The sequence below is a fragment of the Chiloscyllium plagiosum genome, unplaced genomic scaffold (genome assembly GCF_037043375.1).
Source record: "Chiloscyllium plagiosum isolate Xiang-an unplaced genomic scaffold, Cpla_swu_hap1 HiC_scaffold_32, whole genome shotgun sequence".
In the NCBI taxonomy this organism is placed as follows: domain Eukaryota; kingdom Metazoa; phylum Chordata; class Chondrichthyes; order Orectolobiformes; family Hemiscylliidae; genus Chiloscyllium; species Chiloscyllium plagiosum.
The window spans coordinates 14,909,362-15,126,046 of NW_028270170.1; the positions used below are offsets into that span (position 1 = coordinate 14,909,362).

The 216,685-nt window shown below is 44.2% G+C and overlaps 4 protein-coding genes across 14 annotated transcripts; 3 read left to right on the forward strand and 1 right to left on the reverse strand.

Annotated features, from left to right (window-relative positions):
- Nucleotides 1-3,686: 3,686 nt before the first annotated feature.
- Nucleotides 3,687-61,424, forward strand: LOC122539839 (NGFI-A-binding protein 1-like). 4 transcript variants are annotated; one of them, XM_043674940.2, is made up of 8 exons: nucleotides 3,687-4,130; nucleotides 13,687-14,492; nucleotides 34,871-35,004; nucleotides 44,388-44,508; nucleotides 47,546-47,665; nucleotides 48,397-48,574; nucleotides 57,784-57,999; nucleotides 61,017-61,424. In XM_043674940.2, exons 2-8 carry the CDS (start codon nucleotides 13,713-13,715, stop codon nucleotides 61,070-61,072), a joined length of 1,605 nt encoding a protein of 534 aa, XP_043530875.1. In that variant the 5' UTR covers nucleotides 3,687-4,130; nucleotides 13,687-13,712; the 3' UTR covers nucleotides 61,073-61,424. The 4 variants fall into 4 exon arrangements, with proteins under 4 accessions (XP_043530875.1, XP_043530877.1, XP_087833934.1 ...); XM_043674942.2 differs by lacking the exon at nucleotides 3,687-4,130 and adding an exon at nucleotides 7,138-7,432; XM_087977808.1 differs by lacking the exon at nucleotides 3,687-4,130 and adding an exon at nucleotides 9,649-9,670.
- A 9,340-nt stretch (nucleotides 61,425-70,764) lies between these two features.
- Nucleotides 70,765-101,139, forward strand: cnp (2',3'-cyclic-nucleotide 3'-phosphodiesterase). 6 transcript variants are annotated; one of them, XM_043674948.2, is made up of 4 exons: nucleotides 70,765-70,887; nucleotides 89,638-90,268; nucleotides 93,606-93,739; nucleotides 100,111-101,139. In XM_043674948.2, exons 1-4 carry the CDS (start codon nucleotides 70,864-70,866, stop codon nucleotides 100,543-100,545), a joined length of 1,224 nt encoding a protein of 407 aa, XP_043530883.2. In that variant the 5' UTR covers nucleotides 70,765-70,863; the 3' UTR covers nucleotides 100,546-101,139. The 6 variants fall into 6 exon arrangements, with proteins under 6 accessions (XP_043530883.2, XP_043530881.2, XP_043530885.2 ...); XM_043674946.2 differs by lacking the exon at nucleotides 70,765-70,887 and adding an exon at nucleotides 77,617-77,726; XM_043674950.2 differs by lacking the exon at nucleotides 70,765-70,887 and adding an exon at nucleotides 78,698-78,729.
- A 5,620-nt stretch (nucleotides 101,140-106,759) lies between these two features.
- On the reverse strand, nucleotides 106,760-168,001 carry dnajc7 (DnaJ (Hsp40) homolog, subfamily C, member 7). 2 transcript variants are annotated; one of them, XM_043674943.2, is made up of 14 exons: nucleotides 167,884-168,001; nucleotides 151,630-151,718; nucleotides 149,595-149,719; nucleotides 147,944-148,057; nucleotides 146,041-146,115; nucleotides 144,475-144,593; nucleotides 143,164-143,317; nucleotides 139,448-139,612; nucleotides 138,854-138,945; nucleotides 135,747-135,820; nucleotides 134,444-134,590; nucleotides 108,670-108,822; nucleotides 107,834-107,896; nucleotides 106,760-107,046 (listed from the first exon to the last, which is right to left on the reverse strand). In XM_043674943.2, exons 1-14 carry the CDS (start codon nucleotides 167,952-167,954, stop codon nucleotides 107,009-107,011), a joined length of 1,479 nt encoding a protein of 492 aa, XP_043530878.2. In that variant the 5' UTR covers nucleotides 167,955-168,001; the 3' UTR covers nucleotides 106,760-107,008. The 2 variants fall into 2 exon arrangements, with proteins under 2 accessions (XP_043530878.2, XP_043530880.1); XM_043674945.2 differs by lacking the exon at nucleotides 167,884-168,001 and adding an exon at nucleotides 159,728-159,746.
- A 4,779-nt stretch (nucleotides 168,002-172,780) lies between these two features.
- On the forward strand, nucleotides 172,781-178,696 carry nkiras2 (NFKB inhibitor interacting Ras-like 2). Of its 2 annotated transcripts, XM_087977811.1 has the most exons (5): nucleotides 172,781-172,953; nucleotides 173,988-174,061; nucleotides 175,254-175,387; nucleotides 176,957-177,198; nucleotides 178,308-178,696. In XM_087977811.1, exons 3-5 carry the CDS (start codon nucleotides 175,294-175,296, stop codon nucleotides 178,542-178,544), a joined length of 573 nt encoding a protein of 190 aa, XP_087833937.1. In that variant the 5' UTR covers nucleotides 172,781-172,953; nucleotides 173,988-174,061; nucleotides 175,254-175,293; the 3' UTR covers nucleotides 178,545-178,696. The 2 variants fall into 2 exon arrangements, with proteins under 2 accessions (XP_087833937.1, XP_043530595.1); XM_043674660.2 differs by lacking the exon at nucleotides 173,988-174,061 and having other exon boundaries at nucleotides 172,782-172,953.
- The last annotated feature ends 37,989 nt before the right edge of the window (nucleotides 178,697-216,685 follow it).

Consider the following 216,685-nt stretch of genomic DNA (forward strand, 5'->3'; position numbering starts at 1 on the left):
CAGAGGAAGTGGTGGAGACTAGTACAATTGCAACATTTAAAAGGCATCTGGATGGGTATATGAATAGGAAGGGTATGGAGGGATATGGGCCAGGAGCTGGCAGGTGGGACTAGATTGGGTCGGTATGAAGGGGTTGGATCAGAGGATCTGTTTCCGTGTTGCACATCTCTGACTCTATAATAGGGTGGTAAGAAGGCTGATGGCCTTTATTAGTTGAAGCATTGAATACAAGAACAAAGAGGTTATGATGGAGCTGTGTATAATGTTAGTTAGGTCAGAGCTGCAGCACTGTGTGCAGTTCTGGTCGCCATACTATAGGAAGGATGTGATTGCATTACAGGAGGAGCAGAGAATAATTCACCAGGATGGATAGGGTGAACAGCTGAGGTCTTTATCTGGATGGGTACATGAATAGGAAGGGTTTAGAAGGATATGTGTTCAAATGCTGGCAAATGGGATTAGACCAGTTTAGTTCTGGTTTATTTTAGAAGTTTAATTCAGTTCTGATTTGGCATGGATGAGTTGGACTGAAGGGTCTGTTTCCATGCTGTATAACTCTATGACTTTATGTTGCCTGGGTTGGATTGATTCAGCTATGAACAGCCACTCAATAGGCTGGGGTTGTTTTCCTTAGAGCAGAGAAGGCTGACGACAAACCTGGCTGAGGTTTATAAAATCATGAGAGGCATAGATAGAATAAATAGGAAGAAATTTTTCCCGCTAGTAGACTGGTCAGTAAGGAAGAGACATAGATTTAGGATAAAGGGCAGAAAACTTAGAGGGGATTTAACAAAGGATTATTTCACTAGAGGGTATTGGGAACTCGCTGTCTGAAAGAGAAGTAAGCGCAGGAACCATCACAACATTTAGGAAATATTTAGATGATCACTTAAATTGCCTTACTGTGAGACACTGAGCCAAATGCTGAAAAATGGAACTACAGTAGGTAGGTGCTTGACGACCAGGACAGCTGGAGTGTCTCTTGCCATGTTGGTAAACTCTGTGACTCCGTTTCCCTTGTTGGTTTAATTGCTATTCTCAGTCAAGTATCTCCTTAGAAGGGAAGCTAGCCTTACAGTGACATCAATGCAATTTCTGACACAGAACAATGTCCCAGTACTGATGGAACCGATAAGTGTGGCGCTGGAAAAGCACAGCAGGTCAGGCAGCATCCGAGGAGTAAGACAGTCGACATTTTGGGCATAAGCCCATTCCTGATGTAGGGTTTAGGTCTGAAATGTCGACTGTCTTACCCCTCGGATGCTGCCTGACCTGCTGTGCTTTGCCAGTGCCACATTTTTCGACTCTGAGTCTCCAGTATCCTCACTTTCTCCCAGTATTGATTGAATCCAGGGGATTGTCTGTTCCCACCTACTAATCAAAAAGTTGGGAGAAAGTATTAGACTGTGTGTAGATGGGTGAGAGGAGGGGGAGGAAATATGGAACAAAAAAAATCTAAAAAGAACCAATTAATTAAAATTTACAAGTTTGTTGTGTTTGATAAAATCAAAATTTTGGAACATATACCTATTTCCAATTAGTTCAATACAAAAGCTGCAAATTGTCTCCTTTATTTCTTTCCAGGATTTATTATTTTCCTTCTTCTATCTCCATCTGTTTGTCTTCACTTTGTTTCACGTGGTACATTAATCCAAGCAGCATTTGACAGCGATTTACGAAAAGACTCAAGTCCTAAATCTTGCTTCTTTACATTTTGTTTTTAATGGTCTGTTTTCCTTATTACTTGTTTCCCCATTCTCTATGAATCTCAATGCTCTCTCCTCCTCCTCCACACCCCCACTCCAGTCTGTGTTGTCAGCAGTGAATTCAAACACTGCTGTTGATTCATATGCCTGACCAATGTGCCTACCAAACACACAGACACACACACTCATTCCTGTTCCCGTCTCTCAGTCAGTCTAAATCTGCTGGAAACTTTAAATTCTTTCTGTGTATGCTTGGCTCTCTGTGTCATTTTTCCTCTCTTTCCCACTCTCTCTGTGCCTACACTCTCTCAGCTTTTCAACCCCCTTGGCTCAGACATTCTTTCATTGTCTCTGCCGGATTGTCTCTCTCTGGGTCTGTGCTCACTCTGTTCCTCCCCCCCCAGCCTCAGGGAAACGCGTCACTATCTCTCAGTCTATGCAAAACCACTCAGGGGGTGGGGAAAAAGCCTCTTAAGGAGGTCCATGAAACTTGAAGGCAACATCTTTATTGGCATCAAATTTCTTTATGAAGTTAAAATTACACTCTGATTACAGCATTTTGGAAGCATCCAGGTTTCGTTGTCCACTATAGGCAAAACAATTCAAGTCTGTATTTGCTAGACAAGGGCATGAATACTTTACGACATATTTGCAAATCGATTTTAATTAAGATCACTTGGTTTTAACTTGGACACGGTGAAGGCCGTTCCCTTAAAAACTGAAGTCACTTTGCAGTTTGTTTTACTTTTTTTCAAAAGGAAGACGCTGCGTGATGAGAACTGTCCAAGTAAAGTTCTGTGCTATTATTCCAAACAAAATATTGCTAAACTTCTGAACAAAAAAAATGCCAAAAATACTCCTCTAATTGAAAGGTCACAGACCTGAAATTTCTTTCTGCCTGTCCTGTCGAGCATCTTTCTAGCCTTGTTTGGTTTTACTAAAATGTATGAGAGTGTTGCATCAAAATTGCTACAACTTCCCATGTGCAAAATACATGGGAGTAAGAGAACAAATAGTCCCTGACCCTGGGCATTTGATTTTTTTAAAAAAATCACAGTCTGTTCAAAGCCAGTCTCCACACTGGCCTATACACATCTATTCGAGCATGTGAACTATTTTGGGGTTGTTCAGTTTTGTTTTTAAAATCTGAGGCAGCAAGACTAATTTCTGCAGCCATACGAGACTGCCCATTGTCCGGTACATGGGTCAAACACAGAGGGACACTGCTATATTATCCCAAAACCCGATACCCTGGTGCTGGCTGATTTAAAAATATTCCTGCTTCCACGTCCCTCGTCCTACTCTGTCTGTGCTTCACCCTATAGCCCTTCAATCCAATTCCAACCCAACTGTAATCGTTCCAATTAAGTTCAGGTAAGAGCACCCAAAATCATCAATCTCTCTAGCTCTTTGAAACCTGTATGTGCGTCCTTATGTCCCTCAGGCAAATGTTCTTCGACAACATTCATTTGAAGCTGCTAAACACGTTTTACGATATGAAAGGCGCTACGCAAATGAAAGTTGTTTGCTGTGTAGTTTTAACTAGTGCCAGCCACTGTCAAGAAAGTAAAAGCAAACAACTGAGGATCAAAAACGAAAATTTGCACGACAGTGAAAAATATCAGGCGGCCAAGTGCCCAAGTGAGGGAAAAACAAGTGTCACCAGAGAGAGGGTTGGTAAACTATGCCCTGAGTACCAGCTAGACCCACTGAAGATCAAAAAGCTGACCAAGTGATGCCACCAATGGTTAAAATCTGCAATCCACCCCCCCAACCCAAAACATGTAAAGGCACTTGTACAGATCTTGAGGACTCGAAGGTGTGAGAAATGTTGCAACATCAGACAGCTGAGTGAAATTGCAACAAATGTTACTAGGGAGAAAGATACTTGCACCAATTCATCTCCCCCAGGATTTATCTTTATAAGGGGGTGGGTGGGTAATTATTAATGCTGAGGTGGGGTAGGGTTTTTTTTTTGCAATTTGCTTTTTGCATTTTTCCTTGCATGGACCACCTTAAACGCCTGCAGTGTGACTCAGCTCCCCACCCTCAGAGGGAGCCAGCACCAGGGTGGGGAAGCGCTTTGCAGACATTGAGTGTGCACTGTCGCCATTGCTCGCTGCTGCTGCAGTTTGTAGTAATTTGCTTTTTGGGGAGGTGGGGGTGGTGGTAAGGGGTGGTGGAGCCAGGCAGTTGTGTTGGGGGTTTTTTTTTATAAGGGGAGGGGGGTGTTTAATTTGTCCTGGAACCCCCTCCCCCCACAGCAGTTCACCCATAAAGAGCGAATCCCCCACCCACACCGCCTTGTCCTGTACTCCGTGCCCCAGGCTCGGGAACACTGCAGCCGGCCCCGGAGTCCCCACTCTGAAGCCGAGAGTCGCAAAGCAGCGCCTTGGTCTGTCCGTCCACCAGCTCCTAATCCAGGTAAGCAGCAATCCCCGAGTGTAACCTTTAACCACCAGGCTTTGGCGATTAAAAAAAAAGCCCAACTCTTCAAACCCTGGGCGAGATCTGTAAGGAGGGGAGAGATCTGATCCCTTGTTCTGACCCATTTCTCTTTCTCTCTCTCTCTCTCCCTTTCTTTCTTCTTTTTTCATAGACATGCGTGCACCCAATTTAAAGCAGCAACGTCCCCTCTTCCCATCTCTATTTAACTTGGTGGACCCCACCAGAAGTTGGTGGAGTCCAACTGTTCTGTATTTTAGTTGTGGGGGCCTTTTGTCTCTCGGCACCATTTTGCCAGTGATCTCTGTTTTTAGGGGACACAGGGATGAGGTACATTTTCTCACTTTGGAAGCACCCCACCTCCCTCACTATGAACTCTTATTGCAGAGGGTCTTGTCAGAGAGTGTCTTTTGGAATGAGATGTTAAACTCTGCCTGCCTGCTGTAGGTTGTTTTGAAGGAGAGCAGGGGAGTTATCCCCAGTGTTTTTTGATGATATGAGTCCTTCAACCAACATCACGGTTCAATACTTGGTGATTGTCACATGTTTTGAGAGTGTGGTGCTGGAAAAGCACAGCAGGTCAGGCAACATCCGAGGAGCAGGAGAATCGACATTTTGAGCATAGGTCCTTCATTGTCACATATTTTCCCAGGAGATTCCTGTGCATAAATTGACTTTGTGATTCCTACATTATGACAGTGACTACATTTCAAATATATTGTAAAGCACATTGAGATTTTCTTTGGTGGTGAAAGCTGTAAAGAAAGACAAACCTTTCTTTTAACAAGTACCAGATGACGTGTTTTGGAGTGAGCAGTATCTAATTTCTTCATATTGAGAAATATGAGCTCTTTAATAATGTGCAGAATTGGTCTTGGGAAATGGTGATTGAGTAAAACAGTACCAATGTCACTGGTACCATTGCTGCCTTTTCTTCACTGGATGTGGATGACTTTCACCAAGCCACTTCACCCATTGATTGAGAAAATGGTCGTAGCCTCTGTCTGGACAATTATAGAACTCGCCCTCATTCAGACGGTGTTGCAGAGTCATCCTGGTAATATTGAATATTGCACGACATTTATATATTGTGATAGGGTCTACATATCAATATAGAGACTACTTCATCAATTGTTAAGCCTCAAAACCTATAGGTTCATCATCTGCTTTTGGCTGTGCTGTCCTGGATAGTGTCACACTTCTTGAGTGTTGTTGGAGCTGTACCCATCCACGCAAGTGGGGAATATTCCATCACACTCCTGATTTGTGCCTTGTTGATGGTGGACAGACTTTGGGGAGGCAGGAGCAATGTTCCTGCTGATTATTTTTCCCTGCTGTGCAGGCCTTCCAGAACTGTTGGCAGGATCCCAGAGTATATGTGGCTGCAGAGCTCAGAAGGAATATTGGTGAGGAGGTGAGTTACTCCCCTCCGGCTGCCCTGGTCTCTGACCTTCCCCTTCCAGCGGCAGCGTTGACATAGCTGATCTAGTTAAGCTTCAGGTTGGTCGTGGCTCGAGCAAGTTGTCAATGGAGGTTTCAGCAATGGCTGCTGAATGTCAAGAGGAGATGGTTAGATTCCAGTCTTGTTGGGGATGGTCATAGTCTGGCACTTGTAGGACACAGCCGATCCTTGCTGGATCTATGGCAGTAGTGTCAACAGCCTTGGGGTTAGAAAGATGGATAATTAATCATTCCAGGGCGTTACCCCAATGAACCATCAGCAGGACCAGGGAGTGGATAGGACCAGGCCTGGATGACATTGTGCATTCTGTCTGTCCAACCTCACTGTCAAGATGAACATGCTACAGATCCCCGCAGAAAGACAAACTTGAGCCTATGGAATCACACTGCAACTTAATTTGTCCCACCCGTTCCTCCTAGTTAGAATGGAATGAAGCCTAACCCCACTTCCCCCAATTTGACCATGCACTCTAAAAGAATTTTATTATCGCAGTCATGAAGTTGAATTCATGCAAGATGCCCTCATTTTTGATTTAAAAAAAAAATGAAACCCAGCAGTGTATCTCTCGCTTTTATGTTTAATGAGATTTGCAATTCACCCGTTGGTCATAAATCTCACACCTTGTCTGTTTTCTTCCCACTTCTGCGCTGTGTTCAAGTCTCGAGTATGGATGTCAGCTGGCAGTTTGGCCAAGGCAGGAATTGCAGCTGAGTCCTGCCTGACCTGGTGTGACAGGAGATTAAACCTCTCTCTCAATGGTTCAAATGGTCGCTGGATTAAATGGGGAGAGATCACTGCCTAAGGCCCTCCTGCCATAATACAGAGAGGGCCTGGGAAATTCTTTGGCCTGAATTCACCAGAAAATATTTGACATGAAATATAGATGTCCATTATAATGATAATCTTTTTTGAGTCACTTCATGTACTGAATCAAAAGAAATTGATCTACATTTTGGAATGTCAAGTTTGAACTGTTTCATAATATATCTCTCTACAAATTTGAATGAAGTATTGTTTTGAAATGCTGAGTTATAAAGGTGATTCACTTCTAACTTTATTAGTTAACCCATGCCCTGTCTGAGAATTGGTGTTTTTCAAATAGTTTGCATGTTAAGTGCAAAATGACTTGTAAATATATGGTTAATGTGGAGTTAGCCAGTTAGTTAGTCTGTGTGATTTATTTTGGATTATTGTTGATCATGTGAGGAGTTCAGAGACACGTTTTCTAGAGATTTCTTTCTGTTGTCTTTTGCCTCCACCCTAGATTTTATGCCTGAGGAAAGATGGCAGTAGGGGTTAGATGGTGGAGGTTGAGAGAAAAACTATTTAGTCATAACGTGGAGGAGGGCACGTTCTATTTGAAACTGCCCATCCATCTCGAAAGTTAGCATGTGTCTAACAATCTAAAGACCAATGTTTACTCATGTTAATGAGCTAGTGAAGTCACTGTGTTGTGTGGGAACAGAGCCAAAGGCCTATAGATTAGGTAGAGTTGGAATTTTGAGCTCTGAAGCAGCAAGGCCTGCAGGAAAAGGCTTCAGTGTAACTCCTTCGACTCTTTCTGATCCTTGACTTTTCTTGCTGTGCTTAATGCATATGTGGAGCAACTCATTAAACAAAATTAATTACCAGCCACATCGTGAAATTCCAGTGAAATATCTGCCACTACCCCGCCAAGTCCAAGAGAAAGGAAAAGTGATTGAGAAGTAAAACTCAGTGTTGGGCTCTTGTGAAGGGAGATTCAGTGAAGCGCATTTGATTTTCTTTAAAAGAGTTCCTTCAGAAAACAATGGGCCCGAACATCTCACAGCAGAGTGCTGTAAGGAGAATTTTTAAAAACCGAAAGAATTGTGGATGCTGGAAATCAGAAACAAAAACAGAAATTGCTGGAAAACCTCAGCAGGTCTGGCAGCACCTGTGAAAAGAAATCAGACAACGTTTCGGGTCGAGTGACCCTTCCTCAGAACCCAGAAGAGTTTATACCTCATTCTAAGTGATTCGCCCTCAATTGTGATTTCTCCGTGTTCGTGAGATTGTGCTGTGCTGTGTAATCTGGCTTGCGCTGGTTGTCAGGTTTCACAGAACCTGTTGCTGTATGACTGCTTCGCTGCTTTGTGACAGCTAGGCCCGTGTGAGGTTAGGGGCAACGTCACTCAATCCCTGCAGCTCCTGAGTCTAGTGTGGCAACCATGATTCAGACAAAAGGGAGCTTTTAATTATCCATGTTCCCATTATGGATTTGAACAGTAGGGGAGGTGAGCCCTGAGTTAGGCAGCGGGGGAAGGAAGAAAGGCAGCTGCCCCATGCTTTAACTTGCACTGAATTCCATTCCACCAGCATCCCCCCCCAGTGCTTGTAGATTTACATTGGCTCCCAGTCAAGCAACGTCTTGATTTTATAAATTCTCATATTTGTTTTAAGATCCCTCCACGGCTCAGCCCTCAGAATTTCTGAAATCGGTTCCTGTACCACAATCCTCCGAGCTATCTGCACTCCTCAGCCTGGCCTCTTGTGCCCCTCACTGCTTTTAATTGCTGCACTATTGGCGGCTGTGGTTCATGTGACTAGGCCCCAAGTGTTGGAATTCCCCACCAAACCTCCCTCTAGCTCACTCTTCTTGAAAAGATGTTTTAAAAACCCATCTCTTTGATTCAAGCTCTTGGCCTTCTGCCCAAACGTCTCCTTACGTGGCTTAGGGTCATGTTTTGTTTTAAAACAGTCGAGGTCAGGACGTTTCATTACATTTAAGATGTGATACGACTCTGTGTTGTTGAGTCGTATTATTCTGTAATCTTGTGGTACTTTAAAAGTCTCCTAGCCTGAGAGGATGAGGGAAATGAAGGGTTGTATGTCCTTACATTCTCCTCAGGGGGTTAGAGATCATAGGCCCATAAATTGGATTTGGTGATGCCTCCTACTTTAAGCCACCATGGAGGTTCAGTACGAGGGTCTTCGTACCCCCATCTTCCTTCCCCCAGATTGAACTTCTCTCCGCTGCCTTACTCAGGGCTCACCTCCCCTACAACTTTCTGTTCAAATCTGTAATAGAAACAGGGAGCTGAACAAATGTTCCCTCATTCTTGAAGTTCCTGCTGCAAAAGGACACTTGAACAGTCAATTCTTGTGTGCTCTGTGAGAAATTTAAGTGACTGGCCATTTGCATTGAAGTGCTCCTCTCACAGCAATGGATAGCTGTAGATTACTGTTAGCAGTGTCAGTGAAATGAATACTTAGCATTTCCTTATTCCTTGCTCTCTGATTCTGACAGAGAATGTGGCTCTGGCTTTGTCTGTGTTGCGGTCCATAATGGATGGTACTGTTTGGATCACTGCTCTGAAGATGGTCACTGCACAGAGACCCTCGAGGGTGCCTGGCACCAAGGCTGTGCTGTTCACAGAGGGGCTTGTTGTATTTCAGAATGAGAAAACGTACTGTTGCACGAAGTGCAGCCAGTTTATTTACCATTCTCTCCACCGCACCCCAGCTTCTCCGTGAACCCCTTTCCCCTCACAAGCTCATTTCGGCTTTGGCCAACAAATCAGTCTCAATTCACCCCAGGGTTCCTTCTCGGACATGCACAACACCTTGCGGTTGTGTAGTACCTTGAAGTTTGCAAGTCACCTTCACAAGAGTGATTATCAAACAAAATTGGAACTCAGCCTACTTGGGAAGAGAGACTAGATTGTTTTCCTTAGAGCAGAGAAAGACTGGGTTGGTGTGGGTGGATCTGACTGAGACGTACGGAATTCTGAGCATAGACTAGTTCAGGAGAGGTTTGTAGAAGGGGTCAGTACCCAGGTGAAAGAGTTTTAAGGAAAGAATGTTTTGGAGTGGATTTGAGGAAAAAGAATCATCCAGAGGGTTGAAATATCTGGAATCCATGTTGCCAGGGGTCCTGGATTACAGGTCCACTGTCGTTACTGCGCCATATTGACTGGAATTTCTTTTTCCACTGTGTCCAAATTGCATCCAATGCCCAAAATGTTGCCAGCAGACCTCTCCAACCGCTTCTGGCAACATCTGTGTAGAGAGAAGCAGAGTTAACCTTTCAAGTCAGGTATGACTGTCTTTCAGAATGAAACGTTAACTCAGAATGAAGAAGGGTCATATTGGACTCAAAACTCTAACTCTATTTCTCGCTTGACAAAAGCTGCCAGACCTGCTGAGTTTCTCCAACACTTTCAGTGTTTATTTCACATTATCAGCATCCACAGAATTTTTATTTTATTCCCTCTTGTTGCATCTTACAGCCAATGACTTATGGTTGAAATGACGAAGCTGTTGTCAAGTATGAAGTGTGGAAGCCCATTTGTACACAGCAAGCTCCCATGAACAGTGCTGTGATAATAACCGGATTGTCTATTTGAATGTAGGATTAGCGTTAGACAGGCTGATGGGGATAACTAGTCTTCCTCAAAGTAAGTGCCGGAGGAAGTTTTTGTATCTACTTGAGATGGTTGTAGGAACGAGAAACGTTTGTTATGGGGATGGATTGGATTGGAGACTGTTCCCCTTGAAGGCTGAGTGGAGGTTTGATCAAGGTTTTCAAAATTATGAGCGAGCTGGATAGAGTAGGTAGGAAGAAGCTGTTTGTGCTTGTGAAAGGAATAAAAACTTGACGGCTTAGATTTAAAGTGATTAAGTGTGAGCAAAAACCTTTTCACATGTCGAGTAGTTAGAGGCTGGGATGCATTACCTGGAAATGTGGTAGAGGCAGGTTCAATTTGGGCACTGGATGGCTATTTGAATAGAACTGATGTGGAAGGATATGGGGAAAAGACAGGAGATTGGCACCAAGGGATAGAACCAATGCGGCTACGATGGGCCAAATAGCCTCCTTCTGTACTGTAACACGTCGGATCTGGAAGTTCTGGCCTCAGTGTAATTCTCTGGCAGTGTAGCTGTCCTTCAGTATTGCAATAGAGTGTTAGCGTCAGGCTTTGGACTTGGGTCCTGCGGTGCTCTGGTCTGACCTTGCAGCGGGTCCTGTTCCTCTGTCACCCTGATGGTCACTGACTTGCATTAGCTCCCATTCAAGCAGCATCTGAACTTTCACATTCTCGCCTTTGTTTTCAACTCCATCCACGTCCTCTTCCGCCTTGCAATCTCCTCCAGCCCCACAATTGTCCGACAAATCTTCGTTCCTCCCATTCTGTCTCCTTGTGCGTTGCTCTACCATCAATAGCAGTTGGTAAGCTTTGGAATATCTTCGCTACACCTCTCCTCCCTCTCTCTTTCCTGCTTTAAGACACTCCCTGAAACCCACTTCTTTGTCCATTATCTCCTTATCTGGCTTTACGTTAGGCGTTTCTGTGAAGTGGTTTGGGGCATTTAATGGGGTTGATTAAAGGTGCTCTCCAAATATGTGTTAGTATTCTTGATGGGGACTTGAATCCCCTGACCCAGAGGCGAGAGTTCTGCCAACTGCTAAAACAAATGCTAAAACAAATGAGTGAACAAGACTTTGAGTTGATTGCTGGCGTATTTATATGTTGTACCTCAGTGGATTGGCTGAAGATTTGTGGCTCTGAGCAGCAGTTCCGGCCTCACTCAGATTACCAATAGGAAGTGTTAGAGACATTTCCAATAACAGAGGCGTGTTTTTAAAAAAAGCAACCGTTCAAAACACTTCAAAAGTTACTCATTGGCTGTGAAGTGCTTTGGGGAATATCTAAGAGTGTGCAAGATGCAATATCACAGCAAATCTGGCTTCTTAATTTCCCTTTCTGTGGCTCTCTACTTCTTACAAGATCACACTCTAGACTGTAATTAGAACTTAATGTTTCCTTATCGAATGTATTTTTGTTTTTGTCTGTAACACGTAGTTCTTCCATAAGGTGATGGTTGTGTTCTTGCGCAAGCCAGCGTTATAGAAATGTTGTGCTTTAGAAACAACGCTTAAAGTGTTGGCGATGTAATCGTGTTACAGACAACACACGTTTTAGAAGTTTGCGCTTTAGAGACAGTATCCCCAATTCATCAATCCCGTTACGGTGAATTCGTGTCAATGAAACGCGAATTACAGCAGCACGACCTTTTTTTTAAAAAATGCCGTAAGATCCTCTACATTCACCCCCCCCTCCTTCCAATGGGAGAATCAGTGGGACTTGGGTTCAACACCTTCTTTGAAAGATGATGCCTCAAATGGGTGTGTTATTGTTTGGTATGGTGGGCAAATTTATTTCCAATGTCTCTGAAATGGGTCTTGAACCCCTGAACTTCTGACTCAAAAGTGAGAGAAAGCCATCCCTGATCGGAGGGCAACACTTTGTGTGCTGAAAGTCAATGGATCTTCTCCCCCTTTGCGTTTCTCCAATTAAAGATCATAGAATGGAATCCTAACGGTGTGGAAACAGGCCCAACAAGCCCACACCAACCCTCTGAAGAGTATCCCATCCAAACCCATTCCCCTACCCCCTTGTTTTACATTTACTCCTGACTAATGCACCTAACCTGCACACCTCTGAAAACTATGGGCAATTTAGCATGGCCAATCTTTGGATTGTGGGAGGAAACTGGAGGAAACCCGCAGAGACATGGGGAGAATGTGCAAACTCCACAGAGACAGTTGCCCAAGGCTGGAATCCAACCCGGGTACCTGGTGCTATGAGGCAGCAGTGCTAACCACTGAGTCACCATGGAATTCTGGTCAGTTAATCATCTCCAACCAAAGTCACTCCAGTATTGGCAGCTCTACCTCAAGCTGGCCAGGCCCCAGACTCCAGAGTTCCCTTCCCGCTCTCCTTTGTCCCCATTCAATTTTCCTTCCTCCTTCAATACCTTTTGCAAGAGGAACCTCTTTGAATATGCCCACCTCACCCCAGAGGACTCTGAGCGGCTGGGAGAGTGGGTGAAGAAGTGGCAGCAGTGCAATACAATGTGGGAAAGTGTGAAGTGATGCATTTTGGAAGAATCAAGGCGTAGACTAATTCGAAGTGAGGAAAGGCATCAAACATCTAAAGCTCAAGAGAATACTAGTTCAGGATTAACTTGAGGTTAACGTGCAGATTCACTTGGCAGTTAGGAAGTTAAGCATTCATTTCAAGAGGGTTCGAACATGAGAGCAGAGGTGTATGCTGGGATTGTATAAGAATCTGGTTAGACTGCATTTGGAATATTGTGAGCAATTTTGAGCCCCGTTACTGAGGCAGGATGTGCTGGCATTGGAGAGGGTCCAAAGGAGGGTCCAAATTAATAAGAATGATCCTGGTAATGAATGGCTTGTCATAAAGATTGAGGACTCTGTGTCTGCACTCGATGGGATTTAGAAGGCTGAAGGGCGGGATCTGATTGAAACTAACAGAATATTGAGAGGCCTGGATATAACGCATGTGGCTAAGATGTTTCCACTGGTAGGAGAGACTATGACCCAAGGGCCCAGCCTCAGAGTGAAGGAACGATCCTTTAGAACTGAGAGGAGGAAGAATTTATTCAGCCAGTGGGTGGTTAATCTATGGAACTCATTGCCACAGAAGGCTGTGGAGACTAAACCATTGAGTATCTTTAAGACAGAGTTAGAGAGGTTCTCGATTAATAAAGGATGTCCAAGGTTACGAGGAGAAGGCAGGAGTTGGGGTTGAGGAACACATCAGCCATGATTGGATAATAGTACAGACCTGAGGGGCTGAATGACCTAATTCTGCTCCTGTACCTTATGGCCTGTGGTCTTATGGAATCTGCTGCCAATAGGTGGGGTCAAGGCCACAGTCCAAGGATATGTATCTTTATCGCCTATTATCAAGAATCAGAGAAATGACTTCAGCCAGAGAGAGGGGAGCCTGTGGAATTCTCTACTACAGGAAGCACCTGAGGCCAACACATTGAATGTTTTCAAGAAGAAGTGAGATCTAGTTCTTAGAGCTAAAAAGATCGATGGGTAAAGGGAGAAAGTGGGAACAGGGAGTAGGATGACCAGCCATGATGGTATCGAATAGTGGTGCAGGCTTGACAGGCTGAATGGCCTCCTCCTGTTCCTGGGTAGACCTTGAGCCCTGTGCCCTAGAAATTGAGCTTTTTCTTTCTCCTCCGAGAGGCCTGACCGTTGAATCTGTTTTGTTTTGTTTTGTTTCTCAGGGTCTTTGAGGTCAAGGAAGCGGGCTATGACGACCTCTCAGCCCTCCACCCTGGGCGAGCTGCAGCTCTACCGGGTCCTCCAGCGAGCGAACCTTCTCATCTACTACGACGCCTTCATCCAGCAGGGCGGAGACGACGTCCAGCAGCTTTGCGACGCCGCGGAGGAGGAGTTTCTGGAGATCATGGCGCTGGTGGGCATGTCAAGTAAGCCCCTTCACGTCCGCCGCCTACAGAAGGCCCTGCAGGAGTGGATCACCAACCCCACCGCCTTCAATCAGCCCCTCACCAAGCTCCCGGCCAGCAGCATTCCCATCGCCAAGATCTCAGAACTCAACACCAGCAGCCCCAACTCAGCCGGCGCTGCCCAGGGCCTGGTCTCCGGGCAGGAGGTGGCCAACAATCATGCCGTGTCACGGGAGACGTCGTCTCAGACATCATCTCAGGCGGAGGCGGTGGCAGCTGGGGGCGGGCACCCACTGCCCAGCATTTCCCACGTGATGACGATGCCTAAAGAGGAGCCCCACTCCCCCCCTAAGGATGGTGGCCCCTCGCTGCCCCTGACTCCAGACGTGGTGCAGATCATCGCGGCGTGCGCGGAGCGGCTCATCCACACCGTGCCCAGGATGGAGCCCAAGGAGCTGGAGTGCGTCTTCATCAGCAACAAAAAGATGGCCAAGTCGCTGGGCCACATCTTTGAGATGAGCGAGCAGGATCCCCAGAGGGAGGAAGAGATCCGCAAATTCAGTGCCATATATGGGCGGTTCGACTCCAAACGCAAAGATGGGAAGAATCTGACATTGCACGAGGTATGGGCGTTGAGTTGTGATTAGAAAATAGAATCGTTTACAGTATGGTAGGATAGGAGGTGATCTCATTGAATGTCGGGGAGCATGCTCATGGGGCTGAATGGCCTACTCCTTAGAACATAGAACATTACAGCGCAGTACAGGCTCTTCGACCCTTGAAGTTGCACAGACCTGTGAAACCAATCAGAAGCCCACCTAACGTATGCTATTCGATTCTCATCCTTCACCCTGTTCAGACTGGGGACACTCTCCTCTGCCCTGCAGCCAATACAGTGTGGCAGTTGTACAATTCTTACCAAGAGCAAAGGTGTATTTCTAGCTTTGTTCATGGTGATGTGAGTGTTACTAGCTCGGCCAGCACATATCGCCCAGCGGGCAGTTAGGAATCATCCACGTCGCTCTGGGTGCAGTGTCACATGTAGGCCAGATCAGGTAAGGGTGGCAGTTTCTTTCCCAAAGGGACGGTCGTGAACTAGATGAGGTTTTCTGGCAATTGACGACGGTTCCCACTCTTAATTCAAGTTCCACCATCTGCAGTCTTATAGCACGGAAACAGACCCTTTGGTCCAACCAGTCCATGCTGACCATAATCCCAAACTAACCTAGTCCCACCTGCCTGCTCCTGGCCCATATCCCTCCAAACATTTCTCATTCATCACTTATCCAAATGTCTTTTAAACATTGTAACTGTACCCACGTCCACCACTTCTTTTGGAAGTACATTCCATGCACTGTCTGCATAAAAAATGTAGCCCCTCATGTCCTTTTTTAAATCTTTCTCCTCTCACCTTAAAAATATGTCCCCTAGTCTTGAAATCCCTCACTCAAGGTGAAAGACACCTACCATTCACCCTATCCATATCCCTCATGATTTTATAAACCTCCTGTGCTCCCAGAAAACAGTCGCAGCCTGTCTTGGTAGGATTTGAGTCTGGGTCCCCATCATATTGCCTAGCTCTCCAGATTAATACTTTCATGAGAATACCATTGCCCTCCAATTATCCGAATCCCACTTTGAAATCCCTGATTGTATTAGCTTCTGCCATTGCCTCAGGTTGTACATTCCAATCCTATCAATGTGCTGTGGTATGCTGTCTCTAGGCAAGGCTGTGGAAGCCTAGCCAATAAATATATTTAAGTAAGAAATCAATAGATTCTTTGAAGTGAAAGGTGTTAAAAGGTGAGAGTGGGAATGGCGTTGAGATAAAGAGTCAGCCATGATTATGTTGAATGGTGGAATGGGTTCAGTGGACCAAATGGCTTACCCCTGCTCCTGTTTTCCATGTACTTCTGCGATTGTGTTAAAATCAGTGTCTTCTGTTTCTCCGTCATTGGAAACAGTTTCTCCCTCTCTGCTGTGCTCAGACTCCTCGTGATTTTGTTTATCACGTTTCTCCTCAGTCTTCTCCTCGCCATGGAGACTAGTCCTAGCTTCTCCCCGTGACTGACTGACTTTGGCCTTTCTCCTTCAGATATTTCCAAACCAACCTGTTCAGAGATATTTCCAAACCAACCTGTTCAGAGATGTTACCATCCACTCCTCCAGAACGGGTGGGGACTTAAACCTGGACCTTCTGGCTGAGAGATTGGGGCACTACCACTGCTCACAAGAGCACAAAAAAGATTGTGGCCTTTCTTCTTTAAATTGCACGCTCTTTTCAATTTGCGGTGTGTGGAATGGCTTCCAGGGAAAACCAGTTTGTTCCCAAAAGAAACAAGCCTCAATGAGTTTGGATCTGACATTCCAGTAAACTCAGTGAAGATATTTTCTAATTTACCTATTCAGAAATGTTATTCCACTCCTCTGGAGCAGGTGGGACTTGAATCCAGGTCTCCTGGCTCAGAGATAGCGACACTACCACTGCACCATGAGAGGTTAAACTCAGCCATGTGACATCTAGGGATGGCGTACCCATGTGTCGTAATCATCAAGTTGAGGGTTAAAGCTGCATTGGCTTACAGGAAGCATTGAGGCAGCAGCATTTTCTTAATTTACTTCAAAGGACGGTTTTTAAGTGGTGGTTTTCTTTCCCTCACTTCACCTCACTGGGGATCCCAAACGCACTATACAGAAAGATGCAGCCTTGAGTGTGAGACTGGTATCTGACTCTTGCTGCTTCTAAGCTGTTGCGAGGAAGGAGATGTAAAGACAGTGGCCAGCTTTCACACTCCAGAACGACACATTCGGCCGTTTTGAAATCCAGTCTTCAAATGGGAGGGACAGTGAATAAAATCAGACTGATTGATTGAAATCCATCAACAAATCACGCAGAGTCTCAACGCAGCCTGCAGCCAAATGCATTGAGTAATGGCTCCATTTGTGCCTATCTTTGGTCAATATTCACTGCCCAAGTTTGTAACAACCTCTTCCGTTTGCTTTTTAAAACTTTTACTCCACCCCTCCCTGCAGCAAGTAATGCTGTCCCTCTTCCAGATTTTGGTCCTCTGCCTGTGGGGCTGTTTCTTGTTTGTGGGATTAAGCAGTGGATATTTGCCGACTATTCACCCAGGGAAGCCAGCGCAGACAGAGCTGAGCTTGCTGTCAGCTGAGGTCATCAGGGATTGCTGGAGATAGATACAGAAAGTAGCCCTTCTGTTTCCTAGAAGTACATGGGAAGTGATTTGAATGGCATAAAGACAACACAAATTATCTCATGTACCCTATACATGCTACATGTATATGCTGAGATAGCAGGGATAATCATAGAATCTCTACAGTGTGGAAGCAGGGCATTCAGCCCATCAAATCCACACCTGCCGAGACTCCTAATCTATCCCTGTAACCATACATTTCCCATTAATCCACCTAGCATGCACATCCCAGCACACTGTGGGCAATTTACCATGATTCCTGATGAAGGGCTTTTGCCCAAAACATCGATTCTCCTGCTCCTCAGATGCTACCTGACCTGCCGTGCTTTTCCAGCACCACACTCTCGACTCTAATCTCCAGTTCTCACTTTCACCTAGTTTGCCTCGGCCAGTCCACCTAACCTGAGCATTGTTGGACTGTGGGAGGAAACACAATCACCCGGAGGAAACCCACGCAGACAGGGGGGAGAATGTGCAAACTTCACACAGACAATGCCCGAGGACAGATTCAAACCCAGGTCCCCAGCGCTGTGAGGCAGCAGTGCTAACCACTGAGCCACCGTGCTGCCCCATGGGGCTCCTCCCACTAGCAATGTCTGTTTTCTTTGTGCCTCTGATAAGTCTTAACGATTGCAGCATGATTTTATTGAAAGGTGAAACAGACTGGACAGTAGGCCTATTCCTGCTCCATTTTCATTTACATCAGCCACTGCAATCTCTCTGAGTCTCATTTCACTTGATAGCCCATCTTGCAATCTTTTTTTTTTAAAATAATAACTCACTTTTTTGAGAAAAGATTGACCTAACCAAACTTTGGAGTGCCAAATAAATATTCCTTTTTTCTGGTTATTTTACAAAAGGCCTTCCTTAGGAAGTTAAAAATCACACAACACCAGGTCATAGTTCAACAGCGTTATTTGAAAGCACTAGCTTTCGGAGTGCTGCTCCTTCATCAGGTAGCTAGTGGGGCAGGATCATAAGACACAGAATTTATAACAAAAGATCACAGTGTCATGCAATTAAAACGATATATTGAACAAATCTGAATGGCTGTTAAGTCTTTTATCCTTTAGAATGGGTTGCAGGTTTTGGTTCAGTAATATGTAAATCCCAGAACTTCTTTTATGTCACATTCTCATGATAACTTAAGGTTTTATCAAAGAAGGTGGCATCTCAGCTCAGACAATGTATTAAAGATGTGAGGTTAGATTCTGTCTGTATCCCAAACACAGACAAACTCTAACCTCCCACTTCCCCATATCTCTTCATTCTCTCTTTGTCGGGATAGAGAAGGGTGATAACAGTCAGACATCGTACATGAATTCGAAGGAAACGTACTTTTCCAGTTTATGAAGAGGGGAATGAGAAGAGTCCCAATGTTGGTGTCACCCTGAGCTAATTGGGCATCTCTGCTCCAACATGTAAGTGTCCACATAAGATAAAGGATATGATTCTAAAGGGGGTGCAGGAACAGAGAGATCTGTGTGTATATGTAGTAGGTCATCGTTAAGGATATTATTAAATTGGAGGGGGTACAGAAGAGATTTATCAAGATATTGCTGGGTTTGGGGGGTTTGAATTATAACGAGGGGCTGGATAGACTGGGACTTTTTTGACTGGAAGGTAAAAAGTTGAGCGGTGACCATATAGAGGTTTATAAAATCACAAAGGGTCTAGATAAAGTGAGTGGCCAAAGTCTTTTCCCTAGGGTGAGGGATTTCAAGACTAGAGGACACATTTTTGAGGTGACAGGAGAAAGATTTTAAAAAGGCACAAGAGGGGCAATTTTATTTTTACACCCTGAGTGGTTTGTGTGCGGAATGACGTCCTGAGGAAGTGGTGGATGCAGGTATAGTTATGTTTAAAGGACATATGGAAAAGTACATGAATATAAGTGTTTGGAGGGAAATGGGCCAAGCGTAGGCAGGTGGGACTAGGTTAGTTTGGGATTCTGGTCAACATGGACTGGTTTCTGTGTTGTACCTATGACAGTCAGAAAGAGCTGTTAATAAAGGGCACTGCATTCTAGGCTTCTTTATTAGAATATAAGAGCAGAGAGGTTATCTGAAACTAATGCAGAACACTATTTAGACCTTAGCTGGAGTGTTCTGTTCAGTTCTGAGTGCCTATGCAAAGGCTTTGAATATATTTGAGAGAGTGCAGAAGAGGTGTACAAGAATAGTTCCAGGGATGAGAAACTTCAGTTCTGAGGAAATATTGAAGTTGGGATTGTCACCCTTGGAGAGGAGATTTGCTCGAAGTTTTCACTATCCTGAGGGATTGGACAGTGTGGATAAAGAGCAATTGTTCCCATCCATAAATGGATGGAGAATGAGTGGGCGGAGTGTGGAAGAGTTTTGCAAATGGTTTATAGAATGGAAACAATATGCAGGATTACAGGAGAGCAGCAGGGGAGTTGTTAAGTTGATATATTCAGAGAGCCATTGCAGACACTGTGGGGCTGAATGGCCTTTTGCTGTCCTCTAACAATTCTATGATTATGTTACAATCTGAGGCACGCAGCCTCAGGAACATTTTGAAATTACTCAACCCAGACCGACCCCCAACTTCCTGTTGAACTGGACACTGACGTGTTTGTGGTGAGTTTGGGGTCACAGTTCAGATTTTCCAAAATGTAAATCGTCCACCTCCACCCCCACCCTGGGGTGGGTGAGGGGGAGTTGGTGCTAAGATGTAAAATTCTACCTACCTACCTACCTCCCTCACTCCCACTAATTTTATGGTGAAAAGCAAGAACCCTTTCCTAAAGTTTTCATCAAATGGGAGTCAATGTGAAACACATGGGGAGATGGTCGTGTAGTGGTAATGTCACTGGCCTGGTAAACCAGATGTCCTTTGAGTTAGCACCAGGTTCAAATCCCACCTGAGCAGCTGGTTGGAATTAAAATAGCTATTAGACCCACAAGATTCACCAGCTATTCACACAGTCGATGAGCTGAGAACTGTTGCACAGGAGAAACTGACACATAGAGATTCAGAAAAATAGAAGCAGGAGTAGGCCCATCAGCCCCTTGAGCTTGTTGCACCATTTAATATGATCCTGGCTGATCATCCAACTCAGTACCTGTTCCTACTTTTTCCCTGGACCCTTTGATCCCTTTACCACAGAAAGCGGTTGAGGCCAAAACATTGAATGTTTTCATGAAGATGTTAGATATAGTTCATGGTGAACACGAGGCGTCACGGTGGCTCAGTGGTTAGCAATGCCACCTCACAGTGCCAGGGAGCCGGGTTCGATCCCAGCCTTGGGTGAGTGTCTGAGTGGAGTTTGCACATTCTCCCTGTGTCTGCATTGGTTTCCTCCAGGGGCTCTGGTTTCCTCCCACAATCCAAAGATGTGCAGGTTAGGTGAATTGGCCATGCTAAGTTGCCCATAGTGTTCAGCGATGTGTAGGCTAGGTGCATTAGTTAGGGGTTAATATAGGGTTGGGGAATGGGTCTTGGTGGGTTACTCTTCAGAGGATTAGTGTGGACTTGTTGGGCTGAAGGGCCTGTTACCACACTGTAGGAATTCTTAAAAAAAAAACTCCACAGACTCCTCGCTGTCTGGGTGAAGGCATTTCTCTTCATCTCTGTCCTAAATGGTCCACCCTGTATCCTTAGACTGTGACCCCCAGATTCTGGATCCGGTGGGAAGGATTTTTTAAATATTCGTTCATGGGATGTGGGTTTTGCTGGCTGTAGGGCAGTTAAGAGTGAACCACATTGCTGTGCATTTGGAGTCACATGTAGGCCGGACCAGGTAAGGGTGGGAGATTGAAAACCGGAAGATTAACTTCCCTAAAGGACATTGCCTTACAATAAATAACTGTAGTTTAATGGCCGCTATTAGACCAGCTTTTTAACTTTGAATTGATATTTTAATGACCTGTTCCGCATCATTAACTAATTTGCAGATCCCTATAAGTTACCTCTCACCTTCTATCCAGGTTGAGATGTCCATTTCTAGTCATGCTTTTTTTTGTAAATATATTTATTAGCACTTTTTATAACTTTACAAACATATAAAATTATTGAAAAACAATCAATCACAAATATCAGTATAATAAAAAGAAAAAAAACACAAATTACAATACAACTACTGTCTACTAACTATAATTCTACTCGTTTTAAAATAGTGATGGAAAAGGATACACCAGATCTAAAAGTTGAAGTTCTAAATTGGAGAAAGGCCAATTTTGACGGTATTAGGCAAGAACTTTCAAAAGCTGATTGGAGGCAGATGTTCGCAGGTAAAGGGCCGGCTGGAAAATGGGAAGCCTTCAGAAATGAGATAACAAGAATCCAGAGAAAGTATATTCCTGTCAGGGTGAAAGGGAAGGCTGGTAGGTATAGGGAATGCTGAATGACTAAAGAAATTGAGGGTTTGGTTAAGTAAAAGAAGGAAGCATATGTCAGGTATAGACAGGATAGATCGAGTGAATCCTTAGAGTATAAAGGAAGTAGGAGTATACTTAAGAGGGAAATCAGAAAAAAGGGGACATGAGATAGCGTTGGCAAATAGAATTAAGGAGAATCCAAAGGGTTTTTACAAATATATTAAGAACAAAAGGGTAACTAGGGAGAGAATAGGGCTCCTCAAAGATCAGCAAGGCAGCCTTTGTGTGGAGCCACAGAAAATGGGGGAGATACTAAATTAATATTTTGCATCAGTATTTACTGTTGAAAAGGAAATGGAAGATATAGACTGTAGGGAAATAGATGGTGACATCTTGCAAAATGTCCATATTACAGAGGAGGAAGTGCTGGATGCCTTGAAATGGTTAAAGGTGGATAAATCCCCAGGACCTGATCAGGTGTACCCGAGAACTCTGTGGGAAGCTAGAGAAGTGATTGCTGGGCCTCTTGCTGAGATATTTGTATCATCGATAGTCACAGGTGAGGTGCAGGAAGACTGGAGGTTGGCAAACGTGGTGCCACTGTTTAAGAAGAGTGGTAAGAACAAGCCAGGGAACTATAGACCAATGAGCCTGACGACAGTGGTGGGCAAGTTGTTGGAGGGAATCCTGAGGGACAGGATGTACATGTATTTGGAAAGGCAAGGACTGATTCGGGATAGTCAACATGACTTTGTGCATGGGAAATCATGTCTCACAAACTTGATTGAGTTTTTTGAAGAAGTAACAAAGAAGATTGAGGGCAGAGCAGTAGATGTGATCTATATGGACTTCAGTAAGGCGTTCGACAAGGTTCCCCATGGGAGACTGATTAGCAAGGTTAGATCCCATGGAATAAAGGGAGAACTAGCCATTTGGATACAGAACTGGCTCAAAGGTAGAAGACAGAGGGTGGTGGTGGAGGGTTGTTTTTCAGACTGGAGGCCTGTGACCAGTGGAGTGCCACAAGGATCGGTGCTGGGTCCTCTACTTTTTGTCATTTACATAAATGTTTTGGATGCGAGCATAAGAGGTACAGTTAGTAAGTTTGCAAATGACATCAAAATTGGAGGTGTAGTGGACAGCGAAGAGGGTTACCTCAGATTACAACAGGATCTTGACCAGATGGGCCAAGGGGCTGAGAAGTGGCAGATGGAGTTTAATTCAGATAAATGTGAGGTGCTGCATTTTGGGAAAGCAAATCTTAGCAGGACTTCTACACTTAGTGGTAAGGTCCTAGGGAGTGTTGCTGAACAAAGAGACCTTGGAGTGCAGGTTCATAGCTCCTTGAAAGTGGAGTCGCAGGTTGGTAGGATAGTGAAGAAGGCGTTTGGTATGCTTTCCTTTATTGGTCAGAGTATTGAGTACAGGAGTTGGGAGGTCATGTTGCGGCTGTACAGGACATTGGTTAGGCCACTGTTGGAATATTGCGTGCAATTCTGGTCTCATTCCTATCGGAAAGATGTTGTGAAACTTGAAAGGGTTCAGAAAAGATTTACAAGGGTGTTGCCAGGGTTGGAGGATTTGAACTATAGAGAGAGGCTCTACAGGCTGGGGCTGTTTTCTCAGGAATGTCGGAGGCTGAGAGGTGACCTTATAGAGGTTTACAAAATTATGAGGGGCATTGATAGTATAAATAGACAAAGTCTTTTCCCTGGGGTCGGGAAGTCCAGAACTAGAGGGCATAGGTTTAGGGTGAGAGGGGCAAGATATAAAAGAGACCTAAGGGGCAACGTTTTCACACAGACAGTGGCATGTGTATGGAATGAGAGAATGTGGTGGAGGCTGGTACAATTGCAACATTTAAGAGGCATTTGGATGGGTATATGAATAGGAAGGGTTTGGAGGGATATGGGCCGGGTGCTGGCAGGTGGGACTAGATTGGGTTGGGATATCTGGTCGGCATGGACGGGTTGGACCGAAGGATCTATTTCCATGCTGTACATCTCTATGACTCTAACTACTAACCTACTGTATAATACAAAGCAAACCCTTACACTGTGCAAAGCAACACCAAAAAAAGAAAGAAAAGCAAAAAGAAAACGCACAAAATGCAAAACAGCTGTGCTCGGCGCAAGGCTCCCAAACAAAGGAAAGGGAACATTGTATACATACCCGTATTAACTCGGGAGACCCCCGCCAGGGCCCAGGGCATGACAAATCTAATAATCCTGGTTAAACAAACGTCCTAGTTAAGATAACTGATAAATCTATGTCCAAATAACTCAAGTAGGGCTGCAATTCTTATAAAAATTGTCTGTTGTGTGGTGCACCATGTTTGTGAAAAAGTCCAAGGGAATGTGCTCCATAATTAATTTCTGCCATCCCAGCAAGCCCAGCGGGTTCTCAGACACCCAATTTATCAGAATATTCTTTCGTGCACAGTATGCAAGAATATTAAATAGTTTCTTCTCATGCCCGTCTAAAGATGGTAAATTCGGTAGACCTAAGAGGAGAGCTATCGGGCCTACTTTGACTTCAGTCTCTAGTCATGCTTTTGACTGAATTCAGAGTCTGACAGAAAAGTCTGGTCCTTTGCCATTTTCCATAGTAATCCTGATTTTTGTATCTCGCTGTGCCCCAAATCAGTATCAGTTCCTCAGAGCCCATATGAAGCTATTTTTGGCAGCTCACTCACAGCCTAAGTATCTGTTCCTTAAAGTCTGGTTAAAGCAGCTTACTGGTTAACATTGGTACGCCTGGCAACACCTTGATTTCAGGTTTTTCAAATCCCTACTCTGCCTCGCTTCTCCCTATCTCTGTCATCTCCTCCGGGTCAGCTTCCCAGAATCACAGAGTTGTTACAGTGCTGAGGGAAGCCATTCGGCTGTCTGTGCCTGTACTGCCTCTTCAAACGAGCATCATTACCCAGTGCCAATCTCCTGTCTTCCCCTTGCATGCCACTAACCAAGCAGTGCCTCTTTGAATGCCTCTTCTGCAATCCTGATTTAAATTGATTCATTATTGATGACCAGGCCTTCAGCCTCCAAAACTCCAACCTGTGGAATTTCCTCCCTAAACCTCTACAACCGTCGAGGGTCCCCTTTCACTCTTAAGACGCTCATGAAAAAGTATGCATTTGTCTTCATACCTTACTGTGATGTTTGGTGTTCAGATTTATTTGGTGCTCCTGTAAAACTCGTTCAGCCATTTTTACTGTCTTAGAGGTGCTTTAGTTGCTTTTGGTAGTTTTAATGTAAGATCGCCTGGAGTGTTGGAGGCTGAGGAGTGACCTTATAGAGGTTTATAAAATCATGGATAGACAAAGTCTTTTTCCTGGGGTATAAGAGTCCAGAACTAGAGGACATAAGTTTAGGGAGAGTGGGGAAAGATTTAAAAGGAACCTAAGGGACAACTTTTTCACATAGAGAGTGGTACGTTTATGAAATGAGCTGCCAGAGGAATTGGTGGAGGCTGGTACAATCACAACATTTAAGAGGCATCTGGATGGGTATATGAATAGGAAGGGTTTAGAGGGATATGGGCCAAGTGCTGGCAAATAGGATTGGATTAGGTTAAGATATCTGGTCAGCAAGAGTGAGTTGGACTGAAGGGTCTGTTTTCGTGCTGTACATCTCTATAACTCCATTTAGAGAAGTTGGTGCAGAGTTGATGGATCAAAGGGCCGTTTCTGCACTGAATGATTCTGTGCACCTACGACTCTTTTGGCTTTGTTAAGGATTTGAAGGCAGCTCACAGGCTTATTCCAATAGTTGGTGGTGTAGTGGTAATGTCACTGGATTAGTAATCCAAAGGTTCATTCTGTGGGTTCAAATCCCAATATGTTAACTGGTGGAATTTAAATTCCATTCATAAATCTGGAATGTAATGGTGACTATTCTTTACTGTTGTTGTAAAACCCATTTGATTTACTCCTGTCCCTTTAGCAAAGGGAGGAGAAAGTGAGGTCTGCAGATGCTGGAGATCAAAGTTGAAACTTTATTGCTGGAACAGCACAGCAGGTCAGGCAGCATCCAGGGAACAGGAGATTCGACGTTTCGGGCACAGGCCCTTCTTCAGGAATGCTCCCTTTAGCAAAGGGAGCCTCAGCAATGAGATTGAGAGAATAGATACAGCAACTGATGTGACCTTTTGTTTCTGTCAGTCTTTTTACTTGCTTTTTGTCACTTAAAGCCTGATTTTCACATGTTAGTCTATAGGGATATCTATGGCGTCATTAAGACCATTTTGACTTTTGCCCTACTTTGAAATTCAACACCTCAAAAGCTGTTATTCCTGGCCCTGCGATCGCCACCACATGATATATAATTGCTCCGTCATAATTTATACATTTCTGAATCCCGCGTGCAGAAATTGCACACTCCAGCTCTTTTTATTGCGCAGTATCATGTGCACTATATTTTACCACAGCTACCTGTTGTTTCTGTATGCCACTGCACACGCATTGTAGGTCAGCTCACAAGCTGCCAGCTTTCATCTTTCACAGAAGCAGACTTGCAGAAACACCCGTGTCAGCTGTGGCTCAGTGGGTAGCAACCTCACCCTCACAGTCACCAGGTTCTGAGTCTGAGTTCCCCTCCCAGAGCTTGAACACAAACCTCTACACTGACGCTCCAGTGCAGGGCTGAAGCTGTGCTGCACTCTTTGAAGTGCACATTTTCAGATGATATGTTAAAACTGAGGCTCACCTCCCTGCTCGGCCAGCTCCTAGAGGCACTATTTTGAAGGAAACATCAGAGCAGTACTCTGAACTAAAATTTATCCCTCAATCAGCATCACCAGAAATGGATTACCTGCTCATTACCGCATTTCTGTTTGTGGGAGTTTGTTGCGCAAATTGGATGCTTTGTTTCCAACCCCACAGAAGTGCAAATGCACTAGACTGAATACCACCCAGAAATTTCATATGTTACCCTTTTATTCTCGGAGAATTGTAACTGGAGAGTTTGAGGTATAGGGAGAGGCTGAATAGGCTGGGGCTTTTTTCCCTGAAGTGTCGGAGGCTGAGGGGTGACTTTACAGAGGTATATAAAATCATGAGGGGCATGGATAGGGTGAGTAGTCAAGGTCTTTTTCCCAGGGAAGGGGAGTCCAAAACTAGAAGGCATAGGTTTAAGGTGAGAAGGAAAAGATTTAAAAGGGATCTGACTGGTAACTTTTTCACACAGAGGCTGGTGTGTGTATGGAATGAGCTGCCAGAGGAAGTGGTGGAAACTGGTACAATTACATTTAAAAGGCACCTGGTTGGGTAAATGAATAGGAAGGGATATGGGCCCAAGAGCTGGCAAATGGGACTTGGTCAGATTGGGGTATCTGGCCAGCACGGACAAATTGGACTGAAGGGTTGTTTCAATGTGCATGACCCAATGACATTAAGTGACGCTGTCTTGCAAGTACTTTCTTGGCTGATTATTATGGAATGCGCCATATAAATGCAAGCTTTTCTTTCTTGCTTCAAACCGTAACCTAATGGAAAAAAGGAATATAACTTATTTAGTCACCTTGAAGCAGGAACCTGAGAGAAATTAAAGCTATTTTTCCAATGGCCAATGCTCTTTGTATTGCCAGGTTTATTTTTAGTGTGCATCAATTTCTTTATCCAGCAGCTTTTCTTGAAATAACCGATTGATGTTAGGTAGATTTCTGTAAAATTGCTACCTCAGCTATTATCACAGAGTTGTAATAGCACGTGCTGTGTTAAAATAGCAGAGAGAGAAAGCCCCTTGGGATCCTAAAACATGTGACGGTTTTTCCTTTAATTCCACTCGCTCCTCCTCCTCCTCCTACTCCCCTTGAATTTCTGCCATTAATTCCCCCTGAACCCAGCCCCTGGCTCTCACAGTTTCTCATTGTTTCTGTTCTTTTGTCTCTGTGCCTGTTGCTCTCTGTTCTTCTTTGAGTTAAAGGTCTCTAAATAAAGGCAGCAGTCCATCTGCCAAGCTGCCCCGTTACTGAAATCAAGTTCTATAACTTCAAAGGGGACTCAAAAGAAAACAGGCTGCTTTTAAACAAGAGGGGCGATTCAGCGTTCCCAGAGAGACAGAGAAAGGGAGAGAGAGAGAGAGAGAGAGATCAGCCTGGGAAATTGTGTAGAATGTGGCCGGTGATTGGTGTGCATAGCTGCAGGATCTACTGTCTTAATCCAGGCTGGGGAAAGTACTGACAAAGAAGTGTTAAGGATGGTGTTACGTGAAACCTTGTGAGTCTGCGACTCCTACTTTGTGAACATTGATTCACATAATGAGCTGTTGGAAAGAATGCTACCAATCCCGACCCACAAATACATGTGCTGCTCCTGTCCTCCACAGACTCTTAGGTTCGATTTGAATTAGCTTTACTCTCAGTTGAACTCAAATGAGTCAAATATTCTACTTCCATCAAGTTCCAAAGCTGGAATAAAAGCCAAATTCTGCAGATGAGGGAGATCTGAATTTTTTTTTAAAATGCTAGAATAAAATAAAGAACTGGAAATCCGAAACCAAAACAGAAATTGCTGAGGGATTAGCACTGCAGCCTCACAGCACCAGGGAGCCGGGTTCGATTCCAGCCTTGGGCGACTGTCTGTGTGGAGTTTGCATGTTCTCCCCGTGTCTGCATGGGTTTCCTTCCACAGGCCAAAGATGTGCAGGCCAGGTGAATTGGCCATGCTAAATTGTCCGTTGTGTTAGGCACATTAATCAGAAGGAATTGGGTCTGGGTTGGTTACTCTTCGGAGGGTCGGTGTGGACCTGTTGGGCCAACTGGCCTGTTTCCACGCTGTCGGAAATCTAATCTAAACCCAGCAGGTCTGGCAGAATCTGTGGAGACAGAACAGAGTGAACCTTTTGGGTTCAGTTCAGCAGAAGGGTCATTGGACCTGAAAAGCAAATGTCATCTTTGCCTGGCCTGGCCTACTCTGTACTCCAGAGGCACTGCAATGTGGTTGACTTGGGTGGTTAAAAAGGCATTTAGCACGCTTGCCTTCATTGGTCAGTCCTTTGAGTATAGAAGTTGGGAAGTCATGTTGGGGTTATACAGGACTTTGCTGAGGCCTCTTCTGGAATACTGTGTCCAGTTCTGGTCGGCCTGTTATAGGAAGCATATTATTAAGCTAGAGACCATTAAAAAGAGACTTACCAGGATGTTGCCAGATACAGAATGATTGAGTTATAAGGAAGGGCTGGTTAGGCATACTTTTTTGTCACTGAGCATAGGAAGTTGAGAGATGACCTTATAGAGGTTTATAAAATCGCAAGGGGTACAGACAGGGTTAATGTAGTTGTCTTTTCCGTAGGATGGAGGAATTTTAAGACTAGGGGGTATCTTTTAAGGTGAGAGGAGAAAAATTAAAAAAAGACATGGGAGCAAATCTTTTTACACAAAGCATGGTTCACGTGTGAAATGAACTTCCTGAGGAAATGGTGGGTAAAGGTACAGTTACAGTGTTTAAAAGTTACTTAGATAAGTGCATGAATAGGAAAAGTTTGTAGGGATATGAACCAGGAGCAGGCAAGTGGGAATAGTTTAGTTTGGGATTGTGTTTGGCATGGCCTGGTTGGACTGAAGGGTCTGTTTCCATGCTGTATGACTTTATGACTCCTAACTGCCCTCTGGGCATTTAGTGATGGACGATAAATGTGGCCCAGCCACTAACCCTTGCATTCCGTGAACAAATAAATAATCCAAAACAGAGAGTGCTGGAGAAACTCAGCGAGTCTGGCAACATCTGTGGAGAGAGAAACAGGGTTAACGTTTCAACATGACTTCCTCAGGAAGGATTCTGAAGAAGAGTCATTTTTGACTCCAAATGTTAACTGTTGTTTGTCTCTCCACAGATTCTTCAAAAAGTGGACGGTGTATAATCTGGTATGTGCAGGAGTGAATATGTCTTTAATTTAAATTAGCATTAACTGACCCTGTATGGGTGTAAAATATATTAACAGTCAACCTTGTTCCTTTAACAAAGCCAAACTAAATCATTTCCTCGGTCAGATGAACTCTGTTCTTTTGAGGAGATAAATTATAAATCTCAGACTCTTGTGAAAATGTTTCTCATGTCCAAACATTCCCAGCCCAGCTCATTGCTAGCTTGACCTTCATGGTCTATAATCTCAACAGTAATGAACCTTTTCATTCAAGTAAATGTTTGAGTGCCTGCGTTGATGTTTTCTGGAAATGCTTCTTTTGGTTCAGAAAGTGTGAGCCTGGAAAGTGAACATTTGGGGCTGTCTGAATGCTTCTGTGTCGGATGTCTGATCACAATCACATCGTTCTCCCTCAGATTTCAGCCAAACACAAGCCATAGGTCTGCCAATCTTAACACTGCACTTCGATTATGTCTGTATCAGGTTTCTTTCTCATTTTTTTGGCTGTGTATTTAAAGTTTCCAACTATTTAACAGAGTCAGAGAGTCCTACAGCACGAAAACAGACCTCTCAGTCCAACCAGTCCATGACGAACATTAAACCCAATCTAAACCAGTCCCACCAACCTGCTCCAGGTCCATATTCCTCCAAACCTTTCCTATTCATGTAGTTATCCAAATGTTTTTTAAAAGTTGTAATTAACGTGGGGGATTAAAGAATAGTTACATCACAGAAGGAGGCTATTCATCTCATTGTGTCCATACTGGTTCTTCTGCACATTAGGGATAGCTTCCATTGTATTGTTTGGCACTACCAGTGTGTTAAATGGGATGGAGTATCAAACAGAAGCAATTTAAAACTGGGAGTTCCACAAAGTGCAGAGGGGCATCATTGGTAGCGGAATTTAACCACAATCTTTAACCCCATGGCCCCCAGCACATACTCCACTCTGCCATCATCATCACATTGGGAGCTGCTTCAGTGAAGAGTGCATGTAGATGGGTGGCATGGTGGTTAAGTGGTTAGCACTGCTGCCTCACAGCGCCAGGGACCCAGGTTCAGATTAGAGTGGTGCTGGAAAAGCACAGCAGGTCAGGCAGCATCCGAGGAGCAGGGAAATCAACGTTTCGGGCAGGAGCCCTTCATCAGGTTGGGCGACTGTGTGGAGTTTGCACGTTCTCCCCGTGTCTGCATGGGTTTCCTTTGGGTGCTCTGGTTTTCTCCCATAGTTGTGTAGTTAGATGGATTGGCCGTGGGAAATGCTGAATGGAAATGCAGAATTGTAGGGATAGGTAAGGGTGTGAGTCTGTATGGGATGTCCTTTGAAGGGTTGGTGTGGACTTAATGGGCTGAATGGCCTTGCTTTCACATAATAGGGATCTGTGTTAAGATTTGTGAGAAACAGGCCCAGGCATATCTATAAATGAGGTTCTAAACTGGTGAATCCGCAAACCAGGACCACTTGTGTGCCAGACAGAGTAAGTAGCACGCGATAGGTAGGACTAGTGAACCCACATTCCAATGGATCAGATATAAGTTCTGCCCTCCTGCCATACGCAATTGTGAATGGTGGTGGACAACTAAATAACTCACTGGAGGAGGAGATAGCTCCACAAATATCTCCGTCCTCAATGATGGGGAATCTTACACATCAGGGCAGAAGCATTCACGTCCACCTTCAGTTAGAAGTGTCAAGTGTTTGATCCACCTAGGCCTCCTCCAGAGGCCCCAGCACCACAGGTGCCAATCTGCAGCCAATTCATGTGATATCAAGAAATGGCAGCAATGCAGGATATCACAAAACCTATGGGCCCTGACAACATTCTTCTATTACTACTATAAACTTGAGCTCCAGAACTAAATGCGCCCCAGTCAGGGTGTTAAAAATATCGATATAAGTACCTGACAATGAGGACAATCGTCCAGTTATTTCCATGCACAAAAATCAGACCAAAGTAATTACCGCCCCATCAGTATACTCTCAATCATCAGCAAAATAATGGAAGGAGCCATCCATTGTACTGTCAAGTGGCACTAAAGTCATAAAGATATACAGCACGGAAACAGACCCTTAGGTTCAACCAGTCCATGCCAACAAACATGAAGGATCATACAGTTGAAGAGTCAGGAAATGGTTACAACATGTAAAGGAGCCCATTCAGCCGGTCACATCCCTCCTGGCCCTTCTGATGGAGTAATTCTTTGAGCCTCACCGTCCTATGGCCTTGGAAATTGTTCCCCTTCAGACGATGCTCCTGTCTGAATTACTGGGGAACTTTGGCTCCTTGTGCGTCTTTTCTGTGAGCGTGCAGTTGTGGTTCAGACGTGTAACGTGACAATGTTAGTGAGGCTCATGACAACACTCTGTGCCAATGGAATAGGTCTACAGCAGGGAGGGCTGATCAGGACTCTGGGTGATGGTGGAGAGTGGGTCAAGCAACCGGTTTTGTACCCCTCTCCGTTTCATTTCCACACGAGTCAGTGTCTGTACAGGTGGTACGTCCCTGTTTTATGCCAGGGCTTGGAGAGCTGATCTCTCCCAGTATTGACAGGGAGGAGTGGGAATTGTTGTTTTTATTCATTTATGAACTGTGGGCACAGCATCTACTGTGCAGAAGGCAGTTAAAGGTCAGCCACATTGCAGTTGCACTGGAGTGGTGAGTGGGCTCGACTAGGTAAGATAAGAACGTAGGAATAGGCCATTCAGCCCCTCATGTCTGCGCCTGAAATTCAACAAGGTCATGGCTGAAAAGCTGGAGGCCTCAACTCCTGTTTGGAGCCACCTTCTCGTAGCCCTTAACTTCCTGATTGGTTCAAAAATCGACCTATCACTTCCTTAAGTACTTTCATTGATATAGCCTCCACAACTCTTTGGGGTAGCAAATGCATCAGGTATTCACTACTCTCTGGAAGAAGACTTTCCTGTGTTTTAAATGAGTGTCCCCTATGTAGCCTAGTTCAAGATTTCCCCAATTTGTCTAAAAGTGAAACATCTTCTGTACGTCTACCCTGTCATGGCCACTCAGAATCTTGTATGTTTCAAGAACCCCCCCCCCCCCCCCCCGCACTCTTTTAAAATCTAATGAATAAAGGCCTACCCTGTTTAATTGTTCTTAATAAGTTAACATCTTCACCCCTAGTATCAGCCTAGTGAATATCTTTTGGACTGCCTCCAATGCTAGTACATCCTTGCTTAAATACAGGGACCAAAAATGTACACAGTACTTCATGCACAGCTTGCTCAATGTCTTGTAACAAAATTTCACCAGAAATTGCTGGAGAAACTCAACAGGTCTGGCAGCATCTGAGGAGAGAGATAAACAGTGTTAACATTTTGGGTCCACTGACCCTTCTTCAGAATTTCACGCGTCCCTACATTAAACTCCACCTTCCAAGTTTTTGCCCCCTCACTCAACCTATCTATAATCCCCTTGCAGATTCTTTATGGCCTCATCACAACATCCCCTCCCACCCCTTTTTGAATCTGCAGCAAATACAGATACAATATGTTCTGGCCCTTTCTCCAAGTCACTAATACAGATAATAAGTGAGTGAGGCCCTAGAACTGATCCTTGTGGCACGCCACTTGCTACATTTTTCCAACCTGAAAGAAGATTAATTAATCCTGTCTCTCTGTGTGTTAACCAATCCTCAATCCAAGCTAACGCATGAGCCCATACCATGAGTTTCTAACTTGTACAATAACATTTTATGTGGCACCTTTTTGAATACCATCTGGAAATCCACATGCACAATGTCTACTGCTCCCCTGTATCAACTCTGCATGTTATTTCCTCAAAGAGCTCTGGAAAATTGTCAAACATGTTTCCTTTCACTAAATTTTGTTGACTCTTTTTAATAGCATTAAGCTTTTCTAAATGTCCTGCTATACCTTCCTTAATAATGGGCTATAGCTTTATCCCCAATGACTGATGTTAGTCTAACTGGCCTATACTTTCCTGCGTTCTGTCTCCTCCCTTCTTGAAGAGGGGTATCACATCAGTGGTTTTCTGATCCACTGGAACCTTCCCAGAATCCAGTGAGTTCTTGATTATTTCATGCAATCCCACCACGATATATGCAGCCACTTTCTTGAACACCCTTGGATGCAGGCCTCCAGATCCTGGTGCCTTGTCTGCCTTTAGACCCACGACTATGTCAAATTCTTTGTCCCTCATGACAGCTTGTTACAAGATCTTTTCTATCATTAATACCTTGCTTGCCTGATGTCTTTAGGTTGCGTGCAGTGTCCTCCACTGTGAAGACCAATTCAAACATTGGTTTAAATGATCTGCCATTTCCCTGTTTTATTTAAGTTGGGGACACTAGTTTGAAACTTGATTTGCTCTCCTTCAAACTGAATTTGAAGTTCGACTGTTTTGTGATGTTGCGACACCAGAGGATCATTAGTTACGAGGTTACTTGTTAATCCTACATCGTTACACATTACTCGATCTAAAATAGCCTGCACCCAGGTAGATTCTGTAAACTACCGCTCTAACAAACAATTTGCTGAAGCACTCTTCAAATCTGTACTCCATATTACTCTTGCCCATCTGATTTGCTTGGTTACTATGCAGATTAATATCACTATGGCAATCTTACATGCTTCCATTATTTCCTGATTTATACTTTTTCCGACGGTGAGGCAATTCCTTGAGGGCCTATAGACTCCATGAATCCAGAGACTCCGGTAATGTTCTGTCTCTGACTTGAACCCTGCCATGTCAGGTGGTGGGATTTGAATTCGGGAAATATCTGGAATTAAGAGTCTAATGTTGACTCCAGATCCATTGTCAATTGTCAGAAAAATCCATCTGGTTCACTAATGTCTTTTAGGGAAGGAAATTGCCATCCTTATCTTGTCTGGCCTACATGTGACTCCAGGCCCAAGCAATGTGGTTGACTCTTAACTGCCATCTGGGGGTAATTAGGGATGGGTAATAAATGCTGGCCTAGCAGTGATACCCTCACCTTGTGAATGAAAAAAATGCCAACTCACAGCCATGACATCTTTCACTTGCTAGTCCTAATTTCAGCTCAAACTGATTTTACATTATGATCTATTGCACCTACATCACGTCTCACCACCACACTGATACCATCCTTGCCCCCACCTCCTTTTCCTTTTTTGCCTATTCTTCTGGAACACGAGAAACCCTTGAACATTGACTTCCCATTGACTGCATTGGTCACTCTGCAGTCATGTCTCCGTAATTTTGATAAGACTGGCTGATTTCTTTCCCTGAAGGACATTAGTGAATCGGATGTTATTTTTAGTAATCATAATCGATGATGGTTGCCATTAGGTCAGCTCTTTATTCCAAATTTTTATTGAATTCACATTTCGCTCTAAGCCATAGCGGGATTTGAGCACTCATGCCCAGAATAGGCACTCCCGTTGAGAAGCAGCAGCTCTCTGCATTGAGTGTGAGTCAGATTGGGGAATCTGTGCACTGATTGGTGTCTGAGTTCCTCAAGTGTGGAATGATGCGTCGATATGCTATTGAGTCCCACATTTACTCTGAGCCGAAGCAGTGAGCCCGGCTTTAACTGGTTTGATTTGTCTTTCTCTTTCTGGCAGGTGATGGTCAATGAAGCGGCTGCCCAGCTCTGCCTGATCGACACCACCCTGCTTGCCAGGCGCGACGAACTTTTCCCCCTCGCCCGACAAGTGGTCCGAGACTCCGGGTACAAATACAGTCACAGGTATTCCAGGTAGGGAAGGTGGTTTAACCCAGTCAGGGCCCCCCCCCCACCTCTCCCAGGTACAACCCACAGAACCTGACACCACCAGGGCGAACCATTGAAAGCTTGCAGCTTGTGGTTAACCCTGAAAGGACCAGACACTATCACCGAATCTGTGATTGTGGCGACCTTTCTAATGCCTTGCCACCACAGGGACGTGGCGAGGAATAGTTTTCTGGTGAACAGACTGGAGAAACAAAGCCGAATCAATGTGGATACATCACAATGTGAGCAAAACAAAAAGATTGAATCTGTATTATCTACAGAATGTATATGCATGGTTACAAGGTAAAGCGATTGAACATGATGCTTTTCCAGTTAATTCTGGGGATGTGAGGAATGCTTGGTCAGAACATTTGTTGCTCATCCCTAATTGCCCCTGAGAAGATGGTGTTGTCTAATCTTCTGAAGCCGCTGCAGTGAAGGAGCAGTCAGCTGGGAAGTTTTAAGATTTTGACCTGACAGCCATGAAGGAAGATTAGGGCAATGGGTCCCAAGTTGGAACATTGCAGGAACATTGCCTGGTTCTGGCCTTGGCAGAATTGGGCACCATGCTTTACGGCATGGAGGGAAGACGTATGGGCCTTTGAGTCCGTGCTGCTGTCTTTCTGGGGTAAGGAAGGATGAATAACATGGGGTAAGATTCCCACTGCTGCTGCATTGCCGATGTCACAGCGTAATAATCTCAAGGAACCTCCAGGCACAAAGGATAGGTTTTCTCACTCCCCGCTGAGCTCCACCCCAGGGGAATGCTGCCTGGAGTGTTGCCTGTGTGCATTGCCCACTCCCATGAGGTTTAGTCTACGAAAATTAGCAGGGTCAAAAGTCACAGGCTTCCCACTTGTCCTCCTGTTGGGTGTGGAAGCAGATCACTGTGAGCAAGTCCCTTAACCTTGGTGTTCACAGTCACCTAGTTGAGGGCCTGAATGGCCACTGTGTGAAAGGTTGTCCTATCCAGTAATGCTCAATCTAGGGCTGGAGAGGAGAGTAGATGTAAGGTTATTGGGGACATGCAGAAATGTAGTGTTGTGGTTAAAATAAGATCAGTCACAGAGTCATACAGTGTGGAAACAGACCCTTAGTCCAACTGGTCCATACCAACCATAATCCCAAACTAAACTAGTTCCATTTGCCAATGTTTGCCCTATATCCCTTCAAATACTTACCTAAGGTCATGTTGCGGCTGTACAGGACATTGGTTAGGCCACTGTTGGAATATTGCGTGCAATTCTGGTCTCATTCCTATCAGAAAGATGTTGTGAAACTTGAAAGGGTTCAGAAAAGATTTACAAGGATGTTGCCAGGGTTGGAGGATTTGAGCTATAGGGAGAGACTGAACAGGCTGGGGCTGTTTTCCCTGGAGTGTCGGAGGTTGAGGGGTGACTTTATAGAGGTTTACAAAATTATGAGGGGCATGGATAGGGTAAATAGGCAAAGTCTTTTCCCTGGGATCGGGGAGTCCAGAACTAGAGGGCATAGGTTTAGGATGAGAGGGAAAAGATATAAAAGAGACCTAAGGGGCAACATTTTCACACAGAGAGTGGTACGTGTATGGAATGAGGAAGTGGTGGAGGCTGGTACAATTGCAACATTTAAGAGGCATTTGGATGGGTATATGAATAGGAAGGGTTTGGAGGGATATGGGCTGGGTGCTGGCAAGTGGGACTAGATTGGGTTGGGATATCTGGTCGGCATGGACGGGTTGGACCGAAGGGTCTGTTTCCATGCTGTACATCTCTATGACTCTATGACTCTAAATGTCTTTTGAACATTGTAACTGTACCTGCATCCATCACTTCCTCTGAAAGTTAATTGCTCACACAAACCACTCTCTGTGTAAAATGGTTGCTCTCATATCCTTTCTAAATATTTCTCCTCTCACCTTAAAAATATGCCTCCTCGTTTTGAAATCCCCCACCCCGGGGGGAAAAAAAATCTGCCATTCATCTTTTCATAGAATCCCTACTGTATAGAAACAGGCCCTTTGGCCCAGCAAGTCCACACTGACCCTCCAAGGAGCAAACCACGCAGCCCATGTATCCCTAACCTACAGATCCCTGAACACTATGGGCAATTTAGCTTGGCTAGTTCACCTAACCTGCACATCTTTGAACTGTGGGAGGAAACCGGAGCACCCTGAGGAAACCCACACAGGGAGAATGTGCAAACTCCACAGACAGTTGCCTGAGGCTGGAATCAAACCTGGTGCTGTGAGGCAGCAGTGCTAACCATTGAGCCACCATTCCGCCCAACTGTCCCCATCATGATTTTACTAACCTCTGTAAGGTCACGTTCAATCTCCTACCCTCCGGTGAAAAAAGTCCCAGCCTCCTTATAACTGAAACCCTCTTCCATTCCCAGCAACATCCTGGTAAATCTTTTCTGAACCCTCTGCAGCTTAATGATACCCTTCGTATAACATGGCGACCAGTACTGGACACAGTATTTCAGAAGAAGCCTCACCAAAGTCCTGTATAACCTCAACATGACGTCCCAGTTCCAATGCTCCAAGGTCTGAGGCAGTGAAGGCTTGCGTGCTAAATGCCTGCTTCACCATGCTGTCCAAATATGATGCACATTTCAAAGAGTCATGTACCTGAACCCCTAGCTCCCTCTGGTCTCTACTACCCAAGGCTCTACTGAACGATAGAACAGGCTGGAGGGACTGAGCGGCCTATTCTTATTCCACGTTCATGTGAGAGCAATAGGTAGATTATTCCAAATGAAACAGAGTAACTTTGAATCTGTTTCTTTTCTGTTTAGAAGTTGCAGTTCTCTCCTCTCTCTCAATGTGCTGACTGGTGAGGGAGAAGGAAGGACTTCAGGAAGCAACTCTGTGACACAGATGGGTGTCCTCGGAGTCTAAGCAAGATGGAGTCAATGTTCTTTTCTGAAGAAGAGTCATAGAGGTGTATAGCATGGACACAGACCCTTTGGTCCAACTCGTCCATGTCGACCAGCTTTCCTAACTTAATCTAGTCCCATTTGTCAGAACTTGGCCTATATCCCTCTAAACATTTCAAATTCATATACCCATCGAGGTGCCTTTTAAATGTTGTAGTTGTACTAGCCTCCCCCACTTTCTCTGGCAGCTCATTCCATACATGCACCACCCTTTGCATGAAAAGGTTCCCCCTTATATCCCTTTTAGATCTTTCCCCTCTCACCCTAAACCCATGCCCTCTAGTTCTGGACTCCCCCACCCCAGGGAAAAGACCTTTCCTATTTATCCTGTCCATGCCTCTCATGATTTTATAAACTTCTATGAGGTCACCCCTCAGCCTCTGACGCTCCAGGGAAAACAGCCCCAGCCTATTCAACCTCTCCCTATAGCTCAAATCCTCCAACCCTGGCAACATCTTTGTAAATCTTTTCTGAACCCTTTCAGGTTTCACAACATCCTTGCAATAGGAATGAGACCAAAATTGCACACAGTATTCCAAGGATGGCCTAACCAATGTCCCGTACAGCCACAATGTTTTAGTGATCCCACTTGTGTTCGATAACAGCCAAAGTGCACAAAAGAAATGTTTTTGCATTTATCTGGCTCTTTTCATATCTTCAGAGCAGTGAATTACTGCTGAAGCATTGCCGCTGTTGTTATGGAGACCAATATCGTGACTAGTTTGCACACAGCAAGGCTACACAGAGGTCACTTTTGTATCCACCAGACCAAGGGAGGCATGGCTTGGATGTAGTGGCACCTTGGAATGTCTCATTGATGCCCACTGTCTGATCTTGCCCACGGAGAGGAGGGAGTTGAGTGAGGCATCAAAGAGCTGATGTCTACAGCACAGGGGCTTCAGAAGAGATGGGCAAAATGAGGCCGGCGTAAACCATCTGACTTTCTGGGTAATGGCCCTCTATGTCAGTCTTGGCACAGTAACAGCGCACGTGCACGCCTTCACTCCAGCTGTGCCCTTGAGATGGCGGTTTTGAAAGTGGCAAGGCCACTTCACTACTCAGGGTGGTGTCATACGGCAGATCGCACCTCAACTGTATTTGAGTTCAGAGCGTCCATCATTGACTTCTTGTCCAGTCACCAATTTAGGCCCTTGAGCGGCCAACTAACGACAACGGAAAGGCCTGTGGGATTCCGATTTCCTCCAGCTGCAGGTGGGACTGCTCAATCTGCAGGCAATTCATCAGCTAGAGTCAGGTGATCAAAGGCAGAGTGGAGTCTGCCCAGCGCCGTCCCCTCCCTTTGCTTCTGTAACCCTTGGTCCCTCTCCCTGTGTTCACTCCCCTGCCCCTCTGCCCAGTGAAACACTTGCCTTAAACCCCTGCCTCATGCTTTCCTCGATCTTGGCTCTCCTCCCACCAATGGACATGACCTGCTTGTTCAGTGCCAAATCTTTGATTGGCGATAGCACTACCTTGACAGGACTGTGGCCTCACGAGTGCCCGATTGGTGCCCGGGTTTTGTCAGTCTTTGCTTGAAAGTGTCTGCAGCGGCTTTTTGCTGCTGATGATGGAAGCCCCCACTCCCCCCCCCCCCCCCCCCCGCCACCACCACCAATCTTCCTATCCTCCACTTCAATCCCAGCTTCCACTCCCCCACACCAATGATTGCCTCCTCGACAAGATTCAACCCCAGAAAATCTGAGCATAGAATCCAGGCTGACCTGACTGGGAGGTTCCTGTGCTGCCTGAGATGTCTCCTTTAGGATGAGCTGTTAGACTGAGCCCTCAGTCTGTTCTCTTGGGTGGGCGTCAAAATGTTACCATTCGGAGAGGTTCTGGGACATGTTGTCCGAGAGCAGACCCATAAAAAGCTCTTTTGATCTGCCCACTCCCCTCCGCCCAAAGATCAGGAGCGTGGGGCCGAATTGTGACCAAAAACGCAACAAAAGATTTTTTCAATTAACTAAAAAGGCAAGAAGATTTATTTAAAGTAGGTTCTTGATTACATGATTGAATTAACTTTATTAGTGCTCCATTATCCTATAGATAGGGTAAATATAGGATAATAGGGTAAGGGAGTGGGTCTGGTTGGGGTTACTCTTCGGAGAGTCAGTGTGGACTTGTTAGGCCTCAGGGCCTGTTTCCACACTGTAGGGAATCTATGAGCCACAATATACCCTCATTGCAGTGATAATGATTCAACTGTCTTCCTGCAAAATCTCTTTTCATTCTGAGATTCTAGGACATCCTTAGCTTCATAGAGAGGCACGGTGGCTCAATGGTTAGCACTGCTGCCTCACAGTGCTAGGAACCCAGGACCCTTGTTCAATTCCAGCCTTGGGCGTTTGTCTGTGTGGAGTCTATACATGCACCCTGTGTCTGTGCGGGTTTCCTCCCACAATCCAAAGATGTGCAGGTTTGGTGAATTGGCCATGGTAAAATTGCCCATAGTGTTCAGGGATGTGTAGGGTAGGGGAATGGGGTCTGGGTGAGTTTTTCTTTGGAAGGTCGGTGTGGACTTGTAGGGTCGAATGGCCTGTTTCCACACTGAAGGGATTCTACGATTTTTATTTATCCCTTGCTCAACATCACCAGTGAAGCAGATTAACTGATCATTGTCCCTTTGCTGTGTGTGGGATCTTGCTGTGCTTCTCACATTACTACAACAACTGCACTTTAAATTTAAAAAAGTACAGCAGACTTTGTATTAACTGGCCCCAATGGGACCAGGAGTGTGCCACGCAATCAAATATTCCTGTTGATCGAGAGGTCCACATAATCACTAAGTAATAGAAACGTAATACAGTGGGTACACATATCACTATTATACTTCATTTACAGCATAAGTCACTTAATAATAATGCAACTTTCCCTTAAATTTACCAGCAGAGAGCTTCTCACTTGCACTTTCACTGACTGCTTGGAGGTCACGATAATAACAGTATATTTGGCAGTTTTGCAGGTGTATCATTTTTACCGGTTTATCGAGAGTGCCAGTTCATAGGGTGCCAGTTGAAACAAGGTTTGCTGTATTTCATTGGTTTTAAAATCCTATAGGACATGCTGCAGTTGTGAAAGATGTCAGTTAAATGTATATTCTTTCTTCCAAAAGGCTGAATAATGCGGGTACTGGGGTCTTAAATAAGAGGAGAAAATGCCGTTCAAGCAATTGGAGAGGTGGTCACAGGATGATTTAGTTGGAGGTCACGGGTAATGCTCAGGGAATATGTGTTCACAGTGGTTGGGACAGCTTAAATACAGTTAACAAACCTGGAATTGAAAGTTTGTCTCAGTGATGGTGGAGTGATTGTCGCTTGTCGTCTGGTTCACTAGCGTCCTTTGGGGGAGGAAATCTGCTGCCCTTACCTAGCAGAGATATTTGTATAAGTTACAGCCACTGATGAGGTGCCGGAGGACTGGAGGGTGGCTAATGTGTCTATATTTAAGAAAGGGTGTAAAGAGCAGCCTGAGAACGATAGATAAGTGAGTTTGACTTCGATGGTAGGTAAATTGTTGGAAGTGATTCTGAAAGAAAGGACCCCCATGCATTTGGAGACACAAGGACTGATTGGGGATATTCAGCATGGTTTCATGCATGGCAAATCATGTCTTATTAACTTGAGTTTTTTGAGGCGAGGGTGTCGTGCTGGAAAAGCACAGCAGGTCAGGCAGGATCCAGGGAGGAGAAGAATTGATGTTTCGGACATAGCCTGAGTTCTTTGAGGACATAACCTAAACGATTGAGGGCAGAGCAGTAGACACTGTCTACATGGAGTTTAGTAAAGGGTCTGAGTGGGTTACTCTTGGAGGGTCGGTGCGGACTTGTTGGGCCGAAGGGCCTGTTTCCATACTGTAGGAATTCTAATTCTAAAGCCTTTGACAATGTTTCAGATCACGTGGTATTCAGGGAGAGCTTGCTATTTGGATAATTGGCTTGGCAGTAGGCGACAGAGGGTGGTGATGAAGGATTGTTTTACAGACCGCCGTCTTGTGACCAGAGGTGTCCCATAGTCCCACAGGACTGTGGGGTTGGTGCTGGGTCCACTTTTGTTTGTCATTAACATAAATGATTTGGATGAGAATTTAGGCATGGTTAGCATGTTTGCAAATGACACTAAAATTGGTGGTATGGTGGATAGTGAAGAAGGGGAGAAAGTGAGGTCTGCAGACGCTGGAGATCAAAGCTGAAACTTTATTGCTGGACCAGCACAGCAGGTGAGGCAGCATCTAGGGAACAGAAGATTCGACGTTTCGGGCACATGCCCTTCTTCAGTGAAGAAGGTTATCTTATTGCAATGGGATCTTGATCAATTAAGCCAATAGGAGTGGCATCTGGAGTTTAATTTGGATAAATGCGAGGTATTGCATTTGGTAAAACAAATAAGGGCAGGACTTATACAGTCAATGGTAGGGCCCTCGGTAGTGTTGTAGAACAAAGAGACTAAGGGATTCAGGGACATATTTCTTTGAAATTTCTGGCACATGTAGACAGGGTGGTTAAGAAGGTGTTTAGTACTCTTGGCCTCATTGCTCAGATCATTGAGTACAGCAGGTGGGACACCATGATCAGGTTGTACAGGACATTGGTGAGGCCTTTGCTGGAGTACTGTGTCCAGTTCTGGTTGCCCTATATCTTTATAGGAAGGATATTATTCAACTGGAGAGGGTTCAGAAAAGATCTACCAAGATATTGCCGGGAATGGAGGATTGGAGTTGTTAAAATAGGTTGGATAGGTTGTGACTTTTTTCCTGGAGGGTCAGAGGTTAGTTAATAAAATGGTTTAAAAAATCATGAGGAGCATAATAAGGTGAATAGCAAAAGTCTTTTCCCTGGGGTGATATCTAGAGGGAGTTTTGAGGTGAGAGGCAAAAGCTTTTAAATGGGGTTTCAGGGTAATTTTTTTCACACAGGGTGATTCGTGTGTGGAATGAACTGCCAGAGCAAGTGGTAGATGCAGGTACAGTTATAACATTTAAAAGACATTTAGACAGGTACATGATTAGGAAAGTTTTAGAGGGATATGGGCCAAGCGCAGGCAAATGGGACTAGGTTAGTTTGGGAAACTTGGTTGGCATGGATGAGTTGACCAAAGGGTCTATTTCTGTGATGTATGGCTCTACCCGAACTCTGTGTGACCCCAGTGATGTGGACGACTCTTAACTGTCCTCTCACATGATCCAGCGGTCACATGATTCAGGAGGCAATTAGAGACGGGCAACAAATGCTGACCTCAACAGCAACACTCACCAAATTAATAAATTTTGAAGTAACCTGCAATGAAGAGGGGAAGAGTTAATGTTTCAGCTCAGTAGCCTCTCATCAGAATCTCTCCCCCCACAGATGCTGTTGATCTGCTGAGTACTTCCAGCACTGTCTGGTTTTTATTTCACATTCTTTGTTTATTTTTCTTTGCTGTAACATTTTGTCAAAGGGACAGCAGCTCTGGCAAAGCAGCACTCCCTCGACACTGCACTGAATGGCCAAGTCTTTGAGTAGGAGAGGGAGACGGACCCAAGGTATTCTGACTCGGGGGAGATGACCATACTGAGCCAGGCCAGTCACTGTCTGTGTTCACAAAGGGATGTCCCATTTCTGGCAAATGTCAATCATCAAGAGGGCACCGGCTCGGTGAAACCACTTCCTATAAATTACTCTATCTTAGCTTACTAGAAATGATTAACTGCTATCAGTAAACTAATTATGTGACCGGAATACTTGATGAGATGGATTCTGGGATTGCCAAACGTGACGTTTCCATGAAGTAAGGTTGACCGCATGGAACAACGCGGGAGAAAAGTCCTCAAAGTTGAGCAGAATTTGTCCTTTCTTTATTGAACTATTTTATTTGTTGTTGTTTTTAAAATTATTGGAGCTTAGAAATCACAGCCGTTTGGCTGACAGTCCAGTGCCATCCACTTGCTAATACACTGAAGTTTCCTTTCACTTTCTGATTGGCTGGGAATGTGCGGTTGGCGGACCAGGACTGTGGGGGAGGGATGTATTTGGAGGAGGCGGGAGGTCCTGAGGTGAAAACTCCTGGAAAATATTCTTACACAGTGTTGGCAATCCTGGTGGATCCTGAGCAGGAAACTGTCGAAACCGTCACCCAGCTGGTCCAGAACATGGACGCTGAAAGGAAAGGGATATTGTCAAAGCTTTCCCTCTTTCGCTGATCAGGACAAACGCAAGAATGCCAAATCTCAAGCAATCACAACAATTTAGAGTTGCAGGAGCAAATAGTTCTGAATCAAGAAAAGTCAAATTTACTGAGAATCAGAACCCCGATGATGCTGTGGTATAAATTGTTGTGATTATTTGTGAAATTTGCCATTCCCTCAAGTGTGAGGTGAAAAGCTTCGTCGACATGTCTCTTTCTTTTCAGTGAAAAAGGTGAGTTTTGTTCAGCTGTTTCCATGGTGATTAGGATAATTTCCAATATTTTGTTTAGATCCAAGTTTGCAGATGCACCAATACCAAAAAGGCCAAGGCTGGATCCCAACGGACAATACCTGCGTGACGAGGTTCACACGCGCACTGTGCAAGCGGAACTGATGAAACTGAAGAGACAGGTGAGGCTCACTGGCTGTTGTGTTCCCAGCAAGTCGCTGGAGTGAGAGGGGACTATTCATCCTGCAGCAACTGCCCAGTGGTCCCTACTGGAGCATGTTGGGTAGAGGGAGGGTCAGCCTTGACTTTAGTGCCCTCTTGTGCCAGACTGCCATGCACTCAGTTTGTGTAGCTGCATTGCATTTGTGCCTTTAAAACAGTCACAACCCACCAACTGGGGAAAGAAAGCTGCAATGGCGTATATTCTGTGGCTGTATTCTCATGATACATATCAGTGGATCAAAGGTCATGAGGGTGGCTGCTTAGGGCAGAGGGAATGAATTCTTAACAGCTGGGGATATCCCAGCTCAAAGGCTGGAGCTCAATTCTTAGTTCACACCCCCTACTCCACCCTAGTATGTACAAACCTTCCAACGCGTGTAACTTCCATTTATATTCACAGTTTGATATTTTCCTAGTCAATCTGTTCAGAGATGTCATTACACACCTCTGGAGCAGGTGGGACTTGAAGGAGGAGAAAGTGAGGACTGCAGATGCTGGAGTACCAGAGTTGAAAAATGTGGTGCTGGCAAAACACAGCAGGCCAGACAGCATCCGAGGAGCAGGAGAATCGACGTTTTGGGCATAAGCCCTTCTTCAGGAATTCCTGAAGAACGGCTTATGTCCGAAACGTCAATTCTCCTGCTTCCAGGTGGGACTAGAACCCAGGTCTCCTGGCTCAGAGGTAGGAACATTACCGCTTTGCCACATGGCCCCTAGTTTTCTTCACAGCTAGTGATCTGCCTCTGAAACACAACAGCTGTTTCACAGTCAAATCTGGTGGCTGATTTGCCAATGAGCAGGATTCCGTAAACAACTAACTAACCAGTACATCTTGCTTCAATGGTGTTTGGTTAGCGATGGTTCATATGAATAGTACACTGTGAGGTATACATCTTCCATGTACAGTCTCATTTCCCTTAAATCCACAGGGTCCTTGCTGTCATCTTAGTGCTGGCTCATCAGACAATGCAGTACTCCCCAAATCCTTCGGTTCTTATGTAGCAACAAGTTTAAATTTTTGCCCTTGGGTGAGCACTTTGCCAACCTGTGGAAATAATCTTGCCCAGTTTGCCTCAAAATTTTAAACATCACCTTTCAATCTCCAGTTAACTTTCCCAGTCATAATGACCTCTCTTTCTAATTCATGCCTCTCATTTCTGCTGTCATCTGAATAATCTCTCCCGTACCCTCTAAGTGGCCTTCATACACCATCCACATCAGGTCCAATGCAGTCCAATCTAGGTTCAGCTTTATATCTTTATATTTTGTGCTCTAGGATCTTAATAATTCTGTTACGGCTACATAACTTGCTCTCTCATATTTAAAAAAAAAACACTTTGTGCTGATTTCCTCTTTCTCTTAACCTGAATTACCGTTCAGCAAGATTTTGCCAATTTAGACAATTCACGGGTCTTGGGCTAAAGTTCTCTGGGCACAGTCCTTTTGCACCTCACGTGAAACATCAAGGCAGCTAAAGGCAACAGTGCCACGATGTCGCAGCCTCACGCTGTCACCTTACCAGGGAATGTCACTAATTGATGATCAGGAGCAGGGAGCTTGATGACCTCTTCCCCTCCATATCGATCAGTGATGGGGGAGCCATTGTCAAGCCCCTGTCCTGGCTCTGATTGGCTTATGTAGACCTAGGATAGTCTCTGGTATCTCAATGCCTGCTCAGATCTACAGAGGAATAAGAGTAAACCATTCAGCCCCTTGAGCCTGTTTGTCATTTGACACTTCTGTGGTTTATTTGTGACCCAACACCATGTTCCTACCAACTTCATCTCATCCAGGGACAACCCCCCTATTGTTCCCCCAACCCCATTCAGGCCAATTTTTTTTTGCCTTCTCCCCAATATCCACAAACAGGACAATCTTAGGATTAGGGGTAGCTAGCTTAAAACAGTGTTGAGAAAGTACTTCTCCCAAAGAGTTGTGAATCTGTGGAATTCGCTACCTCAAAGTGTGGTGGATGCTGGGACAGTGAGCAAATTTAAGGAGAAGTTAGACAGATTTTTAATTGGGAATGGGATGAAGGGGTATGGGGAGAAGGCAGGAAAATGGGAGTGAGGAACACATCAGCCATGATCGAATGGCAGAGCAGACTTGATGGGCCGAATGGCCTAATGCTGCTCCTATATCTTATGAACTCATGACAGACCCATTGTTTCTGCCTGTTCCTGTCCCACAGAACTTTAAAAAGAAAACAGCATCCACAGTTATTTTGTATTGCTGTGTACCTGCCTTCGCTCCATATCCCTTTAAGGGGACATTGATCTTCTAACTTCAGGAGGAAATCGTTTACCCTGGAGGCAGTTCAGAGAAGATTAACTCAGCTGACTCTGGGGAGAAAAGGGTTTGAATTATGAGGAAAGGTTGAGCAGGTTGGGCTTTGCCTATTGAAGTTTAGAGGAATGAGGGGTGGTCTTATTGAGAAATATAAAATTTTGAGGGTGCTCAGCTATTTGGAAATGGACTGGATGTTTCCCTTAAAGGAGTGATCTATAACCAGAAGACGTTGTTTTAGAATAAGGCGTCTCCCATTTAAGATGGAGATGAAGAGGAATCTCTTCACTCGGAGGCTCATCAGTGTTTAGAATTCCCCACGGAGCGCTGGAGGCAGGGTCCTCGCATATACTTGAGGTTGAGTTAGACAGGTTATTGATTGACCGTGGAGTCAAGGATTACAGGGTTGAGCCATGATCTTATCGATTGGCAGAACAGGCTCAAGGGATTGAGGGCTGTTCCTAACGATCTTATGGATATTGAACCAGTTTCTTTGGGACTTTTTCCAAATGGAATTGGTTGTTTGAGAGGAAGTCTATTGGTGAGGATGCTGATTAATATCTGAGAAAGTTGTTCATGTTATGACATGCCTTCCTTTGTTAACTCGTACCGGGACAGCCACAGCACCGACTGATAGATTGGCAATATTCTGACAGAGTTCGGCCTATATCCTGCCAAGGGGAGTTCATGTGTTTTGTTTCTCTCTCATAGGAACGATTGCTGGAGATTCAGGCCATACTGGCTGGTATTTACCAGAAACAGGAAACCCTAAAATCCAGGATTATCCAGGAGGAGCTTAGTCACAATGTGGCTGAGGTCCATGAATTACAGGTGACCTTTCATTCAGCGATCTTGCAATGTCAAATACTTAGCTTGTGCCACAGAACCTTATTGGGACCAGCCTTACATGTACTTTCTTGCGGTGGTTAAAGGACAGGTCTGCTGTTAGATGTGATTCTGTAATTGGGCAGCACTTCTGAGTGCACTAATAGTCACACTGGCAGCCAGTTTAAGATAATCGATTGCACTCATAACATGGCTCATTTACCGACGTTACAAACGGCATATATGCAGGGACCCATTCTCTGCAAAAAAAGCAAATATGTTTAAAACTTGCACCATTTTTTGGAAATACCTAGGGACTTGGGGAGCCTGTTGCTTTTTCTCTTAGCGAACAATAGGAGTTGACTTGCCAACCAATCAATGCTGTTTTCTCTGGTAGTATAACTTGTTATGATCATTTGAAGTTTGGTATTTTTCCCACTGTCCAGAGAAGTGCAAGCTGAAACATTTCAACCAAATATCCCTCTTTTCAGAATTATAGGCATGCTGGAAGATTGGCTCCAGTTGTACCCTTAATCGACTGGCCTTGTGGAGAGTAGGTGACAGCAACAAGCCGTTTGTACCTATAATAATTCCTCATGACGATGCTGCGCCTATGCTCTGCAATTCAGTCTCACTTCTGTATGTTTATTTCCTCTGGCCTTTAGCCTGATTAGTTTTGTTTTTCCTCACCCCTGTGTGTGTCTCTCTCTCTCTCTCTCTCCTTTGGAACCTCGCAGCTAGAACTGGAGAAGGTCACCACAGAACAGCTCTCGCTGATGCAGGAGCAAAACGACCTCATCAAGAAGCAGAAACGTAGCGATAAATATTTCTCGGCCAAGGCTCGTAGCCTGTCCCTGCTCGGGATGCAGCCCGTGGAAGAGGAGGATGGCGGGATGTCAGAAGGAAGTGGCGATGGTAAGTTTTCCTTCCTCAATACTGCCCTGCGGACTCTGCAGCAGAATATTCCTGATGAAGCCGCCTTTGAGCTGGGAGGGCTCTGCCACAGTTTAACAAGAAACAGGTTCATGGCCTGCATTGTGTCACACAGAGCCAGCTATTTGACTGCAGACGCTTTTCAGATAAGGTGGCACCCTCGCTTATGTGAAGCCTTTCAAAGTCTGCAGAGTATATCCAGTGGTGTAATCCGCCACCAAATTCTGCAAAGCAAGATCCCAGAGGCAGCAATTATCTGAGTGACTTGATAACCTGATCTTTAATTATCGAGGAGAAAGTGAGGTCTGCAGATGCTGGAGATCAAAGTTGAAACTTTATTGCTGGAACAGCACAGCAGGTCAGGCAGCATCCAGGGAACAGGAGATTCGACGTTTCGGGCACAGGCCCTTCTTCAGGAATGAGCAGAGAGTGTTCAGCAGGAGAAGATAAAAGGTAGGGAGGAGGGACTTGGAGGAGGGGCGTTGGAAATGTGATAGGTGGAAAGAGGTCAAGGTGAGGGTGATAGGTCGGAGTAGGATGGAGGCGGAGAGGTCAAGAAGAAGACTGCAGGTCAGGAAGGCGGTGCCGGGCTGGAGGGATCCGGCTGAGACAAGGTGGGGGGAGGGGGGATGAAGAAACTGGTGAAGTCCAAGTTCATCCCCTGCGGTTGGAGGGTTCCCAGTCGGAAGATAAGACGCTCCTCCTCCGACCGTCGGGTTGTTGTGGTTTGGCGGTGGATGAGTCCAATGACCTGCATATCCTCGGTGGAGTGGGAGGGGGAGTTGAAATGCTGTGCTACAGGTTGGTTGGGTTGGTTCGTCCGGGTGGCCCAGAGGTGCTCTCTGAATCGCTCCGCAAGTAGGCGGCCTGTCTCCCCAATATAGAGGAGGCCACACCGGCTGCAGCGGATGCAGTAGATGATGTGGGTGGAGGTGCAGGTGAATCTGTGGCGGATATGGAAGTTTCCTTTGGGGCCTTGGAGAGAGGTGAGGGGGGAGGTGTGGGCGCAAGTGTTGCACCTCCTGCGGTTGCAAGGGAAGGTGCCGGGAGTGTTGAAAGACCAGCTTTGGCCAGAAGAACTCTCTGGTTTCTCTTTGAAAAATGCAGTGGAATAATTTATTGGAATCATAGCAAAATGACGTATGTGAGTTATAACTTTGGTTTAGACCATAAGATATCAGAGCAGATTAGGTCATTTGGCCCATTGAGTCTGCTCCGCCATTCGATCATAGCCGATATGTTTCTCAACCCAATTCTCCTACCTTCTCCCTGCAACCCGTTATCTCCTTACTAATCAAGAACCTACCTATCTCTCGTTCTTAAAGACACGCAATGACTTGGCCTCAATAACTGACTGTGGCCATGAGTTTCACAGATTCCCCACCCTCTGGCTGAAGAAATTCCTCCTCCTCTCAGTTCTAAAGGGTTATCCTTTCACACTGAGGCTGGACCCTCGGGTCCTAGTCTCTCCTACCAGTGGAAACATCTTCTCCACAGCCATTCTATCCAGGTCTCAGTGTTCTGTAAGTTTCAATCAGATCCCACTCATCCTTCTAAACTTCGTCAGGTACACACCAAGAGTCCTCAACCGCTCCTTATATGACAAGCCCTTCATTCTTGTAAACCTCCTTTGGACCCCCCTCCAGTGTCAGCACATCCTTCCATAGATACAAGAACTGCTCACAACATTCTGAAGGCGGTCTAACCGCAGCATTATACAGCCCCAGCAGTAAATCACTGCTATTGCATTCTAGCCCTCGTGAAATGAATGCTAACATTGAATTTGCCTTCCTAACTGCCAAGTGAACCTGCATGTTAACCTTAAGAGAATCCTGAACTAGAACTCCCAAATACCTCAGTGCTTCAGATTCCTGAAGCTCTTCCCCATTTCAAAAATATCTACACCTGTATTCTTCCTACCTCACAATTTCCCACTTTCCCACATTGTATTACATCTGCCACTTCTTTGCACACTCTCCTAGCCTGTCCAAGTCCTTCTGCAGCCTCCTCACCTCCTCAACACTACCTGTCCATCCACCTATCTTTATGTCATCTGCAATTTTAGCAATAATTCCCTCAGTTCCTTCGTCCAGACTATTAACGTATAAATGAATAGTTGTGGTCCCAACATGGACCCTTGCAGTCTCCAGCTGAAAAAGACCCCTTTAACCCAACTCGCTGCCTTCTGCCAATCCCCAATCCATGCCAGTATCCTGCCCATAACACCATGGGACTTATCTTGTGTAGCAGCCTCCTGTGCGGCATTGTTAAAGGACTTCTAGAAATCCAAAATGATCACATCCACTCCTGTCCTTTGTCTTATTTGCTCATTGCCTTCTCAAAGAGTTCTAACACATTTGTCAGGCATGACCACCCCTTGATGAAGCTGTTCTGACTCAGCCCTATTTTACCATGCACTTCCAAGTACTCCGTAATCTCATCCTTCATAATGGACTTTAAAGTCTTACCAATGACTGAGATCAGGCTAATAGGGCTATAACTTCCCACCTTCTTCCTCCCTTTCTTAAATAGGGATGTTATATTAGCCATTTTCCAGTCCTCTGGTACCCACCCTGATTCCAGTGATTCCTGAAACATAACCACTAATGTGTGTACAATCTCCTCAGCTTTCTCCTCCAGAAATCTAAGGTTTGGCTGATTTTCCATCTTCAAACCTTCCAGCTTCTCTCGCACCTTCTCCTCTGTGACAGCCACTGCACTCATCTCTGCCCCCTGACTCTCTTGAAGTTTTGCAGCCCTGAGTTTATTGTCAGCACTGAGAGGCAGCAGCTTTGATGTTGCAGCCTTCCTTCAGTACTGCATTGCTACAGTAGACTATGCGTTTGAAATGAAGCTTGAATTAAACATTAATGAGGAGAAAGTGAGGACTGCAGATACTTGAGATCAGAGTTGAGAGTGTGGTGCTGGAAAAGCAAAGCTGGTCAGGCAGCATCCGAGGAGCAGGAGAATCGATGTTTTGGGCATAAGCCCCTCATCAGGAATGAGCTGCCTGACCAGCTATGCTTTTCCAGCACTACTCTTAAACATTAATGAGTCAGTTCCTAGACCGGGGGAGGTGGTATTGAGGTAAGCTCTGCACGTTACTCTGGTGTGGAGTGAGGGTGTTGCTGTGAAAGCTAAATGACAATGGAACCTTGTGATAGTGGCAGCTGATAGTTTAATAAAACAGTGAGGAAAATAGAATCTTTGTTATGTAAAGATTGGTTTTGTTTTTGGTTTACTCGGATCAAAAAGCATGTGTATTGTCTTAGTTGGAATGGGGGAGCACCGAGATTGGATTAATCCAATTGTCAATGTTTCAGAAATGAAGTCACATGGACCCCATGCTTCAGACAGTGAGGAGGGAAGTGAGAAAACTGAGGACTGCACCCTTGCACCTGGCATTCTGCCACCTGGTGGTGAGGAGGTCCTGCATCCTCCCAATTCTACCAACACTGATTGCTAGTGTTTACATTGACAGGCAAAGTTCTCAAACGTCCTGCCTTCCAGCTGCTCAATAATTGGGCCCACTGCTCGCTCTCTCTGTGTCTCTGTCCCTGTCTCTCTCTCTCTCTTTCTATCCCTCTCCCCCTCTCTGTCTGCAGCTGGGTGCTGTATGTCGTGGCTTCCCCCTCACACCTTCATGATTTGATTGACAGGAGGTGTACAACAATAACTTGCACCTATGTAATGCCTTTGACAGAGTAAAATGCTGCAAGGTGCCTCACAGGTATGTTAGCAAAGCAAACCTGCCAACTTGGCATGATCCTGCTAGTTTTTAATCTTTCCCAGAAGTTCACCCTCAGTCAATTGATATTTGTGATGATGGATGTCCACTCTAATAATTAGTGTTTAGGAAGGGGTGTTAACTTTGGGCCCCTGCCCCTTTTGTATCCTGTTTTCAAGTAGCACAGTTTTGAAAGTCTGATGGAGTTTGGCTAATCCAAAGATGCCTTTGCAGTTGACTAACCAATGAGTAATCAATCCAAGTGTTTTATTTTACCATTCCTGATGCCCTTTGGCATGGAATAATCCAGGTTAGTTCCCCAGATTCTTAATGGGCATAAAATTGCCACAGAGGCAGCCTCCAGGTGCTCAATGGTTGGCGAATCTGTGCCTGGGAGTGTGCATTCATTCATGTTATAGGAAGGATATTATTAAAGTGGAGAAAATATTGACCAGGATGTTGATTGGAATAGAGGATTTGAGTTATACCTGGATAGACTGGGACTTTTCACTGGAGCATAGGAGGTTGAGGGATGACCTTGTAGAGGTTTATAAAATCATGAGCAGCACAGATAAGGTGGATAGCAAAGGTATTTTGCGTAGGATGAGTGAGTTCAAAACTAGGGGCACATTTTTAAGGTGAGAGGAGAAAGATTTAAAAGGGACCCAAGGGGACAACTTTTTCACCTGGAGGGTGGTTCGTGTGTGGAATGAACTTCCAGAGGAAGTGGTGGGTGCAGATACAGTTACAACATTTAAAAGTAATTTGGATAAGTTCATGAATAGGAAAGGTTTAGAGAGAAAGGGTCAAAAGCCGGAAAATGGGACTCGTTTAGTTTGGGAAACTTGGTCGGCATGGATGAGTTGGACCGAAGGGTCTGTTTCCACACTGTGTGACTCCATCAGATTAACCCTCGTGAGTGTTGGAGCTCAGCATTTGGACAAAACTCTGCTAGGCCAACCAAGTCTCCCAAACGAAACTAGTTCCACTTTCCTGCGTTTGGCCCATATCTCTCTAAACCTTTCCTATCTGAGTTCACACACTTGCAACCTCATCTCCTTTTAGGAAAATCAATGTGCTTGGATGAACGAGTGTTGCTGGAGTTTACAATGAACAGTGTTTGGGGCTCTCTGCACTTGTGCACTCAATAACACACGATGTTAGTTTTCACGTGAATGGCTGGAAATTAGGGAGCTCACTCACAGGCCAGGGTCGGTCCCACTATTGACCTCAGTGGCCTTTGCCCCTCCTTCGTCTCTACCTGATCCCCATGACTTGCTACTTGTTAGTCAAGGTCAGGTTGTGTGTGATTAAAAGTTTAATAAGTGCTGAGCAACCTGTCAATCCCTTCCACCTAGGTGGCTGCTGATTGGATGATCATTAGTGGAGGTGATTGAGGGTTACTTTTTTGGAGAAGGTTAATCATACAGGCAGCCAAGTAACCAACAATGGGTATTCTCTGCGATGGAGGACCGTGGGGGTTGAAATTGCAGCCCCCGAGAGCTCCCAGCAGTCAGGAGCTGAAAACCATACTGCTAATGGGCTCTGTATCTGTCCACCCAGTATCCAGACTGGACCGAGAGTCACTGCTGGATCCCAGGCCTGAGCTGAGTGATGATGTCAGGTTAGAGGTGTTCCTGAGTTGGAGTCTCAGAAACAAGAGCATGGGTTGCCTCTCAGTGACACACCCTTCTCAATACTGCATTGCCATGATCTAGCAGTAAGTGCCTTTGAACAAACAGCCCCCTCCCCAGGGTCAAAATTCTGGAACTTGCTCTCTTGCAGCACTGTGGGTCTAAATACACCTAACAGACTGCAGCAGTTCAGGAAGGGAACACATCACCACCTTCTCAAAGGCAGCTAGGGACTGGCAGTGAATGCTGACCCAGCCAATAACACCCTCATCCTTGTTTTTATTCACTCATTTATTGTTCACCCCTAGCTGCCCTTTGAAAAGGTTGTGGTGATCTGCCCAGTTCTTGAACTATTACAGTCCATGTGCTAAGGGTTGACCCACAATATCCTTAGGGAGGAAATTCCAGGAATTTGACCTAGCAACAGTGAAGGAATGGTGATACATTTCCAGGTTAGGATGGTGAGTGGCTTGGAGGGGAGCTTGAAGGTGTGGTGTTTCCATGTATCTGCTGCCTTTGTACTTCTAGATGGAAGTGGTCATGGGTTTGGAAGGTGCTGTCTGAGAATCTTTTGGTGAATTTATGGAGTGTATCTTGGAGATGGTACACAGTGCTGCTACTGAGTGTCAGCAGTGGTGGAGGGAGTGGATGTTTGTGGATGTAGTGCCAGTCAAGTAGGCTGCTTTGTCTTGTGTCAAGCTTCTTGAATGTTGTTGGAGTTGCACCCATCCAGGCAAGTAGGGAGTGTTTCATCACGCTCTTGACTTGTCCTCTGGACAAATAAAAGAAAAGGAACCCACCAGCTATCCTTCATGGGTGTGCTTGTTGTGCTCACAGTGTGGCTGTCCGCCCACTGGGTTACACCAGTGAGATGATGTGGGCCACTAGATTTGATCAGGCAGAGATGTGAAGGTGGTGAGGTGCCCACCCACCACCTCTCTCAGTAAATACCCCACCCACCCCAAAACTCTCTACAGAGGAAGGGCCTTAAATTCCTCCCACTGTGCTCTTGTCTCACCTACTGGTTTTGCTGAGAACTGATGAATCCTGTCTGGCTGAATGAGGGCAAAAGGTCAGTGAGGGACAGATTGAACCTCATTTAGCTGTCCTTCTCGTTCTTCTGCCAATTACAGTTAAATCAGCTGACAATCTTCTGGTCCCCTCTGGCAGGACCTTATACTTTGACATGACTTGGAGTTGCCGGTGTTGGACTGGAGTGTACAAAGTTAACAATCACACAACCAGGTTATAGTTCATCAACCACCTGATGAAGGAGCTGCGCTCCAAAAGCTAGTGCTTCCAAATAAACCTGGTGTTCTGTGATTTTTAACCTTATACTTAGAGCCTGGGATACTTTTGCCTCCAGTAGAATTGCGGGATTTTGTAGAGAGTGTGAGAAATCCAGGGGGAATGCAGGGTCCGGTTGTTTTAAGGCCAAGATATGGTATCAGAAGGACAAGGAGCCGCAGGGATATGAGATCTTAAATGTCTGTTAAATAAGAATCTTGCCTGAATTGATGTCTTCTTGTGGGAAAATAAATGGTTCCCCTCAAAGGGCTACATACTAATAATTATATATTACAGAAGAGGCCTTTTCACCCACCGAGTCTACACTATCAAAAGTTATTAAATCTACAATAGTCCCATCTTCCAGCACAAGGCCTATAGTCGTGAATGTCAGGATACTTCAAGTGATCTCCAAGTTCTTTTTAAAGGTTGTGAGGTTTCCTGCCTCGACCACCCTCCCAGCCGCTGCTTTCCAGACCCTGGCACCGAAAGGGTGATCAATGTTCCTCTTCAATCCCCTGTAAACCTTCTGCCTTTCACCTTAAAATCATGCCCCCTTGTTATTCACCTTTTCACGAAGGGGAACTACTGTTCTCTGTTCCCCCTGTCCATGCCCCTCTTAATCTTAACCACCTCAGTCTGGTCTCCCCTCAACCTTCTCTGCTCCAAAGAAAGCAACTAGAGCTTATCCAGACTCTCTTTGTATCTAAGATGCTCCATCCCAGACAACAACCTGGTGAATACTCTCTGCACCCGCTCCAGTGCAATCCCATCCTTCCTATAAGGTGGTAAACAGAACTGCACACACTACTCCAGCTATCGCTGAAACCAGAGGTCTGCAGAGCTCGATCTTCAATGATTTCTGTGTAATTCAGAGTAAAAACGACAGTGTGGATTCGATCCCCATTCTGGCTGAGGTAGATTTGTTACTTGCCTCATCACCCTGCCCCTGACGTTGGAAGAGAACAGCAAACCAGCATTGACAACAATTACTGAGAGACACAATTTGAAATGAAGTATCGTGTTTGCCTTCATTGCTCAATCCTTTGAGTATAGGAGTTGGGAAGTCATGTTGAGATTGTCTAGGACATCAGTGAGGTCTCATCTGGAATACCGTGTCCAACTCTGGTTGTCCAATTATAGAAAGGATATTATTAAACTGGAGAGGGTTCAGGAGAGATTTACCAGGATGTTGCCAGGTATGGAATGTTTGAGTTATAAAGAAAGGCTTGGACTTTTTTCACTGGAGCGTAAGGTGTTGAGTGGTGACCTGATACAAGTTTATAAAATAATGAATGGTATAGATAGAGTAAATGGCAGTTATCTTTTTCCTAGAATGGGGCATTTCAAGACTAGGGGTCACATTTTTTTTAGGTGAGAGGAAAGAGATTTAACAAAGACGTGAGGGGCAAATCATTTACACAGAGGGTGGTTCGTGTGTGGAATGAACTTCCTGAGGAGGTTGTGGGTGTGAGTACAATTACAACATTTAAAAGACATTTGGATAATTACATTAATAGGAAAGGTTTGGAGAGATATAAGCCAGGAGCAGGCAGTGGAACTAGTTTAGTTTCAGATTATGTTCGGCATGGACTGGTTGGACCGAAGGGTCTGTTTCCGTGCTGTATGACTCTATCAGCAGACAATGGGGCAAATCCCTGCCTATGAACATAGCACACATGGCGTATCTGTGTGTACAGAGGAGCCTCGATTATCCGAACGAGATGGGCGGCCACTAACTCGCTCAGATAATTGACTATCTGGTTAATTGATGCACTGCCTCTCCTCTGAGGCTCGGAGTTTTCTGAAGTTTCCTTTTTCCGCTCCCTGCCTGCCTCACTCCCTCTCTTTGTCTCAGGGTTTGTTTCTGAGCAGACACACATACTTGTGTGTAAGAGACCTGCAGCATTGCTGAAGCCTGCCTCCCACCCATCAGTTCAGTGGGATTGAACTGCTGCTGCCTTCGGGGGTGTGAGTCTCCAGGTAGTGCGTGCACACACACGCAACTTTTTATTGCAACTTTTTCACAAGTTCCACCTTTGCTCTGTACAGGACAATGTTAGAGAGATTATCTGGGGGAGGGGGGGGGGTGTTCAAGGTACGCCTTGTAGAATTCCAGGGAAAGTGTGGGGAGAGAGAGCGGGAGGGCGGGAGGTCAGTCATTTGGAGATGGTGCCTGGGCTCCCATTGATGTCCAGGACTGTTCTCAGCAGCATTTCAGTAAGCCGAGTTCGTTTTTAATTACTAAGGTAAAGATGCAATCGGTGTTGGAAACACCCTCTGATGTAATGTTTCTATCGGGACCTTGAGATCTCCTTCCGATAATCTGAAATTCGGATAATTGATATTTGGATAATCGAGGTTCCTCTGTATATACAGCCCTCCAACTCTCATTCATTGCTATGTGTGTCATGTGAGCGGCAAACCATTATTAAGAGAAAAGTTGGTGTTGTAGGAAAGCCACATGGTGTCTGTTTCAGACATTGAATATGAATGCATAATCCTGCTGTTGTCATTTTCCTAAAGTTGTCCTTCTGATACAGATGCGTCTGAGGATATGACTTCAAACTCCAGTCTCGCGCCATCTCCGTGCCCCTCCGACATTCCCAGTACGTTCAGACCCTGCCAGAGCAAAACGAAGCAGATGATTCAGTTGGCACTGATTGATGAGGGGCTCCGAGTGGCACAGCAACATGCCTCACCCAGTACTGAGGAGGGAGAGAGGATCAGCCCCAGAATCAAACAGGAGGCTTTTTCTGGTAAATATCCTATACATCACAGAGGTTTGTATACTGTAAATCTTACAGAGATGAGGAGGAATCTCTTCTCCCAAAAGATAGTGAATTCTTCACCCCAGAGACCTGCTGAGGCTTGGTCATCAAGTACATTCAAGACGGAAGTGGACAGATTTTTAATCAGTAAAGGAATCAAGGTTTATGGGCAAAAGGCAGGAGAGTGGTGTTGAGGATTAACAGATCAGCCATGATCTCACTGAATGCTGCAGCAGAATTGACAGGCTGAATGGCCTACTTATGCTGAAAAGAGACAAGCTGCTGAAGCCTCGTATCTTTCTCTCATCAGAGGAGCTGCAAGAATGCCAGATTTCAAAGGGAGTAACAGTTTATACCGCTCGAGAGAAAGATGCTGATTGTTTGGTGAACAGACACTGACTCGTCAAGGCCTTTTACTGGACCAGTAGTTTCCTGGTGCATTTCCTGTGGAATGCTTTGACCAATCGATTGCCAATCAGTCAGCATCCGTTTCTCATGTAGTATAAAGTATTGTTGCCTTTGAAATTCGGTATGCGTTCATCTCGAGTAGGACAATAAACTTCAACAACATATCTCTGTTTTCGGCAGGAGTGTATGTCTGTATCAGTTCCTCATTCTGAGCTAATGGACTAGAATGAGGTGTCAGAAGTATTGGATGAATAATATTTAAGATAATGATGTTTCCTCTTGGGAGCCAGATATTTCTTTGTCAAAGTTAAAATGTGTTCCTCTCCTGAGGCTGTCCTTCGTTCCTGGGATGTGATTCTGTTTACTAGCAGCCCTGCAGTATGTCAGCTAAACACTTGGGAATCTGTGGTAAAGCATTGGTTGTTCACCAAGCCCACTTCCCCCCCCAACATTTATCCATGGGCTATTTCCAATGGAAATCATTGGGTAGAGATTGACAGTGAGAATCCTGAGAGCTTCCCCCAACTCCCTCCATCGCCCCCATCTACCCCTATTTACAATTTCAGTCCAGGTGATGAGAGCCCAGAACCCAATTAAATTGAGCATATCTATAGGGAGAGGCTGAATAGCTGGGGTGATTTTTGCCTGGAGTGTCAGAGGCTGAGGGGTCACCGTACAGAGGTTTATAAAATCATGAGGAGCTTGGATAGGGTGAATTGCCAATGTCCTTTTCACAGGGTTGAGATGTCCAAAATTAAGGGACCTAAGGGTAACTTTTTCACACAGAGGGTGGTGTTTGTATGGGATGAGCTGCGAGAAGAAGGGGTAGAGGCTGGTACAACTACAGCATTTAAAAGGTATCTGTCACAATCACCTGATGAAGGAGTGTCGCTCCGAAAGCTAGTGTGCTTCCAATTAAACCTGTTGGACTATAACCTGCTGTTGTGTGATTTTTAACTTTGTACACCCCAGTCCAACACCAGCATCTCCGAATCATGGGACTATATTAGGTTAGGATATCTGGTCTGCATGGATGGGTTGGACTGAAGGGTCTGTTTCTGTGCTGTACACCTCTATGACCTCCCAGTCAGTATTCCAAATCAGATTGTGCCTTTACCCAACTGGAGAGTTGCGGAAAAATGCATTAATTTTCTTGTGATGAGGTGCATCATATCCAGATCAGTCATGTGACCTCATAACCGGAATGAGTAAAGATTCACTCTGTTTTTGATCACAGGAGAGCTGAGGATTAGGAGTAAAGCCCTATTAAAATGCTGTGTATGGAAAGTTAGAAGGACTAATACTGACTAACAGCCCAGAAAAGCTCAGCTCAAAGCCCAAAAGAACAATCCTTTGCACAGATATCCTATTTAAACTGTGGCTTGGGTTTAACTTTCAACCATGGCATTGGGTAAGCCATTTAGGATTGCATTTAAGAGAAATTGCCTCACCCGTGGGCTAAAGGAATCAACGGGTATGGGAAGAATATGGGAACGGGGTTCTGAGTTGGATGATCAGTCTGTTGGATGATGGAGAAGGCTCGAAGGGCTGAATGGCCTACACATGTTCCTATTTGCCATGTTTCTAAAGCTACAAGTTTGAGTCTGAGTGCCACCTTTGAGCTAAGCCAGGCTGGTACTGAAGAAATTTTGTTTTCAGCTCAAAAAGCCAGAGATTATTCCTGATGGTTCCGATTGGTGCCAAGATCCTCTTGTGGCAGCCCAGTTAAATCGGTTGGTGGGTGGTGGCTGCCCTAAGTTCTGTCTCTGTGACCTGCTTCCTCGAGAATGTGCCACCACTTGACCATCTTCATCTACCCAGTGACTCCACAAAGGAAGCGAGAGTGATGGAGAAACTTACTGCTGTCCATTACGTGTTCCCATCGGATTGGAACATTTGTCCCAGTCAGCCATGACTGAGATCAGGAATTTGGGTAGATGAGCGTCAGTACTCCAAAGTGAACCTTTCATGTGGATTATGAGTTAAAATCCACCATTCCATCATGGCTGATCTGTTTCTCAACCCCAATCTCCTGCCTTCTCCCTAACTTGCATTCCTCTGGCAACTTAAACACAATGAAATAAAATCTGGGGAGCAGGATTCCACGGGCAAAGATATAAATGAAGGTTCGATGTGTCCTTTTGAGATGAGAAGGACTAGGAGAGGTTTAGGAAGAAAATACCACAGTCCAAGGCCAGACACTCCTTAACTAATATAACCAATGAACCATGGAACAGTGTCAGAAGACAGGGTGTTGGATGCTGTGGTGTAGAGGGAGAGGATGGGGCAGTGGGTAAAGGTATAGATTGAGGTAATCCTACGTTTTAAAGGACATCACAAAGCTGTACAGAGTGGTAATATCATGTAATGTAGAAAAACAGAGAGATGAATAAATGAATGAATTAACTTTATTGTCATGGAGAGGTGGGGAGGATGAATATTCTGATGTTTTTGCTTTGTGGATCAGAGTGTATTTATTACAGAACTTTCAAGTCTGTGATGTGGTAGCGTTTATGTGATCAGGGAAATGATGAACTTCAGGGTCCATACCTTTTTTTTGAAATGCCTTGATTATGTTTCTTTCTGTCTTGCTGCAGAAGATGAAGAGAATTACAAGGAAGATTCTGATGTTACATCAAATCGCAACTCATGAACTTTCATTTAGTGACTAGACATTTTTAAAGGCGTAATGGATTAGGTTTCTTTTTTAATTCATTCAGGTACAAAAGTATTTATTCATTTTTTTTCTAATTAATAAACGTCTTTTTTTATTGTGTAACTTTGAGTGTCTTTTTGGAGTATTTTGAAATTATTTCTGTATATACGTTTGCTAAATCAGCAACCAAATAGTTAGAAACAGTTCCTTTTTTTTAATTACAGATTCAGGAATTACAGTATTGTTTTTGCGTTTTTTTTTAGTTTCTGTCACTGTAAGTCTATGTCATTCTGCAATTGTCTGGTTTCAGACAGCAATAACACAATAAATATTTACTGCTTTGTGAAAATTTGCTGCTTGTTATCATTCTCTGCGGTCCTTCCTGGAGCCAACCTCTGTCAACTTACTCATTGAAGATGGGCAGTTTCGACTCCTGTGAGTTTCCCTCCAGATTTCCACTCTGCCTTGTTTGGAAGCATGTATCAGTTCATCCAGATAATAGTAACACACATGTGAATTTTGGTCGTTACAGACAACCCTTTTCCAGTCTGCATCTGGCATCTACACAAATGCACTTTTAGAGAGGATTCAGGAACAAGAGTCCTGCATCAGTCTATGATCAGGTGAGGGTGAACTGAGTGCCTCCTCTCACTTATCTCTCCACGCTTCAGGCTCTCTGCCTGTATTCCTGATGAAGGGCTTTTGCCCGAAACGTCAATTTTACTGCTCCTCGGATGCTGCCTGAACTGCTGTGCTCTTCCAGCACCACTAATCCAGAATCTTTCTGTTTGAGCTCACTTGAACCCAGAGTTGAGAATGTGGTCCACCCTTTATCCTACATACCAAGAAGAAGACTGAACAATTACACGAATTGGCTTTATCGTGACATGTACTCACAAGTTTACAAGTCCCCACTTACAGTACCATCTTAGGTACAAATTCTTGAGTACAAATTCTTAGGGGGATAAAAATTAGAAAAATAGGGAAATAAGAGTTCAGCATAATTGTCCTTCTAAACCAGACCACATTGGGTTTCAGCTTGAGGCTGGGAGTCGAGTTCACGATGAAACCATACCACTTGAAAAGTAAGGAGGAGTCAAGAGTATGGTGCTGAAAAAGGACAGCAGGTCAGGCAGCATCCGAGAAGCAAGAGAATCGATGTTTCAGGCATAAGCCCTTCATCACTTGATACTCTGATTTAAATAGAGACTTTGTTTAAAGCCTAGACAACTAGTGAGTTTGTGTCGTGCTGTAAAAGATCCCAATTCTGTCTCAGTCCGCCACCCTCTGATTTTATGTCAGGAGATGGGGAGTTCACAACTAGCTCTCTCTTTTAAGGTGAGTTAGCAGCTCATATAAGTGGATGTGAGTGCCTTGAGTTTACCCAGCATTTCTGGCTAGCCATTGTTTCCAGGTCTTGAGGAAACCTACCAGTAAGGGGATGCAGGACCTGCTTAAAGCAGGAGATGTCTGTTGACACTAGCTGGATTAGGGTGCACCTGCCACACCTAACCTTTTTGTCATTTGGAAATGAATATTTCTGGAAGCACAAATGTTTGTGGAATGTACTGCCCGGAAGTGTAGAGGAGGAAGGCTCAATTGAGGCATTTAAGACATCGTAAGTTGACGATTTGGTTAAAACAGATGTGCAAGGGTATGGTGAAGAAGCAGAAAATTGACACTTGGTAATGATGCTCACTTAATGAGCTGGTGCACACATCGTGGGCTGAATGGCCTCCTGCATTGGAACATTTTGTGATTCGTTAACTGCTGCACTGGAAAGAGCAATGGCACCATTCTGAGGGATTTTTGAATTAATGTCTGGGGTTATTTTTCTTTACTAGATATTTTAATATTGTTTTCTTTAATATACTCTTGCCCTGTATCTATTCAACTTAATGTTAAAAGGACCTGAGAAATAAAAGTACATGTAAGAATAACGAACAAAAACGACTTGGACACATCTGTGCAGTGTTCAGCTTTGCTGTGCAGCCTCTATGGAAAATAAAGAACATGAAAGCATGGGAAGGGTTAAAGCAGGAAGACCACGGAATCTGTGTTCTGTGGAAGTTAGGGTGGGATAACCATAGTGGAACATTCTTACACCAATTAGCAGAGTAAGGTTAAGGCTGAAAGGTCACTATGGCGAGATGAGATAATACAAATAATGAAGCAAGTTTTTCTGTTAAGTGTTATTATGACAGGATTGGGACAATAAATATTTGGGACATGACATTAAAATATCTAATTAATAGTAGAGTCAACTTGAGACAGGGGACTATTGTAATAGATGGAATAGCTAAATATCTATGATGACAGGTTAGTCTGGAATTGAAGATCACTGTAGCACAGTTAGCAATAAATATCTAACCGTGACATTAGAATAACATTAAGTAGAATGTACAACTAAAAAGATAATGGGAACTAACATCACTGGTTTATTGTGTAGCTAGAGTGAGGTACTTTGATTAATATAGTTGGACATGATAAGCCAACAGAAACATGATTAAAAAAAATATAAAAATCCATGGACCCTGAGGTTCGGGGGCATTAGAGAATCTGCTTTCTCAGTGTCACGGTTTTTTGTTTGCAAATAAAAGACCTACTTCTTGAAGAACTCTCTGCGTCTCCTGGTGATTCTTTATATTTTCTCCACAACACCCCTGGTTGCGTATTCACTGTTTCAATGTACTGTTACATTTTTATATTGGTAATGCTAATCAACACATCTTTAAATATTTCAGAATGAGATTGTGAAATCTGTTTAGCTTTGAGAATTTGTTGAAACAAAAATCGTAATTGTTCCAATTTTATTCCTTGCCTGTTTGTCTCCATGGACACTTTCTATGGATAAGACCATTGGACACTGGAGCAGAAGTGGACCACTCAGTCCATTCAATGAGATCAAGACTGGTTTGATAATCCTTAACTCCACTTTCCTGTCATTTCTGTATGGTCCTTGATTCTCTTCATGATTACAACTCTGTCTGTCTCAACCTTGAATATACTTAACGACCCAACCTCAATAACCCTCTGTGGTAAAGCATTCCACAGATTCACGATCATCTGAGGGAGAAATCTGTCCTCATTGGGGTCTTAAATGTGCAACTGTTATTCTAAGATCAGCACTGTGTCCTGGGCTCCCCTACATGGGGAAATGACATTACTGCATCCACTCCATCAAGTCCCCTAAGAATCTTGTATGTTTCAATAACATTGTCACTCATTCTTCCAAATCCAATGAGTATAAAGATGTGCAGGGTAGGGTGCATTGGCCATGCTAAATTACCCGTAGTGTTTAGGGATGTGCAGGCTAATTGGATTAACCATGGGAAATGTGGTGTTATACGGTAGGGGGATGGGTCTGGGTGGGAGGCTCTTCAGAGGTTTGGTGTAGACTCGATGGGCAGAATGGCCTGCTTCCACACTGTGGGGATTCTATGATTCAAAAGGCCTTGCCAGTAACTGTTTGACATCTTGTTCAAGTGATGTAGGAGCAGGACTGAGAAGCAAGAGTAGGCCATTTGGCCCTTTAAGCCAGCCCCACCATTTGTTAAGATTATGGCTGGTCTGTTTGTAGTCTCAGTTCCAATTTCCAGTGTGCTCCCCAGTAACCCTCTACTCGAAATCCAGTGTTCGAACCCTGGTCAGCGAATTTCCACAAGCTGTTTGGGCATTGAAGGCTTATCCCAGAAATGCATCTTCTGGAACAGATCCACAGAGAGGAGCTAGCTGCTGAAACTTCTTTCCCCAGACAACAGACAAAGAAGCCAATTATTGGGCCTTCAGCTCCATCCCCACTTCCTTCCATTAAACCTGTTGTAGTCTGAACACTGTGTGATTTCCTACCCTCTGCACAGCCATCAAGGAACAATTCAAGTGACTATCTAAAATATCACGTTGTGAAGGTTCCTACTCGAATGCATCATAGAGTCCAGGAACAGTTACACAATAGAGGAGGGCAGTCAGCCTGGGTATCTCCAGGCTGATAAAGTGTGCCACTGGAAAAAGCACAGCGGGTCAGGCAGCATATGAGGAGCGAGAGAATTGACGTTTCAGGCAGGATCCTTTTTCAGGACTGGGGAGGGGGGAAGGGTGACTGAGACCTGCTGTGCTTTTCCCAGCACCATGCTTTACCAACTCTGACTCTCCAGTATCTGCAGTTCTCACTGTCTCCTAGTCCCTGCGTAACTCCAAGACCAACTCAACTCGTCCTACTAGCCAGTCTTCCTCGCAGCCCTGCAATTTTTATCTGTTCAGATAACTATCCAACTTCTACTTGAAAACAAATATGGAACCTGATTCCACTACACTCTCAGGCAGTATATTTCAGACCCCTGCCACTCGCTGTGTTCATCTTAGTTCATTGTTACCTTTGGATTAATTTGCCATTAAATAAAACGGGTGTCCTCTGGTCCACGAATGGGAACAGTTTCTCCCTATTTATCCTGCCAGGCATCTCATGATTTTGAAAACTTCTATTAAATCTCCTCTCAAACCTCTCCATTCCATCCTAAGACTGAAGCTCCTCATCCTCAGAATGATTCTCGTCAATAGTTCTTGCAGTCTCTGTAATACTTTCTTAACCTTGTTAAAGCGCGATCCTCAGAATCGCACACAATGTGCCAGTTGAGTCTCAATCAGTGTTCACAGAAATTCCAAGTTTTCAAGGTTACAAGAACAAATTGTACATTTTAATAGAGGCTGTGGTTAGGCTGTAAGGCGATGGGATTTCAAAGTTGACACATTAGGAACCAAAGAAGACTTATGAGGTCTGGGTAAATGAGCAAGATTCAGTATGGGTAAGGATTGAGGCAGTGGGGGTTTCAGACAGGCTGTGTTGTCAGAGATTTTGAGATTCACATGGAGAATGTTAGATTCCTACTTGGGATGTGGGCCTCACTGTGAAAAGTGCACTGTTACTCATCTCTAGATGCCCCTGAACTGAATGGGTCACTGGACAGTTCAGAGACCAGCTAAAAGTTAACCTCATTGCAGTGTCTGGAAGTTGTGTCTACCAAATGAGGTAAGGATGATAGATCTTCTTCTCTAAGAGACAGTAATGAATGAGGTGGGTTTTTATACAATGATCCAATAGTTTCACAGTCACCATACTGAGACTAGCTTCAATTCCAGTGTTTTATCAATTTATCATCAGCTGTTGTGGGATTTGAACCCATGGCCCAACATCATTAGTTAATGCCTATTCAGCACTAGCGCAGTGACATTAAAAATACATCACTATCACCTCCAAAGGCTTTAGCATCAACCTCTGGCAGAAAGGCTGGAATTGTTACCCTGTAGAGGGCTGTTGTAGCTGGGTTAGGAAGTATATCTCAGGCTGAGATAGAATTTCGTTGAAGAATGTGATGCTGGAAAAGCACAGTCAGTCAGACAGCATCTGAGGAGCAGGAGATTCGATGTTTTGGGCTCAAGTCCTTCATCAGGAATGTTAGACTTTTCCTCAGAAAGGGAATCAGGGATTATGGTGAAATGTAGGAAAGTGGAGTTGAGGATTTCCAGATCACCCGTGATCTCATTGAGTGGCAGAACAGACTCAATGGGCCGAATGGCAGACTTCAATTCCTACGACTAGGTGTGGTGATAACGTGGAAAACGTTGCTGAGGACGTGTTAAAATGGTTTCGTAGGCGTGAACTTTGAAACCTAACCTCAGGATCAAATAGGATAACAACACTGTGCACATTCCAAATGATTGAGAAACGGAAAGTGCTGGAAATCCTCAGCAGATTTGGCAGCAACTCTAAGAGAAACAGAGTTAACCTTACAGGTCAAGGGCCTTTTGTTAGAGACGTCAGCAATCTATAACTCCACAGAAACTGCTGTATTTCAGATTTACACAGTCTACAGCATTCTGTTCTTTGTGTCAGTTTGAATGAACTTGCCATGGGTGGTGCCAGGATGTAAAATACGGAGATGAGAATGGGGGTCACGTTGGGTTGCTCTTGTGCTTGTGTTGAAATAAATTCTTGTTTATCAGTGTGGTGGTGGTTGTAGAGAATGTGGGAAGTATATGTAGATTGGCAGCTGGTGGTAAATTCCCTGTTCCTGCCCTCAGGAAGAGAACAGGTTCTATCACTAGTTTACTTTGGAATGTAATAAGCCACACAAATGTAAATAGTAAAAAGTACTTAAGCATGAAAGATGCAAACGTTGCTGCAGAATTAGGAATGCCAGTAGTGTATTGAAAGATCACATCACAGATCATAAATGGACACCAAATAACAATTAGGGAGGAATTAAATGATGTCACCAAACACAAAGGCTGAATTCTCTGAAGGTGCAAGAGGTACCAAGAATCTAGAAAGAGAATTCCTGGTCATTGGAATATGATCCCACCATATGCTGTTGAGCAATGGGAGGGACATATTGTCATCCAGAATTAGAAAGGGCCAATTGGAAAACTGGGGATGGAAGAGGATACTGATCTGGGATGGAATGGATGGGATGGGGGTGTTGTAACGGTGAGTTATGTAAATGAGGATTGAAAGCCAGTTGGGTTCGTTGAACTTTGGATGAGTCAACAGTTGGGAGCTAGAGATCTTGGTGAGTAAAGTGTTGGAGGAGTTGAGCTGAGAGGCACAAAAGCTTTAGGAGCAGTTGCTGTGAGGTAGGGACAGAAGTGGAAATAGATAATGCAGATGGTCGGCAAGCTTTGGAACTCAGTGCAAGGCAAGCTCCCTCTCTAATTGTCCCTACTGGGTGATACTCAAAACAACATGACTGCATTCTCAGATGCCTACTGAAAAGGGGGGGTGGGGGCTTGGAGGAGGGAGGGTGGGTTCGCACAGTATCACAAATGTACACTGGTATTTTCTTGCCTGGTGGAAACATACCTGAACTTGTACAATTCGGATCTGCATTACCATTCCTGCTGTTTGGGTGCACACCCAAAATGTTGTCTGCTTAATACAGTGCTGATGAGAATTCTATTTCCCGAAGAAGACATTTGGAACTCTCTTTCTCAAAAGGCGATGGAAACTGAGTCTTTGAATATTTGAATGGAAAAAATGGATGGCTTTTTGATAAACACGAAGGTGAAAAATTGTCAGGGGTAAGGGGTCTGTGGAATAATCAGATCAGCCATGTTTAATTGAATGGTGGTGCAGGCTCAAGGGGCCAAATGGCCTACTACTCATCCTAATTCTTATATTTCTATTTTTGTGTATCTTGTTATCTCCCATTTCTGTTTCTGAGTCTTTATGGACTGACACCTTGCAGAAATTACTGCAAAGCTCTCTTAGGATGAGGTCCATTGTGGATGGACCTTGAAAGATGAGAGAACATTGCACAGACTGACCTCAGCGTTAGAAGTTCGTTCCAAGTTGTTTCTCTCACCAATGCTCCCAAAAGGGTGGGACCCGGAAGAGCTGGAAACAAGGCTGAAACATTGCAGGAAAAGGTAGAGTGAAGGTTGTCCACTTGCAGTCATATCTACAAGTGTGGGACCCTTCCCTTCCCTTGAGGGTTTGCACATATCCTCACACTGGGGCTCCTTTGTTCTGTGTTGTCTGAGAGTGACCAGCCCTTTGCTGTCTAGTAGACCTCACTTAGTGCAGGCAGAAGTCTCCCACTGAGTGTGGGAGGAAGTAGACTGTCTTTAGATGGGATTCTGGATCAGTGGTGCTGGAAGAGCACAGCAGTTCAGGCAGCATCCAAGGAGCTTCAAAATCGACATTTCGGGCAAAAGCCCTTCATCAGGAATAAAGGCAGTGAGCCTGAAGCGTGGAGAGATAAGCTAGAGGAGGGTGGGGGTGGGGAGAAAGTAGCATAGATCCCCACCCCCACCCTCCTCTAGCTTATCTCTCCACGCTTCAGGCTCACTGCCTTCATTCCTGATGAAGGGCTTTTGCCCGAAATGTCGATTTCAAAGCTCCTTGGATGCTGCCTGAACTGCTGTGCTTTTCCAGCACCACACTCCTGATTGTCAAATTGAATCAGGTCAGACACATATGCAAGCCATTTGTCTTGATTGGCTACATTGAATAAGTGTTCATGAGACAATGTTGGAAGGTTTTGGATCAAACAATAGTTCAGACTTCTGTTCATACTGTTTTTGAGACAGTCAGGCTTCGAGGGTCAGCTTAATCTTGTAGGGAATTTACAATCTCCAACATTGCCTTTTGTAACAGCTTTTCCTGGGACAGAAACTCATTCGTATGGAGTCACTGAATAATGCTAACTACATGGCTCTATCAAACTGATGCAACTAAGTCGGCACATTGGTTACCATGCTGACTTAGTAAATGAGGGAGGGACATCCTGAGGGAGGGACAGTGAGGGAGGGACATCCTGAGGGAGGTTCACTCGAGGAAGGGTCACCCTGAGGGAGAGGACAGTGAGGGAGGTTCACTCGAGGGAGGGACACCCTGATTTAGGGGACAGTCACCCTGAGGTAGGGGACAGTGAGGGAGAGTCTCTGAGGGAGGGACACCCTGAGGGAGGGGACAGTGAGGGAGGGTCACCCTGAGGGAGGGGACAGTGAGGGAGGGTCACCCTGAGGGAGGGGACAGTGACGGAGGGTCTCTCTGAGGGAGGGGACAGTGAGGGAGGGGACAGTGAGGGAGGGAACAGTGAGGGAGGGTCACCCTGAGGGAGGGACACCCTGAGGGAGGGGACAGTGAGGGAGAGTCACCCTGAGGTAGGGGACAGGGAGGTAGGGGACAGTGAGGGAGGGACACCCTGAGGGAGGGGACAGTGAGGGAGAGTCACCCTGAGGTAGGGGACAGTGAGGTAGGGGACAGTGAGGGAGGGACACCCTGAGGGAGGGGACAGTGAGGGAGAGTCACCCTGAGGTAGGGGACAGTGAGGGAGGGTCACCCTGAGGGAGGGACAGTGAGGGAGGGTCACCCTGAGGGAGGGTCACCCTGAGGGAGGGTCACCCTGAGGGAGGGGACAGTGAGGGAGGGTCACCCTGAGGGAGGGGACAGTGAGGGAGGGAACAGTGACGGAGGGTCACCCTGAGGGAGGGGACAGTGAGGGAGGGTCACCCTGAGGGAGGGGACAGTGACGGAGGGTCACCCTGAGGGAGGGGACAGTGAGGGAGGGAACAGGGTACGGAGGGTCACCCTGAGGGAGGGGACAGTGAGGGAGGGAACAGTGAGGGAGGGACACCCTGAGGGAGGGGACAGTGAGGGAGAGTCACCCTGAGGTAGGGGACAGTGAGGTAGGGGACAGTGAGGGAGGGACACCCTGAGGGAGGGGACAGTGACGGAGGGTCACCCTGAGGGAGGGGACAGTGACGGAGGGTCACCCTGAGGGAGGGTCACCCTGAGGGAGGGGACAGTGACGGAGGGTCACCCTGAGGGAGGGTCACCCTGAGGGAGGGGACAGTGAGGGAGAGTCACCCTGAGGGAGGGGACAGTGAGGGAGGGTCACCCTGAGGGAGGGGACAGTGACGGAGGGTCTCCCTGAGGGAGGGACACCCTGAGGGAGGGTCACCCTGAGGGAGGGGACAGTGAGGGAGAGTCACCCTGAGGGAGGGGACAGTGAGGGAGGGTCACCCTGAGGGAGGGGACAGTGACGGAGGGTCTCCCTGAGGGAGGGACACCCTGAGGGAGGGTCACCCTGAGGGAGAGTCTCTCTCGGTCTGTGGCTCGGGTACGCGCACGTTCCTTTGTCTCGGAGCCGCGCGCCGTGCCCGTGTGTGGGAGAGGCAGACTCTGGGCTGTCGGGGACGCGCAGGTTAGTTTCGGTTTCGGTGTGGAGTCTTGCTGTGCCCAGCGCCTTGGCTGTTGATGTGGAGCTGGGCTCGGGTCCGAGCGGGGGATGCGGACGGGATTCGTGCGACTGGTGAGTGCGGAGTGCAATCCGCTAACGCCCAGGAAAATGCTGCGCTATCCTAGCGCCAGCACATCGGTGTTGGGGTAAAACCCACAAGCCCACCGCGGGGAGCTCTCCTCCTTCTCTCATTTACTGTTAGTGTTTTTAAACAAAACATAGTTGGTGCAGCTTATCAAGCTGAACAGCTCCCCACTGAATCCAAAATTGTATTTGTGGCCAATGCAAAATCCCCAAAAGTCTTCACCGAAAACAACTGGAAAGAGACTGCAGGTCCGGCAGTATCTGTGGAGAGAGAAACACGCATTATCATCTCATGTTTATGATCTTCCAGGTGCATTTGGATAGCGCCTTCTACAACCTCATTTTGATTTGAGCTGTTATTGTCACATGTACCGAGAGACGATTAAAAGTCAAACGTATTGGTTTGAGTGCGAACCAGTCAAACCGTGCCTTACATAAGTATCATCAGGGGTAATAGAGCAGAATGCTCCTTCTCTCTAGCTGTAATACCATATGCAGAATATAGCGTTACACCTACAGAGAAGATGGAGATAACTCTAATATAGGAGAGGTCCGAACATCAGTCTGAAAACAGCAGGGGAAGAAGATGTTCTTAAATTTGTTGGTTCACGTTTTTGAACTGCTGTATCTTCTGCCTGAGGGAAGAGGGTGGAAGAGTGTATGACTGGGGTTGGAAGGGTCTTTGATCATGTTGGGGTGAAAGTGAGGTCTGCAGATGCTGGAGATCAGAGCCGAAAATGTGTTGCTGGAAAAGCGCAGCCGGTCAGGCAGCATCCAGGGAACAGGAGAATCGACGTTTCAGGCATAAGCCCTTCTTCAGGGTTTATGCCCGAAACGTCGATTCTCCTGTTCCCTGGATGCTGCCTGACCGGCTGCGCTTTTCCAGCAACACATTTTCATCTTTGATCATGTTGCCTGATTTCCTGAGGCAGCAGGAAGTGTAGGTGGAGTTAGTGGATGGAAGGCTGGTTTTTGTGATGGACTGAGCTGTGTTCCCACAACTCTCTGTAATTTCTTGCGGTCTCAGGCAGGACAGTTGCAGTACCAAGCTGTGGTGCATCCGGATAGGACGCTTTCTGTGGTGCATCTACGAAAATTGGTAAGAGCCATCGTGGACATGCCGAATTTCCTTAGCCTTCTGAGGAAGTAGAGACATCAGTGTGCTTTCTTGACTGTAGTGTCGATGTGGATGGACCAGCAAGGTGGTTGATGATACTTACTCCAGGGAACTTGAAACTCTCAGACCATCTCCACCTCAGCACCATTGGTACAGTCAGGGGTGTGTCCTCCACGCTGCTTTGACCAGCTCCTTCATTTTGGTGACAGAGTTGGAGAGATTGTTGTTTTTACACCAGGTCACTTGCCTCTCTATCTCTTTCCTGTACTCCATCTCATCGTTGTTTGAGATCTGACTCACTGCAGTGGTGTCATCAACAAATTTATAAATGGAGTTAAAACAGAAATTGGTCATACAGACGTGAGAGTACAAGGAGTTTGCTAGGGGGCTTAGTACGCAGCCCTGTGAGGCACCAGCGTTGAGGATTACGGTCAAGGAGGTATTGTTCCACATCCTCACTGATTACAGTCTATGGGTCAGGATGACAAGAATCCAGGTACAGAGTTGGGAGCAGAGACCTAGGTCTTGGAGATGAATATGGTTGGAATTATGATGTTGAAGACAGAACTAAAGTCAATAAGTCTGACATTGGTGTCCTTGTTATCTAGATGTTCTGGGGATGAGAGCAGAACCAGGGAGATGGTGTCCTATTGTGATGGTAAGGGAATACTAGTGGATCAAGGCAGTCTGGGAGGCCGGAGTTGATGTGTGCCATTACTAACCTCTCGAAGTACTTCATAATGATGGATGCAAGAGCTACCAGGTGGTCATCATTAGAGCACACAGCCTGATCTTTCTTTGGCACCAGGGTGATAATGGTCTTCTTAAAGGTGATGAGAACTTCAAATTGGAGTAAGGAGAGGTTTGAGATGTCTGGGAGTACGCCCTCGAGCTGGTCAATGCAGGATCTGAGTGTATGGCTGGAGGCTCCATCCAGCCCAGTCCCTTTCTATGGGTTCACTCTCAGGGAGGCTGAGGCTGGTAGGGTGTGCATCTATCACTGACCTTCTGTTTAGGACCTTCCCAACAGCCAATCCCATTGTAATGTCAGAAACATGGTTACACGCAGTAAGATGCCACAAATAGCAATGAGTTAGTAGACAGTTATTGGGCCAGTTCCATTGCTGGGTGTGCACCATTGATCAACATAGACTCTTACCAGCTGTGTTGGTGGTTGATGAGCAAAAGCACAATCCACACTTCCCCTTTTTCTCAAAAACCAAACTTGCTGAATTCAGGCATGTTTGAAAGGTCTGAACCTTTCAGTGAGTGGATGAGTAAATAAGTGAGTGAGTGAGTAAGTAAATAGGTGGATGAGTGAGTGAGTGAGTGATGGGAGTGGGTGGGTGAGTGAGTGATGGGAGTGGGTGGGTGAGTGAGTCAGTCAGTGATGGGAGTGGGTGAGTGAATGATGGGAGTGGGTGTGTGAGTAAGTAAATGGGTGTGAGTGAATGATGGGAGTGGGGGTGGGAGTAAGTAAATGGGTGTGAGTGAATGATGGGAGTGGGGGTGGGAGTAAGTAAATGGGTGTGAGTGAATGATGGGAGTGGGGGTGCGAGTGAGTAAATGGGTGTGAGTGAATGATGGGAGTGGGGGTGCGAGTGAGTAAATGGGTGTGAGTGAATGATGGGAGTGGGGGTGCGAGTGAGTAAATGGGTGTGACTGAATGATGGGAGTGGGGGTGCGAGTGAGTAAATGGGTGTGAGTGAATGATGGGAGTGGGGGTGCGAGTGAGTAAATGGGTGTGACTGAATGATGGGAGTGGGGGTGCGAGTGAGTAAATGGGTGTGACTGAATGATGGGAGTGGGGGTGCGAGTGAGTAAATGGGTGTGACTGAATGATGGGAGTGGGGGTGTGGGTGAGTAAACAGGGTGTGACTGAATGATGGGAGTGGGGGTGCGAGTGAGTAAATGGGTGTGACTGAATGATGGGAGTGGGGGTGCGAGTGAGTAAATGGGTGTGACTGAATGATGGGAGTGGGGGTGCGAGTGAGTAAATGGGTGCGACTGAATGATGGGAGTGGGGGTGCGAGTGAGTAAATGGGTGCGACTGAATGATGGGAGTGGGGGTGCGAGTGAGTAAATGGGTGCGACTGAATGATGGGAGTGGGGGTGCGAGTGAGTAAATGGGTGCGACTGAATGATGGGAGTGGGTGTGCGAGTGAGTAAATGGGTGCGACTGAATGATGGGAGTGGGGGTGCGAGTGAGTAAATGGGTGCGACTGAATGATGGGAGTGGGGGTGCGAGTGAGTAAATGGGTGTGACTGAATGATGGGAGTGGGGGTGCGAGTGAGTAAATGGGTGCGACTGAATGATGGGAGTGGGGGTGCGAGTGAGTAAATGGGTGCGACTGAATGATGGGAGTGGGGGTGCGAGTGAGTAAATGGGTGCGACTGAATGATGGGAGTGGGGGTGCGAGTGAGTAAATGGGTGCGACTGAATGATGGGAGTGGGGGTGCGAGTGAGTAAATGGGTGCGACTGAATGATGGGAGTGGGGGTGCGAGTGTGTAAATGGGTGTGACTGAATGATGGGAGTGGGGGTGCGAGTGAGTAAATGGGTGTGAGTGAATGATGGGAGTGGGGGTGCGAGTGAGTAAATGGGTGTGAGTGAATGATGGGAGTGGGGGTGCGAGTGAGTAAATGGGTGTGACTGAATGATGGGAGTGGGGGTGCAAGTGAGTAAATGGGTGTGAGTGAATGATGGGAGTGGGGGTGCGAGTGAGTGAATGATGGGAGTGGGGGTGCGAGTGAGTAAATGGGTGTGAGTGAATGATGGGAGTGGGGGTGCGAGTGAGTAAATGGGTGCGACTGAATGATGGGAGTGGGTTGTCAGGTCCAATCCGATCGAGGAGGTGGGTGTCAGGTTAAATTCTGTTGGGAGAAGAGCAGTGGATGAGGAGTGTGTGGTTCATTGAGTTAATGTGGTCCCTCCTGGTCAGGGAGGTACTCACAATGGGGGAGGGGAGAATTGTTGGTGATAGTTGTGTTGGAGGGTTACTCTAATTGGAGGCACAGTTGGGAACTGGGTGATCTTGGTAGGGGGAGGGGGTCAGGTCAGGGGTGTGGCTGTTGGATTGAAGGGGTAATTGGCTGGGGAAGTGTTTGGCTCACAGAGATTAGGTTGAGTTAGCCAGGTCAGTCTGGAGTCAGGGGACATAATACGGTCAGGAGATAGTCAGGGTTGGGGCGAGTCAGGTTAGCATGGGGGAAGTAGTTGGGGGGACTCAGTGGGGATGGAGTAGTTGGGTTGAGGAATTGGTGTGTTAGGTCATGGTGTGTAGGAATAGTTGGGAGTCAGTCAGGGTGGGGGAGGAGTATTGGGGAAGTCAGGGTGGGGGGAACAATACTTGAGGGGAGTCAGAGTTGGAAGAGTGTAGTAGGGGGAGGAGTTGAGGGTGCCTTGGTGCGAGGGAGGAGTTGGGGGCAGTCAGATCCAGGGGTTAGGATGGGGTATGGGCAGATGTAGTTGGATTAGACTATGTAATTGGAGGGGTTGGGTGGGGTGGTGAGAGTTGGGGTGATTGACACCATTAACCTGTGTGTTACACCTGAGATGAAACTGATGAACAATTTTCCAATAATAGATGGGGTGGCACAGTGGTTAGCACTGCTGCCTCACAGCTCCAGAGACCCAGGTTCAATTCCTGCTTCAGTCTTTGTGGAGTTTGCATATTCTCCCCATGTCTGCGTGGGTTTCCTCCGCGTGCTCCAGTTTCCTCCCACATTCCAAAGATGTGCAGGTTAGGTGCTAAATTGCCCGGAGTGTGAGGTGAAGGGGTAAATGTAGGGGAATGGATCTGGGTGGGTTGCTCTTGGGAGGGTCGGTGTGGACTTGTTGGGCCGAAGGGCCTGTTTCCACACTGTAAATAATCTAATCTAAATAGCACCAAGTCTCTGACACTGAAATCAGTTTAAGAGACATTTGCACAGTGTCTCAGACATCTGAACCCTCCTGGAAATACGCAACAGGTGTTGGCACCTGAAATGCAACAGCAATTTGAGTTCAGTCCATCGCCGTTCCCCATACCACAGGATCTGGCCTGATCTGTCGGATTCATTGATAGAATTTTGCCAGGACAGGTTGATGGTATGGGGTGAGGAGCCCCCTCCCCCCCCCCGATGGATTAATGCCAATGAGTGTTTAATGTGGAACTGAGGGAGCAGGGAGGCTTTAGTTGACATTACTAAGCATTTTAATGCTGCTGCTGTGAACCTCTATAATAAGTTTGTTACCAGCTGGAATGAGAAAGGACTTAGAATCATAACATCATACAGCACAGAAACAGACTCTTCGGTCCAACCAGTCTATGCTGACCATAATCCCAAATTAAAATAGTCCCATCTGTCTGCCCTTGGCTGCTGTCTTTCCAAACCTTCCCTGTTCATGTACTTATACAAATGCCTGTTAAATGTTGTAACTGTACCTGTATCTATCATTTCCTCTGGTAGTTCATTTCTCACACAAACTAGTCTCTGTGTAAAGGCGTTGCCCTCATGTCCTTTTTAAATCTTTCTCCTCTCACCTTAAAAATATACCCCCCAGTTTTGAACTCTCCCACCCTAGGGGAAAGACCCTTAGCTATTTACTTTATTGATGGCACTCATGATTTTAGAAACCTCAATAAAGTCAACCTCCTACACTCCAGTGAAAAAAAGTCCCAGTCTATTTTTAGATCTCAAAGCCTTTGTTTTCCCAAGTTGAGGGTATAAACCCAAATAATGAAACAATAGGCCTTACTCTGACCTAGCGTGGGTTCCTCAACTGAGACTCTGTACCCAGCTAGGGGGTCTGTGAGAAAGCTAAAAGCAGATCACCAAAACATATTGTCAGAAATACGTCAAAACGTTCACCCGAATGAACACGTTTTGAGCAAATGCCTCTTTTAGATTAGATTCCCTCCAGTGTGAAAACAGGCCCTTTGGCCCACACCGACTCTCCAAAGAGCAACCCACCCAGACCCATTCCTCTATATTTACCCCGAACTAATGCACCTAACACTACGGGCAATTTAGCACAGCCAATTCACCCAATCTACACATCTCTGTGACAGTGGGAGGAAACTGGAGCAAACCCACACAGACACGGGGAGAATGTGCAAACTCCATACAGACAGTTGCCCGAGATGGGAATTGAACCCGGGTCCCTGGCACTGTGAGGCAACAGTGCTAGCCACTGAGCCACCGTGCCAATTTTAGATTTTATTGTCACGTACTCAAGTACAGGAATACAGTGAAAGGTGTATAATGTCGTCACACATGGCACCATCTTAGGTACAAAGGTACCTAGATACAAAAATAAAGATACAAGGCCATAAAAGAGACAGAATTAAAGAAGTTAAGCATTATCTTCATAGAATAAGTAGAAAAATAAAGAAATAAGGTAATAGTTAACATAAACACATAAATTCTGTAAACCTGGCCTTCCAGTGTTGACGATTGAGGTGCTCCTTTGGAGGTCATAGGTCAGAGGAGATTTCCCATTGAGGGGATTTTGTAGAAGTGGATTAGCCAGAAAACCTGATTAATTGGGGACGACGGATTGAAGGAACAGTGTTTAACCAGGGATCTCGAGGAATAACAGAAAAAGACCCTGAGCAAAAATGGAGAGTAAACTCGAAACAATTCAACAGAATTTAAATTTTATTGACAAGAAGCTTTCAGAATTGAAGAAGGAGATGGAGCTAAGAAACAGGCTGCTATTTATGGAGGTGAGAGATTGTGTGTAATTCAAGGGAATTAAGGATGGACAGTAAATGCTGTCCTTGACAACGAAGGTCCATTGGCAAATGAATTTTTTAAAATGTTGTGAATCAGTCCAGTGGAATTTTACAATTGCAAACTAACTGTAAAATGTCTGGAAAAAGAATATAGCATTTACTGAATAATTCACAGCTGGTTTAAAGCAGTGGTTTTGCCTGTTTCTGGTGCTTGCTGATTATCATTGAATCAACAAACGTCACCAAATGCCAACAACTGCAACAACAACTTGCTTTCAAATAGCAGCTCTGAACTTAAGTAAAAAAAAATCCCAAAGGCACTTTTCAGAAGCATTATCAAACAAAACATTTCATACTGTGTCACATAGGGAAATATTTGAAGGAGTAACCAGATCTTAGGCACTGTCTGAGGGCTAAAGGGATCAAAGGGTGTGGGGAGAGAGCAGGAACAGGGGACTGAGTTGGATGGTCAGCCATGATCATATCAAATTGCAGAACAGGCTTCAAGGGCTGAATGGCCAACTGCTTCTCCTATTCTCTATGTTTCTGTCATTAGTCTGTGGAATTCGATTGCCCAGAGCACAGTGGAGTCAGGGTCAATGAATAGTTTTAAGGCTGAGTTAGATAGATTCTTGATAGACAAGGGAATCAAAGGGTGTTAGGGGTAGGTGGGTGAGTACAGGTGGGAGCAGATTTGAGGGGTAGAATGGCCTGTTTTGGCTCCTAATTCATCCATATGTTCTTATTTGTTGCAGAGATAGGTATTAAAGGAGTTGAGAAAGGTAGAGAAGTGGGGGAGATATTTGGATCTGACAGACAAAGCCGGTGACATCAAAGGTAGAGTGTTAAAAACTCAGAACGCATGGGTGGCCAGAATTGGAGGAGGGTAGAAATCTCGGAGGATTATAGGGGCTGGAGGAGGTTCTTGATACAGGAAGGAGGTGTGGTGACAGAGTAATTCGGAAAGATAGACCGGCAACAACGTTCGCATTAAGTGAGTAAAATGTTCATAAGTATAAATCTGTTTAATTGTGCAACTAATTTTTACGCCAAAGAAACTTTATTTGTACCACAGGGAATTCATGAAAGTTTTGTAAAACCAAAGGTGGCGTCTTGGAACTAAAGCATTTGAGAAGTTCTGTACAAATCGCAAGGGGCTCACAAAGTTGAAGCTTAATCCAGTATTAATTTTGAGGTTTTACTGTTGCAACTGTACTTTGTCCAGCTGCTAAAGATGTACCATCTCGTTGGGTAGACTTGTTGTCTTGTAGCAGCTGCCAATGGACGTAAGGTACTCTGTAAGTTATGGTTCACAGCCTGCCTCTACCCTTGAGTAATCCTGCAAACTGTCAGTCGCGCACGGTTTGCCAACAGACCTGCAGCAATGGAAGGTTACACTGTGGTTAGATACTTTCTCCAGCAAACATTCCAGGTAAAGACAAGAAATATGGAGCTTTGACAGAGACCTGGTGCTCTTAAAGATGGCTTTGAAGGTATGCATTTCTACATTGCATGATTTACTGAGAATAACAGGCATCATAATGAATACTGCCCTGACCCCTTTGTGAAGAACAACTGGGGAGATATAGAACATGGAATGTTCCAGTGCAGTACAGACCCATTCGGCCCTCGATGTTGCACCGACCTGTGAAACCAATCTGAAGCCCACCTAACCTACACTATTAAATTTTCATCCATATGTTTATCCAATGACCATTTAAATGCCCTTAAAGTTGGCTAGTCTACTAATGTTGCAGGCAGGACATTCCATGCCCTTACTACTCTCTCTCTGAGTAAAGAAACTACCTCTGACATCTGTCCTTTATCTATCACCCCTCAATTTAAAGCTATGTTCCCTGGTGCTAGCCATCTCTCAGGTCCAAGGCAGTTATTTGTCCCTCAATCAACATTTTAAAAGCAGATTATCTGACCGATATTACATTGCTGATATGGTAGCTTGCTATAAATTCTTTGGCTGCTATGTTTCTTATATTACTACCCTCCAACATTGTGGCTGAGCTGGTGGAATTCTTCCCTCTGAGTCACAGGGACCTGCTTCCAAGTTCCAAAAAGGGGAAATGCAGTTACCATGAGTCACCCACTCACCCATAATTAGATTAGATTACTTTTTTAGATTAGATTAGATTACTTACAGTGTGGAAACAGGCCCTTCGGCCCAACAAGTCCACACCGACCCGCCGAAGCGTAACCCACCCATTCCCGTACATTTACCCCTTTTACCTAACACTACGGGCAATTTAGCATGGCCAATTCACCTGACGTGCACATCTTTGGACTGTGGGAGGAAACCGGAGCACCCGGAGGAAACCCACGCAGACACAGGGAGAATGTGCAAACTCCACACAGTCAGTCGCCTGAGTCGGGAATTGAACCCAGGTCTCTGGCGCTGTGAGGCAGCAGTACTAACCACTGTGCCACCGTGCCGCCCAAATGGGGAGAGAGAAAGAGAGAGAGAGAGACAGAGAGACAACTAGTGGTGAGTTTAACCTAAAGCACCACGCCTCAGTTGACGGGGGTGATTGAGAAGGACGGACCTTTCATGGTAACCTCGTAGGAGTCAAACTCACCTTGTTGATACAACTCTGCATCACAAGGCCAGGCGACTGAGCTAACCAATCCCCTACTGAAGGAGTTATACCCAACAGACACTGACGATAAACTACGTTCCTGGTCCTCTGTTTGGGTCGATGAGTGAGATCTCAGGGCTCTGTTTGAAGGTGGAACAGCAGTGTTCTTCCTGGAGGCCTGACAATGCTTATCCCTCAGTGAATGGTACCATAACAGATTTACTTGAACTGAACTCTCCTGATCTTCTGCAGGTCAAGGGACAGTGAGAGTCCCTAGTCCATGGTAGGTATCCCAATCCTCAAGGTTCCCCCATAAAGGAATTTGCCGGATCTGCTTCGGCTGGCCCTGGCCTCTTTTCGCTTTTGATGATGCCCATTTAACTGGCACTGTGTTGGATGTACATCAAGGGAGGGCATTCGTCTCCTGCCTGTCTCAGGTTGTCCCCCTATGACAGTGTCCTCTGAGAGCTCTGTGTCGCCCTCCTTCATTGGTGATGTTGTCCCTCTAAGTGGTTCCCAGGATCTCATGTTGGCAATGCTGATGGAAGACATTGAACTAAAACGGCCAGGACAGATCATGGGGTCATTATCACGTTAATGTTGTGGGAGCGGATTGTGTGCAAGTGGGCTGTCACATTTCCTACACCAGAACATTGACTATACTTTGAAAGGTTCTGTAGGGCTGCTCCGAAGAAGCTTGAGGTTGTGAAAGCACCAAGGAACTGCACAACCTTCTTTTTCAAACTTGCGTTAAATTTCAGGCGTTGATTGTAACTTGAATTAAGAGACCCGTGTAAGTTTTAGTCGTTATTCTGTGTATTGAATGTATGGAAGTGAGAAATCTGTTTAGAAGTGTTAAGAGGAAGGCTGCAAGCTTGGAAGGTTTTATCTGATAATGATACTGGATTTAGAAAGTGGTGCCAAGTGGAAAACCCCTACTAGATCTTGACCATCTGTGGGCTGGTCTTAATTTAACAGCAAAGTGTTTTTAGAGCAGATTCTTTCTTTATTGGAGTGAAGTAAATCAGGAACCAATGACCTTGTTAGAACTTACAGGTTATAATTACCAGAAGGGTCAGGCCAGAGAATAAAGACACTTGTACCTCCCTGTCGAAATATGTTCTGAAAAAAACAAGGGTGGCACTCTGGCTCAGTGATTAGCACTACTGCCTCACAGGGCTATGGATCCAGGTTCGATTCCAGCCTTGGGCGGTTGTCTATGTGGAGTTTGCACATTTCCCCGAGTTCGTGTGGGTTTACTCCGGGTGCTCTGATTTCCTCCCACAATCACAGATGTGCAGGTTCGGTGAATTGGCCATGCTAAATTGCCCATGGTGTTCAGGGATGTGTAGTTGAGGTGCATTAGTCAGGGGTAAATGTAAAGTAATAGGTTAGGGAAATGGTTCTGGGTGGGAAGCTCTTCGGAGGGTCATTGTGGACTTGTTGGGCTGAAGTGCCTGTTTCCACACAGTAGGGATTCTATATCTGCCAGGCGTCCAGAGGTGAGTGTCTATTATAAATAGTTCATTGTCAGTAAAACACATTCCTAGTCTTTTGCTTGCTGTATCAGGAAACCCTCTGGTATTTAATGTCCTCATGACCACCAACCCTATCCCAAAGAACATCCTTTGTGCTTTCTTCCCCCTCCCCCACTTCCACCGGCTTAAAAACTCTTCCATCCCGATTTCACTTCAGTTCTTGTTGAAAGCTCCATCCACCTGAAACTTTCAGTCTCTTTCTCTCTCCTCAGATCTGCCTCAGCCATTTGCTGTTCTTATTTCAGATTTCCAGTCTGCAGTACTTTTGTGTTATAGTTACAAGGATGTTGCCAAATGATTTGTTTTGCATTTTTGTTCTTTTAAGAACAAAGAAACAGCAGGTACTCCCAGTGACATTTGTGTTCTGCATAACCTTTGACCTGTAATTGCTTCAAGCCAGAATCTGGGGACTTAGAAACTAGGCACAGGAATAGGCCATTCAGCCCTTTGAGTCTGTTCTCCAATCAGTGGGTCATCATGGATGATCCTCGATCCAATGCCATATTCCCACTTTCTCCCCATACCCCTTTAAAATCTCAACAATCATCTCTCTCCTTTTTAAAAATGTATTCATTAATTTGGCCTCTGCAGCCTTCTGTGGTCGAGAATTCCACAGGTTCTCATCGTCGAGTGAAGGCATTTTCCTCATCTCAGTCCAAAATGGTCTACCCTGTATCCTGAGACCGTGTCCCTGGTTCTGGACTTCCCCAACTGGGGAACCATCCTTCCTGCATTCCAGTCTGTCTTAGCCCTGTTAGAATTCTATATGTTTCAATCAGATCCTCTCTCTCGTTCTTCTAAACTCTAGTGAACAGAGTCGCAACAGTCAAAGTGATCCCTCTTCAAAAAAATAGCCCAGCCATTCCCTCTCCGAAGGCTTGGGTTGCTGCATAAAAGCCAAATGAAAACACAAAGTGCTGGAGAAATTCAGCCACTGTGGAGAAAACATGAGAATGAAAGTTTCAGGTCAGAAATATCTCTTCCTCAGAATTTTTCCTTTTGTTTGCGGACTGAATTAAATTGAATTGAATTGAATTGAAATGAATTTATTGTCACGTGTACCAAGGCACAGTGAAAAGCTTTGTCTAGTGAGGAATACAGGCGGATCACAGGGTTAAGTAGCATAGATAAGTAAATAATAGGTAAACAGCAGCGAAAGCAATAACACAGGTACAGGCGAATCTTAAGAGTTTGTGAGTCCATTCAGTATTCTAACAACAGTAGGGTAGAAACTGTTTAGAATCCGGCTGGTGCGTGTGTTCAGGCTTCTGTACCTTCCCCCCGATGGTAGAGGTTGTAGAAAAACATTGCCAGGGTGAGACGGATCTTTGAGAATGCTGGCAGCCTTTCCTGACAGTGGGCCTGGTAGATGGATTCTTTAGATGGGAGGTTGGCCTTTGTGATTGTCCAAGCCAAGTTCACCACTCTCATGGTTTCCACCATCCAGTGCCCAAAATCTGCTCCATTTCATTGGCTGGAGACATGTCATTATTAACAGCTCCACCCAATTACAAATCTCTCCTCAAACTTGTAGAGTTCTAGCACTGAGCAAGTTTATGAATTGCTGAAGAAGAGTCCTATTGGACATTAACTCTGTCTCTTTGTCGACAGACGCTGCCAGATCTGCTGAGTTTCTCCATCACCCTCTGTGTTTGTTTCAGATTTCCAGCACCTGCAGTATTTTGCTTTGCTTTCTCCTGTTTACGATCCTGCCTGTTAAATCAGTGGCTGTTTTCTTATGAACGTTGTTCTGTAACCGGACATCCCTCGCTATATTTGCATATGGCGGAGCTCTACCTCCTCAGAAAGGTGCAGATGTTAAAGCTGGCAGTGTGTTTAACATTGAACCGTTAACCACACACAGGAAGTCTCTGTGTTCAGCCTTCACACAAACAGCTTGTGACACCTGCTTCTGTACTGCTGTGCGCACTCAGTTATTCCAGAGCAGTTGGCGATTTGTGTACATGTTAGAAAACTCCCTACACCTCTCTTGCCTCTCCAGCTCACTTTCGTCCTTTGACACCTTCCCTAAAACCTTCCTCTTTGGCTGAGCATTCGCTAGTCTGACCTCGTACCTTCTCATGCTCTGTTTTATTATACTCCACTGAAGCATCCTGAGACACTGAAGGCTCTGAGTAAGTTTCTATTTTACTTTCTTGTATTCACTCGTGGGACATGGGCACCTCTGCCTGGATCAGGGTTTATTTCTGTCCGCAGTTGCCTCTTCAGAAGGTGGTGGTGAGCTGCCTTCTCAAACTGTTACAATCCATGTGCTTTAAGTAGATCCTCAATGCCCTTCGGGCGGAAATTCCAGGAATTTGACCCAGTGACAGTGAAGGAATGCCGATATATTTCCACGTCAGGATGGTGTGTGGCTTGGAGGGGAACTTGAAGGTGGTGGTGTTCCCATGGATCTGCTGCTCTAGTCCTTTTAGGTAGAAGTGGTCATGGATTTGGAAGATGCTGTTTATGGATCTTTGGTTACACACTGCTGCTAATGAGCCTCAGTGGTGGAGAGAGTGAACGTTTGCGGATGTGGTGACAATCGATTGGCCTGCTTTGTCCTGGATGGTATCAAGCGTCTTGAGTGTTGCTGGAACTGCACCCATCCAGTCAAATGGGGAGTATTCCATCACACCCCTGACTTGTGTGCCTTTTAGGTAGTGGACAGGCTTGGGGGAGTCAGGAGGTGAGTTACTCCCCGCGGTATCTCTAGCCTGTGACCTGCTCTTGTAGCCACGGTATTTATATTGCTAGTCTAGTTCAGTTTCAGGTCAGAGGTAACCCCCCAGGTTTTTGATAGTGGGGGATTCAGGTGATAGTAATGTCGCTGATGGTTAGATTGTCTCTTGTTGGAGTTGGTCATAGCCTGGCAATTAAGTGGCACAAATGTGAGTTGTCACTTCAGCGCCTGGATATTGTCCAGATTTTGTTGCATTTGAACGTGGCCTGCTTCAAAGTCTGAGGAATCATGAATAATGCTCAACTTTGTGCAAACATCAGTGAACTCCCCACTTTTGACCTCCTGACGGAGGGAGGGAGATTGATGAAGCAGTTGAAGATAGTTGGGCCTAGGATGCTATCCTGAGCAACTCCTGAAAAGATGTCCTGGAGCTGAGATGACTGACCTCCGACAACCACCATCATCTTCTTACGTGTCAGGTATAATTCCAATCAACAGAGAGTCTCCCCCCCCCCCCCCCCCCTCCCCCCACCGATTCCCACTACTCCAGTTTTTATTAGGGCTCTGTGATGTCACACGTGGTCAAATGTGGCCTTGACATGAAGGCCAGTCCCTGTTACCTCCCCTCTGGAATTCAGCTGTTTTGTCCAAGTTTGAATCAAGGCTGTAAAGAGGTCAGGAGCTGGCTGAACCCAAACTGGGCGTCACTGAGTAGGTGCTGCTTGGTAGCACTATTGATAACACCTTCCATCACTTTACTGAGGGTCAAGAGTAGATGGGGCGGTAATTGGCAAAGTTGGATTTGTCTTGCTTTTCATATACAGGACACACCTGGGCAATTTTCCACATTGTTGGGTAGATGCCAGTGTTGTAACTGTACTGGAACAGCTTGGCGAGTGGAGTGGCAGGTTCTGGAGCACAAGCCTTCAATAGCATTGCTGGAATGTTGTCAGGGCCCATAGTCATCGCAGTATCCAACTGTTTCTTGATATCACATAGAGCAAATCAAATGGGATGAAGACTGCTTCTGTAATGCTGGGGACCACTGCAGGAGGCTGAGATGGATTAGTTGGCACTTCTGGCTGAAGATTACTGCAAAACATTCAGCCTTACCTTTTGGACTGAGGTGCTGGGCTCTTCCGACATTAAGGCTGGGGATATTTGTAGAGCCTCCTCCTCCAGTGAGTTGTTTAATTGTCCACCATCATTTACAACTGGATGTGGCAGGATTGCAGAGCTTAGATCTGATCTGATTCTTAGAGCTGAATTGCTTAGCTCTGCCTATCACTTGCTGCTTATGCTGTTGGGTATGAAGTAGTCCTGTTTAGTAGCTCTGCCAGGTTGACACCTCATCTTCAGGTGTGCCTGGTGCTGCTCCTGGCATGCCCTCCTGCCCTCTCCATTGAACCAGGGTTGATCCCCTGGCTTGATGGTAATGGTTGAGTGGGGGATATGCTGGGCCATGAGGTTACAGATTGTGCTGGAGAACAATTCTCCTGCTATTGATGGCCCACAGTGCCTCATGGATGCCCAGTCTTGAGTTGCTAGATCTATTCGAATTCTGCCCCACTTGCCACAGTGATAGTGCCACACAACACGATAGAGGATATTCTCAAGGTGAAGGCGGGATTTTGTCTCCACAAGGACTGTGCGGTGATCACTCTTATCAATACTGTCATGGACAGATACATCTGCAGTTGGCAGATTGGTAAGGTTGAGGTCAAGTATGTTTTTTCCTCTTGTTGATTCCCTCACCACTTTCTGCATTCCCAGTCTAGCAGCGATGTCCTTTAGGAATCAACCATCTTGATCAATAGTCCTGCTGCTGAGCCACCCTTGGTGGTGGGCATTGAAATCCCCCACCCAGAGGATATTTTGTGCCCATGCCAGCCGCAGTGCTTCCTCCAAGTGTTGTTCAACTTGGCGGAGTGCCCATACATCTGCCAAGAGAGGATGGTAAGTGGTAACCAGCAGGAAATTTCCTTGCTCGTGTTTAATCTGATGTCAAAACACTTTGTGGGGTCCATAGTCAATGTTGGGTCCTCCGAGAGCAACTCCCTGCTGACTGTATCCCACTGTGCCACCACTTCTGCTGGGTTTGTCCTGCCAGTGGGATGGGATATATTCAGGGATAGCAATGCTGGTGTCTGGGACGTTGTTTGTATGGTAAGTGTGACTCTACCAGGGTGTTGCTTGACTAGTCTGTGACAGACAGCTCTCGTAACTTTGGTACACGCCCACAGACATAAGGAGGACTTTGCAGAGTCAACAGGACTGGTTTTGCCTTTTTGTTCTGGTGCCTAGTTCAATGCCAGGTGGTCTGTCCATATTCCTTCCTGCTTTGAGACTTTCTAGTGATTGATACAACTTGGCCACTTCAGAGGGCATTTGCAAATTGTCCACATTGCTGTGAGTCTGGAGTCGCGTAGAGACCAGACCAGGTAGTTGTCTTCTCGAATCGATATTAGTGTACCAGATGGACTTTTTCTGACATTTGACGATGGTCATCTTGAGACTCTTAATTCCAGAATATTTTTTATTGCGTTCAGATTCCACCATCTGCCATGGCAGAACATTACCTGGATGTCTCAATTAATAGTCTAATGAGAATAGTACCAGGCCATTGGCTCCCCATCATTGTTGTTTCTTGGAATAAATCATGTTCCAATGTATGTTTTGTTCTGATTCAGTAGGTTAGGGAAGATGTTGAGATGTGATATTAAACCAGGGCTCTATCTGCTTCTCGGGATGTCAAACATCCCACTGCACTATTTCATGGAAGTATGGGGGAGTTACCCCTTTATCTGCATTACAAAAGCAGTCATGTTACTCTCTGTTGGAACTCACTGTGTACAAGTGGGCTGCAGTGTTTGCTACATCCCGACACTGGCTGTACTTTATTGGCTGAAAAGCATTTTGTGGCATCCAGTGGTCATGTAAAGTGCTGTATAAATTCAAATCTTGAATGGCATTGAATAAAGGCATAGAAAGTCATAACTAAATTTGCTGATGACACAAAATTAGATTAGATTAGATTCCCTACAGTGTGGAACAGGCCCTTCGTGTGGCATTGTAGACATTGTTGACGATAGGACAAAATTACAAAGGGATATTGGTAAACCAAGTGAATGGGCAAACTGTGGCAAATGGATTTCAATATAATTGTGAAGTTATCCATTTTAATCTGAAAAGGCACAGGTCAGAGGCTTTTCTAGATGGTGTCAAGTTAAATACAGTGGCTGTCCAAAGAGACGTGGACTTCAGATCTTTAAAATTTCATGAACAGGTGCAGAAAATAATCAAGGAGGCTAATCCTTATGATTAGATTAGATTCTCTACAGTGTGGAAGCAGTCTGGGGCCAACAAGTCCACACCGCCCTCTGAAGAGAAACCCATTCCCCTACATTTACTTCTGACTATGCACCTAACACTGTGGGCAATTTAGCATGGCCAATTCACCTAACCTGCACATCTTTGGATTGTGGAAGGAAACCAGAACAAACCCACGCAGACACAGGGAGAATGGATAAACTCCACACAGACAGGCGGGAATCGAACCCAGGACCCTGACGCTGTGAGGCAGCAGTGCTAACCACTGAGCCACCGTGCCGCCCATCTAGAGGGCTGGAGTAGAAGGTTGTAGAAGTTGTGCTGCAACCATACAAAGCCCTGAGTAGGCCCAACTCAGGGTACTGTGAGTGGATCAGGCCACCACACCTTAGGAAGGAGGTATTGGCCTTGGGGGAGTACAGCATAGGTTTACAAGGAAGATATCTCGATTTCAGGGATTGAGTTCTTAGAAAAGATTATACAAATAAGGCCTGTTTTCTCAAGAATTTAGAATGTTAAGGAGTGACCTGATCCGAAGATATGAAAATAAAAAGACAGGGTAGATAAAGAAAACTATTTCCAATATTTGAGGATTCTAGAACTAGGAGCCTAGTCAGAGAATTAGGGCCAGACTGTTCAGGAGAGATGTGTGGAAGCACTAATATACACAAAGCTTGGGAGAGATTTGGAACTCTCTTCCACAAATGACAGATGACGCTGGATCAGTTGTTAATTTTCAATCTGAGATAGATGCATTTTTGCGATACAGAAGGGGATATGGGTTAAGGACAGGTATATGGAGTGAGACCACAAATCAGCTGTGGTCTCACTGAATGGTGGAACAGGCTTGAGAGGGGCTGAATGGCCTACTCCTGCTTCCAGTTAGATTAAAGATTCAACATCTGGCACATTTACATGAGAGGTCACTGCTGTAATTCTGAAACAAACTCTGACAATGCTGGAGAAACTTAACAGGTCTGGCAACATCTGTGTAGGGAGAGAAACAGAGTTAAGTCCAGTACGACTCATCTACAGAACAGTTCTTGAGAACAGTCTTCTTGGATTTGAAATGTTAATTCTTTATCTTTCTGACGTGGAGGTGCCGGTGTTGGACTGGGGTGGACAAGGTCATGAGTCACACGATGCCAGGTTATAGTCCAACAGGTTTACTGAAATCTGCCCGAAACATCGATTCTCCTGCTCCTCGGATGCTGCCTGACCTGCTGTGCTTTTCCAGCACCACATTCTCCACTATAGTCCAACAGGTTTATTTGAAATCACACAGGACCCAGGGGCTGCACTCCGAAAGCTTGTGTGATTTCAGTAAACCTGTTGGATTATAGTGGAGAGTGTGGTGCTGGAAAAGCACAGCAGGTCAGGCAGCATCCGAGGAGCAGGAGAATCGACGTTTCGGGCATAAGCACCTCATCAGGAAATCCTGATGAAGGGCTTTTGTCCGAAATATTGACTCTGCAGATGCTGCCTGACCTGCTGTGCTTTTCCAGCACCACACTCTTGACTTTGATCTCCTGCATCTGCAGTCCTCACTTTCTCACTGTTGCACTGTAACCTGGTGTCATGAGACTTCTGACTTTATATTCTGCAATGCGGCGGATGAATTTCTCTGGCTGTCTCTGTGTTTGTTTCAGAATTCCCAGCATCCACGGTATTGGATGTGCATCGCTTGAAGTTCTGTTGCCTTCCTGGAAGTTCTTTTTTGCCATTCTGACTTGGTTTTTGTTTTTTTATAATTTGTTTTGTAGATTAGAAACCTGACAACAATGGGCTCAAAACCGTCAAAGGTCAAAAGTAACTTCCCGTTCCTTCGTGACGATGGCACGGTCAAGACAATTAAAGAAGCCCACACCGTCTTCATTCTGCGTGGTCTGCCTGGCAGTGGCAAGTCGACCCTCGGCAAAGTAATCACCGATTTTTACCACGGGTCCTCGGCCTGCACTTTCCCTGAGCCTTTGAAGTTTCCTCCCAGGGTGGACGAGGACGAGGCTGACCCTGAGCGGTACGCCCAGGTGGATGAGGAACTCGAAAGGGGCTTTAAGGAGAATAAAAACGTCATAGTAGTCGATGACAACCACCTCTCTGCCAAACGGCTGGACCGCCTCACCAGCCTGGCCAGAGACAACGACTACATTGCCCTCATCGTCAGCCCGAAGACACTGTGGAGGAACGACTGCGAGAAGCTTGCGAAACAAAACCAGTGGAAACTAAGCGTGGAACAGTTGAGCAGCATGAAGCAAAGCTTTCGGGCCTACATCATACCGTATTTCTTTGGCTGGTTCTTGCTGAGGAGGAGTGCCCGGGAGATGCGCGAGAAAGCGGAAGATTTTCTGAATCAGCTGAGCAACTCGGAGGTGTTTTTGAAAGAGTTTGTCAGCTGTATGTGATCCTGTCTGTTTTGATCCTGCCTGATTTTGCAAGAGTTTGTCATCTGTATGTGATCCTGTCTGTTTTTGCAAGGATCAGTGCCATACAAATCTGCACCAACTTGGCAATTCCAGTTTTCCTGCTGAAGACGGCAGGTTAGGCCTGAGAGGCTCTGGCACTTGGTAAAAGCACCTGTGCTTCGTGAGGCAGTGAGCTATTTGACTGTGGAAACCATTGCAGCAGTATATAGTTCAGTCACCATCTGACCATCCACACAGCAGAGTACAGGATTCCACTCCTGCGAGACAGAGTTGGAGTTCAAAGAAAACAAAGTCAAAATTATAAGATAGAGCCCCTTAAATCTAATAAGGAATTTGGAAGGTGCATCTTTACCTGGTGAGAGGCTAGAGTGTGGGGGAGTCGAGGAGTGTGGGGGAGTCGAGGAGTGTGGGGGAGTCGAGGAGTGTGGGGGAGTCGGGGAGTGTGGGGGAGTCGAGGAGTGTGGGGGAGTCGAGGAGTGTGGGTGAGTCGAGGAGTGTGGGTGAGTCGAGGAGTGTGGGTGAGTCGAGGAGTGTGGGTGAGTCGAGGAGTGTGGGTGAGTCGAGGAGTGTGGGTGAGTCGAGGAGTGTGGGGGAGTTGAGAAAAGTGAAGGAGTGGGAGTGTGGGGGAGTCAAGTGTGGGTTCAAGTGTCACCTGCTCCAGTGGTTTGTCGAGTCATAGTCATAGAGATAGCATGTATTCCATGAGATCTAACCTTGCTAACCAGTCTCCCATTGGGAACCTTGTCGAATGCCTTACTGAAGTCCATATAGATCACGTCCACTGCTCTGCCCTCATGAATCTACTTTGTTACTTCTTCAAAAAACTCAATCAAGTTTGTGAGACGTGATTTCCCACACACAAAGCCATTTTAACTATCCCTAATCAGTCGCTGCCTTTCCAAATACATGCACATCATGTCCCTCAAGATTCTCTCCAACAACTTGCCCACCACCGATATCAGGCTCACCGGTCTATAGTTCCCTGGCTTTTCCTTACCACCTTTCTTAAATACTGGCACCACTTTAGCCAACCTCCAGTCTTCAAGCACCTCACCTTTCAGGAGAGTTAGTGAGTTTGCAGATGACACCAAAATTGGAGGTGTAGTGGACAGCGAGGAAGGTTACCTCAGATTACAATGGGATCTTGATCAGATGGGCCAAATATCTCAGCAAGGGGCCCAGCTATCACTTCCCTAGTTTCCCATAGAGTTCTAGAGTACATCTCATCAGGTCCTGGGGATTTATCCACCTTTGTGTTTTAGGATATCCAGCACTTCCTCCTCTGTCATAAAGACATTTTTCAAGATGTCACCATCTATTTCCCCACATTCTATATCTTCCATGTCCTTCTCCACAGTAAACACTGATGCAAAATACTCGTTTAGTATCGCCCTCATCTCCTTTGTTTCCTCACATAGGCTGCCTTGACATATGTGCCTTTCAGAAAACAAAGTGTGACTTTCTGAGTTTCTTGTTAACATTTCCTTAATACACTTGTTACTCTCTTAGACAGCCCCTCTTGGTCGATGGTGACTTGGTTCCAAATTAAAACAGGAGTTCTCAGGTGACCGAAGAGTCCACCGCACGACCTACAGTCTCTGCCCCAGGAGGGGCTGGTGGTGGTCAGGGGAATGGGAGGGTGGGAATAGGAGTGGGAGGGCTCTCCATATCAAAGATTGCTGTCGGTGAGGAGCTTCGAGATGGACAGGTCCTTCTTCAGCTGCTTTCCCTTCACCTTGGGCAGACTTGGGTGAGACTTTCCCAGGTCTCCATGGGTATTTTTCTAAGGAGGGTTCGAGGTTCCTTTTCCTGTGTCCTCCTGGGGCTCACTTGCAGTGTTGAAGGATTGTAATTTTTTTATTCACTTGCTGGCTGCACCCAGCATTTATTGCTTGTCCCTAGTTGCCCCTTGAGAATGAGGGGGTAGGCTGCCTTCTTGAACCGCAGCAGTCTATTTGCTGTGGGTAGTGTCTTCCATTGTGCCAGGTATGACTCCAACCAGGAGAGCATTTCCCCTCTGACTCCCCATTGAGTCCAGTTTTGCTCGGGCTACTTGAAACCACACATGATCGGATGTGATCATGTCAAGGGCTGTTACTTTCACTTCCCTTCTGGAGTCTGTGTTTGAACCAAGGCTGTAATGAGGTGAGGAGCTGAGTGGCTCTGGCAGGACCCAGACTAGCTGTCAGTCAGCGGGTAATTGCTGAGCAACTGCTGCTTGTTAGTGCTGTTGATGACATATGCCGTATTTAGACAATGAAAATCAAGCAAGTTAAACAGGCAGTGCAAATCCAGCATTTCTTGCACAAGTTTGAGTAGAGTGTGCAGTTATATTCTCTATTGGTTCCCTCAGTCCCAATGTTCTCAACTGCAAAGAGCAATTTGAACTGAAACTCGATCCTATCCTTACCCACAGTGAGCACATACACACAAGTTGTATCGTTCCCAACAGGGCACTGTGTTCAGGAGCAAGCATCACATCCCCACTGTTCACCATTCTCAGTCAGGACCAGAGTTGAATTGTAGCAAGTTCCATTCCAGAAGTTAGGGTCATACAGCATGGAAACAGTCACTTTGGTCCAACTGGTCTGTGCTGACCCATTTGGTCAGCGTTTGGCCCATATCTCTCTCAACCCTTCCTATTCATATTTCCATCCAGATGCCTTTTAGATCACAAAGTCTTATGCTAACTCCCCTGCTGAGGGAGCGCTGCACGGTCAATGGTGCCATCACTTGGATGAGACATTACTCGAGGGGCCAGTCGATCTGTTAGAATGGATGTAAAAGATCCCAGGGCACTACTTCAAAGTAGGGGAGGATCCCTCGAGCTCTGGCTGATAATGATCGATGTCACAAGGCTAGAAGATTGGGTCACATTGCCGTCTGCGAGGTCTTGATGGGAAGAATGTGTCACAGTATTTCCTACATTTCAACAGGGTCAAAAGTACTGAACTGGGTGTAATGTGGGTTGAACCAGCCAGGCAATGTGAGAGGTGCTACATAAATGCAAGGTTTTCTTTTGAATGACCACTGCACCTCCACTGTAGAATAGACCAGCAGAACTTCTCAATCCGCGCAATACCTACAAAGTATGTAGTTTGGGTAATGTCCTGATCTTATCAGAACCACACCCCTTTTAAGATATGTTCCCTCCGAGAGGACCAGTGGAAAATATAACCTCTGCCTGTCCTCAAAACTGCCGGACTTGCGCTGTCTGTTTAACTTGTGTCTTTCTGTTTGTCAAACTATGGAAAGTGACATCAGATTAAAACTGAGTTGTGCAGTAAATGTAACTTTGTTCATGCCAGATGTGGAATGTCAATCCAAAGAGAAATTTGATCTCCAGGAATACTTCCAGAAGAGGCCGAGAGTACTGCACTGTACAACAAAATTCTGTAATTACGGAAAAGATCCTGGCTGTGAAGCCTACGCTGAGAGTGAGGTTAGTAGTCGGCTGGCAGATGGTCTTTCATCCCTCACGGTTGGGAAAATACTCAACCAGAAGTTCAAGTGAAACTTGTCAATTTTCAACATTGGCAGGTGGCACGGTAACTCAGTGGTTAGCACTGCTGCCTCACAGCGCCAGGGACCAAGGTTCAATTCCAGTCTCGGGCAACTGTCACTGTCTATGTGGGTTCCCTCTGTGTGCTCCAGTTTCCTCCCACAGTCCAAAGATGTGCAGATTAGTTAAATTGGCCATGCTAAATTGCCCATAGTGTTCAGGGATGTGTAGGTTAGGTGCATTAGTCATGGGTAAATGTAAGTATAGTGTAGGGGATTGGGTGTGGGATACTCTTCAGAGAGTCAGTGTGGACTTGTTGGGCCTAGTGGCCTGTTTTCACACTGTAGGAAATCTACTTCAGTTTCAGATTTAACTGCAGGATGAAGCCTCTCTCTGTCAGGGAGACCAATTAGTATCTCCATTACCAGACTGATTCCTGGGATGGCATAACGTGATGTATGGAGAGAGACTGGATTGGTTCAAACAAGATTCACTGGAGTTTAGAAAAATGAGGGAGGATCTGACAGGATATTATAAAATTCGAACAGAACCAGACAGATTAAATGCAGGAAAGATGTTCTTGATGAACAGGGAGTCCAGAACCAGTGGTCACAGTCGAAAGATACATTTAGAACTGGGATGGGGAGACATTTCTTCAGCCAGAGAGTAGGGAGCCTGTGGAATTCTCTACCACAGAAAGCAGTTGAGGCCAAAACATTAAGAAGGGGTTAAACCTCGTTCTAAGGATTAACAGGATCAAAGGAAATGGGGAGAAAGCAGGAGCAGGTACTGAGTGAGATGATCAATTGTAATCATATTGAATAGCCTGCACCTCCTATTTTCTATGTTTCTACTCCAAACCTGGCCGGGGAAATCCGTACAAACGTGTTAGTCATTGGCATCAATAATTTCAAGACCGATATATTTTTTCAGGCCTTTCTTTATACTTCCCAGGTTTACATTCCCAAGTCGGATTATCAACGACACTGCTGCCAATTTGAATTAAACAAAAGGCAGCATATTGTCCATTGGACTCAGGTTTCTTAACAAACACCCACAGGGCTCTGGGGAAGGAGCAGGAGGCGTGGGATTAATGAAATAGCTTTACCACAGAGAGCGGGCACATCCACTATGGGCCGAATGGCCTCTATCATTTTACAATTTGCAAAATCCTGCAACAGCTGGTCTTTAGAGAAATGAAATAAGCATTGTTCGATGACTGGAAAATCGCAGCAGGTCAGGCAGCATTCGAGGAGCAGGAGAATCAACGTTTCAGGCATGAGCCCTTCATCAGGAACATTCCGGATGAAGGACATATGCCTGAAACATCGATTCTCTTGCTCCTTGGATGCTGCCTGACCTGCTGTGTTTTTCTAGCACCATTCTCTCAACTCTGATCTCCAGCATCTGCAGTCCCCACTTTCTCCTCCATTGTTCAGTGACTGATTGGTTGATGGTCCACTTAATTGGCTGAACTAACCAGCAAATACGCATTGGGCGATTGTAACTGAGATGGATGGCCAGTCAGCCTTTCGTGTTTTTGTGGTGTATTGTTTGAGGGATGAATGCTAGCCGAGTCAACAGGAAAAATCCTTACTCCACAAACGATGCAGGGGGTAAATGTTTGAAATGCTAAATGGCAATTAGTTCAGCACTGCCACCAGTTGGTGAATATTGGGACTGCAAGCACTTGCTTAGACATGAGAATACATCTGCTTTTCTCCTGCATCACTTCTGTTGCATTTTCGAGGAAGTGAAAACAATAGTGAGGGAGGAAAGGAACAGATGGTTAAGTTCATGAAGAGGAGTGTGAGGCGATTTGTGTGGAGTGTAATCATCCAGGTTGGGCAGCACGGTGGCATAGTGGTTAGCACTGCTGCCTCACAGCACCAGAGACCCCGGTTGAATTCCCGCCTCAGGCAACTGTCTGTGTGAAGTTTGCAAATTCTCCCAGTGTCTGCGTGGGTTTCCTCCGGGTGCTCCGGTTTCCTCCCATAGTCCAAAAATATGCAGGTTAGGTGAATTGGCCATGCTAAATTGCCCGTAGTGTTAGGTGAAGGGGTAAATGTAGGAGAATGGGTCTGGGTGGGTTGCTCTTCGGAGGGTCGGTGTGGACTTGTTGGGCCGAAGGGCTTGTTTCCACACTGTGAGTAATCTAATATCTGAAATTTAGAGCCATAGAGATGTACGGCACGGAAACAGACCCTTCAATCCAACTTGTTCATGCTGACCAGATATTCTAAGCTAATCTTGTCGCATTTCTCTCTAAACCCTTCCTGTTCATATACCTATTCAGATGCATTTTAAATATTGTAATTGTACCAGCCTTCACCACATCCTCTGGCAGCTCATTCCATACCTCTGCGTGAAAAAGTTGCCCCTTAAATCCTTTTTAATTTTTTCCCCTCTCACCCTAAACCTCTGCCCTCTAGTTCTGGAATCCCCCACCCCAAGGAAAAGTCTTTTGTCTATTTATCCTATCCATGCCCCTCATGATTTTATAAACCTCTATAAGGTCACCCCTCAGCCACCAACACTCCAGGGAAAACAGTCCCAGCCTATTCAGCCTAACTCTCTACCTCAAATCCTCCAACCCTGGCAACATCCTCATAAATCTTTTCTGAACCCTTTTTAGTTTCAAAACATCTGTCCGATAGGAAGGAGACCAGAATTGCACGCAATATTTCAAAAGTGGACTAATCAATGTCCTGTACAGCCACAACATGACCTCCCAACTCCTGTACTCAATACTCTTACCAATAAAGGAAAGCATACTAAATGACTTCTTCACTATCCTATCCACCTGCAACTCCAATTTCAAAGAACTATGAACTTGCATGCCAAGGTCTCGATTTAACAAGACTCCTCAGGACCTTACCATTAAGTGTATATCCTGTCCTGTTTTGCCTTTCCAAAATGCAGCACTTCACATTTATCTAAATTAAACTCCATCTGCCACTCCTTGGCCCATTGGCCCACCTGATCAAGATCCTGTTGTCCTCTGGTAACCTTCGCTATCCACTACATCTCCAATTTTGGTGTTACCTGTAAACCTAATAGCTCTACCTTCTATGTTCACATCCAAATCATTTATATAAATGACAAAATGCAATGGACCCAGCACTGATCCTTGTGGTGCACCAATAGTCACAGGCCTCCAGTCTTAAAGGCACCTCCACCACTACTCTCTGTTTTCTATCTTCAAGTCAGTTCTATATCCAAATGGCTAGTTCTCCCTATATTCCATGTGATCTAACCTTGCTAATCAGTCTACCATGAGGAACCTTGTCGTATGCCTTACTGAAGTCCATATCGATCACGTCCACCACTCTGCCCTCATCAGTTCTCTTTGTTACTTCTTCAAGAAACTCAATCAAGCTTGTGAGACATGATTTTCCGTGCACAAAGCCATTTTGACTAATCCTAATCAGTCCTTGCCTTTCCAAATACATGTAAATCCTGTCCCTCAGAATTCCCTCCAACAACTTGCCCACCACCAATGTCAAGTACACTGGTCTATAGTTCCCTGGCTTGTCCTTACCACCCTCCTTAAACAGTGACATCAAATTAGCCAACCTCCAATCTTCCGGCACCTCACCTGTGACTATCGATGATTCAAACATCTCAGCAAGAAGCCCAGGAATCACTTCCCTGGCTTCCCACAGAATTCTAGGGCACACCTGATCAGGTCCTGAGGAGTTATCCACTTTTATGCATTTTCAGATATCCAGCACCACCACCTCTGTAATAAGGACATTTTTCATGATGTCACCATCTATTTCCCCACTTTCAATACCTTCCATGTCCTTCTCCACAGTAAACACTGATGCAAAATACTCAGATAGTATCTCTCCCATCTCCTGCGGCTCCACACATTGGCTGCCTTGCTGATCTTTGAGGGGCCCTATTCTCTCCCTAGTTACCCCTTTGTCCTTAATGTGTTTATAAAAAAAACTTTTGATTCTCCTTGACTATATTTGCCAAAGCTATCTCATTTTCCTTTTTGCCCTCTTGATTTCCTTCTTAAGTATAGTCCTACTGCCTTTATACTCATCTATGGATTCACTTGATATTTCCTGTCTGTAGCTGACATATGCTTCCTTCTTTTTCTGAACCAAAACCTCAATTTCCCTGTCATCCAGCATTCCTTACACCTACCAGCCTTTCCTTTTACCCTAAAAGCAATATACTGTTTCTCAACTCTTGTTATCTCATTTTTGAAGGCTTCGCATTTTCCATCCGTCCCTTTACCTGTGAACATCTCCTCCCAGTCAACCTTTGCAAGTTCTTGCCTAATACTGTCAAAATTGACCTTCCTCTAATTTAGAACTTCAACTTTTAGATCCAGTCTATCCTTCTCCATCACTATTTTAAAACTAATAGAATTATGGTCGCTGGCCCCAAAGTGCTCCTCCACTAACACCTCAGTCACCTGCCCTGCCTTATTTCCCAAGAGTAGATAAAGTTTTGCACTTTCTCTAGTAGGTACATCCACATACTGAATCAGAAAATTTTCTGGTACACACTTAACAAAAATTCCTCTCCATCTAAACCCTTAACACTATGGCAGTCCCAGTCTGTATTTTGGAAAGTTAAAATCCCCTACCAGAACCACCCTATTATTCTTACAGAGAACTGAGATCTCCTTACAAATTTGTTTCTCAATTTTCCCTTTCTTATTTCTCAGTTCCACCCAACTAACTTCCCTGGATGTATTCCCAGGAATATCCTCCCATTTGTATCCTGGAACATTAAGCCACGTCTCTGTAATTGCTATGATATTACAGTTCCTAACTATGCCCTGAGTTCATCTGCCTTCCCTGTTATCTTTGTAATCACTGTATCTATTTATAGTGATACAGTACAAGATCTGGCCACTGAATTGATGTGACTGGGGACCAGTAAGTTTTATTCTTACCATTGGCAAAATAAGACAATAAAGCTTAAAAGTTCCACAATTTTGAACAAACAGCATTACAATCTCCCACTGTGAATAGTTCCGTTCTGGAGTCCATTGGATTTGTACACAAGTTAGAACATGATGTAAAATAATATAAATAAAATAGCTGTTCATAAGTACAAGAAATATTTGTATGCCAAATGTTTAAAATTGCACCCCCATACAAGATCACATTTATAATTACAAGCGTTTATAAATTTGGGACCCTGTAAACTTTACTGAACAATGTTTATATAAGTAATACAAGACCATGGCAGTGATGCATTTGCTGTTCTTGGAAGTAGCACCTGGTGATCCTTTGCGGCCACCCGAGCAAGCAGCACGTGTCTTACTTTATCACATGTGAGGGACAGCACTTGCAACAGTGCAGAACTCCCTCTGTGCAGCTGATCTGGCAGCTCAGTGGTTAGCACTGCTGTCTCACAGCACCAGGGACCCGAGTTTGATTCCACCCTTGGGTAACTGTGTGGAGTTTGCACATCCTCCCTGTGTCCCCTCCCCATGGGTTTCCTCCAGGCATTCCTGTTTCCTGCCACAGTCCAAGGACATGTAGTTTGAGTGGATTGGCCATTATAAATTGACTGTAGTGTCCAGGGATGTGTGGGCTAGGTGGGTTAACTTTAGGAAATACAGGGTTATAGGAGTTGGGTGGGATTCTGTTTGGTGGGTCAGTGTGGACTTGATGGGTCCACTGAGAAAAGATACAAGAGAATTATTTTTGCTAGTCTGTCATTTTTTAAATTACAATTGTGCCTTGTCATTTACAGATTTCCAGACTGTAGGGATTCTATTCTATATAATCATATATAGGAGTATCAGCCTTGACACTTGTGCTTTAGTCTTGCATGTGGAGGTACTGGGGTGGACAAAGTTAAAAATCACACAACATACAAGCTTTCAGAGGACTCCGAATAAACCATTTGGATTATAAGCTGGTGTTGCGTGATTTTTCACTTCAGTCTTGGAGTGGTTCTTGAAACTGAGAAGCAAGAGTGCTACCAACAGAGCCAACAACTGAAGCTTAGAACAAAAGCCAAACACTGCAGTTGCTTGAGATCTGAAATAAACACTCAAAGTGCTAGAGGAACCCAGCAATTTTGGCATTATCTGTGGACAGGGAAACAGAGTTCATTTTTCACGCCCAGTGGGTTCTGAGCAAGTCATGTGGACTTGGAATGGTAACTCTGCTCCTCTCTGCACAGACGCTGCCAGGTTTCTCCAGCCCTTTTTGTTTTCAGTACAAATAAATCCTACTGTTTCATCGAACAGGAGAGCCATTTATTCTCCACAAAGTTGATGGTCTTGCTAATTCTAACTAATGCTACACTCTTTCTGTGTTTCCCTAATGTAGGCTGTTGAAGATAGTTATTCAAAGGCCTACACCCTGAATGTGGTGGCCCTGTTTGTCACCCCCCGAACGCTGGGAGCCCGTGTCCTCCTGAACAAACACCAGGAAGTGCTGTGGCCGAAGGGACAAGAGAGAGACGAAGGCGAGGACAGTACGGAGAAGGCTGACCTGCCCTTAGGTAGCAGGGCCCACATCACCTTGGCATGCGCTCCTGGAGTGAAGGCAGTTCAGACCGGTTTAGACCTGCTCCAAATCTTAAAGCTTATTGAGGAGGGTAAACAGCCCACATTCCAGGTGGATTTGCAGAAAGGCCAGCTCTGCTGCTACGGTGAGGGGCAGTGCATTCTCAACCTGACCAAGCCAATTGAAGTGAAAACCATCTTTTCTGGTTTTTACCCCAAAAAACCAGAGCCCTTTGCTGAATCAGCGGGGTGCTAGAGAACCAGGCAGCCAGATATGAAGCTTCAATTTGAATGAAGAGTGAAAGTTAAAATAGATCGTACTTTAGATATGATCATATTCAAACACATGGAGGTGGTACAGTTTACTCAAAGTAAATCAACCCGACAGTTTCCTACCTTTCTCTAAAATGTTTATGATTATTCATACAGGATTTTGTTTTTTTTTACTATGTCTGGCTGTAATAATAACCATTTGCCTAATGTTGAATGCCAACTCTTGTGTGTTATCTGATGAAGTCAGTTGGATTTGGTTACTGCAGCGTATGGGTGCCACTGACGTGATTTGTACCAGGTTTGATGTTGTGCTCACACAGAGTTAGTGGCTAAGCTGTGGCGGTACTGCTGCCTATTGTTGGGGAGAGTGCACCTAAACAACTGAGGGTCCCCTTCCTAAGAATGAACCCTCAAGATTTGTTCCAGATCAATTGGGAAGCGATCAGTCCAGAATTGAAAAGGCTGGCTTCCTTTATATAGGCAGCATGTTGTTGTAACGGAGTGATTTGTGCCACCACATTGCTTTTTCTTAAAAGTTAAAACAGCACAAACGTTTCAATAAAGGAAATGGAACTGTTATGTTTCTTTGGGAATGCTTTAATTATATTCTATGATAGCTATTTAATAATTGTACAGCTGTTGTCAGGATGGTTTTAGCATAATGGTAGCATCCCTGACTCAGAGTCAGGGAGACCTGCGTTCGATCCCATCTGCTCTAGAGGTAAGTCATAATATATCCGAACAGGTTGATTAGAAAAAGTCATATGCTAATCTCAACTGCTCTGGAGGGTGTTGTAACATCTCTGAATAAGTTGTTTATAAGTCAGCATGGAATGGAACCATGGCTGTGGAAATTTTCATTCTGCCCCATTATTTACTTACCTGATATTTAATCCAAAATGTTCCCCTTGGTTTACTGCTCAATTCAGTTTTAACCATTGTCTTGAATGCTCTGCCTGATCCACCTGCGTCAATGACCTCCAACAATAGGTCCCAGTTTCACCCCAGTCAGGACCGATATCAAACCTTACGCTGTAGGTACCAATGTGATTCTCTAACCAACTGAGCGGATGAAGCCCCGAGTCCAGGCTGCTGTGGTACACTTTTATCTGCAGGTTGTAGCCTGGAGCTGTGAATTGTGATGGTGAAGATTGCTGTTTACTTTTTAGTCCCATCGGCAACCAGGAATATCTCTCTCCATTGCCTCGGAGCTGATAAGATTTACAATTGATACCCAACCTGTTTAGCTGGGTTATGAATATCTGTTCTTTTGCCATCATGTCCTGGGGTTGGACTTGAATCTGGAGTTCCTAGCTTATAAGCAGGAATACCTTTAAGACAGGCAATTAGTTCTTTAGTTTGTCCACTGAGAAAAGATGCAAGTCTGTCTTTTTTTAAAACTCTATCTGTCCCTTGTCATTTACAGATTTCACAGAAGGGCAGTATTAGCTTATGGTAGGGGTGCGTATTTTAACATTGCTTATTCCAAAGATTGCTAAACTGGATCAATTACACCTGAGCCAAAAAAGAATGATCGGATGTACTGAAATTTACTGAGCAATGCCATTTCTTATCTTTATTTAACATTCACTTTGTACATGAATACTGTACAGAGTGTACATTTTGTACAGCAGTAAAACATTGAGAAATCATACAAACAGAACAAAGTGTGTGCAGCTTAATGTACATCACAAGGTTTACCAGAGAAATACATTACACAAACTAGGAAACATATTTAAAACCCTTCATGAGTCTACCATCCACACACCTGAAGCATAAAATGGCTACTTGGAATTAGAATTAAATTTAGACAATTCTTGGGATATTCAGGAGTGATAATATTGAGGGAAAACATTAGTGGGAGGAAGTTGTGGAACTACAACACTTGAAGCTGAAATTCCCAGGACTATGTAGGTGTCACTGATTTGACCCTTGATGTTGAATCTGTTTCAACACTTAGAGCAACTTCTCCAGGCCAGTTCCCCAAAGATTTCATACAAAATATCTACAGAATAATGCATTAATGTCAATAACCTGACTTTTTTTTGCTTTTTTGGAAAAGGGAGCAATTTCCCTTTTTATTTGCTTTTTTTTATTATAACAAACAGCAGTCTGACAATCTCTATTTGGCAATTCTCAGTGTGAAAGCAGGCACAAAACTAAAAATAGTCCGTGGCAAACAGCAATTAGACTTCAGTTTGTGAGCATAATGGTTGGTATAAATGTCTCCATTACACTCCCTCCCCCCCCACCCACCCACAATAATGGTTGGCCTTTGCAGTAAAACAAGAATTGCAAATGATTTTTGATCAGCCAGTGCAAATGATTTGCAAATTTGACAAACCTGCTTAATGTTATGGGTGTAGATTATTTGAACAATTCTGAGGCACCTCTACTCCTTGGGTTTACCAATTCCATATGTTTTTCTTTATTTCAGATTTTCAGCACATCTTTTCAACTAAACCCAATGTTTCCTGTACACACAGCCCTCAGCTCACATGAACAGAGACATAAGAAGTTAGATTAATGACTCAAGCATATAGTATGCTGTTGTTTGGAGTATTAATTAAAAGTACCTCCCATTTCCTGAAGGTAGGTAGGGAAACAGATCAAACCTGTTGAAAGATGTTGCTCTATATTTGTGTGTAGACTCACGGCAGAATCTGAAGTTGTATCCTTTAAATTGCATTGATCTTTTAGATAGTGTTGCAATGAACTAATTATACCATCGAGGTCCTTATATGCAATTTTTATTGAATTCACTGCTGCTCCAGCTGAGAACAGCTCATACACTAACATTGCTGTCAGTTTCCCAGAAAAATGGAAGATGCAAAAAAAAACAAACAGCCCAGAATGACTCTCATCATTCTGATGGTCCCTACTGGGAATGCACACAGGTGAACATCAGGTGGAAGATCAGGGCAGGACCCAGCTTTAACAGACACTCAGATGAAGTATTAAAATAATCTGTGGAGTTGCATCCTTGCACAGGCTTGGCTTGTTTGGGAAGGAATGCACTAAAGAAAGATATAGGAGAGTGGGGCAGCATTCTTCACATCTTAACCTTCCATTAAAATATCCTTCATGGACAGGTGGACAATATATAGCAAAGCTTCAAACAACTTTTTTAAAGAGAGGTCAATTTTTTGCTTTAATATAAAGATTCATCACTTCAGACCAAGGAGCTTATGAATCTCACTTTCCCCTTGTCTACGTTTTTAAACTTGAAATCCGGCCAGCTCAGTGGCTAAACAGCCACAAGGTGTTGCACTGAACTGTTCTATTCCAGGGACCCAGACATTTTAAAAAAAAAATCGGATTTACACTTTCTCCGAAGCCATTTTCTACTGGACTGTTTCCACAAACACACTGTGAAGAAAAATAATGGTTTCCTGATGGGGCTTAAACCTCCTTTAGTGCCTCACTAGGAAAAAACTTCAAGTGACCTTTAAGGATATTCAAAAGTAATCTGCATCTTCAACAAAAGGGCTCCAAATGTTGATTAAGAAATATTAAATTTGCTCATGTATTTGCTTTTAATACTATAACAGCAGCTAATCCAGTCCAGGAATCTTCTCTGCCCATGCATCTCCACCTTTTCTCTCCCGATGTTGCTTTAACTAAGTTACTATGATGTGGGTTTATTAAGTTAAAAAAAAATAATTTGAAAGTTATTGCCCCACTGCTCAAAACAAGCAGTGTAGGAAACATTTAAAAAGCTAGATTTGCATCCAAACAAATTCCAAAATAAACATGAGTACAAGGACAGGCCAAGCCAACCTGCTTTTTGGGAGGTGCTGGCAAGAATATCTTCAATGTCTTAATTGCAAAAATGCAAATATTTGCTTCAGTGCCATTATAAATATTTCAAAAGCCATTTCTCAAACATCCAACTGTTTTTCAAAATATAGATGTGAGAAGCAGCCTAAATTTAAAAGTGGAACAGGTAACCTGTAGGCCCCCCTGACAGCCAAATCAAAGCTACGAACATTTTGCACAATTATGCTGGCCAATCATGAAAAGGTAGGTTTCATAGTCATGTCTAACATGCTTTGCCACAGAATGACGCAAAAAAAAAAAATCACAATTCTGCAGAGATCCTCATCTCTGAGTGCTTTAACAAATACAGAAAGTCCAGATGGTACATCCCCACTCTCAAATTTAACCAAATGAAACTAGCCAGTCCAATGCCAAAACAAATCGAACCATTTGTTACCTTTGAGAAGGGCAAAATTTGTAAGTAAAAGGAATATTGAAGTGGGATGGTCTTGCAGTTTATTAATGCACTATGTTTAAGTTTATAAAATGCACAAAAGACATCTCCAGAGATGCCTGCTTTTTTATGGAGTCAAACCACAAGACTGAATTTCATGGCATGCCACTAAACTTTGTTGAAATAAAAGTCAATGACAGCTAAATTTCTTTCTAAACAAAATCGATAGCTGAATCTGGGGAAGTGAGTATCCTGTGTACAACATTAAAGAAATGTGAGATTTATTAACTTGATGCTTCCTGAACACGAGTTACTGGATGATGGGGAGACTCGATGTACAGCCATTCCTTCCATTTCTCCATTCTGTAGTCCCAATGATCAGGAATTTAACACAAAGAGCTCATGTTTTTGTGTGTCATTCTATAGTGGTGAATATTTATGGTGTTTATTTAAAATGAAAAAGGGCTAAGTTTAAATATGACTCCCAGACAGGCAAACTCCACTTTCCCCGTTGGCATTACTTCAGTTGTTTAAAACAGTCAACTGTGCAATATGTATGGAGGCAAAGCGTTTACACTGAAGCAGTTTTCCCTCCTTCCTATTTCCACATCTCCAAATTACACTTCCTGACCAGAAAATGCCTCAATGAACTGCATAAAAACAGAAAAGATACAATGGGCCTATAAACAGAATCATACAATTTTAAATGTATTATCCTCTTTTAATCCAATCTCATTAAACCCGTTTGCCTCAGATACATGCCTAAAGCTTTGGCCAATTTGTAAGCAGCAATTAGAAACTACAGAGTTGGTGGCAACATGCTTGCCTCTCCCCTCAAAAAGCCGACCTACTGGCTATGTTACAGTCTGTTTGACAACATACTCCTCTAGTACTGGGGACCGTTTACTAGGTAAGGTGCGCAGTTAGCTGGATGCTGGCTTGCAACGCAGAATGATGCCAACCAGCACTGACTTGAGGTTACCATAAAGAACTCTCCTTAACCTCTCCCCTCATGAGAGGTGTGGTTCACCTTTCTCAAATAACAGAGCAGCTCTCTGGTTTGGTAAGACAGTGGCAACTTTATTTTTACTTGTTTACCAAACTGTGTTCTTGGCTCAAAAGGCTTTGTGGATGTCATCAAACTCCTACCTCCACGACAGAAACAGGTTAGCATTAGGTACAACTCACCCATGCCGCCAATGGTGTGAGCACGATGGGAAATTCCCAAGCATTCCCGATGGGAGCACATGGAAGATCTTGGCAATGAATCACATCAATGTAATTAATTTTGGGCAAACTAACACGATGTTTGTGGGTTGCCATAACTAGCATTCTGCTACACTGAGGGATTTCATGTTTCCTTTCATGGTAATTTTACTTTTGCACTTGTAGCTCACTACGTGTAGACATCCACTAAGCACATGCAGGTAGAATAGTTAGGTCATAAATACAAATTATTTCCTTGAAGTGGAAACGGAGCACTGCAAGGCTTTTAGAACTGGAGATGTTTTATTCCGATGATCTTTATGAAATGCAATTATATTAGTTCAGAGAATTCCTAAACTGCTGAGTTTAAATCAGTGGCAAGGTTCTTGCAAGTCCAAAGCGAAGCTGTAACAAAACTTGCCTTTAACCACATGGCATTTTGTTTCTCTCTTTTCCCTGTCCCTGTCAGCAGCGTGTTTGAGCTAGCACCTGTAACCATCAGTAGCAAATGTTCCTTTCACTGGCAAGGTTGATAACTGGAAAGGATACAATGGACTATGTGGAGAGGCTGATGAAGTGAGCCACTCCACCAGTCATTTAAAAGTTGGTAATTCTGCTGAACAGAAGCACAGAAAAAATCCACTGCTTTAAATACAAGCTCGGTTTTCGTTTGAATAAAAAGTGGACTTTCCTGCATTGCGAAGAAATACCCTCATCTACATAAAAGCTCAACTGCCTCTATTTACACAACTGAAGACCGTTAGCGTGAGGGACTGCATACTTCAAAATGAGGTAATCCTTTTTATTTTTAATTAATATGATTATAAAAACAAAGCATTAAGGTCAGCTTCACATTCTGTGATGACGGCTTCTTTTTCAACAAAAACATAGAATTACATGAATACAAGAGGTATTCAACTGAAACATGGAAGTTTCTCCTCTAAATAGATTAAACACAGGGAAACAGGGGTATTTATTTTATTTTTGCTTGAATTACACCCAGTGACATTGAACAAAAGGTTGCGCATTAGCCAAATTGGAAGAAAAAATTCCCAGGACCAGAAGCTGAAAAGAGAAAAGAAGATCTATTAACATCTGCATCCAGTCTTAAAACAACAACAAACGTCCTCTGTTTGAACAGCAACTTCCATTTGGTCACAGGTGGGTCAACACAGTTGAAGGGAATTTTCCCTCAATAAGAAAGCCCTTTCATATACAAGTTAGGTTGCAAAGAGCTGCAATTGATAGCATGTCAGATCTTTATTTAAACAACTTATAACTGGCATATGTTTAATGTATTATTGGAAGGTTCCTCAAGTATAATTGGACACTGGACCTTGATACATTATTCTAATATTACTTGCTGGCCAGGGTCAGCAACTCAGGGACTAATACTATAGAAGGCTCACTTATCCACCCTATCCACTTAGGGTGGAGTTTAGAGTCCACCCTAAGACTCTAAACTCAAGACCTGGCCATCTCTATTGGGAAGGCGATTGGGTCAGTACACTGGAAGAATAAATGCTCACTTTCAATTGCTTAAAAAATACTGTCTGTAATCTTACTCCGAAAATGTTGACTTGGTAAGTTGTGGTTATATGGGGAACTCATTTTAAAGTTTTGCTGGGAGACTAACCACTGTCAAGCTGTTTATTCTTGCTGGACATGATTAATTGAGTCCCAATTCTTAATACTACAGAGGAGCATTTTCTGGTTTCACAGCAATGGAGGCCTTGTATCTGCTCACTCAGGAACTAGTCGAGATCTCACAATACAATTTTCTTTTTTAAAGTTAAAAGCACACGATTACACATCTTGTGTTTATCAAACGCTCCAAAAACCTAAAACCCACCTTCAAAACTGAAGCCACCCGGACTACCGAAAAATGCCTTGAAAATATTATTAGCATCGAAATCTGTAACAAAAGAAAAATAACAATTAACAAAGTAATTAAAACATCAATTTGTAGGAAAAGCAAACTACACTTATTTTGCAAGTTTTCACTTTGACTGATTCTGACCCGAAATAGAGTCAGACTCATACAGCACAGGAACAGAGCCTTCGCTCCAACCAGTCCATGCTGATCAAAATCCCAAACTAAATTAGTACCATCTGCCTGTGCTTGGCCCATATACTTATCTAAACGTCTTTTAAATGTTGTAACTATCCACATCCCCCACTCCTTCTGGAAGTTTATTCCACACACGAACCACTTGTAAAAAAAACTGCCCCTTGTATCTTTTTTAAATCTTCCTCCTGATTTCTGATTTAAGCACATAGGACACTTAAGGCAGCCCACATATGAGCACGAGCGCTTCAGGAACCAAATCTGCCTATTATACCACAGTTGAAAATAAAACAGAATGCTTTACTGTAATCATGGGCTCCGCACAGGGTGAGCCAGCCTGAGGGGCAACTGGGTGAATGCAAGAAGCTATTTCTTGTGACCCTGACAGTCTTGATTTAGCTGCAGCTGAGTACTGCAAACAGCCACTCAAATGAGCCCTTGTGGTAAAGATCTCAGACAGATCCTTCATGCCCCAAGTCATCAGCTTACAATAGAAGTAGAATCTTGAATAGAAGTAGAAATTTGCAGATTGAAAACCTGAGTAGGATACGACGTTCAAAGCTGTAGAAAAATGTTGCTGGCTAAAGCACTGAATGTGAGGCAGTTTTATCAGCACTTACCACCAGAGTTCATGCCATCATCGTCCAAATCTTGACCACTGTCATAACGTGCTTTCTTTTTTGGATCCGAGAGGATACTAAAAGCTTCTCCAACTTCTTTAAATTTCTTTTCTTCTTCCTTCTGTACCTCTGGACTGGCACTACTATGTCGATCTGTGCAGAAAGGTAAAGTGATCAGTTAGCAGCCAAGTGTGTTTCTTGTTGCAATTGTACTTCCAAATTTTCAAATGCACAACCTTTATATAGGCACAGGGGTCACTGGACAGTTAGGTATATAATCAGTTATAATTCATGGAAGTACACAGAGGATCTCTAATTTATGACCTTCTGATTTATGAGCATGATCCCATTCAGTAGTTTAATTTTAAACACCTGACATACTTCCTGCCCTTATGAACAAACTACTTCACAGTGTCCTGCATTGTGTTTTGACTTGCATACGAATTGGCTTGCAAACTAACTCCGAAATTGAACCTACTTGCAACCTGGGGACTGCCTGTACACAGGGTATTTAAGAAGGTACGACTGGACGCTGCCTAAACACAGGGTATTTATGAAGGTACGGCCGGGGACTGCCTGTACACAGGGTATTTATGAAGGTACGGCCGGGGACTGCCTGTACACAGGGTATTTATGAAGGTACGGCTGGGGTCTGCTTGTATACAAGGTATTTATGAAGGTAGGGCCGGGACTGCCTGTCTTTATGAAGGCATGGCTGGGGTCTGCCTGTACACAGGGTACGTATGAAGGTACATTCGGGGACTACATGTACACGGTATTTATCAACATACAGCTGGGGACAGACTATATACAGGGTATTTATCAAAGTACAGCTGGGGACTGCCTGTACACAGGGAATTTATAAAGGCACAGCTGGGGACTGCATGTAAACAGGGATTTATGAATGTATAGCCGGGGAGTGCCTGTATACAGGGTATTTATGAAGGTACGGCTGGAGATTGCCTGTATATTTATGAAGGCATGGCTTGGGACTGCCTGTATATTTAATCAAGGCATGGCTGGGAACTCCTGTACACAGGGTATTTATGCAGGCACGTCCGGGGACTGCCTGTATACAGGGTATTTATGCAGGCACGGCGGGGACTGCCTGTACACAGGGTATTTATGAAGGCACGGCCGGGGACTGCTTGTACGCAGGGTATTTATGAAGGCTTGTCTGGGAACGGGCTGTATACTGGGTATTTATGAAGGCACGGCCGGGGACTGCTTGTACGCAGGGTATTTATGAAGGCAGGGTCAGGGACAGCCTGTACACAGTGTATTTGTGAAGGCGCGGCCGAGAACTGCCTGTACACAGGGTATTTATGCAGGTACGGCCAGGGACTGACTGTACACAGGGTATTTATGAAGGAGCGGCTGGCAACTGCCTGTACACAGGATATTTATGAAGGCACGGCCGGGGATTGCCAGTACACAGGATATTTGTGAAGGCACGTCTGGGGATGGCGTGTATACAGGGTATTTATGAAGGCACGGCTGGGGACGGCGTGTATACAGGGTATTTATGAAGGCACGGCTGGGGACGGCGTGTATACAGGGTATTTATGAAGGCACGGCTGGGGACGGCGTGTATACAGGGTATTTATGAAGGCACGGCTGGGGACTGCTCGTATATTTATGAATGCATGGCTGGGGACTGCCTGTACACAGGGTATTTATGAAGATATGGCCGGGGACTGCCTGTACACAGGGTATTTATGAAGGCATGTCTGGGGACTGCCTGCACATAGGGTATTTATGAAGGCATGTCTGGGGACTGCCTGTACATAGGGTATTTATGAAGGTGAGGCTGGGGACTGCCTGTTCCCAGGGTATTTATGAAGGAGTGGATGGGGACTGCGTGTACACAAGGTATTTATGAATGCAAGGCTGGGGACTGTACAAAGGGTATTTATGAAGGTACGGCCAGGGACTGCCTGTACACAGGGTATTTATGAAGGCACGGCTGGGAACGGCCTGAATACAGGGTATTAATGAAGGTACAGTTGGGGACTGCCTGTATATTTATGAAGGCACGGCTGAGGACTGCCTGTACACAGCGTATTTATGAAGGCACAGCAGGGGACTGCCTGTATACAGTGTATGAAAGCATGGCTGGGGACTGCCTGTATATTTTTGAAGGCACGGCTGGGGACTGCCTGTACACAGGGTACTTATGAAGGTACAGCTGGGGGCACTCTGTACATTTATGAAGGCACGGCTGGAGAATGTCTGTATACAGGATATTTATGAAGGTACGGCCGGGGACTGCCTGTACACAGGGTATTTATGAAGGTACAGCCGGAGACTGCTTGTACACAGGGTATTTATAAAGGCACGGCTAGGGTCTGCTGGTACACAGGGAATTTATGAAGGAGCGGCTTGGGACTGCCTGTATACAGTGTATTTATGAAAGCATGGCTGGGGACTGCCTGTATATTTATGAAGGCACAGCCGGGGACTGCCTGTACACAGGGTATTTATGAAGGAACGGCTGGGGACTGCCTATATACAGGGTATTTATGAAGGAGCGGCTGGGGACTGCATGTACACAGGGTATTTATGAAGGCACAGCCGGGGACTGCCTGTACACAGGGTATTTATGAGGGAGCGGATGGGGACTGCCTATACACAGGGTATTTATGAAGGCATGGCTGGGGACTGCCTATATACAGTGTATTTATGAAAGCATGGCTGAGGACTGCCGGTATATTTATGAAGGCACGGCTGCGGACTGCCTGTATACTTATGAAGGCACGGCTGGGGACTGCCTGTACACAGCGTATTTATGAAGGCACAGCCGGGGACTGCCTGTACACAGGGTATTTACGAAGGAGCGGCTGGGGACTGCCGAAACATAGGGTATTTATGAAGGAGCGGCTGGGGACTGCCTGTATATTTATGAAGGCACGGCTGGGGACTGCCTGTATACAGTGTATTTATGAAAGCATGTCTGGGGACTGCCTGTACACAGGGAATTTATAAATGCATGGCTGGGGACTGCCTGTACACAGGGTATTTATGAAGGCACAGCCGGGGACTGCCTGTATACAGTATATTTATGAAAGCATGGCTGGGGACTGCCTTTACACAGGGTATTTATAAATGCATGGCCGGGGACAGCCTGTACACAGGGTATTTATGAAGGCATAGCCAGACACAGCCAGTACACAGGGTATTTATGAAGGCACAGCTGGTGGCAGTCTGTACATTTATGAAGGCACGGCTTAGGAGTGTCTGTATACAGGATATTTATGAAGGTAGGGCCGGGGACTGCCTGTATATTTATAAAGGTACAGCTGTGGACTGCCTGCATATGTGTGGAGGCACTGCTGGGGACTGCCTGTATACTTATGAAGGCACGTCTGGGGACGGCGTGTATACAGGGTATTTATGAAGGCACATCTGGGGACGGCGTGTATACAGGGTATTTATGAAGGCATGGCCGCGGACTGCGTGTATATTTATGAAGGCACGGCTGGGGACTGCCTGTACACAGGGTATTTATGCAGGCACGGCCAGGGACAGCCTGTACACAGGGTATTTGTGAAGGCACTCCTGGGGACGGCGTGTATACAGGGTATTTATGAAGGCACAGCTGGGGACTGTCTGTATACTTATGAAGGCACGGCTGGGGAATGCTTGTACACAGGGTATTTATGAAGGAGCGGCCGGGGACTGCCTGTACACAGGGTATTTAGGAATGCACGGCTGAGGACTGCCTGTACACATGGTATTTATAAAGGCAGGGCCAGGGTCTGCTGCTACACAGTATACTTATAAAGGAACGTCTGGGGACTGCCTGTACACAAGGTATTTATGAAGTAGTGGCTGGGGATTGCCTGTATACAGTGTATTTATGAAAGCATGGCTGTGGACTGCCTGTATATTTATGAAGGCAAGGCTGGGGACTGCCTGTATACAGGATATTTATGAAGGCACGGCCGTGGACTGCGTGTACACAGGGTATTTATGAAGATCCGTCTGGGGACGGCTGTATACAGGGTATTTATGAAGGCACGGCTGGGGACTGCTTGTATATGTATGAAGGCACGTCTGGGGACTGCCTGTATACCGGGTATTTACGAAGGCATGGCTGGGGACTGCCTGTACACAGGGTATTTATGAAGGAGTGGCCGGGGACTGCCTGTACACAGGGTATTTATGAAGGCACAGCCTGGGACTGCCTGAACATAGGGTATTTATGCAGGCACGGCGCGGACTGCCTGTACACAGGGTATTTATGAAGGCACGGCCGGGGACTGCCAGTACACAGGGTATTTATGAAGGCACAGCCTGGGACTGCCTGAACATAGGGTATTTGTGAAGGAGTGGATGGGGACAACCTGTACACAGGGTATTTATAAATGAGTGGCTGGGGACTGCCTGTACACACGGTATTTATGAAGGTACGGCTGGGGACTGCCTGTACACAGGGTATTTATGAAGGCATGGCTGGAGACTGTCTGTACACAGGGTATTTATGAATGCACGTCTGGGGATGGCCTGAATACACGGTACTTATGAAGGCATGGCCGGGGACTGCCTGTAGACAGGGTATTTACATAGGCACGGCCGGAGACAGCCAGTACACAGGGTATTTATGAAGGCATGTCTGGGGACTGTCTGGACACAGGGTATTTATGAAGGCATGTCTGGGGACTGCCTGTACACAGGGTATTTATGAAGGCATGTCTGGGGACTGTCTGTATACAGGGTATTTACGAAGGAGAAGCTGGGGACTGCCTGTACCCAGGGTATTTATGAAGGAGCGGCTGGGGACTGCGTGCACACAGGGTATTTATGAATGCACGGCTGGGGACTGTCTATACAAAGGGTATTTATGAAGGCACGGCTGGGGACGGCCTGAAGACAGGGTATTAATGAAGGTACAGCGGGGGACTGCCTGTATATTTAGGAAGGCACGGCTGGAACCTGCCTGTACACAGTGTATTTATGAAGGCACAGCCGGGGACTGCCTGTATACAGTGTATTTATAAGTGCATGCTGGGGACTGCCTGTACACAGGATATTTATGAAGGTACGGCTGGGGTCTGCCTGTATACTTATGAAGGCATGGCCGGGGACAGCCTGTACACAAGGTATTTATGAAGGCACAGCTGGCGACTGCTTGTATATTTATAAAGGCACGGCTGGGGACTGCCTGTACACAGGGTACTTATGAAGGTACAGCCGGGGGCTGCGTGTACACAGGGTATTTATGAAGGAGCGGCTGGGGACTGCCTGCACACAGGGTATGTATAAATGCATGGCTGGGGACTGCCTGTACACAGGGTATTTATGAAGGCACAGCTGGCGAATGCCTGTATATTTATAAAGATACGGCTGGGGACTGCCTGTACACAGGGTACTTATGAAGGTACAGCCGGGGGCTGGCTGTACACAGGGTATTTATGAAGGCACAGCTGGGGGCAGTCTGTACATTTATGAAGGCACGGCTGGGGATTGTCTGTGTACAGGATATTTATGAAGGTACGGCTGGGTACTGCCTGTATATTTATAAAGGTACAGCTGTGGACTAGCCTGTACACAGGGTATTTATGAAGGTACAGCCGGTGACTGCCTGTACACAGGGTATTTATGAAGGAGCGGCTGGGGACAGCCTATACACCGGGTATTTATGAAGGCACAGCTGGGGGCAGTCTGTACATTTATGAAGGCACGGCTGGGTATTGTCTGTATACAGGATATTTATGAAGGTACAGCTGGGGACTGCCTATACACAGGGTATTTATGAAGGCACGGTCAGGGTCTGCTGGTACACAGGGTATTTATGAAGTAGCAGCTGGGGACTGCCTATATACAGTGTATTTATGAAAGCATGGCTGGGGACTGCCGGTATATTTATGAAGGCACGGCTGCGGACTGCCTGTATACTTATGAAGGCACGGCTGGGGACTGCCTGTACACAGCGTATTTATGAAGGCACAGCCGGGGACTGCCTGTACACAGGGTATTTACGAAGGAGCAGCTGGGGACTGCCGAAACATAGGGTATTTATGAAGGAGCGGCTGGGGACTGCCTGTATATTTATGAAGACACGGCTGGGGACTGCCTGTACACAGGGTATTTATGAAGGCACAGCCGGGAACTGCCTGTATACAGTGTATTTATGAAAGCATGTCTGGGGACTGCCTGTACACAGGGAATTTATAAATGCATGGCTGGGGACTGCCTGTACACAGGGTATTTATGAAGGTACGGCTGGGGTCTGCCTGTATACAGTGTATTTATGAAAGCATGTCTGGGGACTGCCTGTATATTTATGAAGGCATGGCCGGGGACAGCCTGTACACAGGGTATTTATGAAGGCACAGCTGGGGATTGTCTGTATACAGCATATTTATTAAGGTACGGCCGGGGACTGCCTGTATATTTATAAAGGTACAGCTGTGGAATGCCTGTAAACAGGGTATTTATGAAGGTACGGCCCGGTACTGCCTGTATAAAGAGCATTTATAAAGGCACGGCCAGAGTCCGCCAGTACACAGGTTACATATAAAGGCACATCTAGGGACGGCCTGTACACAAGGTATTTATGAAGGAGCGTCTGGGGACTGCCGGTACACAGGGTATGTATAAATGCATGGCTGGGGACTGCCAATACACAGGGTATTTATGAAGGCACAGCTGGGGACTGCCTGTATACTTATGAATGCATGGCTGGGGCTGCCTGTTCTCAGGGTATTTATGAAGGCACGTCTGGGGACGGCCTGTATACAGGGTACTTATGAAGGTACAGCCGGCACAGCCTGTCTATGTGTGGAGGCACGGCCGGGGACTGCGTGTATATTTATGAAGGCACGGCTGGGGACTGCCTGTACACAGGATATTTATGAAGGCTCGGCCGGGCACTGCGTGTACACAGGATATTTATGAAGGCTCGGCCGGGCACTGCGTGTACACAGGGTATTTATGAAGGCACGTCTGGGGACGGCTGTATACAGGGTATTTATGAAGGCACGGCTGGGGACTGCCTGTACACAGGGTATTTATGAAGGCAGGGCCGGGGATTGCCTGTACACAGGGTATTTATGCAGGCACAGCCAGGGACTGCCTGAACATAGGGTATTTATACAGGCACGGCATGGACTGCCTGGACACAGGGTATTTATGAAGGCATGTCTGGGGACGGCTGTATACAGGGTATTTACGAAGGCACGGCCGGGGACTGCCTGTACACAGGGTATTCATGAAGGCACAGCCGGGGACTGACTGGACACAGGGTATTTATGAAGAAGCGGCTGGCGAATGCCTGTACTCAGGATATTTATGAAGGCACGGCCGGGGATTGCCTGTACACGGTATTTGTGAAGGCACATCTGGGGATGGCGTGTATACAGGGTATTTACGAAGGCACAGCTGGGGACTGCTCGTATATTTATGAATGCACGGCTGGGGACTGCCTGTACACTTGGTATTTATGAAGGCACGGCTGCCGACTGCTTGTATATTTATGAATGCATGGCTGGGGCTGCCTGTACACAGGGTATTTATGAAGGCACGTCTGGGGACGGCCTGTATACAGGGTACTTATGAAGGTACAGCCGGGCACAACCTGTCTATGTGTGGAGGCACGGCCGGGGACTGCGTGTATATTTATGAAGGCACGGCTGGGGACTGCCTGGACACAGGATATTTATGAAGGCTCGGCCGGGCACTGCGTGTACACAGGATATTTATGAAGGCTCGGCCAGGCACTGCGTGTACACAGGGTATTTATGAAGGCACGTCTGGGGACGGCTGTATACAGGGTATTTATGAAGGCACGGCTGGGGACTGCCTGTATATTTTTGAAGGCACGGCTGGGGACTGCCTGTATACAGGGTATTTACGAAGGCACGGCTGGGGACAGCCTGTATACTTATGAAGGCATGGCTGGGGACTACCTGTACACAGGGTATTTATGAAGGCAGGGCCGGGGATTGCCTGTACACAGGGTATTTATGGAGGAGTGGCCAGGGACTGCCTGTACACAGGGTATTTATGATGGAGCGGCTGGGGACTACCTGTACACAGGGTATTTATGAAGGCACAGCCAGGGACTGCCTGAACATAGGGTATTTATACAGGCACGGCAGGGACTGCCTGGACACAGGGTATTTATGAAGGCATGTCTGGGGACGGGCTGTATACAGGTTATTTATGAAGGCACGGCCGGGGACTGCCTGTACATAGGGTATTTATGAAGGCAGGGCGAGGGACTACCTGTACACAGTGTATTTGTGAAGGCGCGGTTGGTTACTGCCTGTACACGTATTTGTGAAGGCACATCTAGGGATGTCGTGTATACAGGGTATTTATGAAGGCACAGCTGGGGACTGCTCGTATATTTATGAATGCACCACTGGGGACTGCCTGTACACTGGGTATTTATGAAGGCATGGCTGGGGACTGCCTGTACACAGGGTATTTATGAAGGCACGTCTAGGGACGGCCTGAATACAGGGTATTTATGAAGATATGGCCGGGGACTGCCTGTAGACAGGGTATTTACATAGGCACGGCCGGAGACAGCCAGTACACAGGGTATTTATGAAGGCATGTCTGGGGACTGCCTGTACACAGGGTATTTAGGAAGGCATGTGTGGGGACGGCCTGAACACAGGGTATTTATGAAGGCATGTCTGGGGACGGCCTGTACATAGGGTATTTACGAAAGAGCGGATGGGGAACTGCCTGCACCCAGGGTATTTATGAAGGAGCGGCTGGGGACTGCGTGTACACAGGGTATTTATGAATAAACGGCTGGGGACTGCCTGTACACAGGGTATTTATGAAGGCATGTCTGGGGACAGCCTGAAGACAGGGTATTAATTAAGGTACAGCCGGGGACTGCCTATATATTTATGAAGGCACGGCTGGGGACTGCCCGTACACATATATTTATGAAGGCACTGCCGGGGACCGCCTGTATACAGTGTATTCATGAAAGCATGGCTGGGGGGTCTGCCTGTATATTTATGAAGGCATGGCTGGGGACTGCCTGAAGACAGGGTATTAATGAAGGTACAGCCGGGGACTGCCTGTATATTTATGAAGGCACGGCTGCGGACTGCCTGTATACATATATTTATGAAGGCACAGCCGGGGACTGCCTGTATACAGTGTATTTATGAAAGCATGGCTGGGGACTGCCTGTATATTTATGAAGGCACGGCCTGGGACTGCGTGTACACAGGGTATTTATGAAGGCACGGCTGGGGACTGCCTGTACACAGGGTACTTATGAAGGTACAGCCGAGGCCTGCCTATACACAGGGTATTTATGAATGCACAGCTGGGGGCAGTCTGTACATTTATGAAGGCACAGCTGGGGATTGTCTGTATACAGGATATTTATGAAGGTACGGCCGGGGACTGCCTGTATATTTATAAAGGTACAGCTGTGGACTGCCTGTACACAGGGTATTTATGAAGGTACAGCCGGGGACTGCCTGTACACAGGGTATTTATGAAGGAGCGGCTGGGGACTGCCTATATACAGTGTATTTACGAAGGCACGGCTGGGGACTGCCTGTACACAGCGTATTTATGAAGGCACAGCCGGGGACTGCCTGTACACAGCGTATTTATGAAGGAGCGGCTGGGGACTGCCTGTACTCAGCGTATTTATGAAGGCACAGCCGGAGACTGCCTGTACACAGGGTATTTACGAAGGAGCAGCTGGGGACTGCCGAAACATAGGGTATTTATGAAGGAGCGGCTGGGGACTGCCTGTATATTTATGAAGGCACGGCTGGGGACTGCCTGTACACAGGGTATTTATGAAGGCACAGCCGGGGACTGCCTGTACACAGGGTATTTATGAAGGAGCAGCTGGGGACTGCCGAAACATAGGGTATTTATGAAGGAGCGGCTGGGGACTGCCTGTATATTTATGAAGGCACGGCTGGGGACTGCCTGTACACAGGGTATTTATGAAGGCACAGCTGGGAACTGCCTGTATACAGTGTATTTATGAAAGCATGTCTGGGGACTGCCTATACACAGGGAATTTATAAATGCATGGCTGGGGACTGCCTGTACACAGGGTATTTATGAAGGTACGGCTGGGGTCTGCCTGTATACAGTGTATTTATGAAAGCACGGCTGGGGACTGCCTGTATATTTATGAAGGCATGGCCGGGGACAGCCTGTACACAGGGTATTTATGAAGGCACAGCTGGGGATTGTCTGTATACAGCATATTTATTAAGGTACGGCCGGGGACTGCCTGTATATTTATAAAGGTACAGCTGTGGAATGCCTGTAAACAGGGTATTTATGAAGGTACGGCCCGGTACTGCCTGTATAAAGAGCATTTATAAAGGCACGGCCAGAGTCCGCCAGTACACAGGTTACATATAAAGGCACATCTAGGGACGGCCTGTACACAAGGTATTTATGAAGGAGCGTCTGGGGACTGCCGGTACATAGGGTATGTATAAATGCATGGCTGGGGACTGCCAATACACAGGGTATTTATGAAGGCACAGCTGTGGACTGCCTGTAAACAGGGTATTTATGAAGGTACGGCCCGGTACTGCCTGTATAAAGAGCATTTATAAAGGCACGGCCAGAGTCCGCCAGTACACAGGTTACATATAAAGGCACATCTAGGGACGGCCTTTACACAAGGTATTTATGAAGGAGCGTCTGGGGACTGCCGGTACACAGGGTATGTATAAATGCATGGCTGGGGACTGCCAATACACAGGGTATTTATGAAGGCACAGCTGGGGACTGCCTGTATACAGGGTACTTATGAAGGTACAGCCGGCACAGCCTGTCTATGTGTGGAGGCACGGCCGGGGACTGCGTGTATATTTATGAAGGCACGGCTGGGGACTGCCTGTATACAGGATATTTATGAAGGCTCGGCCGGGCACTGTGTGTACACAGGATATTTATGAAGGCACGTCTGGGGACGGCTGTATATTTTTGAAGGCACGGCTGGGGACTGCCTCTATACAGGGTGTTTACGAAGGCATGGCTGGGGACAGCCTGTATACTTATGAAGGCATGGCTGGGGACTGCCTATACACAGGGTATTTATGAAGGCAGGGTCGGGGATTGCCTGTACACAGGGTATTTATGATGGAGCGGCTGGGGACTACCTGTACACAGGGTATTTATGAAGGCACAGCCAGGGACTGCCTGAACATAGGGTATTTATACAGGCACGACAGGGACTGCCTGGACACAGGGTATTTATGAAGGCATGTCTGGGGACGGGCTGTATACAGTTATTTATGAAGGCGCGGCCGGGGACTGCCTGTACACAGTGTATTTGTGAAGGCGCGGCTGGGGACTGCCTGTACACGTATTTGTGAAGGCACGTCTAGGGATGGCGTGTATACAGGGTATTTATGAAGGCACAGCTGGGGACTGCTCGTATATTTATGAATGCACCGCTGGGGACTGCCTGTACACAGGGTATTTATGAAGGCATGGCTGGGGACTGCTTGTATATTTATGAATGCATGGCTGGGGACTGCCTGTACACAGGGTATTTATGAATGCACGTCTAGGGACGGCCTGAATACAGGGTATTTATGAAGATATGGCCGGGGACTGCCTGTACACAGGGTATTTACATAGGCACGGCCGGAGACAGCCAGTACACAGGGTATTTAGGAAGGCATTTCTGGGGACGGCCTGAAAACAGGGTATTTATGAAGGCATGTCTGAGGACGGCCTGTACATAGGGTATTTACGAAGGAGCGGATGGGGAACTGCCTGCACCCAGGGTATTTATGAAGGAGCGGCTGGGGACTGCGTGTACACAGGGTATTTATGAATAAACGGCTGGGGACTGCCTGTACACAGGGTATTTATGAAGGCACGGCTGGGGACAGCCTGAAGACAGGGTATTAATTAAGGTACAGCCGGGGACTGCCTGTATATTTATGAAGGCACGGCTGGTGACTGCCCGTACACATATATTTATGAAGGCACAGCCGGGGACCGCCTGTATACAGTGTATTCATGAAAGCATGGCTGGGGGGTCTGCCTGTATATTTATGAAGGCATGGCTGGGGACTGCCTGTACACAGTGTATTTATGAAGGCACGGCTGGGGACTGCCTGAAGACAGGGTATTAATGAAGGTACAGCCGGGGACTGCCTGTATATTTATGAATGCACGGCTGCGGACTGCCTGTAGACATATATTTATGAAGGCACAGCCGGGGACTGCGTGTATACAGTGTATTTATGAAAGCACGGCTGGGGACTGCCTATATATTTATGAAGGCATGGCTGAGGACTGCATGTACACCGCGTATTTATGAAGGCACAGCCAGGGACTGCCTGTATACAGTGTATTTATGAAAGCATGGCTGGGGACTGCCTGTATATTTATGAAGGCACGGCTGGGGACTGCGTGTACACAGGGTATTTATGAAGGTACAGCCGGGGCCTGCCTATACACAGGGTATTTATGAATGCACAGCTGGGGGCAGTCTGTACATTTATGAAGGCACAGCTGGGGATTGTCTGTATACAGGATATTTATGAAGGTACAGCCGGGGACTGCCTGTACACAGGGTATTTATGAAGTAGCGGCTGGGGACTGCCTATATACAGTGTATTTATGAAAGCATGGCTGGGGACTGCCGGTATATTTATGAAGGCACGGCTGTGGACTGCCTGTATACTTATGAAGGCACGGCTGGGGACTGCCTGTACACAGCGTATTTATGAAGGCACAGCCGGGGACTGCCTGTACACAGGGTATTTACGAAGGAGCGGCTGGGGACTGCCGAAACATAGGGTATTTATGAAGTAGCGGCTGGGGACTGCCGAAACATAGGGTATTTATGAAGGAGCGGCTGGGGACTGCCTGTATATTTATGAAGGCACGGCTGGGGACTGCCTGTATATTTATGAAGGCACGGCTGGGGACTGCCTGTATACAGTGTATTTATGAAAGCATTTCTGGGGACTGCCTGTACACAGGGAATTTATAAATGCATGGCTGGGGACTGCCTGTACACTGGGTATTTATGAAGGTACGGCTGGGGTCTGCCTGTTTTCAGTGTATTTATGAAAGCATGGCCGGGGACAGCCTGTACACAGGGTATTTATGAAGGCACGGCTGGGGATTGTCTGTATACAGCATATTTATTAAGGTACGGCCGGGGACTGCCTGAATATTTATTAAGGTACAGCTGTGGACTGCCTGTACACAGGGTATTTATGAAGGTACAGCCCGGTACTGCCTGTATAAAGAGCATTTATAAAGGCACGGCCAGAGTCTGCCGGTACACACGTTTCATATAAAGGCACATCTAGGGACGGCCTGTACACAAGGTATTTATGAAGGAGCGTCTGGGGACTGCCTGTACACAGGGTATGTATAAATGCATGGCTGGTCCTGCCTGTACACAGGGTATTTATGAAGGCACGTCTGGGGACGGCCTGTATACAGGGTACTTATGAAGGTACAGCCGGCACAGCCTGTCTATGTGTGGAGGCACGGCCAGGGACTGCGTGTATATTTATGAAGGCACGGCTGGGGACTGCCTGTACACAGGATATTTATGAAGTCTCGGCCGGGCACTGCGTGTACACAGGGTATTTATGAAGGCATGTCTGGGGACGGCTGTAGACAGGGTATTTATGAAGGCACAGCTGGGGACTGCCTGTATATTTTTGAAGGCACAGCTGGGGACTGCCTGTATATTTTTGAAGGCACGGCTGGGGACTGCCTGTATACTTATGAAGGCATGGCTGGGGACTGCCTGTACACAGGGTATTTATGAAGGCAGGGCCAGGGATTGCCTGTACACAGGGTATTTATGGAGGAGAGGCCGGGGACTGCCTGTACACAGGGTATTTATGATGGAGCAGCTGGGGACTACCTGTACACAGGGTATTTATGAAGGCACAGCCAGGGACTGCCTGAACATCGGGTATTTATACAGGCACGGCATGGACTGCCTGGACACAGGGTATTTATGAAGGCATGTCTGGGGACGGGCTGTATACAGGGTATTTATAAAGAAGCGGCTGGCGACTGCCTGTACACAGGATATTTATGAAGACACGGCCGGGGATTGGCTGTACACGGTATTTGTGAAGGCACGTCTGGGGATGGCGTGTATACAGGGTATTTATGAAGGCACAGCTGGGGACTGCTCGTATATTTATGAATGCATGGCTGGGGCTGCCTGTACACAGGGTATTTATGAAGGCACGTCTGGGGACGGCCTGTATACAGGGTCCTTATGAAGGTACAGCCGGGCGCAGCCTGTCTATGTGTGGAGGCACGGCCGGGGACTGCGTGTATATTTATGAAGGCACGGCTGGGGACTGCCTGTACACAGGATATTTATGAAGGCTCGGCCGGGCACTGCATGTAGACAGGATATTTATGAATGCTCAGCCGGGCACTGCGTGTACACAGGGTATTTATGAAGGCACGTCTGGGGACGGCTGTATACAGGATATTTATGAAGGCACGGCTGGGGATTGCCTCTATACAGGGTATTTATGAAGGCACGGCTGGGGACAGCCTGTATACTTATGAAGGCATGGCTGGGGACTGCCTGTACACAGGGTATTTATGAAGGCATGGCCGGGGATTGCCTGTACACAGGTTATTTATGATGGAGCAGCTGGGGACTACCTGTGCACAGGGTATTTATGAAGGCACAGCCAGGGACTGCCTGAACATAGGGTATTTATACAGGCACGGCAGGGACTGCCTGGACACAGGGTATTTATGAAGTCATGTCTGGGGACGGGCTGTATACAGGTTATCTATGAAGGCACGGCCGTGGACTGCCTGTACATAGGGTATTTATGAAGGCAGGGCCAGGGACTACCTGTACACAGTGTATTTGTGAAGGCGCGGCTGGGGACTGCCTGTACACAGGATATTTATGCAGGTATGGCCAGGGACTGACTGTACACAGGGTATTTATGAAGAAGCGGCTGGCGACTGCCTGTACACAGGATATTTATGAAGGCACGGCCGGGGATTGCCTGTGCACGTATTTGTGAAGGCACGTCTAGGGATGGCGTGTATACAGGGTAATTGTGAAGGCACAGCTGGGGACTGCTCGTATATTTATGAATTTATGAATTCACCGCAGGGGACTGCCTCTACACTGGGTATTTATGAAGGCATGGCTGGGGACTGCTTGTATATTTATGAATGCATGGCTGGGGACTGCCTGTCCACAGGGTATTTATGAAGGCACGTCTAGGGACGGCCTGAATACAGGGTATTTATGAAGGCATGTCTGGGGACTGCCTGTACACAGGGTATTTAGGAAGGCATGTGTGGGGACGGCCTGAACACAGGGTATTTATGAAGGCATGTCTGAGGACGGCCTGTACATAGGGTATTTACGAAGGAGCAGATGGGGAACTGCCTGTACCCAGGGTATTTATGAAGGAGCGGCTGGGGACTGCGTGTACACAGGGTATTTATGAATAAACGGCTGGGGACTGCCTGTACACAGGGTATTTATGAAGGCACGGCTGGGGACAGCCTGAAGACAGGGTATTAATTAAGGTACAGCCGGGGACAGCCTGTATATTTATGAAGGCACGGCTGGGGACTGCCCGTACACATATATTTATGAAGGCACAGCCGGGGACCGCCTGTATACAGTGTATTCATGAAAGCATGGCTGGGGGGGTCTGCCTGTATATTTATGAATAAACGGCTGGGGACTGCCTGTACAAAGGGTATTTATGCAGGCACGGCTGGGGATTGCCTGTATACAGTGTATTTATGAAAGCATGTCTGGGGACTGCCTGTACACAGGGAATTTATAAATGTGTGGAGGCACAGCCGGGGACTGCGTGTATATTTATGAAGGCACGGCTGGGGACTGCCTGTACACAGGATATTTATGAAGGCTCGGCCGGGCACTGTGTGTACACAGGGTATTTATGAAGGCACGTCTGGGGACGGCTGTATACAGGGTATTTATGAAGGCACAGCTGGGGACTGCCTGTATATTTTTGAAGGCACGGCTGGGGACTGCCTCTATACAGGGTATTTACGAAGGCACGGCTGGGGACAGCCTGTATACTTATGATGGCATGGCTGGGGACTGCCTGTACACAGGGTATTTATGAAGGCAGGGCCGGGGATTGCCTGCACACAGGGTATTTATGGAGGAGTGGCCGGGGACTGCCTGTACACAGGGTATTTATGATGGAGCGGCTGGGGACTACCTGTACACAGGGTATTTATGAAGGCACAGCCAGGGACTGCCTGAACATAGGGTATTTATACAGGCACGGCATGGACTGCCTGGACACAGGGTATTTATGAAGGCATGTCTGGGGACGGGCTGTATACAGGGTATTTATGAAGGCACGGCCGGGGACTGCCTGTACACAGGGTACTTATGAAGGCATGGCCGGGGACTGACTGTATACAGTGTATTTATGAAGAAGCGGCTGGGGTCTGCCTGTATACAGTGTATTTATGAAGGCATGGCCGGGGACAGCCTGTACACAGGGTATTTATGAAGGCACAGCTGGGGGCAGTCTGTACATTTATGAAGGCACGGCTGGGGATTGTCTGTACACAGGGTTATTATGAAGGCACAGCTGGGGGCAGTCTGTACATTTATGAAGGTACGGCTGGGGGTTGTCTGTATACAGGATATTTATGAAGATATGGCCGGGGACTGCCTGTACACAGTGTATTTATGTAAGTACAGCCGGCGACTGCCTGTATATGTGTGGAGGCACGGCTGGGGACTGCCTGTATACTTATGAAGGCACGTCTGGGGACGGCATGTATACAGCGTATTTATGAAGGCACGGCCGGGGACTGCATGTATATTTATGAAGGCACGGCTGGGGACTGCCTGTAGACAGGGTATTTATGCAGGCACGGCTAGGGACTGCCTGTACACATGGTATTTGTGAAGTCACATCTGGGGACGGCGTGTATACAGGGTATTTATGAAGGCACTGCTGGGGATTGCTTGTACACAGGGGATTTATGATGGAGCGGCTGTGGACTGCCTGTACACAGGGTATTTATAAAGGCACGGCCAGTGTCTGCGGTACTTAGACAGGAACGTCTGGGGACTGCCTGTACACAGGGTATTTACGAAGGTACAGCTGTGGTCTGCCTGTATATTTATGAAGGCATGGTCAGGGACAGCCTGTCCACAGGGTATTTATGGAGGCGCAGCCAGGGATTGCCTGTTCACAGGGTATTTATGAAGGCACGCCAGGGGACTGCCTGTATATTTATGAAGGCACGGCCGGGGACAGCCTATACACAGGTTGTTTATGAAGGCATGCTTGGGGACTGCCTGTACACAGGGTATTTATGAAGGTACTGCCGGGGACTGCCTGTATATTTTTCAAGGTACAGGTAGGGACTGCCTGTACACAGGGTATTTATGAGGGCACGGCCGGGGACAGCCTGTACACAGGGTATTTATGAAGTAGCAGCTGGGGACAGCCTGTACGCAGGGGATTTATGAATGCACGGCTGGGGACTGCCTGTACATAGGGTATTTATGAAGGCACGGCCGGTGACTGCCTGCATATTTATGAAGGCACGGCTGTGGACTACCTGTATACTTATGAAGGCACGGCTGGGGACTGCCTGTCCACAGGGTTTTTATGAAGGCACATCTGGGGACGGCCTGTATACAGGGTATTTATGATGGCTCGGTCGGGCACTGCGTGTACACAGGGTACTTATGAAGGCACGGCTGGGGACTGCCTGTATATTTTTGAAGGCACGGCTGGGGACGGCTGTATACAGGGTATTTACGAAGGCACAGCTGGGGACAGCCTGTATACTTATGAAGGCATGGCTGGGGACTGCCTGTACACAGGGTATTTATGAAGGCAGGACTGGGGATTGCCTGTACACAGGGTATTTATGGAGGAGTGGCCGGGGACTGCCTGTACACAGGGTATTTATGATGGAGCGGCTGGGGACTACCTGTACACAGGGTATTTATGAAGGCACAGCCAGGGACTGCCTGAACATAGGGTATTTATACAGGCACGGCAGGGACTGCCTGGACACAGGGTATTTATGAAGGCATGTCTGGGGACGGGCTGTATACAGGGTATTTATGAAGGCATGGCCGGGGACTGCCTGTACACAGGGTATTTATGAAGGCAAGGCTGGGGACTGCCTGTACACAGGATATTTATGAAGGCACGGCCGGTGACTGCCTGCATATTTATGAATGCACGGCTGGGGACTGCCTGTATACAGGGTTTTTACGAAGGCACGGCTGTGGACAGCCTGTATACTTATGAAGGCACGGTTGGGGAGTGGCTGTATACAGGGTATTTATGAAGGCACGTCTGGGGACGGCCTGTATACAGGGTACTTTTGAAGGTACAGCCGGGGACAGCCTGTATATGTGTGGAGGCACGGCCGGGGACTGCCTGTATATTTATGAAGGCACGGCTGGTGACTGCCTGGACACAGGTTATTTATGAAGGCTCGGCCGGGCACTGCGTGTACACAGGATATTTATGAAGGCACGTCTGGGGACGGCTGTATACAGGGTATTTATGAAGGCATGGCTGGGGACTGCCTGTATATTTTTGAAGGCACGGCTGGGGACTGCCTTTATACAGGGTATTTACGAAGGCACAGCTGGGGACAACCTGTAAATTTATGAAGGCATGGCTGGGGACTGCCTGTACACAGGGTATTTTGAAGGCAGGACCGGGGATTGCCTGTTCACAGGGTATTTATGAAGGCAGGACCGGGGATTGCCTGTACACAGGGTATTTATGGAGGAGTGGCCGGGGACTGCCTGTACACAGGGTATTTATGATGGAGCGGCTGGGGACTACCTGTACACAGGGTATTTATGAAGGCACAGCCAGGGACTGCCTGAACATAGGGTATTTATACAGGCACGGCAGGGACTGCCTGGACACAGGGTATTTATGAAGGCATGTCTGGGCACGGGCTGTATACAGGGTATTTATGAAGGCACGGCCGGGGACTGCCTGTACACAGGGTATTTATGAAGACAGGGCCAGGGACAATCTGTACACAGTGTATTTGTGAAGGAGTGGATGGGGACAACCTGTACACAGGGTATTTATAAAGGAGCGGCTGGGGAGTGCCTGTACACAGGGTATTTATGCAGGTACGGCCAGGGACTAACTGTACACAGGGTATTTATGAAGCAGCGGCTGGCGACTGCCTGTACACTGGATATTTATGAAGGTACGGCCGGGGACGACGTGTATACAGGGTATTTATGGAGGCACAGCTGGGGACTGCTCGTATATTTATGAATGCACGTCTAGGGACGGCCTGAATACAGGGTATTTATGAAGGCATGGCAGGGGACTGCCTGTAGACAGGCTATTTATGAAGATACGGCCGGGGACTGCCTGTACACTGGGTATTTATGAAGGCACGGCTGCGGACTGCCTGTATACATATATTTATGAAGGCACAGCCGAGGACTGCGTGTATACAGTGTATTTATGAAAGCACGGCTGGGGACTGCCTGTGTATTTATGAAGGTCCGGCTGGGGACTGCCTGTACACAGGGTATTTATGAAGGCACGGCTGGGGACTGCCTATACACAGGGTACTTATGAAGGCACAGCTGGCGGCAGTCTGTACATTTATGAAGGCACGGCTGGGGATTGTCTGTATACAGGATATTTATGAAGGTACGGTCAGGGACTGCCTGTATATTTATAAAGGTACAGCTGTGGACTAGCCTGTACACAGGGTATTTATGAAGGTACAGCCCGGGACTGCCTGTACACAGGGTATTTATAAAGGCACGGCCAGGGTCTGCCGGTACACAGGGTATTTATGAAGGAGCAGCTTGTGACTGCCTGTACGCAGTGTATTTATGAAAGCATGGCTGGGGACTGCCTGTATAATTATGAAGGCACGGCCGCGGACTGCCTGTATACGTATGAAGGCACGGCTGGGGACTGTCTGTACACAGCGTATTTATGAAGGCACAGCCGGGGACTGCCTGTACACAGCGTATTTGTGAAGGAGCGGCTGGGGCCTGCCTATACACAGGGTATTTATGAAGGCACGGCTGGGGACTGCCTTTTCACATGGTATTAATGAAGGCACGGCTAGGGACTGCCTGTACACAGGGTATTAATGAAGGCACAGCCGGGGACTGCCTGTATATTTATGAAGGCATGGCCGGGGACCGCCTGTACACAGGGCATTTATGAAGGCGCTGCCAGAGACAGCCTGTACACAGGGTATTTATGAAGGTACGGCCGGGGACTGCCTGTACACAGTGTATTTATGTAGGTACAGCCGGGGACTGCCCGTATACTTATGAAGGCGTGTATACAGCGTATTTATGAAGGCACGGCCGGGGACTGAGTGTATATTTATGAAGGCACGGCTGGGGACTGCCTGTACACAGGGTATTTATGCAGGCACGGCTAGGGACTGCCTGTACACATGGTATTTGTGAAGTCACATCTAGGACGGCGTGTATACAGGGTATTTATGAAGGAGCGGCCGGGGACTGCCTGTACACAGGGTATTTATAAATGCACGGCCAGGGTCTGCGGCTATAAAGGCACGGCCAGTGTCTGTGGTACTTAGACAGGAACGTCTGGGGACTGCCTGTACACAGCGTATTTATGAAGGTACGGCTGGGGTCTGCTTGTATATTTATGAAGGCACGGCCGGGGACAGCCTGTCCACAGGGTATTTATGAAGGTGCAGCCAGGGACTGGCTGTTCACAGGGTATTTATGAAGGCACGCCAGGGGACTGCCTGTATATTTATGAAGGCACGGCCGGGGACAGCCTATACACAGGTTGTTTATGAAGGCATGTTTGGGGACTGCCTGTACACAGGGTATTTATGAAGGTACTGCCGGGGACTGTCTGTATATTTATGAAGGTACAGGTAGGGACTGTCTGTACACAGGCTATTTATGAGGGCACGCCCGGGGACAGCCTGTACGCAGGGTATTTATGAAGTAGCAGCTGGGGACAGCCTGTACGCAGGGGAATTATGAATGCACGGCTGGGGACTGCCTGTACACAGGATATTTATGAAGGCACGGCCGGTGACTGCCTGCATATTTATGAAGGCACGGCTGGGGACTGCCTGTATGCAGGGTGTTTACGAAGGCACGGCTGTGGACAGCCTGTATACTTATGAAGGCACGGCTGGGGACTGCCTGTACACAGGGTATTTATGAAGGTAGGGCCGGGAATTGCCTGTACACAGGGTATTTATGAAGGAGCGGCTGGGGACTACCTGTACACAGGGTATTTATGATGGAGCAGCTGGGGACTACCTGTACACAGGATATTTATGAAGGCACAGCCTGGGACTGCCCGAACATAGGGCATTTATGCAGGTACGGCCGGGGACTGCCTGTACACAGGGTATTTATGAAGGCAGGGCCAGGGACTAACTGTACACAGAGTATTTGTGAAGGAGTGGCTGGGGACAACCTGTACACAGGGTATTTATGAATGCACGGCTGTGGTCTGCCTATACACAGGGTATTTATGAATGCATGGCTGGGGACTGCCTGCACACTGGGTATTTATAATGGCACAGCCGGGGTCTGCCGGTACACAGGGTATTTATGAAGGAGCGGCTAGGGACTGCCTGTATACAGTGTATTTATGAAAGCATGGCTGGGGACTGCCTGTATATTTATGAAGGCACGGCTGCGGACTGCCTGTATACTTACCAAGGCACGGCTATACACAGCGTATTTATGAAGGCACAGCCGGGGACTGCCTGTACACAGGGTATTTATGAAGGAACGGCTGGGGACTGTGTGTACAGGGTATTTATGAATGCACGGCTGGGGATTGTCTGTACACAGGGTATTTATGAAGGTACGGCCGGGGACTGCCTGTACACAGGATATTTATGTAGGTACGGCCGGGGACTGCCTGTATATTTATAAAGGTACGGCTGGAGACAGCCTATACACAGGGTATTTATGAAGGCAAGCCTGGGGACTGCCTGTACACAGGGTGTTTATGAAGGCACGTCTGGGGAAGGCCTGTATACAGGGTATTTATGAAGGTACAGCCGGGGACTGCCGGTATACATATGAAGGTACAGCTGGGGACTGCCTGTATACATTTGAGGGCAAGGCTGGGGACTGCCTGTACACAGCGTATTTATGAAGGCACGGCCAGGGACTGCCGGTACACAGGGTATTTATGAAGGTGCGGCTGGGGACGGCCTGAATACAGGGTATTTATGAAGGTACAGCTGGCGACTGCCTGTATATTTATGAAGGCACGGCTGGGAACTGCCTGTTTACAGTGTATTTATGAAGGTTCGGCCGGGGACTGCCAGTACATAGGGTATTTTATGAAGGCATGTCTGGGGACAGCGTGTGTACAGGGTATTTATGAAGGCACGGACGGGGACTACCTGTACACAGGGTATTTATGCAGGCACGACTGGGGACTGCCTGTACACAGGGTATTTATGAAGGCACGGCCGGGGTCTGTCTGTACATAGGGTATTTACGTCGGAGCGGCTGGGGACTGCGTGTACACGGTATTTATGAATGCACTGCTGGGGACTGCGTGTACACAGGGTATTTATGATGGTATGGCCGGGGACTGCCCGCACACAGGGTATTCATGAAGGAGCGGCTGGGGACTGCCTGTACACAGGGTATGTATAAATGCATGGCTGGGGACTGCCTGTACACAGGGTATTTATGAAGGGGATGACTGGGGACTGCCTGTACACTGGGGATTTATGAAGGTACAGCCAGGGACTGCCTGTATACAGAGTATTTAAGAAGGCTTTGCTGGGGACTGCCTGTATATTTATGAAGGCATGGCTGGGGACAGCCTGTACACAGGGTATTTATGAAGGCACGGCCGGGGACTGCCTATACACAGGGTATTTATGAAGGCATGCCTGGGGACTGCCTGTATATTTATGAAGGTACGGCTGTTTTCACTGCACAGCTCTGGCAGGAAAAGTTCCTCGATAAATCCAGGTTCCTCACTTTGACTGCGTTTGAGATCAGTGGAGTCTCAGAATGGGAGGGCTGAATCTACTTGCTACTTTATAATTCATCCTGATCTATTGTTCTGCACGATGAGTGAAAGGGTAGCCATAAAGTTTAGAAGCAAAGTAAAGCACCATTATTTTTGTATGTTCAGCGAGCAGCATTTTGGAGAAACAGTGTCCACAGATACTGCACGACCACTTTTGTAAGTTCAATATGATAAAATGATTTTGTCAGTTCGAGGTGGAAAATTCCAGATCGGCAGTATCAGAGGAGCAGGTCTGGCAGCATATTGAGTGCAGTGAGCAGATTTATTACTGTTGTTGTCCTTTTTTTTTAAACCACTAGATGGTGCTTGAGCATTGAAAAGTTCCTTAATGACTCACATACCCTTGGTAAAATGGAGGAAAATAGTCACAAGCAATGAATAGAGAAAAGCTCCCTTTGAACAATGCACTGTGGACCCAAGGGATTAGAATCTGCATTTTTTTTAAAAAAGTGTTACTCTGTAATTGAAGCATATCTCTTGCTGCTTGTTAACCTATTCTATACATAGTAGGGCATTTTCCAAATACATTAAGTGGCAGTTTACTTTAGCGTCAACTTCTGCAGTGTGGGTACTTGTCTGAAACGATTTAGCCAGACGATGTGCTGGACAGCAGTGCTGCCAATTCTTTCAAAACATGACAACTGACACCGAAGAGCTCTTTGCTTTCTATTCACATAAATAATTTGTTTATAGTCACAAAAGGAATAATGCAGATGATGGCAAATGAGGTGTCACAATAAATTGTTGAACAGGAAGGAGTTAACAGAGTGGACCATGAAGCTGCAGATGCAGTTCATTGCAGAGAAATGCGATGTAATCTGTTTTGGGAAGACAGTCTTAAAACAAAATATAACCAAATTCGTTCAGTTCTCAGAATACAAAAAGAAAGGAATCCAGACATACAGATCCACAGGTTTTTAAACCCTGGAAGTATAGATTCATGTGGTGTTGGAAAAACACAGCAGGCCAGGCAGCATCCGAGGGGCAGGAGAATCGACGTTTCGGGCATAAGCCCTTCTTCAGGAATGAGGCTGGTGTGCCAAGCGGGCTGAGATAAAAGGTAGGGGGAAGGGACGCTGGGAATACAATAGGTGGATGGAGGTGAGGGTGAGGGTGATAGGCCGGAGAGAGGGGTGGGGGCGGAGAGGTCGAGAAGAAGATTGCAAGTCAAGAGGACGGTGCTGAATCCGGGGGTTGGGACTGAGATAAGGTGGAGGGAGGGGAAATGAGGAAGCTGGAGAAATCTACATCCCCCCACCTTATCTCAGTCCCAACCCCTGGATTCAGCACCACCGTCTTGACCTGAAATCATCTTCCCGACCTCTCCGCCCCCGCCCCCTCTCCGGCCTATCACCCTCACCTCCTTCCACCTATCGTATTCCCAGCGCCCCTCCCCCAAATTCCCTCGCCCCTACCTTTTATCTCAGCCCGCTTGGCACACCAGCCTCATTCCTGAAGAAGGGCTTATGCCCAAAACGTCGATTCTCCTGCTCCTCGGATGCTGCCTGGCCTGCTGTGTTTTTCCAGCACATTTTTCAACTCTGGTCTTATTTATAGCATCTGCAGTCCTCACTTTCTCCCAGATTCATTGCCATTTTGTCAAGGATAACATTCACTCAAAATTGAGTGTTTCTGCCTTAGACCTTTCTGCAACTTCATAGGCAGAATCGCAACCTATAGGTATTTGGAAAAACAGAACGCCTCATGTAGTAGTGGGATCCAGAAAGCAGCATTTCTTGGTTGATTGGTGCAGGTGTCCTGGAGGTGTTCCCTAAAGCGCTCTGCGAGAAGGCATCTAGTCTCCCCAACGTATAGGAGACCGCTTCGGGAGCAACACATACAATAAATGACATTGGTGGATGTGCAGGTGAAACTTTGATGGATGTGGAAGGCTCCTTTGGGGCCTTGAATGGAGGTGAGGGGGAGGTTTGGGCGCAGGCTTTGCAATTCCTGCGGCGGCGGGGAAGGTACCAGGATGGGATTGTGGGCTGTTGGGGGTGTGGACCTGACCAGGTAGTCACGGAGGGAACGGTCTTTGCAGAAAGTGGAAATGGGTGGGGAGGGAAATATATCCCCGGTGGTGGGGTCAGTTTGGTGGTGGCAGAAATGTCGGTGGATGATGTGGTTTATGTGGACATTGGTAGGGTGGAAGGTGAGGACGGGGGAGGGAGGTTCTGTCCTTATTGGGGTTGGATGGGTGGAGTTTGAGGGCAGAGGTGCGGGATGTGGATGAGATGCTTTGGAGGGCATTGTCATCAAGCAGTTGTCTACAAGTTTGGAACCCGTCAGTCCAGGTGTCTGCTTCTGCTCCTACCATTCCAGGGAAACTGCAATATGATGTACAACACATAACGTGATCCAATAAACAATTTTCTTAAACTGCACTCATCTCTTTGCAGAGCCTTCTTGGCTTAAAACAGAACTTTCCTTTTTTTAGTCCACAGCCCGCAAAGTAAAGGCAAACAAAAAGATGTGTTCTGTACAAATGTTATCAAAATATATAAACAGAGCAAGAGTTCAGCCCATCAACCTTTTCATTCCAGCAGCATGAATAGAATAAGGACCATTAAAAGGCACAATCACACAAAAAAATCTTATAAAGTATCCTAAATTTGTAAATGAATACAGAACTATCTTATTTTCTACTTAGAAAAGATATTCCAAAGTAAAATATATTTCTCAGACACCATAAAATTAATTTCAGCTGCACGTGGGGTCAGCTTGCAAATCGAAACCCATCTTACCTGGATGGTGCATCAGTGCCCGCTTCCTATAAGCTTTCTTAATTTCATCTTCCGAAGCACTTTTATCAACACCAAGAATTTTGTAGTAATCTTTTCGTTTGCTTTTCTTCAACTCCAGTTGTGCATTCTTAAGCAGCTGTTTGTGCTCTTAACAACAGGAAGTATAAATAAAACCTAAATGTTAAGGACTGAAGGAGGAGCAATACTGAAGCAAGTTTATATTGCAACAAATACAAGTACTTTACTTATCTTTGTGTTGAAGGGCTTTGCTCATTTACAGATCCCAATTATGTATTTTGCAGTTTACAGGTAATTCAAAAAGATTAGATTAGATTCCCTACAGCGTAGAAACAGGCCTTTCGGCCCAACAAGTCCACACCAGCCCTCCGAAGAGTAACCCACCCAGACCCATTTCCCAACCCTATATTTACCCCTGACTAACGCACCTAACATTATGGGCAATTTAGCACGGCCAATTCACCTGACCTGCACATCTTTGGATTGTGGGAGGAAACCGGAGCACCTGGAGGAAACCCACGCAGATACAGGGAGAACGTGCAAACTCCACACAGACAGGTGTCAGAGGTGTGTCTTGAACCCGGGTCCCTGGCGCTGAGGCAGCAGTGCCGCCCCAAAATGAACAGTTTGAACCAGAGCAACATCTGCTGCTTTCAAAGGTTTGTTGTGGAACTTGATAAAAACACACAGCTCAGAGCTAGAGATGGTGTTTCAGCATACCAAAGCACTGCTGATAAAGCCCACACGAGTACGCTAACTGCAAATTTGTTTTTTGTCACTTGCTGGCTTGTGCGTGAAGGAACACCAGGTTCAATTCTTGACATCTCCGATAAGTTAAAATTGACCGGTGCAAATTAACTAAATTTAGACAACATACTTTGGTGAAACAGCATAAGTTCTATCCTTGCCCTCAACTGCATTAAGAGTGGGGCACATATCATCTTACATACCATCAGGTAATTACAGTGCTGCACCGACACAACTGAAGGACACTAGGCAAGTCCAGCAGTGTACCAGAATGCTACCACCACCACCAAAAGCAGCTCTAAAGTTCCCTGGATCACAAAGGGAGTTACAGATTATTGGCTGCCACACAATACATGTGCACCTAATGTTGCATAACACCAAAAGAATGCAGACTGTCAGATATAACTAATGAATAATTTCAACAGATAAATCAAATAGTTTCTGTTAATTCTGCTGAATAAATTTTTCAAGACATTTTGTTTCATTTAAAGATTTAGATCAACAAAAGCCTGTACAGAAACACCTACTTGCAGCTTACCTTTTGTTTTCTCTGTCTGGTAAATCTTCTCATAATCTCTTACAGCCTCTTCATATTGTTCTGTATCCATATAACTAGGGTTAAAAAATATTAAAGCTAAAAATGTTTGACTTAAGTAACCTTGCCAGCCTCATAACCACGTACTGAGGGCCTGCAGAATTCAACCTTCACTCTCACCTCATCAGCTAACTTCAGCCACTCTTGTGAACTTGGGGCAGTCAGATGTGGTTTTATCTTTTAACTCAGATTAGCGTGGTTTCAAGCCCCACTTCAGGGCCTGGAAGAATCTAAGACACAATTTTAACATGGAGGCGATTGTGCAACCTCGATACCTTTCAATGAGATCAGGCGGATAATCAAAGATCCAGCAAAGCTGGAAGAGCAGAGTGTGTTGTCCTCATCATCATGAACGGCATTGCATTATAGAATCCCTACTGTGTGGAAGCAGGCCATTTGGCTCAACAAATCCAAACCGACCCTTTGAATAGCATCCCATCCAGAGCCACCCTCTACTCTATCATTGTAACCCTACATTTCCTATGGTTAATCCACCTAGCCTGCGCATCCCTGGACACTGTGGGCAATTTAGCATGGTCAATCCACCTAACCTGTAAATCTTTGGACAATGGGAGGAAACCCATGCAGACGGGGGTGGGGTTCATGTAAACCGCACACTGATAGTTGCTCAAGAATGCAATTGAATGCTGGTCCCTGCTGTGAGGTAGCAGCGCTAACCACTCAATGCCACCCCATTGCATAACTGAATCTAATGCATTTTATAACACCTTAAGAGCATGACAATGTACTATATAAAACAAGCTATTTCTTTCCAATTTCAGTGTTGGCCACAGTTTGGTAAGGAATTAGCACTGCCTCTCATGGAAAATATACTACATACCAAAAAATAACTACAAGGCTTCGTAAATGTAGGTACTTTTCAAGGTAAAAATATGTATTTATGCTGTGTGATGGCAATATGATTCAATTTCCATAAAGACTTGTTAAAAAAAAAACAAGATACAAACTCAATCATAGCTACAGTTATAGTGGTACAATATAATTCAGATCAAGATTAGAATCCAAAATGTTATTTGGAGGCAGAGGCATAACTGGGGTACTGAATGAGTGATTTCCCTTTGTCCACGACAAACTCTGCTAATGTCACACTAAAGCAAGAGCTGGTAGAGAAAATTAATAAGGTAGAACACAAACAAAGAGAAGACCATTAAACAGTTTGCCGTGCTCAAAGTCGAAAGGATATCGGGTGCAGATGAATATATCCTAGGTTACTGAAGTAGTGAGGGTGGTTTCAGTCAAGACTTTGGTTACAACTTTTGATTAGATCAGATTAGATTACTTAGTGTGGAAAAAGGCCCTTCGGCCAATAAGTCCATACCGACCCGCCAAAGCGCAACCCACCCAGACCCATTCCCGTACATTTACCCCTTCACCTAACACTACGGGCAATTTAACATGGCCAATTCACCTAACCTGCACATTTTTGGATTGTGGGCAGAAACCGGAGCACCCGGAGGAAATCCATGCAGACACTGGGAAAATGTGCAAACTCCACATAGAGAGTGACCTTCGTACCAAACATTGAAGGGTTGTAAATTTTATAGCTGTGCTTGTAAATGAGAAACTGGGATATATGGATAAAGGCTGTTCAGCCAGCTTAATACCTGTGGTGTGAAAATATCTAGAGACCATAACCCTGTACAAAATTATTAATCTTTAGAAGAACATGAGTTAACCAATAACAGCAAACTAAATATAATGGCAATCTGTCCAGGATCAATATTGCCATCATGGTTCTTTTCAATATACAGCAGGGACCGAAACTTGGGTAAATGGTAGATGATGGCTGAAAATGTGTTACTGGAAAAGCGCAGCAGGTCAGGCAGCATCCAGGGAACAGGAGAATCGACGTTTCGGGCATAAGCCCTTCTTAAGGCTTATGCCCGAAACGTCGATTCTCCTGTTCCCTGGATGCTGCCTGACCTGCTGCGCTTTTCCAGCAACACATTTTCAGCTCTGATCTCCAGCATCTGCAGACCTCACTTTCTCCTAAATGGTAGATGATCTAAGGTTGCAAAAGGCAAGAAGCTTAGAAATATGATAAACAGTGAGAAGGATACAGGCAATCTGGTGAAATAGATGAGTTTTACAAGATGAAATTTAATTCAGAGAAGAATTAAGTATTGAATTTGAAGAAAACTGGAACACAGATTTAACAGCTTTGCTCATCCTTTGTTTAGCAGCTTGTAGGTAATTAAGGGATTTAATAGACTTACCCAAACTTTAGGTATTTTAATAGATTAACAAAATGAAACTAATTCCACAGGTTGGAGGGGGTTTAGTAATCAGAGGTCATAGCCTTAGATAGGTCATTAAAATCTGGGAGGGTAGACACAATTAAAATAATTGCCCACAGATGGCATTGTGATCAGGAATGTACTATTGACAAGGGTGGCACAATGCCAGGGACTGGATTTAATTCCAATCTTGGGTGACTATGTGGAGTTTGCATGTTCTCCCCATGTCTGCATGGGGTTCCCCACCACAGAGCAGGGATTTGCAGGTGAGGTGAGATGGCCATGGTAAAAACCCTACGTGGGGTTATAAGGATGGGATGGGGTGAGGTGGGTGGGTCTGAGAGGATCCTGTTTGGAGGGTCGGTGCAGACTTAATGGGCCAAACGGCTTCTTACTCCAATATAGGGATTCTATGGCAGTGGAAGTAGATTCAATGGTAAATTTCAAAATGAAACTGGATTACTACCTGAAAGGAGAAATTTGTAGGGCTTTGGGGAAAGATCAGGGAAGTGGAACTAAGTGCTTTCAAACAGCTGGCACAACATGAGAGGCTGAATGGGCTGATTTTTCCTGCTTGGTGATACGATTGCAGATTCCTTCAGTAAAACGAACATTATAGTGTTGGAACTGGTTGGTTCAGTGGTTAAGATATGGTTTTTCACTTTTCACAACCGAATTATTACAACTTAATAAGAGTCTATAGAGTGGTTTGTGAAATTTGAAGTCCTAGGTCTAATGCCAGGGGATGCAATATTCAATTGCTAGAATTCAGCGCAACAAAGCATCACTCACCACTGTGCCCGCCTCATGTAAGCCTTGATATATGTGTCATCAAGTTTTATTGCATTTGTGCAGTCTTCTATTGCTTGTTGCATCTTATTGAGCTGGAAAACATTTCCAAACAACTAGTCAACATTGCATTCATTAATCGTGCTCAATAAGTTTTTTTAAAGCTACATTTTATTTGCTGTGACATTTCACAAATAATAATGCCACGGCTATACTACCAATGATGAAAAGAAAAGCAGTGTTTGAATGTTCTCAAGTGGCGATGCTAGTTTTGAATACATTTAGTACATTTTATAATTGGAATTTCTTTACTGATAATATAAGAAGCTGATTATATGCTTCAATCACTTTTCACCTCAGTTACAATCGTTATCGCTTCATAGTTATGACACCAATGTGAAAGCATGCCAGGAGGCTTATAAAGTGCAGCACACCTAAATTTATGGAGAACTTCTTCCTTATTCCTTGGGCTGTACAGCTTAGCAAATCACTGAAAAACCTGATGAGTCATCAGGAAAATCAAGAATTACACCAACACATTGATTATGATTGCTATAATAACATATGAATGAACTGCAAAAATTACAAGCAACTTACCTTCGATCCCACCGTCCCTCGATTACAGTACAATTTAGCATTCGTTTTGATGTTATTTGGATCTATTTTCAGAGCTTCTGAATAAAGTTCAAATGCCTCATCAAAGGACCCTTCCTTAAAAGCTCTGTTCCCTTCTTCCTTCTTTGCTCGTAAAGCTTTAGCATTCTATTTGCAGAAAGACATAGCACCACACTGTTGTTTCAATTAAAACATGTCATAAAGTATCAGCAGAAACTTGTGTTTAACCATTATGACTTTTCTTTATGTTAAAACTGATGTCAAAAATCTCAAATTTAAAGTAAACCACCATTTTAGGTTTATAGAACATAGAACAATATAGCGCAGAACAGGCCCTTTGGCCCTCCATATTGCGCCGACCTGTGAACTATTCTCAGCTCGTCCCCCTCCACTATCCCATCATCATCCATGTGCTTATCCAACGATTGTTTAGATCTCCCTCATCCACATGCTTGGTCACCTTCTCAAAAAACTCAATGAGGTTTGAGAGACACGACCTGCCCTTGACGAAACGGTATACAATTACCTCACCAAAATGATCCACTTTCAATCTATTCTCAAGCTTCTGAAAATAGAATCAACCTTAAGGTACAATTGCTGAAGAGAATGGATATAGCAGTGATTCCCAACGTAGAGGTTGGGATTCCACATGGGGTTGCAGACTGATATTTTAGATTTTTGAGCTTTGACAGAATTCAAGCAGTCCCTGCTCTCTCAGCTCCCCCATCATCCATCCTGGTATCCCTGCAACTCACTGTGCCCCCGACCAAACCCACCCCCCACTCTCACAGGTCTCTCTCCCCGACTGACCTCCAGGCCCCACACACAGATCACAGAGAGATTATGACAATTTTCAAAGCTCAAAACAGGATCACGATGGGACACAAAGTTTGGGAAACACTGTGGTAGACAATGTTTTTTATTCATTCACAAGATGAGGGCGTCGATAGCTATGCAGCATTTATCACCCATCCCTAATTGCCCAGAGGGTAGTTAAGAGTCAACCACATTGCTGTAGATCTGGAGTATGTGTAACCACACCAGGTAAGGATGGCAGCTTCCTTCCCTAAAGGACATTAGTGATTCAGATGGGGTTTTCCGACAATCTGACTATGATCTTCATTAGACTTGTAATTCCAGATCTTTTATTGAATTCATATTCCACTGTCTGCCGTGGCAAGATTTGAACATGGGTCCCCAGAACGTATCTGGGTCTCTGGATTAACAGTCCAGCAATAATACCACTAGGCCATCGCCTCCCCATAATGAAGGATCACATACAAAATATTGCTCTGCATTAGATTCTGGCTGACCCGCCATGCATTTTTCATTTTTATTTCAACTCCTCAACTAACTCACATGAAATATCTTGAAATTATACCAGCTTTAGTGAGGAGAAACCAGGACACGTACCAATGCAACTATAATTTGTGGAATTGACCCTGCTGGGTCCCAATATTGCAGTTTCACAGATTATTGCAGCTGAACACAACTACAGAAATTCATGGATAATTGCTAATACAACTACGATACATATGCAAGGATATAAATAGTGTGCCAATTATGATTTAAAAAGGCAGAGTCTGCTAACACCGTGGGATAACTGCGTATACTCACTCACTTAGAAATGTGCATGTACATCTTTTCAGATGTTCTATGTCATTGCATCACATAAAGTCTGCACTGAGCATGTGCACAGTACAAATACAGCCATTTTGAAATATTCCTTTTTTTTGATATCTTCCCCATTTCCACTAACAGGACATTAAAAATAGGCCTCAGTTGCTGTACTTCCTGATCAGTGATGACGTGATGCTACAGGCTCAAGTTGAACCATCTCAATAACCACGGAGAAATTATTCAAAACAGTTTTCAGAAAATGCAAAAGCAATGATTGTTTTCTATTCACTTTGCCTGGAAATAGGAATACTTTGTGCCAAAGTTAACTTCCTTGCCTTGTTTTCAAAATAATAGTCAGCAACTGTGATTTGAAAGAAGACATTTTCTGGGAACGCAAACTTTACACTGGGGAGAGATAATAGGGTTAGGGCTGACCATTTTAGCTTATTTACAACTTTGATTTATTAAAAATATGCACATGGACCACCATCTATGCATGTGCTGTGACTACATGTATCTTGCTTCTTATGTATGGTGAGCCAATGTTTGACCCATTACAGTCTGCATCAAGGACTTTTATTTTAGAAAGTTATTTGTGGAATATACCCAAGCTATAAAGTGACTTGATAGACATCTGTCGTCAAACTTTCTGAAACAAATCTCTGCAAACAAGTCAGATATCCAAAATCACGAAACCCGACCCTGTTTATAACTTTGATACAATGCTCCTACCATTCATTCACCACAGTGCAGCTTAGTACAACAAAGTTGGTTAATCAAAGGCCAACACAGAATACTGTGATTTAATACAGTTATCTTTCATCTGGCTCACAAAAATACATTCCAATGTCTGTTTATCCAACCCCTATATTCAATGCATCAGAGGTGATTTTACTCTGCTTAGACATGAAGCAACTTGGAGCTTAGAGACTACTGGTCATATTTTTGCTTGCACTCCCTGAGTTATAACGTATCCTAAGTTGAACACAGAACGGGCAGGTCACATTGCTTCTCTAATAGAACTGATTGCTGTTCTCTTTACATTAATGAAAGGACAAGCAAGGAACCTTCCCCACTCCATAATAAAAACATCAGATGTGGAAATCTGTAAGAAAAAAGTGCTGGAAAAACTCAGCTGCTCTGGAAGACTCTGTTGAGAGAGAAACAGAGATAATGTTTTGAGTCAAACATGTATCTGCTTTGGGGAAATCTGCTTCTTTAATCGACGCACCAGAAATGGAGTTGAGAGAGAAGACTGGAGTCGGACTGGAACAAGGAACTTTCTGTATGCCCAACAAAAAGGGACACAACTAAGACCCTTGAGGATATCCACAGTAATATATTTGTAGCAAGTGAGACAAGTTTAAAAGAAAAAAAAATTTCAATGGGAGAACAGCTTTTCTGAAGCAAAGTTCAGACCAGAGTCATTTTCATTAAAAACTGTTTTTATCTCCACAGATACTGCCAGATCTACTGAGATTTTTAGCACTTTGTTTTGATCCCCACCTTGTGGCCCAGGCAATACAGTTGCAAAACTACCTCTCATGTATGTGAATGGAACATTTCAAAAGCCACAAATGATATTTTAGGCACAGTATTTCACTATTATAAAAAGAATGGCAAACTGAAAATAACTTTAATATTGCATTTATTTAGAATTTTTTGAAAAAGATTTTAATTTGGCATCATCAATTCAGAATGGTTGGAGCCAAGCCAATCCTGTTAGCGAGCAAAACAAGCCAAGAAAATCCAACTTTCCATTTTCCCTCCACATTTCCTGCTCAATTGATCACAATCTCTCCCCTCTCATTCTGACTTCGGGTGCTGACCTTAATCTAAGTTTCACAAAACTAAAAGGAATTTACTGCCCAGATGCACACAAGTGAAACAGAAGATGCTTCCGATTGCTCTGGAGACTGATACTTCAAAGAATTTTAAATCACTGTAAGCAATTCAAAGATTCACTAAGGTAGAAAGGAAAACCTCTTTTACAAAAATCAATTGCTATAGGAGACAATACACTTTCATGATCTGGATTCCCCTCTACCATCCCCCCAAAAACGGTAATCGGTACTTACCCTGCAAGCAAGTCGTGCCTTTTCGTGGTCAGGTGCCATTCTTAAAGCCTGGACAAAGAATTGAACAGCCTTTTCAATGCAGTCCTCATAGTAAAGACAAAGCCCCCTCACATACAGGGCATCAGCATTAGTGGAATCCATACGCAAAATGTCACTAAAAGAAAAGCAAGCAGAAATGAAGAATTAATGCAGATAACAGAAGCTGAGATTGTTTTCTTGGGAGTATAGGAGGTTAGAATATTATTGATAGAAGCATTCAAAATTTTGATGGTTTTAATAGAGTACACAAATATTTAGGATGCACTGTTCAAAATAGTTTATTGGAAGTTCAATGGTAGCTTTTAGAAAGACATTGGATAAACAGTAAAGGGGAAAAAATGACAGACAATGGGAACAGACTAGAGGAGTGACACAGGGCAGAACCAATGGGCCGAATGACTTCCTTCTGTTGTGTAAGATTCTATGATTCTACTTAAAATTACAGTTTAGCTGGCAGCAGAACTGCAAAATTTACACTGATCAACAATTTGTAAAATTATAGACTCCTTATCAATTTTATCCATTCTAACTGAAAATACTGATTTATGTTGTGATATGGTCCCATAGCACCTCTGTGAGGCAGAACAGAGTGAATTCAAGGTACTTGACAGTATGTGGTAGCCAAGTCTAATACAGTTGTCAAGTAATATTGAAATATGTGCATTTTCTAGCAGGGGTCATGAATTAGGACAACTTTATATGACTTATCCCTTACTCCAGCCTTTCTGTTTAACATTGGGACAATGATATCAACTGCTTGCTTTAAGCGACATTACTAATGAGATTAGTTAACTTTGCACACACAGGAAAATGATGCTGGGACATTATGATCTATATAACTTGGTGTCTTACAAAGTGGAGTGTTTTACCTATTCAGCCTTTACTTACTCAGCTGCCTCAAAGTCATCAGGGAAATATTATATCACTTTACAACATGCTTTCTTACTATTGCACATCAGTTAGTATTACCTTCAATTATTAGTTCATGACATTCACAGGATGAATGAAATAAAACTGCTCTAATGCCTGACGAGAAGAAAGCTCATATTGGTGCAGTAAATGTTACTTTTTTGACACTGGATGAAGGGGAAGGGAGATGAAATTTGACTCTCTTACTGGATTGTAAATGCTTTGCATTGCTTGATAAGTCTGGGTATTCAATGAATCATTCCTCAGAACTAAGATCCCTCACCACAATGAGAGCAATTAGAAATAACAAAATTACCAAGAATTCCATAAAGCTACAGTACTCAAAGGAATGAATATTTCTACCTTGCTACCGATTGTGCATCAGGGTAACGGCCAAGAAGGGCTAAGCATTCAGCTTTAAGGATTTTGAAGCGGTGACAGGCAGGAGCAAATTCGAGGGCACGATCCATATAGTATACAACCTTGGAGAAGATTTCAGAGATAAAAAATGATGACAGGACATTAGACAATTAGTTCCTTAATTCCATTCAGTTTTGAGGGAAATTAGAACTGCTCAATTATTTTATTATGAATACTTCCATCAACTTCATTGGCCAACTACAACATAATGAATTGATTAGTACAAACAAGTTTTATAAAAAGAATAATTCCTTGTAATTACACCACTTTAAAAAACGTGTTTCTGATGGATGGATGGGAATTTTTTAAGGGAGAATTTAGAAACAGGTTTAGAAACAGAAAATTGGAGGAGGAGGCCATTCAGCCTGCTCTACTATTCATTATGCCCCTGGCTGACCATCTGACTCAGAATCCTGTTCCCGCTTTCTCCCCACAGTCTTTGACCCCTTTAAACCCACAAACTGTACCCAAATCCTTCTTGAAAACATTCAATGTTTTGGCCTTGACCACCTTTTGTGGTGGAGAAGTACACAGGCTCACCATTCTCTGGCTAAAGAAATTTCTCATCACCTGAGTTCTAAATGGCCTAGCTCATATCCTTAAATTCTGATCCCTGGTTTTGGACTGCCTGGACATCTGGTACACCTAGGCGAAAGTGATTACTGCAGATGCTGGAGGTCAGAGTCAAGATTAGAGTGGTGCTGGAAAAGCACAGCAGGTCAGGCAGCATCTGAGGAGCATCAGAAATCTGGTGCATCTCTCCTGTGTTTACTCTATCTAGTCCTGTTGGAATTTTCTAGGTTTCTATGAGACCACCTCCTCATTCCTCTAAACTCCCCCAGTAAATACAGTCTTAACCGATTAACAATTAAGAGAGATTCAATCTGCCAATCCAGCATTCAGACCGGTTAAAATGCGTTGCACTCCTTCCATTGCCAGAACATCCTTGCTGAGATAAGGAGACCAAAACTCTACTCAATACTCCAAATGTAGTCTCACCAAGGCTCTGTACAATATCGCCGCTCCTGTACTCGAATCTCCTCACTTTGAAAGCCAACATAACATTTGCATTCATAATGAACCAAAAGTTGTACAATATTATTGTGGGGAGACCTTGAGTGAAGACAGAGTGCAGTTTTGTACCAAATTTATTGTATATTAACTAAATACTAAGCAGTGTTGTTAAGTGCCACAGGAGATAAGTTCCTGCCTTTTGAAGAGAATCAAGAGGGGAAAGAAAGGACTGTAAAAAGGGGTTAAAGAATTAAAATCAAGAATCACAACATGTTGGCAGAATGCAACTTTTTCATACCAGTTTGCAAAGTCACCAGGTAAAGAGGGACTATTTTACTTTCATCTGCATAGATTTGTAGATTTTCTAATTTGAAATTCCGCCAGTCATGCACTTCTTAAAATGTTTACATGAAGCAACGTTTAAAAACAACTCTAGACTTTTTCAATGACTTAAATTTTAATACATTCGAAAAATACACGTGATGATCAGATTACCTTTCTGAAATCTCTTTTGACAAAGCCAAGTTCAGCTATTCTTTCGTACTCCAATACCGCTTCTGCGTTCTTCAGCTACAGAAATAACAGGGATATCTAAATAACAGACTACAAAACAAGGTCAATTTCCTAAATTAACTATGTTCTTACTTGGATAAGATCTATCGTACTGAATTAAGACAGAATCATAAAAGGCAAATGATTGGTGCATGTGCAAATCTCACAGCTCTCAAGAGAAAATATTTTGATACATGTTTTAAATGGGTGACTCATGATTTTTCAACAGTAATCTCTAGTTTTGGATTCTCCCATAAAAGGAAACAGCCTCTCCACATTTACCTTGCCAAACTCATCAAGATCTTACAGGTATTCTTAATCAACCTGTTCAAACCTCCCGAGCAGGTGGGATTTAACCTGGGCCTTATGTTTAAATCAAGTCATCTCTTCTCCAAAACTCTTGCCTATTGTGCCCAACATTTCATTTATAAACATTGCAGGTATTAATCTAGCAAACCTTCTCTGAATTACTTCCAATGCATTTACACCTTTCCTTAGATAATGTGACCAATACTGTACACAATGTAGTATCTCAGCTCCAGCATAGAGATTGTTCTTTTAAATTATTAACATCAATAACTTTAATTTACTATCTTTTCTTGTTATTTTTAACATCTCCGTCACCTTTCTTTCTCCACATGAAGCCACTTCACTGCAGAACGATCTTTTAAAGGAATCTGACTGAAATATATCAGCATCTGGAAGGAACCTAGAGTGGAGTTATTAACCAGATTTAACAATATATCTTCCTCAGTCTTTCCTGAAGACAGTATCATCTTGGCATTTTCCTTTGGTTCTGTCCTAATAATAGATGATTTCTCCTCCTAACTTGCAACATCACCTCTTTCTCCATCCTCAACCCACCCTGTTTACTCATATTTGCCACTGCTTTATGATCTTATGAAAGCACTGGATTCAGTTCCCTTCATATGTTGATGACATCCAGCCACCCTTTTTGTCCCTTCTCATTCAAAGGTTTGTCCTTCACACGTTCACTGCATATCCAGCTTTAAGCAATCTGTTCCTATCCCCCAACATCAGCTTGAACTTCCTTTTCCCTTGTTTCCCATCTGGGGGATATGGGTATTTATTGCCCAACTCTAACTGCCCTTGAGAAGGTAGTGGTGAGCTGCATTCTTGAATCAATGCAGTTCATTTGATGTAGGTATTGCTAGTGGAGGGAAGGACTTCCAGAATTCTGACCCAGCGACACTTAAGGAACAGTGATATATTTCTAAGTCAGTGGTTTGGATTGGAACTTGCAGGTGATGATGTTCCGATATGTCTGCTGCTCTTGCCCTTCTAGACATCAGTGATCATGGATCTGGAAGGTGCTAAGGAACCTTGGTGAATTTCTGCAGTATATCTTGTGGACAGTACCTACTTGCCGCTACTAGGCATTGGTGGTGGAGTAGTCAATGTTTGTGGAAGTGGTGCCAAGTAAGCAGACTTGCTTTGTCCTGAATAGCATCAAGCTTCTTGAGTGTAGTTGGAGCTGCCCTCATCTGAGCAGGTACTGAATATTCCATCACACTCCTGTCTTGCACCTTGAAGATGATGGACAAACCTTTGCACAGTCAAAGGTTGAGTTACTAGCCACAGGATTCCTAGCCTCTGACCTACTCTTGTAACCATGTTTCTTACCCTGCTCATCCAAAAAAGGTGGTCATTGGACAAGTGGCACTGCGGTTAAATGAAAATATGATTCTATTAGTTGAACACAGCAAACCGCACAAGTGTTCTAAACATTTGTAATGAAGTTTAGATACGATGCTCTCACACATTAGAATCTAATATCACTGGTAAATCTAATACTGGCAATCTCCGGAACAAGCCTGCTGCATACCTCTGTAAGTGCCTGGGGGCTATTGGATTCCAGTTCCAGGACTTTTTGAAAACACCGGCCAGCTGCCATGGCATTCCCTAAAGAAAGATGACATTTTCCCTCTCGCAGGTGACCCTGAAATTAAAAGATAATGACATTAATTAGCAGCATTTTTAAAAAACATCAGCACCATAAATGCCTATAGTTGTAGCAAGTGAACAAGAATTAGGTTTATTTCCTCTTCAACTATTGGCAGAGCCTTTGATTAGAAAAGAAAATCACTATCATTATCAATATCTGTATTCTGCAGTGCCCCACAGAAAATCATAGGGAGAAAGACTACATAAGCTGACCAAAACAAAATGCAGCCTCAGCAACTACAATTTTTTGGTTCAAGTCAGTACTAACAGGAATACAATAGGTATGGAACTTCCATGTCTATGCACTTGGAATGATACAAAACATCCATCAGTAAAATTAAATTTTTTATTCTTTTAAACCTGAGTTGGGAATAGTATTCCTTTGAATACAAAACTAGGGTAAATTACTTATGGCTACATATGGCAGTTAGAAAAATAAGAATTATTTTACATGATTAGTAGTAACACATTCATTCCGCAGCATGTTATGATCAGTTATGTTTATGCCTTGCTCCTGAAAGTGTGATGCTTCTCTTAAAGGATGGATATGACAACAGACATGTTTGTGTAGTTAGAGGTGACAGGAAATTGCAAAACAAGTTTAAAGCAGTTTTGGATACATAGTTTAACAAAAAGGGCACATTTGATACTTCTTTCTGACTGGCTGGGCTGGTTCCAAATTTTCAGGGAAGCTACATAAAGGCCACAAATACCAAAGCAACAGCTTGTACTGATGAGCTGAGGGGCCAGCTCACCTGTAGCCAGATCCAAGATGTTTGATGTTACTTATGCACTGCTGGAGGCAGCTGTTTACATTTGCATCACTGGCATACAGAAATCGGAGGCACGTGGCAAATTTAGTCCCAGGGCGTCTTGGGGACTCCGGTGGCACTGTCGCTACTTTGCTTACTTTACAAAATTGGCAACAAGTAGTGCACCATTGGAGGCAACCCTGTAAAGTAAATGGGGAATTATTGAGTTATCTTCTATGGGTTATTGGCATGGCTAAGCTTAACAGGCCCATTGACAACCTTACTGATTTTCAGTTCATTCTAGAAGCTAACTCACAGATCAAGCAAACAAGGGTGCATATTTACTAAAACTAGGTTAAGCCCAATACTTAAAACCTACTTTGCTTGCATTATGCCAAAACTACAAGTTACCATCAGTACAACAGAGTTTTCACCTACATGATAACTTTTGTTTTAAAGTGAGTCAACACATTTCTTGAAGAAAGTGAAGCATTCACAATGATGTGGAGTGAATGAAAGTACATTCATCAGCCATAGTGAGGAAAAGACAAAAGTGAACAAAATTTCAGAGGTCGAGGTTACCAACAGTTTCACGGACATGCCATTCTAAGACAATGCACTTCCTTATATACACACACTAATATTACATCCAAAGTGATGAGGTTAATGGAAAATGAAAGGAAAAACTTGAAAGAGAATTCTGTCATCTATGATACGATAACAAAAAAGACACTGATTCACTAATACCCAATACTACAAATCAATAAATCCATAACATACCCTCACAAAAGCATCATCCAGCCTCACAGCCTGCTGTGAATCTTCAAGAGCCTCCCGGAACTTACCAATCATCATCAGAGTTGCTGCTCGGTTGCCATAGTAACTGGCATTTTTAGGACAGATATCTGGGAAAACAAATGCAAATTTTCAAGTTGTCATCAAACAGGTAGGAGAAATGGCAAATGTCTGAACTATTATTTTGCATTAACAATCAAACACACATCTGCATTTAATACCTCCTAAATCTTTAAAAGGAGAAATGTAAACTCTATAGTCAAGGTCAGCCAATGATAGGTTGTTACCTACTGCAGAAGCTTAAACAATTCATTTATAATGTTCCATCCCCAAGTGGAGATATATGAATGGTTTACCGACCAGGAATCAATTTTACGATAAAATTTTCTCTCAACCTGACAGGTAACAGACATTTCTACTGTGGAAGAAATAGTCCACAGGTGGATTCCCTTGGTTTATATGAAACAAGGAAACAGCTCAATGTCGCTCTGATTGAGTCATTTTACTTTACATTCTTATGTTTCGTTGAGCTAGCGCTGTCTGGGAAAAGGATATTATTTTCTCAAACATAGATGTGGAATTCAGGTACGATAGTTCGATTCTGAACATTATCGTGTTACCTAACAGAAAGCAACATACAAGCTGTCTTTCACAAGCTATGACTGGAAAGACTACCAGTAACATACCCCTTTATATTAGGAAAATAGCCACGACCCATACAGCAATGCTATGAAATCCTGCTCTGCCTTTATCCCTTTGACCGTGATAGTTTAAAAAAAACCTAACAATTCTTTAAAGTTAAAACAGCTCTGGCTCTGAAAGGAACTAGAGACTAAAATTAACATCTTGCCAAGATTACTTATAACTTTTAAAGGTACTTGAATTTTCTCCTTCCGTCCAATTTTTTCTATCTTGAAAGATTGGTATTTGAATCCTCAAGTGACAGCGACTCCCTGGTAACTCATAACTGTATCATTCTTTAATGCATGAGCCCCCGACAGTGACCATTTAAGCATGAGAGGCTTCCCAGCTAAGCTGGATCCCATTTCACTAAACAGAGTTGATAAAATCTATAGTCCAGGGAAACTCAAGCCAATCCTAGCAAGGTCACCATTTTCAATTTGCATGGACTGAACAAACAGCATTGACATTTTCTGCTGAATTGCTGTCTGATATTCTTTCCTTGCCGTTAAATTAACAGGACATTTTTGTAAGACACATCTCATTCATCTTTTGCCCAGTCAGAATCAATAAACAGAGCTACTGTTTATTCGATTCGTTTTTTTGATTTGGGTCTTATAAAGGACTCAAAACTTGAAGTGCTGACATTAAAAGTACAGCATTAAGCACCATTTGACCAGGTATGATGCTAGTTAGAGCCCCAACTGATTCCTTGTACTCTGCCCTGACAGTCTAACAGTGTGAACTTTGCCACTTCCTAAGTCAAGTCTTTGCAAATAAAAGCAAAATAATGTAGTTGCTGGAGAGCTGAAATAAAAACAGAAAACACTGGAGAAACTCAGAAGATTTGGCAGCATGTGTGTTGAGAAAAACTGAGTTTTGAGTCCAATGACTGTTCTCCAGAAGAGGTGGGCTTGAAGTGTTATCTCTGCTTCTCTCTCCACATACTTAGCCTTACTTCACAAGTACCACCAGCACTTTCTGTTTTTATATTAGAAATCATCACAATTTTGGGGATAGTTTTATACAGCGGCTTTCAGTCACCAAAATGAGATTTGGAACTATCAACTTTTATGTTCTGTGTTTTCAGAAGCAAAAAGAAAATCACTTTAATTGTATCAGTCAAGTGAGTTTGCAATTTTGGCTCAGAGATGTTGAGCTACCCAACTGTCATTTTGATAACAGTTTTGGAGAAACTCGCTGGAAAGGAACGATGGTAAGTCATTTTAATGGAATTCAAGCATTTAAGACAGGACAGAACTGTTGCATAATTTTCAAAGCTTCATTTTAAACAATGATCACAAATCCCATCAGGAGGTGGTTTAAACTAACAACTTACCTATTGCTTTTGTGTAATAATTAAATGCTTCATTGTAGTCCTTCTTTGCGTAAAATGCATTGCCTTGTTCTTTAAATAATTCAGCCTCTCTGTGGAATTAAAAGACAGCATTAACTTTACGTATCTGCAATTCATTCCCCTAGTTCATCTGTTCTCAATTGTTCACAAAAGTGTTAAAAAAAATGTCGAGTTTCAATCTTTTGACAAAGAGTTTTGTAGTACAGTGCTTAATATTTTGTAAATTATCTATCTTTCTAAACTTAGACTACGTAAGTAACCTCTCTCATAGGGCTTCCCAGTCTGGTTCATGATCCCATCAGTTGATGAAATTTGGGGGCTGTTGTAAACCTGCAATGATGGCTATGGAGTGAAGAAGAATCTAGAAGAGTGGTTGGTAAAGTGTTAAATATCAGGAGGGAGCACATCAGTCATGTACTCTGTCAAACAAGATGTCAGCACCCAAAGCTGCCAATCTGGTGCCGATCATCCCCATTGTTTTTTACTGTATTAGCCTGTCAAAGAACTGAGGATAACTGGGAGAGGACGGGGACAGGGGAGTGCACAGTGGATAGAGTACACAGTCACCAAAGAGAGAGGAAAATGCTGGATAAGGTGCTAATGAGAAGTGTAAATGGTTGAAAGTGGGATGATTGTGCTAGGAGCAACCCATACAGATCAGAATCTGGGGTTTGGGCGATGGGGGGGGGGGGATGCCCGTGAACACACAGGGTGTTCATGTTATGAAATTGTTAAACTCAATATTGAGTCCTGAAGGCGGTTAGGTATCTAGGAGGAAGATGAGAAGCTGTTCCTTCAACTTGCATTGAACTTCACTGGCATCTGAGATGGAAATGTTGGTCAGGGAATACCGTGGTGTACTAAAATGGCAAGCAAAGCTCGGGGTCATTTTTAAGTTCTGTAGGTATACAGTAAAGCTGCCACCCAGTCTGCATCTTATTTCCTCAAATTAGGGACCGCATTGTGATCAACGAACACAGTAGACTAAATTGGACAAGGTGCAGGTAAATCACTTTTGATTATCCAAACACGGTCATGGGGAAAAAGCAAGTGGAATGTATTCCATCATGCTAGGAGAAACTGAAGACTGCAGATGCTGGAGATGAGAGTCGAAGAGTGTGGTGCTGGAAAAGCACAGCACATCAGGCAACATCCAAGGAGTAGGAGAATCGATGTTTCGAGTACAAACCCTTTGTCAGCCTGTCCTGAAGGGCTTACGCTTGAAACGCCGATTCTCCTGCTCCTCAGATGCTGCCTGACTGGCTATTTCATCATGCTCCCAACTTGTGCCATGTAGATGGTGGACAGGCTGTGGGAGTTACTGGCTACAGAATTCCTAGTCCCTGACATGTTGTTGTAGCCACCGCATTTATATGGCTAGTTTAGTTTATATTTTGGTCAATGGCAACCCCAAGATGTTCATTGTGGGGGATTCAGTGATTGTAACGCCATTGAATGTTAAAGGGCAATGGTTCGATTCTCTCGAGTTGGAGATGGTCATTGCCTAGCATTTGTTTGGTCTTATTGTTATTTAATATGATTGTTTATTCTGTCAAAACACAAGTATTACTAATAATGCTGAAAGTGAAATTATGTAGCTGTAATGATTAATCTGTTTAAAGATTGGAATTTTACTACAGCAAGTTGACACCATTAACAGAATCGGGCTCTTCACCAATGTGCACAGCCGAAAAATAAGGCAAGCTCTCCAGGCTGACATTACATCAGCGAACACGGAATTTAGAATGCTCTAGTTAACAGAAATACTCAAGTGACGTGCTACACATAATGTTCATGAAAATTTTAAAAACTCATGCGTACACATTTTTCACAATTTAATTCAACCTTTTTTTAAACACGTGAAACTTGGTATTGAAAAACTAACAGTGCATTAAACTGAGGTAAATTTTTGGCAAAAAAAGAAAATGCTGAAAACTTTTCTGAAATAAACCTTTCAGAAGTGAACTATTTTAGTAGAATAACCCTCTAATAAGAATGTTGTTGGCTTTTAGCAAGTTGTAACACGGAAGGAATGAAATACTATTTACTGCAGATAATTTCTGTTTCATAATTTGAAAGTAATCGGGGAAGGTAACTGGTTGGTGAAGACAAGAATTATAATGGAGTTATCTGACCCAATGTTAGAGAAACCATCGCTGGAAAAGAACAACATACGAATGAGGAATAATAGTATATCACTCTTCCTTTTCAGCCTGCTCTGCTGTTCAATAAGATTGAGGCGGATCTGATTTTAATCAGAACTTTACAATTCTGCATATTTCTAATAATTCTTCATTTCCCCTTGATAATCAAGAATATATCCACTTCTGCATTAAAAAGATTTAAAAGATTCAGCATACACTGCCTTTTGGAGAAAACAATTCAGAAGACTGTCAACTCTTCATCTCTGATTTAAATGAGTGATCCCTTATTTCTAAACTATAACCCTAGCATCTCTTTCCTCAAGAGGAAACAATCTTCCACCAGCCACCTGGTCAAGTCCCCTCAGGATCAAATAGCTAGGAAGTATAGATCATATTCAAGACTAACAGATTATTGACCGACTACAGAATATGGCATGCCTTGGGCAGAATTAAGGAAGAGGCAAATTAAGAGAAGAAATAAATATGTTTTGAAGGTATAGACAACTTGATGCACAAAATAGAAGTAATTTTTCAATTTCAACAAATTATGATTCCATTCTTTCACTATTTCTGTACTTCTCTCATTGCCTTCTGAACTGGTTGGAATTGTGCATCAAACTCCAGATTCCTTGACATAAATTGATAGTTCAATAAAAAGTACAATAGCTTGAACAGGCAAACATGTTAGGACACAGTGAGGACTGCAGATGCTGGACAGTCAGATAAAACATGTCGCTGGAAAAGGCACAGATCAGGCAGCATCTGAGGAGCAAGAGAGTGACAAAATAGACAAAGTCTCTTTACTGGGGTCAGGGGAGTCCAGAACTAGAGGGCATAGGTTTAGGATGAGAGGGCAAAGATATAAAAGAGACCTAAGGGGCAATGTTTTCACACAGAGGGTGGTACGTGTATGGAATGAGCTGCCAGATGAAGTGATGGAGGCTAGTACAATTACAACATTTAAGAGGCATTTGGATGGGTATATGAATAGGGAGGGTTTGGAGGGATATGGGCCGGATGCTGGCAGGTGGGACTAGATTGGTTTGGGTTATCTGGTCAGTATGGACAAGTTGGACCGAAGGGTCTGTTTCTGTCCTGCACATCACTACGACTCTGATTCTATAAATAGTGTAGGTAGGTCACTAATAAGTATATTCATTTGAAAAAATAGCTTACCAAGACTGTCAGTAAAAGAGCATAAAGTTATTTTCCACCACTAAAGTGGATGATAGTAGCCAAGAGAAGGAAGAATGAAGGTTGGTAAAAAAAAGATGTCAGATTCACAGAATTATTTTTGATAAAAAGAGATAGAGAAATGTGGTATAGTAGCTAAAATAGCAAGGGACAAAATAACAGAGGTAAGGGTTTTAATGGAGAGTACAGAAACAAGAGGCACTAAAACTTTATTTATTTAAAATGGTGCGGTTTAAAATCTATTAATTTAAACACTACAAATAAGATCCTAATATTGCAGTAGAAAAAAATCATGCAAAGATTGCCTTCTTTCTAAAGATAGTCTATTTTGCATTTCAGTCCTGATCAGTACAGGATGAAAAGCTTAAGACTTCTGCCTCATTTTAGCAATAATTAATTTACTTGTTTATCCTTAATTTGGAGTTGCTCAATTCAAATTAGCTGTTAATTTGAATTGAAATTAAGCAAAAATTGCCTCCTGTGCTGTTTCATTAAACTTGCTTAATTTTCAATTACTGGATAATTTGATTTCTGAAGGAAAGGTGACTTTGAATTAACAGTAGATGGCAAAAGTATTCTAATAACAGCACTACAAATGAAGGCAGGAATTTCTGGAAGAAGCCAGCAATCTGAAGCAAATGCCACCCAAATTAAGAATTAATTGATGACCTAAGTAAGGGTGGGAAAAGGGAAATACTACAGCAAGCATTTATTTGACAAAACAAAACAATTGGAGGATGTGATTAATATTAATGGAATGGTTTCAATGAGCAACTCACTAATACCAAACTTAAAAAAAACTAATAGTTTGCTCTTGACACATAATGCAATTACTTTAAATGGATGGTGTTATGAATTTGCAGATATGAGTTCTGAAACCTCAGCTGAAATAGGGTGAAACAGAAATATTACTCTGCAGCAATTGTTTCCAAGTTCAAATATCAAATCTAGTGTTACTTTCTGAATAAAATTGTTTTTAATTAAAATTTCCCATTTTCAAGGTTTCAAAATCTATCCTAGAATTAGACTGATGCTCAAAATTCAGTGCTTGTTTTCTTTACATAGGTTAGGACTCCATGTTTGAAGATTGCAGCTATATACAACTTACAAAAGGTTTGAATGAATATGGAACCTTTTTAACTCTACACAGGTAAATAAAGGAATAGGCTGTTTACATCAGAGGAGATATTCCCGACTATCCACAGCTACTTTGCTGTTACCCATTTATAAAATAAAAGTTTCACAGGAGTAAACCATTGACTGAAAGGTGATGATATGCAAAGTAAAATGAAGATTAACTTTCTGAAAACAGAACAAAAATCTGGGAATGCAGTGTGCCAGGAATGGAAGGTGCAAGTTCAGCTTATATTTCAAGAGAAGAACGATCAGCAAGGCATGCACAACACCAACATATCTTTGTTTTAAATAGTGACTCATATTTCCAGAAGATTCTCTTATCAAGAGAAAAGTACTTGAAGCGACATGAATCAAATGCAATTTATAGGACATTTTCCAATGACAAAATATGTCTGAATACAAGTGAGGGATGCAAAAAGAAATGCCCCTGAATAAGGTTTTTGAAAGTAAGCCTTGGTTACCAGTTTACAAGGAATGCACTGTGTTCTGATCACTATTTAAAACAAATATCACAGTACATGAATGTCCTTGACAAGTGTATGAATACTGAAGTGTCCATCTAAACATAGAAACAGTAATATTAGAGCACAGCACTGCTGAAGCCAACATAAAAAGGATTGGTAGCTGTGAAAACTAAGACAGGTAAACAGCTCATGAGAAAAATTACTCATTCTGTACCCTCAAAATCTATTCTTACAACACTGATCTTGAGTCAAAATCGTGTAATACAGATCTACAATTTTAGTTAGTTCTGACAAAGGGTAAGCCCAGCAAGAACTGATTTTATTTGTTTTCCAATGATGCAGGCTGTAATAGTTTTTAAAAAAAAGGGATGGAAGAGATTCAAAGAAATAACTACGCCTTTACTGCTAAAATCCAGAAGCCAAGTTTCAGGCAGGATGGCTTCGATCAGCAAGAGTACCTTTCAGTGTGTCAGACTTGATTATAACTCTGTGGCAATAAAAAGTTGTGGGATTCAATGAATTCACCAGTAACTATATCTTTTGTTTTACAAATTCAAACAATAGATTTTACTACTCAGTTAGCAGCAGGGAAAAAATTGCTCTTGGATAGCAACACCATGGGTCCAGATTAGACCTGTCTTCGGATTGATGAAGATTCATAGGTGTGCTTACTTTATGAGCATCCCATCAACTACTAACTCATTGATCAGCTGCAGTCAGGAGCACTAAGATAAACATGCTAACCTCCCAGGATATCAAACCATAGATATTCAAGATTTTTATCCACTGCCTTTGGCTCAGGTGTTTCCTCAAACTTTGTGATTACCATGCTCAATTCAGTGCATTGGTGAGTTGGATTCATGAGACAACAGGGGATTATGACAGTGTAATTGAGCATATTTAAAAAACTAGGTGGGAATATCTCTAAATTCCAGAATTGTGAATTGTCCTTTTGGTCTTCTGGAAATTAAAATCAGAAAGTGATATCACATGCCTCTATAATACAGGCTATCTCAGCATTGTTTTCTCTTTGTTGTCTTATGTTTTCCATTATATTGCTCATGAACATAAAAGTAAATAAAGTTGCCATAGTACCAGACAACCACAGGGCTGCTCTCTCATTAGAGAGCCGACTAGTGGCGTTTTGACCCGAGGGTCACCACATCTCAGGCATGGGACAAGAAAGTAGGATCTTTATGGTAAAATCAGACAGTACAGGAATTGATTCCATGCTATTGGCCTTACCAGCCAGTTAAGCTAACTAACCCATTGTTTCTCAGTTTTTATTTCTAACTTGTGAAATGCCATGACAGATATCTTTACATTTAAAGTCTATACAAATTTAGAACATTACCCTGTTTTCATTTTTCCTCTTAGCAGCAACTTATTGAGATTGCCAATTTAGTACTAACTACAGCTGAATTTCCATGCTGTGTCAGGTCGCAGATTCTTCATATGCTTTAGGTGGAGAAAATCTAGAGTGTAAGCATGGGCTCAGTGCTTGGAAAGAAGTGCAAACCGTACACAAGGACATGAGCATGTAATCTAGACTGACATTTCAGCGCAGTACTCAGAAAGCATGTAAATGATCTCATGGCATTTTTCAAAGAAGAGCAAGGGAGCTGCTATGATTTAGCCCTCAATCAGCAGCTACCAAATCCGGTTATCATGTCACTTAGGTTATTGCTGTGTATGGGAGCTTGCCATGTGCAATTGGGCAGCTAGATTACATTATAACTGCAATGACACCGATAAATATCTTCTTTGCTTTGGAACATCCCAAAGCTGTGAAAGATACTGTATGTTGCATGTTCATTCTTTTTATCTGAGAGACATTTCATTCCATCAGAGGAATGGCAGCATCTGTGGAGAGAAAGCAGAGTTAATGTTGAGTCAGTTCTGAAGGAGGATCATGGACTCAAATTGTTAAACCGTCTCTCCACAGATGCCGCCAGATCTGAGTTACTCCAACAATTTCTCTTTTCGTTTCAGATTTTCAGCATTTACAGCTCTGTGTCTTATTATCAGAAACTGGCATTGTAATAAATGATACATACAATCTACTGTATAGTAAATTTATTGTGCACATTGTGTACTCCTAATTTGGGGACATGGTCAAAGCCTCAGAGTTAGTATGGCACAGGAAGCGTTTTGGCCCATCAATTACATACCAGCTCTTAGTGGAACAATCCAGCCAGCCCCAATCGCCCACTCAATTCCTGTAGCCTTCAAATGCCCATCCAATTCCTTTGCAATTCATTAATTGTTCCTGTTTCTATGGCTCTCGCGGTCAGCAAGTTCCAGGTCATTAACACTCTCAGTGAAAATAGTCCATCTTCATTTTCCCCTGCACTTTACCAAGAACATAAAACTCTGTCCCCTCCTCCTTGTATCAGGTGCTAATGGGAACAGATTTTCCTTGTTTACCATATCCAAATCTATCATTACACTGCACACTTCTATCAAAAATCTTCTCATTCTTTGCTTCAAGAACAACTTATCCTACATTATCCTTGTAGCTAAAATTTTCCACCCTGGTACCATTCTGGTAAATTTCTTCCATACCCTCTCAAAGGCCCTCAGGACCTTCCCAAAGTATGGTGATTCACATAACTAGTTTTGCAATTCTACCATAGACTGAGCTTTACAGAAACTTCAACTCCTCATAACTTTACCGAGAATTTCACTAATGTGCTTAAGGTAACTTCATCCTGCTCTGGCTTTTCTGGGATATCTACTGGTTGGTAACAAACTTTATCCACACCCTGTTTAATCAGGCTTTAATTAAATCGAGGTTTTCCCATAAAACCCTACTCTTTGTAAAGCAGTGGCAATAATTATTTGTAAGGTGAACACAGCACTGCAACGGTGTGGCTTTCAATGATTAAATCCTGATGTTTGTTTTAAAAAATGGGGTATCTGAGTGGCTATTTCCTGGTCATACAATGCACAATAGAAGTTGTCTGCTACAATCAACAGTGCACAGATTATTGACACTGTATACCAGGAAAATTTAATTTTTGTCATCAGTTTGTGGCAGTAAAAAAGCCACAGAAACCAATTGTTATCAACTGTGCATTTTAGTTAGAAATCAACAAGCAAAACGTAACTGTAAGTAAGTGGAATGAATAATAGCCTTACTATAACAATGTAGTAAGAATTCATTCAGGATTGCAGATCTCCAACATCAGAACATTTATTAATGTTTGAAAGCAAAGCTTCAGTTTCAGCTCCTGTTGGACAATACAGTGTGATTATAGCCAGAGCTCTTCATGCTACATATAACAGAGTACTTCGGACAGAAACAGGACACTGGGCTTAAATGGTCTATGCCAAGACTTGCGTTCCTCCAAGCCTCCACTTCATCCAACCAAAACAGCACAGCCCTTCATTCCTTTCACCCCTTCATACTTCCCAGGCCTCCTTTTAAATGTTTCAATGCTACTCTTCCCAACCAATCAATTTGGTAACAATTAACCATCCTCTTGGGCAAAGATGTTTCACTGAATACTCTACTAGATTGATTACGGTGGTCTCTTTTCATGTCCTTCAGTTTTTGACCCCATCAGGAGAGAAAACATCTTCTCTGTACCAAACTAAACAAACCACTTCACAATTGGAAACATCTCCATTAGACCATTGCTCAGCCTTTGCTTTCCTGGTGCATGACTCACATCAGGTTAGCACGCAGGCACAACAAGTACTTAGCAAAGCTAATAAGATCAGTGAATTTATCACAAGGGGAACGGAATACAAAAGCAGAGAGCAAGCATTAGCAGAAATTGTTGGAGAAACTCAGTAGGTCTGGCAGCTCTCCGAAAGAAAACATCTTGAGTCCTGTGATCCTTCTTCTGAACTAGGTGCAGTTAGGAAAAGACAGTATTTCAATTGGAGGGTAGAGGAGGTGAGGAGTGAATAGGTTAGCAAGAGAAAGCCCAGAGGATGGAAAGATGAATGGACAGACAGAGGGGAGAGAACGACAACGAGAGAGGAAAAAGAGGGAAAGAAAGAGTGAGAGAGAGTAAAGGCAGGCAGGAAGTAACCCAGTCAAGTAAAGAAACTAATGATGGCTGGTGGTAATGGGATGATTAGTAGTTGAAAATAGGTTGGCTGTACTGAAAATAACACCCATTGTTTCAATATCAAGTTTAATAATCTTAGATGTGATCACCTCCTTCCTCATCTACTACCTGCCCTCACTGCCCCATGAAATAGTTGTTTTCAGCACTGCCAACCCATTTTCAACCACTCATATTCCCCAGATCACCTATCCAGCATCTTTTCTGGCCTAATATCATCAAGTCTTCTGTCTGCCTATTTTTCTTCTCTCTCCTCTCTCTTTACTCATCTTCCCGAACCACTCTCCTGCCTCACATTTTCCTAGCTGCTTCTAGTTCTGAAGGGTCAAAGGACTCGAAACATTAAATTGTTTCCTCTCCACAGATGTTGCCAGACCTAGTGAGTTTCTCCAGAAACTCCTGCTTTTGTTTGTTTCAGATCTCCAGCATCTGTGGTTCTTTTGAATTCCAAAAGTAGGGAGGTTTAGATTAGATTAGATTAGATTAGATATTAGATTAGATTAGATTACTTACAGTGTGGAAACAGGCCCTTCGGCCCAACAAGTCCACACCGACCCGCCGAAGCGCAACCCACCCATACCCCTACATTTACCCCTTTAACCTAACACTACGGGCAATTTAGCATGGCCAATTCACCTGACCCGCACATCTTTGTGACTGTGGGAGGAAACCGGAGCACTCGGAGGAAACCCACGCAGACACGGGGAGAACGTGCAAACTCCACACAGTCAGTCGCCTGAGGCAGGAATTGAACCCGGGTCTCTGGCGCTGTGAGGCAGCAGTGCTAACCACTGTGCCACCGTGCCGCCCAGGTTATGCTTCAGTTATACAGGGGACTAATGTGATCATATCGGAGTAGTGTGTAACGTAATGGTGATCTTAAGGGAAGCGCTAAATTTGTTTTCTGAGGCAGTTCTGAAGCATTACTAGACTAATACCTGAAATGGGCAGTTTGCCTTATGAGGTTGGACAGGCAAGGCTTGTGTCTGGAGTTCAAAAGAGTAAGAGGTGACTTGATTGAAATGCAAGATCCTGAGGAGTCTTGACAGGGCAGCTGTGGAGAAGAGATTTCCTCCAATGGGAGAATCTAGACCTAAGGTGTTACTGTTTAGAAGAAAAGGGTTATCCATTTAGAACAGAGATAAAGTGAAACGTTTTTCTCAAAAGTTATGAGTCTTTGGAATGCTCTTCCTAAAAAATGTGGAAGGAATACAGATTTGAGGAGACAATCAGGGCAGCTGTGATCTTATTGAATGACAGAGCAGGCCTGAGGAACTTCTACTCCTGTTCCATGTTCATATGTTCAAGTGAAAGGCAGCACAACTATTCACGCCTTACAGACAGTTATAATAGCTCTCTTCTGATATGATCCCTCTTATAAGAACTGGTTGCCTATTAACTGCTTTTTCAGCAAATCAGTCAGTACAGCATCCACATTATAATACAAGTCTTATGCAAATAGTCTGCAAACGGATTGAAATCGAAGATCCTCAGACTGATTCAGGGCACAAGCTCAACATTGTCATAACCTGGGAAATTTGAGCCAGATCTCTAGAAACTGACTGCCATATTTTCCCCTCATCATCCTGACAAGCCCCACAAAAGTGTTCTGGGCATGCTGAGTATAGAATACAGAGGATTCTGAAGGTCATCTGAGTATCTGAAGGTCATTAGCGAGAAGTATTTCATTCGGTTAATTGAGTGCTGGATAACATAGTTTAGCCAAGTGTCGGGACCTTGCAATCTTGCTGGATAATCCGAAATTTGGATAATTGAATGCCGGATAATTGAGGTTCCTCTGTAAACACAGAAGATCAACTTGCCAATAAGCCAATACAATACGAACCACAGTTCTACAGAAAGTCTTGAATGCATTAGTTTCAATAAAATTTATTGCAACAATTAATTCTATCACTTCACTATACTGATGTAATCTTTTCATATGAGATTTGCTAATTTTCTGGGAAAGCAGTTTTGTAGCAATAATGTAATTGGATGAGTAATCTACAGGCCCAAATCCCACCTTGGCAGCTGATGGAATTTGAAGTGAATTAATCCAGGCTATAACGTTAGTCTCAGAATGGTGCCTTGAAACAATTATCAATTGCTGTTTAAAGAAAATGTGGATTTATTAATGGCCAAAGAAGGAAATCTGCACCAAGTCCCCGATCTGGAAACCATGGACTTTGTATCCACAGCAGTGTGGCTGACTCTTATCCGTCCACTGAAATAGCCTAGCAAGTCATTTAGGTAATTAGTGACGGGTAACAAATGCAGGCCTTGCCAGTGATGTCTACATCCCATGAAAAACAATAAGGTAGAAACTAAGAAATTATGAAAGCAATTTCATTAATCAGATTAATTTGGAAGGTCAAAACTTAAAAGGTTCAGCCTGTTTGAAGCCAGTGACTTGCTCACCAGGGTCTTGTGGTACTGTCCCTACTTCAGGTCTGGATTCAAGATCCACCCACCAAGAATGTGTCCTAATTTGATTTAAAATAATTTTTATTACTCAGCATCATTTTTCCTTACAAATGCCATCACTTGTTTTTGTTTTCAGGGTTTATGTCACATTGTAATCACTGGAAAAGGTGCTGCCTCCTTTCAAAACCAAAAGGTTCAACAAATGTGCCAAAAGTGGCAAATTGCATCACCCAACAGGCAAAGTGTTCCAACACTAACAGTGGAATATTCCATAGATGTAGAGAAATTACCTCTGTGGGGAGGTTATAGAAAAAAAGAACAGGAGCAACTGCCATTTTGTTTGAGCTTGCAGCTCACAAATAAATTCAAACTCAGCCAAGTAACAGATCTGACTGACATGACCTGCAACCTGAGAAGCTGTAGCAAATCCTAGCAGTCCGATATTCAATTCTAAATAACACTAGTACCAGTGGATCAAACCAGAGGTTTTCATGCAATGATGACCCAGCTTTACGCCAACCAAGGAATTAGTTTAGGAATATTGAGCATGATCTACACCTGTAACCCTTTATCAGAGTTGGTGCGCACTTTCAAAAGAAAATGTTTCATCCCAGACTTCTGATGATGAATATAAAATCTGTCATCAGTAACCATTCCATAATTAAGCAGTTTCCACACAGTTGTTTGGAAGAATGAGTGTTATATAAATTAAAATGGCAACAAAGCGTTCAATGGACCTCTTAAATCAGAATCTTCTGGAATTCAGTCAAAATTCCTTGATGTAACAAGTTTAATGTTTAGCTGTGAACTGCTGAGTAATGACATCTCACTGTCAGGCTTTTGGAGGACTGATGAGATTTATTTCTCTCTGTTCAAACACTCCTCCACAAGACATCCATTTTGAGTTCCAATTCAGCCACACAAAAAGTTTCCCAGTTGGGATCTCAGAAAGAATTACTTACCAAGTCTGCAGGTTAGGACTTGAACAGGCTTATGTCCAATCATAGATATAGTCATAGAGACATACAGCATGGAAACAGACCCTTCGGTCCAACCCGTCCATGCCGACCAGATATCCCAACCCAATCTAGTTCCAGCTACCAGCATCTGGCACATATCCCTCCAAACTCTTCCTATTCATATACCATACAAATGCCTCTTAAATGTTGCAACTGTACCAGCCTCCACCACATCCTCTGGCAGCTCATTCCATACACATACCACCCTCTGCGTGAAAAAGTTGCCCCTTAGGTCTCTTTTATATCTTTCCCCTCTCACCCTATGCCCTCTAGTTCTGGACTCCCCGACCCCAGTGAAAAGACTTTGTCTATTTATCCTATTCATGCCCCTCATAATTTTGTAAACCTCTATAAAGTTTCCCCTCGGCCTCTGACGCTCCAGGGAAAACAGCCCCAGCCTGTTCAGTCTCTCCCTGTAGCTCAGATCCTCCAACCCTGGCAACATGCTTGTAAATCTTTTCTGAACCCTTTCAAGTTTCACAACATCTTTCCGATAGGAAGGAGACCAGAATTGCACGCAATATTCCAACTGTACAGCCGCAACATGACCTCCCAACTCCTGTACTCAATACTCTGACCAATACAGGAAAGCATACCAAACGCCTTCTTCACTATCCTATCTACCTGCGACTCCACTTTCAAGGAGCTATGAACCTGCACTCCAAGGTCTTTTTGTTCAGCAACACTCCCTAGACCTTACCATTAAGTGTATAAGTCCAGCTAAGATTTACTTTCCCAAAACGCAGCACCTCACATTTATCTGAATTAAACTCCATCTGCCACTTCTCAGCCCATTGGCCCATCTGGTCAAGATCCTGTTGTAATCTGAGGTAGCCCTCTTCGCTGTCCACTACACCTCCAATTTTGGTGTCATCTGCAAACTTACTAACTGTACCTCTTATGCTCGCATCCAAATCATTTATGTAAATGTCAAAAAGTAGAGGTCCCAGCACCGATTCTTGTGGCACTCCACTGGTCACAGGCCTCCAGTCTGAAAAACAACCCTTCACCACCACCTTCTGTCTTCTATCTTTGAGTCATTTACATGTTCTGCTCTACCTGAACTGACCTAAATGCCATCTGACACCCTTCTACACAATGTTTAAAAGACATTTGGATAAATAAATGAACAGGAAAGGTTTGGAGGGATATGGGTCAGGAGCAGGCAGGTGGGACTAGTTTTATTTGGGATCATGGTCAACATGGACTGGTTGGACCAAAGGTTCTGTTTTTGTGCTCTATGACAGGAAGCAAATTTGGATTGTCAATTTCCTTGGTTTGTGAATTGGAAACTAGCAGCTGTAAATTTAAGCTAATCAAAAGAACAAAGGATAAATTTTGTTTTTATTGTTAGAATAGCAAAAGATACTCAACAGAAAACAGGGCTATAAAGAATCTATAGCCACCTTTAAAGAAGGATTAGAAATATTGAAGGAAAATACTTAAATAAAGGTTCTAGGAAAGTGCAGAAGGGGAGAAAAGCTTTCAGAGGGCCAACACAAACGTGATGGGCCTAATGACCTATTTCAGGATCTTTGTTCTGCAGACTGATGAATGCAACGCAAATGATTTCAAGGTGGTGGCCTTTCATGGATGTATGCCTGGGAAGAATCAAAGCTAACTCAAATTTTCCGAGCAGGTTTTATATAACAAATCCAGAATACAAAATGTTAATTGTACGTTAGATTTAGCACAAGCATGTGTACAATAGCAAAGGAATCATTGCTTAATTTTCCAATACGGTGGCAACCATTCAGTCCACAATCTCTCAGGCTAGCTCTCAAAGAACATTCTCGTCCTAGACACACTAATACGCTTTTTCACAACTTGGTATTACTTGGGAGTTCGCAAACATTTCAGAAATGAGATTGCAAAAAGGCAGGGATAAAGCAGATGTGCTCCATCTTTCAATTAGGCCTGTGATTCAAGGCCTAATTAATACCCACTTTCATTCAGGGCAAGTGATTTCTTTTTGGAACATAGGGTAAAAGAAACAATGGCTCATCAATGAACAGTTCAAAGAAACGTTGGTACATGGATAGGCCATTCAGACCCCCAAACCTGTCCTCACTAGAGGTGGAAGATTTCCCCATCAAGTGTTGCTGAACAGAGACTTTGGAGTACAAGTTTATTGTTCCTTGCAAGTGGAGTCACAGGTTGATAGAATAGTGAACAAAGTGTTTGGTATGCTTGCCTTTATTGGTCAGTGCATGGAGTACAGGAGTTCGGAGATCGTGTTGCAGCTGTACAGGACATTGGTTAGGCCACTATTGGAATACTGTGTGCAATTCTGGTCTCCCTGCTATCGGAAGGATGTTGTGAAAATTGAGTATTCAGAAAAGACTGACAAGGATGTTGCCACGTTTGTAGGGTTTGAGCTATGGGGAGAGGCTGAATAAACTGGAGCTATTTTCAGGAGAGTTTGAGGCTGAGGGGGTAACCTTATTGAGGTTTATGAAATTATGAGGGGCACAGATAAGGTAAATAGACAAGGTCTTTTCCTGGGATGGGGGAGTCCAAAACTAGAGGGCATAGGTTTACGGTGAGAGGGAAAAGATATAAAAGGGATCTATGAGCAACTTTTTCACACTGAGGGTTGTGTGTATATGGAATGAGCTGCAGAGGAAGTGGTGGAGGCTGGTACAATTACAACATTTAAAAGGCATCTGGATGGGTATATGAATAGCAAGATGTAGAGGGATATGGGCCAAATGCCCATGTGTATTTAGGATCTCTGGTCAGCATTGATGAGTCGGACCAAAATGTCTGTTTCTGCGCTGTATGTCTCTATGACCCCAAATCAATCATACTCACTTAATCATCTGAAACAAATCAATTAAGTCATCCATGATCTTCTACAGCCAAAGGAGTACTTTTCCAACAGTACTCCTGTGCAAAAATTCCTGGTACCGCATTCACACTTGACTTCAAACAAATACTAAACTGATGAATTAATACATTGCTCATTGATTATTTATTTTCTGATAAAGTCTTACATTTAAGGGGCACGGTGGAGAAGGATGTCTCATGGAACAAAAATGAACGAACTTATCCCTAAACTGAGTAATCTCTGGCTCCTGCTGAGCCTGGACCTTCTGACCAACATTACTTATGCTTAGCTGAGCAAATCATTGTTTGATAAATCAGACCATTTGAGAATTAAATAAGATGGAGTGTGAGCAAATTGAGATCTGGAAAAATGCAAACCACATCTTCATATGAGTTCTAAGTGGAAGGTTCTAGTATTTTTGGGGGCGGGGGTACTGTCATTTCCTTATTGGCACAAAACCCCACGTGGATATTGAGAAGAGATTCTTTCTGGTCACAAAAAAATGTCTAAAATCCCAAAGTCCAGTACTATAAGTTAGAAATGCTAACTGTCCTGAAGAAATACGAATGTACCGATTATAAATGAAGACACCAACAGGAGGACAGGGAAGACTGGGAAATGATCGATTATTTTCAGCCGTTTATATAAATTTGACAAATGCCTAAGACACATCTAACACGATAACGCGATGGGACTTGTGGCCGGAGCCTGGAGCTGTCCTTCTCCAGGATCCTGTGTGCCTCGGGCAGAGGGGTAACCGTCCTGTCCCCCTCCCCCGGGGCCTATAGCCCACCCCCTCTGACTCCCACTCCCCTCAGGGACTTCAATCACCGTGAGGCCGAGGTTGAGGCCCGAGCCCGGCACCGCTTCCAGGCGAGGCCCCAGCCCTTTCCTACTGTTTCACCCGCCCCGCGGATCCTGCGGTAACCGTCCCCTCTCGGTTACCTCTCCAGATCGGCCTCTCCCGCTCCGCTCGGCTCCGGGGCCATCGTCACATCGCAATCTCCGGCCGCCATTTCCCAACACCAGGACCCCGGTACCGGCTTCCGGAACAACGAGCGCTCCATCCGCCGGCCGGGAAGCAAGAGCGTCCCTGCAGCACAAACTACATCTGACCTCCTGAGCAGCTGGAGGACCAACACTGGCTGGCACCAGTACTACCAGCCTGGCTCTATGGCTTTGATGATAATTACCCTACCTGGCACCAACACTGCCAGAATGGACTGTGCCTGGCACTTTGGTAATTGTACTTGCTTGGCACTAATGCTACCAACATTGACAGTTCAGAAGAAGGAACAAATTACAGCAGATGGCTGGATTCTATACTTAAAACAACAAATGCTGGAGATCACAGCAGGTCAGGCAACATCCATGGAGAGAGAGCAAGCCAATGTTTCCAGTCTAAATGATTCTTCATCAGAGCTGAAGCTGAAATGTCATCTAGACTCAAAATTTTAGCTTGCTTTCTCTACATGGATGCTCCCTGACCCGCTGAGACCTCCAGCATTTGTTGTTTCCAGTTCTGAAGAAGAGTCACTGGAGCTGAAAAGTTTCCTCTGCTTTCTTTCCATGGATGTTGCCAGGCTTGGTGAGTTTCTGCAGCAACTTCTGTTTTGTAACAGAGACTTTGCCTGGCACTGATGATAACTACATTGTATGGCACTAATACTAGCAAAGTATAAAAATGACACAATTTTTTTGGCGATCATTTGCACAGTTTAGTACCAACACTAGCAGCATGTCACATGCACCAAAATACGGTGAAAATTATTGTTTTGCACACTAGACAAATCATACTTTACATAATTACATCAGGATAATAGAACAGAATGCAGAATACCATGTTACAGCTACAGAGAAGGTGCAGAGAAAGATCAATTCTAATATATGAGAGATCCATTCAGAAAGCAGATAACAGCAGGGAAGAAGCTGCTGTTGTCACATGTTTTCAAACATTTGCATCTTCTGTCCTAAGGAAGAGGGTCAAACAGAGTATAACTGGAGCAGGAAGGGTCTTTGGTTATGTTGGCTGCTTTCCTGAGGCAGCAGGAAGTGTAGACAGAGTTTATGGAAGAAAGGCTGGTTTTCATGATGGACTGGGCTGTGTTTGCATCTCTCTGCAATTTTTTGAGGTCTTGGGCAGTGGCCATACCAAGCTGTGCTGTATCAGATAGGATGCTTTCTATGGTGCATCTATAGCAATTGTCAAGTGTCATTATGGACCTGCCGAATTTCCTGAGCCTTCTGATGAAGTAGGAATGTTGGTGTTGATTTCTTGATTGTAACTCTGGTACAGACTTCAGCTTGATTTGATTGTGTATTCAATATGAACAAGGCCAATATCAGGAGAAAATGAGGACTGCAGATGCTGGAGATCAGAGTCGAGAGTGTAGTGCTGGAAAAGCACAGCAGGTCAGGCAGCATCTGAGGAGCAAGAGAATCGACATTTTGGGCAAAAGGCCTTCATTAGGAATAAGGTTTGTGAGCCAAGGGGGTGAACAGATAAATGGGAGGGGGTGTGGGGCTGCGGGGAAGGTAGCTGCGAGTGCGCTAAGTGGGTGAAGGTACAGGGAATGGTGATAGGTCAGAGAGGAGGTGGAGCAGATAGGTGGGAAGGAAGATGGACAGCTAGGACAGGTCATGAGGGCAGTGCTGAGTTGGAAGGTTGGATCTGGGATAAGGGGGGAGGGGAAATAAGGAAACAGGTGAAACCCACATTGATGCCGTGTGGCTGTAGGGTCCCAAGGCAGAAAATGAGGCATCCTGGTCCTCACCTTCCACCCCACCAACCTCCATATACATCGCATCATCCTCTGCCATTTTCGCCACCTACAAACGGACCCCACAACCAGTGATATATTTTCCTTTCCACCCCTATCCATGTTCCATAAAGACCACTCCCTCTGCGACTCTCTTGTCAGGTTCCTGCCCCCAACCAACCCATCCTCCCCTCCAGGCACCATCACCTGTCACTGTAAGAATTGCAAAAACTGCACCCACACCTCTCCCCTCATCTTTGTCCAAGGTCCCAAAGGAGCCTTCCATTTCCATCAGAGTTTTAGCTCACATGTCATTTACTGTATCCATTGCTCCCAATGTGGTTCCTCTACATTGGGGTGACAGGATGCCTACTTGCAGAACACTTCAGATAACATTTCTTGGACACCTGCACCAACCAACCCCACTGCCATGTGGCCAAACACTTCAACTCCCCCTCCCACTCCACCAAGGACATGCCGGTCCTGGGTCTCCTCCATCGTCACACCTTAACCACCCGACGCCTGGAGGAGGAACATCTCATCTTCCACCTTGGGACTATCCCACCCTCCTTCCATTTATCCCTCCACCTCCTTGGCTCACAAGCCTCATTCGTGATGAAGGCCAATATCAGTCAATGTTAAGCGTTTATTTGATTTGACAGTGTCACAGCTGAATACAATTCTGTCTGAAGTTCATGTTATTATCTAAATCACCAAAAGCAGGTAGCTTGCAGATTTGGCTTCTCATGTTCAGGGATGCCTAGTACAAACTTGGCACTTTGCACATTTCTGTGGCCAAGTTCCAATTCCAATCAAGAGGGCATGTATCTGGTTTCCAAATTCCACTATCAACTGTCCAGCCAAAAATGACTATCATGTTATGATTGTTGAACTAATCAGTTACTTAACCTGTATGTAAAGTATCCTGAACTTATGCACAGTTTGGTGTAAATCCCTAATATTAATAAGAGAGGAGAAAACAATAAACTGGTGAATGACACATTGTGGACCAACTGTGTACTTTAAAATGGAGAACGATACGATAAGTGTGTTAACATCCAAGTATTTTAGGGTAAGTTATTCAATCTCAAAAATGCAATAGTATGTCATTTTAATTTCTCCCATTTAACCTTATGATCAGTCTGTGCCACCTTGGTGTAAATTGTCTTTTTTTTAATTGTAGAAACACTAGGACAAGGACAGAGGCAATCCAAACCCGTATGAGTTCTAAAAATGCCAACGTAATCCGTCTCTGAATGTTTACCATTTTAAAGCTGATTCTTGGATTGCAGTCGACCTTTCACTTCCCCAGTCTAACATCTACCTTATTTCTGATCTGTCTAATTCAAGCTTTCAGTTTCATGTCACTTCATGGTTGGACTGAGATCTGCTCTTCTTTTACCATTACTTGGTCAATGTGTTTTGGTTCTTTGTAAACCGTCTTACCTTACCCTGACCTTGAAGCTATGATCTCCTTACTGACATCCTTTGATATATTTACCAAGTAGCTTTTCTCCTCATGTGAACAATTGTTTGCACAATTTTGTGATTTTATATATCTTTAACATATAAAATGACAATCATATAAATAATTAATGGCTTTGGAAACAAAAATTATTCTCAAGATTGGGTCATTGTTGACAAAATTAGCATTTATTACTCAACATAAGATGCCCTTGAGATGATAGTGATGAACTGTCTTCTTTTGAACCACGTTTTGTTGATACTTCCACAGCACCACTGGGTAGGAACCTCCAGGATTTTGACATAGGAACACTTAAGGAACAATGATACACGTTCAAATCATGATGGAGCATGGCTTGGAGGGCAACTTGGAATTGAATAGCTTTGAATTGAATTTGTTTTAATGCATAAACAAAAGCAAAAGTTGCTGGAAAAGCTCAGCAGGTCTGGCAGCATCTGTGAAGAGAAACCAAAGTTAGTGCTTCCGATCTGGTGACCCTTCCTTAGAACTGGTGAGTGAGTGTTGTGTCCTCATTGGCACTTGTTATACACCAACTAGCAGCTATCAATGTTTTTGTATTGCACAACACCTTCCAAACCCACAACGTTCACCACGAGAAGCCCAAGGGCAGAAGATATTTGGGAACCTTGTCACATGCAAGTTCCCTCCAAACCACAACCATCCTGACTTGTTCCTCCAGTGCTACTGGGTGATAATCCTGGAACTCCCTTCCTAAATGAACCTACACTTCATGGACGGCAGCATTTCAAGGCGACAATTCAGCACAGGCTTTCAATGGTATTTAGGAATGGGTAATATTTGATGGCCTAGCAATACCCACATCCCATAAACAAATAATAAGAACAGTTCTCAAAAAAGGGATGTGTTCAATAGAATGGATGTAATGATAATTCTGTTCAAGTGGCAGTTGTGGTTCTGATGGAGGCACTGTCACCTCTGAATCAGGTTACAGATCCAAGTCCCACTCCAGAGATTTAAGTGCAAAAGTCCAAGCTGACACTGAGCTGATGTGGTATGCCTTCCAGATATCAAATCAAGGCTATGTCTGCCCCATCTGGCAGACATGACACTATTACAACAGTGGTAGAGGAATTACCCCTCTTCTTCTGCCCAACATTTAGCAATCGATCAACACTGCAAAAAAAATGATTACGTTGTTGTCTCTGCAGATTGGCCATTGCATCTTTTGCTTTGCAATAGTGACTACATTTCAATAGAACTTAATCTGCCATAAAAGCCTTAGGGACACCCTGAGGTTGTGAAAGGCACTTGGGGGGAATGGCAATACACAGCAGCCTGTAGCCAGAGACACCAACCCTCTCATGAACAAGTAAACAAACACACAGATGAAAGTCTTTCTTTCCGGGAAAATAAATGCATTTGGTGAAATGGAACCAATATTTACAAAAATAAAATTTGTTGGACTGTAAGTAATTTCCACCTCCCTTAGTGTATCCTGTCAAGCAAGGTGACTAAACCTTCCTGATGAAATGGAGGGGCATGTTCCCCTCCAGGCCTGTTGAGGGCGCTGTTTGTGGAGTAGTGCCGAGGGGCTGAGGTAACTCATGTTCCGCGCCGTCTCGTTGATTGTTTGTTGGGATGAAGCGAAGGATGGGCTTGTTTTGAGGAGGGAAGACCCTCTTTATTTTAACCTGTTCACCTGCCGGGAGGTTAAATCAATATAAGTATTCTCATTCCTCCTTCACGGACATTCGGAGAGAGGTGCTCCTGAAACTGTGTTCTGCCAAGCTTCCCATTTATTATTGGCAGGTAAAAGTGTCAGCAGCAATCACTGGGCATGGAATATCGATCTATTTGTTTATACTCATCCTGTTTATGTGTTACACGGTGTTCATGAGCCTTTGAAGTCTGCATTATTTTCAGCTGGCCCAATGGGTTGGCCCCTTGGGACAGGTGGCTTTGTATTCAATTCCCAATTCCCCCCCCCCCCCCAGGGACTTGAGCAACAGAATCCAGGCTGATCTCCCCAAGGGAGTGCTGCACTGTCAGAAGTGCCATCTTTCAAATGATACACCGTTTTCAGGTGGATGTGGACGATCCCTTGGCAATGAAATGCTCCCCGGTGACCCTTTATCCCTCAGTCAACATTATTAATTTAAAAGAAAAATCATGGGTCTTTTTCTAAAGGCTGGTTTTGGCTATCTCAGTCTCTCGTGTTGAATGCTTGCCTGTCATGTTCTATCGCAATCTGCCTTTTGTTTATTTCTGCTAGACTTGTGCATCTCTTTATCCTTGGTTGGTGTATAAATGTGCTCAGTGTTCATTTTGCCATATCTGGCTTGGAGAGATAGGGATTGTATTAGGTCAGATGAGGGGAAAGTAGCTACGCATATCTCAGTACAATTTTGGCCTATTGTTTCTGGGTGCTCTGGTTTTCTCCCACAGTCCAAAGATGTGCAGGTTAGGTGAACTGGCCATGCTAAATTGCCCATAGTGTTCAGGGATGTGTGGATTAGGTGCATTAGTCAGGGGAAGTATCGAGTAATAAGGTAAGGGAATGGGTCTGGGTGGGTTACTCTTTGGAGAGTCAGTGTAGACTTGTTGGGCCGAATGACGTGTTTCCACACTGTACGGATGCTAAGAAAAACCTGAGTTCAATCCTGAGTCCAGAGACTCTGAAAAATTAACTAAAACATCCAAGTTGATGTTATAAAAGCAAAATACTGTGGATGCTGGAAATAAGAAATAAAATAGAAAATAATGGAGAAACTCAGCTTTTGTGGCGCTATCTGTGGACAGAGAAATGAAATTAATGTTTTGAGTCTGATTTGACTTTTCTTCAGTATTGGGCTGTCTGGAGATTCTGCTGGAGCGTTGGATTTGCCTGTTTATGCAATCAACTCAACCTGTACTGCAGGTAATGAAGAGTGCAGGTGATCAAGGTTTTCTTAAGCTTATCAGTATTTGGGATTTATTTTTACTCATTTTTTGTATGTTAAGCAATCATGCAACATGAAACAGCCATTTGGCCCATCCAACTAGTCTCACTCCTATGTTTCTTTCCTTGCAGTTCTGCGACTTTTTTTTTATTTTTATTTTTCAAGTGAAGTTACATGGTGTACAGGATGTTCTAGCTAGGTGGATAAAGAATTGGTTGAGCAACAGGAGACAGAGTAGTAGTTGAAGGAAGTTTCTCGAAATGGAGAAAGGTGACCAGTGGTGTTCCACAGGGGTCAGTGGTGGGGCCACTGTTGTTTGTGATATACATAAATGATCTGGAAGAGGGCACTGTTGGTATGATCAGCAAGTTTGCAGATGACACAAAGATTGGTGGAGTAGCAGAAAGGATAAGAGACTGTCAAAGAATATAGGAGGATATAGATAGACTGGAGAGTTGGGTGGAAAAGTGGCAGATGGAATTCAATCCATCAGACAAGTGTGAGGTGATGCATTTAGGGAAGTCTAATTCTGGAACGAATTATACAATGAATGGAAGAGCCTTGGGAAAAGTTGATGGGCAGAGAGATCTGGAAGTGCAGGCCCATCGTACCCTGAAGGTTGCTGCACAGGTGGTAGAGTGGTCAAGAAGGCATCTAGTATTATCTGCCTTCATTGGACAGGGTATTGATAATAAGAGCTGGCAAGTCATGTTAAAATTGTACAAGACATTGGCTTGTCCGCATTTAGAATACTGTGTACAGTTCTGGTCGCCACTTTACCAAAAGGATGTGGATGCTTGGAGAGGGTGCAGAGAAGGTTTACGAGGATGTTGCCTGGGGTATGGAAGGTGCTAGCTATGAAGAGATTTGTTTTCATTAGAAAAAAGGAGATTGAGGGGGGACCTGATTGAGGTTTACAAAATCTTGAAGGGTGTAGACAGGGTGGATAGAGACAAGCACTTTCCCAGGGTGAAGGATTCAATAACGAGAGGTCATGCTTTCAAGGTGAGAGGTGACAATATTATTGAATTTGCTGTTCTTTAACAGGTGGTATTGATGATTTGGCATTAATTCTTGCACTTTCTAGGATGTCTCAGCCAATTCTGAATTTGATACTGTTGACATATTCTATATGCTGACGGTTGTTTTATATTTTTTTTCTCCATACAGTTCCTACTTCTGGTCGGTGTTAGCAGTTCCTGAGAGTGCGATGGGGAAGAGCTGTAAAGTGGTAGTTTGTGGCTTGGCATCTGTTGGAAAAACAGCCATTTTGGAACAGCTTCTCTATGGAAACCATGTTGTTGGTGAGTGCAGAGGCAGCATAGTCAGAAAAAAATAACTTTATATTTACAACTTTTTCCTGCTTTCAGTGAGAATGATGAATTATGTGGATAAGAAAAGATCTGTTGGTATTGGCTGAATGGGGAGACCGGATGTAACAGGCCTTGCTGGTGAGATTGTAATCTGATCACTAATTGGGTGTTGTGTAAAAATCCGTAAGGACACACTTATAATAATACTGAGCACCAGGGTGGGCCGATACTTGGAATGTAGCAAGAGACAGCTGATGCATTCATCTGCTCAGTGTAAACATAGCATTGTACAAGAAGGATTGGCAAAACAAAACCATATTGACTCTGGTTGGATTAAGCCTTTTTCAACATCCTGCTATTTTTCATTAACAATAAACTCTAGTATTTTTCCCACAACAGATGTTTCCTGCTTTCTGTCTCCCTCTTGAATGGAGGTGTTAGATTAGTAGTTTTCCAATTCACTGAAACCCTCCGGAAAGCCAATGAGTTCTGGAAAGTTTCTACCAGTGCCCTGACTATTTCTGCAACCACTTTCTTTAAAACCCTTGGATGTAGGTTATCAGATCCTGGTGAGTTGTCTGTCAACTGAAAGAATCCTTTTATTTTTATATATTTCTTGTCAATTTAGTAGCATAATCAATTTTCTCCCTTTTTGTTTGGCATCCACTGCTGCTTCCTAAAAGTTACTAATTCTCTTGTCTCCCACTGTCTTCGTTCCCAATGAAGGGCTTATGCCCGAAACATTGTGGGTGGCATGGTGGCACAGTGGCTAGCACTGCTGCCTCACAGTGCCAGAGACCCGGGTTCAATTCCCGCCTCAGGCGACTGACTGTGTGGAGTTTGCACGTTTTCCCCATGTCTGAAGGGTTTCCTCCGGGTGCTCCGGTTTAATCCCACAGTCCAAAGATGTGCAGGTCAGGTGAATTGACCATGCTAAATTGCCCGTAGAGTTAGGTAAGGGGTAAATGTAGGGGTATGGGTGGGTTGCGCTTTGGCGGGTCGGTGTGGACTTGTTGGGCTGAAGGGCCTGTTTCCACACTGTAATGTAATCTAATCTAATTGACTCTCCTGCCCCGCGGATGCTGCCTGACCTGCTGTGCCTTTCCAGCGCCATACATTTTGGCTCCAACTCTAATCATCTGCCGTCCTCACTCTCTCTCCCACTCTTCTTGATGGTCTTTGTTCACTATGGGTGGTCATCGTTCCTAATGAGTCTCTCTTGACTGGAGTACAGTTTCCTGAGTATTATGAAATATCTAATGAAATGTCTGCCACTACTCATCTACTGACCTTCTCGTCAATGTGTTTTCCCAGTCTGCGTTAGTTGAGAATACTGATTTGAGATTGGGTTGCTCTGCTCAAAAGTTAACCATGTTATGATCACTATCCCCTAGAGGTTCTTAACTATGAGATATCTTTTTAATCCTACCTCATTCCGCAATTCTAGTTCTGCACATCCAAAAAGAGGAAACAAGCTATCAGCATCAACCCTGTCAGACTTTCTAAAAATAGTTTATACATGACGCCCTGAATCATCCCCTTTTTTTTCCTCTCTCTAAGGTTCTGAGACAAATGAAACCCTGGAAGATATTTATGTTGGTTCCATAGAGACAGACCGTGGTGTGCGGGAGCAGGTGCGCTTTTATGATACGAGAGGCCTGAGGGAAGGCTTTGAGCTTCCCAAGCATTACTATTCCTTTGCTGACGGATTTGTATTGGTGTACAGCATAGACAGCTGGGAATCCTTCAAGCGAGTCGAAGCCTTGAAGAAGGAAATTGACAGGTCCCGCGATAAGAAGGAGGTACAGTGATAAACTAGGTTCTGTGGTGTCACTACCAAAGTACTTCTATGTTCCCGTGCATGTAACTAACTTTATTTAATGCTTTCAAATTGCATTCTGTAATTCCTGATCTGTCGACTGAAGAGCTATGCTTTAAATTGAAGCCGTCAGAAAACGCCTCATTGGTGAAATTTCTTTTATGATGTGTTGATGTTGGACAATGAAGCACGATACCACTTCCACTGACATCAAACATGTTTCAACTCCCAGTAGAACAAACAGGCACTTCACACCAAATATTCTTACAAGAACTTAAGATACAAGATCAAAAAAGGTGACTTAGTCTATCAAACAGACCTCTTCCATCCGCAGGCTCTGACGTGGACTGTGTCTCACCCATTTTAAATTCTCCACAGGAGGTTCTGCAAAAATATTCCCTGATCTCCAAAGTGATTAAACAAACAGGCCGAGTAATACTGCAGTTTGCAGGCAGTTTTGAGTGCTGTGTTTTCAGCTGCCTGATGCTCATTTCACATAGTACTCTCGCAGCCTGCAATGGAAAGGACTGGCGTTGCCTCAATCTATGCCACAAAACTCTCACATCCGACATAGGAGTTGTCTGTAGTTTTCCCAAAAGTCATTCATACACTTGAGAAACAGTTCAGTTGATCCACTTTCAAAAAAAAAGTCCAACAAGTTTAAATGAGGAGGACACCTGGCCCCTCATGCCCCTGCTTGCTTTTTGCTTGACCTCAGCTGATCAGTTTAGTCCCACTGTGGAGGTGGAGGTGCTGAATAATTTCAAAAGGAATCAGGATGGGCACATGGTAGAAACAGATTTGCAGGTCTATGGGCTAGGAGTTGGGGAATGAGACTGAGATAGCTAACTGGTTGCAGATCAGGGATTGAACCTGTGGTCTCCCTGGCTTGGTTCCATCAGGGTCCATCAGCTGAATTATTGTGGAAGCTCATGAGTTTTAACTTATTTTGTTCTATTACCTTTATCTTGAAATAGCATACCCTGTCTTCTTAAAGTTTTCTTCCTTGAGTAATTTTTTTACAGGCATTGATTAAAAAGCTTTAAATACAAGTTGCCATTGAAAGCTCTCCTTTCGTGCCTGTTTCTGCAGGTGACAATTGTGATTCTGGGAAACAAGTGCGACTTACAGGAAGGGCGACGTGTGGACCACGATGCTGTTCAACACTGGGCAAAGTCAGAGAAAGTTAAACTGTGGGAGGTGTCTGTGGCAGAGCGTAAGACTCTGATTGAACCGTTTGTCCACCTGGCCAGTAAGATGACCCAACCTCAGAGCAAGTCCACATTCCCACTCAGCCGTAAGAAAGGAAGTGGCTCGATTGACAACTAATGCAGTATCTGAAATGCAAAGATTCCATTTGAGCACAAAAGCTTGTTCCATTCCTGTAAAGCATTAATCCCATGAAGAGCTTCTGTACTTATTTATGTTTATAAAGTTATTTTCTCATTCGTATAATAAAACTTTTATTTATATTGACCATATTAATGCGATATTAAAATCAATATGTTCCTTTTTTCAGTGCATTAGCTTAACAAAAGTATTCAAAAATTGGAGACTCAGTTGAAAGAGAGGGCTTGACTAAAACTTTGCAAAAGTGTGGACTGCAGATGCTGGAAACCAGAGTTTAGATCAGGGTGGTGCTGGAAAAGGACAGCAAGTCAGGCAGCATCTGAGGAGCAGGAAAATCGACGTTTTGGGCAAAAGCCCCTCATTAGGAATTTGCTTTTGCCCGAAACGTCGATTTTCCTGCTCCTCAGTTGCTGCCTGACCTTGACTAAAACTTTGACAGTCGTCTAATCAAAACTGACACAGTAGAGCCTTAGCTTCTTTGCTTAACACATTTCCAGTTAATGCTATGGGAACAGAAAGTTTACACAACAGAGGGAAGTCCTTTGGCCCATTGTGCCTTTTGCCAACTGAGAACGAATGATCCAGCCTTCTTCCATTTTCCAACTCATGCTCCATGACAATATGGGCTGTACCACTGAAAGTGCACAACCGTGTAGTTCTGAAATGTAACAAGGGTTTCTGTTTTACAGCCTTATAAGGCAATAACTTCCAGGCCTCCACCATCATTTGGTGAGAAAAGCTCTCAACTACTCTTGCCCTTGCCCTGGTTAATTTCAATCAATGCCCCGAGTTTTCTTTTTAAGGGAAATAGCTATATACCATATGTTATGAAGTTGAAGGCATGTACTGTATCTCAGAGAGAGTGAAGCACCTGTGATATGGCAGTCTCAGAGTGTACTGGAAACTTTAAAATGTGTAACATTTGGCTGTGAAATGGATACCTGAGTTGGTTGCTATTTTGACAGCAATTCAAATTTAACCAATCAGTTTAAATTATGCCCCAGGATACTAAAACCCAGTCGAGTTTGAATTTATTGTTTTGCCAACATCGAACCAATGAGACAATCTGATGTTGGGGATATAAGAATGCAGGCATTTTGAAAATTGGAGACAGAGCAACTACCATTGGTCGAGAGAGACCCAAGAAATTAGGAAACACACTCTATCAAAGGTACCTTTTCATATGAAACATATTTGCAGTAAAAAGAACGAAGATGACCCAGGGAGATCTTCAGTTGGAAGAAGAAAGACATTGCAGATGACAGCCACTGTGTGGTTTTGTAATTAAGTTGATGTAATTTTAATGTATCTGATTGGAACAGCATATCATTATAATAGAGTTGGAGGCAGCTAATAAGCGGTTAAGAGAAAGGGGGGCTTAGAATTGTGAATAGTTGTTTAATGCTCACTTTTAGAATTGAGAAATAAATTGATGTTATTTTCTTTAGTGGAATTTAGGAGTTTTCTATCACTCATATTTTACCAGATTATGAGCTGAGGTGAGCTTTTCTGGGTGTTTGGTTTAATTAACAGAAGGATTCACTACCATGTCATAACACAAATCCATGCCCTTTCAATTGTACGTACCTTATTTAAATCTCCCCTTAGTATTCTGTCTTCAAAAGAAAATAGTCCCAATCTATCTTTGTATCTAAAATTCTCCACACCGGGCACCGTCCTTGTAAAGGTTAGTAGCTTGTCTCATGCGATCATTTGGTTGTGTTACTGGCTGGGAGAGATTTGGGCAGTGAGAAGGCATGACACTTGAACATTCTATTAAGTAATGCTAGGGATGCACAGTGGGTTTTTAAAATTCATCTACAGGATGTGGATGTCACTGGATAGGCCAGCATTTATTGCTCAGGCTATCCCTGTTTGATCAAAGGGCAGTTTAAAAAAAAGCCACATGCACGTGGGTCTGAATCACATGTAGGAAAGACCAGGTAGCATGGCAGCTTCCTTCTTTAAAGGACATTAATGGGGTTTTCTGATGATCAACAACAGTTTTAGATTTAGATTTATTGTCACCTGTATATGAAAATACAGTGAAAAGTGTTTTGCATGTTATACATGTTTCATGATCATCATGAGTCTCGATGTGGAGGTGCCGGTGTTGGACTGGGGTAGATAAAGTTAAAAATCACAGAACACCAGGTCATAGTCCAACAGGTTTATTTGGAAGCACTAGCTTGCGGAGCTTGAAACCTGTATCCCCATTCTAAGTGACCAAAGACTTGACAGCAATCTAGCTTTGCTCAGTACTTTGTATCACTTGTATGACACTTTGATGTTTTACTATAAATTCTGTGTCGTATGATCCTGTCCCCCTAGCTACCTGACTAAGGAACAGCGCTCTGAAAGCTTGTATTCCAAATAAACCTTTTGGACTATAACCTGGTGTTGTGTAATTTTTATCATTAGTCATTTGACTCTTAATTCCACATTTTTAAAATTGAATTCAACTTTCACCATCTACTATGTGGGTCTCCAAACCGAGGTCCTCGAAACATTACCAGGGTCTCTAGATTAATAATTTTATCAGCAATACCACGAGGCTATCAACTTGCCCATTTGAAAGTGAAAGCAAGATATTCTTGTTAAATATCCACTGACAATTTTCATCTGGCCGTACCTTCTATCTTAGTTCCTAGCATTCAGGGATTCTGCTTGACGTGTGGCACCACTGTAGAAAAGTTTCTTATCCCCTGCACCTGATGCAACCATCTTTTGAGTTCTGAATTCTTAAACGCTGATTAAAGGTAACATTTAGATAAAGCATCAAAGGTACAACACATGTTCACTAGACTTTTTATGTGGAATAGTCCAACCATCCGAGGACAGGATTGAGCTAACTGGGCCTCTGCTCTCTAGGATTTCATAGAATGAGAGATGATCTTGTTGAAATCTACAAATACTTAAAGGTACAGGCACAGTAGGTGCAGGTGGATTTTTCCCTTGGTTAAATAGTCTAGAACCAGAGGGCACAATTTAAACATAGAAGATAGGAGCAGGAGTAGGCCATTTGAATCCCTGACCCTGCTCTGTCATTCAATATGATCATGGTTGATCAGTGAGCTCAATATCCTAATTCTATCCTCTCCCCATATCTCTTGATCCCTTTAGCCACAAGAGGTGTATCCATCCCCTTGAAAACACAATGTTTTGGTCTCAACCACTTTCTGTGGTAGTGATCATAAAACTAATAATAATAAACATGGAGGGATGCCATTTAGGACTGAGTGAGGAGAAATGTTTTTATTTAGGATGGTGGTTTGAAGTTCTCTATCCCAGAGGGGTGTGGAAGCTCAGTGTATGAGTATATTTAAAAATAGAAATTGATCCATTTTGGGTTATCAGTAATGTAAAGGGTTGTTGGGATAGGGTGGGTAAAAGGCATTGAGGTATTCAGTGAAGCATAATTGAACTAAATAACAGAGGACTCGATGGGCTGAATGGTCTACTTCTGTTCCTGTGTTCCGATATATCCTGATGTCGCTAGTACAAACGGGGCTACAGCCTGTAGTTCTAGGTCTAAAGAGGCCTTTCGGATATGAAAGGATGAGCTGAGTAAGACACACTATTTGGAGGTCAAATTAAAAAAGAAACACGAATCTGCCCAAGAACAACTGAGCCATCATATACTAACAGTGAAACTAGCAAACATCTTTCGTAAGAAGAGAATTCGACAAGCAGGGAAACCATTGGATTCTGATGAGGTGCATGTAAAATGTCATAAGATATTTTATTTTCACAGATGCTGACCAACTTTTGCATTGACAGTATTTTGGGTTTTAATTTCAGGTTTCTTGTTTATATTGATGCTTTTCTGTTTATGGCAGATTACCAGGATGATAAGAAAGCTTTCTAGAAATGGTGAGATGTTTGATTGAAGTCAGAAAGAGCACAGAGTTAATGGCACAAAATTAATATGTGTCAACATTCTGTACCTAAAATTACCATAACATAAAATACCTAGAACAAGAGCATAACATAAAATACCTAGAACAAGAGCATGATAAAAACATTTTTTTTTGGTAAGAAATCCATAATGTTGATGCAATAGAAAGGTGTGTTTGCCCTTCTGCCTATTCAGCTGAGTTAAGTGATAACTCACCTCACATTTTAAAACAAGACAATGGTTATGGGGGTTGACCCAGTTCTTGGGTAGGTGATGGCTGGGAAGTGCTTGTGCAAGGAACACACAAAGCTAGCACACAGTTGCAGTGGGTAGTTAGGAAGGTGAATGGAATGATGGCCCTTATCTCAAGGCCATTGGAATATAAGAGTAGGGGAGTCTTACTGCAACAGTACAAGGTGCTGGAGTACTTTGGGCAACTTTGGTCCCCTTATTTAAGGAAAGATATTTCATTGGAAGCAGTTCAGAGAAGGTTCACTAGGATGATCCCTAGTATGGAAGGATTATCTTGGAGCAAAGATTAAACAGGTTGGGACTTCACTCACTGAAGTTTAGAAGGATGAGAGGTGATTTCATTGAAACAAAAAGAATTATTAAAAACCTTGATATGATAAATGAGAGGATGTCATAGTCTCAGAATTAAGACTGAGATGAGGATGAATTTCTCCTTCCAGAAGATTGTGAATCTTTGGAACTCCTTGCCACAGAGAACTGTGGGGCAGAGTCCTAGTGTACACTTACAGCTGAAATAGATTCTTAATCAAGGGTTATGGGGAAAGGGCAGGAAAGTGGATGTGAGGAAGTGAGGTCAACCATAATCCTATCGAATGGTGGAGTAGGTTCGGAGAGGCTGAATGGCCGACACTGGAACCTATTTCTTACAAGTACCAGAAAGGCAAGGAAGAGGAGGAGCCAAAGAAAGATGCTTGGAGGATTTTAGGGGCAAGATGCAGCAGAAAGAAGAAGAGCATTGGTTTTCAATAGGCAGAGGTCGAACAATGCATGGACCACCCTATTGAGTTAGATAGCAGAGGTGATAGCAGAGGAACGTAGCATGGTCAGCCATGCTCAATAATGAAGAGCTTGAAAAAGAAGAGGTTAGAGTTAAATCCAATGGCTGCAATCATACAAGATGAAACTTGTGACTTGCGCAGGAATTGTTAACGTGCTGTGAGCTGGGTGGAAGGCTTAGAGTGAACCAAGCAGCACGTTTCAGGTGAGGTGAATTTAGAGCCAACATGCCTGAGGATGTTGAAAGAATAGGAAGTTAGAGAAGATATGACTTGCAGGCAAATAAGTGTGTATACGTCTGGGGGAAGAGGTTTATGTCTTTTTTAGCATTTATAAATTGTTGATGCTGTGATAGTCTGTTTTTAAAATATTTGTTTACAGAATGCAGGCCTCACTGGCCAGCATTTATCGTCCATCCCTAATTGCTCAGAGGACAGTTTAGGATCAACCACATTGCTTTAGAATTTAAAGAAAAAATTAATTCACATTTTACCATCTGTCAAGGTGGGATTTGAATCCTTGTCCCTGGAACAAGAAGCTCTGGACTACTAGTCCAGTGAAATTACCACTATGTTACCACCTTCCCCTTACCATGGGGACAATATTTTCTTTTGCTCTTAATTGACCTCAGCTATGACAATGATGCTTCAAAGTGTAGTTATTAGGTGTAACAGTCTGTTACTGGTATCAACCCTTTGTACTGAAGCTACTGATCGAATCAGAGTGCAGGAGCTGAATTTCTACCTTTGTAGGAGACCCATCTAAAGAAATGGTTTTCATAAATTCTTCTGCAGCAAATTTCAATGCTGCAGTAGAAGCTGCATCGATTTTGGTAGCTGCGTAGTGAGGGTTGAGTTTGTCTTAATAAGACAGGAATATATTTTTATTCTCTCAAGTTGAGTTGTATTGAACTCTCCACTCCCTCTGCTGTCAAACTGCTGGTTTGATGTATAGTCTTGGGTGAAGCACACGACTGGTAAACATAAGTAAGACTGAGCCCATTATTGTTGGTTTCCTGCAGAGAAGTTTGTACTGTTGCCACCAATTCCATCCTTCTCTGCCACTGTTTCAGGCTGTAATCCTGGTGACCTGCATGTGTTCCATCAATCCTTTCGATGGCGAGCAGAAGGGAAGGCTTTGGACATGATTAGTAGTCATATTGACTTTCCTGCAGAATTGACTGTACAGCTCAGTCACACTGAGGAAGAACAAAATATTGGACACAAAATAATAAACATTATACATGTATCTCATGGTGCAGTGTTTGATGTTTCTTACGATTGTTCCAGACATACTAAATCTAAATACTTTGCAGTTCTTTTACGAATCTTTTAAACCAAGTCTCTCATGGAACGTTATAAAAATTAACTTGGAAGGTCTCACTGTCTCAGAGGGAGAGAGAGAACAGGTGGTGTTTTAACCTGAAGGTCACAACACCTCAGCTGTGGGGAGAAATTGAGAAGAAGAATCCTTCATGGTCATCTCAGCCAGTGCAGGAATTAATCCTGCGCTGTTGGCAGGTTTAAAACCTAGCCATCCAATCAATTAAGCTAACCATGAGGTAGAGACCAGAAATAATACAGACAGGATGTCACTTATGGGAGTAGTCTACAGGTGCTACATCAAAAGGTGCTGCATGAGATAGTAGGATATTATGTAGCATGGATAAAAGATTAGTTAGCTAACAGGAAGCAGCAATCAGGGATAAGTGAGTCATTTTCAGATTGGCAAACTCTAATGAGTGGAATGCCACAGGAATTAGTACTGTTTCTTCAAACACCAACAATCCATATCAATTATTTGAATTGGGGAGTCAAATGTACAGTAGTTAAATTTGGCAATGACACCAAGACAGGTTATCAAGAGGAGGTAGTGGTTCTGTGAAAGGATATCGATACATTAAGAGAATAGGCAAACATTTGTCAGATTGGGTAACATGGATAACTGTGAGCTTGTTGATTTTGGCAGGACATATAGAAGAACAAAATGCTAATTATAATGGAAGGAGATTACAGAATTGGGTGGTGCAGAGGGATCTGGTTGTCCTGGTACATGAATTATTGTATAAAGTAACAGTTCTGAAAGGGTTTTGTTGAAGACTACATCGAGTTCCATTGATCTAATGATGGAGAATCAGGGAGACCAGCTCAAAATCCCAATGGAGACAGACAGGACATCTCTGCCTCTAGATAGTCTTCGTAATTATACCTGACTAAACAGTGGAACTAGTACATGTAGCTATCAGGCAATAAAATATATCTTGTTGTTATGACAAGTGCATGTTTTTGTTAAGACTACAAATGGTCCATCCTCTACTACTTGTCATTGGAGTAACCCTTAGAATCCATACAGCAATCTATCCCTACCACAAACTGCCTAGCTTAGCAGTTGGTAAATGGCTTTGTAAACATATGACATGGTGATGAGCAGTGGGATTGCTTTAATGGCTAAAGGTAACAGTTGTTAAAAAAAGTCCATTTGACACAGGAGAAAAAATGTTCTAAAGACAAATGAGGTCACTACTTTAAGAACATTACCTTTTTAAGAATACACAGACAGTCAGTAGCTGTGAGTAGATGAACAAAGAAGCAGTCTACAGAACTAATGGTAATATGACAACAGTAGACCAGGTAAAATCTTCACCTCAGAGCTGGTAAGAGGTATGATAAAGACAGCGTGGGATAGGAACAGAGTAAAAAGACTAGTCACACTTAGCAGTTATGGAGTCCTTGGAGAAGAAGGATCTGTAGGGGCAGTCCTGATTCAAGGTTTGGTTGGGAAGAAGCCATTTTGGAGATCTGAGAATAATGTTTATTTTGATATGATGAAAAGCATTAAACTGAATGGCACAGAGGGCTAGACTGGAAAGATAGTGGTGAAAAACAAGCACTTTACATTCACAGTAGTGAAGTCAATGGCTAATAAATTAATTTATACTGAAGCTGTAGCATCAGGGACATAACAGAGTAGATTCAAATTGACAAAAGGGTGATTAAAAAGATTTACAGGAAACCTCTTGACAGACAGAGAAAACAGAGTTTTAACACTGTGTTAACATGGGAAGACACATAAATTGTGGATTTGGTGTGAAGATATATTTAGGCTACAGCAACAGAAGTTAATTTGAAAAACTGGGGACAGAGTTGTGAATTGTGTTTTTGGCTATGAAAGGTGTGAAAGTATTCATTTTGCTCAGGAAGAAACAGGAAAGCTCCATTTAGGCTGCAGAAGGTGGGAAAAACTTATTTGCTTAATGGAGGCAGGAAGCTACCATTTTGATTAGGAATAAAGGCTGGAAAAAACCCAGCAAATAGAACAGAGATACGCTATTACTATTTACCAAAACTGAAACATTATTAGAAGAAGATTACCATAATAGACTTCAAAAGGTTGAAAAGAATTCAAAGCAAAATAATCAAAACAGCAGAGAGACTACAAAATTAAATGCTTAAAAAAGCACATTACAAATTTAATTCATGTACGTTATTATGCCTCAAATTTAATGCAACTTTGTAGAATTAAGAATAAGTAACTGTAGCAATAGCAGGAGAAGTATACTAACTCAAAGATTTAATGCTAGAATTGGAACAGAAACAAAATTGGATATTTTGGAGAAAATACTTTTTAAAGTATCCCATTGCTTTAAAATTGACACTAAATTTATTTTTAAACAGTACAGCATTGTACTCAATAGGATCCATACACTAACACCACAGAAATAGTCCCAGGGTCTTGCAGAAAATGTTTGCTTACACAGAGGATACTTCATGTGGTATTATCTGAGAATGGACCAATTCGTTAATGAGTCTTTCAGGCAGTATGCAGCTGCTTCTGGATTTGCAACTGTAATCAGCTCACCAAAAATCCCATAGTCGAATGAGGAAGCTGAACATGGGGTCCAAATGTCAATTTAGATTTGCTCATGGGAAGAAAAGTGAAGACTCAATGGCCAATACTACCAATGACTCTATGGGGCTATAGGAATGTTTGCAAAAAGGAATACTCTTATTGGAAGCACTAGGTTACTTAATAGGTATGGATATCCTCAACATCAATGGCATAGTCACTCAAGAGTCAGAGGACCAATAGTGATTGTACATTGTCAGTATGGCTGAGGGAGTTGAACCATGAGGGAGGCTGAGGGAGTTGATCCATGGAACCACAAGAACTTTGATGCATTTTGGAATAGTCATTCAATAAGGTTTGACAGGGACAAACGAGTGAGGAATGTCATGATGATAAAGGTTCATAGACAAACCAAGGTCAAGATTAGAACCAAGGTCAAAGGTCCTCAAGTCAAAGACTAACCAATCTTTCAATTTCAAAGAGAACATGTTCTGGAAGATATATGACAACTGCGGGCTGTCTGAATTTTAAAGTCACGGACTGGAATTGGGGCGGGGGAGGGGGTTGGGGGGGGAAGATGTAAAAATATTTATGAATCTGAATGTAGAAGTTGTGACAATGGGAGGAGATAAGGAAGGTGGTTTGTATAGGTAATGGACCTGAAAATGTTAATTTTGGAGTTTACAACGTCATACAGTCCTGGGTGGAAACTGATTGGAATTCCATTTCTCAATCCCAATGGTATCAGATATGTCAACTCCAGCTGGTGATTCTCTTAAATGGTAGGATCTAACTAACGAGTGTAACTTGTTTCTATTGTCATCCAAGCAATAAATTCTATCTTCCTGTTGAGACATGTTCCTCTTCTTGTTTAGATTCACAACCTGTATTTACCTTCTCAGACCCCTACACCTTGTATAATGATATCCTCGAGACTTTAAGACTGAGAGATGATTTTATTCAAACATAAAAGATTTTGAGGGAACTGGATAAGGTAGACACTGGGAAGTTTATTTCTCTTGTGGGGAGAAAACCAAAGCTATAGGGTGTAATTCATAAATAAGAGGTCCCCCTTTTAAGGCAGAGATGACAAAAATATTTTCCCTCTAAGGTGTGTTAGTGCATGGAATTCTCTTCCCCTGATGATATTGGAGACTGGTCTTCAAATTTTTTCAAGAGTGAGTAAGGTAGATTTTTGATAGAGAAGGGAGTAATTAGACTAGTGCCAACTGGTGATGATGGAGTAGAGACAATAAAGTGTGGCATGTTCACAACTAGATCAGCTATGGATCTTATTGAATCCTGGAGCAGGCTCAAAGCACTAAATACCCTTCTGCTGCTCTTGTATTCCATATAATTCCTTGTTTCCTTAATGTGGGGTTACTTAAACACAATTGGGAGTCAAAAACGTGCACCTCCAACAATTTGCACATTCTTCTGAAGATCTAACAGGAGACTTCAACACTGAAGATCAAAGAATTTCTCAGAAAGCAATCTGGATATCGAGCATTTATTCCACTTGAGTCTCAAACCTCAAAATCTCTCGGCAGTTTAATTGAATCATTTGTTTAAGAAGCCTGGTTGTAACAATTAATAATTATCTGCTCCAATCATCAAGTTCATATGTATTAACACTTCAAACACATATGGGACTGGTCAATCAAATTTGAACCTAACAGTTTTTTGAGTATGCAGGAACACCAGAACAATAGCCAACTGCCTCCCTGCAAACAAAAAACAAAAATCACTTTCTCTAGGCAGGTTTAAGAGCTCAACATCTTTGTCATAGCTAAGTGCAGTCAATGTTGAGATACATTATTCCAGCTAATCTAAAATCATGCCCATGTTTCAGGTGTTAATGCAATTCCTACTCGTCATGTAACCTCTGTCTGAGATGAGGTTGTAATCTTTTGTACTATTTGCTTCAGAAAGTAAGCGAAGTCAATCTCCCCATCACACACTCACTCACTCATTCTCTCTCTCTCTCTCACATACACACTCACTCACTCATTCTCTCTCTCTCTCTCTCACATACACACTCACTCACTCATTCTCACTCTCTCTCACATACACACTCACTCACTCATTCTCTCTCTCTCTCACATACACACTCACTCACTCATTCTCTCTCTCTCTCACATACACACTCACTCACTCATTCTCTCTCTCTCTCTCACATACACACTCACTCACTCATTCTCTCTCTCTCTCTCACATACACACTCACTCACTCATTCTCTCTCTCTCTCACATACACACTCACTCACTCATTCTCTCTCTCTCTCTCACATACACACTCACTCACTCATTCTCTCTCTCTCTCTCACATACACACTCACTCACTCATTCTCTCTCTCTCTCTCACATACACACTCACTCACTCATTCTCTCTCTCTCTCTCACATACACACTCACTCACTCATTCTCTCTCTCTCTCTCACACACACACACACACTCTCTCTCTCTCTCTCTCCAAGCCTTCCCCCACACTTCATAAGCAAATGTAATAGGTTTGAAAGCATGTGTCAAGCCCTTGATGTAAATTTGATCTTTGTGAGTCCAATCATGCATCCTTCAGAGAAAAAGTGTCATGGTAAGACAGCGAATGGCCAATTACTAATTGTGAAGTCTCAATCAGATGTTATAAAGTTATAGCTTTAATATTCCCTTGTGTTTCTATCTAATTCTACAGAATATTTTTGTTCAAATGTTAAGTGTTGCTTAGATCCTAGGAGCTCAGAGGAGCAATTATGCCTGATACAGCGAGGCAGCTGATAAATTAGCTAGAATTGGGGTTAATGACAATGCCTATTAATGTTCTCACATTGATAGAGCCAGTGCCCCCAGCGTATGGTGTTTCTACATTTAGAGAAGTGTAGCTGATAACAAGTTCTTGCATTCTTACAAGTAAACAGGCCTACTCACATTTAAACTCACCAAAATGTGTCTGTGAAGCTGCCATAAATATAAAACACCCTATTTATAGCTAATTGCGGGAGCTCTATAAACTTAATATTGTACAGTAAAGCCCAGAAGGCTGACATAATCGCGACAACAGGCATTTGAAGCAAAAGAACAAAATTGGATTAGAAAAAAAAATAATAGAAAGGCAGGTTTTGAAATAAGGTCACTGTAAAATCCATCTTTTTACCTATGGCACCTATTTTTAACCGTTTTGTTCCTGTTTCTTGATCTGTAAATAACATACCACAAAATGGATGGCTGGATTTCAATGAACATAGATGGACTGATAAGGTATGGTCCAAGGTAGAATTGATTCATTTTTAGTAAGGATCTGGGTTTGGATCCTAGGATATTTTTAAAGTATTTATTGCCATTGGGAAATAGGTTGAATTGATTTTTTGTAGGGCTTTCTAGGTTTTGTTAATTAGTAGGTTGACAATTATTTTAGAGTGTTTCTGATCGCATCAGGTGTAGTGGTTGAAGCTGTCATAGCTATCCAAATCTGAGCAGAGCTTGGGAGCAGGTTGTTGTTTGGATGGCCTGATGTTTCCATAGTAACTTGTCAGCCCTTAATAGAACAATTTTTTCAGCTTTGTACTAATAGAGCAAAAGCATTGAGAAATTGTTTGGTAATTGTAATCGTGTTAACACAGTGTAGCAGAGGTATGCATTCTACTGAGTGTGTTACATAGAACATAGAACATAGAAGAATACAGCGCAGTACAGGCCCTTCGGCCCTCGATGTTGCGCCGATCCAAGCCCACCTAACCTACACTAGCCCACTATCCTCCATATGCCTATCCAATGCCTGCTTAAATGCCCATAATGAGGGAGAGTCCACCACTGCTACTGGCAGGGCATTCCATGAACTCACGACTCGCTGAGTAAAGAACCTACCCCTAACATCTGTCCTATACCTACCCCCCCTTAATTTAAAGCTATGCCCCCTTGGAAAAAGATTCTCACTGTCGACCCTATCTAAACCCCTAATCATCTTGTACACCTCTATCAAGTCACCCCTAAACCTTCTTTTCTCCAATGAAAACAACCCCAAGTGCCTCAGCCTTTCCTCATACGATCTTTCTACCATACCAGGCAACATCCTGGTAAACCTCCTCTGCACCCGTTCCAGTGCCTCCACATCCTTCCTATAGTATGGCGACCAAAACTGCACACAATACTCCAGATGCGGCCGCACCAGAGTCTTATACAACTGCAACATGACCTCAGTACTCCGGAACTCAATTCCTCTACCAATAAAAGCCAGTACGCCATATGCCTTCTTCACCGCACTATTTACCTGGGTGGCAACTTTCAAAGATCTGTGTACATGGACACCAAGATCCCTCTGCTCATCCACACTACCAAGTATCCGTCCATTAGCCCAGTACCCCATCTTTTTATTACTCTTACCAAAGTGAATCACCTCACACTTAGCTACATTGAACTCCATTTGCCACCTTTCTGCCCAGTTCTGCAGCTTATCTATATCCCGCTGTAACCTGCCACATCCTTCCTCACTGTCTACAACTCCTCCGACTTTCGTATCATCCGCAAACTTGCTCACCCAACCTTCTAACCCCTCCTCCAGGTCATTTATAAAAATGACAAACAGCAATGGTCCCAAAACAGATCCTTGCGGAACACTGCTAGTGACGGCACTCCAAGATGAACCTTTGCCATCAACTACTACCCTCAGTCTTCTTCCAGCCAGCCAACTCCTAATCCAAACCTCCAACTCACCCTCAATGCCATACCTCCGTATTTTTGCAGTAGTCCACCATGGGGAACCTTATCAAACGCCTTACTAAGATCCATATACACCACATCCACCGCTTTCCCCTCGTCCACCTCCTTAGTCACCTTCTCAAAGAATTCAATAAGGTTTGTGAGGCACGACCTGCCCTTCACAAAACCATGCTGACTATCCTTCTTCACTTATTTATTATGTATGGGGGCTGGAATGGAATGCATTTCTTGTTTTAAGGTACAAAATGCAAACTCTAAAGGCACGATTTTTCCACTCCTTGAGGTGGTGAGAAATAATGGTGAGCATGGTGAGTTAATCAGGTGAAAAATCAAAAATCAGATTCTTGCCATTGAGGTTAACTTGCAATGGAGTCCTCCATCCATAGATGGCGCAAAGACTTTCTTGCCATCAACTTGTGAGAAACCTGTACATGTGCATTCACATCTCAGTAATTCCACAACTTGCCAGATTTACATTCTCCTTCCCAATTAAGTTCTGCCCAATTGATATATTCAATGCTTCAGAAACTCAAAGCAAGTATGTGCCTGTTCAGTTTGCTCTCTAGTCTTCAGTTGTGGTGAATTCATAGCCTTGACTTCCTCAACCAAAACCTACTCAGTGATCCTTGCCTTAGAGGGAGTACAATGTAGATTTATAAGAATGATGCTTGAGCTTCAGGGTTTAAGTTTTAGGAGAGATTATACCAATTAGGCCTGTTTTCTCATGAATTCAGAAGGTGAAGGGGTGATCAAGATATTAACAGGAAAAGATAGAATAGATAAAGCTAAACCATTTCTGTTGGTTGGGGATTCTAGAACTAGAGGCATTGTCTGAGGATTAGGGCCAGACCATTCAGAAGAGATGTTAGGACATATTTACACGTAGAAGTAGTTCACGTAGAAGGGGTGGTAGATGTTTGGAACTCTCTTCCACAAATGGCAGCAGAAGCTGAATCAGTTGTTAATTTTAAATCTAGATAGATAGTTTTTTTGTTAAGAAAAGGTATTAAGGCGTATGGGCCTAAGAAAGGTATATGGTGCTAAAGCATAGATGAGCCTTGAGCTCATTGAATGGTGGAATAGGCTTGAGGGGCTGAAAGGCGTAATCCTGTGTTCCTATGTTCTGCAATTTCACTGCCACCTTTACAACTGCAGTAGTTGCATCCATGGCAACTATGGCAGGATATGTCCCTGATTCATTGGTTCACCTAACTGGAGAACAGCATCAACTGATCTTCAGCTTGACTGCTGACACTTCAACACACAGGAGCTAACCATTGTCTTGGAATGGTAGTTTAGAGCTGAAGGTAAATAGGCAAGAGATCGTTACTCTAGTGAAGAAGACAAGGCAGAGCTATATGACTATAGTAAACAGAGACGTAGCAATGATAAAGGGGGCCCTGTTTATTGTTGTACAGCACAGTGCTGCGTGACTGTCAGAGGTGGTTCATGTGCCTGCCATGTGTACGTGGCTAACACGCTCCATGTGCATGAGGAAATTGGTGGTGCATGAAAGGGAGCCATGGTTCATGGGGTGAGGGTGGACTCCACTCAGTCAGGGGTAGCACCACCAGTCAGTCCAGGGACTGAGCCCTTCCCAGTCTGAGGGGTTGGCCATGGTCAGGCAGATGGTTGGTTTGATCCAAACAGGGGGTCAGTATCTTTTTAATCAGGGGATTGGGCTATAGATAGTCCTGGAAGTTAAACTAAATCAGGCCTTGCTGGTCTGCCATCCTGCAAGGATTCTCAGGGATGGACTGCAGTCAGTTGGGCTATGCTGCAAAATGTGCTCAATGGACAGATCATGGTCAGCTGGGGAGTGGGACATATGTAATTTGAGGGATTTTAGGATGTGCCCCTGGTATCATTGAGGTTTTGCCTGGCAAATGATCACCATTATTGCATGTTAGTGAATAGATTAGGTTAGGATCTGGGTTGGTTTGGGGAGGAGTCGAATGGGACATTCTCAAAGTGGGGCTGGGGTTGGGCTCAAGGCAAGTCCGGGTCACTCTGGTCTCGATGAGGGAAGGGTGCGGAGTTAAGCAGGGGCATCAGCATCTCGATCACCAGGGTTTGGGGTTTTTGAAAGGAGTTGTAAGTTTTGAAAGGAGACAGAGTTCAGGGCTGGAATGTGGGGTCATGTAAAAGACTGCTGGAGGTCACTGCATATAAAATGCTTTCTATCAGCTTTCAATTCACACTTAAGCAACCTGTCACCATACCTTATACTGATCTCACAAAGTACAGAGTGAGAAAACAGTGTGGCCTGATTGGCATCTTATAGTCTCCCAACTTGACAACAGTCAATAGAGAAAGGTGCATTCACTCAAAACTTTATCTTCCCCATTGGCCTAAGCCTACAGTGGGCGGCACGGTGGCAGAGTGGTTAGCACTGCTGCCTCACAGCGCCAGAGACCCAGGTTCAATTCCCGCCTCAGGCGACTGACCTTGTGGAGTTTGCACGTTCTCCCCGTGTCTGCGTGGGTTTCCTCCGGGTGCTCCGGTTTCCTCCCACAGTCCAAAGATGTGCAGGGTCAGGTGAATTGGCTATGCTAAATTGCCTGTAGTGTTAGGTAAGGGGTAAATGTAGGGGTATGGGTGGGTTCGCTTCGGTGGGGCGGTGTGGACTTGTTGGGCCGAAGGGCCTGTTTCTACACTGTAAGTAATCTAATCTAATCTAATCTAATCTAATCTAATCTAATCTAATCTAATCTAATACAGTATCTTGGACTGCAAGCCATCACATTCCAGCCATCATATCATCAAACAGAGGCCTGAGGGTGCTAGGAAGGGCCTGCTGTGGTAGTTTGTGGTGCTCCTGGCAGCTGCTTCCATGAGGTCAGGATGGCTCTTGGAACCTTGGAAGCTGCCTCCGATGGGAGTGGAGGCTGGTTTATTGAATATCTTTAAAGCAATGGTGGATTGATTCTTGCTAGGCCAGGGAATGAAAGGTTATCAGGGACAGATTGGAATGTGGGAGTTTGGAACACAAATAGATTAGCCATGATCTTATAGAATGGTGGAGAAGGCTCAAAGGGCCCAATGGCCTTCTTCTGTTCCCAAATGTATATAGAGTCATAGAGATGTACAGCATGGAAACAGACCCTTCGATCCAACTCGTCCATGCTGAACAGATATCCCAACCCAATTGTATATGGGAAGAGGATGGAGTCCAGCAGGAGTACATGACCCCAAGCTCCTGTGGTGTTACTGGTAAGAAGCTGTCCTCTCATGGTAACAATCTCTCCCTCAATGTCAGCAAAATGAAGGAGCTGGTCATTGACTTCAGGAAGCAGAATGGAGGACATGCTCCCATCTGTATCAGTGATGCTGGGATGGAGGTGGTCAAGAGCTTCAAGTTGCCAGGAGTAAATATCACCAACAATCTGTCCTGGTCCATTCATGTCAATGGTACAGTCAAGAAAGCACACCAGTGGCCTCTAGTTCCTCAGAAAGCTAAGGAAATTCAGAATACCCACAATGACGTTTAGCAATTTTTATAGATGCACCATAGAAAGCATCCTATCCGGATGCATCGCAGCTTGGTATGGCAACTGCTCTGCCCAAGATCACAAGAAATTGCAAAGAGTTGTAAACATAGTCCAGTCCATCACAAAAAACAGCCTTCTGACTCTGACTACACTTCCTGCTGCCTCAGGAAGTCAGGCAACATAATCAAAGACCCCTCTAACCCCAGTTATACTCTCTTACACCCTCTTTCCTCGGACGGAAATACAAAAGTTTGAGAACACGTACCAACAGATTTAAGAACATCTTCTTCCCTGCTGTTATCTGCTTTATGAATGGACCCCTCATGTATTAGAGTTGATCTTTCTCTGCCCCTTCTCTGTAGGTGTAACACTATATCATGCATTCTGTTCTATTATCCTGATGTACCTAAGTAAGGTATAATTTATCTGGATAGCATGCAAAACAATACTTTTCACTGTCTCTCCATACATGTGACAAAAACAAATCAAATCAAATCAAATAAAAGTGGCTCAGTGGTTAGCACTGCTGCCTCACAGTGTCAGGGACTCGGGTTCGATTCCGGCCTCAGGCTACTCTGTGTGGGGTTTGCACATTCTCCCCGTGTCTGTGTGGGTTTCCTCCGGGTTCTCCTCTTTTCTCCCACAATCCAAAGATCTGCAGGTCAGGTGAATTGACCATGCTAAATTGCCCATAGTGTTAGATGCATTAGTCAGGGGTAAATATAGGGTAGGGGAACGGGTCTGGGTGGGTTACTCTTCAGAGGGTCAGTGTGGACATGTTGGGCCAAATGGTCTGTTTCCATACTGTAGGGAATCCAATCGAGAAAACGAACATAGCAATGCCCGATTCACATGGAGCTCATGCTGTTCAGGACCTTGGACTAATCTCAGTGAGGGTACAAAGTCAGAAATCACACGACACCAGGTTATAGTCCAACAGGTTTATTCAAAATCACAAGCTTTCAGAGCGCTGCTCCCTCATCAGGCGAAGTAAGGGTAGAACCTGGAGCTTCATTAGTATGATGTCACTCCTCATACAGTGCACTGTCCTCATAGACCTGCTGGAAGTGAAAGAAACCTGTAGCTCTTCTCACCTCTGGATAGCGTGAAGGAGCTGTCACAGAGAATAACAGCTACAGCAGCAGCTGCCACTGGCTACTGTTCAACCTCTGGGTGGGAGGAGCAGCACAGCAAGAGCCAAAATGGAGAAGGCGAGCTCTAGTGTGAAACGGGATGTCCAGGTTTAGGTGCAGCTCCCCACAAACAGGGCTCAGAGATTATACACAGGATATTTTCCTGACCCATTGTGTTACTGCTGTGTGTCAGCTGGTGGAACCGGATCTGGGTTCACAAGGACCGAGTGGCAATCCCATCCAGATAGACCCCAAGTTAACAGCTTCCCTGAATTCATTTGACAGTGAGGGGTGACCTTATAGAGTTTTATAAAATCATGAAGGGCATGGAGAGGATAAATAGACAAGGTCTTTTCCTTGGGTTGGGTGAGTCCAGAGCTAGAGGGCATAGGTTTAGAGTGAGAGGGGAAAGATTTAAAAGGGAACTGGAGGTAACATTTTCAAGCAGAGGGTGGTGCGTGTGTGGAATGGGTTGACAGAGGAAGTGGTGGAGGCTGGTACAATTGTGACATTTAAAAGGCATCTGGATGGGTATATGAATAGGAAGGGTTTTGAGAGATATGGGCTAAGTGCTAGCAAATGGGACTAGATTAGTTAGGATATCTGGTCAGCATGAACGAGTTGGAGCGAAGGGTCTGTTTCCATGCTATATGTCTCTATGACAATGACAGGGAGCTACTGGGTACCCCAGTGACATTCCAGAGCCTCAGATGTGGGGAGCCTGTGATGTAGTGGTAACATCACTGGACTGGCAACCAAGGTCACCGGGCCAACGTTCTGGTTCCCCACTGCTTCAAAATACAACCAATTGCATCCACATAGCAATAGGAGGTGCCTTATCATCAACCTGTCTATCTTTAGAAAAGGATTTCACTTGCAAATCATTTGTGGCTACAACAGCTAGATAACGCATGACTGCGCTGGTTATCCAGGGAGCAGCCCATCTTATACTTTAGGCAGTATTGAGTTGCTTGCCTTTTTCAAAGATCCTCGGTCAGGCTGGGATACTTCCTGTAATCATCTGAGATAAGATGCCTCAGGCACTGGTAGCTATGATGTATGTAAGATGCCTGATGCCATTCTGCAAAATAGAACATAGCCACCTGTTTTTGTATTGACTTTCACTGGCAAAGTCCTTCTGTCCACCTGTCAGTCTGCACATCCATCCATTCAATCATCTGTCCATCCATCCATCTTTATCTATCCATCCTTATCTATTCATCCACCTGTCTTTATCTATCTATCTATGAGAGAGATGTCTATTATACTTCAAGACTTCATTAAGCAGATTTTTTCTGTTACATTTCTGAAATTGTGTAATATGAAGGGAAGACAAATTATTGTTACGACTGGCTATGAATGTACCTGAGTAATTTTCTTATTCATTCCTTCGATATAGGCATTGTACACAGATTAGTATTTAATACCCTTACCTAATTACCCGGAGAAGGAGTGAGCTACCTTCTTGAAACCCTGTGGTTGATTTGGAGAAGATAGGCCCAGTGTCATTAGGGATGAAGTTCCAGAATTGTGACTCAGTGAGACTGATGGGATGGCAATATATTTTCAAGTCAGAATGGTATGTGACATGGAGGAGATGTTGAAGTTGCTGGTGGTGTTCTAGTGCATTTGCTTCCTGTCTCCTTTCATGTTCACCTAGTAGTTTGATCACTAGCCTATTAATCCAGTGATGTTCTGGGAACCTTGGTTCAAATCCTGCCATGGTAGATAGTGGAATTTAAATTGAATAAAAATTTAGCATTGCGAATCTAATAATGATCATCGTACAATTGTTGGAAAAAAAACACATCTGGTCACTCATGGAAGGAAATCTGTCTTCACTTACCTGGTCTGGCCTAGATGTGACTCCAGACCCACAGCAATGTTTTAAAAACTCTGGGAAATTAGGAATGGGTAATAAGCACTGGCCTAACCAGCAATGCCCACATTCCATGAATGAATAGAATAGAAAAAGTCAAGGCAGTACATATGCTACATTATATTTCATTGTTATATAAGATCAGGACTAGTTTAACTTTGCTTGGCTGGACAGCATAGAACAAACACTTCCCATTCTCTATATGACTCATATTAAATTGAAAGCAATAAGGAGAACCTCCCTCAGTTGATGGTGTATCTTCTTTCATAATGAAGGCTGGTTTTCAATGGGATCTGAGCCTGTGGCTTGAGAAGGGGGAACGCAGAGATTACTTCACACACAAGAAGTGTATCCAGGTCCAGGAAGGAGGCAAAAAGAGATGGGATGGGAGAGGACAAATGCAAGTCCTATTAGGGATAAGGAAGAGTGGGAACCTTACAAGGAAACCTTGGGATATGCCTGTCCTGGAACATGAGTGCAATGTTGGTGGTTTAGGAAAACCTACTCCAACGATTGTTCCAATGAATTCCTGATGACCCCCTCAGATTGTCCCATTGATGCTTGCCAGGCATCCAGAAGGACAGGGGCAACAGGCACATGATTCAACACTGCCACCATTAGTACCTTCACCCTCAACACAACATGAATGCTCTACTGCCCAATCACCGTCATCTGCTTCACCGCCATCATCTCCAATCACACACCATCCTGGCTTGGAACGACATCACCATTCCTTCAGTGTTACTGAATCCAAATCCTGGAACTCCCTCCCCAACAGCATCATGGGTGTCCTTACGTTGGAGTGCCTACAGTGGTTCAAAAAGGCAGCTCACCACCACCTTCTCACGGGTAATTAGTGTCAGGGAAAATGCAGGCCTAATCAACAATGTCCACATCCTGTGAAATAATTAAAGAGAGGCTGAGTTTAGATACACAGTGAGGTCTGGGAGCTAGAATCTCACCGGGCTTCTGAATATGGTGTTTTATCCATTCTCCACACCCCATCACAGGCATATGAAGCATCTCACAGCTGGTGTTCAACATCAGGGGACACTCCTTAGACATTTTCCACAAATTTTGACAATCATCTGTAACAATTTGTGAAGACTCAATTTAAAGAGAAAATGACACTGGGTCGGGGAAGTGTCCTCTGCGGAGATTCAGATCAGAATTGTTTTAATGCATTCCTGCAGCTTGGTTGAGTTTACTTCTGTCGTCTGCCAGATCGGAAAATATTGACAAACGTGTCCTGACAGCATTGCGTGGTTCCCCTCCGGGAATCTGAGAATGCGATTGTGTAGCTAGAACATTGGGGCTGACAAGATTTCACTCTTGATTCACATCAATAGGAAGAAGTTTCTGCTGAGTATTCACAGCTGTCTGGATTATTGAAGTTTAAAAATTTTGAATTTTTCTGTAGATTGCTGAAAAGCAGATAAAATAAAATTAGTGCTTAAAACTAGTATTTAATTTAGATTTTACATAGAAGGGAAGTTGGACAGGTTGGATCCCTAGCAACCGGAGTTTAGAAGAGTGAGGTGACTATATTGAAACATATTGCGTACAATTCTGGTCTCCTTCCTGTCGGACAGATGTTGTGAAATTGAATGGGTTCAGAAAAGATTTACAAAGATGTTGCTCGGGTTGGAGGATTTGAGCCATAAGGAGAGGTTGAATAGGCTGGGGCTGTTTTCCCTGGAGCGTCAGAGGCTGAGGGGTGACCTTATAGAGATTTATAAAATCATGACGGGCATGGATAGGATAAATAGACAGAGGTCCTGAACTAGAGGGCATAGGTTTAGGGTGAGAGGGGAAAGATATAAAAGAGACCTACGGGGCAACTTTTTCACGCAGAGGGTGGTATGTGTATGGAATGAGCTGCCAGAGGATGTGGTGGAGGCTGGTACAATTGCAACATTTAAAAGGCACCTAGATGGGTATATGAATAGGAAGGGTTTGGAGGGATATGGGCTGGGTGCTGGCAGGTGGGACTAGATTGGGTTGGGATATCTGGTCAGCATGGACGGGTTGGACCGAAGGGTTTGTTTCCGTGCTGTACATCTCTATGACTATGTAAGATTGACAGGATAGACACTGAGAGGATGTCTCCCTTTCTCAGGGCCAACAGGGAAAACAGTTTCAAAATAATGGTGTTCCAATTTTAATCTGAGATGAATCATAAACTCCTTACAGTTCAGATAAGGGCCATTCAGTCCATCAAGTCTGCACCGACCTTCTGAAAAGCGTCCCACCCGATAACCGCACATTTACCAGAGTTAACCCACTAACTTGCATGTCCCTGGACACTATGGGTAACATAAGATGACTCCTCATGACCTGCTGTACTTTTCCAGCACCACACTCTCAACATAAGATGGCTAGTCCACCTAACCTGCACATCTTTGGACTATGGGAGGAAACTCCACGCAGACACGGGGAGAATGTACAAACTCCATGCAGACAGTTGCCTGAGGGTGGAATCAAACTTAGGTCCTTGGTTCTGTGCCTTACTGAGTCACCAGGACATCCTAGACTGAGGAGGAATTTCTCCTGTCACGGGTTATTTGGAACTTGCTTCCTGAGGGAGCAGTGGAGACTCAGTCTGACCGCCTTAGACAGACCTTTTGAACTATGAGAGGGTCCAGGGGACAAGCGAGGGTGGAGTTATGGCCACAATCAAATCAGCTACATTTCTCTCAACAGCTCAAGGGACTGATTGGCTTATTCATACTCCTATTCCTTATAAAACGGCAATGACATATGTCACAAGAAACAGTTCATTAAACACAGTTCAGTGTTTTAATTGATTGGCTGACCTGTGGTGCTATTCTTAATGATTTCTTCACCACTACTGCTGGATTCCTTTAGTCGCTGGCCTGATTCAGTTTTTTTCTTTATTTTTGAAGATGTGATGAAGGTGAAAATGTTGCCATTTTTCCCAACAAAGTGCAATCTCCAGAGGATTAATGTTAATTTGTTATTTAACTACCCAGTCAGCAAGTATTGTGTGAAAATTAGCTTAAGTAAATGTGAAAGCATCTTTCATAACAGGCCTGAGCTTTCATGACAATGAGTTATTGAACTCTCTGACCACGTCTTCACTGTTCCATTCACAAATTTTCCTTAATTTCTGTCCATACGGGGCTATAATCAGTCATTTCTCACAGCAAATAATATGATTAATTTCTTCACTTAGCCCAGGCACTGAAAATAACTGTTAAAATGCTCCAAATGTTTCAGATACAAAATGATTACAAGCATTTACAATGCAGCAAGCCCGTTTAGCCCACAGATTTGTGCCAGTATTTACGAGCCTAAACTTCACTGTGTTTTACAAAAACAGTGAAAGAATTGCAGATGCTGGAAATCAGAACCAAAACCAAAATTGCAGGAAAATTTCAGCAGATCTGACAATACCTGTGGAGGGAAAGAAGAAGGATCTGAAATGTTAACTCTGTTTTTCACCACAGATGCTGCCAGACCTGCTGAGTTTTTCCTGCAATTTCTGTTCTTGTTCACTGTTTTTTTTGTCTCTTTCTCTTTTTAAATAAAGATGTTACATTTTCAAATTTCCAGTCCTCTGCAACTTTTATCGTATTTAGGAATTTCTGGATGATTACTACCAGTGCAGTCATTATCACTGTAGCTACTTCCTTTAATATCCAGGATGCAACCTGGGATAAGTGCAGGGGACTTTTTAACTTTTTGTCCACCAGTTTGCCTCGTACTTTTCCTCTTGAGATAATTACTGCATTTATTTCCTCTCCTCTTTTTGCTCCTTGAGTTAATATTTTTTGAATGCCACTAGTTTCTTCTATCATGAGGACTACTGCAAAGTGTTCATTCGACTCCTCTGGCATTTCCCTTGTTCCCCCATGATTATTTCCCCAGCCTCATTCTCTAAGGGACCTACATTCACTTTGGCCTCTTTTTTCCTTTTTATTATTTAAATACGTTTTGATGCTCATCTTTGCATTACTTCTAGTAAATTACTAATATCACTTGGTAGAGCAGGCTGAAAGGGCCAAATAGCCTGTTTTATCAATTCGCTTGTGGGACATGGGGGACACTGGCTGGCCAGCATTTCTGGCCCATCCCTAGATGCCCTTGAGAAGGTGGTGGTGAGTTACCTTCTTGAACCACTGCAGTCCAGGTACTATAAGTAGACTTATACTGCTGTTATGGTGGAGGTGGGTAATGCAGACGCTGGAGATTAGAATCAAGGTTAGAATGGCGCTGGAAAAGGACAGCAGGTCAGGCAGCATCCGAGGAGCAGGAAAATCGATGTTTCAGGCAAAATTGACATTTCATTCCTGTTGAAGGGCTTTTGCCCGAAACGTTGATTTTACTGCTCCTCAGGTGCTGCCTGGTCTGCTGTGCTTTTCCAGCACCACTCTAATCTAAACTGCTGTTATGTTAGGGAGGTATGTTATGTTCCAGCATTTTGACCTAGTGACTCAGAAAGAACAGTGATATATTTCCAAGTTTGAATGGTTAGTGGCTTGCCGGGGATCTTGGAGGTGGTGGTGTTCCCATGTATCTACTGCCCCTGTCCTCTTGTGTTAATTTCTATTTACTTGCCATTTTATCTTTAAAGTTTATTTTATCATTTTGTTTTGGTCATCTCTGGTTGGTTTTTAAAATTTTCCCAAATCCTCTGGCTTGCTACTAATCTTTACCACATTGTATGTTTTTATTCTCTTTTAATTTGATGGTCGGTTTATCCCCTTCCTAGAACCCTTCTTTCTCACTGGGATATATTTGTTAAAACCTGTTTATTGTTTGATTAACTCTGTGTAGACCTGATCTAACATATAATCAATATACAGGTCATTCTGCTTTAATGTGTGTTTTGTTAATGCAAATTTGCAGTAACGCGGTTTACGAATTAAGGACACTGTTTCTAAAGTGTGAACTTTGAAAATGTGTGTTGGCTGTAATGCGATTACATCGCCAACACTTTAAGCACTGTTTCTAAAGTGCGATATTTCTATAATATGGGGTTGCACTAGATCGCAGCCATCGCATTGCTCTCCCTTGCAGGCTTACTTGGCTTCACATCAAATGTATCTGTGCTATTGACCTCCATGTGCAGCAAGTTTCACATTCTAGCCAATTGTTGAATAAAATATATTTCTCCTTTTGTAACTTCCAGTTGGATTTATTGGTGACTATCATATTTATGGTCTCCATTTCTGGTCTTGCCCACAAACAGAACCATCTTCTGCACGTCCACCTTAATTAACCATCTTAAAGACTTGACTACCTCTCAGTCTTTTCTACAGAAAAAAGACCCAGCTATTCAATATTTCCTGATTGCTCCGACATCTTAATTCTGGTATAACCCTTTTACACCTTTTCCAGCTCTTCTACATCACTGTCTTAACATTGTCAGCAGAACTGTTGCAGCTGTACAGGACATTAGTTAGGCCACTATCGGAATACTTCTTTCAATTCTGGTCTCCTTGCTATAGGAAAGATGTTGTGAGACTTGAAAAGGTTCAGAAAAGATTTACAAGGATGTTGCCAGGGTTGGAGGGTTTAAGCTACAGGGAGAGGCTGAATAGGTTGGGGCTGTTTTCCCTGAAATGTCAGAGGCTGAGAGGTGACCTCATAGGGGTTTATAAAATCATGAGGTGCATGGATAGGATAAATAGACAAAGTCTTTTACTCAGGGTAGCGGAGTCCAAAACTAGAGGGCATGGGTTGAGGGTGAGAAGGGAAAGATTTAAAAGGGACCTAAGGGGCAACTTTATCATATAGAGGGTGGTGCTTGTATGGAATGAGCTGCCAGAGGAAGTGGTGATGACTGGTACGTCAACAGCATTTAAAAGACATCTGGATGGGTATATGAATAGAAAGGGTTTAGAGGGATATGGGCCAAGTTAGGGCAAATGAGACTAGATTTATATAGGATACCTGGTGAGCACGAATGAGTTGAATGGAAGGGTCTGTTTCTGTGCTGTACAGCTCTGTGACTCTCAGTGTGGGGTTTAGGAGAACCTTCTCACTTTTTGATTCTATCACTTTGGAAATTGACCTCAATGCTTCCCTTGCATTTCTACAAACTCACCTTATAGTGCATAGCCATCTCTAGTGATTTAGACACTTATTTTCCAAGGAATATATGGATTTCTTATTTTCTGAATGAAACACATCTCACACCAATCTATACTGAACGTAAAAGATCATTAACAAAGAAAAATGGTTTCTGAGCAACAGTGAATCTCTTGCTGAAATCTGTCAAACTATTTCTACAAAGTCATGAGAGCTCACTCCCTGCTATTTGACAGTGGTAGCTTATCCTCCCCATTTATTCTAACTGTAATATTTCCCTTTCAAAGCAAAATTGTAAGTACAGTGACAGCTTTCCCTTTAAATCCCCTGCAAACAATGGCAATATATAGTTGGCCTTGACTACAATTGGCCTTCCATGTAGTAAGCTTATTTCCTTTGTGAATTTTACACTTTAAAACACAGATCTGTGACAATGATGCTCTTTTAACAAGGTTATTCTGTCCTTGGGTTTTTTTTCCCAGAGAGGTCACAAAAGAAGTGATACCAAAAAATCTGGCTTGGATGGATTTTAGGGTCAGTTTGATTATAGCTAACAGATACTGCCTTGGTAAAAAGGCTTTCAAGTTAAAAAAGGTTTGTACAATGAAAAGGGAGTGGCCAGTGCTCCCAGCTCAGCTTTCCTTTGGTTTGGGTTTTAGCAGTCTGACTGTTCACTGAAAGCAGTCGGTCAGTGTGAGGCTGCTGGTCCAAGAAACAGCTATATGGAGGAAGTTGTTCCATGCTGAATCCCTCTGCCATCTCTCCCACTTCTGTCAGACCCTGTGTTTGATTTTACCTTTTGTGCCAAGGGGTGTTTATGGGGATTGCTGCAGGAATTTGGAACAGCATCATTAAATTGGGATAATCTATTGGTTTTTGAATAGATCAAGTTATTCTGTATTCTATTCTCTTTTGTTTGTGTTTCATACAGTAATCTTGCAAATAAAGTCTGTTTTATTTAAAATTAAGTGGTTTGACCAGCTATATCATTCCCAGAATATCCACCATACACCTGCTTAAAACAACCAGCAATGTTCGGCTCCGAGCTACTTTCTTGAAATGTTTTGAGTGGGGCTGGCTGGGTCCATAACAGGTCCCTTTATAGATTTCCACTAATTTCTAATTACATGCATTTCTCCACAACTAATAGGAATGGGATATGTTTTAAGACAGATATAGGAAAGGTTTCAGAAATGGCTGGTTGAACTCAGAATGAGTTATGACCAAACTAAAAACTAGAATCAAAAACTCATTAGTCAACATGAGTATAGCAGCCACAATATCTCTAAAATAACTCAAACATCTTGCACCCTGCCATGTAAACTTGAGCTTTTCGATTCACATGTCAGCTTTGGCTCAGGTAGCAGTCTCTTATTATTGGGTTAAAGTCTCACTCCAGTGACAGGAGGAGCACAGAAATTACACTGCAATACAGAAAGAGCACTGTTGGTGGCGCTGTCTTTCAGCACAGAAATTAAAGCAACAAGCTGTCTGCTCTCCCAGGTCAGCCTGAGAGTTCTTGTGGTGTTATATTGAAGAAACAGAGATAGATTACTCTCCTGGATAAGGGAAGTGAAAGTCACTATAGATCTTTCCCTCATTAGAGAGGGAGGGGCAAACCGGCTGTGGGTTTAAGCTGAGGATCACCACAATTCAGCCGAGGAGTGTGGTTGAGAAGGCAGGGACCTTTACAGTGAATGCAGTCAGGCACAGGAATTGAACCAGTGCTATTGACATCATTTTGCACGGTCGAACCAGCCAACTGAGTTAACTAATGCAGCCCTGAGTGAGTGTACCTTCAATAACAATCAAACACAACACCATGTGTTTGACACCAAAGTGACCATCTTTACTCATCCAACAAATTCAAGTCTGAAGCAAAATGGTTACAGAGTTTACCATCTACAAGATGCAGTGCAGTAACTCACCAAAACTTTTCTGAGTGCATCTTCCAAATCTGCAACCTCTACCATCCATAAGGAAAAGGGCAGCAGATACTTGGGAACACCATCTCCTTCAAGAACCCCATCATGACAGACACCATCCTGGCTTGATGAACATATAAGGCTGTTCCTTCATTGTTACTGAGTCAAAATCCTGGAACTCCCTCCCTAATAGCACTGTGGGTGTCCCCAGGCATTGCAGTGGTTCAAGACTGCAGCTTCCACCACCACCTCAAGGGCAATTATTCAACATGTTCAATAAGATACTGTTCATAAGGCTACATAATAAGATAAGAACCCATGGTTTTGGGGTTAGGGCATAAGTATTTATGGAGGATTGGCTAACTAAGCTAGAGAGTTGGGATACAGCAGGCATTTTCATGATGTAACTAGTGCAAAGGGATCAGTGCTGGGGCAATAACTATTTATAATATATTTTAATGACTTGGTTGAGAGAAATGAATAAACTATAGCCGAGTTGGCATATGACACTAAAACAGGTGTTTGCAATGCACTTTATTTTTTTGTGTGTGTGAACAGAATCCCTGACATTCCTGTGTTTTTTCTTCTTTTTTAAAAACAAACCTCACCACTGCCGAACTGCGGTAGTGCTTATTTTTCCCCCCGCACCCATGTTTTGTGTGTGTGCAGGTGTGAGACACAGTGAAAGACACAATGTGCACAAATCTTTATTCAATTTCCACCACTAGGAAGAAAGGAAACACCTAAGTGGCCAGTGACAAGCAGTGCCCTTCACATCAAAGGGCAATACTGTGTGATCAAACAGTTAAGGGGAAGGCAGGGATTAAATTAAAATAGAGTTGGAGGGGGGAAATAATACACGTCACTTCCCGCGGCGCCCACCTCTCCCTGAACAGCTCGGGGGAGTTGGTGGATACCACATGCCCCTTCTCCAGAGACACACGGGCTCTGACATACCGCGGAAGAGAGGCAGGCAGTCGGCCATAATGACCCCCTCCACGGCCCACTGCCTGGAGCCGTTTATGGCTAGTTTGACCAGGCCCAGGAGCAGGCTCTTTGTTTTATTTTATATTTAAACACCATTCTTTTCCTGCTTTGCTTTCTTTTTATGTAATTGGATTCTGCGCCACCAGAGGGCAATATTACCCAGTGTTGGATTGACAGGAGCTTGCTTGTGCCAGTCAGCTGCCCTGTTGTGTCACGGCAGCTTTGTTCTTCATAAGTATTTCATTGGCTGTAAAATAATTCGGGAGACACCATCGTTCTGAAAGGCACTATAGAAATGTAAGATTTCTTCTTCATTACTGAGAGCCTCACAAGAACTGCGACTCTCAGAAAGACTTCCTCCTTTGCTGTTAAGTTATCTTTTACATTAAATGATCTATATCAAAACAAGAACGTGCCAAACAAAGAGAGTCCATCATTTTACTTGAAGGCATTTAAAAATATCAGAAATTATCATTGTTAGACGAGAATAGAGAATTGTCTCTCCACTGCTATAAATCGCTGTGTGTTACATGGAAAATAAAGTGGAGGTCATAGAGTCATAGAGATGTACAGCATGGAAACAGACCCTTCAGTCCAACTCGTCCATGCCAACCAGATATCCCAACCTAATCTAGTCCCACCTGACAGCACCTGGCCCATATCCCTCCAAATCCCTCCTATTCATATCCCTATCCAGATGCCTTTTAAATGTGGTAACTGTACCAGCCTCCGCCACATCCTCTGGCAGCTCATTCCATACACGTACCACCCTCTGTGTGAAAACGTTGCCCTTTTATATCTTTCCCCTCTCACCCTAAATCTATGCACTCTAGTTCTGGACTCCTCGACCCCAGGGAAAAGACTTTGTCGATTTATCCTATCCATGCCCCTCATGATTTTATAAACCTCTATAAGGTCACCCCTCAGCCTCCGACGCTCCAGGGAAAATAGCCCCAGCCTGTTCAGTATCTCCCTGTAGCTCAAATCCTCCAACCCAAGCAACATCCTTGTAAATCTTTTCTGAACCCTTTCAAGTTTCACAACATCTTTCTGATAGGAATGAGACCAGACTTGCACGCAATATTCCAACAGTGGCCTAACCAATGTCCTGTACAGCCGCAACATGAGTATTCAATACTCTGACCAATAAAGGAAAGCATATGAAACGCCTTCTTCACTATTCTGTCTACCTGCGACTCCACTTTCAAGGAGCTATGAACCTGCACTCCAAGGTCTCTTTGTTCAGCAACACTCCCGAGGACCTTACCATTAAGTGTATAAGTCCTGCTAAGATTTGCTTTCCCAAAATGCAGCACCTCACATTTATCTAAATTAAACTCCATCTGCCATTTTGCAGCCCATTGGCCCATCTGATCAAGATCCCATTGTAATCTGAGGTAACCTTATTCGCTGTCCAGTACACCTCCAATTTTGGTGTCATCTACAAACTTACTAACTAGACCTCTTATACTCAAATTCAAATCATTTATATAAATGATGAAAAGTAGTGGACTGGACTGGAGTGTCCAAAGTTAACAATCACACAACACTAGGTGAAGGTCCAACAGGTTTATTTGGAAGTACCAACTTTCGGAGTGCTGCTCCTTCATCGGGTAATTAGTGGGGCAAGATCATAAGACACAGAATTTATAGCAAAAGATCACAGTGTCATGCAACTAAAATGATATATTGAACAAACCTGGATTGCTGTTAAGTCTTTCCTCTTTTAGAATGGGTTGTAGGTTTAGGTTCATTAATATGCAATTCCCAGAATTAATAAAAATGAAGAAATAATCCCAGGGAAGCTCTGGCTTCCTCCCACCATTCCAAGATGTGCAGGTTAGGGTGGATTGGCCGTGCTGAGTTGCCTTGTAGTGTGCAGGCTGGCTGGTAGGCTATGGGATATGTAGGGTTACAGGAATGGGGTCGGTCTGGATGGATGCTCTTCAGAGAGTCACTGTGGATTTGATGGGCTGAATGGTCTGCTTCCACACTGTGGGGATTCTATGATTTTTTTTAGGAAGGATATCCCAGACTTAGTGTCAGACACTGGGACTCAGGAGAATGTTCAACAAGCCTGTCTCTTCAGGCTCCATTTGTATGGCACTTACCTTGGAATCCAAAGGTTCTGATTTTAAGTCCCATTTTAGGAATTTAGGCTCAAACTTGAGGCTGACACTCAAAACTGCGGGACTCTGACATGGCTCCCTCCTTTTGGAGAATACATTAAACTCTGACTGAAATGTCCTAGGTGTGAGATAATTGGCTCCAAAAACAATTCACAGTCATCCCCCATTGTGTTGGATATGACTCCAGCAGTGGAGAGATTGCCCTCTGATCTGACTTCTCTCTAATTCCCATTGACTTCAATTTTGACAGCACTCCTGGATGACACACCTTGCAGTTGTGAAATGGTTCTCTGTATTGTTTGTGTCAGCTGGAAACCTGCAGTAACTGTACAATCATGCCAAGGAGCTGCTTCCCACGTGGCATAAATAGCACAGTATGGGTGGAGTTAGTTGGAAAGTGAGTGCTTTTTATAGCTTTGATGGCTAGTGATGGCTGCGAACCAGCACAGGTTCAATACTGCACCAGATGGGATTACAATGAAGGGATCATCTTCTGAACTTCTCCCCTCACCTGAGGTGAGGTAGGAAGGGTTTGGGGATCGCAGGGGCCCAGTCGCCCCCTCTCACAAGACTCAATCTTTTTAAAATTCAATTCCTTTTAACTTTTGAACCAAATTAATCTTTTCTCCTTTCTGCGGCTGAGGTTGAGAGGTGGATCCAGATCATTCCTTGTTGCCACGGTGGTCGGGCAGCTGTTCCAGCATCGACAAATGGGAATCCTTCCTTCTCCTCTGATGTTTTTGGTGGCGTCTCCAATGGCAGCGACAGAGTGAGTGATCTCTCGGCCCTTGGGGGTTACTGTGGATGGCCAGTTGGCTCGTGGAGGTTGAGGTGGGCCCCTAGTCCTCGAGAATTGGGACAGTCTCCTGGTGATGGCGACGACTGGAGGATTGAGTGGATGGGGGATTGGGGGGGAGTGAGTAGGGGTGGGAGGGTGAAGTGGGTGGAAGTGACGGTCTGGGTCTGATCAGCGGCAGTGGGGGCTGCTTCCTCCTTGGTCTTACAGCCTCAGGGAATGGTTTGGCAGCTGTAGAGTGTGAGCAGTTGTCCCAGAGCCATTCAGGAAATCAAGAAGCCATGAACTGAGCAGAAAAAAAATGAAATTTGTCCAAACTTTGCATGATTTATTTCTTTTTATAATTTATGTAATTAAAATGCTGCCAGATTATAGCGACTTACAGACATTTTGTCATAAATACGTGGAACAGTAGATTACTATACAACACTATACCCCCAGGTTAAACCTGCACTTGTCTCTCTTACAAGTGAGTAGCCCTACAGTCTGGTAAGAGAATAGCAACTTTACCTTTCACTTTCGTGAGAAAGTAGGGGTCGGTCAAAAATGGAAAATTGTTCAAGTTCAGGGAAAGATCTCTTCACAACACAGCAGCAAGATCAGACCTGGTGGATCTTAGGCAATTACCCAATAGTTATATATGCTGTTAAGATGCAATGGACAGAGGTCTACAAAAATCTAAACTGAAGATTTTTCTGCACTTTGCCTTCTTCGTAACCAGTCAGTCTTAAAGCAAAACTCTTCGGCATGTTTCCAAAGCAACATGACAAGAGAGTTTATTCACTGTTTACATTTAATGTTGTAATTTATTGTTACATGTATTCATGAAAATACAGTAAAAGGTGCATAAATTGCCATAATCAAGCACCATTTTAATTATGCAATTTTAATTACATAATTCCTATTGGAAGTTTTAACCTTTGGTTTTGCCCAGAGAAATAGCCAAAGGAATTGAGAGTATGCCACTGGGAAAAGCACAGCAGGTCAGGCAGCATCTGAGGTGCACGACAATTGACGTTTCGGACATAAGCCCATCATCAGGAATGAGACTTGTGGGTTGGGGTTGAGAGATAAATGGGGGGGTTGGGGGGGAGGTAGCTGAGAAAGTATAGGTGGGTGAAGGTGTGGGAGAAGGTGAAAGGTCAGAGGGGGAGCGATGGACAGGTCCGGAGGGCGGTGCCGAATTGGAGGCTTGGGATAATGTGGGCGGAGGGGAAATGAGGAAGCTGTTGAAATCCACATTTATCCCATGTGGTTGCAGGGTCCCAAGGCGGAATATGAGGCATTCTTCCTCCAGGCGCCGAGTGGTAAGGGTTTGACGGTGGAGGAGGCCCAGGACCTGCATGTCCTTGGTAGAGATGGAATTGAAGTGTTCAGCCACAGGGCGGTGCGGTTGGTTCGGTGCAGGTGTCCTCGAGATGTTCTCTGAAAAAATCCACAAGTAGGCACCCTGTCTCCCCGTGTAGAGGAGACCCCACCGGGTGCAACGGGTGCAGTAGATGACATTGGTAGAGGTACAGGTAAATTTCTGATGGATGTGGAAGGAGGTGAGGGGAGTAGTGGGGGCACAGGTTTTGCACTGCCTACGATGGAAGGGAAAGGTGCCAGGAGTGAGGGATGGGCTGGTGTGGGGGGTGCGGACCTGACGAGGGATTCGCGAAGGGAATGGTCTCTCTGATATGGGTGGGGAGGGAAATATATTTCTGGTGGTGGGGTCCGTTTGGAGGTGGCGGAAGTAGCGGAGAACGATGTGATGTATGCGGAGGTTGGTGGGGTGGAAAGTGAGGACCGGGGGAGTGTTCTGTACTTGTTTGGTTGGGAGGGGTAGGGTTCAAGGGTGGTGGTGCGGGAAGTGGTGGAGATGTGTTGCAGGGCATTGTCAACCACGTGGAGAGGGAAGTTGCAATCTTGGAAGAAGAGGCCATCTGGGACTTTCTGAGGTGGAATTGATCATTCTGGGAATAGATGCGGCAGAGGCAGAGGAATTGGGAATAAGGGATGGCATTTTTACAGGAGGTAGGGGGGAGGAAGTGTTGTCTAGGTAGCTCTGGGGATTGGCAGTAGTAGATGTCCGTGGTTAGTTGGTTGCCAGAGACGGTGATGGTGAGGTCCAGGAAGGGGAGGGGGGTGTCCGAGATGGTCTAGGTGAATTTGAGGTCGTGGTGGAAGGTGTTGCTAGAGTTGATGAACTGTTCAACCTCCTCGTGGGAGCACGAGGTGGCGCCGATACAGTCATTGATATAGCAAAGGAACAGGTGGGGGGTGGTGCCAATGTAACTGTGAAAGATGGACTGTTCCACATACCCGACAAACAGGCAGGGATAGTGGGTCCCATGCAGGTGACCATGGCTACCCCTTTGCTTTGGAGGAAGTGGGAGGATTGGAAGGAGAAGTTGTTGAGGGTGAGGACCAGTTCAGCCAGGTGGATGAGCGTATCGGGAAGGGGACTGGTTGGGACAGTGTGAGAGGAAGACAGAGAGGGCTTGGAGACCTTTGTCGTGGTGGATCGATGTGTACAAGGACTGGATCACCTCGTCTCACCCTCGGTCCCAACCTCAACCCCCTCCCATTTATCTCTCGGCCCCTACCCACAAGCCTCATTCCCGATGAAGGGCTTATGCCCGAAATGTTGATTCTCCTGCTCCTTGGATGCTGCCTGACCTGCTGTGCTTTTCCAGCACCACACTCTCGACTCTGATCTCCAGCATCTGCAGTCCTCACTTCCTCCAAATAGACAATGGACTCTAGATTAAAATAATTGTGTTCAATTATATTTCACTTTTGTCCGCCTTAGCTATTTTCTTACATATCATAATCTCCTGACTATCATGTAATCCATACACCGAAATCAAACAGAAAAGAGCCTCGTTCTTTGTTCTGAATGTTTTCTTTATTATGTCCATCAGATTTATATTTTGAAAGAGAGTTCTGTTGTTTCAATAATTTATCAACCAACTGTCTTGACTGATAGGAAGTATAAATATATATCCGTGTGATTAACAGACATATCTCAAGAAATAGAACTCTGAGGATTAATAGATTTCTGATGTCTTCCAACTCATGAGTAATTTCATCACCTTTAAATACGGATGTTTTATTCATGAAGATGTAACAATAACTATCAATGAGATTGGCAAGCACTGCATGGACGCATCAATATAGAATGTTGGTAGTTCATAAACATTTGTGCAAATTTTAAAAGGTTGTTTCAAGCAGGGACTGAAGTGAAGGGCTCCATGGTAAAAGGAGAAAGTGAGGACTGCAGTTGCTGGAGATCAGAGTCGAGAGTGTGTGGAGCTGGAAAAGCACAGCAGGTCAGGCAGCATCCGAGGAGCAGGAGAATTGATGTTTCAGGCATAATGGTCCATTCCTGATGAAGGGCTTATGCCTGAAATGTCAATTCTCCTGCTCCTCGGATGCTGCCTGACCTGCTGTGCTTTTCCAACATCACACTCTCGGCTCCAGGGTAAAGGTATGGGGTGGTCAGGGATACAGAATGGTGATGGGTGGGAAATGGGTATATCTGGCAAGGCCTCGGGGATCCAGAAGATTCCAATTTTGAACCCTGACAGCTTTTCCAAAGTCTCGAGGGAGAAACAGCAACGTTTCTTGGAGGGTGGTTCAGTTGGTCGCTGTCAGTAACATGGGTTGCTGAGCAGGTGGAAACTTGAGTAATACACAGACTGATGCTGAGCTCCAGTGGGCTCAGGAAGACTTGCTGCTCGAGTGGCTATGGACAAAGTGAAGGAGAAAGTTGTGCATAAAAGAACTTCTGAAAGGAATTAGATAAAATACCTTCTCCCATCCTTGTTCAGAATGTAGATATTAAAGGGGTGATGGTAAGTTAGTTGAATAAGGGACAGAAAGCAGATGGTGGTGTTGAGTGGATGTATTTCTGACGGAAGAGAAGCATGCAGTGGTAACTCTCGAAGTGGGGTATTGCATCTAGTGTCTGAGACTGGAGATAAATTGGGAGATAAAACAAGGCATGTAAGAAAGGCACTGTTACAATAATCATGGGGAACTTCAAAATGCAGATAAACTGGGAAAATCAAGTTGGTAGCAGATCACAAGAAAAGAAACTTGTGGAATGTCCATGATATCTTTTTTTTTGGAGCAGCTTGTGGTGGAGCCCACTGATGAGCAGACAATTCTGGATTTGTTGATGTGTAATGATGCAGATTTGATTAGAGAACTGAAGGTAAATGAACTCCGAGGGGGCAGTGACCATAATATAATAGATTTCATCCTGCAATTTAGGAGGGACAAGCTAGAATCCGTTGGAAGTGTCACAATTGAGTCACGGTAACTACAAAGGGAGGAGCCGGAGAGAGTTGATAGGAAGGGGAGTCGAGAGTCCCTGGAAAAGCACAGCAGGTCAGGCAGCATCCGAGGAGCAGGAGAGTCGATGTTTCAGGCATAAGTCCTTCATCAGGAATTTATAGGAAGGCGAGCCTAGCAAGAAAGACAATGGGTCGGCAATGGTAGGAGTTTCTGTGGGTAACTCAGGAGGCACAGCAGAAGTTTATTTCAAAGAAGAAAAAACATACTAAGGGGAGGATGAGGCAACCGCAGCTGTCAAGAGAAGACAGGGACAGCATAAGAGCAAAATGGAAAGCAAACAATGTGGTGTAGATTAGTGGGAAGCCAAAGGATTGGGAAGCCTTTAAAAACCAGCAGAGGAGAACTGAAAAAGCAATAAGGAGAGAAGATTAAATATGATGGTAAGCTAGCTAGTAAAATAAAAGAAAATTGCAAAAGTTTGTTTTAGCTGTATAAAGAGCAGGAGAGATGCAAGAATAGACACTTGATCACTGGAAAATGAGCCTAGAGAAGTTGCAACGGGGCACAAAGAAATGGTGGAGGAACCGAAATGTTACATCAGTTTCAGTGGTGGAAGATGTCAGTAGCATACCAGAACTTGAAGAGAGTCAAGGGACAGAGGTGAGTGTGATGTCATCACTAAAAGGAGAAGGTGCTGGGGAAGCTGAAAGGTCTGAAGTGGATAAATCACCCGCCCAGATGGACAACACCCCAATGTTCTGAAGGGTATAGCTGAAAAGATTGTAGAGGCATTGGTCATGATCTTTCATGAATCACTGGAGTCAGGGAGCATGCCGGAGGACTGGAAAATGGCTAATGTATTGCTCCTGAGGGAGGAAGGCAGAAAATGGGAAAATATACTGACCTCCGTCACTGGCAAGTGGTTCGAGTCCATTATTAAGGATGAGATTGCGAAGTACTTGGAAGTGCATGGTAAAATTGTGCTGAGTCAGCACAGCTTCATCATGGGAGGTTATGCCTGACAAATCTGTTTGAATTCTTTGAGGAGGTAACAAGCAAGTTAGAGAAAAGACTGCCAGTGCACGTGATCTGTTTGGATTTCCAGAAAGTTTTGACAAAATGCCGCACAGGAGGCTACTCAATAAGATAAAAGCCCATGGAGTTAGGGGTAAGGTACTGGTGAGGATAGAGGATTGGCTGACTGGCAGAAAATAGAGAATGGGGATAAAAGGATCTTTTATAGGATGGCAATTGGTGACTAATGGAACTCTATAGGCATCTGTGTTGGGACCAGAACTCTTCACATTAAACAATAATGATTTGGACAAAGAAACTTGTGGCATTTCTGCTACATTTGTAGGTGACACAAAGATAGATGGAAGGACAGGTAGCATTGAGGAGCTGGGGAGGCTGCAGGTGGACTCAGATAGGTTTGGAGAGTGGATAAGAAGTGGCTGGTGGAATACAGTGTAGGAAAGTATGAGATTATGTACTTTGGTAGGAAGAATGGCAGTGAAGATTATGTTCTAAATGGGGAAAGATTTCAGAAATCTGAAGCAAAAGGGACTCCATTAAGGTTAACATGGAGGTTCAGTTGGCAGTTAGGAAAGCAAATACAATGTTAGCATTCATTTCCAGAGGGCTAGAATACAAGAGCAGAGGTATGTTGCAAAAGGCTGCGGTCAGACCACATTTGGAATATGAGCAGTTTTGGGCCAGGGGATCTAGAGAAGGACATCTAAGCATTGGAGGGGGTCCAGCGGAGGTTTACAGGAAGGATCCCAGATATAATGGCCTTGTCATACAAGGAATGGTTGAGGACGCTGGGATTGCACTTGATGGAGTTTAGGAGGGTAAGGGGGATCTGATTGACACTTACAAAATACTGAGAGACATGGGTAGAGTAGACATGGGGAAGATGTTTCCACTAATAGGAGAGACTTAAGACCTGAG

Excerpts from the sequence above, each read along its gene's own strand:
- cnp (XM_043674946.2), top strand. The coding sequence starts at position 77,619 with ATGGAGAGTAAACTCGAAACAATTCAACAGAATTTAAATTTTATTGAC. Across the intron at positions 90,269-93,605 it reads TTTGAAAGAGTTTGTCAGCT|ATGTGGAATGTCAATCCAAA; the intron begins GTATGTGATCCT and ends TGTTCATGCCAG. Across the intron at positions 93,740-100,110 it reads AAGCCTACGCTGAGAGTGAG|GCTGTTGAAGATAGTTATTC; the intron begins GTTAGTAGTCGG and ends TCCCTAATGTAG.
- LOC122539839 (XM_043674940.2), top strand. The coding sequence starts at position 13,713 with ATGACGACCTCTCAGCCCTCCACCCTGGGCGAGCTGCAGCTCTACCGG. Across the intron at positions 14,493-34,870 it reads AGAATCTGACATTGCACGAG|GTGATGGTCAATGAAGCGGC; the intron begins GTATGGGCGTTG and ends TCTTTCTGGCAG. Across the intron at positions 35,005-44,387 it reads TACAGTCACAGGTATTCCAG|ATCCAAGTTTGCAGATGCAC; the intron begins GTAGGGAAGGTG and ends TATTTTGTTTAG.
- nkiras2 (XM_087977811.1), top strand. The coding sequence starts at position 175,294 with ATGGGGAAGAGCTGTAAAGTGGTAGTTTGTGGCTTGGCATCTGTTGGA. Across the intron at positions 175,388-176,956 it reads CTATGGAAACCATGTTGTTG|GTTCTGAGACAAATGAAACC; the intron begins GTGAGTGCAGAG and ends CCTCTCTCTAAG. Across the intron at positions 177,199-178,307 it reads GGTCCCGCGATAAGAAGGAG|GTGACAATTGTGATTCTGGG; the intron begins GTACAGTGATAA and ends CTGTTTCTGCAG.
- dnajc7 (XM_043674943.2), bottom strand. The coding sequence starts at position 167,954 with ATGGCGGCCGGAGATTGCGATGTGACGATGGCCCCGGAGCCGAGCGGA. Across the intron at positions 151,719-167,883 it reads GGAGAGGCCGATCTGGAGAG|AGAGGCTGAATTATTTAAAG; the intron begins GTAACCGAGAGG and ends TTAATTCCACAG. Across the intron at positions 107,897-108,669 it reads TGATGGCATGAACTCTGGTG|ATTTCGATGCTAATAATATT; the intron begins GTAAGTGCTGAT and ends CTTTTGTTACAG.